The following is a 257,693-nucleotide window of genomic DNA, read 5'->3' as shown; positions in this document are numbered from 1 at the left end:
TATAGTTGAGCAATGCCAGATAACTGACCTATAGAACTGTGAGCTAATAAATTTGTGTTAAGCTGCTACATTTATGGTAAATTTTATACAGCAAAGGAAAAAAATAACATAGTTCATAAATAGAGCATGGGTAAGTAGTGTTACATACATTCTCTCTACACACACATACGGTATTATATGGCAGTTAAAACAAACAAACTAGATTAATATATATTAACATGGAAGGAATTTAAAAGTTTTGAGTAAAATATTTTGCAGTATGAGACATACAATCTATCACTCATAAAATGTTGAGACCCAAAATAATGCTGTGTATTACTATATGCATTCTTATAAAATAGTATAAAACCAATGGAAGACACACTCATTTCCTGAGTCATTCCCCTTTGAGGAGGGTGAAAAGGAAGAAACAGGGTGGAATGACAAAGAGACCCCAATTTTATCTAAGTATATTTTTTCTATTTAGTATATCAATATTTGTTAAGTCTGGGTAGTACGTATTTGCTACATTACTACTACTATTTTTCTGTTTTTAAATACTACCCCTGCTACTACAAATTTGTGATGCTATATGGGCCAGATCATGAAAATAACTGATAATTATTTTTATTAAGATTTCCTTAATGCAGTCTCAATTCTACATTTCAGAGAATCAAACTTATCTTACTTTTGCACTTTAATCAGGAAAGTCAGAATTAAGTTTGTTTCAAAATACATTTAATAAAAATAACTCAGGTTTATATATTTTACATGTGTAGAATATTTACAAATTCCTTCTACAGCATTGACTTAATGTTTGCTATTTTTTCAATATTTGCCTTTTTGACTAGTTCCTTCAGTAGTAAAATACTGTCCAGTGTTATCTATTACTAAAAAATTAGCTTCTTGGGCAATCCTCCTGGGTGAGAAAAAAAAAAAATTAGGTTGTTCATATTTAATCTATGGCAATTTTAACCAGTCATTCCAATTACATTTACTTTACTTATTTTGATTTTCCAATAGTACATCGTTAAACATTAAGCATAGGAATTTATGAAGCATAGGAAATTCCAATAGGAATTTATGAAGAGAATAAGGTACACACTGACAGTTGTAGTAACTCTGAGGTATACTCAAAAGTGCCCTCGTCCTTTTAAAGAGCATGATGTAAGTATTCTCAATGGGAGCAAATAAAGCTAAAATTAAAATATCACATTCTATCTACTTTATACAATTTAAATTTATGAAAAGTAAGTAGCTCACAATCTACATTTCTTAGCTGTCCTTCAGTCACTAGCCACTTACGAGCCATTTGGAGTTTTCTGAATTCACTTCACTTTCTATAAAAATCAGACTTTTACCTTGTTCCAAGGCCTCTGTTCTCTTCCGTTTTGTCGCCAGAGATGGATTTGTCTGCTCCTTTAAAGTTTCCACTGGACAGTTTGGTCTTGGCAGCTGACATCCAGGTGTTGGCCCTGGCCGATTACTGAAATATTTAGTTTTCAAAGCCTTGAAAAGAAAAGATACCAAAGAAAGTAAGCTAAGTGAATATCTGAACTGTGTTTAACAAAATCTAACCTCCGAAATTATTGGGAACATTAAAAATACTATGTGAATACCCCTGCTCCCAAAACAAAATTAATTTCAAGTATTTGGACATGCAAATTACTACAAATAAATATCTAGCATCTTAAGATTGACTGATAATTCCAACCTAATATAAGAAAGACACTACCTCCTAATTTTTCCACAATTAATCTACAATATGAAATGTCCTTAATAAAATATTGTATAATTCAGCTGTCTATATATTATGGCCTCTACAGTTCAAAAAATGAGAAAATTGCTTAAAAAGAATTTCCAAGTTTATTTGTCACAATATCTATATGTATGTATTCTAAATCCAAATCATGTAAATATAAATCATTAAAAATAAAGCTTTTAAAAAGATATAACAGGTTGCAAACAAGAGATTAAAATCCAATAATCCACTGCAAATTGATAGAAACTTTACTTGGAAGGAATGGCCCAAGGTTATTTCTATTCACTATCAGTTCAATGGTCTATAAGATTCTTAGTTTACTTCAGTCCAAAAATTCCAATAAAAATGCCAGTTTTATTCTAAATTTCAAATTCATACTTTACTTGCAGCATAGTGCTGTTTAATAGCCACAATAATTTAAGATATTTCCTTTTGGATAATCCTCTTAGGAACAAAAAGAAGTCCATATACTCTTCAAGCATTTCCCCCCTAACATATTATTTGAAGTAATGATTTAGAGATTCCTTACTTCAAAAGAGTTTCATTTGTAAAGTATTACTTCCCAATCATAGCAGTTCACTAAATAAATTAAGCTAATTCCGAACTACATAGAGATCTAAGAGTCCCATTCCAACTTTGAGAACCAAAACCCATTTTTAATTCATTCTAAAATGCAACCCAAATCAGTTATCACAACGACTATCTTTCTGTAAATTTTGAGTTCTATTAATGAAAACAACTTTCTGGATAATTTGACCTGGTCCCAAGTTTCTTATGATGGAGATAATATGTATATACCGTGTTTCCCGAAAATAAGACCTAGCTAGACAATCAGCTCTAACGCATCTTTTGGAACAAAAATTAATATAAGACCCTGTATTATATTACATTACATTACATTACACTATACTATACTATGTTATATAAGACCGGGTCTTATATTATAGTAAAATAAGATCAGGTCTTATATTAATTTTTGCTCCAAAAGATGCATTAGAGCGGACTGTCCGGCTAGGTCTTATTTTCGGGAAAACACGGTCTGTATGGGTGAAATGGTAACGAGTTGCTTGTCTGAAATTAGAAGAGTAATTCTAATGGTAAAATGTCCAGCAGGTATGTATTAATACAGCACGTACTGCTAAAAAGAGGCTTATAGAAGTAAATGCATTAAACAGTGATTTAATAGTCTATAATAAACTTAAGTGAAAAAAAAATCCACTTTGTATCCTTCATACATTGTGCATTAACATATTTTGTTAGGTCCGAAAACTTGCCTTTTTATTTTAATCAGTCTTTCTTTCTGAAGCCAGATCATTGCACTGTATTGCATTTTTACACATCTTTGTCCCACTTTTAGGTGTTTGTGACTCTACCCTTTATTGTGTGTGTGCCTGTTTTTAAAACAAAGAAAATGTTTTTTTCCACACCCAAATCTATAGGGCTTATATTTTTGTGTTCGATAACATTTCTCCCTTCTTTATAAAAGCGGATACTCTGGATCTCCCAAATTTTTGAGTTTGATTGTTATTTCCCTTAAACAACTGTCAGTTTCAGTGTTTGTTCTATTTAGAGTATCTTTCAATCTCTTGTAAGCACACAATTGTATCAGACTATACCATTTTCTCTCCATTATCACTTCTGACTGACAAGACCAGAGCACATATCTGGATTGTATTTTATGGGAAACAAAACAAAACACTTTGGCATTAGGCTTAGCACAAGATTTAAATTAATACATAACTATTTAATTGAAATATACCAGTGTCTTAACATATACAAACCTTGTTATGTTTTCTTATCTAAATTGACTACTTGAAAGCCAATTAATTATGAAATTGATATGCACATGTATTTTCCTAAGCATGAGTAATGTCTCCTGTAGTTGTGTGTGCATGATGTAATTTAACACCGGTCTAAATAGTGCTTATAGCTTGGAGAAAAAAATTGTTATTCCTTAAAACAAAACAAAACACATCTTCTCAATATTTAAAGAATGTTAGAAAATCTTATGAAATTCTACTTTTATTTTATTAATGCTACAGTTAAGATTATCCTTGTATTTTCTAATATAAGAAAGATATGTTAAAATACCTGTGAGGCTGTAATTCGAGTACACGGATTAAACAAGAATAAGCCTTGGATGAGAGCTAGCAAGTCATCTCCTGCTGCAATAAAGATGTGTTGTAATGGGATTCCAGGAAAACTCTTAAATGTCACGAAATCTGGAAGACTACACATGTCCTGTAAAAACATTTTTATAATTCAAACTTAAGTAAAGGATTGAAAGGCATATAGATCTCAAATGAAGAAATAAACTGTCATATAGATATAACGGTCTATGTAGAAGATCCCAAGAGATCCATTTAAAAACTGCTAGAATTAGTAAGTAAAGCAAGGTTGCAAGACATAAAATTAACATACAAAAATCAATTGTAGTTCTGTATGTTAGCAATGAACATGTAGACACTGAAATTTAAAAAACGCCATTTAGAATCACTCAAAAATAATGAAATACTTAGATGAAAATCTAACAGAGCATGTGTAGGACTCATATGCTGAAAGCTACATAACACTGATGAAATAAATCAAAGTTCTAAATAATTGGTGAGAGCTATCCTATCATGTTCATGGGTTGGAAGATTCGCCACTGTAAAGATGCCATTTCTCCTCTAATTTATATACAGGTTTAATGCAAGTCTTATCAAAATTCTGGCAAAATTATTACACAGATTATTCTAAAATTTATACAGAAGGCAAAGGAACTAAACTAGCTAAAACAACTCTGAAAAAGAACAAAAGTGAGAGGAATTAGTCTGCCTGATTAAACTATGGTATTGGCAGACGGACAGCTATAGATCAATGGTACATGAGTGAGAACTCAGAAACTGATCTACACAAATATGCCCAACTGATTTTTGACAAAGGTGCAAAGTATTCACTGGTGCAAAGACAGTCTTTCCAACAATTGGTACTGGAGTAATTGGACACACACAAGCAACAAAAAGAGTCCTGACCTAAGTCTTACATCTCTAACAAAATAAACTCAAAAAGGGTGACAGCTATCAATAAATGATATCAACGAATGATAGCTATTAGGGCATGTTTTTCAGTTAGAACATATACCAAACTTTCAGTTAGAAGGTTGAGGAAGTAATAGCACATAAGAAACTCCTTATACTGAATTTCAGCTTCAGATAATTTCTCTGCAGTTTTAACCAGAAGGTAAAAAATCTGATTAAAATTTCTCTTTTCTAGTACTTTTTATGCCCCAGGAGACAGGAAGGAAAACAAAAAGGTCTAAATTTTAATTTATGCATAAACAAGTGAGAATATTTTACTAAACATATATATAAAATTTAGCAACTTAAATTGTAAATTTTATCACAGACTTACTATTTCTTTTTTGTAGACAATGGGTGAAAAAATAATACTGAACTATCTTAACTGTGTTAATGAAAATTCTATAAATAAACCTAAACCCATCCATCAAGACGATGTTGATAAACTAACATGAAAATGAAATATGCAGCTGTTAAAAAGGAAAAAGGTCAGTAACAAATATTGAGTAAAAAGAGTATTTTGGTTGCCAAAAAAATTATATGGTGGATCCCATTTTTGTTAAAGAATGAGACAGAAAATGCAACTCTATGTATGTATGTGTTTGTGTGTATATTCTCATAGCCAGGCTTTATACCAAATTAATAGTAATTAACCCTATTATGAGGATTGAGAATTACTGGGATGAAGGAAGAGCTATATATACATAAGAAGCTGGACGGTATATCACAGTTTTAACTTTCACTTTGTGTAAGTTTTGTAATGAGTTTGTATTACTAGTAAATTAAGACAATGCATACATTTCTTTAAGTAAATTCACATGACAACACTATATAGAGTCCTAACTAAATTTCAAAGAAAACGTATAAAGGCATACAGGCCACTGTTCCTCAGTTGGTGTGCCCAAAGTTTCAAATATTCTTGTTAGCTGATCAAGGTCTGAATCTCCTGGCAGAAAAGGAACCTGAAAGAAAGTGAGAGGCAGATATTTCAAGGTGGTTTGTGATAGTTATTATGAAAATAAACCTATAAATTTAATAAGAAAACTAAACTGTAATAAAAATTAAAATGAAATCTGAGGTATACTGGATGTGGCATTAGATCCTGCCATTGCTAACCTAGTAAACAGCACCACACTGCCCATTTTATTCACTCCCCAAATCTTTAATAAATACTTACCATGTAATAGGCACTGTGCTAAGCCCTAGGCATTCAAAGGAAGGAACAAGACAGTCCCTACTCTCCCCCTGGGGTAGACATGAACAATGGTGATACAAGTAAAGGGGCTTTTACACAATGATGCATTCAGTGAGAGTATGGGATCCTAGCTCACACAGAAACAGCACCAAACCCACTCCACACAGGTCAGAGACGGCTTCTTAGAGGAAGCAGTGAAAGCTGAAGGATAAAGAAGAGTTAGCCAGAGGAAAGTCTAAGATGGAGGAAAACTGTTTTAGCAAAAGGGCAGGTCAAAAGATGGGAGATAAGAGAACACATCTATATCAATCTTAAACAATTTACTAGCAAATGCTTTCTTTGAAGAGGTATACTGGAAAACTTTAAAAGAGGATAAATAATTACAAGTTAAAAATTAGCAAGGTGATAAGAAATTATTCCAAACCAAATTTGCTTCTAGTTGGCATTCTTTTCTGTACACTTTTAGCTTTTTTCATTTCTGGCTTCGTATCTTCTGACAGAATGTTATAGGCATCTCCTAGTTTCAAATATTGCATTTGTGCTGTTTTTTTTTTTTTTAAGAGGCAATTTCTGAGGGGGAGAGATTTTTGTCCTGCCATCTTAAAAATCCTTGAGACATAATTATTGCTTTATTTGAAAATGTCAAAAGAAAAATGAGCCACAAACAAACAAAACAAACAAAAAAAAGAAAATGTCTTCATTGTATTAAGTATCAATGCAATAACGACTACGAAATCCACTGATATGTATGAGCAGGTACTGGGTCTAGTATGTAACCCAAGATAGACTATTGTTTTTCCCCTAGGGATAAATAACTATTTCTAATTTCCAGTTAGTAATCTGAATAATTAAATTTAAGAATATGCATAGCATGTAAACACTCATATGGTAGCTCTTCTACAATCTCATTCTTAACAGCTAATGATCTTAATTGATTTTCATCTGTTGCATATAAGATATGGATTAGTGGGTTATGCATATTTAGTTACGACAACTGTATAATACTCATGTAACATCCACATACTAGTACAGATTCTCAAATGTGAACTTGTGGTAAACTCTGCGTTCTTGAGTAGCAGAATTGCCATGCCAGCTGATTCACAGGACCCAATACTAACACAGGGATTACTATTCAAGTCTAAATGTGAGGGTTTCTTCCATAAGCATCCAGAGGGATGAGCTTATCAAAATGATGCGTAGCACTTACACTAAATTTAAACAGATGTTTAAGAAGGTATTTTCTGTGTTCAAGGAAATAAATAACTACATTTTTGTGTCTTAGGTTCACATTTCTTTAAATACACATGGCTTGAGGAGAGGCTAGAATCTGGAATGTAGGGGAAAAAACTCAGCTTCAGAAGGATTCCCCCATATTCCTTACCCTTCATCAATCAGACGGGCGAACCTAAACTTTATAGTTAAAGTATAAAAGTTCATCCAAACACATTTAGTTATTGTAGAGATATTACCATAGTATAATCCAATGAGGGCTTTATTATAGTTATTTCAGAACACAGAAATGATCAATAATAGAATTTTTTGTCCTAAATAGGAGGTGTTTTCATCTCACATTAGCATTAATAAAAAGTTTGCATTACGGTTCAAGCCGTTGTTCAGCTGTTCACAGCAGCTCACAGCATGGCAGCCCAGCTCCAGGGAGAGCTGTTGTTCACAATCTTAGCTGTAGAGGGCGCAGCTCACTGGCCACGTAGGAATCCAGCCCGTGATCTCGGAGTTAGGAGCACGGAGCTCCAACCACCTGAGCCACAGGACCAGCCCATTTTCTTTGAATTGGTCTGTTTTAATTGGGCTTTTTGTTGTTAAGAATGGTGCTCCTCCCTGGGAAGATAACTGTTACACAAATTATAAAAAAAATAACTATAACAATATTGAGGTATGTACAGCAATTCAAGACTTACCCTTAGAAGCAACTCTGCTAATATACAGCCAACAGCCCACATGTCCACACCTACACCATACATTCTAGCTCCAAATAGTAACTCAGGGGCCCGGTACCACCTGAAGAACAAAGAAATATTGTCATTTTACAATGGAATTATTAAAGTATTTCTTAAGGAAAACTCTTCAGCGAAACATCATCTTACTGATGAAATTCACTTTTATGGATATATTAACTTAAGAAAAATTGGCCGTAAAACCAAGTAGTTCTGTGTTGCTGACAGGACATTATATACATCCTTGGTCCATTCACTCACACTTTTTCAGATCATTAACACCTTCTTTTTCCTGAAATGCTCAGCACCATCTTTCTTCTCAGCTGATGACCCTACTTTACTAAAAAAAATACAAGTCATAAAAAAAATTTTCTGCAGACTCACCTACAGTCATTTGTACTCACACAATCCGCCTTCCCATCTGTAACTAAAGATGAACCATCCTTGACTGTTTTAAAAAGCAAGTCCCTCAACTTGGACACTAGATACCACGCTCACTTGCCTATTTTCAAGGATATTGCTTCTGCAAGTCTTTCCTCTTTCTTTTATATCAACTTTTTTGTTCTAAACTATTACCACCAATGTACAAACATACCATTATTTCTCTGGCCTTAAAAATGAAACTAAAAACCAAAGAAACAAACAACAAGAACGTCTTTAGACCCTACCTCCCCTAACAGCCAACTCCTCATTCTCTGGTTAGTCTGAAGAGTTGTCTGTTCTTACTGTCTTCAATTGCTCTCCTTTCATCCTCTCACTCTTTTCAATCAAGCTTTCATCCTACCACTCCACCAAAATTGCTCTTGTCAAGGTTAATAATGATATCCACATCACTAACACATCCATTCTCAGTCCTCGTTTTAACTCGACCTATTAGTAGCATTTGATTGGCATGAAGAGAAAATATGAGAAATTGGTAGATGAAAAGCACTGTATACAGTGCTCTTCCACGTGGGTCCCTGTTTTCCTGAGTTCCTGAATGATGGGCTTAATCTTTGTAGCAATTACATGAATAACTATTTATATCCCTTACTTCTTACTCAGGGCGCAGGTGACTGACACTCAATGAGATCTCTTTGGAAGGTGACAAAGTCATCATTTAAAGGGATAGAACAAAAAAGATAGTCTCAGATCCTTAAAAGAGTCTTGGAAATTAAAAAATACCATCCTGGTAAGATTTATAATATCTACTGTCCCTATCTACTTAATGTAATGTTTAATTTTTATACATAAAAAGTATAAAAAGAAAATACAAGTATAATAATGATATTAAAAATACAAATATTAATAATGCACTGCTTTGTTTCAGAGAATTTTCATTCACACTGAATGGTATAAAATATGGAATCAGGACTGACCAATAAAATAAACATAGCCCTCCCAAATCAAGTGATTATGTAAAATAGCCACGGAAGTTCCAACCTACCTAACTAAAATGTAAAAGAATAAATTCGTCCCAAAAGTTACTAGGTAAATGTCTGAGGACTGAGTTCATTCAACTCTGTTTGAAAGAAGGGCTGTATTTTTTTTTATTGTGGTAAGATATGCACAACATAAAAAGGGCTGTATTTTTAACAAAACACCAACAATTCCTGAAATCTGCCAAGAGAAGCCAAATGATGCTCATTTGTGATTAATACACTGTAAAATATAAGCTTGCAGTTATTTAAGGGTTTCTTACCTTGTTACAACCTGATGTGTATAAGCTCTATTGGGGCTCCCAAATGATTTGGCCAGGCCAAAATCTGCCAGCTTAAGAACTCCATTTTCATCTAGCAACAAGTTGTTTGGTTTTAGATCCTGTATCATGGAGGTTTTAAACGAACAAGTAAGCAGTGTGGGAGAGACTACTATAACAATACATTTAGTTGGCTAAACTTTAAACTTAGTAAAAACACGGTTATACCCCAAATTAAACAACAATCAGTATTTTTTTCATTGATGTAAAATTCCTATCAAATTAAAACAAGATTTGTCATATTGTCTAGTGAGACCTTGGGTCAAGTTATCTAATTTCACTAGATTTCAATTTACCTACTTTACAAGGCTGCTGTGAGGATTAAATTTTCTATGAAGAGACTGGTGTAATGACTGGCTCATAGTAAGAACTCGGCAAATAGTTGCTGCCATTAATTTAGTAACAATACATATATGTGAACTTTAGTAAATAAAAATATTGTACATTTAGAAAGGATGAGGAACATAGTATCAAAATCTACGCTAAGAAGATATTAGCAATAACCAAAAAGGGATTCCAAATTTAAGGTATGAGAATTACTAACTATAAATTACATATTCTTAACTACTGACTTAAATGGGGTACCTAAGATCATCTGTCTATCTAAATTCTCGGTCTGTTCCAACAGCTGAATGTTCAGAACAATGACTCAATCATTTCAGAAATTTTACTTCATTACTTCATAGAATTTTAGACTACTAGGAATATTATTTTTCTAAAAGGCAAAAGAAGGATGCCCCCTTCTGATGATAATAGCACTCAACATTCCTTTGGTATTTTAGCATTGTATAATTTAATCAAGACTCTCACTGTATTTTTTGCCCCTATAACAACTGTATAGCACAAAGAACAATAAACTTAAAGCCAAAATATTCAGGTTTTAATACTGTTAGTTATCAGCTACTGATGTTGAAAATATTTGTAACCTTGGTCAGGTCACTTAGCAATTTAGCTCTACATCTATAAAAAATATTAAGGACTGGGTCTCTTCCATTTCTAAATTTCACATAGTAATTTAGAATCCTTAGAACACCACCTCGTGGAACAACTGAAGGGAACACACAAAGGGAAAAGGTGGGATAAAATAGTCCAGCTGTATCTTTATTTAAAAATTTACATATTCAGACAATTTATGTAATAAACTACATAAAACTTGACAACATAAAGAAGCAATCACACTTGGTTAAAAAGCTTACCCTATGTAGAATCCAATGTTGATGTAAATATTCTAACCCTTGAAGAGTCATCAACATGTAGGCTTTGATGTGTGACGGTGTCAGCACAAGACTATTATCTTTTATTATAACCTGTAAAGCAGGTATACAATATATTACTAACTTTATTATTCAAAATAAATGCCACCATATAAAACAATTTACAGACATAAAATGAATTTATTCATACAGGAAAATCTTAAGAGAGGTTGCCTAACTCCTTAGGAAGCACGTCAGAATTTCCAGTCAAGCGAATAGGGAAAGTAGCTTTGCTTTGGAAAGAAAGCAGTGCTTTGTCTATTACTGCTGTTTTCTCACTTGCCCCAGGATGCCCCTTCTGATAACAGCATTCAACATTCCTTCGGGAAACGACCTATTCCTAGCTCAATCCACATGGTTAAAACTAGACTGACCACTCCAGAGGTAAGCAAATGACTCACCCAAGCATAGTCAATCACCACTGTAGCCTGCTGTCCAGATTGGTTCAGGGATGGATATGATCCAAGCCCAGCCAATCAACCAGGCCAAGTACTTGTGATAAAATCAAAAAGAACAAAGAACTTTCTTTCCTCAGGGATTATTAAATCCTAAGGATATAAGCCTGGAAGTACCTTGGCCACTATATTGAGAAATTATGCCCATGAATGAAAGCAGAGAAGAAAATAGAGCGAGTTCAAGTGCAAGAGCCAGTTTATTCCTAGACTTAACAGTTATATGAGCTAAAAATTCCGATTTTCTCTTTTTAAAAATCAGATCAAATGTACCCTCTGTACAGTTCCATGAATTTTAACAAACATCCAGTCGTGTAACCACCAGCATAATCAAGATTTAGTTTCATAACTCTCCGCAAATTCCCTCAGGCCCCTCTGTACTCAATCCTTTCTTGTACTTCCAATCCCAACAACCATGGATCTGATTTCTGTCCTTTTAGTTTTGCCTTTTCCAGAATATCATATAAATGGAATCATACATCCTCTTGAACCTGGCTTCTTTTATTTAGTATAATGTATTTGAGATTCATCTATACTACTGCATATATTAGTAGTTCATTTCTTTTTACTCCTGAATAGTATTCTGTTGTGTGAATATACCACAGTTTGTTTATATTTTCACTGGATGAAAGGTATTTGCAGTGCTTCCACTTTGGGCGATTATGAATAAAGCTAAACATCTGTGTACCAACTGATTTCTGTGTAGATATGTTATTATTTCTCTTTGATAAATACCTAGCAGGAGTATTGCTAAATCATACCTTAAATGTATATTTTACTGTGTAAGAAAACTGCCAAACTCTTTTCCAAAGTGGCTGTACCATTCTCACCAGCAGTGTATGAGAATTCTAGTTGTTCCACCGTCAGGTTTTGAGATTCAATTAATATTAATGAAAAGCATAAGATCTTATTTTTCTCAAAAAGTAACTTGGCTTTCAAAAAGTTGAGATTGTGATATGGAAAGAAACTCTAAATTTTCAAAAGCCTAACAGTCATTTCTTTACAAGTAAAGTACAGGGTAAGTTGGTAGATAAATGCTAATGAAATCTAAATCTTTGTATTTAACACTGGGAACATGGCTAAATGATTCAGAAGATCCTGGATTTAAGTGTATATCCAGTTTTCAACAACATTAAGCATTTTTTTGACCACTAGTATCTTCATAAGTAGAAAATAAATATTTAGGTTCTCTTTTGATGAACAAAGAAAAGAAATTCCTATAGGAATCTTAATCTTACCTCTAGATCAGTTTCCATAAAATCAAAGACAAGGCTAATGTTAGATTTATGTCCAAAAGCATCAAGGAGCTGCAAAACAAAATTGAAAAAAAAAAAATAAATAAAAATGTGATTTGCTGTTAAATACTTGACAGTATTATTCCAACAAAGTAATTTTTAAAAATTTAAACAAGCATTTGGAGTTGATAATTCCCTGTAAAGTTTAAGTATTTTTTTGGTAGGAATTAGTACTTTGAGGCACAAAAATACTAAACTTGATTATTTTTAAAAAAAATCACTAAATACTTACCTTTTCCCCCCAAATTCTGGGAGTTATAATTAAGAAATGACTGATGAAAACCTCACCCTAATCACCAATTCAGAATAATTCTGACTTAAGAAAATCCTATAAATCACAGTGGCAGCTATCATTCACTGAATGAGTGCATTCTCTAAACCAGGCACTATTCCAGGTACTTTACATGTATTTATAATTAGCTAGTCTCCCAACAACCCTATAAGGTAGGGACTATGGCACAGAGCTGTGAGGGAACTAGATCAAGGGTCTTACACATGCTAGAGCTCTCTAGGCTTCAAAGTGACTTCTGACAAAGTTAACCTGTATGCCAATGTTTATTTTATCAGTTATATAGTTTTAAAGACACTGTCTACAGGAACAATTTGGGCAGAAAATACATTTCAGCCTGATTAACTTTTAGTCTTTTTTACAAGGCTTGCCTAGAACAATTCATTTTGTTGAGCCCAGTCAACATACCACATTCAAAAAAGGCAGGGTCCCAAATCCCAGAAACAACTTACATCATACTCACACCAATTATATTTGGATGACTTAGCTCCTGTAATAATTTTATCTCTCTTAAGGCTGTTCTGTTTATACCTACATAAAAAGACAAAGCAAAAAGTGAAAAACAATTCTCAAATCTCAAATCTCTCACAAACATTTGTTTGGGAAAGGTTAGTCTCTCAGGAAATAGCAATGAATATTCTATAGAAAAGTCAGGGCTATTTTGACAAATTTAATGACATCTGTTTTTCTTTAATATTGCTTTATTTTTAAAATAGCTTACACAGACTATGATAAATGCTGAAAAAAGTATTCACTTTACCTGTAGCATATCAGATCTAAAGACTGCTTGAATAATATGTGTAAGTGTACAGCATATAGACACGAAGTCAATAGATTCCCTTCTCTTGCCCTATGAATACTGGCAGTAGATTCTTTACGCTAACAGCAGACTAGTGATAAGACAGTATCTTTCTCAATGCAAAGGATAGAACTCAAAATTAAAAATAACATCTGGTACTAGTTGTTACACAGACAATATAGGTCCTTTTTACAGGACCCATTTCTTGATGTCTAAACAGGACTTAGCATTCTAGCAAACAAGGCTCTGGAAGAGGGATAAAGAAATTTTTTCCTCCATATATCTATTTCACAGTGAGCTTTGTGTATTTCCATCAAGGTGTATCCTGAATTTTCAAAGTAATTAGAAGCTCAGAAAAAAACAATGGCTTATAACACCCAAAACAATAATGAAGACAGCAAGACAAGCCATTAATAACCTTGCTGCCCTCCATTTACTAAGGTGATCTGAATGATCTTCTCTATACCCAAATGGTAGAAATCACAAATGTCCTGTCTCTATCCTGAGTCTATCTTTACTCTTCTGGGACCCTGTAATAACTCTACCCAGGACCATTGTTAACACCAATGAATACTTTGCTCATTTCCTCAGTGGGAATAAAAACCTTTCCTGTTCTGTCAAATAATACGAAATACTTACCATCTTTAGCTTCTGATCTATGTCCAAGTTTGATCTGGTAGAGGAAAATAAAACGAACACATTAAAAATGTGTTAAATTATTTAGATTTAATGCATATGTATAAAAATATGCACTTCAAAAACTTAGCTACAGCAAAAACATGTAACAACTCATGTAGTTAGTAGGCAGGAGGAGTGGGAATCATGAATCAGAAAGGCAAATGCAATACAAGGATCAAGTACCTACCACTCCTTGCCCCTTAAGTTTTTGAATTACATGTTCAAAACCACTCAAGAAATGATATAACCATATTATTTAAAGAAAAGGAAGTAAATACTAGAGGAAATAGTTGTAAGAGTTAAAAGTGATTGCTCTGAGGAGTGAAAACTAGGGGCAGGAGTCAGGCATGTTAAAAAGCCTTGCCCTACTAATTGCCTTTTCAAATCACAAAGATGTATTATTTGAAATAAAAATTAAACGTAAAAGGAGATTGCACTATTGTTATCGAACAGAAAAAGTTGGCTCTGCTAGCACCGGGTGGACAAAACACTAAACACAGAGAACTGCAGTGGGGAAAGACTGGCTATTTTATTATGAATGGCACCACCCAGGAGAATAGGAAGCTAATGCTCAAAAACCCTGATGGTGTGTAGGTTACAGGTTATATAGGGCAAAATTGCAAGACACTGTGGGTTAGGGGTTCAGAGTCATGTTGAACGCTGCCTGGTGAGAGGTGAGGTAAGGTAATAAATCATTTCTTCAAGTCTTGAGGACAGCTCTGATGTCTCTCTGCTTCCTCATTATATATATGCTCTGGCATCTCTGTCTAGTTTCACAGAAAAGTAGGCAGGGGGTTGTTCCAAACCTTTAGGGCTCTCAGGAGCTGAAACATAACTTAAGTCGATATTATCTTTAGCTCAACAGAAACCCATACCTTGTGATTCTTAGTCAAGGTATGCCCACTATTTCTGGCTGCCTCAGGGGGTTAATGACTAGTAAGGGAAAGGGCTACGGCTTACAGGACATGCTATGAAGAAACGAAATAGAGTGCTGGGGCTACATATTAAATCAAAACCATACATTCAATCAGGAATCTCGGGTTTCACTATGAGTCACCTTCAAGGAGTGAAAGTCTATTGCAGAGAAACAGGATGGATTGTACCCTAATTTATGTTTAAAGCAAGCAAGCGAGCAAACAAAACCCACTAGGACTTTCAGACAACTGTAGAACTCAATATGCCAACAGTTTGAAGAGATTACATCCTTCAGTGAAGTCAATACATTTCTAATGAGTGTCTACGAATGTACTAGTCATAGTCCTAAAGATAATTCGAATGGAAGTAAACAAACAATAAATTTATAGATAAGAGGATTTCAGATTTTGATAAATGCTATGAAGATAGAGAAATATGGCAAAGAACCCTAGGGAAGGATGGAGGCATGCCTCTTTTAGCTAGAGTGACCAGCAAAAGCTTCTAGGTGGAGGAGATATTTGAGTGAAACCTAAATAAGGAATCAGCCATGCCAAGTTTTAGAGGAAAAATGTATTACCCAGAAGGCAGAGCAAATGCAATGATCCTGGAATTGGAATGAATTTAATGTGTTCAAGAAACAAAAAGGTCAGTTGGCTAGAATACAGCCAACCGGGAGTAGAACTGAAAAGATAACTTTAGAAAGGGTTGGGAGATTTAAAAAAAAGAGAAATAAAAAGGGTTGGGAGAATTAAGGGTTTTACAAAGGAGCAGCTATAGTGCTCGGTTACAGAACATAAAATGGAAAACGAGATAAGTCAGAAAAAGTAAAGCAGATAACAGTGGCAGGAATAATTGTGCCAAGGAAGAGAGGGAACTAGGTGTTAAATGAATGAGGTAGATATGCTTCAAAGGAGTTTGGGATTTTGAAGAAGAAACAGATTCAAAGTAGCAACAGGAACAAAGTAGCAATACAAAGGTGGAAGTCACCTACTCCACCCATAGGCCTTGAGATGTGAGAAAAACAACCTTTCCTTGAGAGGGTTATTGATTTTTTTAAAGATTTTATTGGGGAAGGGGAACAGGACTTTATTGGGGAACCTTGTGTACTTCCAGGACTGTCTCCAAGTCAAGTTGTTGTCCTTTCAATCTTAGTTGTGGAGGGTGAAGTTCAGCACCAGGTCCAGTTGCTGTTGTTAGTTGCAGGGGGCAGAGACCACCATCCCCTGTGGGAGTCCAGGAGTTGAACTGGCAGCCTTGTGGTTGAGAGCCCACTGGCCCATGTGGGAATTGAACCGGCAGCCTTGGGCTTTAGGAGCACAGAGCTCCAACCGCCTGAGCCACCGGGCCGGCTGGGGTTATTGATTTTTGTAGTATGGGAAAGGGCAATCAACCTGGCAGCAGGACTTAAATCCTAGCTTTAGCAATTACCATCCATCTGTATCATCTTGAAAGTCACCTACCGTGTTTTCCCGAAAATAAGACCTAGCCGGACCATCAGCTCTAATGAGTTTTTCTGAGCAAAAATTAATATAAGACCCAGTCTTATGACCAGGTCTTATTTTACTATAAGACCGGGTATAATATAATATAATACCGGGTCTTACATTAATTTTTGCTCCAAAAGACGCATTAGAGCTGATGGTCCAGCTAGGTCTTATTTTCGGGGAAACACGATACTCTCTCAGCCTCAGGTACCTGAAGTGTAAAATAGAGACATTTACTTTACCTATTTCCGCAAGGCTGTTTTGAGGGTTAAATGAAAAAACGTAGGTGAAAGTGCCTGGCATATAAAGTTACCTAATACGGCCTAAGTTTCTTGAATGAATGCAAATAAAAATAAGCTACTTAAATCATTTTTAAAAATGCACACACATCAATGTTGTTCATGTTGGTGAAAGCCTTTCATGATAAATCTGTACTCAGAAAATATAGATATGATAGATACATAGAGTGGATGCAGGTGAAGCAGAAATAGGGAATATCATGATATTAAATAGTTTGAGGACCCAGCAGATTGGCAGTACTCATCCCCTTTGCCAAAGGCTGAGTTGAATAAAGCAAACATAACATACTGCTTCCTTTTCATTTCAATAGAAAAAAATATTTCAACTCGAGCTCCATTTTGGAACACAGGACACTAACAAATTCTTCTTCCTATGAAAATGACACAAGTAATTTTCAAATAAAATTAAGACTCAAATAAAACAAAACAAAACCCTGTAACTCACTTTCTTAATGGCGACTATTTGGTTGGTGTTCTTGTCTCTGGCCTTGTAAACCGTAGCAAACTAGAGAAAAAACAGAAATAACGTAAGTTTGTGGCAAGTTTTTTTTTTCGTGTTTGCCTTTTTACTTTAGATTTTGGGAAGCAAAGAACCCAGGGTTCTTGGAGCGGACTTTCGGTGGCTTGAAACGTGCAGGTAGTTGGGCTGTCCAGGTCCCGTTCCTCTCTATCATTCAGAAAGGAGAAGGCCGCTCAGGACTCAGCTCCAGGGTGTGGAGGGGCAACAGCTGCCTCTGGGCAGTCTCGGCCAAAGAGCACGAGTAGCCAGGCCAGTGCTCGGGCTTCCACGAGAAAACCTGTGAAGGTGTGAGGCGGCTCCACGGACTCCGCTTCGCACCCCCGACTCCCCGATAGCCTCACCTGGCCCTCCCCGAGGAAGTCCAATTTTTCATAACGCTTCGCTCGCGACTTCACGTCCACAGCCATCTGTCACGCGAACCCCGACTCCAGCTGAAAAGGGCGAGCTCCCAAGACAGCAGGAGTTTAAAGCTACCTTAAAGCCTCCAACAGTCACTTCCGTTCACTAGGCTCCGACGCTTTGTTAGCTCCGCCCCCACTTCCGGGATGGGCGTGGGTGCTGTTAAATAAGTCCCGCCCGAGCCCACCCAATAGAAGGCAGGGATCGTTGGCTTTTCCGCGTCGCTCCCCGCCCTGTCACGTGATCGCCCGTTGGTGCCGGAAGTGGGGTGTTTTCGGTGGTGGTTACCTGTGTCACTTTTTTACCGTTTTAACTTAGGTATTTTCTTCACTACCGGGGACCGGTCAGCGTTCTATGATGTTCCGAGTTCGGGGTTTGATAGGTATGTATGAGTATGATAGGGTTGGTCCGCCTGATTTCTCTTTCTGGTTCGCGCTAAAGGGTTCTGTCGCACCGTTACTGTGGACGCCTAGCCCGGCAATCTCAGGATATTAGAGCGCGCCCAGTTCTTAAGGGCTGCTCAAGAAGCATTCTTACTTAGTCTAGTCTCTTTATGAAAAAGCACGCCTAGGCAAACAAAATCCAAGTCAACTTTAGAATTTTGTGCTGTGGAACAGATTTCTGGTCATCAGTTTTTTACTCTGTAACGTGGAAATAATAATAGACCACATACATCATAGGCTGTTGTGAGGCTTAAATGAGACATGCAGAGTTTGGATATATAGTAAGGGCTTATTAAGTGTTAACTGTGATCAGTACTCAAATTTTGATTCTCATAAGATTTGCATCCAAATCAAACACATTTATTCAGTGAGTATTTATTGATTGCTTACTATGTGCCACTTTGTTGTATTCTGAGACATCAGCAGGAAAAAAGACAAAGATTCCTGCATTCAAACAGGAGTACATAACAAATAAGTAAAATGTTGTGATACATAGCGATACGTGCTATAGAGATAATAAAGCAGGGAAAGAGGAGATATTAGGGTTTGCAGTTTTAAATAGGGTGTGACAAGGAAGACATCACTGAAAAGCCACTGCAGAATTTTGAGCAGACAAGTGATATGATATGATATCGTGTTTTAAAAGTTAACTCTGGCTGTTCTGAGAGACTATACCATAGACTTGGGGGTAGGGGGGAGGTGAAGAAAAGCAAGAAAGCCACTTAAAGAATTATGGCAGTAATCCAGAGGGTTTTATTAGGCGGTACCAGTTTTGGCTTCTAGCCAATAGGATTTGCTGACAGACTGAATATGGGTTGGGGAGTTGGAAAGCATAATTCCAAGGTTTTGTGCTAGACCATTGGATGTTTCTGAGTCGAGATCCTGATTTTCAGAGGTATGTTGCAGAAGGCAAAAACAATACCAAGGCTCATAATTTAGTCAAGGTAATATAGTGTAAAGGTTGAGTCCTTGCTCTGGATCTAGATGTTCTCCATTGACTACTGACCGAAGCATTAGATTTATGACTTGGGCTAATTACACTTTCTCCCCAGTTTCCTTCTCGAATAGGACCTATTCATTGGGTTGCTGCAAGGCTTAAATGACTTCACACTTCAAAAACCCTTAGAAAAGTGTCTGACAGTGCTCAATTTATGTTAGCTATTACATAATTATTCTTGGTTAACTTCCAGCTTGGTCACTACTTGGGTCTTTATCGAGCTCTGATATGTTCACAGGCAAAATTCTTCTACAATGCAGAAAACACATTTTTACCACTTCTATCTCATAATTGTGGCAAGTCATACTTAATGATACATGTCTGACTTAGGCTAAAGTTCCTTCTGAAAGAGCACTGTAATAACAACCTCACGTGTAGTAGAAATAAGCTAAATAGTGAGCTAAATTTGATGGTACACCTCTGGGGCTTGAGGTTCCCAAGTGTGCCACGGCATATAAATTGATAATCACTATATTATACCATGCTGCTGAGAAGTAAATTCCTATATGGGGATACTTAAAATAGGGTAGCAAAGATGTTTAGGTGATTTTCTGGGTTCATTAAGTCGTTGTACATATAAAATACCATTCAGCATCTGTATAGCATTTTAGTTTACAAAGCAATTTCACACACTGGTAGTAGCCAGCTTCCAAGATGGCTGCAATTATTCTTGCTTTCTGGTATTAATGCACTTGTGTAGTTTCCTCCCACAATTTAACAGTCTAAGTGTGACCAATAGAATATGGCAGAAGTGAGTGTGTCTAACTTCTGAGTCTAGATCATAAAAGGCCTTGCTGCTTCTGCCTTGTACACTTAGATGATTTGCTTTGGGGGAAGTCAGCCATCATGTTATAAATTCACCCAGGCAGCCCTATGGAGAGGCCTCTGCCATAAGCTAGCATCAGCTTGGCAGCCATGTTAGTGAGCCACCTTGGAGGTAGATCACCCAGCCCGTCAAGACTACACATAAATGCAGCCCTAGGGAGCATCTAATTACAACCTCACGAGACATACTGAGCAGAAGTGCCCAGCCAACCTGCCCAAGAATTCCTGATCCAGAGAAACCAAAGGTATTGTTGCCTTTAGCCACTAAGTTTTGGGTGACGTGTTACAAAGTAATAGACAATATACTAATTTGATCCTATCTGTCACACACTGTAAAGTACTGGAGAGGAAAACCTAAACTTGGACGAACAAAGCAATTTGTTAATGATTACATACATTTAATTGCTTAACCCCAAAATGAAAATACAGGCTACTTACTCTAAGCCAAGCCAGAATTCTATGACACGATCCTCCTTGGGAGCTCATTCTATGACAGCAATTTCCACTGGCATGCCTTTTTGCCACACCTAGACTTACAAATTCTGTAAAAATGATGTATTTTTTTCATTGTGAGTTTCATGGCAGCAGCTATAGTAAAGGTAGACCTCAGAAAGTTCCAGTATTGGGGTTTCTAACTGCTCGTCTACAGTATTACTCAAGCCACTCTTTATTACTTGAACCCACTGTTTCTGAAAGCAAAAAATTTGCTTTGGGCTTCCTTTTACTGAAATGCAAGAGCTAAGGAGAGGAAAGAATAGTGCTAGTTTTTAAGAAAATTTTCTAAATAAAATTTTTAAATAATAAAAATAAATCATGAATCAGGTATTTTTCATGAGTCACCAAAACAGCTTATTGCTAGCACCAACCCCCTATCTTATATTTGAGTAGGGCAACATTTATACTAGGTCACAACACAAGAGATGCAGACAAACTCTGACAGTAAAAATAAGTAAAGATTAACCCAGAGGCAAATGGGCAAACTCAATAATTCTACTTGTCTATTGCTCATGAGCTACCCTAACTATTAGGGATGACTTCTTTAAAGCATATTCTAGAAATCATTAAAGATATAGAAGAGAATTTATTTAGTTTTTTGAGGCTTTTCTTTCACAATAATATGTGCCGTTGGCACAGGAAGACCCTTTTAAAGTTTCATAAATTGCCTTAACAAGGTTAACTAGTTAGGTTGATTTTATGAGACTTTCAGATAACAGGTTTGAGAAAGTTAATGGTTATCAGGAGTTTCATACATGATCATAATCAAAACAGTACAATAAACTAAAGAACAAGACTTTCTTAACACCCCTAAAAACAATAAATTGCAATTTTCAGTCAAACATTTATTCCTATGCTATTTTCACTTTGATCTCTTATTTTCCATTTTATACTCTGACATGAATATAGGTTACAAATAATCTTTTGTGTTAACTTCCCAGTCTTAATACCACAAAGTCACTGGTTTCACCTTGGCTATATTTTTATCATTTAGAGTAGGATATGTTTACTAAAAGCCAGTTATACTCCAGTAACTTTGTGAACGAAAAAATGTTAAGAATTAAGAACAAATAATGGAGTCATTATTTCACTGATCCTCATGTAATTTCAGGAAAATCACTTTTCAAAAGCAGCAATTCTGCCTGATAAATTCTTTTCATGTCTAAACAGAAATTGAAAGAAAATGAAATTATGCGAAATCTATGATAGTTTACTAGACATTGTGTGCTTTTAATAGTTCAACAACTGGTAATACTTGATAATCAAGAGTAAATTAATAGGTTAATATTTAAAAATGTGTACTTTAATAAGTATAAAGTATATAAACAATTAGGTAAGCTTGTGGAGAAGCTGACCAACATACATAAATTAGGAGATACAAGTGTCTATCTAAATTTTCTATATTTCTTTTTTTTCTTTTACAGAATATTTATTAAAGTTGTTTAATGTACAATTTCTCATTTGTCATTTTGGAAGTCCTTTATTGTAAAGACCATTCTTTTGTCTGATGACAAACAGCAGCCACATTGTCAGTGATTATTCTGGACCTCCACGCTGAAAGGAAAAACAATAAAACAGTAAGGTGTTAAATTTACAGAAGAAATGTTTTCATGGCCACTATACAAATGTACATTATTTTAAGCAAATGCTTTTTAGTTTTTAAAAACAATTTTGGATTTTTTCATTGCTTTTGGGTACTCACATCAATGTTATAAACAATTTCAGATCTGGAAGGGACTCAAGGTTGACCTAGATCAGTGGTCCTCAAATTTCTTGCCCTCAAAAGTCCTTTACACTCTGAAAAATTATTGAGGACCCTAACGAGCTTTTTTCATGTGGCTACATCTATTGCTATTTACCATATTATATTTCTACACATATAGTTCTTCATGCACATTTACTGAGGGCATAGATGTGGTTTACTTCTCATCGTCCTGGCCTACAAGACCATCTGTGTCTTAGCTATGGACACACCATGACAATGGGAAAACCATGTAAATCCGCATATGAAGTTCCACAAGCCAAAAATGTTAAGGTGTTTTGCACAATAGGATGATAATGACCAAAACATACTTGGATAAATTCAATTTCTTCTTGAGATACAAGTTTCCTTCTGTATTTCTGAGGTAATGTTTTTATTATTTCTGCAGTGTCTGGTGGACCCTGATGCATCAGCCAATCTGGTGATTTACTTCCCTTAGAATGCTGTGAAATTGAAGAAGAGTGAGATGGTAGTCCTGTTGATCTCAAAACTTCTGATACTGAAATTTAAAAAAAATGTAATTAGAGAAATTGTTCAGGTGTCTTAAAATACTATTTTGAGTTACCTATTACTGAATAATCTAGTCATTCTTGAAACTATAAATATTATAATTCTGAGAGGTAAGTATAGAGTATCTTAGTTGAGTAGCTATATATAATTTCATAAAGTTCTTAAAACAAATGAGGTAATTTTAAGTGAGTGAATTCTAAACTGAACAAGTTTGTAAAATAATGAAATTTCTAGGGAGGGAGTACAACACAAATGGATAACCTACATTACTTTAGTTTTGTCACATGGTGGAGTTTGCAGGTAATATTTTACAATGGGGAATAAGAAAGTTTTAAGGGTAGAGGACATTAGTTTTCTCAATAATACCTTTGTATGTGTTTATCACCTATATCTTAACTCTTTAGGAGTCATTACTCTTAAATTTACAATATCTAAATTTAAAACATCTGTATAAAATTTGTTAAAATTCTCCCTGAATTAAGGATCAAATATCTTATAATAAAGACAGGGACAGAAGAGCTGGTAAAAAGGGTCAGAGAAAAATAGGACTTGTTCAGAATCTTCATTAGTTTATAGGCAATGATTGCTAAGGACTACAGCAATCTAAGTTACTGATTCAATGAATAAATAAGTGAATGAAAGAAAAGTTTAGCTGGGAGAGAAATATAGATATGGTTATTAATCCTTACAATATCTGCAAACATGAGCATGGGAGATTCTTCTGAAGGATAGAAGAAAGGTAGAAAATTCCCCTATTAAACTCAGTATCATTAAAAAATTCAGAGACATTTACTGTTGAGTCATTACCTTTTTAAATGGAGGTAATAAAAGTTGATTTCTATGTGCATGCAACCTAAGGTACCGTTTAGATCTAAGCTACAGAATATACCTGATTTTAAAATGAAAAATATTGTCTATAATAGGATATTCATGTATAAATATACATGATACATTTTTTAAAAAATCTAAATAAAGTACAAAAAATCTAAATAAAGTACAATTTACCATTGGGCTTAGGATTGTCTCTTCTGTCAGGGAACCTTATTAATGGAGTATGTGGCTTGACTACCTAAAGGAAAAATAAAATGCATGAAAAAAAATGAAACACTAAAATAAACTCATTAACTATGTACAAAAGAAACAATATACTGAACCTTATAAATAGATAGCTTCATTAAAATAACTTAGTATTTGACAGCAAATTAAATTGTACTATTTTACTCTTCCCCAACCAGGAAAGCTGATTCATGAACTATTAACTTGTTTAATCTTACCTGCTATTCATAATAATTTTCTACTTTATACATCAAGATATTTTACTGTACTGCCAACTGACTTCAGAGACAAACAACCCTGTGAAGAAGGTGACATTGATTTTATGTTGTGTGACTTATATATATATCACCCTGCTGAATGGTAAGAATTGGAAGTTTCGCGATTTTTATCGGTGTTGTTTCCCCACTCTGTTAATATTTAGTAGTTTAGAGTAGAATAAAAATCATATTGAAAATTAGGTAATTAAAAAAATTCTTGTTCTGACTGGAAAAGTAACATGTTCTGTGTAAAAAAGTTGGAAAAAACTCAGAAAAGCACAAAGAATACTATCTATGATCCCAAAACCAACATAAAATAGGTTTAAACATTTGATAGCCCTTTATTTTAGTCTGTTTCTTATACCCACAGAAATACATATTTTTAGAATAGTTTTTATAACAGATATTTGAAGAGTATTGTTTTATCCCTAAAATTCCAGATAATGCTACAGAGTACCTTACACGGAAATGGGCCTTTCAATATGAAATCTTACTATACAATGCTAAGACTAATGAACAGAGTACTATTTTCAACTATCTATAAATTACTGTATAATTAGTTAGATTGAGGTGTGTCTTTATCTGCAATATATTTGTATACTACATGTATTACATTTTATATGACTAGAGAAGTAAATAGGCTCGTTGGGACGGCCCTGAAAACTCACCACCATAATTCTGCTGCAGAGAAAATGCCGAAATGTAGTTGTCTCCCTCAGCATAAAAGCATGCTAAAGTCTTTCATGTTAAAAAACAAAACTTCTCTCTCCCTCTAGTAATTGTTTCTTCCTTTTCACAGCCCAGCTTCTTAAAAGAATGTTCTATCCGTACTACTGTCAATACCCCATTTAAATTTTTAAAATATGTTCAACAGCTTTCAGGATAAACTTCAAATCGTATTTGGCCTTCACAAGGCCTATCATAATTTGGTTTCTCCTTACCTCTCCATACCTCTCCAGCCTCTTTCCCCACCGTCTTATGTACATTTTACTCCAGGTATTTTGAAGCACTTTTCATTTCCCTAATTCATCATGCCATTTTATTCCCCATTTAATCTACAACGTGTGTCCTCTGCCAGGAAATCTCTCCCCAGTCCTACCCTACTTCCATGCCTCCACTTTGACCTGACTGCTTATCTTTTATTTTATTTTTTTCTGACTGCTTATCTTTTAAAACAGTTCAAATATTACTCCTTCTAAGAAACTTCCCAGTTCCAAAATCTGATACTTCTTTGTGTTTCCATGGTATCCCGAACATCTTAAGAATATTGTTCAAAGGATAGATAAATGAGCCAACGATGGCATGAGAGCTAAGCTCCTGGAAAAGCAGAATCAGAGAATTAAGCACTTGTGCAGCAGTGTCTGATACATAGTAAATGCTCAGGAAACATCTGCCAAGTGAGTGAACAGACCATTTGTAAGGTAGGGCTAACTATATAGGCATGTGAGTATGTATACACGCACATACATACATATACGGGAAAGAGAATCCATTTCAACATTGCTTTTGGAAACTTAAAACTGTGATGCAATATGCCCCTATAGATTAAACTCCCACACTGTTTGGGGTCCTCTTTTTTTAACAGAAAATTTTTAAAAATACATAAAAGTAGCGTAGTATAATAAACCCTGATAAACACATTACACAACTTCAACAGTAATACAGTCATCCTTATGTCATCACCCTTTGCCCCATAAAGGGAAAAATTGGTAATGTGGACAGCACAAAAAAGAAAAACAAACAAAAAAAAACCCAAAACCTTTTTACTCATCGAAAAGTAACACATCCAAATTAGAAATAAACAACTATGTACAAAATATTTGCAATACACTAAAGGTTAATAGCCATACTACATAAAGAACTTGCAAGTACAGAAACATCGGCAACATATTCTTCACAGATAAAGAAATGAAAATGGCTCTTAACCCTATGAAAAGATGGTCAGCCTCACTTATAATGAGAGAAAGTTAAAACTACGTAAAGATTTTTTTCATCAATTAGATTTTATTAAAAATATACAAGTTGGATAATATAAGTCTGTTGGGAAGGCTATGGGGAAGCAGGCAGTCATTGTTGCTATAGTATGCAAAATAGTGTAACCTCTATGAAGGGAAAACGAAGCCTAGAACCCACACTTGAACCTTCCTTTTCCTTGCTGGAGGCTTATTTTTACCTTACTTGTAAATCTCAAACCCTGAACTAATACAACCACCCATCTTCCTGCTGTGTCTCATGCAGCCAAATGACTTCCTAAATGATAAACTATCACCTTTCTGCTCTTATATCAGCCAAAACATATAAAATACCGTGTTTCCCTGAAAATAAGACCTAAACGGAAAATAAGCCCTAGCATGATTTTTCAGGATGATAGCCCCTGAACATAAGCCCTAATGCGTCTTTTGGAGCAAAATTAATGTAAGACCTCCTGGTCTTATTTTCAGGGCATTCAGCAGACATTTAATGAATACCTATAATTTACTCTTCTAAAATTACTTCTAAATACCCTGTAGTCTAGCCAGATTTCTCTACTCAATATTGACACCATGCTTTAATTTCCATCAGTTTGTGCCAGTGAGTATGTTGAAATATTACTTTTTCTTCAAGGTATGATCAACAGCCAAATTCTGAGCTCTTTGGAGGCACCATGTTTGTCTTGCTGGCACTCGAGTCCACTGAGCATAGGCCTGGAACAGAGGTACTCAATACATTTTGCTAATGTAATGTATTATGAATATCTGAGTACAAGTCTTTGCAGCTCTGTTAAGAGACGGACCACTCCTTATTGTATAACTCACAGTATCTTTTTTGTTTGCATGTATCTGTAGTTCTTTATTATTGCTGTGTACTATTCCATTTTAACAAATATACCACAGTTTGTTTATCCTGCTAATGGATTAAACAATCTAATACTTGGATTGTTTCTGGTTTGGGGATTACAGCTAAAGCGGCTATGAACATTTTTAGGCCATCTTTTTATAGGTATATGTACTCATTTCTCTTGGGAATAAACCTATGAGAATTGCTGGGTCAAAGGGCAGGTATGTTTAACTATTAGAAACTGACAAAACAGTTTTACAAAGTGTCTGTACCATTTTATACTTCTACCAGCAATATATAAGGGTTTCAGGCACTTCACATTCTTATTATCACTTGGTATTGTCAACCTTTTTAATTTTAATCATTAGGTAGGTGTAAGAGTACTTCCTGATTGTAATTTATATTTTCCTGGCAAGTAATGATATTGAGCAAGTTTTCACAGGCTTATTGGTCATTTGGATACCTTCTTTTGTGAAGTATCAATTTTTTTCACCCATTTTAAAATTGGGCTACATATTATAAATACCAGTCCTTTGTCAGATGTTCTTATCTTCATAGAATCTTTAGTTAACTACCCACTGAATGAATAAGTGACGACCATTTGCTGCAATGGGGCTAAAGACTGGGATCTAGGATTATCTTTTAGGCTGGAAAAACTTTAAGAAACGGTCTTTTAAAAGACGTACTTGTGCAAAGGGAAATGCACTTTTCATATTAAAGTTAAAAGTTAATCATACAATAATACACTTTCAGTGTTTAAAAAGATCGTGTAAACCAACCACAAAGGTGGAGATTGTGTCCCTTTATATCTAATTTTACCTCTCCTATTTAAGCTCAGGACCACAGCTGGAGAAGCAAACATTAAAGCTATCATGAGTTAGTAACCGATTCGTGGATCAATAATATAGTTCCTCTAGCTGCCAATCTAAATTCAGAAAAAAAAGCTTGGGAAACCAATACATTACAGTTAAGCTTCGATAATACTTTTTTTTTTTAAATTCCCTCCCATCTGGCCTGTAACTAGACACTTGAATTGAACTAGTGGGGGAGAACCGGCCCTAGGCGAGGACGGAGCCAGGTCTCCAGCCATTCCCAAGACCTTGAAGGGACACTGGGTCAGATACAGAGTTCGCTTCCTTTCACTCGCCGCTACCGCCTTCCTTCTGATTGGCTGATCCGGTACATCACAGACTATACTAGATGCCGATTGGGCAAGCTATAGCCAGGGCAGCCAAGCCCGCAGACTCCTAGGAGGACTAAAGAGGACCTGACCGACGACAGTCCAGGGACCCCAACGCAGCTATGTGCCTACCTGCTGAAATGCGACATTCCCGCAGGCCTGGCTCGAACCCTTAGCTCCAGTTACCAGCTTACAACCCGACCCAATGGGCTCAAGGTCCAGTTCTCCCACACACGCCCGGGTGGCGCCGCTGGCCCTACTCAGGGCCGCGGTCACCGCGCAGTCTCAGCCACTGCTTTTCCTCCCCAGAGCCTTAGCTATAGTCAGTACCATCCCTACCGCCCTCGGTGGGGAAAGGCGACCAAATCTCTTTACCTGAACGACCCTGCTGGCAGACGCCATTTTGCTGCCCATCATGACCCCTGAGAAGGGGCAGCTTCCGGGGCGCTCGCGAGCCGCAGCGATAACAGGAGTAGTAGGCAGCTGGGGGGAGGACCCTAGTGTGACGTCGCCGAGGAGGGGCAAGCGAGAGGGATCCTCCTCCACGGTGGAGGTAGCTCCACCCCTCTGTGCCCGACCCCACCCCACCTCTCTTGCCGCCTTGAAACTGACCAATGTGTGTCCCATTGTTTTGCAGAGGAAGGTTTGTGATGTTGGATTTACAGCAGTACCTCGGTTTTCCAACGGCTCCAACGGCTCCGTTGATGAACCTTTTGGTTTTACGAATGCAGTAAATTTTATGGATCTATGGCATCATTAGGTAGTAAAATTCATGCTAAATTTGCAGTTTTAGGGGTTGATTTTAAAGTCTGGAATGGATTAATCCATTTTGCATTACTTTCTAGGGGGAAATCGTGCCTCGGTTTTCAAGTTTCAGAACTCAAACCGTCTCTGGAACGGATTATGTTCGAAAACCGAGGTACCACTGTATTTTGCTCATTAGCCATGCGTGGTCTAAGTCCATTTCCTCTACACAAAGCGATTTGCTACCTTCAGTATAGTTCAATGTAATCTTAAACTGAAACCAAATAAGTAATAAAGTCTCTTGTAGTTTCCTACAATGAACAATCTTGTTAAAACTTGGGAGTTAATGGCAAGCTCAGAGTGGTCAATTCCTGGCCTATACAAAGCCGTATCATATGCCCTTCCTTGCTTATTGGCATTGCTTGATTTGGCCTGTTTGTTTTGATGTTAAACTGCTGCCTCTTTCAAATTTGAGAGAACTCAAAAGTTCGTTTTTCTTTTTGAAACAAGCCATCTATATTGACCCCAAAAGTTATGTTAAATTCTATGGTAAATACTGTTTACATTGTTATAATTTTTAATACAGAATATGTTGTGGCTATTTAACATAACTCTGTAGATAATGTATCCTTAAGCTATGGTAAATATCTAGAATGGCAAATTGGTTTTAATGATCTAGGTCAGTGGTTTCTAAATCTGGGGAGCTTTTTAGAAATATTACTGAGCCCAAATATGAGCCCTTCTGAATCAGTGTGTCTGTACGGGAGGCCAGAAACCTGTTTTGTAGAAAGCTTTCAAAGCTTGTTTCAGCAGCACATATTTTAAACTCAGATTGATAAAGTGATTAGATGGGCAAAGGACATAAAAAGGAATCATCCTTTCAAATGATTATCAAAGCATTACATTGTATACTTTAAATCTTATAATTTTGTCAATGACCTCAGTAATGCTGGGGGTGACAAAAGCTCAAAAGCAACAGCAGGTTAGATTCCTGGTACAGACTTTCTATTTACATAGAAACAGCAAGTTTCTATGTGAAAACTTACAATATTAGGTTCTTGTTTGGCAATGATTTAAAAGATAGATTTTCTTGGTTATTTTTCTAAATATTTTCCATTTTCTTTTATATCTGTGGAAGAGATGGAGAAAATGGGCAAAGAAGTCCTAAGATTTAGAGCTTTTATTAAAAGATAAACTTTCCAAGTCCTCTAATACCAAGTCTCCTGAGAATACCTAATAAATTCAGAAAATACCAAATGCAGTACAAATTACTGGTCATATTGGTATGGATTTATGTGTGTGTTTTAAAAAACAATAGTTTTATTGCTACCAGCAGGAGTGGCCTGCATAGGGTGGTGGGTGCGCCAGGCTCAGGGTATGTGATCTGAGATGATGATCGGGAGGCCAGAAAGAAAGGAGTGCTCTGGGCCAGCTCCCAGGGCTCCTCAGCTATACTTCTGCAAATGGGTAAAGGAGTCATGGCAAGCTACTGCCACGCTGCCAGTAAGAATTTCTTGGAAATCTGTTGCCCAGCACAGTTGAGGTCATTTTTACATCATGCAAAGACACTGGGGTCCTTCTTGTTCTTTGTGAAGGCAGCCGGGTCTGTATTCATGAAGCTTAGAAACTCAGTCTTGGAGAGATTGCACTTGTTACCATCCTTCCCAGAATACTTCTGGAAAACAGCAGAGACTCTATGCAGTTTGGTCTCTGTAGGCCTGGACATTTTTGCCATGTTGGAGTGGAGCGAGGCACGGAGGCTGTTACGGATTTTGATTTGGGGAATCTGACAGAAAAACGCTCTTTTTTCTGTGGGTTTATTTCTAAGTGGTGGCATTCATACTCCTTCACAGAATTCTCATCCAGGGCCCTTCTGGATTAGTTCTCGCTACGATGCAGATGATAAAAGTAACTGAAGCTGAGGCTGCAGACTGCCTCAATCCCCAAATCTATCTTCTTTTCCTCCAGCTCCATTTCAGTCATCCTCTGCAATGAATCTACCTCTTGCATTGTCTTCTTAATGTCCCCATCTTACATGGCCTTTGCCTCCTTTCTTGTTCCATGTACCCTGTTGCTGACACTGGCTGTAGATGTGTTAGGCAGAACTTAGCATGCATGACAGCCTCCTGATGTGATACAAAATAAAGTACCCAGCACAAGTTCTGATTTTCTTGATTAAAAAAATATGAAACTACGTTTAATAAAAACTGGGTCTTATATTAATGTTTGCTCCAAAAGACGCATTAGAGCTGATGGTCTGGCTAGGTCTTATTTTCAGGGAAACACGGTACTTGAGTTGGGAATAATTAATAAAGTGTGCATGAAATTTTTTAATGCTGTACGTTTGGATGAGGAAGGCATATTTCAGAATAATGTTTTTCTATTAAGAAAAGAAAAATATAACTTGCTTTACAATTTTATTTTATTTTTTTAGGAGAGCAAGAAAACATTTTATTCAAGTTAGAAAGCCAGTGGCAGTGTCTAGATAAGACAGCTGCCCCAGGTAGTAAGGAGAGAAACACTGGGGGGTGGGGGGGAGGGAGGAGTTGCCAGCGGCAGAGTCTCACAACTGCCACAACAATTTATATAGACAATTTCCAAGTATACAGTGGCAAAAAGAATAAAATTACAAAGAAATGATTTATCAAAATGAAAACTATAAATATTCCAAAGAAGAGTGTTTAGAAAAGAACAGATTTCAAATGCTATTACCAATTGTAGTGCATCTTTTCAAGTTTAAGGTCTTTTAAAGAATGCTGAAAACACTACATTGTCTATAATCAGGGGCTCCAAATTAATGAAGAGCTCAAATTAGTTTTCAAAAGATGAGATGGGATGTATAAAAGGTGGCAAGTTCTGTTTTTTAATTAGAAGAGCAACATTTACTCATAAAAGTAATGCTTGATAAATATAGAAATACAAAAGAAAAACAAAATCACAACTCTTCTACAATAACTTAACACTTTGTTTTTTTTTTCTTTTTAAGGTTGACGTGCTTTATTTGGGTCTCTGTTTAAAGATGTGGATTGCGGGTGGGGGTATAGAGATGTTGGTCAAAGGGTACAAACTTAGAAGATGAGTAAGTTTTGGAGATCTAATGCACAGTATTGTGATTATAGTCAATACCAATACTCTATACTTCAAAGTTGCTAATGGACTAGATCTTAAATGTTCTCACCACAAAAAAGAAATAATTATGTGACATGATGGAGATGTTAGCTAAAATGCCACGGTAGTCAAATCAACATGCTGTATACCTTAAACTTACACAAGGTTGTATGTCAATTAGCTCTCAATAAAAAAAAAAAAATCTGTAGTGAGCTAAATCAAATATAAAATTTGAATAAAATACAACTGACAGTTAAAAAAAATAAAGATGTGGATATGCTTTTCTATAATTTTTCTAATATTTTTGTTGACAGAGAAATCCACAGAAGTATTCCAAACGAGAGCTGGGACTTCCATGAATGAAAAAAAAGAAATGTTACCATTGAGTGGAAATCTGGACGAGATGTCTTTCTGGGCCCTTGCAAGGCTAAGATTTTCAGATTCTTTTAGAGTACGCCAGTCACTTTAATTATCACATTTAAAACAATAGATTCCATGTTGCAGTGTTAAGCTAAAAAAACAAATGCAGTATTACAATTGTTCCAAAAACATGGAAAAAATATTTCATTTGAAATTTGCTCTTTAAATGGCATACCAGTCAGAAACAAATAATGCTAAAATAGAATTCTTATTAGATCATAGTAAGATTCTTCTCAAGCTGCAGAACAGTTTCCTTAAAGGCAGAATCCTCTGCCCAATTGACTTTACTCCCCAAAATGAGATTCTGTAATACAAAAAAAATTTTCAAATTAAAGTTATAAGTACTTCAAAATTTTTAACAAGATTTAAAAAATCCTTTCACCGATCTTAAATTAACAAATATTTACCAAAATAGGTGGGAACATTTACTCTGTGATCATGAGAATAATACATTCTTGTATCCTCATTTCCACATTCAGTAAGGTTTCAGTCTTGATCCCCATAGTACTAGGGAGTATTTAAAATATTAATAGTGTTTTATGCTTCATTAGTTTTTGTGGACAGTTTTTATCTATTAAGGATACTTGCAGAGGTATCCTTAACCTACGATTGCAGCTGTGGTTCATAGTTTGTAATTTCATGGTGAAAAACAATTTAAGCATAAGTAATATGCTCTATTTTTAAGAGGTAAAAGAAGAGCTTAGTTTTCAGCCCTTGCAGTTTCAAGACCCTGAGAAAGGTGAATATTTTTGTGGTAGACAACAGAGAAATTAGTAGGGTCATAATTAATGAAAGTTCTGGTCATGATTCTCTGAAAAACTATGGCTCAATGATACTGAGTTACTAATTGAAATACTGTTTAAAATTTTAGAGTATAAATGGTATATTATTACATACAAAAATATTTAAATCTTTGGCCTATATGAGGCACATTCTTGCTATTAGTGATGAAAAGGGCTAATGTGTATAAATCCAAGCAAATTTACAAAGGCAAATGGAAGGAAGCATTCAAACATGACTGAACTCCTAAAGACCTTCCTTTAGGATCAAAGAGAGCTTCTAAGCTGGCCCAAGCTATGTTCTGTTGAACAAAGCAATGAGTTGATTAAATAAAAATTAACACTAGTTTAGAGGATATGAATAAAAACTAGGAAGTGCAGAATAATAGAAGTCTCAAAGCAGCAGGAAGGAACATGTGTCAAAGAAAATTAAAATGATTCTGTACTTATGATGCAATCCTCCACTTGAGGTTAGCCTAAGGGATTTGATTACTCTTAATTGAATCACTGCTACTAAAAAGTAGGTATAAGACTTGGGGAAGAATTTCTTACGGTGAGACATAAGACCTCATTATTCTACAAGGATATTCTACAAGGATATGCTATAAGAGGCGTTTGCTTTACCTATAATAGTTTTAACTGTGCATCTTCGTAATTGAAAACTGGTATTTTAAGTATTTCAACAGTTCCAGAGATACTTTATAACTCAAAAAAAAAAAATAAATAAATAAAAATAAAAATCCCCCAGAATAAAGGAACAGATGCTTAAATTGAGTACCTGACATAATAACTTCTACCAACACTTATAATTTACTTGGATCAGACCCTCTGCTAAATAGATTAACATGAATTATCTTCCTTAGTTTTCACAACCACTCTTTCTAAGCAAGAATACTGATGCTTAGAAGTTAAATAATTTGCTCCAGATCAGCAACTATTAAGTAAAAAACAGGGTCTTAACTCTAGATTCCCATCATCCTCATCAACGTTTTCCCCCATCTCCCAACTGGAGTCTAATGCTCTCCACCATTATACCATTCTGCCTCCACAGAGTTGCTAAAAATCATTATAAAAGCCCGAGGCTGACAATAATGAAAAAATCGAAGCCTTAAACACTAAATACACATGAATTCCATGTACCTGTAAACAGACCAATTTTCAGTACTGAATTATTTTGTTAAGATCCAAGACTAACTCTAAGTCTGAAAGTAATAAAATAAATATTTTTAAAAAGTTCTTTACATCCCTTCTTAATTTATATAAATGTTACCTGGAACACATGTTGAATAACTGTAGTAATTTGTATCTCCATCTGTAGGTTTCGTTGTAAGGCTTTTATCTTGTCTGATTTTTCCATATTGTCCAAATCGTCTTTCTGTTTGTTCTTTTCAGTCTGTATTTCTAAAAGCTTACTTTCTGAAGCTTGTTTTAATTCTGTTAGGTTAAACAAAACAATATACTATATATGAAAACTCCTACAAACAAAAATCTTAAAAAATTACTAAGTAGAACAGTTCCTCGTTATTTCAGTCAAGAGAAAATTTTTAATGAGCATTTTCGGTTGCAGTTCTTTCTTTACTGATCTGAAAAATCCCTGGTGCAAAATCCCAATGTTTTCATTTTATACTTAACAATGAAAATGTTCACGGTTTCTATGTATGACAATGATAGCTGTCTACAGATGTTTGAAGTGACATCATGTCAAAGAGGACTTACTATGGGTTACCAAAATAGGCAGGAGATATATGTAAGGAAATAGTTTTCCTTCCTTTATTTAAAAAAATGACATAGCAACAAGATACATTTTCAATGAAAAAGTAAGATTCCCTTCTCCAGGGATAAACATCATCAACCATTTTTTGTAGTTCCTGAAATGTTCTAAGAATTAAACTGTTTGAAAACATAATGGGTATGTCTCAGGAGCTTGGTTCCTTGACACTCATGTACCAAAAGTAGGTTGGAATGCAATGGAAAAAGTTAGACATCCAAAGGGAAATCAGAACAGATGACAAAAAAACCAAACAAAAAAACAGATGACCAAGGTTACTTCTCACCCTAACATTACTTATCACCAGGCAAATCTGTATACTTAAAAATAATAAATCAGGTGTATACTTTTAAACAAAAAAAAAAGCAGTTTATAACATAGGATAAAGCAATGCCAATTTTATAAGAAATAAGCATTGAATATTATCTCTATGATAAAATAAAAAATTTAACTTTTCCTATATATACTTTTGTTTCCAAATGTTCTACAGAGAATGTGTATTACTTTTGAAATAAACATTTCAATAATTTATTTATTAAAAACTTTTATTGATTTAAGTGTGTTTTTCCAGGACCCATTGGCTCCAAGTCAAGTAGTTGTTTCAATGTAGTTGTGGAGGGTGCAGCTCATAGTGGCTCATGTGGGGATTGAACCAGCAACCTTGTTAAGAGCATGGCGCGCTAACCAACTGAGCTAACTGGCTGTCCCCACATTTCAATAATTTCAATGCAAAAAGCATCTCATGTTCATTAAGTTAAAAAGCTGTAGGACTATTATGTATCGATTAATCATTTAAAAATTATGTATATGTAAATATGCCTAACTGTGGTCACAAAGGAAGGAGGCATGACTTTCAAATTATACTTTTCTGTATCATTTGATTTTTTGCCCACTGAAAATGTATTAATTTTGTGATTTAATGTTATAAAACAGCAAAAATACATCAAGCAAAATGCATTGTATATATTACTTTTTAAATTGCGATGTCCAAAATTTTAAGAAAATTTGAAAATTAAGAAATTTCTCAGTAGCTGAGAGATCTGGCCTTATGAATCTCCACAGCAAATGAAAACGTGTTCTACAAAAAAATCCCAAAAGCTGTTCTACATACCAAATCTCTTCTTTCGAACATCAAGCAATTTTTTCTCCAAATCCCAAGATTCCTGTTATTAGAAATAAAAAGATTAAGGCACATTACCTAAGAACAAACCTATAATACCTAAATCACTTTTTATCTCTTAATTCATGTTTTCTAAAGCTCCAGTTTTTAATTCCTTCATTTCCACACAACAAGAGAAGACAGTAGCTTAAATTATAAGCAGGTGTTTAGTAACATTAGTCAAAAATAATAGAGTTATGAAAAAGAGAGAAAACTTAAGACAGTAAATTTCAACCATACCAGTCCATTTGGGCAATTCTACTTAATCATATACAACAGTTACCAGCAAGAAGGTGTTACTGAAATCATGAGAATGCATAAGCAGCCTAATGTGCAAAGTTACCTGCTGTGATTTCATTATTAATTTATTTAGCTTTAATACATGTTTCATGTTATCCATGAGCACACTGAAAAGGAATAAAAAATATGGTTAACCTTAGTTAAAAGTAATCTCAATAAAAGACTCAATTATTATATATTTACTTTCATTAAATTCATCATACACCTCAATAAAAGTTATCATTTAACAAAATAAACCTGGAAAAGTTTGATGTAAACTAAATTTCTGTTTTAAAGTAGAGATGCAATTCCCTAGAAAAATTTTTCGTCATAAACAAAGAATATCAAATTTAAGCATGGAGGAACATTTCTAAAAATCCCTTATCTAGGGGAAAAAAAAAATCCTAACAACTTGCTAATAAGTTGTTTTGGTTTTTTTTTTCTTTACATAGACTTTTTTTTTTAGAGCAATTTTAGGTTCACAGTAAAATTGAGCAAAAGGTAAGTCCATGTATTCTCTGCCCCATACACACAGAGCCTCTCCCACTATCAATGTCCCCCACTAGAGTGGTCTATTTGTTACAAATGATAAACCTATATTGCCTATATTGACACATTATAATCATCCAAAGTCCATAGTTTACATTAGGTTTCACTCTTGGTATATATTCTATGGGTTTGGACAAATGTATAATGACATGTATCTACCATTATAGTATCATACAGAATAGTTTCACTGAATAAGCTGCTTTTTATCCCCATTTCTTCAACAAATATTTCTGAGTGCCTATTACATACCAAGAACTATGCCAGGCACCAGGGATATAAAATAGAATAAAACACAGCACCTGTTTTCATAGAGGAAAGAATCTGGTGGTGAGGGAGAAAAATCCACAACCATAGAATGGTTTCATTACAACCAAGAATGGATATGAATCACTGTAAGAATTGTGCAGGGTGGAACAAGGGAAAACCTTGAATCTTAAAGGATGTGAAGTAATTATCTAAATCAAGGAGTTTGCAATGAATGACTGGAGCATAAGGGTGTGAAACAAGACTGGGCAAGAACAGTTCTTATACTTCAAAGTGCCACAATTCCTTGGGAGGCCTGTTAAATACGGATTGCCAGCCGCCCTCCCACCAGCCAAGCCCCCAACTCCTGCACCGTGGTTTTCAGATTCTGAGTTGGTAGGTGTGGGATGGGAGCAGCAGTGTCATCACTGTGATAATACTAATTATTCTGATATTGTAGAAAGAGTTTATTGGGGAGGCTGAAAAAGGAGAACCTTTGCAGAGACCTGGAAGAGCTGAACTCATTTTCTACTAGTTACAGCTGTACTTGGTTGTAAACTTTATGATGAACCTGTCCTGTACCACTTTAACTCAAGAATGTTTTAAGCTCTCATTTTCTGGGTGAGCAATAGTTAGAAAGCTCAAATTCTGATTTTAGGATTTATGTAATTCTGGATTTAAATGAAATATGAGGACAATGTGTATCAGTCTGGACTAAGATGCCAAGATAGGGGAAGTGCCTAGATCCATCTTGGCATTTTTCTGCTGCTAATGGGCAGAGATTATTTTATAAGATTTTTAGAGCTTTGGGAAACGAAATCACAGGTAAGGCTCTGAGGGCAGACAATTAGAACCAGATTATAGAGGATCGACTGCCAGTCTTTATTTTATATTCATTGGTAAGTTGTTTAACCTATACAATCTCATTTCTGCCAAAGAAAAATGGAAGAGTATACTTTCTCTCTCTCATTGGGTTGTTGTTGGATTAAATGAGATAGCATTGTTTCTATTTTTCAGTAAGTAATGAATTAAAGTTAACTTTTAAAATTTTCCTTCAAAATTTTCAGACTGTCTGGATAAAATCTACATTGCGTCTTAGAGTTGCAACCCAAACAAGAGGTCAGCAGGACTATAGAGTTATTGTAATTCTGAGGAGGGCTCACAAAAATTCTATCACTTTTCTTATTCCCCAGATAAAGGTGGTTGGCAGTGACAGTTAATTTAAAAAATTCACAAAACTAAAGACATGCAGATCCCCCTTCTTATTCCTATCCTTACCAAATACAGAAACACAAACAATAAAACAAACATAAAAAACATACCTAGTCTGGATGTTACTTTTCTCGAGATTTTTTTTAAGTGCAGTTGAAAGCTGCATCCTATGAGAGAAAAAAAGCTTGTATTACAAAACATGGATAACATTTATGGTACACCGAAAATTTAAAAATATGACAAGTTAAAGAGTATTTTCTCTTTAAATATAACGTGAAACATAAGTAGGTTTTAAAACAATATTGTATGGGAAATACTTTGATAAATAAGTCACAAAAATATGAAATAACACTAAGATGGATGGTTTGGTTGTGCATTGCTGATTGCTGAGGCTGAGGGGTGGAGACCTGAAATCCAGCCTGAGCTTTGTTGTCCAAGCCACCTTGGTGCCGGCTGGGAAGAAGCAACAAGCTTTAAGGCACTACATAGTAGATTAATAAGGACCTGAAGTGGAAAGAGTTTGGGAATACAAAGCCATACTTTAAACTTTAAAATATACCTTTATACAAACAAATTCCATAAATCACTTTTAAATTCAAATCACTAATAAGTAAAAAAAGGCAATCAGTTCAGCAATATTAGAGCTATTCCCTTCTGTCACACGCAAAAAATTTGCTTAATTAAAAGGAGTTATCTTAATAGCTTTAAAGTCATCTTAGTTAAAAAAATATGATCTACATAATGAGCCAGCATGAGATGAAGTAAAATGCTAACTACTAGAAGCAATTAAAAGCACTTTAACTACTTTTAAATTAAATGTATGAAGAAATTCATCTGGAAAGGCCAGAAATAAGAGAAAGTAATTTTAAAAGTCATTTGCTTAAGTGAGATTATTAATGCAGGTCACAAAGTCTGTAAGAGACCATGTTTGTCTTATTAATAGCTGTATATCAACAGCTAGCAATCACTCAAATATTTGTTGAATGAATTTTAAAATAGAGATGCAAAACTTACAAATAAAAATATGTTATTTGAACTTGACAATTCTTTTATTCAATTAACAGTTACGAGAATAAACGAGTCTACGTAATCCTTTCAAACCCTGAATGGGATTTAACCTCATACTTCCATTGTTTAGATGGACATTTCCTTATTAACCCTATCTTATGTAACTTCCTCAAACGAAGTATTAATGAATGATGCAACATTTCTCTCAGGACTCAAAATATGTGTGTCCATTACTTAATCATCATTTGGTTTGATTAATTCATTTAGACTAAAATATTTTTTCCACCTCAAGCCATACCCATTTTCATTCACTTCACAATGCTTATACCTAAAATGTAATAATTACCTGTCTAACACAAGGTTTTTCATTTCAAAAGCAACTTTCACCGCTTCAATTTCATTTTCCAGGTCTTCAATTTTACTATCAAAGAAGCATGAACAAAAGAATTTCAGCAATATCAGAAAAAGTCACTAGTGGAATAAATATACACACCTTTGAAAAGAGTAAAATGCGTCTATCTAAATAAAAGAATTCTACAGGCTCACCACACCAATGCATTTACAGATTTGGTAAACTGATGCCTTCTGAGGTACCTTTAATAAGTATCTTATTAAGGGTTGATGCCAAAAGTGCTAATATGATCACTCATGTACATATAAATCTACATCCCATATCAACAAGTTCTCAATACATGCATGACAAATTTCTTGCAAAAATAAAGCGGAAAAGAAAAGAATGTTACAAGATGGATATTATTAAATCTTAGTAAAAACCACAAGTAAGATTTTAAATATGACATACGTTTCAATTTGCTTTTCTGGAATGATTTCTTCTGGAGTTTTTTCTTCATCTACAAATAAATAATTTTTTTGAAGTCAGCAAAACATTTTAGAACAGCACTGTCCAAAACAAATATAATGTAAGCCACAAATGGAAACCAAATATGCAATTTTTAATTTCTAGTTTCCACATTACAAAAATAAAGAAACAAGTAAAAATAATTTTAATATAGCTTATTTGACCCAATACATTCAAAATAGCATCATTTTAATATGAATCAATTTAAATTAGTAATGAAATATTTCACAATCTTTTCTTCTGTATTTTACATTTATAGCCCTTCTCAATGAGGACTAACCACATTGCAAGAGTTTGTTAAACGGAGCTAGTGGCTACCATACTGGACAGAACAGTTTTAGAATGACAGAATTTATTTTAAAAAAGAGTACAAAATATTGAACAAGATCAATATCAAATGAAATCAATTGTATGTCTATATTAGCATACATATAAAGAGCTTGTGCAGAGTCTGAAAATTGCCTTTTAAACATGGATTCAGGTGAAGTGACTCAGACATCTATGAGTTCCCTTGTTTTTCCTCCACCACAATTCTTGATTCAACCTAATGTACTATTTGGTTTCATTCTTTAAGCCTATTTCATAGAGAAAAGATTCACCAAAACCTATCTTTGGTGAATAGCTGGTTATCACTTTAGGAAGGCAAACCCATTATTTTACGCTTGGTCCCAAAGACTTCTGGATTAGTAATTTTAAAAGATAAATTTAATTTTTTTCTATGTTTAAAATCGAAAATTGTTACTCATGTCTTTTTAAGCTGATCTCCCTTCTGCCTCTCATTCCTATAATCCAGTGCTTCTCAAAGTATAGGTCTCAGATCACTTGCTTAACAAGTATTTGATTTGCTAATTTAATCAAGTTGTTGGTAGCAATTTCTATGACTCCTTCAGTCCACAGGGATTTCCCAATTATCTGATCAGTAGAACTTAACTGTTTGGCACCATTAGTTATTTTACCGCTATTTTCTGAGTCCCTAACTAGTTCCTGAGGGCAAGGGCAAGCCTGTTTTTTGCCTTCTTACATGGTATAGTATAGCTTTATGCTGCCACTCCCGTTCCCTAAGTAAATAATTTTTTGTAATGTTGATTTTCTTTTCATTAGAGTACTGTTCATCATCAAACTCACAGAACCTTATTTGAAAATGAAAATACTTACTTGCATCAACCATTGATTTATATTCCAAGAGTTGTTGTTTTGTTTGTGCTCTCAGCCTGAAAACATAAAGAGAAAAGAAAGTCATATATTTATTGAGGCTATACTCATTACTGTATGATAAAGCAACTCATCTTTTTTGGAAGCTAATGGAACAAAATGAATACAAAGAAACAGCATTAAAGTCTTCCAGTTTGGCCTCATTTTATTTAAAATGGGTGTAAAGAACTTTAAGGCCTCAGAGGAAGACAACAAACTGGAATATAGTGGGAAAACAGCATCTGTGAGGAAAAATTAAAATTTTGATTTTTAAATTTATTTAAAAATTAATTAATAGGCCACACTGCAGTGGAGCTTAATGAGAACTGCTACACAAAGAACTAGATCAAAATGGGGAAACCTACAAACACTGTAATGAGTTACAACCAGATTGTAACCTCAGAAGACCCAGAAAAACAACAAAGATACTAATCCTTGGATAGATGAGTGATTCATATAGCTTCTTAGTTGTCCTATGATTCTACTTCAAAATCATACATAAAATAAGTAGAAAAGCTATGGATAAAATGATAGTTATAATCTGTACTAACAATGTTTCACATTTACATGGTAGTTTCATAATTCTGAAACTGTTTACTTTGTGCCTTTGAAACCTATTTAAGAAGCTAAGAAACATTAAATTTCTAAAGCTCCATAAGTTTCTTAGGTTTCAAAATTCCAAATGAAAAGAGCAATTTCTTAGATGATAAGTAGGCATGCATTTGGTAAGACACATTTACCATTCCAAAGCAATGGTACAGGTAAAATAGTCACAATGCTTATTTTAAAAAATTTTCTTGTGATTTAGAACACAATCTGCAACTTTTTCGGTAAAGGACCAAGTAACAAATATTTTAGGCTTTGGGAGTCAGATGGTCTTTGTTGCAACTACTCAACTCAGTCCTTGTAGCAGGAAAGCTACTTCAATAGGCCTGTACTTAAGGACACTGAAATTTAAATTTCATGTAACTTTCACGAGTTATTATATATTCTTCTCATGATTTTTTCCCCTAAAACCCTAAGACATAAAAACTATCCTTAGCTTGAGGGGCTACAGAAACAGGCAGTAAGATGGACCTGGCCTAGGGCTGTGGTTTGCTCACTGGCTTACAAGATTCATGGCCCTTTTCATCAAATCTTCCCCTAGCAACTGCTTAGTGGAAAAGTATAAACATCGCACTTTTGGTAAAAAACACGGCAAATAAAGCTTCTGTATTGAAAAGGGTCATAGCTACAAAAGAAAGGGAGGGGCAATCTCCGTCCAGTAGCTCAGGGCTTGGAAGCACTCCATAACCCGCCGGAAAATCGGGGCCCCGGGCACTGTGCTAAACGCTTGCCCCTGAGTATCTCATTTAACTTAGCAGAGAGCAACTCCGCTAGGACGGTATTTTTTTTCTCTTCTTTTCGAAGATGAAGAAAGGGGTTTAAGGAGTTTAACTGAATGCTGCAGTCGTTCAGGGGCTGAGTCTAAATTCGAAATCATTCTGGCCACACGTAGCGAAAGGCGGAGCTCTGAGCCACAAGGCGCACTCGGTTCCGGCCGAGCGGGCCAGAAGAAAACAACCTGAGCAGCAGAGTCACAGGGTCCTCGGGACGCGCCGCCTGGCCGCCGGCGACCGACGACGGCACGCCTTCCCCCACGGAGTCCGCGGGCTCGGCGGCAGCTTTTTCCTCAGACGGCTTCTCCATCTGGCGGGTTCTATGAAATAACGCGCAGGATCTGCAGACGCCGTCTCAAAACAGACCGCTTTTCCCGCCACTAAGTTGACGCCCGGAAGGCGTCGGAGAGCTATCTCGTCCCGTCCCGCCTCTTCCGCCCTGTAGCCCCGCCCCTTCCATCTTGTTTGTTGTCGGGTCCCTGTTAGCCTGCTGTCGTTTTTATCCTGGCTCTACCGGTTGAAATTGTTACAAACTACTAGAAAAAAGGTCGAAGAACTTTAAGCGTCAGCTCTGTCGAGTGTGCTGGGCTAGAAACTGGGCTATAGCTGTTTGGGACACTCCCCGGCTGCCGGGAACTTCAACCTTGAAGGTAAAACCCGGACATAAATGCTCTTTTCAGGCTTGGCGCTGGGTCTGGAGATCTCTGGGACAGCCATTTTTTGACCCTTCTTGGCACTCCCTTTCCATCGGCGGCCTTGGAAAATGCTTGGTAGGATGGGAAAAAGAAGTACTAGAGGATTGTTTAAGTAGGACCCCTTGTTTGACAGAGAAACAAGTGGTCCAAATTCAGCGATACCCACGGCTCCTTATGAAGCAGTGCAGATACTTGAACCCCAGATTTCTAGCGTGAAATTCCGCTGTCAGTAATATTCGCACTCGTAACCGAGTTTGATGCTCCCAAGAGTCAGCTTGTTGATTCGGCAGGTTGCAATTGAGCTTTCTCACCTGGGCAGTGAGCTGGTAGAGGAGAACATGCAAGACATACAAATGCCTGAGAGTTGTTTTTCATTATGGATGGTGGTGTAAGCACACTGACCTTGTGGCACAAGCACAGCACCTCGGACTTCTTTGAACAAGAGATGAGCATTTCCTTCAATAGTTTCCCCTGAATTATACTTGATCACACAGTGCTCCCCCTTTCTTCCTCTCCATAATCAAAGTAATACAGCTCCTGGTAAAAGTTAGACTCAAAATACACAGTGGTATGTAAAATAAGATGTTAGGTTTGCCACTCCTACCCCCAAACTACTGGGAGAACATTTTGCCTTTCGTTTTTTGATTTACACAAAAGTGATCCTGTCCTTTTTCCACTTGACCACTTTATCCAGGATGTCTTCCAGTATCTCACATCAGTCTCATCCTTTTACTCAGTAGTTGCCTATCAGGTGTCCACTGAGCAAATTTGGGACAAAGACAAAGCAGTTCTCCAATGTGAGCAAGCACCAGAATCATGGGAAGGGCTAAACAGATTGCTAGATGCCTAGGTTACTGAATTGCATTTCTGACAAGTTCTAGGTGATGTTGATATTGCTGTTCTCAGAGGACACTTTGAGAACCACTGAAGTAATGGATGCTAACAATAATTTTTAAAAATCCCAAGTAAACAAAAAAGTGCGGGTGTGGGTGGGGAGCTGTTCTTCAGAGAATGTCCAATATCTAGAAGGGATAATAGAATTACATTACTACCATCATGCCACTCCTCGTGAGATAAATGATTCAAAGCAAGTGCCATTAATGGATACTAACACTAAAAAGAGAACAGCACCTTTACAGCAAGCTGTACCTGGTAGTTACCACCTTAACCAGATGACCAAACTTGGTATTACCAGTAGTTTAACAATCTGATAGGTGACTCCAATATGACGCATAAGTTGTGCAAATCACCTGTATTTTTGCCAAAATGCATAAACTGTAATTATGAAGAAACATAATAAATCTAGAATGAGGGACATTCTATAAGACAAGTGTTTGAGTCATTGCATGTCCATGCTTTGAAAAACAGTTGAAAAAAAAAAGCGGGGCAAAACAAATGAATCTTGATTGGACCCTGAACTGGAAAAAAGTTCATAATTTTTAGAACAATTGAGGAAATTTGAATATGTACTGCATATTACATAAGGAGTCGTTAATTTTCTTAGTATGATAAAGATTATGGTTATGAAGGAAAATGACCTTAATTGTTGAGATACATGATGAAGTATTTTTAAGGTGACATCTTGACACCAATTTACTTTCAAATGGTTCTAAAAAAGCAGAGGAATATATACATGTGCGTGCACATGTGTATATAACACCCCCACACTTTTCTCTCTCTACAGTTATAGTTTAATATTTTCCTACATCAATCACTAGAATTATGTCATTTATAAGGAATTAAATCTCTTCTTATGTCCATGGATTATTTACAGAAGTCAATCAAGTACTTATCCAGAGAAAACATTAACTTTTCAAACAGGCTTACAGACTACATTTCCAATGAAATTAAAAAATCACTAACATAAATGTCTGCCAAAAAAATTTTAAAAGATACTTAGAAAATAAGCAGTTAAATCATCTCCAGATTAAAAAGGACCACAAGAAAAATTATGACTTAACCAGAAGCTGATGAAAAGAACTTCAGAAACAAGTTATCTCAGAGGAAAATGTATAAAGGATTTTATTACTAAAATACAGTATTTAACTTAAATTAGAAAATAACCAAAAGAAAAACCGATGGTGAGAATTACATAAAAGCTAAAACTACAAAATAAAGGTGGTAAGAAATGATACCAAAAATTGGTTCTTTCAAAACAAAACCCTCCTTGGCAAGTCTGATTAGAAAACAAAAGTAGTATCAGTAAGGAGAAAGAAGCTAGAACTATAATAAAATATTAATGAGATCACACACCTCTATAGCTATACTTTAAAAAACCTGAAATGGATGATTTTCTATTAGAGGAGGGAAAAAAATCCCTAAAAGACCCAAGACCATAGAAAACTACCATTTTAAGCAGGTACAGGCCAAATGACTTTACAGTTTAATTTAGCTAGTTCTCAATGATTGAATAAGGATTTTAAAGACTTGAAGATGAAAATCTCTTTAATCCACCTTAAAGCTGGTAGAATAAGACAAAAAACCAGAAACAGTAACAACAAAAACAGCCAATTTTCCAAATGAGATGCAAAATTTTTAAATGAAACATTAGCAGATTAAATCTATATATCATAAGCAAGAATTCATTCCACTTTAGGAAACCTCTAATATGGAATATTACATCAAATTAAAAAACTCTTGATATCATAACTGAAAAAGTAAATGAAAATTCTGCAGCCTTTCCTGTAACAGGAATAGAAAAGTACGTAAAATATCAAGATAGTGTAAAGACTAACAGCAAAAATAACAAATGGTAAAAATATGTAAGAGATGGCCAATCCAGGAATAAGACAGGGATCTATCTATTATCAATTCTAATACAATAAATACCATAAACCTTGAGAAAATAAAACTTTTTGGATTTAAGTCTTGGAAAACACAACCGTGTTTCCCCCAAAATAAGACCTAGCCCGACAATCAGCTCTAATGCATCCTTTGGAACAAAAATTAACATAAGATCCGGTCTTATATAAGACCCACCCGGTATTATATTATATTATACCCGGTCTTATGTCATATTATATAAGACCCGGTCTTACAGTAAAATAAGACCGGGTCTTATATTAATTTTTGCTCCAAAAGACGCATTAGAGCTGATTGTCCGGGTAGGTCTTATTTTCGGGGAAACACGGTAAAAAGAAAATTGATGTCAGCTAGAAAAGAAAAATACAACTATCAAAACTAGAAGTGTAAATTATATCCTATTCACAAGTGACAAAAAACCATAAACCCAGTAATAAACTTGACAACTAAAGTGCAGCAATTACATAATTAAATTCTAACATTGTATTTAAGGGCATGCAACAAGCCTTGAGGGAGAAAAATGCTTCTGGATGGGAGGGCAGTACATCAGGCCATCCCAAACTGGTATATAATGCAGTCAAAATCTCAAAAGATTTTTGGTAACTGACATAATTTTAAAGTTATGTGCTTGAAATTCCCCCATATTTGAAAAATAGTGGATAACTATTGCCAGGTAATGTTTTACATTATCACAGGAGAAAACAAATAGATCAGGGAACAATAGATGGGCACTGGTTTCAATTCATTTGGACAAAGATGATTTTAATGATACTGGTACTTGCATGAATAGGCACTCATCTGGAAATAAGAATCCTACCTCATACTACAGAGATTATAGATTTAAATGGGAACAGTTTTTAATTTTAGAAGTTATTTATGGTTTGGGGATAGAGTTGACATTAACAGTGAAACTCCAAAAGCAACTGCAGAAAAAAATAGATTTGATAATACAAAAACTTAAAGTGTCTGCATGGCGAAAGACAGCATTAAACAGGGCGAATGACAAACTGGGAAAGCCTTACATATTGATGTTAGTAGACAACAGATTTCAAGTAGCCATTAGAGTATAAATTAAAACAGCAAACAAGGCGGAATATTTGCCAAATTCACAGAAATTTAAGGAAATGATTGGTTTTGGCAAGACTGCAGAGAAAACCAGTTTGGTACACTGCTGATGACCTTGAGAAAGTTACCTGTGAGAACAGATAACTGTGAGAACAGTTATCTTTGGGAAACCATGTTCATTTAAAGAAAAAATACATGGTATTTTAATGATATTTAAATAGCATTGTCTGTAAGGGCAAAAAAGCAATCCGAATGTTAAGAATAGGAGAATGATTGAATACATTATACTATGGAATTTAATACCCAAGTACAGGTAAGGCCAATACATGATGAAAGGAACTGCTAAGTATGTAGAACAATCCCATATTTTAAAAGACAATTTATGTGAATATCTGTCTATGTTTATAGAAGTCATGGAAGGATACATTCCAAACTTGTTATAATTCAGGTGGATGGGATTGAGATGTATGAGAGGTGGGGGAGGGGTAAAATAAACTTAAGATCCATTTGTTTCCAGGAGCCTGTTTTATTAACCAATAAACAAAAAGTAAAATTTAGAATATAAAGTTCTTATTTTCCCAAGTGAAGAAATTGATACTAACTACAGTTGATAATTTAAGAAATAGTGGTAAAAGATTACTCAGAATTATGACAGCAACCACCACAAGAAACAGAAAACGGAACGAGGGATGAGGTAGCAGACTTAAGTAAAACAAGGCAGCAGATGCTCCAAGATGACTGGGCTTGCACGCAGTGTGCCCTGTGGAAGTAAGGGTTTTGAATGCCTTCACCTCAGTAATTCATACTAATAAAGTAAAAGCTAGGTACATAAAGCAAGAACCATATAAGCAACAATAACACATATTAGTTGGGTCCCCAGGTTAAGTGAAAGCATTTTTTAAAATATTCTATATTCCCCACCATATCTTTAAGACAGATTTTAGGGCATCCTAGAATAGGAAGTAGCCACATTCAAATGAGTTAAGGTGTAAGAAGTAAAAAGGACTGCAACTTTATTAAAAGTAAGTAAATGTAACAATAATATATACAGATAGCACATGGTGCCAATTTTATTTGCAGATTATTACAGCACTCCAACTCAAGTTTACAAGTTACACCTTTGCCACGGCCTTGGCTAAATCTTGAACTAATGCAGAATTCAGCTGCGCTAGAGTGCTGATCTTAGCCTGCTTAGATGTGGAGTACTTGTTCTTGATAGTCTGGAAGAGAAAAACAACGTAATTAAGGAAAAGAGGAAGACAGTAAGATCCCGTGGTATAGAAAGTCACATGATACATCAACTCCTTAAAAATAAGCTATGCATTTGTGGCATGAAAGTCTTGTTTTCATGTTTCTCCCCCACATCCTAGTTCCACTGATTGACTTACCATGTGCTTTGTCAGCCCACGATTCACCATGACAATATTCTTAGCCAGGTGTTGCATAACAAGAAGAAGGGATTCTTCAGTGTATGACAGGTAATGCTGTAGAGTTGGCGTCTAAGAACAAGAGTTAACGTTAAAAATGCTCATCAACAATGGTTTTCATAAAGTTTCTAGATGTTATTCAAGAGTAGGGTAGGGAGATGGATACTGTATGACTGATTATTAATTGAAATTTAAGACAAGCTTATTCCCCATGTGTTCTTTCATGCTTTTCTAGGCCCATGTGCTTAGATGTATTATACACTAATGTGCTCATACCTATACACTTTTGTAATTACTGACTGGCCCACACCAAAGCTAGACTCCAAATTCCTTGAGGGCCACTTTCTCATTCAGAGTTTTTTTCCTAGGGCCTAGGGTAGCATATGGCACTTAGAAATATTTGTTGGATCAATGAATATGAATGAACTCTTATGTCATCCGACCTGCTTGAAATTCTCTAAGGAGTAGCAGCTACTCTGCCTTTCTCAAAGGGATATAGAAAGATGAAATTAGGTAATGAATGAAAGCGTTCTATGAAGACATCACAAAGTAGGTATCATTTTTAATCACTCCCTCAATGGATGTCATTTTTTGGAACCATTTGAATTGCTTTTAATGAAAACAGTTCTGTGTTCAGGCAAACACTATTTACAATGTAAACGCTTAGGGCAACTTAGGTTTGTGGGGCAGAGCTTACCCATTCACCATTATCAAGAATCTTCATTGCTAAACAAAAAGCTCCTGCTGCAATCTGAGAAGGAGGAAAGTGCACCATATCATAGTCCAACATAGTTAGTTCCATCAGATATTTGGCCAAAGTATGTTGCTCCACATCAACCTGGAACGAAATCCACACAGAGGTCACTGAGCTTTTGTGTCTGAAAATTCTGCTTTGGCAATAACCAGCATGCCCATAACTATAACTAAAAATGTTTGTCTAAAAAGTCTCAGGTGCAACTGTCCATGGAATGCCTTAATAATACTAACATATAGCCTGATTAGAAATACGTGTTTATTTCTTCCCTGTGAAGTTAGGTATATAAGTCAGTTGAATTAGATCTGCTTGGTCAGCAGTATTCTCTAATGTACCCTATCAAAGGTTTCTGAAGAAATCGATACCTCTCCAATCTTAGATGCTCTCCGAAGGAAATGCAGAGGTAGAGGGCGACCCAGACTAAAATTTAAAGCTCTTAGAATCTTCATCTCCATCTGTCTGATTTGGAGCTTAGTGTAAGTGTTGTCAGTCACAAAGGCAAAGTCCCCGATTTCTGGAGGGTACATTTCTTCATATTTGCTCGCAATAAACATGCCAGTGACACCAACCAGCTGCAACATCTTCTTGGGCACACAATTATTCTGCAATGGGAATTTCAACTGGTTGAATAAGTAATACATATTTGAAAAAGGAGACACAGAGCTGTGAAGGAAAAGTGAAAAAGACATACTCGCATAGCAAAGTCTCAGTGACATCCTATCCCCCAAAACAGATTTTAGTTGAAAAGGTCTGTATCTTATGACTCAGCTAGGACCCTGGAAGGGAGAATCCTCAATTACTGAATTATGCTCACCTGCATGAACCGATCAATAATGGAAACAGTCATGTACATGGTCTCCTGCAGTAACCTGAATTTCATTTGAACCTGCACTAGCCAATCAATTAGGATGGCTCTCATGTTTCCAGTGACTTCTCGACCCAGTAGGTATTTTGGTCTGACAGCTTGCTCTTCCTGCAAAAGAAATACTGATTATCATTAGAAGCAAGTTTCCAATGTGACATTTCTGACCAGAAATATTAGTGACCACAGAACAGCTCTGGAGCATTTAGAATCTCTAATAGTCTTTAACTCAGTTATTCATATGGTCACTACAAACAGCTCTATAACTGAAAAAAGCACAAAAACATTAAGTAGGACAGTGTGACAGGTTTTTCATATTGTTAGATCTTATATTCAATTCACTATCACTGCTATTGATCCAGACCCTGTACCCACTTCTTCCCAAATAAAGAAATCACACTATCATCTCCCATCTTTTCATCTAAGTCTCTATATCCAGAGCAGAGCCTTATGAAGTAGAGAAGAATAGAAGCAGCTTTCAGATCTGCTGGAATCCACGTGGTACCATGCTCCTGCTCCAAGATACCATAGTTAAGGAGAAGAATGAACCACCAAGGACCAACACATATATCTGCTAACTCCTCTAAAGTTAGAACACAAACTTTCAAACGAAGGGAGAAGAAAGGCAAAGTAGGAGGTCGGTCCTGGCCAAGAAGTCTTGCAGGACAGTCCTGTAGAAAATGGAGATGCCCCACAGAAACCAGCAGGAGACTGAAGATGTTAATGATACCAAGGGAAGAGAATGCGTTATAAAAAACTGTGTAAATCTGGTAACTGTATAGTTTATGTTGTTAGCATACAGAATACTTCCTTGTTTAGAAATGCCATTAATAGAAAGTTTCAAAAGTGGGATGAAAGAAAACCAAAAAAAACCCTTTAGTTTTTGAGTGTACTCTTGGACACAACAATGTCCCTGCATACATATCAGACACATTGACCCCAAATGCCTTGTGTTGGGGGTACTATAGTTTTTCCAGCACATTTTTCTTTACCATCTACCTCCTGCCTGTTGTCCTCCTAAAACACAGAGTTTGGGACTTGTCTGCTTCTGTGATGGATATAAATATATCATTCAATCTGTGGACTTTCCTTCAGGAAGAGCCATGGTAGTATCCACTCTCACTGAAATTTCCCTGTTCATAATGGCAAATATTTCATTGGTTTGTTTAGTTACTTTTGGTATTCCACAAAGGAGAATTTGAAAATGGAATCTACTGTTAAGAAATGCTGCTCACATCCTGCTTGAATTATTGTAAACTATTAATGGAAAATTAATAAATAAAATTAATTAATAAAGCTAGATGCAGTTTAGAAAAAAAAATTCTATTAGGTTGGTGCAAAAGTAATTGCGGTTTTTGCAAATATTTTTAACCTTTTAAACTGCAATTGCTTTTACACCAACCTAATAATAATACTGACCTCAAGCTGTCTCAGATAAGTATAGATGTCTTTCACATATTCACTGCAAAGGTTGGGATCGGCTCCATCTTCTGCGTCTACATCATTCACTGCAAGAAGTACATCAGAGAAAGCCTGACACAGATACTCTTCGGCAGGGGCACAGCCAGATGTTTCCATTGGGCTTGGAGAGGGAGTATCAACCTTAAAACAAAGAGAGCTTTTGAAATAATAGCAAAGGAGAGCATACAATCTGGGAATAAAAGTCAGATTATTGGTACCAACTCAAGACACCATTTGCTGAATAGTCATAATTCCCTGAAAAGTATTTTCAGATTTATTCAGTTTCTCTTTAGAAAGTGATTAGTATGAAAATTGAAATGCCAACTTGACTGAGCCAATTTGAAGTCAGCAGAACCTAAACACTAACAGGTAAAACAGAGAAGCAAATAAATTCACATTTTGGACTTTTCCTCCAAAGGAAACTGGTAAGTAATAAAGCTGTTGATCAGTGTCATGTGAAGTTAATTCAAACAAATGGCAAGTCAGTCTTTGGTCTTCAAAACATGGACCAATTCTCACTATTCAGGAGAACACAAGTTCTGTCCTAACTTCTCATTATTAACTGACCTCATTAACCATTTCCTTCAAGCTCTAGTTACCCCATTGTTCATTTATTGAGCACTTTCAAGTCAAGCTCTGTCCTAGGCACTGATTTTTTGATGTCCTCAAGGGGCTTTGATTTTAGATGAGAAGTAAATGAGGTAAGGAGATTGATTCTAGGAACAAGGGTTAGAAGTTAGGCAAAGTTTCTGGAGTTGATACTTGAGCTGTTTTGAAGAATGAAAAGGTTATTAGCTAAATGGAGAGAGTGGGAAAGACATTTTTAACTAGTGTGAAAGCAAAGACAAGAATCATTATGGGACTTGCAAGGAAACCTCAGGTAGTTTGGTATGGTCATTTAAAGACTTTGCATTGTACCGGTTTCATGTGCTATGTCAGTACCGGGTCAGTACTAAAGCAATGGCCTCAAATCTTTTACCCTTAATATAAGGAGCCAGGCTGAATGACTTTTATAGATTTTCCCAAATGGTTTTGTTAAGTTTTTAAAATCAGCTTCATAAGGCAGGCAGTTCATTCCAATTTTATCAAACCAGCCTCTTCCAAAGGGCCTGTTTTTCCTTCACAGCAGAAAAATTTACCTGATATTTAATAGAAAGTTCTTGGTTTCTGAAGCTGTTCATTATCTTACCTACTCTGAGGTGCTACATTTTCTTTCTGCTTTACACCTTTACATATTACAATGTTACAGGCTTACTAATTATTCAGTGGTCATATTAGTGAGTAAAAAGATTCAAGAGAACAATCTGTGTTTCAGTCAATAAATTCTGGTCAGAGATGACTTGTACCAAAGACAGAAAAATCTTTGATCAAGGCAACTACTAAATACCATACACAAAGAGATTAAAAGCAAAGGCTCTGAAGCCAGACAAGCCTGGGTTTGAAGCCAGACAAGCCTGGGTTTGTATCCAGTATGTGCCACCGATTAGATATGACTCTAGGAAATACTTAATACTTCTCTAAGCCATTATCTAAAAAGCAAGATACCAGCTAAGAAAATATAACATTATATGAGTTAATGCATTTAAAGTACACAGCAGAACACTCTATGATACTATTATTTATTCAAATGCTATTCCATGCATTCAAGTAAAAGGAGGGGAAAGAAACAATCAAGACTCTAAAATAATAAGTTTACCAAAATAGGCTCAGGCGAAAGTTTTTCTTCTTTAACAGGCTCAGGTTCTGGCTCTGGCGCCGGCTCCAGCACAGGCACGGGCTCGAGTCCCTTTTCTAGAGGTTTTGGTAGTTTTTTAGCAATAACTTTTCCAGCAGCTAAAGTTTTTGCTTCCTGTGGATGAATGGGAGAGAATGGAATGTTGTTTTATCCAAGGTCACAGTTGGATGGTGGACTTTTACAGATAAGTTGGATCAGGATAGTTACCTTTTTCAGAGGCAATTTGGACTGTGGCTGTTCACTGACTTTGTTACCGATGTCTCCAAGCGCCATTCTTGGCCTCAGCCCGGGCTTGGAGGCTGCAGCAGTGGCCACAGGCACGCGCTTTGCGCCTGCCATACTGATCTTCGCCTTATTTTCACCATTAATTTTCGTGTTCTGAAAGAAGCAAGACCTCTTTGAGAGCTAGCCCAGCCAGGTTGGAGCAAGTCACAGGGGATTAATTAAGATGAGGCAGAAGAGAGGCTCTCGGGAGGGAAGTCGGCTGTAAATGAGTAACGAGGGGAAACCCGGGTTCCAGGGTCTAAGCTAAGACTGTGAAAAGTCAGTTTCCTCCTAGAACCTCTCGCTCGCCTACGGAGGGATAGCACCTTTAGTCCCGGCCGACACATGAATTTACATTTGAAAAGAAAAAAGGCCTCCAACTGCAGACACCTTCTTTCTCTCCAGAAAGGCCCTTACGCAGGTGGTGGGAGCCCACAAAGGAGCCCTCCACGTTTTAGAAAAGATTTCCTGTTGACCCTCCATTTCCCCCCAAAACAGGCCAACCCAGATCTCTTTGCCACCTACCCCACCATGCCAGGTGCCCACCGACAACCCTATCCTCCCCAAATCTCTGCCCTGGTCCGCTCCCGCCGGGCTGGAGGGCTCCGGCCGGCGAGATAGGGAGAGGATACACAGCGAGAAAAGCTGCGTTTGTTCACTGTCCGCAGCAGCTCACCCTGGTGACCCGGAACGCCATGGCTTCCTCTTCACCAGGCAGCAGCTCAGTGTGGAGAAGAGGAGAATGGGAGCCCCGGGCAAGCCGGGGACTTGAAATCAACACAGATCAACAACCGTTCCACCGCAGCACGCCGGGAGATGCAGGGCTCGGCCTCAGATTTAAACCCCGCACCGCTCCCTCCTTATTGGCCTGTTCGTGGCACTCGCTCCCTTCCCATTGGCGGCTGTCGGTTTCCCCAAGAACGCGTTTCTAGGGCGATCCCGCGGAGACGTACGAGAGGGGTGGGGCCAGAGAGAGGTTGCGGCCACGCCCTCACTTGGTTTGGCTTCGCGCCTGCGCTCTCGGGCATTTGCGGCTGCCACCTGGACGGGCGAGGTGTGGCGAGCTGTGCGCTGCCGGATGTAGTCGAGGGGGATGGCCTTGTGTCCTGAGAGAAGTAACGGTGGAGCAGCCGCAGTTGGAGAAGCGTAAGCAGTTATGGCTCTAGTCCTACTTATTGTTACACACTGTCTTCTTCTGCAGCGGTGTGTAGCTGAAAGGCTTTGATATATAATCTTTTATTTGATCTTTCCAACAGCACTCTGGAGGAACCGAGTCCCAGAGAAGCTTTAGGTGATTTTTCCCCAGGATCACAAATTAGTAACGTGAGGACTAAATGTAGGTAATTTCTTTTTTTTTTTGATTCGTGATGTTTCCACAACCTAATTGATAAGAATATCGTCAGTTTCTTAACCTACCAGATTACTTCAAGTTATTTCCCCCAGCCAATGTTTTTGTTTTAATTTTTTATTTGAGAATAATTTCAAACTTAGAAAAGTTGCAGACAAAAATGTAATAAGGATTCAGCTATCCTTAACATTTTACTCCATTTGCTTCATGATTTACTTTACATATGTATAAGCTATGTATAAAATTATTTTTCCTGAAACACTTGAGGGTGTTTATATATATATAACTTTTATCCTTCAGTTCTGCCGTATTTCCTAAGAAAAAGGATATTCTCTTACATAACGATATACAGTTAATAACTTCAAAATGTACTTTATTGTTTTATTCAACCTGGTTTATATTCCATTTTGTCAGTTGACCTAATAATATCTTTTATAGCATTTTTTCTCTTCTAGTACATGATCCAGTCTAGGGTCAGATGTTATATTTAGTTATCATGTCTCTTTAGCCTCCTTTAATCTAGAGCAGTTCCTACAGCTTTTCTTTATCTTTTATAATATTGATGTTTTTGAAGAATACAGTACCCCCTGCCACTTTTTAAAAAATAGAACTTTCTTATTTTTGTGCTTGGTATTTTCTTGTAATTTAAATTGAGGTTGTTGCACAGGTTCATATGACTGTCAAAATCTTTATAATTTAACTTACATATTTTTAAGTATCTTTTAAAGTGTTTTTATAGTTTTCTAGTAATTATTTATTTAGAAGCTGCTATGTGCCAGGCACTATATTAAGCACTTTACATAATCATCTCATGCTTTTTTCTCCTAGTACTCTAGTGTTACCACATATTAAGTTTGCTTTAACATCTATTTCAGTAATGCAGACTAAAATTTTTCAGGTATATATTGTTTCACTTTCTATGGCTATTTACCATTTGAATTTAAAGGCCAAACAGGTCTCCCCTTGTAACCAAGTACAGTATATAAATCTGTCAATATTAATATTCAGTTATGGAAAGCTTGTTTAAGAAAATAATTGATTCAATAATTTTTTAAAACATTCAATAAATTCATTCATACTCTACGAAAATTGACACAGGTAACATCATGTTCTTAGGGGATCAACTCAGCAGACACATGATGTTTGTCCGTCATAAATGAGATTAGTTTTCGTCACTTGGTTAAGATGTTGCCTGATTTCTTCATTGCACGTTTACTTTTTTAAAAATTGCAACTAATATGTTGTCTGTGTGGAGATACTTTAAGACTATCAAATTTCTCCCGTTTCATATTAACCTCACAGCAGCACTTGGTTAGGAACTATTGAAACTCGTTTCATTGCCATGAGTTCCAACTAGCTGGAGTTGGTAAAAAGCAAACTTTGAATGACGCTAAGATGCCAGACCTTTACCAGACTTAATTGAAGACCCCCTTCCTGACCATTGCCTAGTGGAAATTCTTTTAACCCAGTAGTTCTCAACTGGAGGACATTTTATCCCACATGGCACATTTGGCACTGTCTGGAGGCATTTTTGATTGTTACAACTGGGAGGATGCTAGTGGCATCTAGTGGGTAAAGACCATAGAAGCTGCCAGACATACAATGCACAAGACAGCCCGCACTCCCCAAACACACGCACAAAGAATTATCCAGCACGAAATGTCAGTAGTTCAATAGTGTGAAGCTTGAGAAATCTTGCCAACTATGTACAACTCATTTCTATTCAGAATGCTACCATGTTTCTCCCAAAATAAGACCAGGTCTTATATTAATTTTTGCTCCAAAAGATGCATTAGGGCTTATGTTCAGGGGATGTCATCCTGAAAAATCATGCTAGGGCTTATTTTCCGGTTAGGTATTATTTTTGGGGAAACACGGTAGTTATGCTTAATTAGCATAAGTACCCTGGATCACCTCCTTTCTTTGTAACACTTAAAACCTTCTGACTTTTCTCCTCAGTGAACTACTCAGTGTTCTCTCTCCTGGCCAAGTTAATAGTGTCAACAATACACACCAGTCACTGATTTAAGGGCTAGGAATACAACTCTGAATAAAATAGACAAGATCCCTGCAATCAAAAGCTTATATTCCAGTAGGAGAAAGAGAGACGAAACAAGTAAATAACTAAAGTGAAAAAAATCAGCCAGTACTAAGTGGTAGGCAGAGAATGAAAGGAAAGTGATGCAAACAGTGTGACTTGGTAGCTACTCTGGAGGTGGTCAGGGACAGTCGAGAAAGTGATGTTTAAGCTGAGGCTTAAATGAAAAAAAAAATTCCAGATAGAGAAAATAGCCTGCGAAAGCTCAATGATAGGAATAAGCTGTACAAATTGCCAGTTATAGAAAGTCATGGAGATGCAAAGTACAGCATAGGGAATGTAGTCAATATTTTGATAACTATGTATGGCATCATATGGGTACTAGACTTATTAAAAAAGACGTCTCCACTCCTTTTCAAGAAACTCTGTCTTCCCAAGCAACTATGTGGTAGGCAGAATAACAACCCCCCAAAGATGTCATTGCCCTAATGACCAGACTTGTGAAGATGACTATGTTACATGGTAAAAGGGACTTTGAAGACTTTGAGATAGGGAATTATCTTGGATTACCTGAGTGGCTCTAGTGTCACCACTTAAAAGAAGAAGAGGTGGTCAGAGAAAGCTGCAACAGTGGAAGAAGAGGCAGGAGAGAGCTGAGCAGGGGAAGCACATGACCCACTGTTGGCTTTGAAGATAGAGGACGGGAGTCACAAGCCAAGGAATCCAAGTGGCCACTAGAAACTGAGAAGATTAGCAAAGAAACCGAGACCTCAGTCCTACAAAGTCCTACAAACACTGAATTCAACCAACTTGACTGAGCAAGGAAATGGATTCTCCCCTAGAGCCTCCAGGAAGAAATGCAGCCCTGCAGCAACTTTGATTTTAGCCCAATGAGACCCATACTGGACTTCTGTAGAACTGTAAGAGAAGATTGTATTAAGCCACTAAGTTTGTGGTTATTTGTTATTACAGCAATAGAAAATTAATACAATCCACTGTCTGTGCTCTATCCCTATAGATTAGTCTTTTCTGTTCTTGGACTTCGTATACATGGAAACATACAGCACATGTCTGCCATGTTTCACTGAACTTGTTTTTCACCTGTATTGTTTGTAACTAATTTTTTTAAACTGCTGAGTAGTTTAGTGCAATTCCATTATGAATACACCACAATTTATCGATTCTCCTGATGGATATTTGGGTTGTTTCTGGTTTTTGGCTATTATGAATACATACATTCTTCTACAGGTCTTTTTGTGGACCCACTTTTCCATTACCCTTGGGAGTGGAACTGCTGGGTCACAGGGTGGATATACGTTTAACTGTAAAAGAAATTGCCAAACAGTTCTCCAAAGTGGCTGCATCATTTCACACTCCCACTAGTACTATGTTGAGTTTCAGTTGCTCCATATCATCACCACCTCACTGCACTGAGCACTTAAGATCTTCGTATTTTATTGTATGTTATGTATACCTCAATAAAAATATCACAAAAGAGGGTAAGCGTACAAGCTGAGTTTCCCGTTTTTACCGTGTGGCCATCTCTACTGTAAAGATGGTCAATGTGCCTAAAATCCGAAGGACTTTCTGTAAGAAGTGTGGAAAGCATCAGCCTCACAAAGGGACCTGGTGTAAGAAGGGCAAGGATTCCCCGTATGCCTAGGGAAAGACGTGCTATGATCGGAAGCAGAGTGGCTATAGTGGGCAGACAAAGCCGATTTTCCGGAAGAAGGCTAAAACCACAAAGATTGTGCTGAGGCTTGAATGTGTTGAGCCTAACTCCAAATCCAAGAGGATGCTGACCATTAAGAGATGCAAGCATTTTGAACTGGGAGGGGATAAGAAGAGAAAGGGCCAAGTGATCCAGTTCTAAGCTTTGGGTTTCTTATTTTTGAGAAAAAATGTTGAAGCTTTAGAAAAATACCTGTATGTGCTGTGGATAGAAGAAACAAGATGTAGAAAAAATTTGATTAAAAAATCCAACTTTACCCTTTTAGTTTTATTATACATTATTTACTAGAACACTTTCTTTTTGAGAAATCACTCTAAAATTGAAATAAACATTAGTGGTTTTATAATTGAACTCAGTTTGGCATATATATATATATAATCTCTGCATAATTAACTTGCATACAAATTAAGGCCATAAGAAATGTTTGCCTTAAAATTTCTATTTGGGAGGCTAAACTGTGACAATCTATGGAGTGCAATTTAGCAATATTTTTTTAGATTTATAAATGTCCTAAACCCTTTGCTTCCAAAATTCTACTTGTCGGAATGTATTCTACATATTTATTTGCACATATGCAAAATGATGTTTGTACAAGGCTATTCGTCTCAGCATTGTCCATAATAGCAAAAGATTTGAGCCAACCTAAAATAATCCATCAGTAGGGTTAGTATACAGCCAAGAAAAAGAATGAGGATGCTTTATAATGTTTCAACTATGGAATAATTTCTAAGTAAAAAATAATACATACATGTATTTGCTTGTATATTTATCAACTTTGGAATCTGGAAGACTATACTGGAAACTGATAAGTGTGGTAATTTTTAGAGATCTGTGTATGATTTACAGGTCGGAGGCTTTTTGTCATTTACTCTTTTAAATTTTTTTTTTTTAAAGTTTTATATATTTTAAGTGTGTTTTTCCAGGACCCATCAGCTTCAAGTCAAGTAGTTGTTTCAATCTAGTTGTGGAGGGCACAGCTCACAGTGGCCCATGTGGGGATCGACCTGGCAACCATGTTAAAAGCACCACACTCTAACCAACTGAGCTAATTGGCCACCCCTAAATTTTTGACCATGTAACCATTAACTAGTAAACATGCATCTCTGCATTAATATTTTAGGGGAGAATCATAATCTAAATTTAAAGTAAAACCAGAATCCTTTAGTTAGAGATATCTAATTATATATAGCTTTATTTTTGTGCTGAAATTAGAAAAGTTTAAAGTTTGATCAATTATCATGTAAAAGGAACAATAAATCTATATTATAAAATATGTAAAGCTTATTCTAAGTGAAATCACGAGCTCCTAAATTGGTAATAATGGAAAACAATGGTTGGAGAGAAAGGGAAGGAGAAAACTAATAGGTGTGTTAAGCCACCACCACCACGCTTCTTGGGTCAAACTAAAAATAGGCTTGTTTTGGGTATTAAGTTTATTTGTTCACCTAATATCTAATTAATCTCTTAGGTACTGATTTCAATAGAAAAAAACCTCTGAAGTCAGGTTTAAAATAATAACAATCCTTTAACTTTATTTAACCCTTTTTAATTTTCATTTTCACATACATTATTCTTTTTGCTCCTCATAACTCTGTGAATTTGAGCATATTTTATTCTAACTTTATGTATGAGGAAAAATAAAGATACCCAGGGAGGCTGATTTGCCTAAAGTCATGGTTTGTATGAGCTGGAACTAGTACCTTGGTGCTCTTCAATACTGGAGTTTCCCTACTTTCCACGTGCACCCCTTTAATGTTCAGCCCCTGCCTTTGCTCTCATCTTGGTTTCTCAGTCACATTAATTTTCCCGCTGTTTATATGCCTTCTAAGAGAAACAACAATTTTAATGGTGGTGCAGTATTTATTGTACCTACCAACTTAAAATTTTTTTCATGTATAAAAATTGCATTGAAAAATCAATATGCAATTATTTTCCCACCACTCAAAAATTTTAATGTGTATAGAAGATTCTGGACCAGATAGTGTGTAAAGAGAAGACAAGGAATATCAAAATAACTTATAATAAATTTCTAAACCTGTCACATAGTAAAATTAGTAAGACAAAAATATGATTTACAATACACATTTGCCATTATGGTATAGATAAAAAAATAGTACCCATACTAAAATTAATTCATCCTATTTATCAAAATTTCTAGTATAAGGATGAAAATACTCAGATTCTCATAGATAAGTTTCTTTTGGACAACATTCTTTGGTTTTATAAAACTGCATATATTATCATATATCTATCATACAGTCTTTTGAGAAAATACATTCAGTTTAAATTGGAAATTAAAAAATGTAAATTAGGTATTACTATAGAAAGTAGTTATAAGGTTAAGTATTTTGATTTCATGGTGCCCAAGTGTTTATGGATAAGATTTACTTATTCAACCTCAAAATTACCTATATATGCTTAATATTTCTTATATATTTAGATGTTCCAGAAATTTTTAAAAAATTACATTTATAGGCAGAAAATTCAATTAATTATTTGTGATTCTCTCAACTGGCTGTTCCACAACATATGGAGCTAAATGAAAAGATGAAAAGCCTAGCATTGCTTGGATACCAGCCTGATAGGCAACTAGGAATGCCAGATGCATAATAAGAAATGGAATATTCTACTTTAGAGGCAGAAGACAAGTGAATGCATAACATGGACACAACTTAGTATAAGTTCTGTACCCTAATAAAGTAATTATTCATTTGCAAATATTATCAAAAGTAAAAAATTTATTTTACAGAGTGGTTGGTTTTTGTAATACATCAAAAATTGTAATGTTATACTTCCCTATTCTCACTGCTCATCTCATATCAGTGGTTGAAGTTGCTCCCAAATAGTTTAGTTTACATTTCAAGTGGCAGTACAGATTTTACTTAATGGATTTAAGTTATAATTAGAAACCAGTTTTATATACAGAAAATCCATAAATATAGAACTTTTATTCCTATTTTATCCTAGGGCTATGCAAAAAATTGACTAAAAATTTTTCATTTGGGTCTTTGTAATAAACACGTAAATACATTATTTACAATGGAGATGCTTTCTGACAGAAAGTAAACACAAGTAATTTTGGTCTTCAGTCAATTCCATCATGATTTTCATTATCAACGGTGATGTGATACGTCATGTTCATTAAAATTTTAAGATTCTTGTTATACACATAATTCAAGTAATTATTTTACTTGAACAATTAATGCTTCATTCTGTATTTAAATTTCCTTTAAGAAAGATTCTTTGATCCAACAGTAGGAAGCTTTAAACTTTTTTTCAAATATGGCAAATGTTTCTATACAATTATGTGCAATTTTCTTCCTTCTGGCAATATTATACATACTGAGTCATTTTAATCTTCATTGTTCACACACCAGGGGTAATTCCCGAGTTATCTCACATGATGTAAGTACCATCTCTGTAGTATTTCATGGACTCCATTTGTTTTGTCATAGCCAGGACATCATTAAATCCAGTACTCAGGCCAGACATATGTTGAAAGTATGCCTCTTTTTCAACTTGAATTGTTAAATTGTTTACTCCAGCATCTTTAAGTATTCCTGTAACCTGTTATGAAAATCCATATATTTTAAAGCATTTAGATTATGCATTTAATGCACATGTCTTAAATCATTGGTAACACATTTTTATAGCTAGAGAGTCAAAGATAAATCCTCAAAATAATGTTTATTATTTATTTGGCAAACGTTAGATAGGATATTTTAGAAGGCCGGTAAATTCTGATCTCACATGCAAAGTATTAAAGGAAAATAGGTATTGTTTCCAATTATGTATCTCTAGACTAGGGATACAGGAACTGTTTTGGTCCTTATCTCCAACCATAGCATACACCCTGCCAACTTTAATATTATTAATTTAAGGCTACATTTATAATAACATTTCTTGATACTCTATTGTGAATGAAGGTGGATCATAAATGAATTTTTTTTACATTAACTTAAGCTTATCCTCTAAATACTAAAACTTGATTTTTAGTTTAACCACTTCTGGATATAAAACAAATCTAGATGTAAAAATAAGTTACATATCCTTAGCTGAAAGACTGATATTTTCAAGCAGTTAAATTACTATTGAGCTGTATAACTATTATAATGTGTGTAATTTTATGCATGAATTACCACAACTGAAATTACTTTAAAAACAAAAGATTATTACCTGCTGTACTATTCTTTGTTCCAGCACATCAGATGTTACCTGTATATGAATTGTTCCTGCCACAATACTGGCAGAATGACGCCAAAAATGAGGGTCTCGATATGATATTAATCCTTCAATTTTCTGTATCTGTCAAATAAAAGGAGATACAGATATCAAATAAAAAAGATATGGACTTAAAGGCTATAATTTACTTAACACACACAATGTTTTTTGTCCAGCAACCACTATTAAACTGATTATTAAAAAAGTGATAATACGGAGAGCCCAGAAGTGAGAAAAGTAGAGGAGAGGGCCAATTAACCAAAGTGAAAAGGTGCCTAAAGTATTCTGACCTAGGAGTGATGCCAAGGAAGGCAGCTCTGAATAGGAAGTGTATGGGCTACAGGTGTCTATATACTGACCAGGTGCACACCAGTTTTCACCCATATAAGATGTATTTTGTGTATTCTAAACAGTGGATACGTTTAAAGAACTACATGGTTTCCTTTATACACACATTGGCATATTGTTTGTTATATAGCGATTAACACATTCAAAACATATCCTCCCTGTTCAACAACTACGGGCTGATTAAATAATAAACTACCCATAAAATGTATCACTACCTTGTCGTTACAAATGTATTGGAATATTTATCACATGACAATGGGGGAAAATTTAAAAAGCGGCACAAAACAGGTTTTTATTTGCCATTTTCATTTTCAAAATATTTTTATATAGAAAAACAACTTTTAAAAGTGTTTCTTTCCAAAGAGGACATACAAATGGCAAATAGACATGAAAAAATGCTCAACATCACTAATCATCAGAGAAATGCAAATAAAAACTACAATGGATATCACCTCACCCCAGTCAGAATGGCTATCATCAAGAAGACAAATAATAACAAGTGTTGGAGAGGCTGTGGAGAAAAAGGAACCCTCATACACTGTTGGTGGCAATGCAGACTGGTGCAGCCGCCATGGAAGGCAGTGTGGAGGTTCCTCAAAAACTTACGAATAGAATTACCATATGACCCAGCAATCCCTCTCCTGGGTATCTACCCAAAAAATCTGAAAACATTTATACATAAAGATACGTGTGCTCCAATGTTCACTGCAGCTTTGTTTACGGTGGTCAAGACATGGAACCAACCAAAATGTCCTTCGATAGATGAATGGATAAAGATGTGGTATACATACACAATGGAATACTATTCGGCGGTAAGAAAAGATGATACAGGAATATTTGTGACAACATGGATGGATCTTGAGAGTATAATACTAAGCGAAATAAGTTAGACAGAAAAAGCAGAGAACCATATGATTTCACTGATATGTGGTATATAAACCAAAAACAACAAAAGAACAATTCAAACAAATGAGAAACAAAAACTCATAGACACAGACAATAGTTTAGTGGTTACCAGAGGGTAAGGGGGGTGAGGGGGGGGAGATGAGGGTAAAGGGGATCAAATATATGGTGATGGAAGGAGAAATGACTCTGGGTGGTGAACACACAATGGGATTTATAGATGATGTAATACAGAATTGTACACCTGAAATCTATGTAATTTTACTAACAACTGTCACCCCAATAAATTAAAAAAAAAAAAAGTGTTTCTTTCCAGGTGGTGGAATTATAAGTGATTCCCCATCCTTTTTTGTATTTTTCTGTATTTTGATGTTTTCTGTAATAGACATATTTTTAAATAAACTTTTTAGTAGGATTTAGTAGTCACTAATGATGAGTAGGTGAGAAAACTATACAAATTTTATTTATGAAAACAGTGGGTTAAGATACTATACCTTATTCAAGATGCTAACTTTTCATTAGCAGATCCTAACTGCTTTAATATGACATGGCAGACCACAAGTTGAAATACATTCTATTTTGTATTTGTTTCTTCTATGAATTGTCCATTTATATTCTCAGTCCATTTTTCTACAAGACTGTCTTTTTCTTTTTTTTCCCCCAAGTTAAGTTGTTGTCCTTCAGTCTTAGTTGTGGAGGGCACAGCTCAGCTCCAGGTCCAGTTGCCATTGCTAGTTGCAGGGGGCGGGCGCAGCCCACCATCCCTTGCAGGACTCGAGGAATTGAACTGGCAACCTTGTGGTTGAGAGCCCACTGGCCTATGTGGGAATCGAACCGGCAGCCTTCGGAGTTAGGAGCACGGAGCTCTAACCGCCTGAGCCACAGGGCCGGCCCAAGACTGTCTTTTTCTTGATTTAAAGGATTATAAATAGTAAGGCTTTGCCTGTTTATATGTGCTGCAAATGTTTTCTCCTGGTCTGACTTTTGTATTTCATATTTGCTACGGAATCTTTTGCCAATGGACAATTTTAAATTGGTCCAATCTGTAGATTTTTTTCCCTCCCTTTTTCGCTTCTGGTTTCACTTCAAGCATAAGAAGGCCTTCCCTACCTCTGTGACTATAAAAGTATTCTATTTTAGCAGTTTTATAATTTTTTGTCATTTATGTATTTAATCCACTGGAAATATATTTTTATGTAGTGTGGTATAAAGATATAGCTTTTCTTTTCCAAGTGGAAATGTTAATTAATTAGGTCAATCCTTTCTTCCCCAGTGATCTGAAATGTCATCTTCGGTATATACTGAATTTCGTAAGTTCCTGGGTCTATTTCTGATTTTTTAAATCAGAATTAATTTAAGTGTTTATTCTTATGCAAGAACAAAACTGCTAGTTTTGTTAGCTAATTCTGTAACTTTTTAATCACAAGATAGGATTCTATTAATTAATTAGTTAATTCTGTAAATTTATGTACATTTTGTTTATTCTCAAGCATTCACTCTTCGAAATAAGCTTCCAAATAATACTGGATTATATACCCTCTTCCAAAACAAAAGCAAACAGAAAAAAAAAATCCAAACAAGAGGCAATTACATTGAAATTTAAATGAAAGAAAATCAGTATTTTCACAATACAGTTTCCTATCCAAGGATATATCTCTCCATTTACTCAGTCCCTATTTTATGTCCTTTAAGTAAAACTATATTTTCTTCATTCACATTTGTGCACATTTCTTGTTAGGTCAACTTAATTTCAAATGGTATTTTAAAAGGAAAAAAAGTGAAGAAATTAGACACAGTACCTTTTCTAAAGCAAGATGTAGTTCTTTTTCACATTCTGGTGGTAGTCTCAGAAGTAGAACCTGACAGGCATCTTTAATCAGTGGAATAACACTGAGAAATATTAATATAGCAATAAAAAGAGAACAGAGGGGATCAGCAATGAACCATCCAAACTGTTCTATAAGAATTGTGGATACGATCACACCAATACTGCCAAGTGTGTCTGCCAAAACATGCAGAAATACACCTACAAGTAAAATATATAAAAACATTAAAAATTAAAGCACATCTAATTTAGTTCTTTTGTCCATTCTATAAATATTATGGTTACCTACTATGAATCTGGCATTCTGTTAGGGACTGGTATTTCAAAAATGACTAAAATATGGTCACTACCCTCAAGGAACTCACAGCACAGTGGTAAAAAGGTAAGGATGTGGGTAACTATACCACTACCATGCAGTGAGTTTTATGATGGTGCAGTTTGGGAAGGCTTCTTAGAAATCTTAGAAATCATAAATAAGCCAAGTTTTAACATTAACCAAATTATTTATATTAAACAATCAGAATAAAAAATTTAGTAAGTGATAAATAGTACCCTCATTTTTTTTTTTTACAGTAAAGTTTCCTGGTTCTTTTGTAGTGAAAGTTCATAATGGCACACTTAGTGTTCCCTGGCAAATAATGTTTATTTTCACTATGTAAGGGACTCTAAAAAATCGACATTTATGAACAAATGTGAGCATTTTCTACAGCAGACTTCAGACCTTTTCTTAGCCACAGATTGTTTTTCAAAAATAAAATTATACCCAATATTTGATACAAAAAACAATGTCAATGCACAACACTGTTGAAAGGTAGGCCAATATTTTTGGCAAGGACTCACCCCTCATGTTAGCATTCATGCCTCCGCCTCCAGATCCGTGGCTGTGACCGTGCCCATGGTCACCGTGTCCATGCAGATGGTGTGAATGGCTGTGATCAGATGAGTGACAGCTTCCTTGAGAAGCTCCATGGCTATGGTTATGGGCGTGGCTAAAGGCACAGATACCAATAAGGTTTACTATCAGCCCTCCAACTGAGACTGGCTAGCAAGAGGGAGAAAAGAAAATCTTTAAATTTGTAATTTAAAAAATAAGTTATTTAAAAATTAGTATATAGCTATGTATGTTTTTCTGTTTACAGTTTTGAAACTATTCATAGTAAAACCACAGTAAGCTCATTAATCCAAAATTTAAAAAATACGCATTTTATATTTTTAAAAATACCACAGTGCTGACAAATAAAGGGATTTGGAGTTGCTTTAATTAAGTTAATTAAGAATAATATATACTTGTTTCATGGCTGATGAATAAATAATGCTAAAGTTTTTTTGTGTGTATTTAAAGAGTTTGAAAGTACTACTTACTATTCCAACTATACACTATACCTGAAATCTTGCTTATATTACTAGGTAAATTTCAGTAGTTGTAAAGTAATGATTATAATTCACTAACTAGTGGAGTCCAAATAAATATAGTCTTACTGTGTCTTATAGTAAAATTGCACAAAGTAAAAAAGGTACAATGGAAAAGCAAACATATAATAGTAATCTCTCAGTTTTTATTTTTAAACAAAGTGAATGGAATTCTCTTGATTTAATGGTGCCACAATACCATCCCAAAGGATAAACAAAGTTATTAGGTTGGTACAAAAGTAATTGTGGCTTAAAAGGTTAAAAATTGCAAAAATCGCAAGTACTTTTGCACCAACCTAATACCCTTGATTATCCTCTCTTATAAAATGATTTTGAATAGTAGCTCAAGGTGTTAATTTACTTATGTCTACACTTTCTCCTTTAGCAAAATCCCTTTGTTTTATAAAAAGAACATATAAAAATAAAGGCAACAGGTAATTTTTATTAATTTTCAACGGTGGTAAAAGAAGGGATTTACTTTAGTAAAATGTATAGAGCTTATTTTTCTCCCTGTTACTCAGATCATTTGTCAGATTTAGAAATTTCAGTTAGCTTTATGAGCTTGAACATGGTTAATAAGTTTTGAATGAAACCAAATACTGCTTACAGAGACCTCATCAACTCATAAATACTTCTCCTGTACTAAGAAATACTTCATCTTTATATATTTCATCAGAAAAAAATGTGTAGAAAATGAAAGCCCCCTACAATTCTACCCCCAACAGTTAGTCACTCTTAAGAGAATGATATATTTTCTATGCACATACTAATACACATATATACGTATCTTTTAAAACCAATAATAGAATCATATTAAAATACTGCATTGTATTTTTTTTCACTTAGTACATCTTGTAAATATTTTTCATACCAGTGTATAGGTATATTTTATTCTTCTTAATAGCTGCATAGTATTCTATGAGTCAAAAATTTATTTAAATAGTCCTTTCACTGGTGGACATTGTTTTTTTTCCCCACCATTACAAACAATGGCACAATGAATCATGCACTTCTACACACCTGTGTGAATATTTCTGTAAAAAATATTAAAGGCCAAAGGATATGAGCATTTAAAATTCAAAATATATTTCCAAACTATAATCCAAAAACATTTTACTAATATATACTGCCACCAGTAAGACTCATAACTGCTTTTAGTCATTCAACAATTAACTGCTGCGTTCCTACCACAAGTCTGGTGCTAGAATTTAAGAATTAGTGATACACAATTCAGGTCCTAAAGACACTTACACCTTAATTGTGGAAGAATGACAACTCAATGTTGCTAAAGAAAGAATGTACAAGATAAATGGAATATTGAAAAAGGGAAATCTAACAAACTTTGAAGAGGGAAAAGAGGGAATAAGGGAAAAGTATGCCACCAGAGGAGACATAAGCAAAGTCTTGAGGAAGGCTGAAGGTCAGAAGGGAAGGGCAAGCCCACTACAAGAAACAGCACATGCAAAGGTTGGTAGATACAGGTAGAACATTAAAGGTTGCTACAGCAGTAATACAATCTATGGGTCAAGTCTTAAAAATTATTTTTCTGATTCTATAACAAATTTCTTCAGTTATTTAAAAACACATCTTCCAACAAAAACATTTAATAAGTCAGAAATAAATCTGTATGTATTAGAATATCTAATATTTTGTTGTCTAAAATATTAGAGAAAATTAATTTCTAAGAGCAGTAGAAATTTTAAGATAGGAAGTTATTTTTATTTAAATAAAAAACACCTTTGTAGATCAGTAACTACAAACATTTAAACTTTAGCATGAAAAAACTGTATGAGTATGAGCAGAAATTCAAATAAAAAAATAAGACTTACTGTTAACATGTGTGTGTCTAATTCCGGAGGATCAATTAATCTAGCCACTGACTCCATAAACACAAAAAAAGCTATTACCATTAGAAAAAGTCCATTAATAAACCCAGAGAGAATTTCTATTCGGCCATACCTAAAAACGTAGAATATATTTTTAGAAAAGGGAAATGACAAACATTTTAAAAATACAAACATTATTATTACTTTACAAATGAGGAAGTAAGTCCAAATTTTCAACAACATAAATAGTAAGATTAGAAAATTACCAAGATTTTAAATATTATACTAATATGTTGGAAGGTACTTTCTGGACATATATCTGTTAAAATTTTATATATTTATCAACATATAAATGTTCCTTCTTATACAAAGCCTTTCCTAATTTCTTAGCAAGAAATTGTATCTCCTTTAAGCCCTGATGTACTCTGTATCTGTCAGATACATTTGTATTTTTGGCTTAATGATCTTTAAAAATATAACAGTTGACAACAAGAGTTGAATTTATTAATCTATTTGGAATAAGTACAAATCAGGGATTCTAATATTTGTTGAACTGAATTATTCACTTAATGAAAGGGTATTTCATGCACAGCCCCTTCAAATTTTGAATAGCAAAGATGTGAATGACCATGCATATTCCATTGCCTCAAAGACACACATTGAACAAAGAGCTCACTGTTTTAACTGATTTTTGCTCTCTGCCTATAAGAGGAATTTGTCAGGGAGTATAAATCTTGAGCTTAGTGCCAATCAGTATTTATCAAATGCTTGGTTCATTTCCTCTTATCTACTTCGAAGAAAAATGAAGGTACGAAAAATTATTTGTATTAAGAATAATAAAATTTTATTCCCTAAGATGGAATTTGTACTTAAGATTTTTCATTGTGCTGTACCACCTTGATAGTCAGTGTACCTACCCATAGGAGAAGATCCGAGTTGCTTTCCATCTACTCATTAGGGCCGCAAAAAGTCCCATTACCAAAGCAGAGCAGTCAAAGAGCATGTGAAATCCATCCGAGATCAGACCCAGACTATTAGTCAGCACGCCATAGAATAATTCCACAAAGGTAAAAAGCTAAAATATATTTAAAAAAAAAATAGGGGAGGAGTATGTTAGGAAATATTGTTTCAAGAGAGATTTATCAGAATTTAATCATGAGGACTTTAACCTTTAATTATACCCAATCCTTACTTGAAGATATAACCACCTCTTTAGTTAACTGGTACTTCTACTAAAACCTCATTTCATAACAATTGTAAGAAACTAGGCTAAATCAGATATGTCCATCTCATAAATTATTTAAAAGGAGACAGTTTTATTTATATGTCTGTAGAACTCAATAAACTTAGCTATAAAATGTTAGCAATTTGGTCTGTATGAGATCCTACAAGGAGCAGACAAAATCTTTAGAAGCTACTATATTTACTGTTTTGAAACCGATGTTTAGCACACTAAACCAACGTTTCTAAAATGTCTCAAAAATTGTTTACCTAAGTAGTCTGAAAATGATCCTGTAATCTTTCTACTACTTAGAGAAAATGTAATGTTAGCCCATCTCTATCAGAAATTTGGGAATTACTAAAATTATACCAGAATTGTCAGAATTAAAAGATTAAGCTTTTAAGATATGCCACTAATATTTAAAACTCTTACCATATTCAAACACAAGAAGTAAAAGATCTGCCTAGAGTCATTCTCCTCAAGAATTTGTTTTAGCGATTCCTTAATAAATCTAGGGATTGAATGGGAACTATGTTGAAAAGCATCACCCATGAAGTTATAAAGAGGTGTTCCTTCAGGAGAATACCCAATGAGGGTACCTTTCTGTCCTCTCTTAGAAGGAGATGATAAGATGTTAGCAGCTAAAAAGAGAGAAAAAAAGAATATTACAAAAGTTTAAAAATTTAAGCTACCAAAACCCAACACAGTATCTGTCAGCACTAAATGCAAGCACTGAACAAATTCCCAAATTAAGTAAGTGATGTGTACATCAGTATCCGTTAAGAAATTTGCTAAGGAGAAAAACACTTACACAAAATGAAGAATATAGCGCTCACTACCACTCCTCCAGACAGAACGTGTTCAGTGCTCTCCTGGTGAGCTGCTTTGTTCATAGCCCGAAGCTGGTCTGTTATTGGATGCGTCCAAAAATTTCCAAAAAGTAGAGCACTAATAAAAATAGGGAAGGATCCATAGCGGGCACATTTGGAAACGTCCATTTTGACTGAACAAACGGAATCGACATAAAAATCCAGGATCATGACAAAAAAGATAACCGTTGTGAAAGGCATAATGAGAGAAAACCAAGACTCGACTTTACTCTAGAAATTAAAAAAAAATTTTGTCAATACTATATGGGTATAAAGTTCAAATCTTTTAAGATGTTTTAGTTAATCCTTTTACGTATAAACAAATATTCTAATTTAATATTTATAAAATGCCAAAATATAAGAGCTATAAGATACTGGCACATTTCTCCAATATCCCCCAAAGTATTAAAAACAAAAGCATTATTGTTTAATAATTTTATAAATACTAGAAGACCCATAAACCCTGTGCCTAACACATGGTAGGTATTAAATTGTTTCAACTGATTCCTTTGAGCCATAGGCATGGGAAATGTAAGAGTACTTGATTTGATTTTTCCATAAACAATAAAATTAACTCCAAAAAATTTTCAAAAACCACAAAGAGAAAGCAGATTATTTAAGCCACTTGCAACCTCAAATTAAAATACAATGTACTGAACTAAAATTTATAAGTAACAGCAATTCATTTTACTTATTACCAATAAATTCCTCATCTTACCTCAGTTGTCACAGAAAGAACAATGACCCATGGGCACAAGAGAAGCACAGAAACAAGATGTGATAAAGCTTGAAGACGTTTGGCTCCACCAACATCTATAGAAAGTTTTCTGGAAGCTGTATGAAAACCAACTTTACAACACAAAGCCAGTACTAGCAACAATACTCCACCCTATGAGTAAAATTAGATAAATCTCATTAGAAATACACACAGTCCAATAGTCAATCCTTAAATACATAATATTAGAAGAAATTGAACTAGTATGTTTTTCCATATCCCAACTTCCTGAACTACTTAAATGGCGGCAGTATTACAAATTACTGATAATTTATTTTAAATACATTAAAAAAATTTTTTTTTGGAGGAAAAAAGTTAAACCTTATTTATTTTTAAAAACCAGACCACTAGGAAAATATATCCCAGTCCTGAAACAGCATACAGGCTATATAATCATTTCAAGTAATAAGCTGGTAAAAAGACAAGGTCCTTATCAAAACAGTAAGGTACCAGAGCTGGAGCAGGAACACTGCATGCTGCAAAGGCCACAGGCAAAAGTGGTATTTGGAAATGGGGGCTACCCCTCTTTTGCTCTAAGTGAGCCACAGCTCACCCTGAGTAGCCTTACTTTTTCGTCTTTGACCTTCTTGTTGCCCAGGGATTCTCAGTAGGGCTATATTATTTCAGGGGGCTAAGTAAACACTGGATATAGGTTTCATTCCTGAAAACTAGGTTTTTCCAAATCTGGTACTTCCTAACTCTATTAAGCAGCCAACAGTTCCTTTCACTGTTCATTCCTGGGTACTGGTATATAGCACGATCAAAATCCTCTTTCCCTTCAAGGGAATGTCACTGCAAGATTGTCCTGTCACTCTGCTGCAGACAGCCTCAGGGCCCATCATGGCAGCCAGGGAGAGGGAAGGCCTGCCTCCCATTCCCAGTGTTTTTGGAGAGCTCCAGGCTGAAAGATGTAATGTGTGAGAATTTTAAGAAATGCACATCCACATCTGACGGCCAGAAATGGATATCCAAAGGAACCTTTCGAAGTTCTTATCTAAACTACCTCTCCCAACTCCACATCTTAAATAAACATGCCCTTTTATGTAAGACAAAACCAAGCAAAACGAAAGACCCGGAAACCTTTCTTTCCCTAGTGACCTCATGGACTTTGTTTCACAGCTTATGGAAAATGGTGTGGTGATGCTTCTGGTAAACAGGAGGTTGGCAACAGAAGCAGCTGTCCTCACACTCCAGCAGATCACTGGCAGGTTAGAGGAACCTGCATCCTATAGGTACCTGGTACCTGGGGCTCTGGGTTGGTGCCAGGGAGATGCCTACTGCCAGGATAAGCACTGCCACACAAAATTTAGACTCTCAAAAACTCTCTGACCCAAATTTTAGCACCAGTTTTTCCATTTCATTTTTCTAGGATTAAAATATAAAGGCACCAGTGTCCAGAGGCAAGGGACATATGCCTTAAACTTGCTGCCATCCTTAATCTCTTCACTCGTAAACTTTGCTTAAAAGACCAATTCTCATTCCTCTTTTTAAATAGATCCTGCCCTCGGCCCTGATGGCCAATGGCAAAGACTTCTATTTCTGAGTGGATGAGAAGGACTCCTCCATCTTCCCGGTCATGGTTGGAATGAGGCTCATATGGTCATCCACACACTTGGTTACAATTCTCCAGCTGCTGCTTCACCTGAAGCTCTTAACTCCCGGCATCTATTGAATCTTTGGCTGTGTCGTTGCAATGCATGGTACGCCGGGCCAGGCGGTCCTGAACTTCTCCACCTCGTTGGCCACCAGGGCCAGGGCGTGAGCCAGAGGTGCGTGGCAGCGCTCGATGCACTGGTGCACCTGCTGCACGGTCGCCTGGCTGTCCTCATAGCAGCAGGCACTGCACAGGAACAGGAGGCCGACCTGCATCTTCCAGATGTTCTCTCTTTCTAGACTCTTCACTATGGAGTCCACTGCCTCCTGCACCCAGAGCTGCTGCAGCTCTGCAATGGCGACCCCTAAACACACCTTTAAAGTTTAGTTTCTGTAACTTATCAGAATCTTTTGATCACATTAGCAACAAAGAAAACAACATACCTTGTGATCTGCCACACCTAAGAAGGCAATGGCTGTGTAAAGCATGTGAGTTAGAGCACTGTCATGATGTCCTTCAGCTAAGTGAATTGGAGTAAAGGAAAAAACTCCAAATATTAACTCGTCAAATGCTGAAGTCCTCCCAGAATTTTAGCTACGTTATTTTTGATTGACAACAGATTAGAATGGGGCTCCAAACCTGATTACCCTCAATAAAGTTTCCCTTAAAAACACAATAATTTTTTTAAATTAAAGTTTATTGGGGTGACAATGGTTAGTAAAGTTACATAGGTTTCAGGTGTACAGTTCTGTAATACATCATATATCAGATTGTGTGTTCACCACCCAGAGTCTGTTCTCCTTCCATCACCATATATTTGACCCCATTTACCCTCATCTACCATCCGCCCCCCGTGCTCTGGTAACCACAAAACTATTGTCTATGTCTATGAGTTTTTGTTTCTTTATTAAAACAAAATAATTTAAAATTTAATTTTGGTACATGATTAATAAACTGAATGGTCTATATTCCTTTTGTTGTCTCAAAAACAATTATAATCATGCTTAAGATATAGTTGTTAAATTTTAGTACTTAAATCTCCAAAAAACATATGCATACATAAGTAGAACAAAGGAAGAAGAGCAACGACCCTCCTTGGATCATTCCTATCAAGGTTGCTCTTTTAGAACGACATGTAAAATGAGTCCTAAATCTGTTTCTAAGTCATAGACCACATAACCCCCAGCAAAGCAAGCAGAAAACAAATGAGGGTGCTGGTGGTGGGGGGAGGAAACTATTATTATATCATAAGCAACCTCTGGAGTCTTGGAAAGTCATGGTACCCTCTTTCATTGTAACTAACAAAGTAAATTGATTGTAGTTAACGAAGAAGTTTTAGGGCAGTGAGTACAGTAACCAGAAGAAATTAAACCTGGTGTTCTAAGTTCTGCTAAATGGAGTGGGCAAAGGTGTATAGATAAATGAGTAGACATATTTGAATGGTAAGTTGGGTTTATATAAGAGAAGAGTACAGCTGAGTTGGAAATAATAAATAATAATTTAAAGCAAGGGAGTGAATACTAAATGAAGGAATTTGGACTTTTTTTTTCGGGCAAGAAGATGCCAAATGTTTTTCATTTGATCTCACAAAAGTTTATACTTAATAATTGCCATTGGCAAAAAAATGAACATTTAAACTGAACATTTAAAGGGTGCCAACTGATTCTGTTGAGTGGCAAATAATTTTTTTTTGGAATGAGGACAATCTAAAATACTTTCCCTGTCCCTAAATTTCTGATAGTTTAGTTCAGTCACTTAATTTCCCATCCTGCCAGTCTTCTATTTTTCTATAATACAAGACTAACCAACTCTGATCTATTGCAAAAGGATACGGTGTTCAGCCATTTTAGCCATGAGATCATCATTGTCGAAAAGCAATAAGCAGATCACAGCAATAATGAAAAAAGCAGCCCCCCGTGTCTGAAAATGAAGAGAAACACCTAAGGATGGATTTTTTAAGAGTTGATTTTTAAGATCATGACTACAAATGCTAAAGAAAAACTTTTTTTCAAATAAATATTTCAAGTAAAATAACATCTGACATTAGAGCTCTTATACTAGACAATATACAGTATTAACAGTAAGATAAAAGTAAAGAGCTCCAACAAATTCTGCAGGATATTTTAAGGGCATTTAAGACACATAATAATGACAACTTCAACTGTCTACTTGCCAATATGGCTACTAGCTATGTTACCATGCACAAACTGCTAATGTTTACAGAACTAATCTTTTCAAATGTTACTTTGTTTTTGGTTGAAAAGCCCAAGTAGTTAAAGAATAATTAGTAAGGACTTATTTTATTTTATAACATGCAAGTGATAGACAGTTAATTTACAATTATATCAATATTCTAGTTACTAGGGAAAAAGAACCAAGAAGGCACGTTAGGAGAATTAGCAAAGTCATTTTCATATCTAGCAAAAGTGTAAGGCAATTAAAAGCCGATAAACTTTTTATGTTCTCATTCTAGAGGAAGGATTCTGACAAAAGAAAATTATAGAAAGGACATCCTAGCCTATTTTATGCTAATACTTCAGAATTTGGGGTATAGAAGCAATCTAAATAGCATTATTATAGTCGTATATTCTATATTTACAAATTTACAGGTATAATACCAGATACTTCCATTAAATAAAAATTTAAAACGAAAAGTGAGGATCCTATTCTATTTATTATGTGATCACCACTACACTTGATAAATTAGTGTGGTAGATCGTTTGGTAAAAGTCAGTATACATAAACCACATAATTTAAAATTTCATAATTTTCATTGAATCAGCAACATCAACAACACTCATATATGAAGAATTAATCTAATCTTTTGTTAACAAAGAGGACAACTGAGAATTTTGTAGTGCTTCAGTCATAACTACGAAAAAAATCAATGAGTCCTGGACAGATGTCGAGATTCATTATTGACACTAATGAGAAGCTATGCAAGATCTATACTCTCATTTCTGATTATTGGTGCAGCAAAATTTATTTTTTTAATGTTTTAAAGTCATTTATATTTCTTTTGTGACTTGTCTTGCCATATCCTTTGCTCATTTTTGTTGAGGTTTTTAAGCATTTTTCTTAACTGAGTTATATTTTAAAGAAATGTAAAGCTTTTATATGTGGCAATTTGTTGTTAATTTGTTGTTTGAACAGTGCTTTCTATTAGACAGAAGATTTATGAAGTCAAATGTACTGAATTTTCCCTTGGTGATTGTTTTGTTTATTATTTGTTTTTTACATTTATTTTTTAATTACAGTTGATATAAAATATTAGTTTCAGGTATACAACATAGTGATTAGACATTTATATGCCTTACGAAGTGACTCTGATTTTTTTCCCACTTCTTTTATGCTCAGAAAGTTCTTCTCTGCCAGTAGATTAATTATCCATGTATATTTTATTCTATGCTTTTACAAATACCATCCACCTTACTCTTCAATCCACTTGACGTTTATTTTGCAGTACTGCATGAGTGTGGGGGGGAATGCTTAAACAGTGGCATATGCTTTAGTACTAATGACCAATATGAAATCTACAGGCTGGGTAGTCTCTCACTCTGCTTTACTTGGCACATTACCTTTTTCACTTTATTCATCGGCATTCATTACTTAGCCTGAAAGCGCCTTTTAGAACAGGGACTATTATACTTTGTCTTTATTTCTCCTTTCCCCTATAATCAGAACAACATACCATGCAAAAGAAACATTTAATTTGGTAAATAAAAATATTGGAGTTGTAAGAATTTGGAATTACAGATTGATGACTCATTTACCAATAAGGGATAATACTTAAATTACTTAAGATGAATATGGTTGCCTAGTTGGCAAAATGTTACATTAAGTGTTCATTAAAAAATGTTCATCAGACTTTAAATATAACAAGTTCTTAGGCACTCTAAAAAAATAATGTATAGGGATTAAAAATTAGGTGGGGAAGGGTTCGAGTACAGCACGGAGATGTTTGTGGTGATCATTCAGTTGTTTCTTGATTTGTGGTGGTGGTTACACGAATCTACACATATGTAAATACACATACACACACAAGTGTATTTAAAATTGGTGAAATCTGGTCTATGGATTATACCAATGTCCATTTCCTGATTTTGACAGTATAATTGAATTAAGTAAGAAGTTACTGCTGAAACTGAGTGAAAAGCACAAGGACCTTTCTACTGTTTTTGCAATTTCCTAGGAATATTATCATGATGTCAAAATAAAAAGTAAAACCCAAAAAGTTTGTAAGCAAAATTTAAAATTAGTAGGAAAAAACCTGCGCATTCTTTCAAATGGTAAAAGATACTATTTTATTGTTTTGGAGAACATTTCACATGTATACTTTCAATTTTCAAGTAGCTAATAATGGAAAATTCTACCTTTGCTGGTCCTCCTCCGGAACTAGTGAACAAAACACTGAGTAGTGAGATGACAACAATATCACTGTGTTCAAATAGCAGCAAAGTCCTACAAAAATAAAACATAATTCATAAAATGTATGTGATCTTTATCAAAAAGCATAAATTCAACCAGAGTAAAAGACAATAAATATTTCCTAGATTTCATAAAACATTAAGAAAAGTAATGTAAATAGATACAACTGCTCTGGAAAATATTTTGGCATTATATACCTTAGAAAGGTTGAAGCTACAAAAACCCAACAATATTACTTGCAGAATTATATCATACAGATTTCTTGTATCTGTGTACCAGGAAACATAAGATATCATAATTGTTTGCAGTAGCCCAAAACTAGAAACAACCTAAATGCCCACTGATAAGATAATGGGTAATATAAATTAAAGTACGGATATTCATTCAGTGGGCTATTAAACAGCAGTAAAAAAATGAATGGAATTCCATGAATATACTAAGAAATACAGAATTGTATGCTTTACAAGTGCAATAGATTGAATGTTTGGGTGACTGCCCCTCCGCCCCTCTCCCACCACCAATTCATATGTTGAACCCAATTACCAATGTGATGGTAACTGGAGGTGGGGCCTTTGGGAGATGCTTAGGTCATAAGGTCAGTGCCCTCATGAATGGGATTAGTACCCTTATAAAAGAGACCAGAGAGCTCCCTTGCCCCTTCTGCTATGTGAGGCTACAGCAGAAAGACAGCTATCTATGAACCAGGAAGCAGTCCTGCACCGGACACTGAATCTACCTCATCTTGATCTTGAACTGCCCAGCCTCCAGAACTGTGAAAAATAAATTCGTGTTGCTTTTAAGACACTCAATCTATGGTATTTTGTTATAGCAGCCCAAATGGACTAAGACAAAAAGAGTGAATTTTATGGTATGTGAATTACATTTCAAAAAAACTGCCATAAAAATGAATGAACCATATATATATATATATATAACATTCATTAAAATGAGCAAATCTTAAGCATAATATTGAATGGAGGCCGGCCCAGTGGCTCAGGCGGTTAGAGCTCTGTGCTCCTAACTCTGAAGGCTGCCGGTTTGATTCCCACATGGGCCAGTGGGCTCTCAACCAAAAGGTTGCCAGTTCAATTCCTCGAGTCCCGCAAGGGATGGTGGGCAGCGCCCCCTGTAACTAAGATTGAACACGGCACCTTGAGCTGAGCTGCCGCTGAGCTACTGGATGGCTCAGTTGGTTGGAGCGCGTCCTCTCAACCACAAGGTTGCCGGTTCGACTCCCGCAAGGGATGGTGGGCTGCGCCCCCTGCAACTAGCAACGGCAACTGGACCTGGAGCTGAGCTGCGCCCTCCACAACTAAGATTGAAAGGACAACAACTTGACTTGGAAAAAAGTCCTGGAAGTACACACTGTTCTCCAATAAAGTCCTGTTCCCCTTCCCCAATAAAATCTTAAAAAAAAACAAAAAACACTGAATGGAAAAAAGTACGCTGTAGAAAATTATGCAATGTAATTCCATTTATATAAAGTAAAAAACTTGCAAAGTTAAACATTAAAGAAAGAATTATGTACACATATGGTAAAACTATAAAGCAAACTAAGAGAAAAAACTTAAGATGCTGGTTATAATCAGTGATAGCGGGTGGGGGGATAGCATCAGGAGGACTTCAAAGGTACAGACTGGTAAGGTTTTATTTTGTGGGCTGGGTGTTGTATACATGAATGTTCATTTTATTACTTAAACATGTTTATTTATATTTACTCTTTTATACGTATGAAACATTAAAAAAATAAAAACATTATCACCAGCCAAAGGGAGCTTATAGGATCTAAATAGTAACAGGTTTTCAGCTGCTCGTTAAAATTTTTTCATTTTTCCTCTTTACCCAAAAATCTGTAATGAGAACACAGCACTGACAACTTTAGTCCTATTAATATTTGGGAGATCACAGTTTAAGAAAATAAATATATCAGAATAATACTAACCTAAAATAAGACAAGCTGTGAAACACTAAAGGAGTCTTTCTAATCAAGAAATTGTGTGATGGTTTTAGTAAAAGAATGAGAGGGGCAGTGTGTTGGCAGAGGAGTTAGTGGTATCAGGGGTTTTAAGGGCAGAAAGTAGATGATTAAATAAGGAGTCAAGTAAAAATTTAAGAAATTTCCCCCTTCCTTCCCTGTCCTAAGACACAGGGAGAGTGATTTAGTAATATATGGACCAAAACATAATGTCATTTGAATAACAAATTTAAAATATTTGAAGGCAAGCAATACCACCAATCAGCTTTAAGCATAACTGGAAAAGCTCTCCCCATGCTGAGAAATTCCAGCCAGCTTTCCCACCACTCCAGGAGGCTACTGCTGTCGTGGACAGGGATATGACGTTTGGGATTATGCATACTCTGTATCTGACAAGAACAGGGTAAATAAGCCAAAAGGGACCCAAACCCAGAAGCTGTCCTATTGGCTGGGAGAGGGGAAAGGACTTTACACAAAGCATTTCCCACCTATCACTTTCTATTTTGTCCATGCCACTGTTCTGAGTGAGATTCTTTAGAACATCCTTCATCTTACCCCTTACCTCTCGTCCTCATATTCCCCTCTCATCAATGGCAAGGTACTTTTTCTTATACTTTTACTCAATCATTAAAACCCTTTAAAGATGGAGACATATTAAAAGAATGCTTATGCAGTTGCACCTGTTACAATTCCTATTAAATTAAGTGGCCTGTAAGCATTTCTCCCCCTGAACTGGTCCTTTTACATAAAAAGATTATATAGATCTAGGGAAGATGAAATGAGTTAATTCATCTTTAATCTGATGATTCACACACTATTCCCAAGACATCTGTTTACAACCATATCTTTTAAGAATTTTGTGGGTACTACAGTACTTTCAGAGTTGTGTTAATAAAAGGTGTTTTTAAAGATTTTCCTCTCTTCCGTATTGGTTGATTTTATTACTTCAGACTTAAGTTTCTAAAATCAGCTGCTAAAAGGGATCACCAATGAATGATTAAAAAAAGCCATTTATGCTAAAAATTTTCTGAAACTGTTTGGACTCTAATAAAATATCTATGACAGATCATGAATAATATGTTAATGGTATTCACCAAGTAAGTCCACAAACTAAACAGGTATTCAATATATTTGTATACATTTGTTGAGTTGTACCCAATGCTACAGAAATCATAGAAGCATTTGTACATAACTTGACACCAGTATCTGACATAAAATATAATGGAACAATACTAATAATCAAAATGAAGAAATATAAACAAACATTCAAAATATGCATTTTTATTTACCTTAGTGGTCCACAAAGAGTAAGGCCAAAAAACCACAAGAGTGAAATGATACACCCAGCAACTGCATGTTTAAATATTTTGATCCACTATAAATAGAAACAAAATATTAAAAGTTTCAGTCATATACATTTTGCTAAATATTTGAAAACCTTAAAATACATAGGAAGAAATAATAATGGTAAACACAAATATTTTAAAGGCTTAATAATTACGTATTTTGAAATAAGCAGAAAATGTTAAGCCCCCTGACTAAATTTGAATTTGCAAGACTATTGTTTTCCACATTCTATATTCTTGTCTGTTAGATCTCAAAATCTTTTTCTATAAAGTACAATTTTCTGTTTCATTTTAATTAGTTTCTCATGAGTTTGCTAGAATACTTAATATTTTAGTCTTTACACTCTTTTTTTTATTCAGTGCTTCAATTATTTGAAAAGAGAGAAAAAAGATGCAGTTTAAAATATTAATCACATTTTAAAATAATGTTCTTGGTCTCTAAAACAGAGGTACTTAAATTTGTCATCCTAATAAAAAATCATGGCGCTGGTTTCCGAGTTGTGGCATAAAACAACCATATAGTAGGGTATGACTACTGTCCCAAACAGGTGATAATGTGAGATGATTATGTCGAATGCAGGACATTTCTGGTATGCATCTTGACCCTCAGATGCCTAAAGGTAATATTGATAATGATGGTGAGGACGACAGCTAATATATATTGCATACTCACTATATGCCAGGCACTATTTTAAGAACTTTACATGTATTGATTCATTTATTCCTCACAGCTTTCTCAGGAAGGTATTTTTAGCTCCATTTCACAGGTGCAAATATTAAGGTAGAGAAATTAAGTAACTTGCTCAAAGTAAGATTTAGTAAGTAGGACAGACAGAACATGAATTTGTCTGACTCCAAAGGCCTCGTTCTTAACCTTTATGCTTTATCTGCCTCCCAGTGACATTTTTACTAGGCGCTTGGGCATGTCTCCATGTCTGATTTGTAAATCTTTCAGAACAAGAATCCTGTATTGGAGAAAATAATCACATGCATGTTTTAAAATTTTTCTACCCTCTTCTGCATTTTTAAATTCTATTATCTTAGCACTTTATAGTTCACTCATGAAGCCCCAATTCTGAATAGCAGGCTAACTCTGGAAATGTTCTGCTTTGCATGTAAATCATTCATTAAGTAACCCCGATCAAGGAAATAGCATTGTCTCCTGGCATGCTAAACGGGAAACTGCTAGGAAAAAAAGGATTGTGCAAAAAACTCACCTGGTGTTTGGTAATACTTTTTCCAGAAGAAAATGGCTTTTGAAACAAAACCATAAAAAGTGCAGTCCTGTGAATATTGAAACATTAATATATTAATCAATCTTATATACAATATACAAGGTGTGGCTTTAAGCAAAGACACTTACTTTAAACAATCATACTAGAACTTGAAAGGTATGTTAACCTCTGAAGAAATCATACTGGAGAACAATACTTATTTTAATAAGGCTCCATAACAACATTTTGGGAATTCTTTTGTAATTGCCTTCTGAACTAGTTCACAAGCCAGAAAAGAAGTCTTAATATATTTTCACACTTTGAAATACCAAAGAAAATAATTCCAATCATCTCCAAAATTTAGTAATAACAAATCTTGAAATAGTAGTAAAGAAATGAAGAAAGTACTAATTATGTCCCTACCTTTTACATTTCCAAAAGTTATATAAAAATGCACACAAATGATGCTTAAAATTTCCTAGTCAAGAATCATTTTCCATAATTACTAAAAGTATACTCCCAGGAGTCTTTAACAGATTTGAATTAACAGAGAAGGTGGTCACTATTAATCTCAAGAGAGATTTAGAGATAATTTCTTATTATATGCAGAATAATGTAAAATTTATACTATATAAGGACCCTGTAGTGTGAAGAGACCATGTAGTCAATGCAGCCCAGCATGGTTTAACTTAGAAAATAAGGAACATTTGTGCTAAGACAGGTTTCAGGTGACATTCGATGCATGCTGGAAGGTTGGACTACATCAGGGGTATGGTCTGGAATCCCTAGGGCCCTGAGACCCTTTTAGGGAGTCTGTGAGGTCAAAACCATTTTTATAAAAATTACTAAGACATTATGTGCCCTTTTCACTCTTATTCTCTCACAGGTGTACAGTGGAGCTTTTCAGAGGTTAGCTGATGTGAGATACTGCAACAGATTGAATGCTAAAGCAGATATGAAAATCCAGCTGTCTTCTATTAAACCAGAAATATGCAAAAGCCTCATTTACACAAACTAAGGTAAAAGTCTATGCTTTGGCAAGTTATTAGAGTAAAACAATCCTTTTTTTTTTTAAACCAATCTCTCTGTATAGCTAACCTTAGGTATTCTATTTTTTTTTTTAATTTACCAAATACTCGTCAGGAATAATAAATTACACAAAATATTCTATGTAAACTTTCCTAAAGATACTCAGTTAAAACAGGATTTTCCAAAAAATAAACATTAGGGAAAAAAAGAACCATACACACTCACCCAAGTTTTAATATAAAAATGAACTGAACAATGTGAACTACTTTTAGGAGATCATATGATTCAAAAAGTCCCACAGCCTTCAAAAATTTAGTGAAACACAGTAACACAATATATTTCGTTAATCTGAAAAATAAAAGCAGAAACAAGTTTTAGTTTCATTGAAATCACAAAGAACTCTTTAATCTTTGTTTTTTTCTTATTATACGTATAATAAACAATAAATATACATAAAAAATGAAACAAAAACCCTAACAAGGGAAGTTGAAGCCCACAGAGTTAGTTAGGGTCAAGCCCATGCCTTTTAAGGATGCTCTTTTTAATATGTCACAGAGAAAATCAAAGTTCATCCAAAAGGCTTTGAAGGTTCCCATCTTCTAAACTGTTTCCAATTATACATTCACACTGGCCCACATGAACAGTAAAATCATCTTTAAATGTGAAAGACAAAATGCACATTAAAATCTAAGATTAATTTATACTTTGGCCCATCTGAGCTAGAGAAAAGAGTTATATAGACGTAAGTAAATTAACTATATAAATGCTAATTAAATACTCTGGTCATGGTAGCAATTCCTAAGTAGCCAATAAAAATAATAGTTGAGCTAGAAATCCTTTGTTTATTCAGCTCCGAACAGGGACTTGCATAATATGTGTTTGGCAAATGCTTACCAAATGAAAGAATGCTAACTCTACAATTATACTTGTGTGATACAGCAATATCTAATACAGTAATATATATGGTGCAGCAGTATAGTACATAAGAGGCAGTCAAGCTTCTGGCAATTGAAACTACCAGCAACTCTGCCATGAATGCAAAATGGAAGAATGAAATCAAGTAAAGCTCAAAACCTCCTTAAGCTCTTAACTAGGTGTAAAAATATCAGGCAACAGGATAGACACAAGGACACAAGGAACAACACTGTCAAAAAAATAGGGAGGGAAAAAAACAGACCAAGAAAAATAGACAGCGGTACATTAAAAATCACAGCAATGCTGGAATTCTTGATGTTAGCAAAGAGCCTTGTACATCCCTCATGAGGCTATTGAGCCATTCTTCGAATGTTTCTTGCAAACCTTCTATATGCAATATGCCATTTGTGGCCAATGAGACCTAAGGGAAGTCTGACAGTGGCTTCAGGTACTGCCTTCCTTCTTCCTGATAAAAGGGTAAGATGCAGCTAGAACTATTTCTCTCATGTTCTTTCTGCCTTCAAAGGAGGACTTTATAACAAGCTTGAATATGAAAGCCACAAGTAGGATAGCAAAGAACAGAGACGAAGAATCTGGTCCCAGATGGTATCACTGAGGGGCTGAACAAATACCAGCAAACTCTGGTTTCTCTGACGTAAGAACATATCCCTATTTCTTTAAAGCTTTCTTAGTTTGGTTACTTACAAACTAAACATATTTCCAGATGCTGTCTAAGACACTAAATGCATAATAGAGACATTGCCCCAAGGAGTTGAGGTCTAAGAAAGACAGGCAAGAAAACAAGTATTTATATGATCCAGGTAAGTAATAGAGTTCTAACGGATTAGATGTGGAAACAACTATGTAACTGTTAACTAAGGAAGCAAAGATCATCTTCAGAGTTTGAGGTGTGTTAAGTGTGTATAGTAAGGATGTAAGTAGGAATTATCAAGCAAGGAAAAGGAAAGGGTATTTCAAAGCACAGAGTGCAGCATATGCAAAACATTAGCACTAGGAAGGAGCTTTTGAAGAAATTACTGTATTTAAGTTCAGTGCATCAGATTATGCTCAAAATGACCAAAAGTCAGCAAATAAAAGGCAAATTATATTGAATATAATTGTTTTAAGAAGATGGGGGCAATATATAAAATTATTTCTAAATAATTTTTGTTTAAAGTATTAACAAAACTAAAAATTTGGCACTTTAACAGCAAGATTTAGTCATATAGAACATTAAATAAAATACTTCTTGATAATATGTTACTATTATGATCTTTCTGACACTAATTTTCTTTATTCTCTTTTTAATTAAAAAGAAAACAGAGGTTACAAAAGTAATTCCTGAGTAGCTGGTTGTGATAAAAGTTTTAAATAAAATAATTCCCAATATCCTCCTCATAGGTGACCAACTGGGTACATACACCCTTCTAAACCTTTTCCTTTGCATTTCCACGTATGGACACAAATATATTTTAGATACATTCACATAGTCACAACTATACATTTTGATATTGCTATGTGACTTTTAACATAATATATATTGAAGATCTTTTGTTAGCATATTAAATTAGAAAATTCATTGTCTAATTTCTAAAGTTAGATACTTTGATTTCTAAAATCTCCATTAATGAAGTCTTGCTGTTGCGCTAAAGATGACACACCATCTTTAGTAACCATACAGGAATAAGTAGACATTCCTAGTTCATGTTGCAGAGAGAAACAATGAACAGCTTCATTTACTAAAGGAAAAGAAAAAGGGAGGCTCTTGAACAGGACAGTGGCACTGGAGCCACTCACTGATTCTCTGGGCAACTGAAAGGGAGCTGATCCACCTCCCAACTTATAAATCATTGTTTGCCATTAACTAGTTTCATCAAAGATACCACTGGTCTTTTGTATGAAGGGTTAGAAAAATCTCTGGTTCTGGAAAGCTGGAATTACTGAAATTTGGGTTTGTGTTCAAACCTGCTTCTTGGGCTTTGCTCACTGCAGCAGCTCCCAGTTCTCCAGTTAAAAACAAAACAAAACAACACAACAAAATCTGTGTGTAATTCAAATATTATTCATTCAGTAAATATCCAACTGTCTACTATGTAGAAGGCACTATGCATGGGGTTTGGGATAACTGGCTCCCAGTTATTAGTTGTGTGATCTTGGGAAAATTCTCCATCTCCGTTTCCTGATCTGTGATACAAGGATACCACTACCTAGGCTGTAGTACTGTGCTGAGGGTTAAGTGAGAGGCTGTACTCAAAGCATGTGGAACATTGGAGGTGCTCAACAAATGTTGGCTGTCACCCTCTGCCCTTTTCTGCAGAGGACTTAAGGACGCCAAAAGAGAAACATTTAAAACAATTCATATTTGTGAATTCATGCATAAAAATACACAATTAGAGGATTTGTCAATTAGTTTTTGTGCAGATTATAACCAATATTTGATTTTCAGTCTTTATAAAGGAAAACTCTTGCAACCTGGAATCTATTCAAAAATTCATCTAGTCCTCAGTGGAATTTGATTCTGCAGTGAACTACAATAGAAGGGCACCTCTGCTAAGCAAATAAGATGGCAAAGGACTGTTTCCCACATCTACCTAAGACCATAAGCTCTAGAGTACGTAACAATTTTAAACTGGTTATTTAAAAACAACTTCAAGTTTACAGAAAAGTTGAATAGTATACCCTTTATGTAGATTCCCTAATTATTAATGTATTATCCCTTATTATCTCTCTCTAAATACACATGGACTTTTTTTCTGAACTATTTATTTAAGAGTTATATACATCATGCTCTTTTATCCCTAAATATTTGTATTTCCTAAGAATATGGACATTGTCTTATAAAATCAGTAGCGTTACCAGCTTCAGGAAACCTAACATATGATATGATACTTTTATCTAATCTATTGTCCATAGTCCAATTTTGTTAATTGACCTAGTACTGTCCTTTACAGCATTTTTCCCCCTCTAGTACCAAATCCAGACCAGAATCGCCTATTGCATTTCGTTGTCATGTCACAGTAAGTGTCTGACATGCTGTTATTTACAAAATGAGTTGCTCAAAATAGATCAGAAAATTAAACTTATACTACAAAAATGCAGTTCTGTTCCAGCATTTTGTGTTCTTTCCTTTTCACAAAAAAGTTATTAGTAATGCAATTTCTACAATTTCAAAAAATTTATGAAAACAATCTTTAAGTCTCCAAGAAGTATTCAAGGAGAAAACTTTAACCTCATTAAAAATGAAGGCAATGAATACCAGTTCCAACCAATTTGCTGGGCCTTGTATCATGCATGTTCTGACATGTTTGACACATGTCAGAACTTAGGTCAAGAAGGACACATTTGAAAGTGGTCACTGTACTTAATCTCTTGGGGGTTAGTGGGAGCATTGGTGGGCAAGGTAAAGAGGAATTTTCGTTTTTTACTCTATGAATATCTGTACTGTTTGAATTTTCTGACAATGAGCACACATTTCTTATCTAATAATAAAATAAACCAAGGAAGGTAAAGAAAACTAGACGACGGGTTTGATTCTTGAAGTGCGGGATTCACATGAACATTGAAGTTCAACTGTTTGGACTCTTGCTTTCTTCGCCTGAAGAGATGGTGACACCTTCCTTCCCCTAACTTACGCAGGGAGACGTCAGAAATTAAGTAGTCACCAAACTACTACCATTTTAGGGAGAAACAGCCCACAGAAATGTTTCTCATCGATCAGAAAATCCTCTCACGTGAACTGGGTGGCAGTTCTAACGCTAACGGTCTGCCCTGAAAACCACAGGTTCCTTCCAGGATTTTAGAACATTCATCTGCAACCGGGAAGAGTAGCCAATAAAAGTGAGCGGCAGCCTGGGGGCAGAGGGAGAGAGCACCGAGGGCTCTAGGGCGCGTGCTGAACCAAGGAGGGCGTTCCAGGCTGTCAGGGGGTTGAGAGGGACGCTGGTCCCCGCGCGCACCCGGGCGGAGTCCAGGGCAGCGGCCAGGGAAGGTGTGTCCGGAGCGGCCAAGGTTCGCAAGGGAGTGAGCGAGCCCGCGGACGCGGGGAGAGAGCAACTCCGGAGCTGGGAAGCCTGATCGGTCCCTTACCGTGCGCTGGGCACGTCCACCGGTCCAAGGCCGCCGCTGCCGGGGCCGGCTAGCACGTCCCCACTGAATTTCTCCTCCATCCCGGGGCTCAGGAGACGCCGCCGCCGCTGCCCTTGCCGCGGGGTCTCCTCATGTCTCGCCGCTGCCGCGGAACAGCGGACGCAGGGACGTCACTCTCCCATGGCAGCGGCCTCGTTGGTTCCCCGCAGGCCAAGCCGCCGCTGCTCCTGTCCCCGAAACCTGCTCACAAGCACACGCACGCCAGGACTAGGCCGCGGGCAGTTCCGGCGGCGCCGGCTTCCCGAGAGTCGCACCGGAGCAGACGTTGCCAGGCCACGTCATCGGGTCCAGCAGCCCTCACTCCCGGGGGAGTGCCCAGCTCCGCGCCTGCGCACAACAGAACTCTCCCTTTCCTTTGCCCTTCCTTAGGCCCCTCCCACCGCGGGTGAAAGATCCAATCCTCGGCCCCTGTCAGCTCCTCCTGTTAAAGCTCCCTGCGTGCTTACCTGTCCCGGTAGCGCCACCTATAGAGGACCAGGCCTTTTTAGGGTTATTTTTCTGTTGCTAAAAAGTTAGGAAAATTGTCTCCTGTGTGTGTCTTGATTTGAATCCCAACCCGGCCACTTAATAATTGTGTAACTTGGATTTTCTGTACTTCAATGTTCTTATCTGTAAAATAGAAATAGTAATACCTATATCATAGGTTTGTTGGGAGGATTATATATGTTAATATGTGAAAACTGTCTAGAACAGTGAGTGATATATAGTAATCAATCAATGTTAACTATTATCAACACTCATAAAGAAATTGGAGGACTGGGATTTGGAGATGAAAATGGAGTTTGGGGCAGTGTAAATTATGATTACTTTACAATACTTAATCTGAATGTACATAAAGAGCCTTAGTACCTTATAAAAAAATGAGGAATCACAGTTAGCCTGCTGGGGCTTCATAATCTATTACGGTATAGAAAATACTTAGCAATTTGAGAGCAAGACTTGGTTGGTGACATTTCATATTAAAGGCACAAATGCTAAGGTTTCCCAAATAAGATGCGATATGGGTATAACCAGAAAAGACTCACAGAGTCTGATAAACAGAACCTGACCTGGAACTCAGATAAGATTTTGGATATGCGAGGAAGGCATTGTGGGAAGAACACTGAGGAAGGCATGATAAAAGCTAAAAATGCACATTTTCCTGTTTGAGGAAAATAAAAGCAAATATACAATATTCTTTAACTAGGGGTTTTAAATTCAGAATATTTCATAGCATTGTTTATTGAATTTGTACAAAAATGCCCATATCTTTTGCCTGCATCAGCTGATACTCATTGGTCCAGAGTGGGGTAGATCAAGTAAAAGCCCACTAAAGAGTGACATTCTTGCTTCACTTTCTTCAAGGGACTTTTTCTGTAGAAATTTTTTGGGTAGCAATTTCTTTGTAGAATTCTTATTTTCTAATTGGAATGGCAGTGGCAACAATTAACTCCTGTGTTTTTCTAGCGCTAGTTTCATTCCTAGCTCTAGAGAGAACTAGGTAAAATGACATTTATAAATTGAGATTAACTTTCATCTCAAGAGGAGCTTGAATTCATTTAATATTTCTAATTTGGTTAGAATTATGACACTTTTCTTTAGGCCAATATAAGTACATTTCCTGCAACTGTGGATTTTTTTTTTTTTTTTTTTTTTTTTTTTTTTTTTTTGTGGTAGAAGGAAAAGTGTCTGTTCTTTCCTCCTACTCACTTGTCAACCCATTCCAGCCTGGCTTCTGCATTCATCACTCCTCTGAAGCAGCTCTCTCATGGATATTTTTCAGCGTACATTAGCTACCTTACCTCCCGATAGCTTTCAACACAGTTGATCTGAAGCATTCTTGAAGCATTTCTTGAAATATTCTCTTTCCTTGGTTTCCAGAACCCCATATTTGGTTGTCTTAAAGGAAGCTCAAGTTCTTTATGTCCAAAAGTACACACACAATTTTCCCCCTAAACCTGATCCTCTTCTAACATTTCCTACCTCATTCGTTGGCACCATTCTTTCAGTTTAGCAAACCAAAACCTTAGACGTCATCCTTAATACCTCTCTTTCCTTATGATATATATCCAGTTCATCACCAAATTGTATCAATTTTTTATCTTCTCACTATTTCTTGAATCAATCCAAAATTTTCCATCTCTATCACCACCATCAAGTCTAGATTACCATCACCTTTTGTTTAGACCACTACAGTAGCCACTTTACTTGTCTTTCCAAATTCACTTTCACTTCTTCAATCTGTTTTCCACATGTGCCACAGTAATAGGACTGTTTTCCAAATGCAAATCTTATAATGCACCCTACTTCACCCAACAGGCTTCCAGTTGCTTTCCATTACTCTTAAAACAAACTCAAATCATTAACATGGCCAACAGCATCCTGTATGGGCTTGCCCCATACCAACCTATCTTTTCAGCTTCATCTCACATCAAGCTGCTTTCTGTTCTCTGGGTTCCAGTCACCCTTTTCACCCTTCAGTTGCATCTTCTAATAAAAGATTTTGCTCAAACTATTTCCCATGCCCAGAATACTTCCTACCTCAACTTCTGCTTGTTAAAATCCGACTCAGTCTTTGTGTTACAGGTTGAGTTTTCCAGGAAGCAAGTTCTGAGATGGAGCTTAGTGTGAAGGATATTAGGGAGTGCTTTTGAGACTAATAACTTTGAAAAGGAGGGAAAAGAAGCAGAATTGGGCAGAGGGAGAAGTTGGGAAGTGCTGCAGTCCAACAAAAGCCTCATGGGCTTCAAAGAGACCTCTGGAGCTACAATGGTCCTTGAGAAATATCTTACATGTTTTCCCAATAAAGTCCTTTATAGCTCCAGGATCCAATCCAAGATCATGTGTTGCATTTAATTATCATGCCTTGTTGATTTTATTTTATCTGGAGCAGTCCTGGTCTCTCCTTTTTTCATGACCTTGACATTTTTGTGGAGGACAGGACAATTACTTTGCAGAATGTCCGTCAGTTTGGGTGTGTCTGATGCTTCCTCATGATTGAGTTTTGGATCCGCATTTTTGGCAGGAATACCACAGAAGTAATACTACATGCCGCTCAGTGCATCACATCAGAAGGCACATGATGCTGATTCGTTTCATTACCGGTGAAGTCAACTTTCACCACTTGGTAAGGTGATGTCTACCAGATTTTGTCATCTAATATTAATTTTGTCTGGAGATGCTTGAGACCACGTAAAGATTCTTTTCCTGATCACACTTTCACTCATTTATGTTAGTATCCATTTTGCATCTCGACCAAAGCAATCATTACTGTAAAGTTTTCCAAATGGTAATCATCTCTTCTACATTTAGTAGTTGACATTCTAGTGTCAGGTAAAACTTTCCTGTCTTCCCATTTATCTAGTATTTAGATCTTTATGAGATCATGGGTTCCTATTTTATGGAGTGGATTATAATCAATTGCTGTCATTATTATTCCATAGATTATAATCAATTGCTCAAATTCTCCTAGATTTAGCCAGTGGGAACACCTTGACTGGCTCCTGTGTCGTTTTGACATATTACTATCATTCTTTTAGAATTTTTGTACTTTCTGGTACAAGATGTTCTAGATTTATTACATACTGTACCTTAGCTCTGGAATTAGCCATTTCTCCAAGGAGCTCTGATTCCTTTTGAGGAAAATGTTATTTAGAACCCAAGATCTGGGTGTTGGGTATGTTCATTGCTACTGGTGCACCAACTACTTCTTTGACTTCTTAGTGGGCAGAGTTAGGAATTATGTATACAAAGGGTGTCAAAAAAGTGTATACACATTTTAAGAAAGGAAAAAACTATTAAAATTTTAATAAGATATATTGATAAAAAAAGATGAATACAAGTCACGTTTGACTTCTGCATTTACAAGAGGTGCTCAAAGTGGTTACCATCAGCCTCCAGACACTTCTGATTAGAAACTTCTGATTATGGCGAACTACTGCTTGAGCAACGTTGACCAAAGTGTCCACTTGTATACATGTTTTTGGTACCCCCGGTATATATCTATGTATTTATGTATACACTACTTAGATGTGTGTATATGTAAATATGTAGACATATCTTTCTATGTATCATCTATCAGAAACAAGAAGTTCATACTGATTCCTCCAGTTACAACCCAACCTTGTATGTTTTATCCTAGCCTTTCTCCTTTCTATATTTTCACCTCTTTCCCTGGTAGTGAAAATCCTGGTTCTCATTATCCTCAATGTATTGACTTATTTGCTTAGTCCTTTTGATGTAACCAATATCCTGACCATGTGGGCCATCCTCTCCTCTTCAGCGCTGCCAAATCATGCTGGCTTGAGCTGGCTGAGACTGCTTCTCCATCCCAGCTGTTATTGTTTTTCATCTAGTTTTGACTCATTTGTACACAGTGACAAGTATAGTGATGAAATGTTTTTTCTCAATATAACTTTCAGGTAGCTGGAAGGAGCAAGAAAGGGAATTATCTTTTAGGGGAGGCTACTATGTGCCAGGAATGCTCTTGTTTCATTTAATTTTTAGTAGAAGACCCTTTCAAGGTTGCCATTATTTTGTTGGCATATATTACAGAGTTTAACCCCCAAAAGTGTTATATTTTATATTACATAATTAGTAAGGCAAAACTATTCTCTAGATGGGCAAAATTCATTTTAGTGTTAGCTATTTTGCTAACTTTTTTCCTGATTACAAGAGTCACAACTGATTCCAATGATGTAAGAGAACCAGATGGGGGAGGACATGTTTCTGAAGCCACCTCCAGGAATCTGGGTCAGAAAATATGATGGATATTGTCATGGGTGGCAACTTAGCTCTGTCATCCTTCCTTCCAATGAATATTTGTTGAGTGCTTACCATATGCTAGGTCCAATTCTAGGTACTTGTTGGGTTTCCCAGAAGCAAACTCTGAGATAAGGATTTGTGTGAAAGTGATTTGTTAGTAAATGTTCCCAAGAAAAACTGATAGGAGAGTGGGAAGATGAGACAGGAAAGAAAGAAAAGCAAGGGTGTGGTGTCAAAGTTCAACTGGGGAGCTCCCATACCGTGAAGATCGCACCTCAGAGGGTCCTGATTAGGGGCAAGGTGTCTTAGTCCATCTGGGTTGCTATAAAAAAAAAGCCATAAACTGGGGGGCTTATAAACAACGCACATTTATTTCTGGAAGCTAGGAAGTCTAAGATTAAGTTCTGGGCAGATTTGGTGTCTGGAGAAGACCCACTTCCTGGTTCTTAGGCGGCAGCTGTTGGCTGTGTCTTCAAACGGTAGAAGGGGCAAGCTACGTAGCTCTCTGGGGTCTTTATACAGAGAGTGCCAAAAAAATGTATACACATCTTAACAAAGGGAAAAACTGTATTAAAATTTTAATACTCAATATATACTGGTAACAAAAGATGAACACAAATCACGTTTGACTTCTGCAATTACAGGAGGTGCTCAGAATGGTTACCACCATTGTCCAGACACTTGTGAATATGGCAAACATTGTTTGGTAGATTTCTGTGATGAGTGTGTAAACTGTTCCAACACCATAGCAAAAGAAACAGGACCTATTGCTGTGCGAGGCCTCCTGGATCTTCCCTTGTGCACATCACATACCATGCGTCTCAAACTTATGACGAATGCATGCAATTGTTAGGTGTGTTGGAGGTTCTGATGCATCCTCATGCCTCCATTGTAGTACTTCCACAATGTTCTCAAATTTCAAATACCACTTCAAAATGGTCTTGCGCTCCTCCAACCGTGTTTCGTCATTTTCTTTGACTGTCCTGCCTGTCATATGGTGAAGCTAGCATTCATTTGACTAATGTCATCTTTTGAGCGAATGTCATACTACACATTGCTACCGTAATTCAATTCAACTTCAAAAAGTAATACATATTAATAGATAACATCTCTTAAAATGTGTATACATTTTTTGGCACCCCCAGGATATAAAAATATAAATATAAACATAAACATATACATATATGTATATTTAATCACAAGTTACTAACAACACTTTGTTTTTACTTTTTGACATCCTGTTCATCAGCTTCCTTGGCCCTTTTTGCCCAGATGCCAAAGAGCCAAGCATTGGCATGGGCCATGCAAAGACTGGTGAAAGCTTTGAAGTTCTTCTCCTCTGTGATGACATGAGGCTTTCTCCTTCTTGTAGATATTCCATATTGGCATGAGTAGTCCTGTTAGCTGGGGAGCCAATTTGAGTTCTTCAGCAGAGCTGTCTCCCTTTTTGGGGGCTGAGTGCTTCCTAGGGAAGAGGATGAGCTAGGAGCAGTACTTCTTCAGCAGCTGCATGTTAGCCTGCAGGGATTCTGTGGACCTGTTCCACGTACTCAGATCCACTGAGATCCCAGTGGGCCAGGCCACCTTCTTGTGGGTGCCAGCCACCCTTAACTTCTCCAAGCTGAAGCCCCTGCAGGCTCACAGTTTGGTGTGGTACCCTACCATGGGGCATCTCACTATGGGCCAGATGGGTTGGACGCAGGGCATGGGGTGATGCAGCACACTTTGGCTTGCTGGGCATTGCCTCTGCTGATTTTCCAAACCAGCTGGTTAAACCACATGGCCACACACTGCTACCAGTCCTTGTGGAAATGGGGTTTCAGGACCCTGCCATTTCAGTTGGGCACCTATGGCTGCTGCTTACTGGCCTTCTCTGGGGAAGAACAGTCACCGGAAAGGTCTGGGGTCTTTCTTATAAGGGCACTAATCCCAATCATGAGGCCTCTGTCTGTACGACCCAATTACCTCCCTAAGACCCACCACTTAATACCATCACTTTGGGGTTAGGATCTCAACATATTTGCGGGGGGGACACAAATGTTCAGATTATAATACAAGGCAATTGGGATATTGGGGGAGCAATTCTCTGACAAAAAGAGGAAGGTGCTGTTTGTTAAGACTGCTCCTGGGATCCAAGGGTATATGGGCAAAGGACCTACTGACAATGTCCACTTTTATTGCATCTTTAAAATATCACAAATAAGTATGAGGAATCACTTGACATCTTAGCGTTTCTGTAGCTGGACAACTTAGATCTTATTCATCAGCCTGCTGAACTGTTCCTTTTTCAGAGACGTAGATACCATCTAAAAATTTTCTGATATCCTTGTTTTTAACTGTTGTGGCTTGTTGAATCAAAGCAGCTGAATTTGATACAAGTTCAATATCATTTCCTTCAAGAATTAACTTGTCTTTCTGGGCTTGAGATACTGAACAAGCAATACCTGACCGAAATTTCGGATTTCCACAAGAGGACCATTCTCCTGAATGACGACGTTGATGGGGAGGTGAGCATACACAGACCTCATCTTGTAACAGAAGCCCAATGTAACACCCCTGATTCTGTACATGACTGCAGATAGTGCGAACAATAACCCGTTCCTTTCTATCTCTCCACCATTTGTCAACCTGGAGCCTCTTCTTTTTCTTTCCAAGGAGGCTGAGTTCTACATTGATGTGATTGCAGGATGTCTCCAGGGCCCTTCATGATGACTGTGTGTCCTTTCAGAGTGATGTCCACTTTTTCTGGAATGTCCACAGTCTGATTGCTGAGCATGGTCTTCACCCTCTCAGTAGATGGAGCAAAGAGCCAGAGCTACATATATTTTTTGTCATTTCTCATATTATGTGTTCTATCTTCCTAAGGTTCACATTCCCAGACTTCCTTAGAGCTAGGGTTCTGGCATGTGACCTGGGTATCACCAATTAGACATATCCAGGTGTAACTTGACTTCATCTGAGGAGGCAGCAAGTGGGGACACTGATTTTCTACTCTAGAGGAGGCATCCAGTACTTTGGAAATAGCAGTGGCAGAGCTTCTGGTGTCCATTCTTGAGCATCTTTGGTGCCAACTGGCAATAGCAGTGGTGTTTTTGGTTCTTTCTGGTCCTTTAAGAGGTTCTGTGACTTGCCCAATGTCCTTTAATAAATTTCTGCATGAACTACTCAGAGTGGAGGTTGTTGTTTGTAATTGCAAACCTGAATGGTACACGTGATATGGTACCATACCTTTAATAACAATAAGCAGCCCATAGATTTTGTAAGTGTGTTTTATTTCAGACTGAGGAGCAGTACAATGCTCATAAAAATCAACTCCTAATATGTTGCACCTTAGTGGAGAAAGCTACTCCAAACTCATCAGATGACTTTGCCTGATGCTAAACGTGTTTTTATCCTTTATTTGAAAGCAGAAAAGAAAAACAAGACAATGTTCAACAATTCCATATCTGTCCCAACCAGGCAGGAAGAAAAATGAAAGTGTGAGTGCTCTCGAATTCTCTGAGAGATACTGGGCTTCACACTATAACTGCAAAGCAATAAAGGGAAGCAGTAGATAGTTTTAAGGGTTTGCTCTCTTAGTGCTTCGGGATTCTACTGTGTGTAATCTTTTTAGCAGACATTAAATGTGGGCAGTTAAAAATGAAAGCCACTAATTATTTACAGGAAGAATTAATAGGATGCAAATGAAGAGATGGGAGAGAAATAATTCATATTTAGATATTCTCAACTAGAAGATCTGAATTTGACAGTGGAGCTTAAAGGTTCATTGTACTTATGGTCCAAGATTTTCAGGAATTTATCCTTGCATTCATCCACCCATTAGTCCCAAAGGAAATATTTATTGAGGGCCTACTATGTGCCAGTACCAATTATATTCCAGAGTGGAGTTACCCTTCTTCTCAACTTCTCAAACTGATTAGAAACACACTTTGGACAAACAAATTGAAAAGAAGAATCTTGTTGGAAGACAATTCTCTATGGGTCTCCTGTGTTTCCGCATGTCTTCTGAGCAGAGGCATTGACAGCTTTTGTTCCAGATTATGTTTTCAAAGATGTTTGTATAGCAAACAGCCTTGGAAGACAGAGATAATATCTCCCTCTGGGGTGGAAGGAAGATTTGTTTGCTGATCATAATAATAAAGATAATGCCTTTCTCTAGAACAAAGGTTGGGCAGGTTTGCAACTCTCAGTTGCACGCTTAGCATCTACCTAGGCTGTTGTGCATCATGCGATGCATGACTTGGGGGAGGGAGACTTGGGTGGGAGAAGGAAGACTAAGGGATGCAGACATGAGATTCATGCTGCCTGCATGAGTAACAAAGTCCTTCGCTTCTGACCCAGGAGTATTGTGCCTTCTGTCACGTTCTAGGAAACTGATTGCGAGCTGGGGGGGAAATCTTAGTCCCTTTACAGTTCTTGACACATCAATCCACAAAAATAATATCAATTATTTAATTAAATGTATGATACAATTGACGATATACTGTTGTCAAGGGTGTGGAAAAACCGGGATTCTTGCATTGTTGATAGAATTTAAAGTTCATATTACCACTTTCAAGGGCAACTTGGCAGTATCTATCACAATTTAATATGTACATGATCTAGGAATTTAACTTACAGATACATTGCACAAATGTGCAAAGACATAAATATAGGGCTATTAATTGTAGCAGTAATTGTTAGCAAAAGACTATATAATATGTGCTAATAATTAAAACATTTATTTAGCTTTTATAAGGTCTAATGTACTCTCTTAAGCAACTTTATATGTAACAATTAACTCAATCCTTACAACAACTCTATGAGATAGTACTATTATTATCCCTTCTTTGCTGATAAGAAAACTGAGGCACAGAAAGGTTAAGTAACTTGCTCAAAGTTACATAGCTAGTGAGGTTATTCCTAATAAATAATGGTATATTCATTCAATAGAGTACTACACAGTTAAATGAGGTAGGCCTACTTGTAGTTAATGAAAAAACAAAACTCAGAACAGTGTGTTGTTTTATGCTTTTTTGTGTGTAAAAGGAAAACAAGGATTTATTGATTGAAGTGTGTATGGAGAACGTACCTGAAAGGATAAAAGGACAGAAATAGCAGTGAGAGAAAGTCAAAGATGAAGGAGGTTTGATTTTCACTATACCCATTTCTGTAGCATTTACAATTTTTTTTTGCATGTTCAGGTATTATTTCAAAAAACTTTGTTTACTCTGGTTTCTCCCTACATGGTAAGCACTTTGAGGGTAAGTATGTCTCGTTTGCCTCTCCATCTTCCCTCCTCCTCCCTCCCCAAACTGACCATCACAGTACCTTGCACATAGCAGAAGCAATAAACACTTGTTGAATGGATTCAGGGAGAGAGAGAGAGAGAGAGAGAGAGAGAGAGAGAGAGAGAGCAAACCCAACATACAATGTACCAAGCTGATAAAGAAGGATTAATGAACCATAGCTTACACAGTGTTCTTAGTAAGTGAGGTGTTCATATTTTGGACCTGACTGAGATTGTGACTGCACACAATACTTAGGAATAGAGACCAGCTTTAAACACTTCAACTCGCTGTATTTGTTCTTGTCAATAGAGAACTTGTAGTTATCATTTTTAGAACATTTGTACTCTCAGGCTATAGTACCCCAAAAAGTTACATTGGATTTCCTTGAAACTATACAAGAGACAATGACAAACTATATTGCATGATCCACGTAATTAAAGGAAAGTCAATGATGGCACAAGTAGCCTGAGCCTAAAATACTTAACTGCCCATTTTCTCAGGGAAGCTGAGCTACGTTGTCTAGTGGAGGCACAGTCATCCTTCAGGATCTCTGTCATTCATTCCAGTCCATTTAACAGATGTTTGTTAAGCACCATGGATTTTGTGGCCCTGTGATAAACACTGCCCTTAAAAAAGGAAGACAAGATATTTTTGAAACCACTAGAGGACGATATAATACAACACAATCCACCATGAATTTGGGTAAAGCTTGAAGGCCAAAGCCAAAAAGGGAAGAAGGAGCATTGCAACCTGGGATGACTAGGGAAGGAGCAGGTTTGTAGCCTTTTTTTCTGGGGTTCTATTGTCAAGGAAAAATATACCGGGGTGCCAAAAAATGTATACACGTGACTTGTATTCAGCTTTCGTTATCAGTGTATATCGAGTATTACAATTTTAATACAGTTCTTTTCTTTCTTAAAATGTGTATAATTTTTTTGGCACCCTCTGTATTTGTACAGTATTAAACTTTCCATTCTCACACCACCCATTTCACATGCTGGTTCTATATGACCTTTTCTAAAGCCACTATATAGTCAGCTTTTTTCCTGCATCTAGCAGAACTGCTGAACATCTCCTCCTTTTCAGATAAGCTTACTTTACTCCTCTGTATGAAGCTGGATTTTGACAGCACAGAGCCTAGTTTGTTTCGTCATAATATAATTTTGTTTACTCAGAGTAAGAAATTCTGGGTAGTTCATAACTAATTCTTTTAATTATTTTTTTGACTGTGCTTTTCTTGCTTACGTACCTCTCACTTCTGTTTCCATCATAATTTGATTTGAGTGGAGACTCTTGAGAATTTCTGTAGTTTCTTTTGATGTATCTTTATATTCAAAAGAGAACCAAACATTTATCTTGATTTGTCATAAGGCATTAAAATGAGTTAGCTGAATCTTTGATTATTACAAGTTAAAATTATCTGGTTTTGTATCTCCAGTGCTTAGTACATTGAAGGCTTGGCACATAATAGGGACTCAATGAATGCTTTTGAATGTCACTTAGAAAAAGAGTGGACATGGAAAATGTTGCAGGGTGGCTTGTCTGTACATAGGCCATATTGAGAGCTTTATGTCTGGGGTTTTTAGCTGAGGGAAACAGCACTTGAAAGTTCTTTATTCATAGGTGGCCATATTCTAAATTATGTAACTTATTAGCTTATCTAAGGACCATCAACCAATAGCTACAGCAGTTGTTTTCAAAGTGTGACCTCAAAATCAAAAGCATCAGTGTCACTTGAGCATTTGTTAGAAACGCAAATTATTGGACCCCACTAGAGCTATATTATAGAATCAGAAACTCGGGAGGCGATGTGGAGCCATCTGCGTTTTAGTAAACCTTTCTGTTGATTCTATGTCCAAGTTTGACAACCGCTGGTCCGAAAGCCAATGAGGTAGCCTGTGGTTACTAGCTAAACCGGTCAGGTTTTCTCTCTCAAGAATTTGTACTGGCAACAAAGAGAAGGAGACAGGCAATTGGTAAGGAAAGCAGATCTGGGTTCCCCAGACAGAGGGCAGTACATAAATTCCAAGACAATGAAACCATAAACTAGCAGAAGCTATGAGTACCATAAGCCATGAGGTAGGGAAAAGATTCAGAGTAAGGTGGTTGGCTGAGAGCAGTTCAACTAGAGAAACAGAGAAAGAAAGTTGCTGAGTGACCTTCACGATGGTGAGTCAACACAGTTGCTGAGGAGTCAACATGACCACCTGGGGTCCCTTGTCACCACGCTGCATTGGTGCCTTCCAGTTCTGGGAATTGCATCCAGGCTCTGTACTGCCTGCTGTCCAGTTTGACTGTGTCCCATGATGCCTGTCTATGTAGCTGAGATTCTTAGTGGTCTTAATCCCATACATAACCTACAGTAAATCTGCTAGTACTTGAGGTAACCTGAAATTGCCTTGATACCAAAAAATTTAACACACAGATATTCTGGTGCACTTGGCATTAGGTTTTAAGTTTATGTGCAATACATAAGTTAAATCCTTATTGTGATGTGAACTGGGAAAAGTTTCTGTAAATTGAAGTAAGCTGGATCTTAGCTTCTCATAGAACAAACGGAAAATAGGGAGGTGATAGTCTCGCTTTGGGGCTGATGTCTTCTTAGATGAGAGACCCCAAAAAACATATTTGTACAGTATTAAACTTTCCAAATTGTTTATTAGTTGACCTAGCAGGCCAACACAGTAAAATTCTATATAAAATTATACTTCATGTGATATAATCTCATAAAACCCTCGTCAAAGTTCTTATCTTCATAATTCTGGCCTTAATTTTACTCCAAACATCAGGGTAAGAGATGAACACTGTAATAGTCACAAATTGGGAAACCCTTCGTAGCCCTCTCTTGAGTAGACTTCTGGAGAGACCTAGCATCCCTTGGTGCCCTAATGAGAAACTAATTCTGGAGCATGTTATACTGTGTTTATTTATTGTGTGTTTGTTTTAAATCTCACTGAAAATTTTCTTGAAGCAGTATCAGCTCAAGTTATTATCTATCTATCTATCTATCTATCTATCTATCTATCTATCTATCTATCTATCTATCTATGCCTTTGAACCCAAAAACTTTTATGCTTTCTTGGGCAGCTCTTTCATCAGCTTTGGAAGTTTCTCTCTTATTCTGGTGTGACACAGCCACATCTATATTTAAAATGCATGAATTACAAACAGAGATAATGGTTTGTTTTATCCTAGGGTCTTCCAGCACACAGTTTCATCACAACATTAATGAATTTGGCTTAAATAGGGGCTTAAATGCTGAATTTGAATCCAAAAAGTTTAAATTGCTCCCTTTTCAACAAATAAGCTCTGTAATTTGCCTGATAGCTGTAGATTACAGAGATCACTAAAGCACCACTCCCACCCTTTTATAAGCTACTTAAGAAATTAAGTATGTGCTACAAATATAATAAATTTAAAATAAACATATCAGAATCTGTATGCCCAATTGCACAGTATTCCTTTGAAAGTTTTCCATTTTGGATTATGAGGTGGAAAGAGTGTTCTCTTACACAAATGATGGAAATGCTGAGAACATTTTTGAAACCCTAGAAATGATTTTGTTGGAGGACTAACTAGCCAGGTGCTAGCCTTCCTTCCGTGGGACAAACAAGTCAAAGATGTTTCCATAAGTGCTTATTAGTTGCTCTAATTATGAAGTAAATTATTTCTGTTCACTCCAGAGAAGGACAGAAAGATCAAGTCTAGAAAGTTGGTATAAGAATTGGGGTCGATGGGAAATGTGAGCTACTATATCTATTCTTCAATCAAGTTAGTACAGAGGGCACCAGAAAACAACACAAATAAGCAAAAGATCCGGAATCCAATTGGATATGGGGGCCTGTGCCTTGTTGAAAAGAAACAACAGACCCCAAATGGAGTCACTTATGCTAAGTTCTACCAAGACTTGATACTTAACCTAATTGCAGTTTCAGCCTTTTTCAGGAATGAAAATGTAAACCAATCAGCCTATAATTTTCTGGTCAGCACTAGTGAGGTAATCTGCCTAATAAGACGCCCAGCCTTCCCCTAAGGGGGAGGTAACATTGCCTGAAGTGAACCACTTTTAATTTTCTTGTCCCAGTTTCTGCCTATAAAAGCCTTCCATTTTGTACAGCTCCTCAGAGCACCTTTCTATTTATTAGATGGGATGCTGCCCAATTCATGAATTGTTTAATAAATCCAATTAAATCTTTTTTATTTACTCGGTTGATTTGTTTTTTGTTCTTTAATGGCCTATAATGGACCAAGTTAGGACACATACTTGGAATCAGGTATAAGCACGCCATTACTATTGAAAATCTAATCACTGGAAGAATGAGTGTGGGTTTTTTTCCCTGCTCAACTCATAATTTTTTGTCAGCTAGACTAGACCCAATATAAAAAAAAAAGCAGTTTGGGTTTTCTGGGTGGACTATTGGCAGTTAGGAAATAAAAAAAATCAGTGTGTTGGAAAAGGCAAATTATGCCAAAAGTGAATGGATTTGACAGATTTAGAGATTCCTAATGTTAGGAAGTTTTCCTGGCATTGAGACCTGGATGTGGAAGCAGAATTATGTGAATCTATGGCGTTGATGTAGGCATTCTTGGTGTGGAGCAAACATTCCCTATGGACCCTGTAAATCTGCAGCAGATAAGATAAATAAATTAAAATTTACAGCTTTGATGAGTGGCAAAATTTGTCAGGAAGAGCTACATATTAAATAATTAGCTTTTAAGAAGGAAAGTATAAATCTCCTTTACCTGTGAAAAAGGGGGGAGAGCCAGAGACAATCATATTTGAAATACTGGTATAAAGTTGTACAGGGAAAAAAAGTTTTTTGTTTTGTTTTGTTTTTATTTCTTCTTCTCCTCTTCCTCCTCTTCCTCTTCCTCCTCCTCTTTCTTCTTCTTCTTATTTTAAATCAAGGGAGATAAAGCTTGTAGAGCCCCACACCCCCAGGAGCCTTGAGGTAAAGGGTGTACATAGTGAGGCAGGACACTTGGGAAATGAAGGAGAAGTTGCTTTGGCATATGACTTCTTTTGCCGTCCGAAAATGACAGATTCATTGAAGAGAAGTGTCACAACTGAGATATGAATAAGGCAGAAGGCCAGAGCTAAGAAGGAGGACAAATTAACGCACACAAAGTCTCATGTGTCACTAGAACTACTATACCTAGGTGTTCTAAACCTATAGGTTCTAGTTTCTGATTTTTTAAAATTCAGAAACATTGTAGTTATTATGCATTGCCATAGACACTTTAGTATAGCCCAGGAAAATCATGTAAAGGTAAACCTTTGCTGTCTCATCTTTTTTTTTCCCATTTAAATAAATAAATTTATTGGGGTGACATTGGTTGATAAAACTATATAAGTTTCTAGTATACAATTCTGTAATACATCATCTATATATTGCACTGTGTGTTCAGCACTCAAAGTCAAATCACCATATATTTGACCTCCGTTACCATCTTCTACCTCCCCCCTCTCCCTTTACCCCCTGGTAACCACTAAACTGTTTTCTGTGTCTGTGAGTTTTTGCTTGTTTGCTTGTTTTGTTCATTTGTTGCTTTCAGTTTTATATCCCACATATGAGTGAAATCATATGGTTCTCAACTTTTTCTGTCTGACTTATTTCACTTAGCATAATAATCTTAAGATCCATCCATGTTGCCACAAATGGCAGAATTTCATCTTTTCTTATGGCTGAGTAATATTCCATTGTATACATGTATCACATCTTTTTTTTTTTTTAAATGTTATTGGGGAATACTGGGGAACAGTGTGTTTCTCTAGGGCCCATCAGCTCCAAGTCATTGTCCTTCAATCTAGTTATTCAATCTAGCAGCTCAGCTCCAAATCCAGTTGCCGTTTTCAATCTTTAGTTGCAGGGGGCACAGCCCACCATCCAACTTGGGAATTGAACTGGCAACCTTATTGAGAGCTCACACTTTAACCAACTGAACCATCCAGCTGCCTTGTATCACATCTTCTTTATCCAATCATCTATCAAAGGACACTTTTCATATCTTGACCTCTGTGACTATGGTGCAATGAACATAGGGGTACATAAATTTTTATAGATAAATGTTTTCAAATTTTTGGGGTAGATACCCAGAAGAGGGGTTGCTGGGTCATATAGTAATTCTATTCTTAATTTTTTGCGGAACCTCCATACTAACTACCAATTTACAACCTACCAGCAGTGTATGAAGGTTCCTTTTTCCCCACAACCTCTCCAACACTTATTACTTGTCTTGCTGTCACATTTTGTACCACAATGCCACCTATACAGGACGACTGTAGGAACTACATGCAGAAGTTACTAAAGCGTGTTGGAGTCTTCTCTATGCAGTGATTAGAATTACAGGATTTCAGATATGATGTGACTTTCAAGGCCATTGGAGCTAAGTTTCTACCCAAAGCTTGAATCACTTTTATAACATATGTGATTAGCAGTTGTCTAACTTCTGCTTGAACCTCTTCAATGAGTGGAAACACACTCTCACTAAGCAGTTCATTCTATTAATATTTTCACACACATCTACTTTTCATTTTGTTCTTCACCACTCCCTGCTGAAGTACCTGAATCTCCTGATCTTAGGCCTTTCAAGGATTCTTCCATGTGATTTGACTTTTTTCTCATTGGTATCCCTCTGTGCAGGCACTTTGGTGGTAGGTTCTGCCAAATCAGTTACTATTTGCTTTCCATCTTTTACATTATTGCTCACATCTCCTGTGCACTATTTATCCTCTCTCATTCTTTGTTCTTGTGGAATTATACTTTTATTTAAAAAAATTCATTTATAGTTATTTTGGTAGGTTTTGGAATAGAGTAGTAATAAAAGCAGGAGGTAAAACCCACCATGTTTAATTGGAAGCCACTAGCTTGTTTTTCTGACTCTGTTATTTGCATTAAAAATGTAAGTGTAGGGTTTTACATTTATTGCAATTAAAATTTTCCTTGTTAATTCTGGCTTATTGTTATGACCTCTGGATCTTCACTCTGCCATTCAATATATTGGCTACCTCTCCCAGCCATCAAAAAAGTGAAAAAGCAAGCCTACTGTGCACTCAGCTATTCACTCAGTGAACAGGACAAGGCTGAAGACAGAATTCGGTTTCATTAAAGACTCTGGGCTGACATTGATTCATAACTGGCATCTATGTTTGTGATCATCTGGGTCACATTCCACCATCTTGGTCACAAGGTGAGAGTCTCTGTCAAATGTTGAGCTCAAATGCTTGGAGTGTTGATAGCTTTCTCTGATTTACCAGTCTGGCAGAGTGTGAATAAAAAGGGAAGAGCTGTTAATTCATTAAATCATGACTCGCTCTTCCTGACTCCTAGGCATGTTTAAGTGCTCCGCATTCTTCTCTCTTTGTTCAAACTGATGTTTAGTAACCTGTCTGAGAATTGCATCGCCTATCTCTGCCCCAATTTTTAACATTGTTTTTCAATAATAAATAACAGCTCGTTTTATTATCAAATCCTTGCAGTAGCAGGCTGGATGGAGTTTGTTGGGACCAGGAGGTTTGCACTGTCGTAGTGAACCCAAGCACTGTCTAATAATCTGTCTACCAGTTTGGATTTTTAGGTTTCTTATCTGAATGTTCTACTTACTTTCTGTCCAATCAGCTTTCTCCTCAGCAGAGATGAAAGATGGAAAAGAGGAGATGAAGCATTCCATGAACTATGTATCTGCCCTTATTATCAACCTTTCACTTGTTCCCATTACTCCTATATAATTTCAAAAAGTCATCTTGAACATTTAAAATTTTATAGTAAAGCACTTGGTGTCATGCAGGGTGTCCTGTGGGGTCTCTGGTCCCGCTCCCCACATAAGAACGCAGGATATGGTGAGACCAAAAAGGAACACCCACGGAGCCATAGGTAGGGGAGTCATACCACTATATTCTCGCTGGCTGCTGGGTTGGAGACACAGGAAGCAGGAGCCGCACTATCTGCAACCTGCCGTCCACTTTTCTCTGCCAACCAACCTCACTTGCTAGCTGCAATCCGCTGTGCTAACTGCAACTCTCTCTTGCTAGCTCAGCCACCATCTTCTTTCTAGCCCCCGTTTTCTGCTAGTGTAGCCATGGCAGTTATATTAGTGGCCAATGGCTCACTGGTTACAGCTGACAGCCAACTAGCCACAGCTGATGGCCATCCACTCACAGTTGATGTCCATTTACTACCCGAGCCAGCACCTTTCCATGTGAGGCCGAGAGCCTGGAAACTGCACTCCTGGCTCTGTCCCCACACTCGGGTTTATAAGAAATTATGAGTTATTCAACATTTGTGATCTTTATTAAATGGCCTTTTGGGTTGCCATGTTGTACTCTATGCTTTGCAGGATTTCAAGTGGAGCTCTTGGTGTAGCAACTCATGATTTAAACTCATATTCAGGAACAAAGAAAAATATTTCAAAATTCCTCACCGCTTCATTAAGTTATCTGCCTTTCACACACATGGGACAGACTCTGAAGTGATTTGGTTAGACAAGGGTGTTGAATTTCTTCGGTGTGCCTCTTTAGATCTGTTTTCCACCTTTCTCCACACCATTCTCTGCCCTGCAAGGCTGTCCCTCTTGGATAACATCAAAGGCACCTATGTTCTCTGGCTTTCTGACGGAGATGGGAGGGAGGGAGAGGGAAACATGGGGTCAGGGCATTTATTCCCTGGTTCCTGCCTGTGAGGTTGCCACAGGCTGCTATGTCCCTCAACAGAAGGATACTGCTCTTGTCTAGGTGGCCCACTTTATGCTACTCTCTCTCTTTCTAGGCCTGGCCAGCTCTGTCTCCTATGTCTTTGGGGATGGTGACAGCTCTACTCCTGCTACCTCTTATGGCTCCTCTATACCCACTCACCTTTGTTAATTAGTCCCCCAGTTAGTAAAACCTCTGTAAAATTTCCTAACTTGAATATACCATCTGTTTCCATTTGTTTGGGCAGGAGGACGTTGACTGATAAGGAAAGTTTAAAACCAGTCTGAGGGAACATTCTTCTATTGTGTCAAGTTTTATTGGACCACATGATGAAATACTCTTGGATGCTCTAGGTGTAGAATTTTTAGTGCATCCGAGTCAAAGATACAAAATATTTTATAATTTTTTTAGATCAGAAAAATCAAGTGAGACTTTTTTTTCCTCATAAGAATACCCACGTAACTGAATTTTATACTCAGAATCAATTACTGATATTTTGGTTTTCAAACTGTTGTGAAAAAACAACAACACCCCTGCTTAGCTATATCAAACAAATGAATAGTTACCAGAATATATAAAAGACTCCTACAAATCACTGTGAAACAGACCAAAACAAGTAGAAAAATGGGCAGTCACAGATTGCAAATACATATACAAAGATGCTCAATCTCACAAATAATCTGAAAATTGCAAACTAAAACAAGAAAGCACTTCATATGCATTCAGATGGTAAAAAAAAAAAAAAAAGAAGAAGAAAGAAAAAAGAAAAGAAAAAAAGTCATATAATATCCTGTGGGGAGTGGGTAGGAGGATAATTTGGTACAACCACTTTGGAAAATAATTTAGTATTATTTGGTAAAGTTGAAAGTAAGCACACTATAGGATCCAACAATTCTATTTCTAAATATACATTAGTCTAGGAAAACTTTCTGCATATTTACACCAGAAGACATGTATAAGGATGTAGGATGTACACTGCAGCATTTTCTTTGTGAAATATGAAAATTAAAAATAAGGTACCGTGAGATAATAGAAAAACTATATGGCTCTCTGCCTCCCCCACCTCCCACCATCCTTCCTGGCACAAGGCTCCTAAAACCCTTGTAGTTTCTTAAGTAATAAGAGCACTAGGAGCATCATTTGTTCTAATATTTAGTCTTTGACTCCGATTCCTGACACAGGGATCCCTTAGAATTTCTTGGGTGATAGGAGTGTCTTTTGTTGCAATGAGGCAACTCTGGGTGGGCTTCTGAATGGGGGCTGGTCACTAGAATGATCAACCCATGATTAGAAGCTTGGAATTTTCAGCTCTGCTGCCCATTCTCCAGAGGAGAAAGGGGCTGAAAATGGAGTTAATGACTGATCATGCCTATGTGAGGAAGCCGCCATAAAATCCCAACAGAACGCAGCCTGGGAGCCTCCACACAGGTGGACACATCCATGTACCGGATGGATGAGGCACCCCATCCATCCACAGGATAGAAGCTCCTGGGCTTGAGACCCTCCCAGTCCTCACCCTATGTATCTCTTCACCTGGCTGTTCATTTCTATCCTTTAATAAGCTAGTAAACATTTAAGTAATTGTTTCCCTGAGTTCTGCGAGCCGCTATAGCAAATAGTCAAATCCAAGGAGTCATGGAACGCTCCAATTTCTGGTGTTAAAGAACACAATTCAACCAAGTAAATTTGAAGATCTAATTGGCTTTATTAAGCAATTCATGAATCAGGTTGCATCCCATCTAGCAACTAGAAGGGTGCTCTGAGGGGGTTGTACAAAATTGAAGGTTTTTATAGGAAGAAGAGTGGGGCAAAGGAGCTATTGACAAAAGAAAAGATTATTTTTAGACCAGGCCATCTTTTGGTAGTAAGGGAATGACAAGGGTTTTTTTCTTGCAGATTGCCTTTTTTTTTTTTTCCCTATTGTGGTGGTGGTGGGGAAATGGAGAGGGCCCATGTAATAGATTACCTTGTTGGTATTGACCAGAAAACTACAGATTGGTTGATTAAGATTTTATTTCCGAGAGTGAATGAAATAGCAATTCAGTCAGTTGTTAAATCTTAGGTTTGATATCATGGGCTTTAGCACAGGTGACACCATTTTGGGCCTGTGGTTTTCTCTTTAACCAAGTAGCCAAATCACACAGAAATTGTGGGTAACCTAGTGACCTACTACTTGTGATGGGCATCTGAAATGGGAGGCAATCTCGTGGGATTGAGCCTTTATCCTGTGGGATCTGACACTGTCTCCAGGTAGATAGTGTGCGATGTGAATTAAATTGTAGGACACCCAGTTTGTATCGCAGAGAATTGCTCGGTGTGGGGAATGACCCATGCATCTAGTGTCAGAAGTGTTGTAAGTGTGGTGGTAGTGTGAGAGTAAAAGGAGACACACAGGAAGGGAAACTGAGTGTTTTTCCCAACTCATGGACTTATCCATCAGTATGGGAATGAATAAATAAGTATGGTATGTTCATGTGGTAGAATGATATGGAGTGGTTAAAATGAATGAACTAGATCAGTATATATCAGGAAACAATATCCTTTTTATAATAAAAAGCAAGTTGCAGAAAGATGTATATTGGATGTTACCATTTCCCCCCAATGATAAGTAATAAACACAAAAATAATAATATCTCATATTTACAGATGCATATATATGTAGCAAAACACAGACTGAAAGACTAAATCTAGTTTATGATAATAGTTCTTCCTGGGGAGCCTGGGAGACTGGGATTTACTGCTTGGTTCCCTTCTTACCACTCTTGGGTGCTGATCCTGAATGTTCTTTCTTAGTCTCTTATGCCTTCAGAGCTTTCCTGTTCTCTAGCACAAAGTTCCCTGTCAGGAGCGCTTTCCTCAGTAGGCAGCCCAAAGACGGGTACATAGCAAATTCTTACATTGAATTCAGTCTCTTTCCCCTCCTTTTCCTGTTCTCTTTTCCATCCTATTTCTACTTGCCCCCATAATCCACCAATTTTTTTTACTAAACCCTCATGTCCTGTGTCTTATATTGGATAAATATTTCCTTCCACCGCTCAGTGAGAACATGAAATACTCTAATTCACATTTGAAATCCCACCCTTCTTTTTCTTTGCTGTCTTAAGGCACCATATTCCCTCTCTCTTGTCCCAGCTCCCCATGGTTGGGGATGTATCCTCATCATGCTCTCTGCATTTCTGGGGAGGATCTGTGATTCGTGAAAACCTCTTAGATTTGACTGGCTGACTTGGTTCGAAGGTTGAGAGGGCAAAAATGGTTCTTTAAAGCAAGGGGCATGAAGAGTCTTCATGACATTCTTTTCAAAGCTTCTGAGTAGTTGCTCCCAAGTCCATGGAAATGAGGAAGGAAAGGAAAGCGTCTTCCACCAGCTGAGATGGTGTTGAGAGCTCTGCTCCTTATCACCTCAGCACATTCTCACCCAGTTGGCTTTTTTTGAAAACGGATTTCACAACATTTGCCACCTTATAACTCAGTGTTATTTCCTGTCAGTTTAACTTCTCCAAACTTTTGTTTAACAATAACCAGAAATTCTCAGAAATAGGAGGACAGTGCAACACTGCTCTTCCTTGTCACCATCCTGTCATCTCCCTGGAGTTCCTGAAAAAATACAACTGATGGCTCTTAGCAGAGGCCAGAAGTCAGGACAGGGAAGGAGTTCCTCCCTGGATGGCCCCCTGATCTGGATCCTTCCATTTCTCTGTGCTGCCAGTGCTCATGAGTCTATTATTTGATATTATTAATGTAAACTCTTTATGAGTGACACTTCCTAAAATTTTTTCCAACAGGGAGTGTTCTATACTCAGTGGCAGCTCAAAGAAAAAAAAAAAGTTGCCTGACTGACAACTGCTGGTGGGTCAGCTGGACCAAGGGAAAAAAAAAAGATGGTGTCCTTGGAAGAAGGCACCTCCAGGTTGGACTGGATTTCTATGTGCAAACATGTATCTTATTTATTTATTTTTGGACTTGGAGGTCACTCTCTTGAGATAAGCAAAAAGAGATTCTCACTTGCTTGCCAAGTTTGTGATTCTGCCTGAATTCTTGTAAATGCAAACTTTGTTTATTAATGAAATCATGCATTTGGGAGTTGAAAGGCTCATTTTTCTGACTTTTTGGTATTGCAGGTGAGGAAAGAGGCCTGGAGACATTAAGAGGTTGCCCCAATAACAGTAATATTGTTTTATATTACATAACTCAAAAGCACTATTGCTTCCATTTTATAGAAGAGGAAAGGGATGATCAGAGAGATGAGTTGACTGGCTCAGGGCAGCACAGCAAGTAAGAAACAGAGGCTGGACTTGAAGCCAGGTATCCTAAGTCTCATTGTGATGCTCTTTGACACAGCAAAGCCTCTGGCATGGGAGGGGACTTTGAAAATAGCTAGGTCAGCTTTCTGGAACCCCACTTTGTCTGTCTATATTTGATGATTCAATGAACTACTAAAAAATCATATGCATTTGTGGGGGCGGAGCCCCAGAGAGTAGTTTCCAGGCTCTCGGCCTCACATAGACAGGTGCTGGCTCAGGTAGTAAATGGCCAACTGTGATTGCATGGCCATCAGCTGTGGCTAGTTGGCCGTCAGCTGTAACCAGTGAGCCATTGGCCACAATATAACTGCTGTGGCTACGAAGAGAAGGAAGAGAGGAGAGGAAGAATGGGGGCTAGCAAGAAGATGGCGGCTGGGCTGGCAAGCGTGGATGGCGGTTTGCGGACAGTGTGGATCCAGCCTCCAGTGAGAGTATAGTGCCGCCAGAGAGAATATAGTGGTATGACTCCCCTACCTATGGCTCCGTGGGTGTTCCTTTTTGGCCTCACCATGTCCTGCGTTCTTGTATGGGGAGCGGGAGCAGAGACCTAGCAGGGTCTCCCGCATGACAGCATTGCAAAAATTAAATTGTATTTATTGGTTCTTCATGGTAAAGCACATGGTATAAAATTCAAAGGGCACAAAAGGGCATACAATGAAAAAAATCTCTCATACTCCTGTCTCCCAGCATTCTAGTTCTGCTCCTCTCGTAGGTTCTTTAGAAATGTGCTATGCTTAGATAAACAAATACACACACACACACACACACACGTTTAATAAAAAATGGGAACATACTCTACCCTGTTCTGCACCTTGTATTTTAAAAAAATTTATATATTATATTTTGGATGGTAACCCTTATCAGTGCACTTAGAGCTGCCTCCCTTTTAGTGGCTGCAAGTATGCCATTGAATAGATGTGCCGCAATTTACTTATCCTGTCCTCTCTTGATGGACATCAAGATGGTTTCCAGGCAAACTACAGCCTGTGGTCCAAATTCAACCTGCCATTTGTTTTGTTCCCAAGTTTTACTGGAACAGAGCCACACCTACTGGTTTACATGTTTTCCGTGGCTTCTTTCACGCTATAGCAGCAAAGCTGAGTAATTGCAACATTGATACATATGGCCCGGAGGCCTAAAATATTTACTACCTGGTCCTTTAAAGAAAAAATTTGCTTGCCTCTGATCTAGAGAATACATTCCCATTTGGGAAATTGCCAAGTCAAGTGTTTTGCATTTCATACTTGATAGTTAATGGCCCAATTCTTTAAATCAGGTTGTACTGGTTTATTCTCCCAGCATGTTTTTGTATGGTTCGTTGAACGTTTCATCTTTGCCAGTCTGACAGGTAGAAAACAGTGTTTCCCTTGATTTGTTTTGCATTTTTCTGATTTTGAGTGAAACTGAGCATCTTTTTATGGTTGGAGGAGGGTGGAGCCTATGAGGGAAAGAGAAATGAATGTGAAGTAAATTATTGGTCTTAATTCTTAGATGTGAGCATCAGAACAACGTACACAGGCGGACGAATTCAGCAGAGACCGTATTGCGCATGCCAGCGAGGCGATCCCAGGCCTCTCAGTCACTCTTCCATCCTGGCCAGGAAATGGATTCCAGGCAGCGGCTGCTTCCTTCTGTTGCTCTAATCATGATTCGTCATCATACACACTGTGAGCAGCTGCTAGCCGGGGAAAAGTGAGTTCTGGTTTCAATCCTGGGGAAGTGAAAAAAACTTAAATTTCAGCAAATTCCGACACACAGGAAGGCTCTTCAAAAGGTGCGGGTCCGCCCCAAACAGATGCCCCCAAGTGCTACTCTGTGGGGCGAAACTGTCTTTCAATTGTGGGGTCAGAGAAGATATGCTTCTCTTCCCCTTTGGGGTTTACACTGTGCTGTCTTTGGGAATCAGTGTTTGTTGTTGGAAGTGGTTGTGAGAGCACGAGCTCCAGCAGTTTCCTACCAGACTCAAGAGGCACCTCTATTCCTCCCACCAGCCAGGAGGCAAGTGGGGAGGCCCTGTGAATGGAGGTTCTAAGTTGTGCGTTTGAAGTCCTTATTTTTCTCCTGTTTAGAATGGCTTTTCCTTGATCTGGTGTTAAGAGGCTTGGGCTGTGAGTTAGGAGCCAGCTGCATCTTGATAGTTTGTCAAATGTAAAGATAAATTGCTTTGAGAATAAAGTTTTATTCCAGAAAGATAGCAAGATACTAAAGTTTTGTAGCTAATGAGGTTGAAAAAGGGCTCCTCAACAACTAACTAGATACTTAGAATGTGGCAAAGCATTAATTACATTTAAATGTGTAAAAATTAGATTTTTAAGTTCCCAGAGAGGAACTATTGGAAATGACTGTGCTCAATTAATGATGGTAAATCCATTTAATGATTAGTATGTGGCTTTTAAAAGAATGCGACAGATCCATGTGTACAGATATGGAATATTTTCCAAGAAATCATTAAGTGGCAAAGTCAAGGTAAGGGATGGTGAATGTCTTACATTAGTATTTCTGGAAGCAAAGACTGAAAGGGGGATTCTTGTGCTCTTAGGCGGGATTACTCCCAGGAAAGGGGGGGGAGAGGGGTAGGGTGAGTACAAGCTAAGCAAAGGGATGGTCTTAATGGACATCAGCTTTAGGCTCATCACATGGGGGGGCTCTAAAGTGTGAATTAACCACAGGGTCATCCCACCTTTTGTACCCCTGTGTTGGCTGCAGTGTGCCACAAGGTTGGGGGGTGGGATGTAGGATTCTCTGCAGAAGGGGTCAACTGTGAACCATTAGTAGCCAGTCCGCACAGCAGCTGGGGGATGGGTGCACTGGCTGTCCAGGGGATCTGAGCGGAGCTCCAGCAGCACCTACTGCGGAAGGCACGCTGCCATTTTGTGGGAAAGGATAGATGTGCACATGTATGTGCTTGCACGTGCGTGGGAACTAGAAGAGCCGAGGCTGTCATGCTGGAGTCCATGGATCTTTAAGGACTTCGTTGATAGACACATATTTCAAAATAATTGGGTTCCTTTGTAATTCTCTGCATTTTATTTTGCATATTTCCAAGCATTATTCTGAGAGGGGCATCCATAGTCTTCGTCAGATAGCTAAGGGGTTCATAGCACACACACACAAACAAAGAGATACAAGAAAATGGTAAGCGTGCTTGCCTGGGTAGGCGAGGGAGAGGTGGATAGCAGAGGTCTGGGTCAGGAGTGGGAGAGGGATTTCCTATGCTGTGTCCCCTTTTGTACCATTGAATTTTCTCTGTGTGCATAGATTATATTTTAAAACGATAAAAGAAAAAAAAAGTATATTTTAAAAAGTTACCTACTGCTTTGAAGTGCTAGGAAAAAAAGAAAGAGTAAGCTTGGATATGGGGGAAAGTATCCCTAAATGAACCCGAGTTTTCCTGGGTTTTCTTCTCACTCTCCTTTCCTGGGTTGCTGTTTCTGTTTTATACCGTTTCTCTGATTGCCTTCTTTCCTCTTTAAAAAGTCCCTTCCTATCTCCCTAATGCCTGCATTTGATTTTAAAGCTCTTTTTGCCCTTTTGGATGGAACCCTGCATAATTATCTTCTACTAATTTTTGCATAACTCCTAATCAAATAATTAACTAAAGTGTAAAATCATTCCTTAGGATGTATGCGTATACTTGGAAAATACATTATTTTAGTCTGCACAATATTTTTGTGGATAAAAAGCATGCCTTTAAATGAAAAAAAAATTTCTATAATGAGAATAAATGTTGGGAGTTGTTTCATGCTCAAGATTCTTTGAGGTTTTTAATCAGAACAGTTTTGAAGACATTCGCTATTTCCTTTATTCACAATATATTTCTAAAAAGTCAAGATTTATTAGATTCTACCTCTTGGGATTTTAAAATGAATATGCACTCTCTACCACTTTTGTTGCCAAGGGAGCTCACATCTGCCCTGGAAAACCTTCCTGTGGAGCGATGTCAGCAGAGATAAATGAATGAGAGTACATGCGGTTCTGTAATAATAGTGCAATTTGGCTAAAGGGTGACATCATTTTTTCACTGTCGTATCTACCATCCTAAGTAGCAATAAGTCCAGCCTCGCTAGAGAATGAATTATAAGGAGAGTACACTGGCAAGGTGGGAGAAAACATAAAAAAATGGAAAATAAAATTTAAAAAGAGGGCAGCTTGAATACATGCAGTTCATAATATATTTTTTCTTATGAAAGATTTTGATTTAATAACTACATCATAATGTGCCATCATTTTGGATTATGTGGAAAGATGCAAAACTTCTTTCCTAATGGCTAGCTTGCTATATATCCACATGTGTACCACCAGAGTGTAAGTATGGATAGTGGAATTGATTTTAGTCTTTAAAGGGCACATTTAAATGCTGACAGATAAAATGCCTTTATCAGTTCAATCCATTCACTATGATTCCACATGCCTCCCTGGTAACACTTGAAGGAAGGTTTGCTGGGTTTTATTCGGATACAAGAGAACAATGTCACTATCCTTCATGCTGATGAACCCTAGACCCAGTTTGTTTCTGGGCAAGTCAGTATGTGACTTTGTATTGGTTCTTTAGGGGCTGGGTCAGTATTAACTCATTGATTTTGTTTGTTTTCTTTTTAAGTAACAGCTTTATTGAGATAGAATTCACATACCAATATATCACTTCTGTTAGCTACTTTTTTAGAGTGCAACCCAAACCCCTAGTGTCTTCCTGTCTTCTAATGTTCACAGGCATCAGATGAATTACTGCAAAGGCATTGATAATGGCTATGAGGGATAAATATTACTGATGGATCAAATCAAAGAATCAAATTTCAATGCCAGTTAAAGAGTCATGAAAAGGAGGGAGAAGCAGAAATGAAGGAACAAGAGAATTACAGAAGTAAAAGGAGCAGTTGATTATTGAAAATATATCTTCTGCTGTTTGAATAAAGACTAAAGAGCTTTCATTGTTAGTTCCCTACATGGCTGTGTCTTTTTTGAGCAGCAACTCCCAAGATCAAGAAACCAGAAAAAACTCAGACTTTAACTAATTGTTGGTAATGAAAATTTACTACACATCAGCCAATTTACAAGGCAATTTCATTTCCAAAGCACATTCGCATATATCACAGGTAAAATGGTGTTTTCACAAGCACCATTTTTAACATAGGATTTTATTGGCAGAAAGCTATTTTCCTGGCCTAGGGAACAAATGATTCATTGAAATAGAACTTTGCTGATACGGTTTCAAAGAATTCTGATATGAAAAATTCTGTGGAACAAATGGGATCAGAAGTCCCTAAACACAGAACAGGCATACCTGGTAAAGAAAATGTTCTTTTGGTATAGTATTATATTTTATGTTTTAAAAGTATTAATATGCAAGGAATTCAGGCAGGAGCAAAAAGAGGAAGTGGAACTGACTCTGGGTGGTGAACACACAATGTGATATATAGATGATGTATTACAGAATTGTACACTTGAAATCTATGTAAGTTTACTAACCATTGTCACCACAATGGTTTTAATAATAAAAATTTAATAATAAAAAAAACTGAGTTCGACAAAGGCTAAAATTGTACAGAATAAAAGGGGTATTTCAGCTGAGTAGGATGATTTTTATACAATAAATGCAAGTAACTTAAAAAAAAAGAGGAAGTAAGTAGGAATAATACTTAATATTTGAATAAGCTTCATACTTTCCAAAATACTCAGATGCTACCAAAGTTTGGTCAAGTATTCCCTTCATTTTACTGATTAAAAACTTGCTTCGAAGATGTTACAAGTGACAGAAAATTCAACTCAAACTGGCTTAAGCAATAAGAGCCCCCTCCTCTCTTCTCTTCTCTTTCCTGTTTCCTCTCTCCGCTCATAGAATTGAAAAGTTCAGCGCAGGAAGTAGCTTTCAGTGAGTCTTGAAAGAGGTGTTCAGTTGATAGTATCAGAGCCCAATTTCCCTTGACAGCTCCCAGTTCTGTTTTCTTGATACATAGTTTTCTTCTAAGACTGGATTTCCCTGTGAGATGGCAAAATAGTTATTAATAGCTCTAAGCTTACATTCTCAGTTCTATATCCAGTAGAGAAAAAGAGAGTACCTCTTTTCCACAGTCCCAGAAAAAGTCTAGATTGTGTCTCATTGCCTCTGATTGGGTCACATGTTCAACCCTGAACCAATCACTGTGGCCAGAAGGATGAGGTCCTCTGGGCTGGCTGGAGACAATGACTCCTGGACAGAATGCGTGGAGAGGGGCCAGGGATGGCCTTCCACAAGTGAAGGGGACATTCGCTTGTCCACAGTTTTATTGAGATATAGTTGACATATAATATTGTGTAAAACAACCTAGTTTTGTATCCCCAGTGCATTCGGTTAAACAGCTCCAAAGAGACATCATTCCCATTATTTTCTATGTGAATGGTGCCCCCTTAGATTGTGCAATTTCGAGGGCAGGGTGATTGAATGTTAATCTCATATTGACATTTTTTTTTTTTTTTGCAACTAGATTCTAAACTTTTTCAAGGTAAGGGTAAGGGTTGTATTTTGGTAGTTTTTGTGTCCTTAAGCACAGTGTTTATTATGCTTATTTTCCTTTAATCAAAATTCTGAAAATATTTAATTGAGTTATTGAAATAGCTTTCCTGGTGAGATTATTAAATTAACTTGTACACTGTTATGGGAACAGCTGGATACAGATTCCTTAGCCATCATGGTGAGGGAGTGGAGGGGAGGATGGAGCATCCATTTTTATAAAGCTCTCCAGGTGATTCTCGTCAGCGCATTTAAAAAATTTGCCTCAAGATTTCAGCATATAAATATCAGGAAGTAGGTTGACTGACATAAAACTCTTCAGTGTACCACAAGCAGCCAAGGACGTTAAAGTCAAGGCTCATTAGAAATCTCTATAGAGTAGAATACAACTATAAAAATCCAAAAAGGATACACTTAGTAAGAATTAAAATGGAAGAGAAAGACGTTGGTTAAATCATGATGTTTCACTTACGTATTGCTGAATAACAAATCTGTCTCAAACTGGGTGGCTTAAAACAGCAATCCTTTCTTATTTCTCATGATTGTATGGGTTGCCTAGGCCAAGCTGGGTGGTGTCTCAGCTCCATATGGTGTAACTGCAATCACTTATGCAACTGCATTCATTCAGCTGGGAGCTTGGCTGGAGCTGCAGCAGCTAAGATGGCCTCTTACTGTCGAAAGCCTCTCTCTTTGTGATTCATCATCTAGTAGTCTAGTCCTAACTTCTTTACAGCATGATGGCTGACTTCCAAAAGGAGGAAGCAGAAGCTGCCAGTTCTCTTAACTGGGCTTAGTAGTACTAAGATGTCTCTGCTGCTACTTGTATTGGACAAGACAAGTGACAGGGCCAGCCCAGATTCTAGAGCTCTGGGGGTGGGGAGGGAAGGGGAGGAGGGGAAATAAATAGACTCCACCTCTCAATGTAAAGGAGTGTGTACCGGGAGTGAGGAATTGTTGGTGGCCATATTTGGGTACTGTCTATCGCAGATAGTCATAGTTATACCTGGGACACACAATAAGAAGGGGCTATACCTTTGGACCATCTAAATAAACTTAAGCCCCCCAAACAACTACAGGATTCATACAATGAAATACTATTCAGCATCAATGAGGAATGAAATTCCTATACATTCTACAACATGGATGCTCCTCAAAAACATCATGCTAAGTGAAAGAAGCGAGACAAAGGACCACGTATTGTATGATTCCATTCGTGTGGAATGTCCAGAAAAGGCAACTCTAAGGAGACAAAAAGTAGATTAGTGGTTGCCTGGAACTGGCAGTAAGAATGGGGATTAATTATAAATGAGAAATCTTATTGGGGTGATAAAAATTCTCTAAAACTAGGTTATGGTGATGGTGAAACAATTCAGTAAATTTACTAAAAATCATTTAATTGCACACTTAGGAGGAGTGAATCTCGTGGTACAGAAATTGCATTTCAATAAAGTTGGTAAGGAAATACAAGATGGTGGCTTTAATTCAAGAGACACAGTCCTGAAGGCCTTGCATAATGCAAAGTCTTCACAATTTAAGGCTAATTTTCTGATTGCAATAAGTATAAAGTGGACGGGATGTATTCTCAAAGTGTAAAAAGCCCCACACCTATCGTGGTCTATTTTTTGCTTGAACTGCTTTTAGTTTTTGTAACCTTACATCTTTCACACAGTATTCTCTCCTAATTTAACAATAGGGTATATTGAGGTTGGTATGTGGACTGTATCCATAACTTTTTATCACATCTAACTTCCAGTCCAAAGCTACTAAATTTCCAGTGTGTTTTTCAGTAGTAGTAGAACTATTGCGTAACTGAATACCTATGTGACAATGTGACACTGTTACAGACTATTCAAAAGATTTTAATTCTTAACTGTCAAATTTAAAATGAGCACAATTGCTTTTAAAACTACTGGTGGAAGTCTGGATGTACATTTGAAATAATACCTGCTGATCCAAGATGGCAGGTATTTTATTAATCAGTTAAGGAGACACCTTCCTATGGCATTAACAAAAACACAGTTTGCAAGTTGTTCAACTTGCCCGTTTTGAAGTTTTGCAAGTTTTGACACACTTTTACGTTTAAGGAGATTCACATTGTTTTAAATTTTGCTCAAAAGTGAAACTTTCTTATTATATGTGTATCGCACTATTTGAAATAATTCAAATTCACATGAGATACAAATATTACAGAATTGATGGTGAGACCTTCCCATCTCGGCCTTTCCCTCCCTTCTCCATGTTACTGAGATGAGAAAACCTCAGCATTCAGCATGTACATTCCAGATAGCTTGTGAGCCCTTACTATTTGCTTCTATTCAATTTGTGAGGAATATGTGTTCCATGAATTCTCATTCAGTTTTAAGTTAGACTCAGTATTCCTAAATACCAAGTGAATTTTGTCTGATACATCCAGCTTCTGAAGCTTGTTAGAGACTCCAAAATTGGCTTGGGTTTTCTTCAAGGATTTATGAATCTGCACCAAATTTGAGGTTCATAAAAGGGCCCAGCCAGAGCTGCTTTAGTCTGGGATTTCAAAAGACGTGTTTTGAACATTTTTTTTTTTTTTTTTTTTTTTGTATACACATTGAGCAAGTTGTCATCATCTGTTGGATGCATGTTCTACTCTCCCTAAATGACTTGACTACTCATTTTGGGCCATTTCTTCATTGATATTATGGTTGGATTGTGTCCCCTCAAAATTTATATGTTGCGGTCCTGACCCCCAGTACCTCAGAATGTGACTGCATTTGGAGATGGGATTTTACTGAGGTAATCAAGTTAAAATGAAGTCATTTGGGTGGGCCCTAATCCAATATGACTGGCGTCCTTATAAAAAGGGGAAATTTGGACACAGATATGCACATGGGGAGAACACCATGTGAACATCAAGGCAGAGATCAGGGTGATAAGTCTACAAGTCAAGGAACACCAAAAATTGCCTGCAAATTATCAGAAGCCAGGGAGAGGCCTGGAACAGATTCTTCCTCACAGCCCCCAGAAAGAACTAACCCTGCTGACACCTCAATCTTGGACTCCTAGGCTCTGCAACTGTAAGATGACAAGCTTCTGTTGTTTGAACCACTCAGTTTGTGGTACTTGGTTATAGCAGTCCTAGCAAACTAATACAATTGGTAAAACAAGAAGATAGAAAAACAGCATTTGTTTTGGATTTTGACCAATTTTTTTCACTGCATGGTATCAGTTGATTTTCATGAGAACTCAGAAAAGTAGGCATAAACTTTGTCATACATATGAGTTAATGGAGGCCAAGAGAGTTGACCAAGATTACACAGCAACTTTCCTTAGCTGACACTGGGACAAAGAAGTCTGGTCCTCTTGTGGCTATTACTGGCAGGGTTTGGGAATTAAATGCAGGACTAACAGAGATGATGTAATCTACATTATTAGGGGTAAAATTAGATAACAGCAAGAGCTAACATTTGGTAATCTCTATGTGTTTGGCACTGTTTAAGGCTTTACCAAATTAATTCATTTACTTTTCACGAAAATCTGATGAAATAAATGTGATTATTATTCCCATTTCATAAGAAAGAAAAGGAGATGCAGAGAGATTATGTAACTAAGGAAGTGTTTACAGTCATTTTAATGAGTTGTTAGGAGAGGGGTGGAAATTTGTCCAGTTTCTTTCTCTGTTGATTTTTATTTTAACTTATTTTTATCTATAATACAGACACCATATATCAGTTGTGAGGAAAAAAATCATGAGATTTTACCACAATACCAGCTCAATTATTTTAACATTTCTACATTGCATTCTAGACTTTTTTCCATTTACATAAACAATCGTTTTACCTAGGGTAATCATAACGTGTATAAAAATTGACATTCTGCTTTCTTTCCACTTAGTATCATACCAGAAGCCTTTCCCTTAATGTGTTTTCCTTAAGCTTTTGTCTTTATGTAGTATCTGTTGTGATCATTTTAATGAATATTTCAGAAACTCTCTGTTAAGCTTTAGAAGCTCTTCTTTTTGGGAAAATTTAAGAGTAACTTGGCCAAAGTCGTGGAAAAGTTCAACCTGACTCTCCAGCTTACCTGCAACATTATATATCTGTGCTTTAGTGTTTAATTAGCAAACGCCAATGGTGTTTGTAGAAAGCTGTTCCAGTTAATATTGCTATATAACATATCACCCCCAACTTGCTGTAAAACAGCAATAATTTCATTATGTTAGTGGATATTGTGGGTCCGGAATTCAGAAAGGGTATAGTCAGCACAGTGGGCACAGCTTGTCTCTGCTCCGTGATGTCTGGGGCCTCAGCTGGGGTGATTTGGAGATTAGGCACCAGCTTAATGATGGTCTGAAATCATCCAAAGTCTCTTTCACTCCCATGTCTACGGGTTGATGCTCACTATTGGCTGAGATCTCAGCTGGAACCTCTGCTGGAACATCTAGAGCTGGCTTCTTTGTGCTTGGACTTCCCCATAGCCTGGTGGCTGGATTCCAAGAGCAAGTATCCCAACAGAACGAGGCAGAAGCTGTGAACGTTTTATGAACTTGTCTTGGAAGTACATAGTGTCAGTTCCACCATTCATCATAAGTCCTGATAGAGTTCAAAGGAGGAAACCTAGACCTCCATCTCTCGATGTGAGGAGAGCTAAAATCACACTGAGGGCATGTAGGATGCATGATCATTGGGACTAGTTTTGAAAATTAAAACCCGCCACAAGTTCCTTGAAGTAAAGCTCTTTATTTATTTGTGATTGCTTTCACAGTTTTTGTACATAAATATACTTTAAAACAAATGTAACTACACTTCTGTTTTCTTTCATCTAGATTTTAAAAATATGGCTTATTTGATACATTTACTCCAAATGAATACTTGCTGAAAGAATGAACTAATCCTGGTTTCACTACCAACTTTGTGACTTTGGACAAGTGACGTCTCTCAACTTCAGTTTCCTCTTCTGTAATAACAGAACCTACCTCATTGGGTTAAATACCTTAATACAAGTAAAGCATTTAGTATGATGCCTGGTTCGTAGTGAGCATTCCATAAATGGTAACTGCTATTGTCATAATTGTCAAGGGATGGGTGGCCTGTATTGTTTTTGTCCCGCGTGTACCAGGGATGCCTTGACCTAGTGCTTTGATCTGAGAAACCCCTCAATATCATGTTGTTTTAAAATTTCAAATACTTTTAAAGGAAGATGTGGGATAATAAAAATCTGATTAAAAAGGGTGGTAGGATAGATTTAACTGGACTTGAAGACTGGTATTTTGAATTGATGTTGGGTGGTTCTCGTAAAACCCAAATGGAAAGGAAGTCTAGTGAATCTTAAATTGAGAATGTGGGGCCCTTGAAGAGTTGATTTTATATTGAAATCCCCAGTGGTATCACCTGGGAACCATATTTTCATTTCTTCACCTCCCACCTCTTGGCTCAGACACGTCCAGCATTCTTCCCATAACTCTTTGCGTGTCCTTGTTCTTGTGGGGCCAGGATCCCTAGTCTCTACTTGCATGTCTTTCCAGGGCCATCTATATTTTATATTCTACATCCTTTTGGAACAAAACATTGGCTTTTCCAACTTTTACAAGAAATTGAATCCCACCGAGGACATTTATCATGATTTTTATAGGTCTATTAAAGACTGAGGCTATGGGGGGAAAGGTTCAGATTGTAGAGCATTTAAAAGCTTGTTTGCTCTTGCGTCTTCTTCATCCTTTACTCGTTACTTCCTGCAAATGTGAACTCTAGATACCAGACCCACCCAGACTGGATTACCCCCAGGAGGCATGGGCTAATTTAGCATCTAGAAAGCACAAATAAGGAAAAATTGAAACAGAGAATTTGGGAGAATCAAAACTTTCACCTATATGAAGTTAAATGCTGTTTTTGACCATGGAAATGCAGTTTGGAGTCTGCTGAAATATGCTTAATGTACATTATCCCATTTCCTCTTGAGACTAGCACTGTGAAATGAGTACATTAATGAACATTTTACAGATGAGGAGCCTGAGGCACAGAGAGGAAAGTAGCCAAAGCTATTTGAAGCCGTGATGTCTAACTACAGAACCTTCACCTTTAAATACTGTTCTGTTCTATGTTATTGATAACTCTATGGTCTTTCCCACCTACTGGACTAAGAATTTTTCAGACTTGAATGGTTTTAAGGAAGAGTTGTATGTACTTTATGATATTCAGGGGTCTTTTTCATCTTTTAGGGGGTGGTTGTATGTGATCCCCTCTGTTGATAAATTGGTGCTCTCCCAATTTTGTCTTTTCAAAGTGCTTTTTATATACTTACTTAAAATATTTTAATAGAGAAACCACCAATGTGCGAGAGTTACAAATAAATTAGTGTACCCTAAAAGGTGCTCATTAGGAAGATAAGACCTCCCTAGTTTTTTTTTCAGCAATTACTTTATGATATTTCTGATTAATGATTTCATTTGGGCCATTTCAGTGTTCAGGGGTCTTCATTTGTTAGTGTTTATTATAGGATTCCACGCCTCATTGGAATCTAACTCTTTTTGACCAACAAATGAGAATTAAAATCAATTGAAATGTCATTAGCATCCTGATATCATGAAAGATAGTATAACCATATCTCATGCATTCAGTTTATTAAAATTTGCTAAAGTGTGAAATATGTAGGACAAGTAATGATGTTTTAATCTTTCACCAAGGTAACAATTGAAAGTTGATTGATTCCATTCAGTAATTATAAAATCAGAATGATGGAAGATTGTAATCAAGTAGGATTCATCCTCCTACTTTGTCACTCCTCCATGCAAGATAAAATTCTAATTTGCATCATCTCTTTTATCTGAAAGGAAATCAAACTTCTTTTTGCTTCACTAAATCCAGGAGATAGATAAAAGCCTTCCTGACTCTGGAGGGGATAGCAAGGTGACCACTGCCTACTAATATCAGAGAATAGGGGACAGTTCTTCTTTAAGACTAGATTGTCTCTATGAAAAGGGCCAACTCTGTTGGGATCTAAATACTTGAACTACAACAATTCCAACTTTTGCATGACCTGCTGAGTGAGGTAGGGGCTGTTTATTGTGATTTGCTCTGCCTGGCTTCCTTAAGACAACTGTGAGTAAATGTAGCTGACTAAATTTTATAGGCCTGTAGTCAATTCACTTGGCTTGTAGGGCACTGAAGGGAATTTTCTTTGTTCTATAAAGGCTGGCAAAGATGCTAATTTCCTTGTATTTTAAGATATGGGAGAATTAGCATTAGTTGTTAAGCTAGGTGTAGGGTGGAAATAGATGAACATTGGGGGCAAGAAAAGGGAGGCAATTGGATCTATGCTATTAGGCCTAAAACTTAGAAATTCAAACCCTGGAAAAGAAGGTGACCAAAAGAATCAGCTGGTGCCTACAATTTTCCCCCCATTTTATTGAGAAATAATTGACACACATCACTGTATACATTGAAGGCATAAGAATGATGGTTTAATTTATTAATATATATGTTGTGAAATGATTACCACAATAAATTCAGCTAACGTACAGCATCTCATATAGATACAATAAAAAGAAAAGAAAAAAGAAAGAAAAAAAATTATCCTTGGATTGAGAACTATTAACAACTTTCCTGTATCTCATACAGCAGTGTTAACTATAGTCACCATCCTGTATGTTACATCCCTAGTAATTATTTATCTTATAACTGGAAACTTGTACCTTTTGACCACATTTCTCCAATTTCCCCTTCCCTCACCCTCTTCCTCTGGTAACCACAAGTCTGATCACTTTTTCTGAGTTTGAGTATGTTTTTTTTTTTTTTCTTCCAGATTCCACATATAAGTGAATCTTATATGATTCTACATATAAGTGAGATCATACAGGATTTGTCTTTCTCTGTCTGATTTACTTCACTTGGCATGTCTTCAAGGTCCATCCATATTGTCACAAATGGTAGGATTTCCTCATTATTTATCGCTGAATAAACATTTCAATATATACAGAGGGTGCCAAAAAATTGTATACACATATTAAGGAAGGAAAAAACTATATTAAAATTTTGCTGACGGTAACCACTTTGGGCATCTCTTGTAATTGCAGAAGTCAAACGTGACTTGTATTTATCTTTTGTTATTGGCATATATTATTACAATTTTAATAGTTCTTTTCTTTCTTAAAATGTGTATACATATTTTTGGCACTCTCTGTATATTCACACCACAAAAATATATACCATAACTTTTTTATCCATTTATCCATCGATGGACACTTAGGTTCTTAGGTTGTTTCCATGTCTTGGCTATTGTGAATAATGCTGCAATGAACATGGAAGTCAGATATCTTTTTGAGTTAGTGTTTTCATTTCCTTTCATTTCCTTTGGATATATTCCCAGAAGTGGAATTGCTGGATCATATGGTAATTCTATTTTTTATTTTTTGAGGATTCTCAATACTGTTTTCCATAGTGGCTGTGCCAACAATGTGCAAGGGTTCCCTTTTTTTCCACATCCATGATAGCATTTGTTATTTCTTGTCTTTTTGATGATGGCCATTCTAATAAGTGGTAGGTGATAGGTGCCTACAATTTTAATGGCTCAGATCCATCATCTCATGGGCTTGGCTGGTGGCTTTGAAGATGGAGGTTGGAGAATAGACCATATCTAGTTGCCATTGTTTCATAACCCAGAATATGCCTTCAGCTAACTTGGGAACAATAAACTCTTACTGGGAAAATGAAAATTCTTCAGGGAAGCCTTTCTTCACTGTACACTACTCCTCCCTTCCCCCCCACCCCCCCAATTAGATCAGGCCCTCTAATCTATATGCTGTCAAAGAACCCTGTGCTTTTCCTTTATAGTATTTCTCACATGATCATGTTTGTGGGATTATTTGATTAATGCCTATCTCCCCACCATTAGACTGAAAGCTTTGTGAGGGTAGGGATTGAGTGTGTGTGTGTTTTTCTTCACTATTGTGCTTTGAATGTAGATGAATAAATGTTCCTGGAGTCTGCCCTCTCTCAAGGAACCTGATCTGCATAAGAACTTGCATGCCCTTTTAGAAGGTTTTTCCTAGTTGACTTGAAAATATGTCCATCTGTGTCTTGGACCTTCCGGTTCCCCACTCTACCAGCCATATCGATGAAATGGCTATATGACCTGATTATACATGGTTTATAAATGACCTTATGACACATCACACAAGTCAATCAGGAAGTGTTTCCATTTTCAAAGGACTTGGAGGCTCTAAAGACTTTTTGTTAATGTAGTTGAGGATGTGAAAGCTGGGACTTAACGATGCCTTTCTATGATTCAGGGAGTTAGGAGAGAACATTGGGGGATAATTCTGCTCTTTGTTATACAAATATTTACTTTTATTGTTTTGTTATATTATTGACCTTCCAACAGATTTTCTGTGGGCAATAGAGCATTGTGAAAAGATTATTATTTTTTGGAGCCAGACAGAACTGAATTTGAATCCCAGCTCTAACAGTTACTAACTATGAGGTCTTTCATCCGTGACCTTGAGAAAGCAGTGCTTATTTTGCAGGGTTGTCCTGTGGTTAGAGATACTATATTTACAGTGTCTAACATGGTGTCCGATATATTGTAAATACGTGGTAGGTTATAGGGAGGATTATTTTTTATTTTTTAAAAGATTTTATTGGGGAAGGGGAACAGGACTTTATTGGGGAACAGTGTGTACTTCCAGGACTTTTTTCCAAGTCAAGTTGTTGTCCTTTCAGTCTTAGTTGTGGAGGGTGCAGCTCAGCTCTAGGTCCAGTTGCCATTGCTAGTTGCAGGGGGCGCAGCCCACCATCCCTTGCAGGACTCAAGGAATTGAACTGGCAACCTTGTGGTTGAGAGTATGTGCTCCAACCAACTGAGCCATTCTGGAGGCAGCTCAGTTTAAGGTGCCGTGTTCAATCTTAATTGCAGGAGGCGCTACCCACCATCCCTTGCGGGACTCGAGGAATTGAACTGGCAACCTTGTGGTTGAGAGCCCAGTGGCCCATGTGGGAATCGAACGGGCAGCCTTCGGAGTTAGGAGCATGGAGCTCTAACTGCCTGAGCCACCGGACCGGCCCCTAGGGAAGATTATTGTTGCCAAATTTTAAAAAGTGATAATTGATGGCCACGGAAGCCAGATAATGTACTTTAATAAACATTCACAAGAAACTATGAGCTAGTGCTCAGGAACAATAGATAGAGCTCTTTTAAACTCCATGGAGAGACAGACTTTTCGGAATGCTGGAGAAAGTTTAATATTCAGGAACATATTAGCGTTAACTCTACTTTCTCCATTCCCTAAGACGTGGCTTTGCTGATGAGTAGTATATTATAGAAACAGAAGAGCTTGACGTTGGAACACATATCCTTAGATGGGGGAAACACAGATTATTAATGTAAGTGCTAAAATGGTGATGTAAGCCCCAAGTTTAAAAGGGTACTCATTTGGCAAGAATTTGGTATTTTCTTTCTTTTTTTTTTTTTTTTTTTACCCTTGGTAAGACCGTTGCTTGCTTGGGGAATGTCTATATCAGATGAAAGTTCTGTAAGGGAAAGAGAAAAGCCAGATCTAAATATGCAGCATCTACTGGTGGTGTAGGTGGAACTTCCCTTCTGTTAAGACTTCTTGGCTAAAAATATTGGGAATGTAAAGCAAGTGTCTGAGGTGCTCCCTGCTACTCTGAACCTTCTGGAAACACTGTAGTCCCTCAGCCCAGTGGGTCCATCCTGGCTTCGTATTAGAATCACCTGGGGAGTGATTGAAAAAAGAGTAATGCCTGGACCCCCCCACCAGACCAATTAAATAAAATTTTTTTTAGAAAAGGGGCCCAAACACTCATTAAAAAAAAAAGCAAACAAACAAAATCAAAACAAACCTCTCCAGGTGATTTGAATGTTTCAGGGTTGAAGATCACTGCTGGCCAGAATTTCTTACTACCAATCACACTACAAAATCTCAGGAGCTTACATGTAAGGCCACAGCAAATAGAAGGGAGAATGAGACATAAAAGAGCTTGTATCTCTGCTTTGGTGTATTTGGTTTAAGGCAGTGATCTGGGTAATAGGCCTTTAGCTAATGTCACCTGGAATCGAAAGCTGTTTTATTTATTTTTTATTTATTTATTTTTTAACCAATAAAACCCCATAGAAGGTGAGGTGATGGGTTCTGGGAAGGGGATGTCAAGATGTGTCATTTTAAATGTCGAGTTTTTAGGAAATGCCAAGCGCCTCCCTTGGGCCTGATGGTTTGGCAGCTTTACATCCAGCACTTAGCTGCCCATCCCACTGGGCGTCCTCCCTGTGATCTCAGAATGCCGAAGATAACTTCATTTGGCAAAAGCAGCATTTAAAACCAGGCCCTACAGTGAACTGCTTGATTGTTATTCCTACACAGGAGAGGACCCTGCCAGGTAGTCACCCATCACATGGGTGTTGACTGAGTGGGTGGCACCCACAGTGTACTAGCACTGGAGGGACTCAGAGATGTGTTGAGTCACTGCTCTCAACGGGGAGGTTTAGGTCCAGAGAGATGCACAGAGCTAGGCAGTAACTTATGAAGCTGCTGGTCTATAGTGTAGGTCCTCAAACACCGGTTAGACTTTTCCCATCTTACATGATTTTCTCCAATTTCTTTATTCCATTGTTTTCCTGGCTTTTTCTTTCTCTTCTTTTCCTAACCTCCTTACGATTCCATCTGTATTAGTCAGGGTTCTCCAGAGGGGGGGAATACATACAGAGGGTGCCAAAAAAAAAATGTGTACACATTTTAAGAAAGGAAAAAACTGTATTAAAATTGTAATACAATGAATGATGCTAGCATTCATTTGATGAACACCATCTTTTGAGTGAATGTCATACCACACATTGCTACCGTAATTCAATTCAACTTCAAAAACTAATGCATAGATAACATCTCTTAAAATGTGTACTTTTTTTGGCGTCCCTGGTATATATGTGTATATGTATACATATTTATATACATTTATATGTGTATATATCTATGTGTATACACACACACACACACACACACACACACACACATATATATTATACCATGTTTCCCTGAAAATGAGACCTAGCCAGACAATCAGCTCTAATGCGTCTTTTGGAGCAAAAAATTAATATAAGACCTGGTCTTATTTTGCTATAACATAAGACTGCATCTTATATAATATAATATATAATATAATAATATAATATAATATAATACCGGTCCAATATAATAAAATGTAACATAATACCAGATCTTGTATTAATTTTTGCTCTAAAAGATGCATTAGAGCTGATTGTCTGGCTAGGTCTTATTTTAGGGGAAACATATATATACATATATATATATATGTGTGTGTGTGTGTGAATATATGTGTATATATATACATATGTATATATATATGTATATATACATATACATATATATATACACATATATATATACATATATATATATATATATATATATATATATATATATATATATATATATATATATGGAGAGAGAGAGAGAGATGGAGAATTATTATAAGGTATTGGCTTACGTGATTATGGAGGCTAAGAAGTCTCATGATCTGCTATCTGTAAGCTGGAGGCCCAGGAAAGCCAGTGTATAGTTTGAAGACCTGACAGCAGGAGATTCCAGCCTGGATCTGAAGTCCTGAGAACCAGGAGTGTGCTGAGGGCAGAAGATCCGAGTCAGGCAGAGAGAGTCAGGTGCCTTTTTGTTCTATTCATACTCTCAATGGATTGGATGATGCCTACCCATGTTGGGGAGGGCCATCTGCTTTTCACAATCCACCAATTCGAATGTTAATCTCTTCTTGTAACACTGTCCCAGATACACCCAGAAATAATGTTTAACTAGATAGCTGGGCATCCCATGATCCAGTCAAGTTGACACATAAAATTAACCATCATCTTCTCCTATTTCCCCCATTTTTTCTTTTTGATTTTATGGTCTTAGGTTTTATGTCTTTAAGCCTTTTGTTTGCTTTGACTGAGGCACTTAGACTGGAAAATATTGTTAATTCTTGTGCTCAAACCATCAGTTTCAATGAAAAAGTTGACTGTTAAAGTTTGATCTGTAGTTCGAAAGTACAAAAAATTAGGTCAAAAGTAAAAAAAAAATTAATTAGAAAACCAATAAAAAGGAAATCCAAAGTTAAACATTTCTGAACTCCTTTACAGAGACAGATGCTATAGGGTGAAGGGGGAATGAGGCTGTGACTCTCAGAACTCTTCACAGATGGGAATAGATGATGTTGGACAACTAGAATGTAGTGTGAAAACTCATTTGAAGAAAATTTCTTGTGGCATCTCAGCTGGAGAACACTTTTATCAAAAGGATGGTTATTGCCTGCCTGGTGGTGATTTTTTATTTTCTGCATCATTCTATTTGAAATCATGACAATTTGACCAGAGGATATTTTCTTCTACTTTCCTTCCACTATCCATTTGGGATAGTACCTTCTCCCCAAACATTTTAGGGTGTCAAAATATATTAAAGTGATATGTATTTTTTCCTTACATATTACCAAACCAATCCCTATAAAAACAGAAAAAGGATAAAATGTAGATCTGAATTTATTTTTGTTCAATTTCTTTTCTGTTTTCTTAACCTTCTTGGAATGAGTAGATTATCATAAAAATGATAATGTAGATTATCATAAAATTCTCTAGACGGCCAAAATCTGTGTTCTGGGAAAAATGACCCCTCTTAAATTGCTTAATAGTCTGTAGTGGACATTAATTTATTTTTGGTGCCCAGCATCTATTCACCCTTTGTGGTTTCACCTCTTCCCTGTGTTCAGATAATGTAGTTAAATGAAGCTGACCTCACTGCCACCTCCGGGGGTGGAGTACATGACCCAGGATTAAGCCAGGGTGCACGTAGCATTCTCCTGCTTATAATTATTGGTTTGAGATTGGCATGTGACCCTAGAGAGCCAATGAGACTGTTGAGAGAGAAACATGCACTGCATTGCACTTGAACCAGAAAGGAAATGAGCTGTGGCCAGTCACAAAGGGAAAGCCCATTTGAGTATGAACAAACACAGAAGATGAAACATGGTAGGAAACAGAAAACGTTTGACTATATCCAGAGGAGATTTAGATAATTGGACAGAGTTTGAGGATAAATTAGTGAAGATAAATGTGGGTACAATAGTGCCCCCCAAAAGATATATTGAAACTCTTGGTACCTGAGAATGTGATCTTATTTGGAAATAAGGTTTTTGCAGATTAATTAATACGCATGTTAAGGTGAGGTCATATAGGAGTCGGGTTGTCCCTTAATCCAAGATGATTGATGTCCTGATAAGAGGAAAAGAGATACAGAGAGACATACAAAGTGAGGAGAATGCCATGGGAGGACATAGGCATACACAGGAAAAGAGGCCATGTGGCCATCAAGGCAGAAATGTGTCTATAAGCCAAGGAATGTCAAGGATTGCTGGCAAATACCAGAAGCTAGGAAGGGACAAGAATCCTGCCCTAGAGCCTTCAGGAGAGCGTGGTCTTGCTGACATCTTGATTTCAGACTTCTAACCTCCAGAACTGTGAGACAATACATTTCTGTTGTTTAAGCCACTCATGCTGTGGCATTTTGTATGGCAGCCCTACAGAACGCATATAGGAAGCATATAGAAAACTTGCATGTGAAAAAAAGGACTTTTTTTTTTAAACTCCAGGAAAAATCAAAAGTTGTTCAGGGAAGGAAAGATAAATATGTAATACCACATGACTTAGTTGTCAGGAATTTAATAGTTATAGTGCTACAAATATTGATTATCAATCTTACCAACATTATAATATACTATATACATGTGTGTATGTGTGTATGAAATCATCTTCCACAGTGCAAAGTCAATATAGGCCTAAACTGAAATATCAAGAAGTAGCCACATAAACTCATTATTTAGAAATATGGAGGTAAATAGTAAATGATTCTGGTAAAAGAGCTCAAAGCAGCTGCCTCTTGGGAGCAGGAAACAGAAGGTGGAGGCTGCTGGGACTACTGTTTTTCTGGAATGAGATTTGTAGAACTATTTGACTCTTTAGACTACATGCACGAATAGCCTTCATACAAAGAAAAAGTACTTAAAAAAGGAAAAGAAAATTTGAACCCATGCAGCAAACTACTTGTAGAACTAAAGAATGTACTGACCTTGGACAAAGTAGGAATTGGAATAAATTTATGTTGCGGTCTAGTTATCTACAGATCTGTATCTATTTCCTGGGCAGTGGGGGAGAAGGGCATGTGGGTGGTGGTGGTAGTGGTGGTGGTGGTCAGCATTCCTGGAGAAGCCTTCACATCTCCCTTTGCCCCAGATTCAAATCCTGCTCTTATAAAAAAATGAGAACCTCTGTTACCCTAAGTTTGTAATTATACTTTAAAACCATAAAGTTCATTTTAACAGGGTCTTTCCTTAAAACTGAAGGAGATTCTCAAGATGAACGGCATGTATGTTTCCTTGGGGGTGGGAGTTACAGGCACTTTCTTATCCCACTGGGATTCTGAGTCAGATAGGGTTATTTCCAAGTACTGAGTGTACTTTGTCTCTTACGTTGACCTTAAGGCAGATGCCCTCTAAACCATTCACTCTAACCTGTCTTGAATCCTCTTGAAGGAAAGAAGCGTCCAGCCTGCACTGCTGCTTTTCACCATTAGAGGGCAGTGGGGGCGTGAATACCTGGGAAGGAGGGGAAAGATGCTTAGCACTTGGGGAGGGGGAGGAAGTGTATCGCAGTGTTTGCGCTTAAAGCATCTAGGTGGCTAGATACTGCAGTGGTACAAATGCTGCGTTTTCTTCTAAAATTTGTGTAAATATAAAAAGGCAAGAAGCTTGATCTTAATGTATTTGCCATGGCTATCTATTTCACTACAAGCCAGAAATTTACTAGGAAAATGAAGAGAATTGCAAGAGTAAGTTTAGATTGGCACTTCCCCATTTTGCTACTTATAGAGTAGATTCGGTACATGTTCTCATAGAACACGGTGTCAGCTGGAACGGCGCTCTGCTCTCTTCCCTATTATTCTAAAATAGATGTGCTTCTCACATGCATGAATAAACCATTTACCCCTGATTTGTATCTCAGGGACAGATTTGGCTTATTAGCACCGTTATTTGTAAACTGCTAACCTGGGTTCCCTGCGCTGTTGTAATGCTGTCTTGATGGGTTGCTGTGAAAATGTGAAGATGTATGTCAGGCAGGAAAAATTATGTAAAAATGATGTGGGTATAGAAAATGGGATCGACAAAATGTAATAAACTCTTCCTGGGCTGAAGAGCAGAGCTGCATATGTAATGAAGTACTTTAGGATTACGTCACCTTTTATATAACATCTGGCAGTGACTTTTATTTCAGAGCTAATTTGAAGAAGCCAGGCGCTTTTCTTTTCCCCTCCCTGAGACTGCCTTTATCTGAAAGAAAGAACTGTTACATTTTGCATGCAAAGAAAGTCTGAGTGGCTAGATTACTCCCTTAGGGTAATGGAAAAAGGAAAGAGAAATTGAAAAAGGTCAGGTGAACACAGCGGAAGGAATGAAAAGGTATGTGTGATTCTTAGTGAAATTGGACCCATCTAAGCAGCCAGACAGGTAACCTGGGTGGCTTTACCCCTCCCTCTTCTCTTCCCTGCCTCTATGGACCTGACCCAACAATGTTCTGGAAAGAGTTTTTCTTTAAATACTTTGTCTGGAGTGAGAGATTGAGCAAATTATTGAGATAATTTAGAAAAATTCTAAAATTTCTTCCTTTGGCTTTTGAGAAAAAAGCTTTCCCTTAAATTAACACCTTTCTCTCCCAATAGTATCCAGATTTTTTGATCTATCAGATGGTCAACTCACCATTTTAATTCGTCTATATAGACACTGGGAGAGAGATCGTCAATGACATTGGATGGGACTTCACTTTGAAGCCAGGAACTGGGAGGGAGAAGACCCTTTTTATACCGCCCCTTTTCCCTGTGATAACTTCTCAGCTACATGCTGGACCTTGCTAATCCATGTTTGCCAGCCTCATCATGTTATTTTTAAATATTCCATTCTTGCCTCAACCCTGGAAATGACTTTTTCAGAATTTCAAGGCCATGTCCACAATTCAGAAGAGGCGGTGTCTTACTTTCCTCCCTAATATGTTCCCAATAATGTCTTTGAAAGTTAGTTGGAAGTTTGAAAGTTGAACAATGGATTTGCATGTTGTAAGGAAGAATTTGTTCTCAGGGAGCTAAAGTATATGATATCTCTAATTATGGTTTATGACAGCGCCACCTCCCTCAGGCCTTGCAACCCTGTGGGTAGGTGAGAAGAGGCACATGGACGTGAGTGGGTGACAACTGCCAGTCATTGTGGGCTGGGGAAATTGATTTAGGAATCTCTCTTTCCAAGACTTGCTCTCCTTCCCTCAGCCCAGCCTGAAAGGGCAAGGGCTGGAGTAAGAGGGTCTGGTTCTTATCCCACCTCCAAGAATAACCACATGTGACCCCCATGAGGTGGTGGACATGGGGTTGGTGGACATGGGTTTGGTGGAACATTGGAGTGGATGGGGCTGGTCACAGGACAACCTCAGGGATGGTGGTCCTGTGTGAGCTGCCAAACTCCAGGCTCTGTAGTTCATGATTCTTAGAGTCCTCAGTGGCAGGGGGTGGCCCTTCTCTTGGCCATGTAGAGTTAGCTCTAGCACAGTGGGGGAGGAGGTGATGGGGAAAGAGATGCTTCTCTTGTGTGTTAACTTGGAGCTGACCCTTTCTCCTGTAGTCATGGATGCCTGGCATGTGGTAGTCCTATCACTAGTCTAAGCAGTTGAGGAAATACTGAATTTTGAGTATGAAAGTTTTGAAGATGTCCAAGTCTAGTACAGGCGTGCCTTGGAGACATTGTGGGTTTGGTTCCAGACCACCACGATACAGTGAGTATTGCAATAAAGTGAGTCGTAATCTTTTTGCTGTTGGAGGGTCTTGCCCGCAGTTTGTAAAACGTGCAACATCTATGAAGCGCAAAAAAAGCGAAGCACAATAAAGCAAGATATGTCTTTAGTTGCTAGTGTGATATTTTGGTTTTGTATTGCTGTATAACGTACTACCCCAAAACTTGCTGTCTTAAAACAACATTTAATTATATTTCATAATTTTGTGGGTCAGGAATTTGGGCAGTGCTTGGCCGGGTGATTCTTCTCCACATGGCATTGAGCGGGGTCACTTGGCACTCTTCAGTTGGTGGCTGGTGTGGGCTGAAGGTCCAAGATGATTTCACCCACATGCCTGCTGTCTTGACAGAAATCGCTTTGGATCCTTTTGCCCCTGCATTAGTCCTAAGGCATCTCCACATGCTGTCTTTGGAGGGCAGTTGGATTTTTACATAGTGCCTTGTTTAGGACTCAATGAGAACAAGGAGGAAGCTGCCAGTTCTCTCGGAGGCTGGACTCGGAATTGGCGTAGCACCAGTTCTGCCATAGTCCATTGGTCAAAGTAGAGGGCAGCCCAAAGTCAAGGAGGATGGAAATAGATCCCATCTCCTAAGAAGAGGAGTGTCAAAGAATTTGTGGCCATTTTCGATCAATCACATGTGGGTTGCATAAATGTAAACTGTGTGGAAGTGAAGCAACAAAGAGGATATGAGGGGGAGAGACGTTCCTTTGACTTTGCTTCCTAACTAGGAATCACAGTTTTCCCAAGGGAAATGGGTTCATTAGGAGGAATAAGCTCATCGTTTCTGCTCTTGCCTGAGGAAAAGGTACTTCTGCTTAACCAGGGCAGCACTGAGGTTCCTGTCCCCTTTTGTGCTTTTGGTTCAAAATAAAACTCTTGTTAAAGTGCTTAGGAACACTAATGGTAGGTGCACTGGAAAAACAGAAGTGGATAATGTCTGAAGGACACTTTGGAGATGATATTGGCAAGTTTCCAAAGGAAGAATTGGGGACATTTCTCATTTTCTCCAGTGTCACACAGCTGTGCCAATGACTAAACAAGCAATGGATTATTCAGGTTTTGAAAACTTGTCGGATTTTTCTTTTGATGTAGAGCACAGGAGCGGAAAGAGAGAGAATTGTTTTTTCAGTCTAATTTAACCACATGTAATTTCTTTTGTCTATAAGTTCAATACAAGATCCCAGCAAAAGCTTTAGTAAAAATGGTAGCAATAGTATGTTTCTCATTATTGTAGATGTGACACAGTACTGGCAGTGGCATGAGGTCCCCTTGCAGACATTCGTTTAGTTTAACTAATTAGTTTTTGAAGCATAATATGTGCACATAGTACAAATTTTAAGGGAACAAAGGACGTAGAATAAAAATCTCCCCCATAGTCCTATCCCCAAGTCCCCACCTTGGGGTAATTGCTGTCTTTTTTGTATATACTTCCGGACAAATTCTATGCATATACAAATCCCTCCAAACACATGTGTGTGTGAGTGTGTATATGGGTGTTTGTAATTATAGGATATATAATTAAATATCCTTTCTCTCCACAAATAGGAGCAGGCTGTATACTGTTTTTCACTTTGCTTTTTTCATGAAACCAATATATTGGTTAGTATTCCATATATTAATAGATACGGATGAATTTCTAAGAGCTACATAATATTCTGTTGCATGGATGTAGTATCATCCCCCCTCTGCCTTTTTTAAAAAAACAGTCTCTTGTTGATGGATATTTAGGTTGTTGCCAATCTTTTGCTATTATAAACAACATTGCAACGAATAGTCTTGGGCATGCAATCATATTTGTGCATCTGTGAAACTATGTGTAGAAATGGAATTGTGGGGTTGAGAGGTATGAACACTGCAATTTTGATGTCAATTCCCAAATGATCCTCCACAGAGCTTCTATTAGTTTACATTCCTCCTCCCTGCTTTCGTTTTAGATTTGGGGGATTGTCAGTGGAATTTGTCCTGAGGAGATCACTGGTGAAGAAAAAAGCTGTAAGACTGAACAAGGAAGGACGGACGTTTGTGTTTTTATATCAGACTAGCTTTGTGACACTTCTAAGTAGTTTACGAAATATTTTAGCAAAATAGACCAAGTGTCAGACAGGCAGGCCTCTGTTAGGACGCCTGCCACATGGAGGAATGAGAAGATTGGATGCAGAGTGATAAGAATGTTTCTAGTCTGACATCGCCAGAACTCACTGTGGGATCTTGATTAAACCAATTATCCTTTCTTTGACCTCAGTTTTCTTATTTGTCAAATGAGTATTTGGAGTAAATGATCTCAGAACAATCCTTGGATCCAAAATTATTTGATTCTATGAAACTCCCTTCACTTTTTATAACATAGTAAAATCTTCCGTGCAGGAACAGCTACGTAATTTGCAAGACCCCTTGCAAAATAAAAATGTAGGGCCCCCATTCAAAAATTATTAAGAATGTCAAGATAGCCACAGTAGGGTATTAAGTGAAGTGTGGGCCCTTTTAAGTGCAGGGACCCTTTGCAACTGCACAGGGCATAAACCTATGAAACTTGTCCTGCCCCTATAAGGATTAGTGCTTCCAAACAGTTTATTTCTACTTAAGTATTTGGTGGCAATTTGATACAGACATGTACTTGTGACACCTACCATTCTTTTCTAAGGAAAGCTGCTTTTGTCCACAGCCCCTTGCTAAGGAAGCTGTCCTAAACTGTACCTTGTGCAGTGCACACCTGCTGATTGGACCAGAGGTAGACACCTGACTCAAGGGCAGTCAGTTCATAGGCTGCTGAGTAGTTTGTAGAGGGGCCTGACGGGAAAACTCTGACCAACGTGAGTTATGTAATTACACTTGGAAATCAGACTCTTTTTGGAATTTGAACTGAGAAATATGGAGAGGATCAGCCAGCTGGATTCGGGTTTAAGGAATGGTGGGATTGGAGCTTAGGGGATGGTGGGATTGGGGTTTAGGGGATGGTGAGAGATGGGGTGGATAGGTAGAGAAAAGGAGAAGCCACACATTATCCTGTGTAACTGAATAGTGAACCCTTGTTACTTGAGGTGGCCTAAGTGAAGTTATTTCTGTTCTTTGCAACCCAAGAGCATAATTAACGCAGTGTTATGCTAGAGCATAGCTTCAGCCTGTTATTGCTTAAGCCATCTAGGGAGTGTGGATTAAGAACAATTAGAAGTATGGAAATAGAAAAATAGCTCCAAAACTTTGTTTTCTCCTTCGTCTGCCAGCTACCGCATTGGAATCAGCTGGTGAGTAGCCTGTGATGGCCAGCTGAAGGGGGATCTGAGCTCACTGGGTGCCCCCTGCTGTATTTTTCCTGCTTCAGTTAGTATTCACGTCATAGTCAATTTTCTTACATATCCCTAGGACTGTGTTATTTTTTTTTTTTTAACTTCTCCTAAGTTATTCTTGACATCTTGTTCTACTTCCAGTGGAGTAGCCCGAGGAAAAATGTAGCTGTCAATTGTGCGAAAAGACATGCATTTTCTTCATATATATCTTTTTCCTTTATTTTGGACTGGGCTAATGGATCCCTGGAGTCTGCAGCAGGCTGAGTCAGGAGCTGCACTAAATAACCTCTCCAGACCTTTCACAGGTGAGCCATGCTAAGGAAAGGATTCCAATATAGTCATTTTCCAACCCCTTGTTATAGAATGTCTATATAATCATTTGATGCTTTTCCCATTACTTCATGGTTCAATAGAGGCTGAGTTTGTTGGTCTCCAGATGAATACACAACTAATTTGGTTAGGAATGTCATATAATTTATCATTGACAGTAATTTGCTTTCTAGGATGCGTTAAAATCCGTGGTGTGTGGGCACATTACTTACAATAACACGTACTGCACAGAGTGGCCTATTTAAATGAGGCATGCATAGAGCTGCATTCTGCAAAATGGACCCCAATTCATAGGAATCAGTCTATAGTCCCACCTTACGTGAGATGGAACTCAGAGGGCTCATCTTCCTCACAGGTGCCTCTTGGCAGGGCACAGGTTAGCTATGTTTAGGGGAGTAGACTAGAAAAACCAATCATCCAGTTGGCATTAAATGTGGAGATAGGGTCCTTTCTACTTGCCTTTACGTTAATGTACTGTCTCCAAGGTCCTGCCCTAAAAAGGCCCAGGTCCAGCAGGGGAAACAGGTAAAAAGCCTAGAGTTCTATGTTCTTTCTTGCCTGGGCCATCAGCTGTACTTGGCCACACCCAGTGGACCTTTCAGAGAACGCTGAACATCAGGACAGGGGCTGGCTGTGGGGGACTATTATGGGATTGTGCTAGAGCCATGGGTAGGCATCGGTTTTATACATAAGGAAGGGAAAAATGAACCTGATATTTCCAGGTTCAGAGTTTGCTGTTAATTCCCGGAAGCTAAGGCTTTCCATATCTGTTTTCTCCTCATAAATGGAGATGCTAAACGTTGATGTTACCCTTAATGCTGAGACATAAACTCCATATGTAGTATTGTAATACATTTTGTTTACAGGAAATATATCTAGGTTTTTGAAAATAATACAGATTTAAACCAGATTTTCTTAGTAGAAGTATTAATATTTGTGGAAATGTGGCTGCTTGAAAAGAAGCTCAGGAAGGTTATCTATCTATCTATCTATCTATCTATCTATCTATCTATCTATCTACCTACATTAAAAAATTTTATTAAGAGGCCACAGTTTTAACAGAATAGTGGATGAGGAGGACCAAAAGGATGACATTTATTTAGGCATTTAAAGCTTGTCGGTAAAATGTCTCTCCAGAGTCATAAACTCAACCAGGTAATTGAAGGTGGGAGGGAAAGAACTCTCATGGATTAGAATGTGATTATCTTGAGGAAATCCAGAGGGGAAATTAATAGTTTATTCCTGGGATGCAGAGGAATTAATGGAAGATTACCACAGTGATCTCTACTAGAAGCAATTTACTTTATTTTATCATTTCTATTTCCCATTTGGTTATGAGAACATTCTCATCAACTTACATATTTCACAGCCCACACGCTAAGTTCTGAAAGCAGTGTCATTTAACTTACAGCTGAATATAGACCTGTCATTGAACACTACCCATTTATACAGAATCATGGTTTCCTCTGCAAAATCCTCAAAGAGAACAAAATAAATGGCATAAACAGAACATAGGGTCAGTGTATCCTGTTTCTATATGATACTGCCATGACTTTGCAGTTGATGAGTAATGCTGCTCCCTGCCCCGATGAAGCAAGGCTGGTGATGGCTGCCCATAGGAAGTTGCAGGCTCTGGATGTGGATTAGGAAAGAGCATACAATTTGTAGATTAAATGAAGCATTAGTGAACAGTAGAAATTAAGTAAAATTGTGAGGCCTTCTAGAGGCCAGAAAGAATGAGGATTTTGGGCAATATGATGGATCATTTTCCTTAAAAATTTGCCCCACTCCCATTTATCCTTGTTCAAACAATCTAACAGAATATGTATAATACGAAAGGTAAACATTCCATCTTCTCATCTCTCCTGAATTTTATTTCCCTTCCCAGAGGTAACAAGAGTTTAGTATTTTCCTTATGTGTAAACCTTTCACACCCAAGTATATGTATATGTTCAGTGTGTAGATTTTTTTTAAGTAAATGGGATGGTATTGTCTTGTCATTTAGCAATATGTCTTAGAAACTACGTATAAATAGATCAACTGCAGTCTTTTAAATTGTAGTGCAGTTCTCCTTTAGATGAATATTAGGCTTCTCTACTATAAACAGTACTGCAGCGAATATCTTTGTTTCTGCTTCTTTGTGCACAGGTGCAAACACTTCTCTACAATAGAGGTTTACTGGTGGAATTTCTGGGTAGAACTGTATGTATTTACAATATTGACAGATGTTGCCAAATTACCTTCCTAAAAGAATGCTGATTTTTACTCCCACCACCAGTGTATGAGGGTATCCATTTTTCCCATATCCTTGACAACTCTGGATATTATCAGTCATGTTAATTTTTGCTGATGTGGTAGATGAAAAATAATGACTTAGTTGTTTTAATTTATATTTCCTTGATTAGTAAAACTAGAGCATTTTTTCCTGTACTGTTTGACGAATGAATTTGCTCTGTAAAATGTCTGTTCTTGTCCACTGCACATTTTTTTCTATTGTGTTTGTTATTTTATTGACTTACAGTCACTACTTATGTATTTTCTGGATATAAATGACTTGGATTTTATATATTTCACATATTTTATATACTTTGATATTTGTCTTTTTTCTTCATCCATGGTGTCTCATTTTGTCCAGAAGTTTATGTTGTTGAATCTGTCAGGCCTATCCTTTATGGCTTAATGATTTTATATCTACTCCAAGATTATAAAAATATTTTTCCTAATACTTTGTAGTTTAAAAAATTATTTGGCCCTTTAATGACTCTGATATATAGTTTTGTATAATGTGTGAGGTAGAAAGTTTCCTTTTTTTGTGTGGAACAAATTCTCATTCCAGACACCCCCACCTCTGATCCATCCCACACGTTTCTCTGTGACATCTTGGGTTTATGGATCCTCAGGATGTCTGTAGAGTGATCCCCTGAAATTGTATGCATGATTTTGTGTGATTTTGTGTATGGGTGCATTTTTTTCCTGTGTAGAGAGTGTTTAATTTTCATCAGTTTCGCCAAAAAGGATGCATGGGCCAACAAAGATGTTGGACCCAGTGTTACAGTCTTTCTCCTCCTGCCATTGGGAAGTCCCAGAGAGCAGCGTTGTGTCTATATCCCTTTCTAAACTACCCCCTTTCATTTAAAAAATGTTTCTCATTAAGTATCAGTAGCACTTTCCAATTAATTAATTCAACAAATGGTAAATGAGCACCTGCTACATTGGACACGGTACAGCAAAGCTCACTAAGACCTAGCGGCTGCCCTCAACTGGCTGATAATCTAGTTGGGGAGACAGACAAATAACTCTTAGTCTATTAGAATACAGTATGGTAAGTATTAGCATAACACTAGGCATGGAGTGCTGTGAAAGTGTATAGGAGAAAGCAAGTCCTAGCTTTTTTTTTTTTTTTTTGTCTTTTGGTATGTGAGTCATTTCATAAAGATAATTCTGGCATCAGTTTGGAGAATAAAGAGAAAACAAAGAGACCAGTTAGGAAGCTGATCTACGTTTCTATGGTGGAGAAATGAGAGAAGCATGAGGAATGGAACTGAGACTGTGTCAGCAGAGAGGGAATGAGTATGAAAGATTCTGGGCATTCTAAGAAGGTAAAATAGGTTGGAATTATTTGTTGATGCACTAATATGGGGCCTAGGGGGGAATGAGAAGTCAGGAATAATTGCCGGAATTTTGGTTTGGGTGATGGGTTGGTTGGTGGAGTCATCGCTGAACTAGGAGATTTAGACTGACTACCCGTTTTAAAGGAAAAGTTAAGTTTTGTACATTTGCAATACTGCATATTGTTATAGAGGCAGTAATGACCGTGATCACCCTAAGTGAGGGTACAGACAGAGCAGGGGTGAGGAGAGTACCAATGTTTTAGGGGCTTGTGGAGAAATGGGAATTTTATAAGGTTGTGAAAGAGAGATGAGAAAAACTAAGAGAAAATATCACAATCCACATGGGAGGAGAGAGTTTCAAGGAGGAAGTGGTCGATAGGGTGAAATACTGCAGAGAAATCAAGTGAGACGAAGATGGAAAAGGGCCCACTGAGTAAGCAATATGGAGATCCTTGCTGACCTTCCCAGAGCACTTTCAGGGGAGCAATAGGAGTAGATGCTAGTGGGGGACAAGATGTGATGGTGATGAATGGGGTTGAAGAGTGGATGGAAGGTGAGGTGGCAAAGGCAGCACATGAAGACATGTCTTGCCCAGAGCTTTGCTTTGAAGGTTTGATGGTAGCTGGAGAGGTATGTGGAAGACTGCGACTTACTTCTTACGGAGTGATGTTGTAAGGCTATTACTGAAGCTCTATGGAAGTTAACCCCAGAGCTAATGAATTCAGTTATCTGGTGGACATGTTTTATTATTGAAGGGTTTGATAGCTAACTTGGTATTTTCTTTGACATACATTCAGGATGTTACAAAATATTTAACAGCCAAGATGCACTGGTCACGGACCAGATAAAATAGCAGCTATAACCTATCAGAACAGATGCTGGGCTATAAACAACTGGTAGGGCTGTACCAGTGACTAACTGTCCTGTTCCTATGGACTGTCTGGTTATTTGCATGGATGCCATTCTCAGAAATACCTTGATTAAAGGGACTGATTCTCAAGATTGGATTAGTAGGACTTCTAGGTCTCCCAAAGGACCAGATCGCAGAAGTTATAACTAACATTGCAATATGTATGCAAACTCTCCTGCTAAATTTGATTGAAGGCCACGTTTGTAATCAAGAGCCTTGGGGGCAAAAAGGACAGAAAAGCGGACAAGAACACTGAAAAATTGTGTTTTTTCCCACCCCCTAAAAACTAAGATTAATAGTAGGTGACAAATTGCGGAGGAAGAACAAAATGAATGTAACACATTCCAAGGAAGAATTATAAAGAGAGATTTTCATTTCAAATGGTAATTTTATTTTGAGCTGTAAGGTTAGGAACAAAATGGATTTTTCTGTAGTAGAGCACATGTCATAGGGAAATTTTTTTTTTTTTCTGAGGATGTTCCCTCAGTGACCAGGGCTAGTGTTGGAATTAAGATGATATGAACTAGTATTCTCTTGCATGTGTGCTCTGTGTTTTTATGATAGGATGAGGCTGCAGGGGCAGAGGCCTACAGCTTAAAGTACATGTACTTTATCATTTTAGTTTAAGACTTCTCATTTTTTTCCTTTGGTAAGTGTATGATCTTGCATTATCCCAGGAAATAATTTTTCCAAATTGGAACTGCGGTATTTGTTTTCTTTTGACAAATGCCCTATAGATAAACCTCTCAGCATAATCGGCCCTCTTTCAGAGATTTTCATGTGGAATATTTATAGTGAAATGTAAGTCTGTCTGGTATATAAACAGAGTTAATTACAGCTATTATACTCACTTTTACACTTCTCGGTGATTGCTTAGAATGTCACGTCTCGATATACTTTTAAGAAAATTGGAATTTAAAAGTTCGTTTTGAAAAGAAGCCATGAGAAAAAGAGAGTTCTGTGCAATGGATAAAGTGCTTAATGTTCTTTTGGTGGGTAGAGTCAATAATATTACTGTTCTTGAGCAAAAAGAAAGAAAACTGTTTGTTTACCTCAATTTTATGTCTGTTGTCATTATTCTTTTGGTTGAGTTCTTTTATTTTAGTTGTGTGTTGCAGTTAGTTGACTAGAAAAAATAAATCAGAGATAGGCTTGATTGGTGCTATCTCATAGATAGGCTCAAAAAATGTTCTTACCAAGGAAGTATAAGAAAAGGAAGAAATATCCAGAATCAATATTTCACCATTAGATATGGTACTATTATTTGACAATATTTCTGACTCTCTCTTTCCAGTTCACATCAATTTGAGGGGACAGGCTTGGAGAACCTAGGTGAAGGTGATGGTCACAAATAGTTCTGACCCTGAGCACTTACCAAGCAGAATCATTGGAACCTCAACCTTTCCCTCTCTCTTCCACCTTCCAAGCTCTCTCCCGTTCTTGGTCCTGGTCCTGGGGAATGCACATGTTCTCACGTAGACCACCAACCTCTCCCACGTCTGCTCTGTTGTTGCCAGTGCTGATCTTTGTTTTGGGGCTGGTTGGCCTCCATTGGGAGTTCCTGCTCACCACTTTGATGATGTTGGTGTGCCTGTCTACTGGTGCGTCTCAGGCTGTTTCTTCACCAGTGTTACAGTTCTCTAAGTGAAGAACATCCCAAAGGATAGTCTGGATCTTTCTGTACTTCTAAAACTTTTCATTTTAAGGAGATTTGGATAAACAATCGCAAGGATGGGTTGAAGACATTTGAATGGCACTACACAATGCTTCTAAGTCTAACACCTAGCATCTTCCCACTATGTTATGTACCTAGTTGTTCACTAAAACAATGGCACCACACAAAATTTTGTCTTATCAGCACCAAACCAGTGACCCAGGAAGATGTCCAGGTGCTTAGTAGCCTCATACTTCAGCAAGGGTTTTCTATCTACCCAAACACAGTTTTCTTAGAGATGGGTGGGGAGCAGAGTTTTAGAGACTATGCCAAGTGGTCCTCTTGGCCAGGAAACCCATAAATTCCTCAGGTACAAAAGACTCCCTGAGAGTTGATTCTGTTCTGATGTTGCTTAGGAGATGGTTATGCAAATTACATGCCACTAAGGAAGATCTTTTGAAGCATTTGAAAAAGGGAAATACTTCCACAAATGTGCTGACCTGATATTTCACTAAAATACCTAGTCTTAATTAAAATAATATTTCAGCCATTTTCTAAAGCAATTCTCTAGGTATGAAAAGCTGTCTCTATTTTCTGCAAATGATAATGAGATCATGGAAATTAGACTTCCTGGGAAGTCTGACCATATCTCTAGTCCTAGCACAATCTCTCCCTCATCCCAACCTTTTACTTTGCACCACCAGAATTTGCACAAAGTCCCAGGTGTATAAGTTGTTTCTCACCATGGCCTTCCTCAGTCAAGAGCATTTATTGAGGGCCCACATGGCTGGTACCAGTACCATAAGAAATCACGAATGTCTGCTCCTCAAACCTTTGTAGTGTAGTTGACCTTGTTGGGTCAGGTACAAGTGAGGATGTAGTGACATCAGAGGTCACATGTTTTGCCAGTTCAAAGGAGATAGAGACCTGCAAGACAGACTGCAGGGGTTTAATATATCGTGAGGGAGGTAGTATAGTGTAATCTTACAGAGCATGAGCTTTTAGGTCAGATAGATTTGGGTACAAATTTTGGCTCTACCATCCATTAGCTGTGTGCTCTTAGGCAAATTTCTTAACCTCTCCATACCTTAGCTTCCTCTTCTGTAAAACAGAGGTGATAAGATAATACCTACTTTATGTAGACTTGTTTTAAGGATTAAATGGAAAACAAAAAGGCTTAGCACAGAGCCTGAACACATTAAGTGCCTAATGCATGAGAGCCTTCATATTTAGTGGCCTATTGACCTCTTCTTGGAATCTGCTTGTTCTTAGGAGGGCCCAAACACATAAATAACTACAGAGATATTGAATATTTAGACTACACCAAGGGAGAGGCGCATTTTCTCAATTGAGAGCCACTGACCCTCAGTAGAAAAGGATCAATTGAAGGCCTTGTAAAAAAAACTAATTTGCTTGTTTCCCCTTAGGGGAATATATTGAATTTACCTACTTTTAAGAACAAGGAATATAGCACTTTACTCAATAAATATCTTTTATAGATTTCTAGAACTTTAAGGGGCCTCAGAGACCATCCAGTATAATCTCTTTATTTAATAGATGAAGCAGTTGAAGGCCAGAAATATAAATTGACTTTGTCATAATAACCCACCTTGACTATGACAGACCACAGGAATAAACACATTACTTCTAAGTCTAATGCCTAGCATCTCCCCACTGCATTATGTGCCTAGTTGTTCACTAAAACAATAGGGAGAAGAATAGAGAAAGAGAAAATTGGAAAGAGGGAGGGAGAAGGAAAGGGAGTTAGAAAGAGGGAGGGCGATACACATAGAAGAGGAAAGTATGAAGGGAACAAGAAAAGAAAGAAACAAGGTGGTCATTTCCAGCAGCGGTATGGTTTCATTAAATGTACACGATGTTAAGTTAACCTTTTATTTTCCAGTGAGGTCTGTTGTTCTGATTGACTGTCTGAATGAATGACAGAACCTCATTACCAGTTGGGAATCTATGGCATAATCCAGATGAGAAATGGTAATAACTTGGACTAGGGTGACAGCAATAGAGATGGTTCTAATGGTTGGATTTGGCATATATTTCAGACACATAGATATATTGTTGGATTGGGTGTTGGGAGGTAAGTAAATGGAAGGGTAAAGGGTGAATTCAAAGTTTTTGACTTGATGGATGGTGATAACCATTTATTGAGATGGGGTAAGCCTTTGGACTTGTTATCTTTGATTGCCTAGTAAAAACTCCGTGTTTACAGTTGAATATTTGAGCTGGGTGCTTAGGAAAGAGCAAGGATGAAGATATCAATTTGGGGGTTGTCAGAATAAAGATATTCATGGGACTAAATGAGGTTATCTAGAGATGGAATGAAAATAGAAAGGAGAGAATGCTGAGATCTGAGTCTAAAGTACTCCATCTTCTAGAGAGCTAGCAGAGGGAAGGGTGCCAGCAAATGAGACCGAGGAGTAATTAGTAGGGGAAATGCTGAAGATATGGATTATTTGAGTTTTAGTAAGTAATTCAATAGAATCATTTATAAGAGAAGAGTCTTATATGGGAGAATGTGGGCTGGATAGTAGTAGAGTTAGGTGGGCTAGGACTGTGAGTACCAAAGTAGTGCTGAGCGATGGATTAGTGGGAACTTGAAGAAGATCTGTAGGAGACTACCTCAAGTCTTGCCCCTATCTCATAAATCTAGTTAAAAAAACCTCTTGAGGAGAAGGAATTTGGGTCAGATTTGCAGTGATACAAAGATAGAGAGATAGTTCCCATATCAGATTAATTAGTAGGTTTTGGAAGACGTGATGAGCCATAGTAGATGTTCTGTGTCTGTTGTGCTAAACTAAGCGTGAGGTGATGAGGGCCTGGCCTAGAACAGTGGCCGTGGGAGTAGAGGATTGGATTCTAGAGACATTTGACAAGGAAGAGTTGGCAGAATTTTGTGCCTGATTGCATATAGGTGATAAAGGAGAGGAAAGAGACCCAACTGATTCAAGGGTACGATAATTAGTTTATGTTTTTAGTGTAGGAAGGAATAAGAATAATAATAAAAAACTCAACATGAGCTAGTAACTCATTCTTTACAAGAACCATTAGTAACTCTGATAGTTTAAACTTATATAGTTGGTTCTGTATATTGAAGGGATAATAAAAATTTAGTAAAAGTAATTATAGCAAATTGACTCTTCCAACTTTAAAAGATTACTAATTAACCAATTAATGTGTTTCTGTTTGCATAAAAGTTGATAGCAGAAGCTGAATGGTATAATAGGATCAGTTCAGACTTTACTTTTTGATGATTTGCCAGTTGAATACTGATATGATTGCATTTATTTATGAGGTTGCTAATAATTTGAATTGCCCCATGATGGCTTGAGTTATTTTACAGAACCATTCTCCTGCTTAACTAAATGACATTAATCTTACTCTTCTGAAAGCAGTGACTTCTGGCCAACTAGAGATTTTTGTCTTCGGTTGAAGGTGCTCTTAGTGACTGGACTGTGTGAGTGCCATGCCTGGAAGGCCTGCAGCTTTCTCCTCACCGCAGAGATTTTGCTAGGCTCCTGGATGGTAGTCACTGAGTGGGAGGAGGCATGTTTAATTTTCTTAAGGGAAAAAACCCTGCTGAGCACTTATTTATATAAGCACTCATTTACATATAATTGTTTTTCTACCCTACCCTGTTTCCCTGAAAATAAGACCTTGCCGGACAATCAGCTCTAATGTGTCTTTTGGAGCAAAAATTAATATAAGACCCAGTATTATATTATATTATATTATATTATATTATATTATATTATATTATATTATATTACATTACATTACATTACATTACATTACATTACATTACATTACATTACATTACATTATATTATAAAGATCCAGTCTTACATTACAGTAAAATAAGTCTGGGTCTTATATTAATTTTTGCTCCAAAAGACACATTAGAGCTGATTGTCCGGCTAGGTCTTATTTTCAGGGAAACACGGTAGTTTGAAAGCAGGTATGTCCTTGAAAGGAATAAATATTATTGTTTTCAAAACTCTCAAATTTTGATTTTTCCAGTACTCCCTATGAAACTAGTTCAAGTTCGTAAGTTTTGCTGTAGATGTCATGTTGTGCACATCAGTCACTAAAACTGAGATAAAAGTTTCTACCTCCCTTGCCAAGTTCTGAATGTGATGATACATATTTCAATTAGTTCAATAAGTATTAGAATAGTAGGAATTTAGCACTGGAATGGAAATTAGATATTATCTAGTCTACTTTCCTTTTTAAGATGAATGCACAGAGGTCTAAGGAGGTGAATTATTTGGTCAAGTTCATATACCTCACCCTACTGATAGAGATGCTGTATTCTAACTGCATCCTATCAGGTGGCACATGATTTTGATTTGTCCCATTACTGGTGGGACATTACACTATACTAACTTTGATCATTTGATAAAGACGGTGTCTGTCAGGTTTTTCCATTAAAAAGCTATTCATTTTCCCTTTGAAATTAATACGAATTTGGTGATGTACTTTGAGACTATGTATATATTTCCTTTCTCATCAAACTTTTACTAACTTTTATCCATTAATGTTTCTTGATGGAATTAATTATTACTACGATGGTTACCAAATGGTGATTTACTAAGTCTATCATTCCTTCTACAAAGGTTAGTTGGCATTTTACTGTAAGGAAAGTTTTCTTCTTTCCCCATTGGGAATTATATATAGGTTTGGACTCATGAATTTCTTTTTTTAGTCAATGGTCTATAATTTACTTCTATTACTACTTATTTTGATGTTCAAATTATCCCAGATAGGCCAGTGGGAGGTGCTAGTTTTGTGTCCTTTTGACATGTCTTCATGATTTGATTTTTCTCATTTAATTTTTTAATTATGGCAAAATACATGACACATAGAATTTACTGTTTTAACCATCTTAAAAGTGTGCCATTCAGTGGCATTAAGCACATTACGATATTGTGCAACCATCACTACTATCTATTTCCAGAAAAATTTCATCACCCCCAAAATGGAAACCCGGTACCCATTTAGCATTAGCTCTCCATTCCCACATCCTTCTAGCCTCTGGCAACCAAAAATCTGCTTTCTGTCTCAATGGATTTGGCTATTCTGGATATTTCATATAAATGGAACCATATAATATGTGGTCTTTTATGTCTGGCTTCTTTCACTTGACACAATGTCAAGATTTATCTATGTTGTAGCATGTATCAGTACTTCATTATTTATGGTTGAATAATATTCCATTGTATGGATATATGACGTTTTGTTTATTCATTCATCTGATGGACATTTGGGTTGTTTTCATATTTGGCTATTGTGTATAGTGCTACTGTGAAAATTCACATACAAGTTTTTGTTTGAACACTGGTTTTCAATTATTTTATGTATATACCTACCAGTGGAATTGCTGGATCATATGGTAATTTTATGTTTAACATGTTGAGGAACCTCCAAACTGTTTTCCATTTTCCATTTCCACCAGCAATATATGAGGGTTCCAATTTCTTCACATCTTTGTCAACACTTATTTTCCCTTTTTTGACTATAGCCATCCTAGTAAATGTGAATTGGTATTAATTGTGGTTTTGATTTGTATTTCCCTAATGACTAATGATGTTCAACATCTTTTCATGTGCTTGTTGGTCATTTATACATCTTCTTTGAAGAAATGATTATTCAACTTATTTTAAAATTGGGTTGTTTGTCTTTTTGTTGAGTGGTAAGTCTTCTTTATATATACTGAACACTAGATCCTTATCAGATATATGACTTGCTAATAACTTGTCCGAATCTGCAAGTTGTATTTTTGTTCTTTTTTTTTTTTAAGGAGGGTGCAGCTCACAGTGGCCCATGTGGGATCAAACCAGCAACCTTGGTGCTACCAGCATTGCACTCTAACCAACTGAGCTAACTGGCCACCCCACTATTTTTGTTCTTGATAGATACTTTCTTTGATGCACAAAACATTTTAAATTTGATTAAGTCCAATGTGTCTTTTTTTTTTCTTTTGCTGCTCTACTTTTGGTGTCATATCTAAGAAATCATTGCCAAAGATTTACCACTATGTTTTCTTCTAAAAATTTTGTAGTTTCAGCTCTCATTTTTAGGTCTTTGAACCATTTTGAGTTAATTTTTCACATATGGTGTATGGTAGGGGTGCAACTCTTTTGCATGCAGATGTCCAGTTCTCTTAGCACTATTTGGTAAAGAGACTGTTTTCCTCCCCCCTCTATTATTTTTTAAAGGCTGTAGAGTTTTATTAAAATCTTTGGTTTTATATTTGCATTTATTTTTTCTTACATAGAAAGCCTTGTTTTCCATTTATATTAATATGTTTGTTTCCAAAATACCAGACCTATACTTTTTAGTAAAATATATGGACAAAGTTTAAGATTTATTTGCAGGTAGTTTTAATTTTTTGTTATTTTTTTAGCTTTATTGAGGTATAATTGACAAATAAAATTGTATGTATTTAAGATGTACAGTGTTATGATTTGATATATGTATACATTATGAAAGATTACCACAATTAAGTTAATTAAAACATTATTACTTCACATAACTACCATTTTCTTTTGCGTGAGAACATTTAAGATTTACTCTCTTAACAAATTTAAAGTATACAATACAGTACTATTAACTATAGTCATCACGTTGTACATTAGATCCTCAGAACTTATTCATCTTATACTGAAAGTTTGTGCACTTTGACCTATATATACTTTCCGGTTTCTTCCACACCCCTGGCAAACACCATTCCACTCTCTGTTTGTATAGTTTTGACTTTTTATAGATTCTTTATATGAGTGAGACCATACTATTTATGTTTCTTTGTCTGGCTTATTTCACTTAACATAATGCCCTCAAGGTCCATCCACGTTGTCTCAAATGGCAGGATTTTTCTCTTTTTCAAGGCTGAATATATTTCATTTCATATATATCACATTTTCTTTATCCATTCATCTGTCAATGGACATTTAGGTTGTTTCCATATCTTGGCTATTGTGAATAGTGTTGCAGTGAACATGGGGGTGTAAATGAGATAGTGATTTCATTTCCTTTGGAGATATACACACACACACACACACACACACACACACACACACACACAGAAGTGGAATTGCTGGGTCATAAGGTAGTTCTATTTTTAACTTTTTGAGGAGCCTCCATGCTGTTTTCCATAGTGGCTGTACCAGTTTATATTCCCATGAACGTGAGCATTTCTTAATTTCTAGATTAGCACAATATTTAATCCAGGCTTTCCCTGTCCTGGGCCTTGAAGTAGCCATTTCTCCAAGAAGCTCTGGTTCTTTTTAGTGAATAGTATTCAGAAACCAAGATTTGGGGACTAGGTGTGCTTATTGTTTTTAGGGTGTTGATGCTCAAAGGTCCTCTCTGTGGGCAGAGCTATGTAAACATACACCCACACATACTAAAAATCATGATTTAACATTAATACTTCCAATTTCAAACCATCATAGAGTTCACTTTAGTTTATTCCCTTTATATGTGAGTTCCTTTATATGTAATTCTCTTTGACAGCTTTTATTAGTCTCAATATTTTTACTTATAACCAATCTTTCGCCACCGCCACTGTTCTCTCCCTTTGCTATGACCCCACCCCCATGATCTCCTCATTTAACTTGGGAGTTGACATTTTGTGCTGGGCTACTACCACCTTTCCCCTGCGTGGACACCCTATTTCCTTGCCTCAGCTTGACCAACCCATACTATGCCGCACAGATGATAACGTTTTGCTGAAGCTTCAACACCTCATGCTTAGCGGCTGCTACTTCCTTCCCCGTAGTCCCTTGATACCTCTTCGTCCCACCAAATATATTTTGGATTGAATTATCCATGATGGAAGGAGAGAAAGGAGGAAGGAAGAAAGGAATGAAATCTATCAATTTCTAGGCTCATCATTTTGTTTTGTAATCCTACAACTTTTCTCTGTGTTCAGTGTACCTCTTGCTGATGTATATCCTTTAATAATTATTTATTTAAAAATTTTTTTTTCTTTTAACATTTTATTTATTTAAGTGTGTTTTTCCAGGGCCCATTAGCTCCAAGTCAAGTAGTTGTTTCAATCGAGTTGTGGAGGGCAGAGCTCACAGTGGCCCATGTGGGGATCACACTGGCAAACTTTTTGTTAAGAGCATTGAGCTCTAACCAACTGAGCTAACCGGCCGCCCCTTTTAGTAATTATTTTAATATCTTTGGCTGATGGATTAGCTGGCTATAAATTCTAGTTTAACAGTTTTTTTCAATGTGCTTTTTAAAAAATAAACTTTTTGGGGGAAATTATTTTCAATTTACAAAAAATTCGCAAGCTAATAGAGTTTTCATGTACTCCTCACTCGTTTTCTCCCTTATATTAACACCTTAGATGACCACCTCTCTGCACTTTTAAGATGCTTCATTACCTTCTGATATCTACATTTGTTAACAAGAAATTTGCTGTCAGTACAATTGTCACTCTGTTTTAGATTGTCTTTTCTCTCTGATAGCTTTCAAGACTGTCTCTTTACTCTTGACTTCTATGGTTCCACTTTAGTGTGTCTAAGTTTGGTTTTATTTGTATTTATTGTGCTTAATATTTGTATTGTTCTGATCTTAAGGATCATCATATTTTTTTTTCTTTAATTTTGGAAAATTATCAACACATTTTCTTCAAGTAATGCTTTTCTACCATTCATTTCAGTTTATTCTCCTGGATTCCTATTCATTAAAATGTTGGACTCTCTCAATCTATCTTCCATGTTTCATAACTGCTCATTTAAACCAATCTATCCATTAATATGTATGTATGTATGTATGTGTGAGGTGTGATAAAAAAATACTGTGAATGCTGCTGCTGAGTGCCATCCAGGTGATGTTAATTGTGTTTTTTGACCTTGATGAAGTTTTGCGAGCTGAATTTGTACCCAGGAACACTATAGTGAACTCTGAGTGTTGTAAGGGCTTATTAGAGCATTTAAGAAATGATGTGCATAGAAAATGTCCTGAGAAATGGGCAAACGGTTTCATACTTTATCATGACAATGCTCCATGTCACACATCGCTTCTGGTACAGCAATTGCTGTCAAATAAAAACATTATGGTGTGTCCTCATCCACCTTATTCGCCGGATCTGGCACCGGGTGACTTCTGGCTGTTCTCCAAAGTTAAAATGACCATGATTCGATTCAGGACATGGAGGCAGCCACGACAGCACAACTAAAGACACGAAAGAGGACTTCCAGAACGGCTTCAGAACGTGGCAAAAATAATGGGATAAGTATGTTTGAAGTGAGGGGGTTTAATGGCAATGTGTCTTTTACTATAGTAAATTTTTAAAAATTTAAACATTCACCCTATTTTTTTATCACACCTTGTAGTTATCTATCTACTATCTATCTATCTATCTATCTATCTATCTATCTATCTATCTTTCTTTCTTTCTATCTATCTATCTATCTGTTTGTCTGTCTGTCTGTCTATCATCTATCTATCTATCTATCTGTCTGTCTGTCTGTCTGTCTGTCTGTCTATCTATCTATCTATCTTTCTATCTATCTATATCTATCTACTTATCTCTGTCTAGAAGGGAGAACAATGCAGTTTTCTTTATCGTATTTTTAATTTAAAAACTGTATATTTGCTTTCTTAATTTCTAACTGCTTCTTTTAAATATTCACCTATTCATGTTTAATTTTTTACTTGTTTTTGTTGAAAAATTTTGTATTTTTAAGTGGAGGTTATCCTGCATGCGTATTTGGAGAGCATGTCTCTTCCACCATTCATGTTTCATATGGCAGTATAGCATAATGGTTAAGAGGACAGACTGCTCAGTTTATTGGGGCCTCTGTGTCTGTCTCTTGGATAATGCATTGGTTTTAGGAAGAGGCCCTCTCAGACTTTAGTAAGGTTTGCAGTGACTGACAAGACAATGGAATTGTTTCTTTTGATTGGAGAAAATTAATTCACAAAATCTTTGATTTCACATATCTATAATCATTTAGAAAAGCATTAGAGAAAATAGACAAGTGAAAACAAAAGAAAAATCATTCACAATTCTGTCACCTATTTTGGTGTATATTCTTCTAGACCCCAAAATGCATCTATATGCTTATAAATAATATACTACCATAAAAGTGAGTATAGTATAGTTACCACTCTGTAAAATATATATTTTTCTCATTTATTAATACAAGATGAATATATTCCTGGGTATAACTATGGAATTCACATCATATGCTATTGTATCAATTACCTGTGGTAGACCATTTAGATTCTTTCCAATGTTCTACTATTTTAAACAATACTGAAGCGAACAAGCTTATACATACAATTTTGTTTATGTATTAGTGTTGGAGGAGGTAATTGAGAAAACATGACTGCCTGTTTACCTACGAGCTGAACCTGGACAATTGGAGGCTCCTCCCCCCTCCCCTGTCCTTGGCATGTACATTCTGTCCACTGTTTGAACAGTGGGAGCTATTTTCAAGGATGTAGCTTTGAGAAAGTAAGGTGTTGGTGAGACCATCTGGATGGTACGTGACTGAACCAGTAAAGGCTGCTATATAAATTTTTAAGATTCTGGAGGGCAGGTGCTGAGATTTACTTGTTTTGTGTTCACCCTAGACAAGCCTTGGAAGTAAATTCCCTTGCTTATTATGTGTGCCACCTACCAATCTGGAGTGGCCTGTCTCTTTCTTTGGTCTCTCCTGGGGCCAGTTTGTGAACCACAGGAAGAATTCTAACAACAAAGTTCTAGAGACCCTTTGATAATCTTTAATCAGAAGGAAATAGAAAGCTAAGGGAAGGGCTATTTTGACCAAACTCTGGGAAGTGCCAGGCATGTATAGGACCTTGGTAGATGTTATTAAATGAAGTGTCAGAGATAGCACTAGGAGCTTTGCTAAGATAAATGACAGAACAAATAACTCTGAAGAGTCTGAGGAGACAACTGAGAAACGCAACTTTGTGTCCCTAAAGAAGGGATTTGTGAAGCCTGACAACTGGAATTATGTTTTATAGCAACAAGTCTTACCCTTTTATCCATTTTAGTCATGAAACAAAATAAAATTTTATTTTTATGATTGAATGAGTTCAGAATACATTATGCCCACTCTTACATCTGGAAGCATCTTTATCTCCTTTTATTACATTAGCTCCAAATGAACTTTTCCAATTTTCCATCATGTACTTCAGTGTTTTTTCCACCCCCTTTGATTGAGGTTATAGAACAGGGTTGAAATGAGGAGGGGAATATTTGAAAATTTGGAGCAACCATTCAGCTAGGCAAGAAAATAAAATTAAAACCTTCCTTTTGCTCTGTTGTTTTGTAATTTTCAGACTTTGCTACAGTGGTGTGGTCCTCTCAAGTCACCCACTCATTCCTTAAGGGGTCATTAGAGAGTTACTATTTTAATTAGAGTTCCCACGTATGAATTGAGGTGCAGTGAAAGATTGAACTTTCTGAAACATCTGTCTTGAATCGTCTACCCAGAACATAGTAGAAATCAGGAAGTGGGCTGATAAGACTCAGAGCAGCCAAAATAGATAGCATCAAATTGATGAACTCAGGTGTGGGCATTTTACTCATGGGATTGGTGCTCAGGCACTACTCTTAGTATGCACTGAAACCAACAAGTTTTTATCAGAGGATTCTGAACACCCAGCAGATTATTAGCAGTGGTTACGAAAGTGAGCTAGGAAGGCTGGAGGGAAACAGAAACAGTGAGCTCCTGAAAGGAAAGGCACAGAAAAACTAAAACCTCAGAAGAGAACAGTGTGGGGGTGATTGACCTATATACAAAGAGTCTTACCCAGTGCAACAGCCTCCACAAAGGCAGGCAGTCACTGATGTGCATGAGGGTAAGTTATCAAAAAAATGTTAAATTCAGTATAATCTGTCTGAGGAAGCAGAGAACATAGACTATAATACAGAAAGATTTCCATTCAAATCCATGAATGTCTTAAAAGTTTTGATGCTTAAAGCAGTAGGACTTATAGTCATCTAGGAAGTTTGGCTTTTTCCAAAATATTCTAGGTGGCTGAGGTGTTACTAGGTGATTGAGATTGATTCTTTTTAAAAGATATTAAAACATTTTTCAATTATGGTTAACATACAATATTAGTTTCAGGTATACAGCAAAGTGATTAGACATTTATATAACTTACGAGGTGATTGATCACCTTGACAAATCTAGTACCCATCTGACACCATACACAGTTATTACAATATTATTGACTATATTCCTTATGCTGTACTTTATATCCCCATGACTATTTTGTAACAACTAATTGTACTTCTTAATCACTTTCCCTTTTTCACTTGTCCTCCAATCCCCCTCCCATCTGGCAACCCTCCAAATGTTCTCTGTATCTATGAGTTTATTTCTGTTTTTTGTGTTTATCTTGTTCTTTAGATTCCACATATAAGTGAAATCATATAGCACTTGTCTTTATCTGTCTGACTTACTCCACTCAGTACAATACCCTCTAGGTCTATCCATGTTGTTGCAGATGCAAGATATCATTCTTTTTTATGACTGAGTAATATTCCATTGTATATATGTACCACCTCTTCTTTATCCATTCATCCATTGGTGGACACCCAGGTTGCCTCCGTATCTTGGCTATTGTAAATAATCCTGCAATGAATATATGTATGCACATGTCCCTTTGAAGTAGTGTTTTGTGTTTCTTTGGATAAATACCCAGGAATGGGATTACTGAGTCCTTCTTTGTCTCTTGTTATAGCCTTTGTTTTAAAGTCTATTTTGTCTTGCCTAAGTATTGCTACCCCAGTTTTTCTTTTGTTTGTATGTTTCCATTTTCATGAAATATCTTTTTCTATCCCTTTACTTTCAGTCTGTGTGTGTCTTTGATCTGAAGTGAGTCTCTTGTAGGCAGCATATATAAGGGTCTTGTTTTCTTATCCGTTCAGCTACCCTATGTCTTTTGATTGGAGAATTCAATACATTTACATTTAAAGTAATTGTTGATAGGTATGTATTTATTGCAATTTTGTTATTCATATTTTTGATCTTTTTTTCTTCTTAAAGAAGTCCCTTTAACTTTCTTGTAATACTGGCTTAGTGGTGATGAACTCCTTTAGCTTTTTCTTGTCTGGGATGCTCTTTATCTGTCCTTTGATTTTAAGTGATAGCTATGCTGGGTAGAGTAACCTTCATTGTAAGTCCTTGCTTTTCATCATTTTGAATATTTCCTGCCAATGCCTTCTGGCCTGCAGAGTTTCTGTTGAGAAATCTGCTGATAGTCTTATGGGAGCTCCCTTGTAGGTAACTAACTGCTTTTCTCTTGCTGCTTTTAAGATTCTTTCTTTGTCTTTAACCTTTGGCATTTTAATTATGATGTGTCTTGGTGTGGGCCTCTTTGAGTTCATCTTGTTTGGGATACTCTACGCTTCCTGGACTTAATGTCTATTTCCTTTGCCAGGTTAGGGAAGTTTTCTGTCATTATTTCTTCAAATAGGTTTTTAATTCCTTGCTCTCTCTTTTCTCTTTCTGGTACCCCTATGATGCAAATGTTGGTACGTTTGAGATTGTCCCAGAGACCCCTTAAACTATCCTCATTTTTTTGGATTTTTTTTCTTTTTTCTGTTCTGATTGGGAGTTTTCTGCTACCTTATCTTCTAAATCACTGAGTCAATCCTCTGCTTCATCTAATCTGTTATTGTAGTCTTCATTTATTACCGGTTCTTTTTTATGTTTTTTATCTCCATTTTTATATTTCTTATCTCTTTGTTGAAGTTCTCACTGAGATTATTGAACATCCTTATACCCAGTGTTTTGAACCCTGCATTTGGTAGATTGTTTGCCTCCATTTTGTTTAGTTTTTTTTTCTGGAGATTTGTTCCTTTTTTTATTTTTTTATTTTTGTATTAAATTCTCTTTTTATTTAGGACATGTTTCTTTGTCTCAGCTATGGCAGCCACCTTCATCTGCATGCTGGGTGAGGGGAGGGCTCAACAGAAGAACAATGGTTTCTGCCATCGCTTCTGTCCGGAGGAAAGCTGTCCCTCCAACCTTTGCCCTGAAGTCAGACAATTCAGTTCCTCCCTGTATGTCCCTGGTGCCTTTCAAGCTGCTACCCAGTACTGGACCTCAGAGTGAGTGAGTCCATCAGCGAGTAGGTCCATGCATGGGCCCTTTAAGAGGAGTGCTTGAGACACCAGCAGCTGTCTCTCTCACTTAGCCACAATCTTTCCTGGTTTTCACAGCAGAAGTTAAAGGGACTTCTCTTCCAGGCACTGAAATCCTGGGGAGCCTGATGTGGGGCTGGGACCACTCGATCTTCCGGAGGGACCTCCACAGCTGAGATATCCCTCCTGAATTTTAACTGTCACACACGGGTATGGAACCAGCTCATTCCATATCTCTGCCCCTCCTACCAGTCTTGAGGTGGCTTCTTTTGTATGTTTTTAGTTGTAGGGCTTCAGTTCAGCTAGATTTCAGGTGATTTTCAGTGATGGTTGTTTTATAATTTAGTTGTAATTGATGTGGTAGTGAGAGGAGGCAAGCACAGCACATACCTACTCTGCCATCTTCATTGGAAGTTCAGATTTGTTCTTTTCCTTCTGGTTTATAGAGCTTAAACCACTAAATGTTTGGTGAAAGATGAGGATATTAACCACTTATCAATGAAGTCATGTATGTCTGTGTTGTGTGAAAAGGAGCTGAAATGGAGAGTAGGGAAAGCAGTTGTAAAAATTACTCGAGTTTAAAGGAAAGTATGGAGGTATCTGATGCTGGGCACAGAATCAGTGCTAAATGCATATGTGTAGAATTGAAGGAAGCTTCTTTTAAGACTGACTGTCACCCAATGCTTTGGCTATCACACCTAGAGCTGAATGTGATGGAGGATAGTTGAGGGAAGAGCTTGAACAGGACCCGGCTTCAAATTAAGGGTTTCTGAAATGGAGCCTGCCTGCGGTAGCCCATACAGGGCTGTTTTGTGTGGCATTTTGATTCTGGAAGTGCTCCCACCAGGTGACAAGACTTGATGACCTCCCAGCCATGCCTGTGTGTCCTGCCCCTACCCTGTCTAGGACCTGCTGTGGTACCTCAGCACGTTGGTGAAGCGTTCCTTGTCATGCCTGACTCTTCTGGGCCACAGTGACTGTGTGAATAGCAAAGCAAGAAGAGCCCTGAGATCATTATTTTGATAAGCCTAGCCCCCATTTTACTAAAAACAAAACGAACAAAAAAGAAACTGAACTATTTAGGTTATTCATATAGTAGTTTTTAAAAATTATCCATGAAGATTCATTTCGTAGTAATTCACTGAATATATGGTAAGCACCGTCTTAGTTTATAAAAGAAAGGAGAGATTTGTAGAGCTTTAAAAGATACAAATTTTGCTAAGATTTCCACTATTAGTTGATAGGGCATCATTTCCTCTAATGTCTTTGTTATGAAAACAGCATAAAAGTCACATAATTATTTAGTGTATAATTTAATTCCATTGTTATTCATTTACAAAGCATCACTTAACTGGAAAAGTTTTAACTATTTACAAGAGCCGTGTGAGGAAACCAATATTGCTCCTATTTTATAGATAAAGAAAAATGAAGCCCACGGGATTGAAATGAGTGACCCTAAGGATTACCAGAAAAGGAGTAAATGTCCTGAAAGAGAAGATAAAAGTCCTCTGTAGTTTCAACTCCCTTCCCAGAGATAACAAAAGTTGACATTTCAATGTATTATTCCCTTTGCTATAAATACAAAACATCATAATATTAGGTAAACATTTTCTTATGTTAGTCAATAATCTCTGAAAACATGATTTTTACTTGTTCGGTAACATTGCCTCACGCAGATGTCCCATAGTTTATTTGATCACTGTTCCCTTGTGGGATATTTGGGTTGTTTCCTATTTGCTCTTATAAAGGATGCTGTGAGAAACATGTTTGTACACACATCTTTATAGGCAGAGAGGCCTAATTTGTGTAGACATTGTCTGAAAAACCTAGAGAGGTAGAAAGCCACCATCAACAACAATCTAGAAATCACCCGCAATGTGCAAAAGACTCTTTTCAGTATGGGGGCACAAAGATGGAAAAGACATAACTAAAGAGTTAACAATTTGATTAATACTTAGAGTATATATGAGTATACATGAAAGATAACAATACAAGGCAACAATAAATCCCAAAGGCATGGAATAAACAGCAGCACATAATGACATGCTGTGCAGAATTGATACTCAAAAGTGCTGATTATTTTGTTTTGCCTTGCGAGAGTTGAGAGTTTGGACCACTGAGGATGTAGAACGTGAGTTAGGCCCCAAAGGATCGTTAGCGGTGGTGTCGATTTATAATAAAACAGATTTGGCTTCAGCTACTATCTCTGCTAATTACTAGCAATAGGAACTTGGATCAGTTACTTTCCCTCTGTGATCTCGGTTTTCGTATCTGTAAAATGGGACTAATATAGTAATATCAATGTTACAGAGAATTAAATGGAATAATGACTGTGAAGGATTTTCTAATGTTATTAATTATTGTAAATAGAAACATTTTAGAAGAATGCCTGGAATTTGATATCATTTTACAGTCACTGTATAATAAGACAATGTTCCACACAGACAGAAATTATTTTGCCCTTTAATATTTGAAATAGCAGAGCAAGAAGGAGTTTGGGGCAACAGTAAAATATTCAAGAATTGTTATATTGTAAAGTGAGAGCAAACCCAAAAAAGAATTACAAGAGTACATGTCAAATGCTGTATCTCATTTTTCGTTTGAAATGGTTTTGCATCTAGAACATTTGCAGGTCAGTGCTCCAGGGAAACAAAATGGCTTTTTGGCAGCACAAAATGTTGCTCTCACAGTGGTTCTGTGTCCTCCAGGGCTGGTGAGGAAATGTGCTTGATACTAAGTGGATGCATGTTCTTCTAGAGAGATGGACGGTAGTACCTCTTTCTTGTCAAAAATAAAATTGCATGAAATTCTTCATTCCTGTGCAAGCAGATAAACTGGAAACATAAGTAGAATGGAAAAACAAACTTTCCTTCTTAAGGTCCTGAGGAAGAGAAAATCTTCATTGTTAGGGGAATTAAATGAAAGATTGAAGTGGTCAGCATGGGACATGTTTAGGAGTGTAGATGGGTTGGGTGGGATAGAAATATGGGTTCCTCTATTTTATTTGGGAAAAGTTTATACATAGAGAGGAGGTCCTGAGAGTGGGCAAGGAGAATGGGCTTGACAGGTCCAGGAATCCTTGGGCTGGAGCGTACTAGGACCAACATTTTGTGCCAGGCAGCACGGAGGAGAGGTTAGGCTGGAGCCAGGGAAGGCCATTATTGTGTGTGTGAGAAAATGTATGAAGAGATGAGTGTGTGAGAATATATGTGTGAGTGTGTTTGAGAATGTAAGAGTGTATGTGTGAGTGCGTGAGAATTTATGTGTGTGTATGAGTGTGTGAGAATCTATGAGTATGTGTATGAGTGTGAGAAAGCATGTGTGTGTTTGAGAATGTAGGAGTGCATGTGTGTGAGTATGAGAATGTATGAGTGAGTGTGTGAGAATATATGGGTGTATGTGTGGGAGTAAGGCTGTGTGTGTTTGTCTAGTCAAAGGAAAGCTCACATTTGAGACCACTAGTGACAGGCTTCTCCAAACTTTTAACTAGGGTTCCTGGATTTTTAACTCACAATATTCTGATATCAGCTCTGTTGGAGAAACCTTCTCTGGGGCAGCTATATAGGACAGTGTTAAACGCAGGAACTCTGGAATCAACCTGCCTGAGGTATTATCTGCCTAAACCTGGGAAAGTAACCTAACCACTCTGTTGCTTATTTTCCTTGTCTCTAGAATGTGGAAGATAGGAATAGTTCCTACGTCATAAGAGTGATTGGGAGGGTTTAATATATGAATTAATACATGAAGGGCATTTAACACAGTGCATGGCATATAATAGGTGATAAATAGAAGTTAACCATTATTGCGTTGAGTAAAGGAAAACTTCATGCCCATTCAGGCTATCATTTGAAAAACTAGTTAATATTTTGACTAGTTAAAATATTCACATCATAGGTCAAAATATGTGACAAAGTGACAGTTTCGCCTCACCTCTGTCTACCACTTATATAGTTGTCATACCCTTATAAACATTTAACCATTGTTATTATTTTCTTGTGCAAATTTCTAGAAATGTTTTACTTTATGCATTTAGAAGCAAATATAAATATGTATCCTTTTTAAACAAATTATCACATGACATATAGTGCTTTGGTACTTTTTCTTTTTAAACTTAAAGGTAAGGAGATCTTTCCATATGGATATAGAATGAGCTGCCTCACTTTTTTTTTTTTTTTAAAGTTTATTGGGGTGACAATTGTTAGTAAAATTACATAAGTTTCAGGTGTACAATTCTGTAACACATCATCTATATATCACATTGTGTGTTCACCACCCAGAGTCAGTTCTCCTTCCATCACCATATCTTTGATTCCCCTTACCTTCATCTCCCAACCCCCTCCCCCCTTACCCTCTGGTAAACTTTTTTTTTTTTAAAGCTCCATAGTATTCCATTATTTGGATATATAATCACTTATTTTCTCATCTGCTCTTGATGACCATTTAGGTGGTTTGCAGTTTCTTCCAAACTCTCTGATGTGATGTCTTTACATCCCTCTGCATGAAACGCTTCTGGAAGATTATCCATGTACTATGGCAGAGAGGGGAGAAGGTTCTTGTACCCTCTCTTTATCCCCTCTGTATGCTATATGGTAAACTATAATCAGGACAGCTGAGAGGGTTTTATAGGATTTGAGTTTTGTACCATCAACCTTCATTAATTCATGCGTGTATCTTTTCCTCCCATGGATGAAACCTTATCCAGTTAGTAATAACTTACACATTTGCTGCCTGAAAAGAAGGAAACAGTCCCTAAGGACTGACTAATGTAGGTATTCCAGAATGAGTCCCTTTCCTAGCAGAATGTTAACTTGCCAGTAGAGGGCTCTCTTCTTTTGGGAAAAATAAAAATGTTTCTGGGAAGGTTTTTAGTATCCAGACACTGAGTGTGGTGTTTCTCTTCTCCGTAGTTGATTGGTGTGTCATTCCTCTGAATATTTGGGATGAACTGAGTACTGCCATTGTCAGGTTTTTGGGTGTGTTTATGGAAGAGCTGTGGGGAGGAAGCGTGTCTGGCATTCCACAGAGGTTTTAGGGCAAGGCCTGTGACTAGGGGATTATAGCTTTTCCCTTCTTCAGGATGTGAGCCCTTGTTATATATTTCAAGATTTAGAAAGCACACACTCCTATACCAGGATACCTGGGATATGATTGTGAGACCTGTTAACCGGGGCCTTAACCCCCATTTATAAAGCCCTGTTTATATAACCCCTGGTGGCAGCTCTTTGAGACTATCTATCCCTCTCCCTCAGTCAGGTGAAAGGCCACCTCAGCACTTTGAGAGGAAGAGGAAAGGAGCCGACATTAAATTATCATCACCTGAGGTGGGCCTGGCATGGTCAGGCCACTGGGCCCCATATCTCTTCATTCTTGTCTGGTGGCTATTATTCCTGATCCCCCTTCTTCCCCATTTCCCCCCACCCCCTACTTCTGACCTTTGGCCCCGTTTGAGAACCAACTCAAATCATTTCTCTTTTTCAGATAAAGGTAGAATGATGACCGTGAATTTCTGTTTTCCTTTGTCCAGGGCATACCTAGGCTAATAGTAAACAAGCTCCAAGAAAATAGAAGAAACGAGGGGTTAGAGAAACTGAGTGAAGAACTTATGTCCTGCACAGTGGCCTAGTCTGAGCCTCAAGTCATTAGGTGTGCATGGGGCACCTGTGCACGGTGCTGTTCCTGTCCCCCAGCCAGAGGTTTTCCAGCTGCAGGGAATGAGAAAACCTCAGGCTGGTGGGCCTTTCCCAGGCCCAAGCTGGCCTCTCAGTCTTATTTTGGTGTAAGAAAGAAGTAGCACAGAATGAAGTAAAAGGGTGAGGCAGGGCGTTTCGGTGCTAGTCACATGATCCCTACAGGTGCATTTCGTGGTGTTCCATATAATTTTGTATAAGTAGGGAGCAGTCTAATGGGAACTGATTAGGTATAGCCAATGTAGATAACCTGTTACCCTTTTCTAAACTCAGGAATACTTGGTACACTGCTTTTAAACTTAGTCTTATTAGTTACCTTATAGGATTTTGAGGAACTGTGTTTTACATTACCTCATTTCTATTCACAGTGTTTCACACCTATCAAGCATGTACCAACAATGCTTATTTGTTCACATCTCTCTAGAGTTACAGTAAAATTATATGGGTCTTTCTAACTGAAAAGGAATTTTTCAAGGAATGGATGTTAAAGAACAGTTATTGCTGATCCATTCCCCAAAATTTTAGGAATCTACGTTGATGTCCAGTGGTTCACAGACTTGCGTGTGTGTCAGAATCACATGGAGGGTTTGTTAATACAAATTACTGGGCCCTGCCCCCAGAGTTTCTAATTCTTTAAGTCTGGAGTGGGCCCCAAATTTTGCAATTTTTAACAAATTTCCTCGGGGATGCTACGCTGCTGGTTTGGGGACCATACTTGGAGAATTACTGACTTAGCACTGTAAAGTGGAAAAGCTCAAGATAGTAGAAATACTAGGTTGGTACAAAAGTAATTGTGTTTTTCACAACTGTTTTTAACCTTTTAAACTGCAATTACTTTTGCACCAAACTGATATCATTGCTTCCCCCCACTCCCCTCCCTCTCATATCTGGTAGGAGAAGGTAGTGATTAGGAGGCTAAGCTTTGGACTCAGAATTGAGTTTGAATTCTTCCTCCAACACTTTCAACTATGTGATCTTGGCTAACTTGTTTCACTTCTCAGCACCTCAGGTTTCTCATTTTAAAAATGAGGAGAATAGCTTCTAGTTCATAGGGTTGTTATGAGGAGTGAGACAATGGACATAACTGGTTTAGAACATATAGTACATTGTATAGACAAATAACATATATGCTAAATGGTAGCTGTTCTTTCTAAGAGTTCTTGCACATCTCTGAAGTTACCTATTAAGTTTACAAAAAAATAAACCAAAAACAACAAAAGAATAAGACAAACAAATGAGAAACAGAAACTCATAGACACAGACAATAGTTTAGTGGTTACCAGAGGGTAAGGGGGGGTGGGGGGTGGGAGATGAGGGTAAGGGGGATCAAGTATATGGTGATGGAAGGAGAACTGACTCTAGGTGGTGAACACACAATGGGATTGATAGATGATGTAATACAGAATTGTACACCTGAAATCTATGTAATTTTACTAACAATTGTCACCCCAATAAATTAAAAAAAAAAAGTTTACAAAAAAATAAATAGACCAAAACTAAAAGAATTAGTTATAAGCCACGGTTACTTTAAATAACTGAGGAAGTAGTATCTTTTTTTCAAAAATTTTTTTTAATTTTTGTTTTTTAAGAAGCACTAAAATCCCCATTAATGAAGTACAGCTGTGGCATTCCTAACCATTGTTATTACCTGAGGTCAAAGGAAAGCCCGGCTCCTCTGAGGTTGTCAGTACTGAGGAGGTGGGAAAAAAGTTAGAAAAAAAATGACATGGATTGGTAGCTTTTAAAAAAGGAGACACAAAACCTTTTCAGCTGTAGGCATAGGTAAGACTGTTTAAAATTTTTAAATTTGGTCTTGACATTCCCAATCCTTAAAAACTGCCTCCTTTCCTAGCCTGTCGTGGTAATGGAATTTCCCACTCTTTCAGTTTAAAGCCCTGTGTGTCTAGAATGCAAATTGTATTTTCTAGGAGTAAGAGCACATTAATCCAATAATACTCACTAACTCTTTCAGATTAGACTGGATTAGATTAGCTAGGTGTTACTTTGGAAAATAGGATGCTTTGACCTGAGGAAGGAAATAGGACCCAGAAGAAGCTGACTGGGAGGAAAGAGCTGGAGTCTGGGGCAAAGTGGGGACTTTGGGTTGCCAACAGCACTGGGGGGCAGGAGAGAACTGCTGGTGACCAATTTAGCCGCCTTGCTCATTCTGCCGGGGAGAGTTCCAGCCAGGCCTTCCAGGTCCCTGCAACCTTTAGGTCCTACACAGTTTATTCTAAAGTTGTATTTTGAAAGCTCCTTCTTTTGTGGTGCAACTTGGGAGGATGGCTTTGGCTGCAGAGTTCTTGGCAGCCTCAGTGGAACCACCTCGTCTCCAGGCCCCTCTCCCCATTTCTAGTTCGGAGAGCCACTCACCCTGAAAAAGAGGAAAACCCTGTTCTAGTTGTTCAAGTTAAATCCAGCCAAGCAGTGGCTGCTTTGGGGCATTTAGGCAGAGATAACCCAGTGAGTTGTCACCCCTTCTCCACTCCTAAGAATGACTAAGTCACCTGGAGCAAATGTTATGTAAGCCTTAGCCTAATATCATAGGGAAGCCTGAGATGATGGAATGATAAGATTTACTGAAGAGCAAGCTATGACTTTGTTTCATTTTAATAGCTTGTGCTGACTGGGAATCTTAAAGCAAATTCCACTGAATGTTTTTAGTGACATTTTCCTGGCTAACTTATTGGATGGAATCAGAGCACAAAGCCTACTTCCCACTTTAACAGCAGCACATAGGCTGGCTTTACCTCATGACAGAAGTACCATGCGTTACACATCCAGTTGTAAAGCCGGGAGGCCCCCAGATTTCATTTTGTAGCCCTTTTCAGGTGTTTGGGCTTTTCTGCAGGCTGGTTATAACCTGCTAGGGGTTCTCCATCTTTCTCAGCTATTGGCAGCCTGGGGGCGTTCCATTTGGAACCTAAAGTAAACAAACATCGACTTGCAGTGCCCTGTGACACAACAGTGATGCCAGATGGGGTGATGGCACTGAAGGGCAGGGGGATGGCTAAGCTCAGGTCTAGCTGGTCTGGTTTTAGACTTCAGCTTTACCCTGTTGTTACTTGGCAAATGGGGAGGGCATGGAAGGGAGGCCATCTCAGTGGCCGGTGTCCTCAGCCCATATTGGGTTTGGGTTTGGAAGGTGAGTTAGTGCTGTGGCTTGTGGAGGGGGCCCAGTGGAGAGGGAAATGGGGAAGAGGATATGCGTGACTATTCAGGAGGGTAAGCGGCTTGGCCAGGCGCTGGCAGGTTGTGTGCATGTTATAAGAATACATTCATGTCAAATATAGGCATTCAAAAATAATATTAGAATAAGAGGGCTAGAGACATTGAAGACATTTTGAATGAGTCATTTAGTGGCTCCTGGTACTATTGTATTTATATCCAAGAGTCCTGTGGGCACTTCCTAGAAATAACTTTCCCAAACCGAGAGCCATGTAAAGAATCCCCATGTTAGTTCTGGGAGGATGCGGATTAGTGGGACTAGAGTTGGGGGTTAGACCAGGTGGCCTACAAGTTTCTTGCTAAATCTAAGATTCTCTTAATTATCAAAGACTTGTAAGGTGAAACTTTCTAAGTGCCTTTGCAGGTAATACTACAAATGACATTGCTCATAACTACCATACCTCTTCCTTGGGAATGGCTCTCTTTGGTGCCTACAGTCACTGCAGAAATGAATGTATGTGGGCTCTGTTGGGCAAATCTTTTAGAGAAGCTGGAGGCAATTTAGTTGAAGTCTTTGTGCTCTGTTACTGGATGGGACCCTTACATGCTAAAAAGGGTCAGGCAGAATGTTATTGCCCTGATTCTCTCTCTGGGAGCAATCTTCTTTACTTAAAGCAGAATAGTTCCTAGTTTGTCAGAAGAAACATGTTATATAAGTCTGACAGAAGGAAAAGGTCACCAAAATGGCTTTCTAGGAGCTTCTTAGAATTGAAAATCTTACTTATGACAGAGGCTGAATTCATGAGGATTGGGGAAAGTAGATTTTCAATAGGAATATTTTATAAAAAGCAAAGAAGGGGATCTCTCCAAACTCAAAAGCTATTCTTGCCTGTTACGTTACTCTCTCCAGAGATCATCTGACACCAAAACTTCTTTCAAATGCTTAAGTATAACAATAGCCATTCATACTCTGTCTATATATTATTGTAAGTATTGAGTCCTCAGAGAATCACTTTGAGGTGCATTTTATTGACTCTATTTTACAGATGAAGCTCAGAGAACTATCTTGTCCAATGTGCAGCAGCAGAGAAGTAATAGAGTATTCCTTTCCACTCCCCCAGGCCCCTCCGATGTTCCTTTTGCTCTGACCATTCTACTTCCTTCCACCATCTCTGGCTGTCACTAGCATGAACCTGTTCCCTTAGGCAAACTGCTTGCTAGCAGTCGTGATCCTCCCAGATTTCTATGTTTTCAGACATTGTACGTTCCTCTTGCTCTACAGAAGAAAAACAACTTCCCCCCAACTGCTTTGTGACCTTTCCTCTCTGGGACTTAGTTTCCCTATCTGTAAAAGGGGAAAATTGCCAGGAATCATCTCGCTTGTTACCTCACCTCTCCTCTCTCAGTCAGACATGCCTCTTCACCGGTCACTGTGAGCCCAGCCTGTGATACACCTCTAGGGCAGGAAGTACACAGGGAGCCCAGGGCTCAGGAAGCCTTTGTTCCTTGTTCTTAAACTCTTCTTGATGTCTTATTGCTGCCCCAGACTTATTGCTAGTTGTTCCTGGCCAGGTCCCCAACCTTCTGTTGCTTTGCGTTGTCTCTCTCTGAGTCCCTGAATCTCATCTTTTCTGGTTAGTAGCAGTGTGACCTTGGGCAAGTAACATCACTTTTATGAGCCTCAGTTTTCTCATCTGTAAAAAAAAATGGGTTGATAATGTTTATCATGTATGGATTAGTTATGAAGATTAAATCAGTTAATGTCTTACAGGAAAACACCTGGCACATAGTAGCCACTTGATTCATTTTAGTTTCCATTTTTCTGGATTTTGGCCTTAGAAACAGTAATGTTTTACATAGCAGATTATCAGTAATCTTCTAAACCTTGACACTGGAGCCTCTTCACATTTCTGTCTCCGTGTGCCCATGTGTGTCCTCACTCTCCATGGCCTCTGGTCCCATATCCTTCATGCGGTTGAAGCTATTGATTTGGGGGGCTTGCGCGCTCTTCTGCCACACCCTTTCTTGCTTTCCTGTGTCTTACCCCCTAGGCTTACCTCCATGTTCTTGCTGCCATAGTCAGGTGCTGACTATAGTAATACCAGTTTGCTTACCTCGGGGATTATTGTGAGGGTCAAAGGGGATGATTTATGCAACGAAAGTGCTTTGAAAAGTAAGATGGGTACATCCATGTGCCTTATACTGATGACTGTTATCACGCCTGGGCTATTTTCAGATCGCTAAAAATATCCACCCAACCTGGACCTTCTCCGCATAGTCCTCTCCCTCTCGGACTGCCCCGCACTGGCTGAGCAGTCTCACAGTCTAAGCAAGGGAAGAACTTGCTGGTCGACAGCAGTGTTGGGGGTGGAGAATGCCTGGGTAATTAATTACCTTCTTTAGGGTCCCAGTGGGAAATCGGGTACCCCAGAAAGCGTTAATTTACCTCCCTTGAGTGAATGCTTTAGACCCAGCAAGCGTTTCATTTGCCCAGGCAGCCCATTGTGATGATGACATTAAATAATCATTATCATTACGTGGAAATCCTGTCACCTTGGGGATTTAGAATGCATTTCTCAAGTCACATACACATAAGCACCCAGGATGAGCAGAATGTTCGTCTAGAAGAAAGTATTTGGGAAGACAACATTTGTTTGTAATTGTCAGCATTTGGCAAAGGCAGGAAATGAAAGAATGAAATGAACCACAGCTTTGGATCCCTTCCAGTGTTTTTTCCAATCCCAACTCTTCAAACGAGGGAGGGAAGGCTTCCTGTTGTGGACCATGAGCTCTAGGAAGGGGAGTAGGAGCCTTCAACTACCCACCCACTCCATGTAGGAAGTCATTTCAAAGGGAGCTGCCTGGGGTGGTGGGGGGAAGCAAGAGCCCATTGGCCCATATTTATTTATAGTCTTATACCCTGTAAACTTGTCTTCTTTTTAAAAATTAAGAGCAAAAAATATTTTGGTTCTTGTTTGCACCACCTCCAGGCAGTCATATCTGTTTTCTTTATTTCTGTGCTGGTTGCTCAACAGCTTTCGTCTTGATGGAACTGGTTTCATTCCTAGGCCCTTCCTTATTATTAATGTTCTTATTATTGGTTAGTTCTGTGTTTGCAGTGTCCTTGACAATGCTTTTTCTATTAGGTGTTCTTCACAACATTGCAGTAAGGTGGATTAGCCTTACTGAATATTTATCCAACAAATTGTCCAATGTTTTCTATCGTTGGCTTTTGTTAGAATTTATTACAACTGTTTTTTTTTCTTTCTCAGAGTTACCCTTCAACAAGAAACTTATTTCATGCTTGTTCTTGTGGGGCTCCGTGAGCCAGGGCTTTGTGTCATCTGCTTTCAATTCATGTTTGGTTTCTTCCTCCTCTGCCTGGCTTTCTCACCCTCCTCAAAATTATTGTTGCCTCCGCTGTTCATGCAAATGGTGCTCAACTAATCTAAGGCAGGTCTGAGTAGAAGGCTTCTTTTTTGCTTTCTTAACATTTAGGCACATTTCTAAGTGGCCACTGGCTATCAGTTCTTCAGCACATAATTTGCTACCAACTAATCAATCACTACTAATATTTTGTGGTTGGGTGTCTGTTTGTTCTATGGTAAACCACTGGACTGTCTAGCTATGAGGAGAGAGGTTTCAGGGATGGCTGGGAATTTGTACTTTAACAAAAGAAGATCTCAATTCTGATCAACGAAGAAATGACCAAGTCTTCCGAAACCCACCATCATTATCATTTCTTCCACCGATATCTCTTCTACCATAATCGCTGCCATCCCCAGTCTTGCACGACCACCAAAGATATTTTATTATGTTTCCATCTATGCCATATACTGAGATATCCCTGATGTTGAGGAATTTATAAATAAACAGAACTCCACCAAATACCATTTTAAATTTTGAATAATTAATATGTTTGTTAGCCTTCTTCTATCACTATACCTTTCCATTTCTCGATTGTGCTTATATCATGTTGTAGTTATGGTTGACTTGTCTTTCTTACCCCCTGGACTCTGGATTTCTTTAAGGCACAGACCATGTCTTATTCTTCATCTACCAGGTACTCTAGGTACCAGAGTAACCTGTCAGAGGGTTAATAAGTGTTTGTTGAGAGAATGTAAAAATGCTTTGATCAAATGAGAAAATGCCTTTGTAAAGTACAAAATGTTTCATAAACTAGTAAGGACTGTTTAAACACAAATTCTTTTTATTGTAATTGCATTACTTTGTCTAGACAGCAATGAAGGATAGATGTGAATCCTGTGAGCTGGACAAGAAATACCCACTTCATAGAACAAGAATGATAGCAATTTGACTGAATTTGCAAAAGGTTTAAAAGATCAGCCATATTATTTTGACTGAAACCAGTCTGACATTGGGCTTTCTTGGTCACCTGTGGTAATTGAGAGAGCCTAGCAATGGGCGGGAGTATAACCTCTGAATGTCATTAAAATTCATTAAAAAAAATTCTCTGCTACACAGGTAGGTATTTTAGAAAATGTCCTAAGTGTAGTGTACCCACATGGGTTCTCGATATAGGTGGTTCTGGAAAGCTATGAGTTATTCTGTGTTGTACCAGGTTAAAGCCAATGGAATAGGAATTGCAAAGGTAATCAGTGTTGAAAATGGCTCAGTGCTCCAGAACTCTCTCCCTAGGGGACGTATCTTAGAGACTGTGAAGAAAGGAGAAAGTGCTTTCTCCATCCACTATCTTGTGTTTTGTGGTATCCTGCTTAAAAAAAAGAAAGAAAGAAAAGGCTCAGTTATTTCGATAGAACAAACATTACAACTAGTGATTAAAAAAATAAGTTCTACTTTTGAGTCTGGCACATTTAAGGTGCTTAATAAACACTGAGTGAATAAATAAATGAATTTATTCCCCTCACCCTAGCTATCCAAAGTGTTTAACATTTGCATGTAAAAAAGGCCCAGGAATGATTTTACTGGCTTTTCCCCAAGGGTACCCTGGGGTCAGTCAGCAGTAAGGCAAGAACTCTGAGTTGGGGCCAAGTTCACTTATAAGAAGCAGCTCTTGATAAGGGCTCAGTTCTCTTATCAATAGTACTTCAACTCTTCCTGTAGCCCTGGCAGACTCTTTTTTGAAAAGCAAATGTACTGTGGACAGAAGATGAATCTGAAAACCAGAATGCAAGTCCCATTCCCAGTCGGGCAGCAGGACATCCCAAATCAACCCTTTGGTAGATTTTGGGGATGGATTTACAAAAGGCTGACAGCACTTTTGAGTCTGTGTATAGAAACATTAGGTTGTTTGCTGGAGGTAAATAATTAGACTATTAGAATTTACTGTGTTAAATGAAGTTGCCAGTTGTTAAATGAACTATATAGGATTCTGGCTTTTCATGATTTTCCCTTATTACTGGTCAGTGGTAGAAAACAGAACTTGTTGACTTTGGGATATGGTAATTGTCTTAAATTTGTGGCTTCACGGCCCTATAGCCACTTTCTTTCCTTATGGCCTACTTTTCTGTTCCTTCTTTTTATCATTGATTCTGGTTTCTTTTCCTCATGTGCTAATCTCTTGGTTTGGCAGGAACTGGCCAGGAGAAGACTTTTTTTGTCTACTTAGTTCTTTGGGTGCTGAAGATTTAGCTAATTGGAAATTGAATGGAGGAAAGAGTCAAGCAGGGAAATTTGTGCATGAAATGGATTTTTTGTTTTTCTGAGGATTTGCCGCAAGCAGATATAAAGTGTCTTTCTCACTCAAAGTACCTCCAAGCACATTCACAAATCAATTAGTCACTGGCAGTGCAGAGAGAGTAGAGGCAGAATAAGCTATGTGGTGACAGCCAGAAACCCTGGCTGCTCACTCTCTCAGGCATGCTGTCCTTGATCATTAGATAACCACAGTGACACTTCACCCCCTGGCGACTGTTTCCATTACAATCAGAACTTCAGAGCCAGGGTAGCTTTCAGAGTCGAGCTCCACTCCATTAATAAACAAACACCCACAAGGAGAGACTGGGGAAAAGGGAGACTGGCTATCCCTTTGAGACACAAAGCCAAGAAAAGGAAACAAAAAGAAATCTTTTATTTGCTCACTTTGACTCCAGAACACTTATGTATTCTCTGGCATGTTCAGTGGTTGACTAATGTGGATCCCAAGTGTTTCTCTCAGTTCATTAGACAGACCAACTAAACACCACAAAGGAGTCTTAATTCTATGAGGATGAGGCTTTTGACACAGGCCTTCTAAGCTTACAGAATAGGTGCGACATGCCTCCTGCCAGTTACTCAGCAGGCAGAGCCTACAGCATATGCCAGCTGTAGGGGCCTTGGAGGGACAGAATGAGGGCGGAATCTGAAGAAGACCTAAGAAATGTGTCCAGCTGAGCTGTCAGAGGAATTCTCATCAGTCACTCTGCAGGAACAAATCGAGTTTCTGAAATGCACACATCATTTTAGGAACTCGCTTTGAACTTTGAGTTCCCAGCTTGTTGATAATAGGCAGAGGGGAGGGGTAGAGGTCACAGGATGGGAGAACAGGGTGACCACAGCACTAGGTTCAAGAGAGTAAAGGTGAACCCCATCCTTTATAAGATTTGGAGCCTTTCAGACTGCTCAGCAAGCGGAGGGGCTGGAAAGAAAACTGCTTCTTACATAATCGCTGGGAGCTCTTATCTCATTCTTGGGAACAAGCTGGGGGGTAGGTGGCAACTATTTCGGTCTTTAGTTTCACAGTTGGCAGAGCAGAGGTACAGGGAAGGGAATCGGTCTGTCAGCCCACTTAGCCAGATGTGCATGTGAACCGAGTTTCTCTAACGCCCCTCAGCAGTTCCTGAAGCACGTCCCCATCCTCCGTCCATGCCATTTACAACTTCTGCTCAGAGCCCTTTAGCAGCCTCCTAGAGAGGGGGAATAAACAGCATCACTGAGGTCACCCATCAGACTTGGAGTCAGTCAGAAGACCTGAGCTGGAATTCTGACTCCTCTTCTTACTAGCCCTGGGGTCTTGGGCCAATTTGTTAATCTCTCTGCAGTCTCAATATGCTTCTCTTTAAAATGAGAATGACAATTGCTGTGGCCCAGGCCATGGTGAGAATTAAAAGTGTTTGAAAGCATTTAACCCAGTGCCTTGTATAACTAAGTACATGTTAATTGGGTCTGAATTTAAGGAAGGAATGAGCCCAGCTTGACTTCTCCAACAAGAAGGCTCCCACTTATTCCAACTCACGTATTTCCCCACACCTGCGATTCTCAAAGCTCAGTTTCTGAACAGGCACATCAGAGGTGCCTACTAACCTGTGAGAAATGTGAATTATCAGGCTCCATCCAAGATTGAATCAGAAACTCTTGGTGGGGTGGGGGGCGGAGTCTATATTTTAGTAAGTCTTCCAGGTGATTCTGATGCACAGGCAAATTTGAGAACCAGTTTTATACTGACTTCGTAACGGCAGGAACAAAGCACCTGCGGCAGCAACTGGCATAAATCATTGTTGCAACAAGGTGGACACGTTTTAGCTCAGGCATGTATAGGTGGTACCACTGTATCTGTCCTGTCTTTGTGCATTTGTTGAGAGAAGAGAAGGGGAATTTGCTGAAGTTGACCATCCCTCTGAACTTGTAAGAAATGTTCAAACACAATCCCCAAGCCCCACCATCCTTGTAATGTTGGAGTGTGCAGAGACACAGCACTCCTTGAAATAAAAGTCTAAGAGAGATACTGTGTTCTGACATATGAACTTTAGGAGAAGATGCCAACATTTACTGGCTGTTTAGAAGGATGCTTAGAGTGTTGACAAGTATTGAAATGATTTTGAAAGTACTTTGAAAGTCGAAAATGTGATGTAAAACTTAGTTATTTTAGAATTGTGGAGAATATTAACCTTTCTCTTAATCTCTCCAACAGGGATAGGCAGTTGTGTCACTTGACTGACTCCTCATTTTTTCCACGTAACTTCCATAGTGGCGTCCAGAGAACCGCTTAGCGAGAATGGCGACTTTGCTCTCCTCCCTACTCCTTCACCATCACTTTTATTACTTTCTGGAAAAGTTGAGAAGCACCCTCCCACTCCTTTCAGGGGGTGGGGGGGACATTGGTTGAGTTGCCTTAACAGCACCTGAAAGCATAGAATATTTAAATCCAAAGACTTCTTATCACTTTGTAATTCAACACTCATTTTACAGATGACAAAATTGAGGTGCAGAGATGGAGTCGCCTGGCTCCAAGTTCAAAGCTCTTTAACCGACTCCCTAATGGAAGTGTCTCCACACAATCTGTGAGTTTAGGAATCATGGGGTGTGGCACGGAAAAGGGGAGTCATGGAGTTAGAAGCCCTTCCTCCCCAATAGTTTTTCAGATATCATACCTGTTAAAAAGGTCACTCTACCTGTGGGTCAGTATAATAATTTTCACTTTTCTTTAAATAAATGAGGAATGTGATGTTTGGTTGGCCCATTTTTAATTGTGGGCACTAGGGAATGGGTGGATGTCAAAACCAAGCAAGTCTCAAATAGTCTCTAATTTATCTTTTTGATGGAAGAGCTCATCACTGGCAAGCCTTTAGCTTTTTTCCTTTTTAATAATTTTTAATTTTTTCAATTACAGTTGACATACAATATTATATTAGTTTCAGGTGTACAACGTAGTGATTAGACATTTATATAACTTACGAAATGATCACCCCGATAAATCTAGTACCCATCTGACACCATACACAGTTATTACAATATTATTGACTATATTTCTTCTGCTAAACTTTATATCCTGAAGACTGTTTTGTAGCTACCAATTTGTACTTCTTAATCCTTTCACCTTTTTCACCCATTCCCACTCCCATCTGGCAAACATCAAAATGTTCTTTGTATCTATGAAAGTTATTAGCTTTTTTTTAAAAAAAATTTTTTTATTGTTTTTATTAGTTTCAGGTGTACAAAGCAATGTACTAGTTAGACATTCACACCCCTCATAAAGTGATAACCACCCCCCAAGCTACTACCCCTCTGACATCTGATACAGCTGTTACAATAACATTGACTATCTTCCCTATGCTGTACTCCACATCCCATGACTATATATACCTATATGTTTAGTTATAGTTGACATTCAATATTATTCTACTTCAGGTGTATAGTACATTGGTCAGGCATCTACAGTCTATGACGTGATCCTCCTGATAAATGCAGTGCCCATCTGGCACCTTACGTGAAAGGGGAAGGGATTAAGAAAGACATTAGCTTTTAATTGCTGCCAAAGTCGTGCTGTTCACTTAAATGGGGAGGAACGGGTGGGACCCAATTCTCCACATCATATCACTAGTTTTTGCTCACAATATTTGAATTTCTAGATCTAATCACTATTTTTCTCCCTATAACATAGTTTTAAAATACGAACAAAATGTGCCTCTTTTTGTTTGGCACCAGGAATATCAAATGTTTGCTTAGTATTCCTTAAATTTTGCTTGACTTTCTTCATGCTGACATTCTGAAGTGCTCAGGCGATAAGTCAAATGACTTTCTAGATGTTCAGAATACAGTGTATATAGCCAATGAATAATTTCTCAGGATTATGAGAGAAAGCCTTGGCCTGGATTACTCCAAACCAGGCAGATCATTAGAATAAACGAGGTGTGTGTGTGTGTGTGTGTGTGTGTGTGTGTGCATGCTTGTACATTAGTTTCTTTCTGACCTCATAAATGGGACTGTGCTAAGGGCACGTGTGAATATGCATCGTACATTCATTATAATGATAGTAACGGACACTTATTTATTGACCACTTATTATGTACCAGGTACTTGTGCCTGTAAAATCTCCTTTATTTCTCATAGCTCTCTATGGAACACATTTAATCCCCATTTGAAAGCCTCAGTGAAGTTAAGTCATAGGTCACATAGGTGGGAGAGTCAGGATTGGAATTTAGATGATCTTCCTTAATATTGTTTCACGTGCTTTTAGAAACTGTAGTCCTTTTCCCATGTCCTTCATTTGCTGGTGGATATAGAATACTGTTGTAAGGTAAGGTGGTACCTAATCCTTGTGTAAATGACAAATTGTAGGTCAGCTAGGTGAGGAAGAAGCTTGGGTGAGGTGTCTTTCTGAAAGAGCCTAAATCTGAGTGGTCAAAGGAGACGGGAGTAAGCATCTATGGGGAAGAAAAGAGGAGGGATATTTTTGGAAGGGATGACTGAAAGGGCAGATAAGGTCATGAGATTCTTGGGGTTAGCCACTATAGGATAGTTCTGGGAGAACTACTTAACCTTGAACTACATTGGGTTTTAGAATAAATGACGCTTCCACTCTGTGCTGCCACCCTCCCTCCAACCATTTTCTACACAGCAGTAAGAACAACCGTCTGAAGTTGTCAACTAGAAAGTGTTGATGCCTGGCTCACCACCCTTCATCTAGGTGTTAATGGGTCCATGGCTTTCTACTGCACCTAGAATAAAATTCAAAGTCCTTACTTTCGTCTACAGGGCTGTAACAGGTGCTGTCAATGCCCTTTTCACTCCCCAACCTCCGCCTTGGGACTCACTCTCTCTGTGCATTGGGCAGCTTTCTACTGCAATCACCTTTTACTTTGTGTCTGAGGTTTTCTGGCTGCCAGCTGGATAGGCAGGAAGCCCCTGAGAGTTAATGCCCCCAGGAGCAGGTCTCAAGCAGTGATGGGCAAGAATGGGTGGATAAATACCCCAACTGTCCTGGCCCTCTGATGGGGGACCTCTGAGGTGTGCTGTGTGCAGCCTTCTAGAGGTCCCCCCACAGGACTGAGCCCTAGTTGCCTGTTAGGTAAACTGCTCACTGGTGTATCCTGTACTGCCTTCTTCCCATTCCTGTCTCCTGTGCTTCCTCCAAACAAACGCCTTGCATTCAAATCCTTGACCATGGCAGAGGAAGCCAACATAAGCCCAAGGTCTTGTTTGACTGCCCTCTGCCCACCTCTCCAGACTCATCTAAGCCACTGTGACACAAACTGTTTTCCAGCCACGTTGCTCTTCTTCGTGTTTCCTAAACCTTCTAGGCTCCTTGGTACGTGCTGTTCCTATGCCTCCCAAGTTCGACTCCTCATCAGTTAGGCTTCAGCTTCAATGTCACCTCCTCAAGAAGCTTTCCCTGATATCCCAGGAAAGTGCTCAAGGTCCTAGAGCAGGGCGTTGGGCTGCCTTGGCCTTGGCCCCAAATGGTGTGAGATTCAGAACCGTGTGAGTGGTGGATGTGATGGTCACGTTCTGTCTCCCCTCGTTGCTCCTGGTTTGATGCCCTGACTTTTCCTCATCCCTGGTCCTAGGTGGGGCAGGCTGGGTGCACTCACTATGAGGTTTGCACTTCTCCTCAGCACTCCTGGTTTACTTGTGACACCAGGGTTAAGAGAAAGGCTTAAAACAACAGGAAAGAGTGATGGCCAGGCTGACAGGACAGGCTGTGGGGGCGAGCACTCAGAAGGTCTGTCTGACACACATCTGAAAAACCTTTGATTACGGAGGTATATTCTGAATCCAGTTCTCAGTGTCTTCTGAGGCTCGATCCCCAACAAATGTCCTTAAAATCTGTTATGGATTTTTCTCACAAATCTTCATAAGGGAGCAGTGTTTTCATTTCTTTAAAGTTGGCTTTGTTTTTCAAGTGAGAGAAATAAATAATAAATGATAGATGCTCTTGCATCTGTGCTTTCCATTCTCTTAGCCGATAGGTTAGTACCCAAAGGTACGTTTTCATCGAACTGTTGCTTTTCCTTTCAGAGGAGCCCAGGCAGTTCCTTTGAGTGAATTAAGAAGAGGCCGCCCCTCTGGGTGGAGGCTGCTCTGCCGGTGTTTGTGCCAGGCCTGCATGGCAGCGTCTGCTCTTCCTTCCTGTGTGGGATCCTCCTGTACAGCTTAGGAGGGAACCCGTGTCTAGAGATGGAGACATGGTGGCCCTACCCCCAGCAGTTCTAGCTTCTGAGAAATGGCCTTTAGACCTACTGCCAACAGTAGGTACTATAGTTTGCCATTTCCCTCTCTTTGAACTTGATTGGATTATGAAATATCAGCACTAGGACCTCTAAAGAGCAAAGTGCCAGCCTCTCATTTTACCCAGGAGGAGACTGAGGCTTACAGCCATTTAACGACTTATTCAAAGCCACACTGCTGATTTGTGGCACACTTGAGAGGAAAACAGGCTGGATGTCATGGGAATATTCTTTTAAGCCAGTAACTATCTAAAAGGTTCTTGTAATTCTCAGGAAATTCACTGAAGGGTTTGATTGGCTATGAGGACGTTTGAGGGAGCAGTGGCCCTAAGGGGAGTGTGCCCTTTGGAAATTTTCACTTTGGGCTCTCAAAAATAAAACTTTTGCAACTGAATATTTCTCTCTTTGCAAATGTTTTCAGAATTGTGGTGATTGCTTTGGAACACAGCACAGTACAGATGTGAGGTAAGAATTGATGTCAACCCTTAGATCTTATTTCAGATTAATACTATTGAAGCCTTCGGCTCACTGTCATTTGAACATTTCTTCTTTTTTTGTTAGGGCCTGAAATAACTCAATGCCTAAGGAATTTCATTGAAAAAGAAAGAAAGAAATGTTTTATCCTTCGGAATACAGTAATCCTCACAGAAGTGTGGTGTGATGAGCATGGATTGTGGTCTGTAGAACCATTATTAAGTAATGAAGAATGAATTTACCTTCTTTGGGCTCAAGTGAAATTTGCCACCATCTGCTGCTACACACCACTGAAATATTGTCATTGTCATTTCATTTAGTTAATCACCAAATACTCACTGAGCACGTTTTTCATTATGCGGAGTTATTACATTCTAAAATTTCAGGTGGGAGACTTTTAAGAGCTTGTATGCATAAACAACTTGTCTGTAGGAATAAAATCAAAAGAATATGGCATCTCAAATGAATATGAAAATCACGCTTCTTAGAAGATGGCAGATTATGTTTGTTGTATTGTTGCTGTAACGGGTCTGATAGTTCATGCTGAAAAATTCATGCTATTTATCCCAAGCCCCCTGAAAGCACTGTCATATCTCCAAGGGACAGCTGGCTAAAGTTAAGGCACAGACTTGAAGATTGCTAAATGGCCTCTTGGGATGTTTTTGGTAGTGCAGCCCTGGAGGGCACTGGCCGTAGAACTAAGCAGGCCTGGGTTCTAATTCTAGCTCTACCCTTTGACTGGGGCAAGGGCTCTAACCTCTTTCAGTCTTACTTTCCTCATAGATAAAGTGAAGGTAGAAATTCATTCTCATTGGGCTCTATATACGGGGTCTGACAATTAAGTTTGCGAATTCGTCCTAGAAAAAGTGCTACATACCTCATTGCTGAATATCAGTACGGTCGACTTTGAAGTAACCCCCTTAGGAAGCTAAGCACTGATGCCAACCCCTAGTCCACCCTTCAAAGCAATTGTGGAATTCTTTTTCTGGAATGGCCATCAGAGCTGCTGTTGTATTACCCTTGATGTCCTGAATGTCATCAAAATGTCTTCCTTTCAATATTTCCTTTATCTTTGGGTAAAGAAAGAAGTCACTGGGGGCCAGATCAGGTGAGTAGGGAGAGTGTTCCAATACAGTTATCTGTTTACTGGCTAAAAACTCCCTCATAGACAGTGCCCTGTGAGCTGGGGCATCGTCGTGATGCAAGAGCCGTGAATTGTTGGCGAAAAGTTCACGTTGTCTAACTTTTTCACGCAGCCTTTTCAGCACTTCCAAATAGTAAACTTGATTGGCTGTTTGTCCAGTTGGTACAAATTCATCATGACTAATCCCTCTGATATCAAAAAAGGTTAGCAACAGCATTGCAGCGAGTTCACAAACTTGTCAGACCTCGTATATAGTGTTATAGGAACACAAATTTCATTTTTCAAATGAAAGCTCTTTTCCAAGGAGGGTGGGTCTGCTTAAAGAGAAGGGCCTTTTCCTGCCTAGTGCCTTGAACTTTGTTGTGAAAGTCTGGGAACAAGAGTTGGGGGGTAGGTATGTAGTAGGAGAACTTGACTTCTTATAGAAGAGGGAAAAGAATGGAGCGAAGAGAGAAAGGAGAAGAGAGTTGAGAGGAGCCAGCAAAAAGGAGCGGGGCGGGAAGGCAATGAGGCAAGTTCAATGGTAAGATGACGGTGATGGTAGACAGGAGGACATTTTAAGAACTGTGAGGTTCCCTGATTTATTTAGTTATTAAAATTGTGTGTGTGTTGCAGTGATGGTCCCATTTTTCAGGTCCTCAGCCAGTCTATTTGCCTTGCCCTCCTCCTGGCCTAATCTTTGATATAGTCGGCTAAACTCACAAATGTTTCGTGGAAATTAGGTTATGTGTGTGTTATATAAGTCATGGGGCGGAGGGGTGTCTTAAGTTTTATGTCTGGATCAGTGAGATGATACAGGTACCCTGGAGGAAGAGCTCATGAGAATGGAAGCCTTTGGGAATTTTCAGAAAGCTCTTGAGAACTTTGGATTTTCATAGGCCTTGGTGGTTCTGTCCAAGCTGACCTAGATTTTGAGGGGTGGCTTTAATTGATATCTGAATATCGGTAGACAATATTTATTGAGCGTTTACTCCGAACTAGGTGCTGATATATGAACATTGTGCGTTATCTCCTTCCATTCACTCAACAAATACTTACTGAGGGCCCAATATAATCCTCACAACAAGTCAGTTAGGTATTAGAGTACCGTAAATAGCCCCATTTTATAGATGAAGAAACTAAGCTTGAGGGAGGTATGTAACTGGCCTAAGGTTATCCAGCTAATATATCTATTTTAAACCCAGATCTTGAGATAAAGTATATCTCATTTCAAAGTCCATGTTGTTAATTGCTATTGACAGCTTACCTCCCACTATTCTGTATTGCCTTATGCCATGAGGATTGAATAATGATTAGTGTTTAAAGTTCTTGGCACATAGTAGGTGATTTAAGTCACATTTTCTAGAAGCAGAGCCTGAGATAGGGATTCTTGTTCAAGGGATTTACTGGGGGAGAGCTCTAAGGAGAAGACATATGAGAGAAGAAAGAATAGGGCAGGTATAATGGTGAATTTTATGTGTCAATTTGAGTAGGCCACAGGTTGACCAGACATACGGCTAAACATTATTCTGGGTGTGTCTGTGAGGGTATTTCTGGGTGAGATGAACATTTGAATCAGTGACTGAGTTGAGCAGATTGCCCTCCTTAATGGGCATCACTCATTCATAGGGTCACCAGGAGTTGGGGTTGACTGACAGGTAACACACAATAGTAATATAAAATTTTAAAATTATGAAAGATAGAAAAGTAATATGCTAATTGTGAAAAGTTCCAACAATAGAGAAGGATATAGAGTGGGCATTAGTCTTTCTTAGTGATTTCATGCTAGTCTCCTCCGTGGATATAATCCCTATTAGCATCGACTATGTAACCGTTCAGACCTTTGATTCTGTATTTACATATACACTCACACGTGCCCATATACACAGCCCCCCACCCCATTGGCTTTAATGGGATCTTATTTTACATATGACCTGGGACTTGTGTTTTCCACCTAACCATGTATCTTGGAACTCTTCTCATGTCAGTACATATAGATCTTTCTCATTCTTTTTAATAGGGCTGCAAATTTTGCTAGCAAGTGTGTATCATAATGTATTTAACTATTTTTCTATTGATGATATTTAGGTTTCCTATTTTTTCTTTCACAAACGATGCAGTAATGAACTCGATAAAATATTGTGTTCTGCTTTTTCACTTAACTCTGTGTTGCTACACAGTCATAATTATTTTAAAATTACACCATAATGATTTATCATGTTGATGCATCAACATTTATTTAATCATCTCCCTACTGCTGGTTGCACAGGCAGCAAATGTATGTGTGTCTACACATATATATGTGTGTGACATATACTGGGGTGCCAAAAAAATGTATACACATGACTTGTATTCATCTTTATTACTGGTATATATATATATATATATACACACATATGTTTTTTTAATTTAAATTTTTTTTTATTGGGGAATATTGGGGAACAGTGTGTTTCTCCAGGTCCCATCAGCTCCAAGTTGTTGTCCTTCAATCTGGTTGTGGAGGGCGCAGCTCAACTCCAAGTCCAGTCACCGTTTTCAGTCTTAGTTGCAGGGTGCGCAGCCCACCATCCCATGTGGGAATTGAACCTGCAACCCTGTTGTTAAGAACTCACACTCTAACCAACTGAGCCATCCGGCCACCCCTCTGGAAGCTCAGCGGCAGCTCGTTGTCTTCAATCTAGTTGTGGAGGGCGCAGCTCACTGGCCCATGTGGGAATCGAACCAGCAACCCTAGTGTGCAGAGCTCGCGCTCTAACTAGCTGAGCCATCCAGCCGTCCTATTACCGGTATATATTGAGTATTACAATTTTAATACAGTCTTTTCCTTTCTTAAAATGTGTATATATATATATTTGGCACCGTGTGTGTGTGTGTGTGTGTGTGTGTGTGTGTACACACACATATATTATTTTTTTGGCCTTATTTTGAATTATTTTCTTATTCTCAGTAGTAGGATTAGTAGATCAATTCTACAGAGCTTGGCCTCCTTTGTGTTATGCTAAGCAGTCTGCTAGACAGCCATACATGAAAGAATGTTGTAAAGATATGTAACATTGCATGGATTGCCATACTGCATTAATAATAAGCACAGGTAACTCACCTATGAGGCGCAATGTATTCTCAGGAAATAGGTCCTGACGTCAGTGAATGAGAGGTAGAATGCTCTCTCCACAGCCTGTGCTGAATGATTGTAGAGCTTCATTCTCATTACTAAGTGCGTGCTTTTGATGTTTGCTGCTGACACATGCATGTTCTTGGTGGAAACCAAGAAGCAACAATAGATAAAGTGGGGGAGATTTGGAATTTGGGCATTTCTCAGGCATTTCTCAATGGTATAGTAACAGTCTGTGTAATGAAAATTGGTGTTTGTATAAAGAAAAGAATAATTTACCCAAACATCCATAGAATAACTTTGGTGGTTTCATGCATTAAGGAATAATAAATATTGTTATTAATATATTATAGTTACAATATTAATATATTATAGTTAAAATATATTACAATATATATTGTACAATATATATAGTGATAATATATAGTGACAAATAATTGTTACAATCACAATTATTAATATTAATATTACTACAGCTAAAATTTGAGTGCTTATTTTACTATGTTCCAGATACCAGTACTAAGTAAATCTAAGTAACACATGTTTAGTCCTCACAGCAATTCTTTGAGGTGGGTCCTTTGATATCCTCATTGTATAGATGAGGAAGGTGAAGAACAGGGAGGTAAGGTAACTTGCTCAGGTCTTTCAGTTGATAGGTGGTAGAGCTGGGATGTGGCCAGACCTGGTCTGAGCTCTTGACCACAATATTCTACTGCCTCTTGGAAAAGAATCATATAATATTTACTTACATGTTTGATTTTTCAACAAAGTAGGCATTGTTCAAGGGAACAAATACTAGATAAGATTAAACTAAACTCAGTATTATAGCTGAGATTCTGCAAGAAGAAAAAGAGTCACTAGTTGAACTGCTTCGTATATAATCCGTACAGGATTCTGAGGCTGTCCATTTTGAAGACGGATGGCCACAGAAGAAAATTTATGGGTTTTAAATTTATTTTGAGTTCCAAGGGAAGCCATAAAATTATCGATGTGGCTGCACATTCTTCAGAACAGATGAGTTAGATAATGACAGATTTCTGATAAAAGACACTTAAAAGCCAGAAATATCAATTCTGCATTTTACATACCTTGGGAGGGAGATTTCTGAAAGAGTGGTGTCTTTCCTGACCACTTTATTCCAGATAGTTGCCCTTTACGGAAATGAGCAGGTAATTGTGGCTTGTTATGGCAAAGAAACTACTGGGAGGAGTAAGAGAAGGTGGGAAATGGGGGAACATGCCTAATAAAAAATTATATCAATACTCAGTGGTTCTGTAGTTATAGAAGGATTATTTTCTAGGAATAATTTGAATCTGGAAAAGGGCAAGGCGTTGCTGTACTTTTGAGAGATTCCAAAGAGCAAGAAATTAAAAAAAGGTATTAGTTCCATAGCCCCTGGGTCAGAGGTGTGTATGTTCTCACACCTCTTGCAAGCTTGAGATGTCATCCAAAAAATGTAGGAATGCATCTTATTAGAACCTCTTCTCCATTTGCAGTTTTTAGGTGCCCAAAGGAAGATTTATTTCTGACAAATGAGTGATAATATCTAAAGTCATTGGTGATGGTAGTCTAACACCCTGGACCGCTTCTTGGAAGATAGAAATTTAATTAGATGCTCTCCCTTCTGTAGGTAGGGACTGAATCGGGCTGGGGGCCTGTCAGCCCAGGTATCCCTTGCTTCTCTTCCTATAACAGTCCAATTTCAACACACCTAATCTACAACTGGGCCATCAGGGAGTTTGCTACAAGAGAAAATCCATCTCCCTTTCGTTATATGTGGTTCCACCATTACCACAACCACCACCACCACCAGGTATGTTTGCCACAGGCCAGGTCCTCTGCTAAATGCCTTATAAGGATCATCTCATGTAATCTTCACATGCTTGTGAATGAGAGAGCAGCTGAAGCCAGAGGCCCCAGTGCACGTAGGGAGTGAGCTCTCTTCTTGTGTCCATGTTCATTGACTTGAGGAGAGCTGTTCTACCCTCACCTGGATAAGGGAAATCAATCTGAGTGAACAAAACCATCCGGAGATGTGAGATTCGAAAGACTGAGGGCCCCCTTTGCACTCCCAGGATGCATGTTTCTCTAACTAGGAGAATTGCAGGGGAGAAATTTTAGGCAGGAGGCTCTTTTTTAAAGAATAATGTCCCTCGACATTTTCTCCCAGTGTGTATCTGGCCTTAAGGGAGATGTGGTAAAAGTGGCAGTCACTTCTAGCCCCCTTCAGTGCTGGAGGGAGGAGTTAGTTTTGCTTCCTTATCCTTCTTTCTTTTTTTTCTTCCCCTTTTTTCACAAGCTTCTGGTCTGAAGTTCGAGGTCTGAGCTAATTTTGTTGACCTTTTTTCCCCTCCATAAATGGAAGAAAACCCCACTCCCTAGAGGAAACCAACTGCAACTGTGAACCTCAGACATGTCAGAGTTGGGAATCCCTGAGGGGTTGGACTCCTCAGTCAGCTTGGGGCTCCTGGGAAACCCAAGACAGTGGGAGGCCCTGATAGGGCAAGAAAAGATTCCTCTGTGTTAGCTGATTAGGGGGTTTTCAGTTGGACCAACTAACTTCTTACTCTACTTGGTTGACCCTAGAAATCTTGGCTTAACTGCAGAGCTGTATCAATTACAGTAATTTACATGAATTATTTACCAATTATCCTTAATTACCAGGCTGCATGATAATGATTATGCGTGTCATCAAATGTGTGCCAGATCAACTTGGTTGTGAGATTTATTTGACTGCAGTACTAATTATTGTGCCGTCTGCTTAGTCTTTGTGAATGGCTCACATAGCATGGACATTCTCTCATCACACCTTGAGAACAATAGAGGTAACATTGGGAAGCGCTTGCTGTTTTCGTTGATGGGTTGAAGGAAGAGAGGAAGTAAACAGTGATGATTAGTGTCTGCTCCCAAATCCAATCCATCTAGATGATTAGTTTTGAAGGTAAAGTTAAGACCAAATTGCGCTTCATTAGGCTACATGCTTCTATCCTCAAGGGCAGGAAATTATGTCTTATTCATGTTTCTACCTTAGCCTCTAACATAGTAAAAATTCAATAAAAACTTGAGTTGAATTGAACTAAATTTGAAATGGCACTAGGCTCTATTTCATGGCCAAAAATATTTAAGGGTCCTTATCACAAAATAATATACTCAGACTATTTTCTACTATCTGGAAGCTTCATCATATCACATATATGGGATTTTATGGAGGCGTTACAAAATACTACCCAGGGAATGAAATGCGGTAATGGTTGCCTGGAGTTCGTGACATCTGTGTCCAAATTAACATCACATTTCTTAAATTCTTTTTTCTTTCTTTTTAACATTTAACCTGGTTCTGTGACTTGGATTTTTTTTTTTTTTTAAATTTGGGAATATTGGGGAACAGTGTGTTTCTCAAGGGCCAATCAGCTCCAAGTCATTGTCCTTCAATCTAGTTGTGGCGGGTGCAGCTCAGCTCCAAGTCCAGTCACTGTTTTCAACCTTTAGTTGGAGGAGGCACAGCCCACTATCCCATGCGGGAATTGAACCGGCAACCCTGTGGTTCAGAGCTCGTGCGCTAACCAACTGAGCCATCCGTTCACCCCAACATCACATTTCTTAAGAAGGGGAGTTGAGCTTGTTAACTGCTTAAATACACATGACAATGAGTTAGACCATTATTAGTGCAAAAGCAACGTGTAGATATAATCAAGTAACCAGTGTTTGCTAAGTTGTTAGAAAAATCATCATTATGAGAATAACATTTCCACATGGTATAAATTCAAACTGTACAGTAGTGAAACTACACGCCAGTGAAAGGTGAATCTTGCTCCTATCCCGGGCCCTAGTTTCACTCTCCACAGGCAAATACTGTCCATATTTTCCTTTGATTCCTTCTAAAAATCTATGCATATATTTATATATAAGTAGTTTTGTTTGAAAATTAAGTAATTAGTAATTAGGTAACATTTAAGACATACTAAAAGTATGAAGAATAATGCTACTAATATATGTGTTCCCACCCCCCAGTTTAACAAATAAAGCCAATAAGTATAAATGCCCTTTATACTTATACTTCTTTACCTTTACTGCTCTTGTCACTCAAGCATTTTAATGCCCTTTTCTGATTGCATGTCCCTTTAAGAGGTAACTGTTCTTCTGAGTTTGGTTCCCATGCCCTCTTCTTATACTTTTATGATATACTTATCTATCCTAAGTCATATGTAGTAATGCTTTGAAACAATATGCTTATGAAATTGTATTGTACGCATTCTTTTGTTACATGATTTGTACTCAGTATTATAAAAGTCATTCATATAGACGTGGATAGCTATAGTTTACTCATTTTCATAACTTTATGGTCTATTACATGAATATATTACAATGTACACATTAATTCTCTTTTAGATGGATTATTAGATTATTTTCAGTTTTTTTTAAACCACAAACAATACTGTAATGAGCACTCTTTATGTCTCTTCATGTCAATGTGTGAGTTTCTCTAGACTATATACCTAGGAATGAAATTGCTCAGTCATGGGATATGCACATTTAAAATTTTTCTAAATATTGCTGAATTTTTCTCCAAAGTGATTGCATGCTATTAAAGTTTATTTTTAAATAATAAAAAGGACTTGTCCTAGGGTGGCATATGTGTAATAAGCAATCAGTAGGTTTTGGAATGGTATTACCTTATTTATAAACTTCCATTTGTTTCTGGCAAGAGGTAGGGCTAGGATTTGAACCTAGGATTTCTACTTCAAACCCCATGCGCTTTCTGTTGCCTCATATATCTGTCTCCTCTTTACTGAAGACATCCAGCCTCCTTCATGTGTGTGCCTTTCAGGGACCGAAATTGGAGCCTAAATGAAAATATAGGTTCATGTGTAGCTTGGGTTGTACTTTGTTTATGTGACTGTAGGGGACAATCTAGTTCCTCGGCTTCCTTTGATTTTGCTGCACTGGAGCATTTCTTCTCCACTTCCTCCTCTTTCTTCTACAATTTAGCTCCATTTTTTTTTTTTTTTTGATACTCAAGTAATATGTGTCCCGCATTTAGTTCTTTCCACTCCATTCTCATTTTTCTCACCAGACTACCACCAACTTTTGGGTGTGTTATTCTTCTACTTTCTTGGGGGGACATTCTTTGAGATTATCTAATACTTTATTTCTCATCCAACTTTCACCTGCTAATTTTTGCATCTATTGGTGATTATTGCCTAAAACAGTTATTACGGTGGTGGTTGCCAGTTAATGATGTATAATTTTATTTAAACCTCAAAATAACTTCAAGAAATATATTCTATTATTATCATTGTGAGTATAGACAAAGCAACAAAGAAATTAATGACTTTGAAGAGTTCATTGTTGTCATCTAACTTCTGAATCCTGACTCAATATACAAACTCCCTGCCCCAAAACTAAACAAAAAACAACCTCATTAGAATTAGATTAATCCACAGTTGCAACGGGCTGACACTGGAAGTATTCAAATTAATAATTGTAAAAGGGATCCTAAAGTCTCTTTCTGAATCCAAGAATATGATGGTGTGAAAATTTAAATACATCTGAATCTTACTCTGTATCTTTAAAAAAAATGCAGCACAATTCAGAACAAAACTGCCCCTACAACTTGTACTTCCTCTGAAAGAATTTATTTGCTGAAGTTGCAAAACAATAAAAAACTTTTCTAAAGCAGTGTTCTGCAGCATAAAGGCCTATAGGCAGCTCTGGACCCAAGGTCCAAACTAAAGAAAGCGTAAGTTGATGTTTTATTCTAATAGGACCTGCAGAGGTCAACTTCTCCTGAAAAGCAAGGTTAACATTTCACTGCACATCAAGAGATGTGTTCCTGCTTCTAATCCTCATGTTTAAAAACATGTATATCTGGGGAAAGAATGCTTTGCGTTCTTATCAAGTAGGGCATAAAAAAATGGGAAATTGGTTCGTGATTTATTGCAGCTCGGCAACACACTGAAGTGTGTTAGTAAAATTAACTTTTGGTACATACAGTAGCTGCTTGCACAGCATGACTAAAGAAAGACCCTGTGAGTAGGAGAGGTTGCAGAGGAATGAGGCCAGAAGTGGAAAGCTTCCACTGGTGCAGGCAGCACAAATAGGTGTTGTTAGCTTTTGCTAGCATTTGCATTCGGTCTTTGTGGCTAGTGGGAACACAGACTCAGAAGGCCCTGAAGGTCCTTCTCTCTTCCTTCCTCCAGCCACCTGGACCTATGAAAGTCCCTCTCCTACAAGGGTCTCTTTGTTTGTTGTCAAGTCAGGGCTGCTACTGGTCGGCAAGCAGAGAAAGTCAAGTACAAGTCCAGACTCCAGTTGCACAAGACCGTATTGTTGCAGTCTCAGGCTTGTGTGGCATTTTGGCGAGTGGGACATTTTGAACACCCACAGGAGCTCGGGGTTGTGGACACAGCCATGAATAGGGAAAATATTTGATAGCAGAGCCCTTTCTGGAAATTCCCATGTGGTGAAGAAGGATGTACAGTGTAATTTTGGTTTCATATGAAAATTCCTTGAAGCCGGCCGTAGGACTGTATCAGCTTCTCAGATCTTCCCCTTAATGAAATGGCCAAATGCAACACTTAAGCGTTAGGATTGCATTGCAGTAATATAAACCCCAAACGGGCTAATTTACATTTGTGCCCACACCATTCATGTAAATTGGTTATTAGCTATTTATGCTAAAGAGCAGCCATATAAAACATAAAGGTAGTTTTATTAACTACATTTGCCCTCTGAAAGCTGTGCGTAGAGTTTATAATCAGTGAGTTTTCCCCCCTCCATGCAGTATGGCATTTACTCTACCTAATTAACATATTTATTAACAAATTACTGTCCCCTTTCTGCAACTTGCATTTATAACACTCCGCCACAATGAAGTTAATAAGACAGTCCTGTGCTCTGCTTTTGTGATTCTACTGGAATGTTGCATTGGCCTTTTGGTCTCCTCTTGTCTTCATTTCTTTTTAGGCAGGGGTAATTAAAGAAAAATGGCATTTACAAACAATCATAATGTGGGAATAATGGGGGTGTAAATGAGTTTTGGTCATCACATCCTTTTTTTTTTGAGACTATGGGCAGGTGTGAGCAGGGATGTGTGTGGGGGAAGGGACCATTCTTTCCCTCAAAACCATCTCTTGTTCACCACTGGGGGAAACTCTCTGCCAACAGGGAAGGTACGACTTCTTCTTCCTTTTCTCATACTGATCACTCTAGGATGTAGTTTTCTCTAAGAGCTAACTCAAGAGCAGAAAGAATGTAGGAACAGTCATTGAGAAATTGAAAAAAAAAAAAAAAAAAAAAAAGCTTAGTATCTAAGTACACATTTACTATCAAAAACTTCCAGAACTGAGTTTCTTAAATTAAACAATACTGATGCTTGGGTACCAGGCATCAAAATTAAATGAAACTTTGTAGGAGTGGGTCCCAGGAGATTCCATTGTGCAGCCAGGGTTGAGAACTGCTGCTCGTAAGGCCCCGAAGTCTCAAATGTTTTGGTGTGACAGCATCCTTTTTTTGTTTACTTTTTATACCAGCTAACTGAAAGTGTGTGAAGCTTTTTAATTTAGTCTTAAGATTAAAGTTAAATAAAATGAATTTAGTGTTGAGAATTTGGGGTGGAATTTAGGATGAAGCCTTGAAATAATTGGAGTCCATATGTAAGGGTCATTAATACTAGGCAGGGACCCATCATTTATATGAGCATAAGCCTTATTCTTTCACAAGTAGCTTCACTTTAAATTCCACCCACAAAGCAGCATTCACCACGGGGCTTTCTGGCACCTTATGGACCTAAGAGGACAGGCTGCTTCCAGCACGCTTGGTGATTTCACCTGCTTGCCCCCTCTGAGCTCCATGACGGCCCTGTTTCTCTTGTTTCATGCTCAGATCTCATTTCTTGCCTATATCTTTCATGTTTCCTTGAAAACAGCTTGAAACACCTTAAAAAAACGTAATGTACATAAGCAGGGTCATTTAGAGAGATCTGACAGTTAAAAAGAGCGATGGCAGGGAGACAGTACTATGGATATGAAATGATAGTAAGGAATCTTGTTGGTCATAGCTCTGCTTTTTCAGATAGATAGCTTTTCCTGAGGAGCTTCTCATCCTTTTCTTGTCATTGTTTTAGCCTGGGCTGAGAAATTGCTGTAGCAAGTGGGCACCGTAGTCCTATCTTCTTACTCTCTCCCTTCCCCACTCTATCACCCATGCTTTCTTCCTCAGTGGCTTCAATCCATGTCAGGAGGAGAGGAGCAGTACTGAAGTAAGTGGTGGCGTTTTACTGTTTCTCACTTTTTTTCAATTTTTGTGTTTATTGTCATATGTTTTAGGCATTATTTTTTCTTTTTACGTTTTGACTCTTTTCACCTATGTGTTGTCTGTAGCTTTAAATTTCTTTTTTAGATTGCGTATGTAAGAGAAATCATACAGTATTTGTCTTTCTCAGACTTATTTTACTTATTATAATGCTCTTAAGGACCACCCATGTTGTTGCAAGTGGCAAGATTTTCTTTTTTTATGGCTGAATAATATTCCTCTGTGTGTGTGTGTGTGTGTGTGTGTGTGTGTACCACAATTTCTTTATCCATTCATCCACTGATGGGCACTTAATTTATTTCCATATTTTGGCTATGGTAAATAATGCTGCAGTGAACACGGGTCTTCATATATATACTTTTGAGTTAGTGTTTTTTATTTACTTTCGATAAATATGCAAAAATGGAATTGCTGAATCATATGGTAGTTCTATTTTTAATTTTTTGAGGAACCACTATACCGTTTTCCATAGTAGCTGCACCAATTTACATTCCTACCAACAATGCACAAGGGTTCCTTTTTCTCCACATTCTTGCCAACATTTATTTCTTGTCTTTTTGATAATAGTCATTTAAACAAGTATGAGGTGATATCTCATTGTAGTTTTAAGTTGCATTTTCCTGATGATTAATGATGTTGAGTATCTTTTCATGTACCTGTTGGCCATCTGTATTGCCTTCTTTGGAAACATGTCTATTTAGATCTGCACATTTTTAATCGGATTGTTTTTTTTGCTATTGAGTTGTATGTGTTCTTGATATAGTTTGGATATTTGCCCTTATCAGATATATGATTTTCAAATATTTTCTCCCATTCCATAGGTTGCCTTTCAATCTTGTTGATGATTTCCTTTGCTGTGCAGAAGCTTTTTAGTATGATGTAGTCCAACTTGTTTATTTTTGCTTTTGTTGCTTTTGGTATCAGATTTAAAAAACTGCTAAGATCTATGTAAAAGAGCTTACTGCCTATGTTATCTAGGAATTTTATGGTTTCAGTTCTTACATTGAAGTTTTTAATCCATTTTGAGTTAATTTTTGTGTATAGTGTAAGATAGCAGTCCAGTTTCGTTTTTGCATGTGGCTGTTCACTTTTCCCAATACCATGTATTGAAGAGACTGTCCTTTTCCCATTGTATATTCTTGGCCCTTTGTCATAAATTAGTTGACCATATATGTGTGAGTTTATCTAGATTCTTTATTCTGTTTCATTGATCTATGTGTCTTTTATTATGCCAATACTGTACTATTTTTATTACTATAGCTTTGTAATATGGTTTGAAATCAAGGCGTGTGATGTCTCCATCTTCTTTTTCTTTTCTTTCTTTAAATTGGGGAATATTGAGGAACAGTGTGTTTCTCCAGGGCCCATCAGCTCCAAGTTATTGTCCTTCAATCTAGTTGTGGAGGACACAGCTCAGCTCCAAGTCCAATTGCCGTTTTCAATCTTAGTTGTAGGAGACTCAGCCCACGATCCAATGTGGGAATTGAACTGGCAACTTTGTTGTTAAGAGCTGGCGCTCTAATCAACTGAGCCATCCAGCCGCCCCTCCTGCCACTCCGCAGCAGCTCAGCGGCAGCTCGTTGTCTTCAATCTAGTTGTGGAGGGTACAGCTCACTGGCCCATGTGGGAATCGAACTGACAACCCAGTTGTTCAGAGCTTACGCTCTAACCAACTGAGCCATCCGGCCGCCCCTCCATCTTGTTTTTCTTTAATTAAGATTGCTTTGGCTATATGGGTTTGTTTTTGGTTCCATAGAAATTTTAGGCTTATTTGTTCTATTTCTTTGAAAAAATAACATTGGAATTTTGATAAGGATGGCATTTAATCTGTAGATTGCTCTGTGTAGTATGGATATTTTAACATATTGATTCTTCCAATCCATGAGAACAGAATATCTTTCCATTTATTTGTGTCTTCAATTTTTTTCATTAATGTCTTGTGGTTTTTAATAGACTGGTCTTTCAATTTAATTTTGGTTAAATTTATTCCTAGGTATTTTATTCTTTTTGATGCAATTGTAAATACATTTGTTTTATTTATTTTTCTTCTAATAGTTCATTATTAGCATGTAGAAATAAAACAGATTTTTTTGTGAATTGTTTTTGCAATACTTTCCTGAATTTGTTTATTAGTTCTAACGATTTTTAGATGAATTCTTTAGGGTTTTCTATATGCAGTGTCATGTCATCTGCAAATAGTGACAAATTTACTTCTTTTCCAATTTGGATGCCTTTTATTTCTTTCTCTTGCCTAATTGCTCTGGCGAGGACTTCCATTACTGTGTTGAATAGAAGTGGTGATACCGGCAGTGGGCATCCTTGTTATGTTACTGATCTTAGAGGAAAGACTTAGCTTTTCACCATTGAGTATAATGTTAACTTAGGCTTGTCATGTACGGCCCTTATTATGTTAAGGTACATTCCCTTACTTTGTTGAGAGTTTTTATCATAAATAGATGTTGAATTTTGTCAAATGCTTTTTTTTTGCATGTATTGAAATGATCATATGATTGTTGTATTATATACGTTTCAGATGTACTGTATGATTTTTATCTTTCATTTTGTTATACGTGTAGTGCACTGACTGATTTGTGGATGTGGAATCATCCTTGAATCCCTGGCATCAGTCCTACTTGATCGTGCTGAATGATCCTTTTAATATATTGTTGAATTCAGTTTGCTAATATTTTGTTGAAGATTTCTGCATCTGTGTTCTTTAGGGATATTGCCCTGTAATTTTCTTTTTTGTGGCATCCGTGTTTGGTTTTGTTATCAAGGTAATGCTGGCCTCATAAAATGAATTTGGAAGAGTTCTCTTCTATTTTTGGAAGAATTTTAGAAGGATTGGTATTAATTATGAATTCCACCAAACATTCAAAGAAAAATTCCCCTGATACGCAAATTAGTAATCAGTCTGTTCAGGTTTCCTATTTCATCATGATTCAGTCTTGGTAGGGTGTATGTTTCTAGGAATTTATCCGTTTCTTCTAGGTTGTCCAGTTTGTTGGCATATAATTATTTCTTGGTTCTGAAAGTGGTTCCGGATCAGAGGCCCCAAACTTGTCTGATGGGTATGAATTGGCTCCATGACACTCAGTGCAATACAAAAAAGGCCTATTCCTTTATATTTTTAAAATCAAATTATGTATGGCTAATTAAATTTATTTCTTAAGTGCCTATGGTATCTCCAGGCCTTTGGAAATTACTGCTGCTGTGCTCCTTGTTCTTGGGGGAGGGGCAGCATGTGCTGTGCTTTCAATACATGTGTCTTCTCTTTTCCCTGCCAGGTGTGCTTAAAATGACTTGTATTAGCATCAGGGAAAGATGGCAGGACAGCCTAGTTCACCAGGGTAAACTTAGATGCTCAGTCCAGTGATAATTCCATAGAGCAGCATTGTTTCTCCCCACGCTCATATTTGGCTAAGAGTGACACTCAGGGTTTTCACCAGGGGTATCAACAGGGGTCCAGGTGTCCAACTGTCTTGACATACCCAAATATACACAAGAATATTAATAAGAAGTACCCTACATTAATTTAGCACTTCTGGGAAGGAAGCCAGCTAATTTAATTTTTTATCGTTTAAAAACTACTGCGTTGAGGTATTACTAACACATAAAGCTTTAGTTATTTAATATATACAACTCAAGGAATTTGGGGATAAGTATACACATGCGAAAACATCACCACCATCAATGCAATAAACATATTCATCTCTTCCCAGTGTTTCTTTCCACTTCCATTATTATTGTTATTATTGTTATTATTTTTGGTGGTAAGAACACTTAACATAAAATCTATCCTCTTGGCAAGTTTCAGTGTACAATATAGAATTGTTAGCAATAGGCACTGTGTCTCCAGAACTTTTCTTACATAACAGAAACTTTGTACGCTTTGACCGTCACCTCCCCATTTCTCCCTATCCCAGCTCTTGGTAATCACCATTCTACTCTTTGCTTGAATGAGTTTGACTATTTCAGATTATACATATAAATGAGATCATATAGTATTTGTCTTTCTGTATCTGGGAAGCCAATTAATTTTAATTCTGTATATCAAAGAAAAGCAAAGTAACCCTAAAACAGGTTTCTTAGTTTAGAATTGGTTTGTAGGTCCCCTAAGGGCCTGGCTGGGACTTGATAGGCTTGGGAACCTCCTGAAATTAAATAAAAAAATTTGAGCAAATTTTGGGTAGAGGGTTTGGGATATCTACCAATTTCTGTAGGTGATTTGTGGCCTTAAGTAATTTAATAAACACTACTGATTTTGGAATTTAGGATTATAAGAAAAGTGCGTTATATAGATAGGGTGGGCTCTTCAGGATAATCTTTTACAAACATTTGTAGTCACCACAGATGTGCTGAACTATAGAAAGTTGACTCCTCGGTTCTAAAGCCTTCTCTGACTTTTGTTCCCTTGGATGTCAGGTTACCCAAAATAGGGACCCACTGGAGCCAAATGAATGCAGGGGATACATGGAACCAGTAGGAAGGCAGGCATTTTCCAGTTTTGACTGTCCTGGCTCCCAGCAGAACCGGACAACTGGGGTGAAACCAAGGGGCTGGGTTTTATGTTGGAGCAGGAGACACAGTAACCATGGGCATGTGATGACATTGGATTCGTTTTCCTGTTGGTGCAGGAGACTCCTTAGTCCAGTGATCTGGAAAATGGAAGCAATGACTACTGATTTCTACATCCCTGTAAAATAATAGACTCAGGGGTTTCTTTGAGGAAATGGAGCCACATGGTGCTACATAAATTTCATTACTGTTATTATCAACACTCCAATTTTAATTTGATTTAAAAATTTTATTGGTCATAATTGTAGCAGTTATGAATGTTGATGTTATTTTCTGCCATTTCTAATTTCTATAAAGAACACAGATCTTTCTTCTTAATAATTGAAAATGACTCCTGCTTAATGGATTCATGCATTCATATGGCATTTCAATATTTGGCTTTGACATTAAGGGTTAGTGCATATTATCACTCCTTTAAGAATTACATTGTTTTTTAAATCCAGTAATGTTCGATCTGTATGATCTAATAGTCTGATGTTCATTATGGAGCAAAATTAGTCAATTTGGAATGCAAAAAAAGCTAAATAAACATTTTTATATGCAAAAGTAAGAGTAGTACTTAATGATACTTGCTGTTGGATTTTGCTAAAAGGTTTTTTTTTTTAATCTGGAGTAATGTCAGATGAGGATCTCTATAGAAAAAGGGTAAGAGTGTGTGTTTGACTTTGTAACAGGCACACTTCTAGGTCCTAAAGAGTTAAAACGTATTTAGACTACCTTTATTAAACAGGCTGCTATATTAGGAAGACTTGTATAAATACTCAGGAAAGGCTTTGTGAGAAAATGACCTGCTGCACTCTATTTGTGTCATGGTCACTGTATGCATAAGCTAAGTTTAAATATTAAAACTCTAATTATAAAAGACCACTTCCCTGAAGGGCAGGCCATGTGGGGAGTGGGGGAGGAGGACCTGAGGGATGAGTCACAGGAGCAGATGACGGGGTGGGTGGAGAAGATGACTGGCTACCATGTTTAGCATCTTTCCTTGGGTTGCCCCTGAATCCTAGGAGAAAAACTCACAACTGGGTTTGTTCCTCGGATTGTAATTTGGAAGATAGTACTTGGATGGAGTACTTCTATAGATAGCCCTTATATTTTGAGGAATAATAATAAGCCACAATTTTGATTTTGGGGCAGGTAAGTCCATGGAGAAGAACCCGAAATAAGTAATATGTGGTTCAAGAGCAGTTATTGGAGGAGAGGAGATTTGGGGCTCAGCAAAGTGCTTTCATACTTCCACTGAGATTCTTGGGTCAGATTCCTTTTATGTCTCTGACTGATCCTATTTGAATTTTCTTTACTCATTTCCCCTGACTCCTTGATGTTTTAGTAAGTGTTGCTTGAATCCAACTGCTTACCTCAGCTGTACTAAGGGAAAACAAGGTAAGGGTGTTGGTTCTGGATTAGACTCGGAGAAGAATGGGTAAGCCAGGATAATCTCCCTATTTTAAGGTCAACAGGTTTGTGAACTTAATTCTGTTTGCTTCTTTAATTCCCTTTTGATATGTAACATAACGTATTCACATGTCCTGGGGATTTGGACATGGGCATTTTTGGAAGGCCATTATTTTGCTTACCAAAGATGGCAACGTTCTATATTGGTGCTAATACAGTAAGCACTAGCCACACGTGGGTATTTAAATTTAATTAAAATAAAATTAAACATTCAGTTCCTCAGTCACATTAGCCATAATTCAAGTCCTCAATAGCCACATGTGGCTATTGGTTAGCATGATGGATGGTGCCACTCTAGAGAGGTAGGAACCCTTGAGAGTAGATGAGCCTGTCTCCATGGCACCAGGAAATGTGGGATAGCCCAATGAGACCTGATTCAAATACCAATTTTCTTTAGAGACTCTTGCTAATTTTTATTTTGTCCAATAATATGTTCAAGTTAAAAAAAAAAAGTATATATATTTCCAAATCTTCAAGTAAAACCAGCATTCTGGAAAAGTCACCATGTTTATTCCAGAACTCTCTAGGCCCGTTGCCACACATTCCAGTGCTGATACAGATACCGATAGGAGCAGATCAACTGTAGAAATTTCTGGGCAGAGGAGGAATATGGTCAGCTTTGGAAAGAGCCCCCGGAAACAAGAGGGAGGCTGGTTTGGCAGAAAGTAGACTAGAGGTAAGGAGACTGGCTAAGAGAATAATATACATCTTTGCCCTCTTAACTCAGGTGACATGTGACTTGCTTTGGCCAACTAAATGTGAGCCAAAGTGACACATGTCACTTTGGGGCTGGCACTTTAAAAGAGTTCCTGCTTGACGATACTCTCTTTTCTCTCTTTGTGATATCCTCTTCCCCAACAGCAAACAGTGTTTCAAATGAAGGCTGCTCCATCAACCTTGATCTTAGATTGAAGACAGTGTGGAGCAGAGCTGCACCTGATTCATGATGGGCACATAGTGTGAGCAAGAAATTAACTTAAGTTTTTGTCAGCCACTGAGATTTTGGTATTATTTGTTACCACAGCAGAACTTAGCCTATCTTGACTGATACAGAGATGGGGCAAGATACTTGGACAGAGGCCTTGGCTGTATAAAATGTCAGTTAGATATGTTGACCTAATAATGGTTACAGCTCATGGGTGATCCTAAGCCTTAAGCTTCATTTATGCTGTTTGCTTGTCTTTATACAACAGCTGTTCTCTTTTTATATTTCAAGTTAAGGTTTGTTTGTTTTACTATTTAGTTTATGCGTTTAGACAAATTATACAGTACCAGGATCATTTCATGAGAATACTCTCTGATTGGGTTTGGGTTGTAAGAACAGAGCATGGAAACAATTTAGTGGAGACATAAGATTTTTCTGTTAACTAGAATTGCTGGAAATTAAGGAGATGGGTTTGTATCTTTCAGACGACTTTCCTTTCTGGTTTATTCCATTGAGTTGTCATTAGTTTGAGATAGCCCTTCCAACTCCAAAACCAAAATACAGATACAATTTTGGTAGCAATTTTTATAGAGTTGAGCACTAAAAGCAAGTTAATGGTTGACTTGGATCTTTTTTCTTTACATTAATCAGTAATAAGTGATACTATTAGGTTGGTGCAAAAGTAATTGTGGTTTAAAAGGTTAATAATTGCAAAAACCGCAGTTCCTTTTGCACCAACCTAATATTTGTTTTCCCAGAGCAATAAACAATGGCACTATTATATCTGGTAAGCAAAATATATCATATTCCAGAGTCTAAAATTGGAATGTATATCCCAAATGTAATTGGCCTTCTTCTGAAGATGGAGGTTTTAACAGTCAGAAGAGACTCAGAAGCAGCATGGAAAAAAAAATGCTATTCATCACTCACAGTCATTATGTCATTTTTTTTTTGGTTCCACTTTGAGCAGTTTATATTATTGTTATTTGACCTGTCTGTGTGTATAATTGAAGGCTTGGAAAGAGAGTGGAGTTATTGGCAGAGGAGGAGAAACAGTATGTTAAAATAGGTGTCATGAGCCAGAGGGTATATAATAACTTGACTGAGGGCCACTGTTCACCTGGATGGGTTTCTGTTTCCTTTTTCTTTGTGTCCTCTTGTGCAAAAATACCCTTTGTTGCCTTTTCTTGGCCAAAAATATGAATTTTAAAAAAGAGGGAAGCCACAACCCATGTGCTTTTCGTGGACCCCAAAGTGGTAGTGGCGAGGAGGTGACGGGGGAAAGCAGGGTTGAAGTGTAACCTTTTCAGGACTCAACATCCTGTAGATTGTTTGCTTCTATCAACAAAATTCTTCCCTTCTCAAGGGAAAAAATGTCAGGGAGGAAGATGCATTAAGTGTTATCTTTTTTCTTTCTTGACATTCTTAGGCTGTTTTTGGAAGGGGATAGGAAAATTTTCACACATTTCTAGAGGATAAGCTAGGTATATTCAATTTCATAAACATGTATTTTTGATGTATATTATTATATAGCCATTCTGCACTCAGCACCTAGAACAGAGTTAACATTTTTTCCCCCAAAGAGGGAAGAATCTTGTCAGTAGAAGCTTTTCTATGCAATGAGCCAGGAAACTGCATAGCAGAGTGGAATGTCTTAAAGTAAATTGTTATAAAGTGAATCATATTTCCTCCTAGGAGCTATAGGAGGACATGTTAAAGATTAAATATTAAAAATTAAAGATTCTTATCCTGACTGAAGAGTTGATAGTAAATAAATCACAGATATATAAATATATTGTAGGGGAGAGATACAGGTGTAAACTTCAGTAATAATTTAAATGGTAAATTAATGAAGTAATAAAATGGGTATAAAGCCACAAGGAAAGGCTAGTGTGATGTAAGGTCATAAGGACACACAGGACACAAGAAACCTCACGCATCATAAATTTGACTCCAAATTAATAATAGCTATAACAACATTGATTAAACATGAAATCACCCACAGTTTTCCTTGCCTCCTTCAGAGTGATGCTGCAGGCTCCTGAAAGAGGCAATCCAAGGAAGTTTTAACTAATGCTTTCTTTTTCTGTTACAGTAAATTTCCATGTAGAAGACAGGCACTGTTGACCTTTATCACTGATCTTAAAATAGCAGGTGTTTCATAAATGAGTGTTATTGTTGATTATGGGACTTCATCCTCCAAAAATTATTTTCTAAAAAGAGGCTGATTATTCCATTTACAATAGAACAATATAATCTTAACAAGAAACGTTTAGGTCCAATATGAGGAAAACTAAAACTTTGCTAAGGGAAATAAGAGATTTTATTTCTCTGATGGGAGGTGGCGTTAAATGTTTTAAAGATATTAATTATGTTATTTTTTTTCAAAATAAATTTAATAGAATTCTATTATTCATGTAAGATATTTGGGAAACTAAAAAATAATTCCAAAATTGTCCTGGGAGAAAAAAAACTAGAGAATGGTCAAAAATTCTTTTCACAATGAATCATAATGAGAATACACTTGTACTATCATGTATTAAAATGCATTATACCACTTCACACCCATTAGGGTGGCTGTGATCAAAAAGAAAACAGCAAGTGCTGGTGAGAGTGTGGAGGAATTAGAATGCTATGTATTACTGGTGGGAATGTCAAGTGGTACAGCTGCTGTAGAAAACAGAATGGCAGTTCCTCAAAAATTAAGCATAGAACTTCCATTTGATCCAGCAGTTTTACTCCTGGATATGTACACAAAAGAATTCAAAGCAGGGACTCAAACAGATACTTTTACACCAGTGTTTATAGCAGCATTATTCACAATAGCCAAAAGATGGAAGCAACCCAAATGTCCATTGACAGATAAATAGGTAAACAAAATGTGGTAGATACAGCAGATGGAATATTATTCAGCCCTAAAAAGGAATGAAACGCTGAAGGAATGAAACATGCAAGAACATGGATGAACCTTGAAGACATTAAGGTAAGTGAAGTAAGCCAGACATAAAAAGAAAATATTGTGTGATTCCATTTACAAGAGGTACCTAGAATAGTCAAATGGCAGAGAGGCAGAAAGTGTAACTGTGGTTGCTAGGGCCTAGAGGGAGAGCAAGTGGGGTGTTATTGTTGAATGGGTACAGAGTTTCAGTTTGGGAAGATGAAAAGATCTGGAGATGGATGGTGGTTATGGTTGCACAACATTGTGTATGTACTTAATGCCACTGACCCGCATACTTACAAATGGTTAAAATGGTGCATTTTATGACGTTGTGCATACTTTACCGCAATAAAAAATACCCCAAAACAGTACTACAAAGTTATACTAGGTCAAGTAGCAGAGTGATTGCTTAAGATTGGTACTCAGTTCAATGTAACTACATAGATACTCAAGAAAGAAACTCTACTATGTTAATGAATTTAGTATCTGATACAAATAGCTATCTATCGTAAATAAGTTAAAAAAAGAATTATTTAATAAATACTGGGATAATCAGTGAACTATTATGGTATATTTTGAACATACTGAAATCATATTATAATTTCAAAGACCATGTGCGTCAAGGTGTTCAATTAGAAAATGAACTCATTTTCTTAGATTAGAATACTTGTCTAATCTCAGGATGGGGAAAGGCTTTCTAAAAATAAAAACAATAGCATTACAAAGAAAAATTTGATGGACTTAATGCATAAAAATACTTCTGCATATGAAAATTATCATAAAAAATCAAAAGACAAGTGATAACTAGAAAAAATACTCATAGAAAAAAGGTTTACTAACATTATCCTATACATAGTTTATGCAAAGATAGGCAATTTAAAGATGGAAAAGATAAGGATTGATACTATGTTCAACCTTGCTAGAAATCTAATATTTGCATTTTTTTTTTTTTGCCTTGAACACAGCGATTATTAAAGATAATTTTCAGTGTTGTAGGGGCTTGGGGTGTGGGTAGGCACTCTCATTCACAGCTGATGAGGCAACACATTTGGACAGCCTTTTAGGAAAGCTGTAGTAGGTCTTGGTTGGTCGTGACAGAAATTAAGCTTAAACTAGTTTAAACAAAAAAAGGGATTTTTTTTTTTTTTTTGGCTTATTCAACCGAATAGTTCAAGGAATGAAATTGGCTTTATGTAAAGTTGTATCGAGTAGTTCAAATGATTCATTCTCTGTCTGTACCTCTGTCTCATTGCCTCTGCATGGCTATATTCTCAGGCAGCCTCTCTCTACATGGTGAAGAGATAGCTGTTGGCAGACCCAATTTCCATTATCCTTAACTGCTTGCTGTCTTAGATAAAGGGAGAGAGTGAGAGCAAGCATTTTTTTTTTTTTTTAAATAACAGCTTTAGAGATATAAATTCAATACCAATTTACCCACTGAACTCATACAATTAAATGATTTTTAGTATAATCAGAGTTGTGCAACCATCACCACAATTACATTTAGAGCATTTTCATCACCACCAAAAGAAACTTCAGACCAATTAGCCGTACTCCTAACCCCCCTCCAACGCCTCAGCCATAGGCAACCACTAATCTACGTTCTGTGTTCATAGAGTTGGCTGTAAATGAGTGTCTTTTAAACTATCTCTAGCAAAAGTCCTGAGGAAACTCCAGTTAGCCAGGCTTGGGTGATGTGTCCGTCCCTGAACCACTTAGTACTGGGTCAAGGGGATGTCTTCTTCTTACTGGCCAGGCCAGGTCACCATCTCAGCTCTGGGGCCAGGGAGCTGGACCCGCCCCATCTGGGCCACATGTTCTGGGCAGGATTCCTATGGAAGGGTAAAGGGTTTTCCAAAGGCAGAGGAGCTGGGAAGGCGAACGTGTGTCCACATGCAGGGCAAATTGGCAATATGTACCCAAAGTCTTTAAAATACACGTATCTCAGAACTCAGCAACGCCAATTTGGGGACTTTATCATAAAGAAAGGACCAGAAAAAAACTTTAACTCCTGCTGCACCTACAGGTTGGGGTGGGAAGCAGAGAAGGAGGCAGAGAAGAACAGCCTTCTTGCTGTGGATAAGGGAGCAGGCAGCCATTTGTGAATGAAGATGGAGCCTCTGGACTTCTGCTTCACCCTAAGGGCACCAGCCTGTAGCACGATGGCAGCTCTCCAGCCACAGGGTGAGTGATATACTTGGGCTAAACGAGTGCAGCTTTCCCCCTGGAGAAGCAAGTTCTCCCTCAGCACCTGGTGTAGTGGTGTGTGCTGCCTTTCAGTCCTGTCCCAGCCACTTGGGCAGCGCTGGCGTCCTGTCCTGTGCAGCTGAGAATGCGTGAACCACATGGAACAGCACAGGTGTCAGCTAAGCAGCAACGCTTCAGCCTTGTCCGTTAGCTCTTCCATTTCAAACTTGCCAGGTCTGGAGTGAGCGGGCATTGGCGTTCTCTTCACTCAGAAAGAACCACGACCCCGTGGCAGATCTCCCAGAGGTCTACATGTCACCTGCAGACTGTCTTTGAAATGCACAAATCTTTGTTTTTTTGTTTTTTGTTTTTTTAAAAGGCAATCAGAAGGTGGGTACTTTTGTTCAGGAACTACCTGCTGTATTATGAGAGAGAGAGAGAGAGAGAGAGAGAGAGAGAGAGAGAGAGAGACTCTAAAAGTGAAATTAAAGCTAGTTTGGGGCATTAAAGAAGCAAATACCGTGTTTCCCCCAAAATAAGGCGGGGTCTTATAATAATTTTTGCTCCAAAAGACGCATTAGGGTTTATGTTCAAGGGATGTCATCCTGAAAAATCATGCTAGGGCTTATTTTCTGGTTAAGTCTTATTTTCATGGAAACACATGTATGATGAGTCTGTAAGGGAACAAACAACTGTTACAGACAGCATCAGACCAGTTCTGTATGTGTTTGAGTTTATATGATCAGTTTGAGTTGAGTTGTTAATTGTTGGATGTTGGGGCTTCACTGGGATTTTCAGGAATACAATACAGTTGTTGCTTTGGTATCCTAAGGGTGTCTGTTCCTCTTCAAGGGGGAAGGTTATGGTAAGTACCCCAAAGCCCAGTGATGACCTCATATCAGGAATTTTAGGTGTTCAGCCCTGCTGTGCCTCTCTGCACCATGGCTGCCATGCAGGTCCTCAAAGACTGTGGAACCCCAAGGCCAGGAGCTGGCATTTCTCACTTGACCACATAATTGACTGTTCTAGGCAGAAACTAGTAAAAGTTTTCTTCACGCCATTTCAATCAGGATTGGAATATCCCATCCAGGAACATTCAGAAATCAAATTAAGACTGGAGGTATAAAAATCAGGGATGGTAAGAGTGAGATGTTGAAGGAAGAACCAAATTTGGATTGGCATAGAAATGGGTGGGGTTGGGGGTGGGGAGCAAGCCTTTCTTTGGAGTCTCCTGATTTTGTGATTTAGTATTGGGAAGAGAACCAGCTTTTAACCATATTTAAGATCTGGTAGCTGATGGAATGGAAGATGTCAGAGAGCAGAATATTTTTGCTCAGCTGTTTGCCAAGTATAAGCAGTTTGGGGCTTGGCGTGGGGCCAGTTTCCTCGGCAGCACCTCTAAGTTCCTGCACTGGAGTCAGGCATGTCCTAGTGGTGTAGAGGGAAGACAAACAGGATTTGAATTTAGAGGATTGGAGTCTGTGTCTCAGCTCAGCTACTTGCCAGCACTGTGAATTGTCCTTAGCTGAAATTTCCCATCAGTGACTGGAGGAATTTTTTCCAGGTGCTTCCTGTATTATTTGTTAATATTAACTTTTTAGAATTTTAGGTTATTTTAGTTTTTACAGAAGAAGTCTAAGAAGCCATGATAGTCAGAGTTAAATGATCCCCTGCTTTCCTCTGTCCTTCTCTTCCAAGGCAATGAAGCTGAATGTGTGAACTGGCAGTTAGGAAAGAAAGATGGCATTGGGGGGAAAATCTTAAGCTTTGAACTTTTCTTAATCACCCCATGTCCCAAATGATTTAATTTTAATAATATAAATAATATGACTTCACACTGGATTATAAAAGGCATGTGATTTGATTTTTGTGATGTTTCGTCTTCTGCAGTATTAAGGGAAGGATATGTTAATGTGTATTATCCTATCTTACTTTTGAAGCTAGGGTAGTTATATAATTTTGTTACCAGGAGTGCTAACCTGAATAGGATCTGTTTACCTTGGAAATGCAGGAACTTCTATGAATGTGCTATAAAATAAATTGTGGACTGATTCCCAGGAGGGAAAAAATCCTATAATCACTTTGATTCTGTAAAAGGGAAAAGATTATGATGCCAACGATTATAATGATGAAAATGATATTTACCTGTCACAAGTCTATTCTAGGCTGGGGGCAGGGGTGGGAATGGGTGGGGTGGAGTAGGGGTGGCGAGAGGTCATAACCTGTGGGTCTTTTCTGGGGTGGAAAAAGAAGAGGATCATGAAAAGCAACTTTGACCAGGTGATGGCTGCAAATGGGTCTCTTTGCCACTGAAGATGTCTCAGGTGTGGCCGGGGGTTCGGGGCTGTGGGTGTAGTGGGGAGTGGTTTACTTCCCTCTCTCTGGGAAGTTAGCATAAACACATTCTCTTCCCCCCCTCTCCCCCTGCCCCCCATGGTTTCTTATTCCAAGTCCATGATGATGGAATACACAGAATGTTAAGGATGTAGTGGGGGTGAGGGGTTGCAATGTGAGTTCGGCTGACTTGTCTGTGCTCTGTGCACTAGGAAGGGCATCCCTGAGCAGACCTTTGGGACGTTCCTATGTGGGTGTTCTTTTGGTTGATCGCATTCAGTCTAGACCCTTTTCTTTCCTCCAGAAGTCTCCATCTTTCTTTGTCCTCCCTCTTCTTATGCCTCAAACATCTTTATTCTTTTATCACAGGGTACGGATCCCAGCTAGTCTTGCCCCAGTCTTTCTTTTGTTGGGTAGGGGAAGGTAGATGCTCTAAGGCCTGAGGGTAAAGTGGGAGAGGAAGGAAGATGGGTGGTCTTGACTTCAGGGGGTAATTTACCTTTTTTATTTCCTTTTCCTGCTTTTCTTTTATATTGTCTCCAGATACCAAAAAAACAAACAAACAAACAAACAAAAACACAAAAAAAAATATCAGATTTCATACTGTGAGAGTTAATTTTCTCATTGAATCTACTTAAAGAGTCATAGCACCTGCTAGCATAGATCTTGGTTGTTATGTAAAAAAGAAAAAGAGTATCTTCTTCCCGCCCTTGAGTTATATGAGCAAACCCACTTTTATTTACTTCATTTTCTGGAAGCCTACACCCACCTGCTTTTTCCTGGGTTTTGTTTCTTTTCTTTCTTGGTTGCAACTGGCTAAGTAGATGTGCTGTCCTGCAGTATTATTAGTAGTAATGATATTGATACTGCTGCTGATGTAACAGAGATGCCAACTTTTGTCTAAGGGGAACCTGGACATGTCTGGGCTCATCTGGTGAACTGGTAGGGCAGAACTGCCAGAAGACTGTGTGTATGAGGATTAAGGATTCTTAGGGAAAGGAATTCTTCAGGAAGGAAGGAAGAGCTGGGCACTATAATCTGGGCCTAATAACCAATCTTAGATCTCAGAGAGGGGGATGATTTGTGTCTCTAATTAAAGGTTCCCTTTACAGAGAGGCCTTTTCAGATCATCCGATCTAAACCAGTACTCTCCCACCATCTCTCTTCTATTCCTCCACCCTTAAAAATGTTTCTTCGTGGTGTTTATTACCACCTAAAATGATCTTTCCCATTGCTTTGCTTTCTTATGTATCATCTTTCCCCTCACTGACTAGAAAGGAAGTTTCATGATATCAAGGACTTTTCAAATATTTATTTGTACTGTATCTAGCTCCTGCGCCTAGAAGTGGGTCCACCACAGAATAGGTGTGCAATGAAAGAATGAATGTTGTGCTTGGAAGTAGCTGTCTCTGATTCTTCCCTGACCAAGCCTCATGCACTTAAGTGGGTAGCCTAGGCAGAGAGACGTTTATAGGTAAAAATGCAGGCTAGTTTCTTAAAATGAAGTAAAACACTGGGACCCATGCAGCCCCTTAACAAATCCTGGCCCTACTTTTAAAGTATGGTTGCGGTCCATCAACCACTTCTCCTTTTGCTCTTTGGAATGTCCACGTCTTCCAGCTGAAGCCAGCATGAGGGCCACCCGAAATTTGCCCCACTGTAGGGATGTTCTTCTAAAGATGAAGGTGTTTGGGGATCTCAATGCTCTGGCCAGGAGGTGCTTAAGTCATGTTTGGAATTTCACACACCCTTTCCTCAATCTAGACTTGGACCATAAATCAGAGAGCATGACATAGTCTCTCCCTGTTGTCCTCTCAGGGGTCTAAAAGTATTCTGTGTCAGACACACTATACATAAAGAGGCACTGGGGAGTAGGGGGGATACTAGACTTTGATGTTAGATGGGTGATGATTTGAATGCTAGTTCTTTCATTTGATAGCTTTGAAAAGTGCTCAAGGTATTCCCTTTTCTAAGTCCCAATTTTATCACCAGTCAAATGGGGATAATAATAGCTGTAGTAAATTTGCAATAATATCTTATAGCCTGTGATTTTGTCCATGGTCTTGCTCCTCATGCTGCTATAGGGAATGGCTGCTAGTTAAGGACTCAGAGTAGCAACTGGCAGAAAGCAGCAGCTCTGTCAGCTGGTGTAAATGAGGACTAGAGTCTTTTATTCAAGCACATCACACCATCTTCCTTTCCTACCCACCACCAAGAGAAAGCTGGGGATACCCATCTGGCTTCCAAGGGCCCCTCAGTTACCCTTTTATTATTCTTTCTCTCTTCTGTCTCCTTAATGATTATTCAATTTGGTTTCATATCAGGGTGGGGGTGGTGTTGTAGTCATCTCTTTATCCTTAGCACATAGCATGGAGCTTGACATGAGGGGGGAAATTATTGACTACTGAATTCAATTGAATTGATTGTCCTTGGCTATGCACAGCTTGCCCTCAGGGTGGGGTTACCTTCAGCTTACATCATAGCTTGGGCTACTCCTCTTCCCAACCTTCTATGTCTAACCTTGGGCACCATCTCAATAAAGGGAAAGGTCTAGATGCCATGATTCCTTCCCCCTCAATCCTTTGCTTGCACTGTTAGATACTTTGCTCCCCTCTGACACTTTTTATATAGAATTATAGCTAAAATTAGAAAACATTTAAAGCGTAATCATTCACCCTACCCATGAATATACTTGAAAGGTCCCCTTTTAGAAATTTCACAAGTTTATTGTCTATAGAGAAAAACTAAGTCTAATCTCCGTTTTTCCAATTTGTAAACATTGTTTGGGTCTTTATTAATGTTTTGAGGATTTATACCTAAACTCTCATTTCAACATTTCCTTGTGTTTATGACTGCAGAGATTTTCCTGCTTTGAAATCAATAGCAGGGAAGTGTGTATGGGCCAGATACCGATTCAGTTGTCTGTATTAAGATTGCTTAATACTAACCTGTGCTAGAGTTTATTTGCGTGAAGATTGCATTACTGTAGTGCTTTCAAACTTATGTTCTAAGGGAACAGGGCTGTTATATAGGCTGAGCCATTGGTTCATGGGTAATGTCAAACAACAGTGATATTCTACTCTTAAGGAAAAGGAAATTAATGCATGAAATGTTGGAATGTTTTCTCAATTTTAAAATTTCTTGCATTTGATTATGTTGCTTCATTGGTAGTGAGGACTAGCTAGTGAGTAAATTATGCATAAGTAGAGTAGAAAACACATACCTGGAAAGTATCTCCTTAAAATTCAAATGTGCATTTGTTTCTTGAATGCAGGAATATAAATACATATCCTATAGCCATATTTTACTGCTAGTAAAATTATTTATAATTTGTATGGTAGAATTAAATATTTCATGATATTTTGCCAATCAATGTCATAATATTTTGCCATAACTCTATTGTAAGTCTCCCCATGAATAAATTGGAGTATCATTGTAATCACAGTTAAGTGCTCAATATGAATTTTTGTCCAGTGAATTTCTAAAAAAATGATTTGTGTGCTTACTATGTGGCAGACACTGTGCTAGGTGTGGTAGATGTAGTGTGATGTGACTAAGAATCTCCTTAACGAACTGATTATATTGATTATGTTTTCTTCAAGGCAGATGATGAGAGTTAATCTATGTTTCATGCTGTTTATCTTAGTGGGGGAAAGATCAAGCAGTTCAAACCAATCAATGGTCATGAATGTGTTTACATATACTCAATAGGTGCTTTCAGGGGGTGGGATTTGGGAGGACAGCAGTCTACTTGCCCTTCTCTCACTTTGCAGCCTGGTTCAATGGCCAGCACCCACTGCCCTACTCGGAGTCTAGAGACTCAGATTTGTTGAAAAGATTTACTGTCAATGATGTGACATTGGGGAAATGCGTGGTTTTCGCTTCAGTTCCTTCATCTGTATACTAAGGGATGTATCTCAAAGGTCTCTTCCAGCTCTTAAGCCATATGGGATGACTTTACTGTTGAAAAGGTTGCTAACATAATTGTAGGAAGCTAGAGGTGAGGTTTTTGTTGCTATTATGCTAGTTTTAGGGCCAGGAAACCAGGAATACCTAAATCACTTACCGGTCTTCCCCTCAGCTTCCTAGCTGAGGGAGCTGTTTAAGACTAGCAGCTAGATGGTTATCACAGCCCTGCTGTATTAATAGCTGGCCAATGAATACTAACCTCCAAGACATGGCTCTGGTAGAAGCTGGTTGGAAAATCCAGCTAAGACTTGAAGACTCACATGAGGCTTCTACGTCCTCCTTAAATCTAAGATGACTGCCACCTCTCTGGAGCAGGACCTGACCTAACCTGGTTGTAGGTGAAAAGGAGGCCAAAGAGAAATAGAGAAAATCTGATCAGGCCTGTCTCCTTATACAGGCCTAGACCTGCAACAGGGGGAGAGTTTAGGTCAGGTTCTTGGAAGCAGATTCTGAGGCTAGGATAAAGGTGTAAGTGATTTCTTCAGGAAGTGTCCTCAGAGGAAATTTGCAAGGGAGTGGGTGAAGAGAATAGGGAAGGTGAAGCCAAGCAAGGGTATCATTCCAGGAGAACTCCCAGACTCCAGATATTGTGTGTGTGTGGGGGGGTCTGAGTTTAACTGACATCTCAAAATTTGTTTCATCTGAGGTGAGGGAGCTGGGCGATCACACTCCTGCACATCTAGTCACTGGTTAGGAGTTAGCCCAGCATGGGGTGGGGCTGGGACTAGAACCCCTGCATCTATTGTTCCAAGGACATCTGGGTGAAGGGGTTTCTAATCCTCCAAAGAAGGTCACAGACTCAGCCATTAGGAGCAAAGTAGCAGACAGAAGCTGAATGGTACACAGAAATGGTACAGGGGATCTGGATGGAGCTGTGACAGTGCCTCCTCAGAGAGCAAGAGAGAAGACGATATCTTAGCTGGGCTCATCACATGGGTCTAGGAAGTAAATTATGAACCTTATACAGTGCTCACCTTTCACTGCCTGCTAGTGAAATGTCCCCAGTGATTGCTCTGCTCTCTGAATCCTGTGATTAGCTGTTTCTCCTCTTTTGGGGGGAGAAAGGTAGGCAGAGAGTAAAAGAGAAAGAGAATGGAAACATCCCTTCTCCGATAGCCATTTCTACCTTCCTCAGAGAATAGTTGTTAGAGCCTAAAAAAATCATGAATGTAAGTATACTCTGGAAAGTACAAAATCCTAACTAAGGTAAGCTGTTGTGAATAAGTGATTTGCTTAAGTTACGTAATTTTGATGGAGGTCAGATTTTGTGACTGGAAGTTTAAGGATATTTTCCTTGGATTACATGGTCTCCTTGTAGCTAGCCCCATTCATTGTAAAATAGGATAGGGAAAATAAACTTGCGGTGGTTATTTTATAACCTAATTCTATAGCTTCTCCCACCTGAAGACTAAGTAGCCTTGCAAAAGCTTTGGGTTTTACTGTTGTTAATTGTGTAATAGTTTTCTCAGAATATAAACAACTTTTTTTTATTTTAATTCTGGCACCATGGGATTGGGGACCATTGAATGTAAGAACTAGCACCATCCCATCCCAGAGACAAAGTGATCAAGGTAGAAGATCTCTGATTTATAATTGGTGGCAAGGGTGGTGTCATTAGTGACTCTGAAGTATATGACACAGGGGCCAAGTTTACCGAGGAAAACATTAGGTCATATGGCCTGATGGTATAAGGATTATTATATTGAATATTTGAAATTGGAACTAACCTAGGATGTACATCATATATAATCCCCTTAAATTGGTGTTTATCAAAGTCTGTTTTTAAAAACTAAAACCTATAGCAGGAAATATATTTAGGAGAGGCAGGCTGGATGGAGCTGTGACAGTGCCTCCTCAGAGAGCAAGAGAGAAGACAGTGTCTTAGCTGGGCTCACCAGATGGGTCTAGTATGTGAAAGAGTGAACCTAGACCATAGATTCTAGGGCTGGATTGCCTATGTTCGAATCCCGTCTGTCACTTTATAGCTGAACCATCATGGCTACATTACTTAAATTCTCTGTGCCTTAGTTCATTCAACTATCTAACTGGGGTAAAAAATAGTCCTATCTCATTAGATGATCTTGAAGATTAAATGAATTAATGCATGTAGATGTCCCTGGCACGTATGAAGCATTATATGAGTGTTTGCTAAAAATAACTGCACATTTGACCCAGTACACACATACTTCCATACACATAATAGCCGAAACAGAAATTGCTTGTGTAATACACTTTAATATTTTCTATTTTATACTATTTTATGAAAAACATAATTCACCATCCTCTAATGGGTTTGAATTACACTTTCAAAAACAGTATCTCTTGTACAACTGTCAGCATCCCTCTCAGCTAGCAATGCTACAAATAGGGGAGTTTGTTCAAATGTTTATGATAAAATTTACCTTCCCTTCCTTGAGAAATTAATGAACTATTAAGGCTTCTAGATCAAAGGAGGAAGATAGGCTAAGGATTAAGGGCTTGGTTCAGAACACTGGGTATTTGAAAGCTGGAAAATGATGGGACTCAGTTATTGGAACTTCGGGTTGAGTAATTCTGAGGGGACTTAAGAGGAGAGGAAGAAAGTGAGACTTTCCAAGATTCCTGCTGTGTCCCTTGAACTCCTGCTCTCAGAAAGTACAATTAATAATATCACTCTCAGTCCCTCTGTCTCCTGTCCTTTCCTGAGGAAATATGTTGTTGGCTGGACCTCAGTGAGTTGAAATGGCAGATAAATGAAGACCTTGTTCCTGTCCCCACAACCCCCCAGGTAAATTGTCTAAGTGTAAAAAAAAAAAAAAATGCCTTTGTGTTTGTTAGGACTGGGCGATTTGTTTCCAAATGGGAAAGAGGTTATGCTTTCATTTGTGAAATGTCTTTCTTTTCTCTTGATGATTATAAGTGCATCTGGAGGCGAGGTGAGGCCTATAAACCTAATTCATAAACAGTGCGAATCCACCGTAAAATTATATGCGTCTTTAAAAATGGCCTCCCTTCATGTAATTGCCCTGATGCAATGCTATAAACTTCTGACTTGAGATATTAAATGAGTGAAAAGAAAACCACATCACACTAATTCAAATGTGTTAGACTGATTAAAAATGAATTACTAATGAGAAGGTATGTCAGTAAAATCATAATTAAAATAGTGCTTCAGATGATCAGGTCTTGCTATTATTTTATATTTTGTGGCACAGTATTTCCCAGAAGATTATAACTGCATATGGCAGAGATGGAAAATGGAGACGTGAAAATGAGGTCACTTCCAATTGGGTGAGAGGCCATCACCATCAGCAGCCAAGCCAAATTTGCTTCCTATGCAAATGCTGGCCCAAGGGCTGGCAGGAGAGCCATTTAGGTCTTTGTTAAGTCCTGACTCATCGCCATCTGCTCTCAAGTAACGCTGTACTAAATGGGCAACGTTGTAACATCTGGGGTTGAGATTTTCTTCAGTGCATTCTGATTTCAGACTATAAAATACGTTCTGTCCGATTAAAAAATGGTTTGAAGCTTGCTCATCTCTTGACCACTTCTTCCCCTCCCACTCCGCTTCTTTTCATACTCAATTAAAAAAGTTTTGCTTGATAGCTTCTGTTTATTTTTCGGTAGAAAAGGAGGGTGGTTGGGATGATGGTGGTCAGAATTGTATATGTTTTATTAATAGTATACGATTTATATTTTTTCTTCTTTCTGCCACGAATCTAGAGGTTCTTTGGGGACCCCTTATGCACTCATTCATTCATTTATTGTCAGTTTATTAAAAAAATATTTATTGAGCATCTTTACATCTTGACTTATGTGCCAGAGATTGTGATAGGACTGTAGAATTACTGGGGAACAGAAACAGAAAGGCCCTGGACCTCATGAGGATATTCCAACATGGATAATGTAAGATCATCAAACATAATTATGTTTGGTTTTGCTGAAACGATGAAGAAACCAAACAAATCCTCTGAGAGAGAATTTTGGTGTAGTTGAGGTCACAAATAGGATAATGGCTGACCTGTTTTAGATGGCTGGTCAGGAAGGCTATAGGTCAGATTGCTAACAGTCAATTAATTGAAAGTCAGTTTGCTGAAAGATAATTCATTGGATGGCCAAATTCCTTGAAGGACTAATTCACCAAACTTATTTATGTTGTCTATACTATTTAGGTTTGGTTTTCGTTGTGATGTTTGACCAGCATTTTAAGGAGTTTTCAACCTAGTCAGTCTCAAGCGTTTGAGGGACAGAAAGCAGGGAAAATTGAGGAAGGGTGCTCTGAGGACCTTAATAAAAGTATATTCATGAGGATATATCCTTGAATTGGGAGAATTATTATAAAAATATTTTTCATTATTACTCATAAAGATGTATTTATATGAACTCTTCATGTTTAAGAATATATGCAAGAAGGCACTATTTATAAAGAATATATTCATAAAAATAATATTTTCATTGAGTATATTCATAAAACAATACATTCGTAAGGAGAATATATTCATAAGAAGAATATATTCAATTTTTCTTTGCCCAGCTCCTTGCGGTTGCTGCTGGAGACTGAGGGACAGAATCAGAGGTAGATCGCGGGATAGTGAGGCACAGACGGAGAGGAAGACCCAGAGTCTTAAGTTTCCAACTCAGGTATTAAGGAGCTGGGGAAGAAGAGCCAGTCTAAACATTTCTTAAAATTGTATTAATGAAAGCAAAATGAAAACCAATCAAGTAAACTAGAAAGTTAAATGACATAATTACATTAGGCAAATTGATCATTTGGGGAATGGGTCATTCAGTTATTTAGGGAATTAGTAGATTGACTGTATAATTTATCATTTAAACTGGGATGCTTTTGGGGTACTATTAATAATTATGCTGGAATGATAGGTATAAAATAGAACTGTCCTTGGCAAACTGAGATGTAAGGTCATCCTGCCACCTGGTCCAAACTGGTCTCTGGTGCCTGTGTTTGAGTAAGGTTGGGCATGTACATACCAAAGCTGAGGAACAGTCTGGATCTGCTTGGTTTTGCAATATGGCTACATGACTGGATTTGAGATTGAATGAGTAGATTGTTTCTCAACATGAATACCATCTTCTGTTTGAAAGATGCAAAGCTGTAGGGTATTAGAATAAGTTTTAAGGAGAGTTGTGATTTCTTGGATGGCATCCATGGCAGTTATTACCTTTCAGTGGATGACTTCCAATTCTAGATCTCTAGGCCAAGTTCCAAACTCAAATTTCCAAACGTAAGCTAGACATCTCACGCAAGACCTCAAATCCAACATGTCTCAAACTGAACTCCTGTGAAGAGGGTATAGAGTGATAAAAGAAGACCTCCGGGAAAGATTTCTTGCTGTGATTTGTTTATGCCATGCTTGGTTATATTTTTAACAACCCAAAAGGAGTTTTTTCTCCTCTTTCTTACTCAAAAGCTACCTGCCTTTTTCAGCCCAATTCAAACCTCATCTTTCTGTGTTGTCATCTTTACAAAATAGCCCTATTTCTTTCTCCCTTATCAAAATGACCAATTGTTTATCTATGATAGCAGTACAGGGTGGTCATAAGTAAGGTCCGTAACTAGTACCATTTAGTGTAGAATTGCATTATTTTCTCAGTGCTTCTGATGTGTTAGATACTTTTACCACAGCACTTAGCACATTGCTAAGTAGATAACAAGAGCTCATTTATTCATTAATTCATTCAATAAATATTTATCGAGTACCATTTTGTGCACCAGTCACTATTTTCTACTTTCTGGAGGTAGAACAATCAATAAAACAGAGGCTCTGATGTGCAGGATCTTACATTTTAGTGGAGAAGCTGGACAATGAATAAATACAGAAGTTATTTTAAAGATGAGGCAAATTAGACCTTGAGAAGTGAAGGGATGTGCTCGAGGACACAAAGAATCTAGTGTAGAAGCCAGGACTTGAACCTGATCTGCTTTCTAGTACAGAAAGTATTATTTTCCAGTACAAAAAACCAACTGTTCTATATAACATTCTGGAGGATGCACTTCATGTGCTAGGCATGATCAGAGTGTTTGCCTGTCTTTAATTTTTTTTTAATTTAAAAGGTGTAACTATATATTTACATAAATGTATATCCTGAAGATATAGGTAAGGCAATTTCCCAAAGAAACTAATCCCATAGGCCAGTTGAGACATTTGCCCCAAATCACAAAATAAATTAATGTCTTAAATTAGAACCCATGGCTCCCTTTTCCTAGGACCAAGTTCTTTACAGCATAGCACGATGCCCAAGTATGCCTCAGGACCATATATTTATATTATATGTGTATAATTATAAATGAGAATCAGGAAATGAGCAGAAAGGACTCCATGACCAGAGAATGCCTGATGTTTCATAGCTGCATTTCTGTGCAGTCAAGAGGGAGCCCAAGAGTCCCACATGCTTCTTGTAAGAAGGTGCTCACTTGGCTTTCCACACCTCCATCTGTGGGAGCCAAGAGAGAGACCAGGAGCTGTGAGTGTTCCAGGTAACACCACATGGGCAGGAGTGAAGGGAAGTCCCAGAATTCTGTGTGTTCTTGGCAATGCCCCAGTTAACTTTCCCCCCAACAGTCAGAGCATCACCACTTTTTGTCTCGAGATCTTCAGGACTAATCTCATCCGTGCACTCCATTGCAGCTTCTAATAGTCACCACAAGAAGCCCAGAACTGTATGACTCTTCATAGATGAGGTACGTAGAGTAGTCAGATTCATGCAGCTAGAAAGTAGAATGGTGGCCATCAGGGCCTGGGGGTGTGGGGTAAGGAGAGTTGTTTAATGGATGGAGAGTTTTAGTTTTGTAAGATGAAAAGAGTTTTGGAGATTGGTTACACAACAATGTAAATGTACTGAACACTACTGAACTGTACTCTTAAAAATGGTGAAGATGGTCCATTTTATGTTGTATATTTACGACAATTAAAACAACAACAACAACAACAAAACTCAGGACCCAAGGTCATCGTTTAGCTCCAACCCCTCATCCCCTGGCCTGTATATGACTATAAGGCAACTCCTTACTCCAACAATCTCAGTCCTCCCTGCTTTTGCTCTCTTCTCCATGACATTTATGATGGTTGGACCCTCTGCATATATTAGTATGTATTTCTTTCCCTGTCATCTCTCTGTCCTTAACTAGAATATTAGTTCTATCAGAGCAAAGATTTTTGTAAGTTTACTGCTGTAATCCCAGCACCTATAAGAATGTCTGACACATAGTAGGTGCTCAATACATATTTGTTGGCTTCTGATGGGTGAATTTTATGTGCATCTGCATAGGGGAACGTGCAACTTATTAGGGATATAACAAAAGGAACGTAGAGAAAAGCAGTAGTAGTCACACCATGACCTCTCCCTCTCACATAATTAGATATCACCACAGAAAATATCTTTGTGTGACATGTTTCATTTAAAAAAGTAGAATTTACTGTTTCAAAGCATTTGTTTTGAAACATAGCTGGTAAAGGGCAGGGAAGTGCTTTTCTGTTTTTATGAACCAGACTATTTATTGCTGCCTGAGGTATTACCTTTTTGGGCTGCAGGGTGCCCCCTCTGCCACCCCATTTTTTATTTAGTGACGTTATTTCATGGCTGGTTTCCACCTTCATTTTTCATTAAAAATGTAGACTCTTTTTCTTCATTTACCCCATTGAACCCATCATTCACTTGTCTCAGGTACACTCTAATACTTTGAATTGCTGCAATTATAGGGAATCCGCAGAATTCTAACTTATTAACAGCACAGCCAGGAGCTACTCAGAAGTCTTCATTTTCCCGACGTAATTCACAGCCCATGAGGAGCGGATCGCTCCATCACTTGCCTTCTTCCTTTTTCTTGGCATTGTTTTTCATTCTGAATTCATTTGGATTTTCTGTTGCTTTTAGGATCTTTTCCTTTGAGCTTTCTTGCTACATCTGCACACACGTGCTTGGACTTGATTTTGTCTGACTTGACTATTATTAAATTACTTATCTGGTCAGTTCCATCAAAAACATTAAATGCCCCTTTATTTTTTTGGCCAGCACTGAACTATTTGATTTATTTGATTAATGGATTCAATCCAAATGGTTTTAGCCATCAATGGTGACTTGCCTTTTGTCTCAAAGAAATTTACCTGTTCTTCATTTTCTTTCTATTCAATGACTTCCCTTTTGTTTCAAACTGATCTCAGAGCTCCTTTCAAGGTATGGGCTTTTCGTGACTACTGGAGCAGCTTATAGGCCCTAGATTACATTGTAGACTCCTATTCCTTGAAGGGACAACAAGGGTTTTCTTATTTTTAGGCGTCTGCCTAGTAGAATTGAATATTGTAAGTAAAACAAACAAAAAAAAGTATATAGCATATTTACATATGCTATATACTTGTAAATTCATAAAACTTACTGTTTTCTACTCTTAAACTCCAGGTGTTTTGATATAATGAAATTAGCATTAATGATTCAGTTGGTCTTATATAACTTACTTTTTTTTGAATTTTTGTAACAGTTTATTTGATCCAAACTGACAACATATGCTGGGGAACAAAATCTCAAATGTTCCCTTACATAAATTACTTCTGGTAAACTTTTTTCTTTTCTTTTTTAATACTAGGTATGAGTTGTAATAAGAAGCATTCCATAATCTTTTCCACAACTCCCATCCTACTCTGGCCCTTATATTTGTTATCAGTAATTACAAGTCACATTGTGGTATCACTTCAGAATTCTGAATGTGGAAATATGGGAAACCCTTCAAATGAACTCAAATCAATGATAGTGGTGTTTGTAACTATTTTCTGTTTCTGCTGCTTACACCTTCCCCTCTCCCACCCTCCCTTTCCACACAGAGACCCAGATTCGCAAACCACATGCCACACATATGTTTTCTTGACATTTCTAAGTGTTTCTTTCATTTGGATTATGTTTACATTGTATTGTATATCATATCACAGTAATACATCAGGAGCCTGGCATGGTTTGGCATCAAGAGGATGATTGTTGTTTTGGATAACTTGATTTAAGTAACAAAATCTTTTTTTCCAAACTTTTTGTTTTAAGTGGAAATTTTCTAAAATAAAATCTACACTCTGTATCCCAGTAATTGAGGTACATAAAATACAACTACACCTTTTTTGAATGATGTGGGTCATCCATTAAAAAGCGTTGGTGAGTTGAATAGGCAAATGCTTTTGGAGCTGGGATTTGATTCCATCAGCATTCTTGGTTGCAAGCAACAGCAATGGACTTTGGCTTATTAAGGATAGGGGGCATTCAAACAGTTGTAGAGAGGGCTGGAGGTTAAGTGAAATAATACCCAAATACAGACTAAAGACCTGGTCCTATAAGGACAGTACCACCACTTCAATGACTGAATAGTGAGTAGGTAGCACAGTTTTAAAAGTAGCTTCTATGCCAGGAGCTTCAGGTTGCAGTTTCTGCTGTTGCCTCTAGCATGAGAGAGAGGGAGAGCAAGAGGGACACGAAGAGAGAGGAAGAGAGAGGCATTAAGAGCACTCAGCACATCAGTCTGGTGTGAAACTCCAATCAGCAGAAACTTTGCTTCCTGGATGGGCCCTTGTGGTGAAGGAATAACTAACATTTTCAGCTCCTCTGGGGGTAGGTCCTCTGTTTCCTCTACCCAAACTCAAAAGTAAGGAATTCCCCAAACAATGAAATGGGTTTATATCTGAAAGCCAAGGTGATCATCAGATCGCTTTAATTTCAGATTAAATACAGAGGGAGCCAAACAAATGTACACACATTTTAAGAAAGGAAAAAACTGTATTAAAATTGTAATCCTCAATACATACCGATAACAAAAGATGAATGAATACAAGTCACGTTTGACTTCTGCAGTTACAAAAGGTGCTCAAACTGGTCACCATCAGTGTAATTTTAATACAGTTTTTTCCTTTCTTAAAATGTGTATACATATTTTTGGCACCCTCTGTATATAATATCCCGGACAAATCTTGGCACGTACTTCCTTGCACGTGTCCTGATATGAGCCCAATTTCTTATTTCTTTCTGAGGAAAGTGGAGTGTAGTCTGTGTAATTGCATAGTAATGTAGTTGCCTTTCTGCAGAGTCAAAATTGAGAGCTCCTGGGGTGTTTTCTTGTCTTCAGTAAAATTCTTTAATGGTCTTATCATTGGAGTTTGGCTTCTTTTGCACTATTAAAAAGATTATCTTATTTTAGCACCTAGCTTTGTGGGAATTTTTCTTTCTTTCTTTCTTTTTTTTTTTTTTTTTGGCCATCTTTTTGAGTTTCAGGATTTTTTTACCCGTAGGATATTAAAGACAGGTGGTGTTTTGTTACTAGAGATGTAATTGGGCAGCCTCTCTTCTGGATTTCCTTAGTGCCAGATAATTGTGAAATTTAGAATTCTAGATATAGTTTAATTCAGGTTTACCGTTCTCTAATTATGAAGAAGTTGGAATAGAATTCACTGTGTAAGTCTGGATGATTGAGTTTCTCAGCTTACTTTTCTGTGAATGGAAGTGGTCCTCTTGCTTAGTTGGACTCCTGGTTCCTGGGAGAGTGGTTGAGATTATCAGTAAAGAGAAGCAAAAGTGAAGGAGGTACCCAGAGCCTCCTGACTCCTGGGTACTGTGGCCATGTCTCTTACCTCCAAAATAATCATCCAGAAATCAGATTGCCTTAACTCTTGACTTTCAGCCTTTTCAGTATTTTTTTTAAATTAAATTTATTGGGATGACAGTGGTTAGTAAAATTACATAGCTTTCAAGGGTACAATTCTATAATATGTCACTATACATCACGTTGTGTGCTCACCACCTAGAGTCAGTTCTCCTGCCATCACCATATATTTGACCCCCTTTACCCTTTTCTACCATCCTCCCACCCCTCTTACACTCTGGTAACCACTAAACTCTTATTTGTATCTATGAGGTTTTGTTTCTCTATTTGTTTGTCTTATTTCTTTATTGCTTTTAGTTTAATATCCTACATATGAGTGAAGTCATATGGTTCTCGACTTTTTCTGTCTGACTTATTTTGCTTAGCGGGATAATCTCATATCCATGTTGTTGCAAATGGCAGTATTTTATCTTTTCTTATGGCAGAGTAGTATTCCATTGTATATACAAAGGGTGCCAAGAAATGTATACACATTTTAAGAAAGGAAAACTGTATTAAATTTGTAATACTCAATATATACCTATAACAAAAGATGAATACAAGTCACGTTTGACTTCTGCAACTACAAGAGGTGTTCAAAGTGGTTCCCATCAGCGTCCAGACATTTCTGATTACGGCGAACTACTGCTTGAGCAACGTTGACCAAAGTGTCCACTTGTATACATTTTAATTTTTTTGGCACCTCTGGTACGTACCCCATCTTCTTTATCCAGTCATCTATCGAAGGATGCTTTGGTTATTTCCATGTATTGGCCACTGTAAATAATGATGCAATGAACATCAGGGTCCATGTATCTTCATGGATAAATGTTTTCAGGTTTTTCGGGTAGATGCTCAGGAGAGGCATGGATGGGTCATATGGTAATTCTATTCTTAATTTTTTGAAGAAACTCCATACTGTTTTCCTTAGTGGCTGTACCAATTTACATTCCCACCAACAGTGTATGAGGGTTCCTTTTTCTCCACAGCCTCTCCAACTCTTGTTACTATTTGTCTTGTTGATAATAGCCATTCTGACAGGTGTGAGGTGATATCTCATTGTGGTTTTGATTTGCATTTCCCTAATAGCTAGTGAACTTGAGCATTTTCTAATATATCTGTTCAGCCTTTTCAGTATTTATCTCACCTGCCCATCAGCTATTTTTATTGCTTTTAGAAGCATTGGTAGTAGATTTTGATGGGAAGGAAGAGAAGGTTCGAAAGCAAATATCTAAAATTAAAATGCTATATTTTAGAGAAATAGATTTTGTTCAGACCCAGGATCCACTATTAACTGTGTGAACTCAGGCAAGTCATTCAACCTCTGAACTCCAATGTCTTTCTCTACAAAGTGGAGTTAGTAACAGTTGTTTTGTAGCCTTTGAAGGTTAAATGAAATAAATACGTAAGTCACCAGTTATAAAGTACAGTAAATGTTGGATCCCTTCCTCTATGAAGTTTATTTATGCAACCTATCCTCCTTGTGGTGACTTTAATATCTTTTTACAGTGTGGCTGATGGTGGAGGCTGTCAATCCAGAGTTTGACAACCTCTCTCACTCCAATGTAAGTCAAATGTCACTTCTGAAATCATAATGAACTTTCCAATTTTTTCGTGTAACTTGATGGGATTTGGGAATTATGACTGTTTTGGAAACATTCCAGCATAGAAGCTACATACCAGAAGAAATGAAATTCTGGTAAAATACTTCCTCCAAGGAATTAATTCTGTTTTTGGAGGACAACCACCTATATTTTGCTTTATATTATATTTCCTAAGTTATATTTATTTCTTTATTTTTAAGTGATGCAATAATTTAAAAGAAAGTACCGTCTTGGCTTATATTTTCTCCCAAAGATGATAGCTTTCTTCATTAGATGTCTCATTTAAAAAAGAGTATTTGTGCTTTCTCGGCCAAATTTCCAAAAAATTTACTGCTGGGCAGAGGAAGAGGTTGATAAATAAATAGTAATTTGTTCATAAAATTTATAAGCTGCTGGAAATAAGGGCCCAGGAAGAAAGTGCCAAGTCAGCTTTAAGTAGGAGATAATAATCAAAACAGCAAATGTGCAAGTACATTATGGTAAGAATAAGTGAAATGGCAAGGCTCGATGTGAACAATATGGAAAAAAACAATGAAGTGAAGAAATGTCAAATGAAGGATTATCTTTAGTTGTGAGGAATCTATTTAAATCATAAATTCAGTGCAGGCTTTCTGCTTCCCAAGATCTTTTGGGCTTTACTGAATAACACCAGTAGTAGCAGCAGCCTTGGCGACAAAAACAAGACCCTTTGTTTTCCTACCAGCTCCTAACAGTTTTGTGTCATACAGGCTTTTCATTGAAGATGTAACCCTAAAAGAAGGGCTCCTGCAAGCTGTGCTTGGGGCTGAAGGTATGTATTGTCAAGTGGACGTATATTTGCTTCTTTAACTGGCCTTTGCCATAAAGAGCATTAGCTGACCATTTTAGTCTTGACCTCCTAAAGCAACTGTTTCATTAAACAAGCATGACTTCATAACAATAAAATAACTTTATTACGATTTTTCTTCCACTGTCCCTTTATGTTTATTCTGTGGAGCTAGTTCTTTTCTGAAAGATAAAATTTAGGGCAAATCATAGTAGCTTTCTGGCTCCTCTCAGTTAACAGTGATCATCCCTTTATTATGTCCAGGTCCGTGTAATAATTGAATAAATTCCTCTTTCATCAGCTCAGGCCAGGCTGTCATCATAGGGCAAAAGCTGGATCTGGTTGGCTTATTTTTCCCTCCAGTGTGCATCATATCCCTTCTCCCTCATTTTGAGATGAAGGCCGCTATTTTGGATCACACTCAAGGTAGAAGGTGGGTGGGGCTAGGGAGAGGAGAGATGGAGCCAGGTCTTACTTGATCTAGTCCTGTCATCAGATGGCTGCTGGCTCTCTTGTGGGGCACCTTTCTGGGTTCTCTGAGAATCCACATCCTTGGGGAGTTCTCACTTGCAGTCCAATTAAAACTGTTCTGCCTTCAAAAAATACCCCAAACTAACCATTTTGTGTCTCTTCCACTGCTCCCCATTCAACAAGCTACCCCCCACTATCTCCTAGATTACTGCAGTGGTTTCCCTGCTTCTGCCCACGTTCCCTAGTCTTTTTGACATAACAACAACGAGAGGAATCCTTTAAACATCTAGTTCAGATCATGTTATTCCTTTGGGCAAACTGTCTAGTGGTTTCCTATCTCACTCAAAGTCCTTTGATGGACTATATGATTTACCCTTCTTCAGCCATACTTTTGTGATCTCATCTTGTATGTCTCCTCATTTTCCCTGAGCACTGTAGACATGATTTTACCTCAGAGTATTCATGTTTGCTGTTTCTTCTACCCAGGATACTTCTAATATCCACATGGCTTATTCCCTTACAAGTTCTGACAGTTAAGTTCGCAAACTCACCCTAGAAAAAGTGCTACATACCTCATTGCTGAATATCACTACAGTTACCTTTGAAGTACTCCCCTTGGGAAGCTATGCATGGATGCCAGTGCCTAGTCCACCCTTCAAAGCAATTTTGGAACTTTTTCTGGAATGGCCATCAGAGCTGTCATTGTGTTACCCTTGATGTCCTGAATGTCATCAAAATGTCTTCCTTTCAATATTTCCTTTATCTTCAGGTAAAGAAAGAAGTCATTGGGGGCCAGATCAAGTGAGTAGGGAAGGTGTTCCAATACAGTTATTTGTTTAATGGCTAAAAACTACCCCCCAGATAGTGTCATGTGAGCTGGTGCATTTTCATGATGCAAGAACCATGAATTGTTGGCAAAAAATTCAGGTTGTTTTCATTTAACTTTTTCACACAGCCTTTTCAGCACTTCAAAATAGTAAACTTGGTTAACTGTTTGTCCAGTTGGTACAAATTCATAATGAATAATTCCTCTGATATCAAGAAAGGTTAGCAACATGATTTTGACTCTTGATTTGGAGTGATGGAACATTTTTGGCTGTGGAGAATTGCCTGACTTCCGTTGTACACTGATGCTTTATTTCAGGGTCATATAGTTACACCCATGTTTCATCACCAGTGATAAGATGGCCCAAAACATCATCTTGCCTCTCCAAAAGGTCTTGACAAACTTCTTTTGCTTTTGTTCATCGGTGAGCTCCTTCCAGACCATTTTTGCACACACCTTTCTCATGCCAAGATTTTCAGTTAAGATTTTCCTAACTGTTTCTCTATCGATGTTTACTTGGTCTGCTATGCTTCTCACAGTCAGCCAACGATTTTGACGCAACATTCAATGAATTTTTGCAATGTTTTTGTCAGTTTTGCTTGTTACTGGCCGCCCTGGCCTCTCTTCGTCAGTGATATGTTCTCTCCCCTCAGAAAAACGTTTAATCCATTTGTACATTGCCATTTTCTTCATGGCAGTATCCCCATAAACTTAGACTAACATGTCTCTGATTTCACTTCCACTCTTGCCAAGTTTAACAAGAAATTGAATGTTTGCTCGTTGCTCTAATTCAAGCTTAGACATTCTCGTGACGGCACACAAAAACATGCAACAACAATAATGAACACCACTCAGCAAGACACCGCCACACGTTGACATGAACACAGCTGTGAGACACTGATATACCGGGGTAATGAAACCTTACCGAGCTGTTTGTACAGTGCTGCCAATGTAAGCGCACAGTGGCAAGTTCGCGAACTTAAGTGTCAGACCTCGTATAGAGAACTTTTCTCAAGGTATGTGCAGTCCTCCTTGGTAAGCTAGGAGTTTTGACTTGCCCCATATAGTAATTACTGCGTCTTGAAGATCACTTTGAGATCATATATGCCCAGTGCAAGATGAAAAACAGTAGCTTACTAATACTTAGAGCTTTCTACTTTTCAAAGTACTCTAAAATCCAAAATTTTCCAGCTACTTGCTTATTTCCACTTAGTTCTCTGCAGACTTGGCAAGATGATTGTAGGTAAATCCCCACCTTTCCCTGTAATATCTCGCAAAAGAATTGAGAAATGCTTTTTTCTTCCAATAATTACCACTTCTATTTATGAACAATGGAAAGGAACAAAACAAAGAGTAAATGAAAGAAATTAAAATATAAACCCACCCTTACTTGACAGTCTGGCCACTTAATGAACCCTCCAGAGGAACCACATTAACACTGTCACCATTTTTAATGATGGGATAACTCAATATGTGCACTTATTCAGGACATTCATAGATTATTAATTACCCATAGACGATATTCAAGCCATAAATGTAATTGCCCAGAGTCTGTCTTTCTTCACGGCCCCAGCATCTTAGACCTGTTTCCTGAATCACCCTCGGGTGTGCGAAGCCCCAGACATACTCTTTGCCCCTCGGAATCTTTTTGACCAAGTCCCCCTTAGCCTCTGCTGGTATCGATCTGCCAGGCACCCTGTGCTAAGTGTCTGCTTTTAAGTATTGATTCTCCCGGCAAAGATATAGTGATGGTGACGATGACAGCCCCAGTTATGTTCGTGTTCACAGAGGGGACCTGGGAAGCAGATTACAAAGATCGATTTATTTTGGAGACTTAGGGGACATTTTTGTTGCCCTTGCCTCTGAATCTGTGCTTTAAGACAGTTTACAAATAATGAGGGCTGTTAACTGGAGAAAGAGACATGTTGAGCAGATGGCCCATTACAGGTCAAGAGCCTAAACTGGTGGTAAACCGGGGTGGAGGTTTGGACACAGGGGCGTCCTTAGGGAAATGTATTTCTTGTTCCCAGATGTGGAATAGTTATTTCAGTAGCAATAAGGGTGACCTTAAAGAGGGGCCAATCCCTGACATGACTCAAGGCTCAAGCGTGGGGAGCTTTACAAAGCAAGATTTCCAGTGCTGATCTAGGCTTTGCCCCAGTCCCAGTGGCTTTGCCTGGGGTGCTTCGTGGGGACCCCACAGAGATGGGGCGTGGACTTTGCCTTCACTGGGGATGAGGGAACCCAGGGTGCCTCTTCTTTCTCTCACAATGCACTATTATTAATTTTCTGATTATAAACATAATATGTGCTTATTATAAAATACTGAAAAATTTAGACATAAGGTAGAGAATGAAAGTCCCCTTAATTCTATACTATAGACATAACCATTGTTTTAATTTGTTGTATACTTTTCAAGAAGTTTTTCTATGTCTCTATAAACTCAAATATCAACACATATATATCTTTTAGGTAAACAATATAATATTAGACCTACTCATCTATAAAATATTTCATGGACATCTTTCTATGCTAGTAAATATAGATTTACTTGTTCCTTACAACACTTAAGAGTTTGGTTATAAGGCTATGGCACGATTTAATTGGTTGTTTGAATTTAATTAAACTTTTTATAAACAGTACTGCACAAAGAAATCATATACATTAATTTTTTACCCATTTGTTTAATTATTTCCTTTGGGAAGTTTCTACAAGTTTAACAGCTAGGTCAAAAGGAATGCTTATGTAAAATTTTGGTGTATATTGTCTAATTTGTTACCTCCAAAAAGGTGAACAAATTTATACTTCACCTGTAGTATATTTATACCTCACCAACTTTGAATATTATTATTCTTTATGATCTTTGCTGATTTTAAAGTAGAAAATGATATTTTGTTGTTATTCTAATTTACCTTTCTTTGATTACTAATCAGGCTGAATGTCTTTTCAAAATTTTTTTGGAAATTTCTGTTTCTTCTTTTGAAAGTGCCCTGATTCTTCTTACTTTTGAGGTGTGGGAGATGATTTGTCTTTTTAAAAATATTGATCAATAAGACCTCTTCATCAAATAGAGATACTAATGTTTTTACTGCTCTGTACGTTACATATTTTCTACCCAAAGTACATTTTATTGCCGCCTTTATCATATTTTTAAACCAAGGATCCAATAAAGGTTCACTCATTGTATTTGGTTGTTAAATACCTTTAATTTCTTTTTAATACAGAATAGCGACTCAAATTGTTTCCCCTGATAATATTAACTTTTTAAAAGAGATTATTTGTGATTAAAAAAAATGTTCTGTATAATATTAGATCAGTTTCCTTCTATTCTTAGTTTATTCATAAGTTTAACCTGGAGTGAATATAGAATTTTATCAACTGTATTTTCTACATTTATCAAACTGATCATTTATTTTAATCGATTAATTTAGTGAATTACATTGATAGATTTTCTAATGTTAATCTACCCTTGAGTTCATGAAATAAATCCTAGTTAGAGGTACTATATTGTTCTTTTTAATGTGTTGTTGGTTCTTTTTGTTACTATTTTTAGGGTATATATGTGTAGATCATATTCATAAGTGAATTTGACTTATAGGTTACTTTTCCCCACTATCTCGGTCATTTTTGACATTGGGGTTATACTAGTCTTGTGAAATGTGTTCTTAAAAGCTTTATAGAACTTTCTTATAAAGCCAACATCTGGAACTTTTTGAGGGTTTGAGTTAACTAATTCTTTCAATTTCTGTTCTTTAAAAAAAGTTCAAGTAGTTATCTTAGAACATTGTTGATCTTTGTTTTTGGCTTTCACATTTTTGGCATAAAGTTATAAGTAGTATTATTTTATTAAAAATTGTTTCTTCCCTATCTGTAGTTATATTTAATTTTCTCATCGCAATGTTGTTTAAGTTTTTTCAAACTTTTTTCTTTTGTCAGATTTGTCAAACATCTCTTAACATTGTTTTTTTTTCTCAAAGAACTTGTCTTAGTTTTACTTAATAATTCTAGTTGTTTTAAACTTTCTAATTCATTGGTTTCTTTTGTTTATTTTGTTATTCTTTTTTTGGCTTCTCAGTCTACTGTTCCAAAAATATTTATTCCAGACATTTCTTGTTTTAGGAAAAACACTTATTTAAAGATATGATTTTTCTCCTGAGTAAGATTTTGGCTACATCCCATAGAATTTTCCATTTAGTATTTCAACATATGTTAATTTCTAAATAATTTATAAACTAAGTTTTTATTTATTCTATGACACAAAAGTTATTTTGAAGAGTGAGGTTTTAAATTTAATTCTATTTTAATCAGTCAATTGATCCTATAAGAATTCTACTTTTAGAAACTTATTGAGAATTTTTTATGGCCTAGTAAATGATCTTTCTCTCAGAACATTCCACGGACATTTGAAAAGAAAGTGTCCTCTCCTCTTTTTAGGGAACGTATGATTTGCTGTGAACTCAAGTGTGTAATATGTGTTATTCACATATTTTGTACATATTCTTTGTCATCTTGACATGACAAATTTTGGGAATGGTTTGTTAACCTTTCCCAATGTACTTACGGATTTGACAATTTTTTTTTCCTATTCCTAGCACTTCTTATTTTTTGTTTTTTTACTTTTTGGAGAGAATGTAGTAAAATTTAAGAGCTGGTCTGTCTGCCTGGTTTGAATACCAGCTCCACCCTTACGAGCTGACAGACCTTGACAAACCTTCTCAACTATAAAATCATATCATTTATTTACTTTAGAGGGCTCCTGGGAGGATTGCATAAGTTGCTGTACATAAAGAGCTTAGAACTGTGCCTGACACACTGTGAGTGCTCTATTACTCTCACCTATCTGCTGCCATGATATTGAGAGTGAAAATGTTCACAAATTTCTAAATTAATAGGTTGCCAGTGCTGCTATCTATTTTGGTCTATCGATATGAATTCATTTTCTTTGTCCCATATAGATGTTTTTGCCTTGAATTCTGTATGAGCTAATGTTAACATTGCTATAGTGTTTTCTTTTTGTATTTTCCTGGTCTGACTTTGGGCATCTGCATATTTTCAACCTTTTTGTACTATTTTATGACATATTCTAATAAATAGCATGTACCTGAAGCTCATCAGAAAATAATCAGTCTGAAATTATGTTATCATTTAATAAGGGAGCTTTATTTACAATTGTTGGGATTACTTATATTCCTGTCATCTTCATGTTTTTGTTGGATACATTTCTAGATATCTTGTCAAGGTTGAGTTGTTGCTAGTAGCTAAGCTTAGATGTTTCTAGGCTGGTGTGGCTAGAGAAAAGTCTGCGTCTCCTGCTTCAAAGTAAGAAAAACCTGAAGCTTGCCAGGGGGCATAGCATGTGAAGTCACACTCCTTTTGGTACCCTGGAACTGAGTTTTCTTCTAGCTGTCATTCAGTGAGTGCCTAACATAAGCCAGGCACTTTTCCAGACATTTGTATGTAGATTGCTTCATTTAACTGTCACAAGAACCCCAGGAGATAAGTATTATTATACCTATAGATAGGGTGACTAATTAAAGAAATTAGGGGGTGCGCCCGAAGACCTGAAGAATATATAGTCTGTAATGTATAAACTCATTCCCTTTCCCACATGTATGCATGGGATATGGAGTAGGCTAAGAATTGGGTTCCTGAATTGACTTTTATCGAATTTCTGAATGAATATGAGGTTGTCAGTGCTGCTGCAGACAGTGGGTCTTCTTATTCTGGGTCACCCACTTTCCGTACAAGTTTATATTTCCACTCCATGTTGCTTGTTCTGGAGTGGATAATCCAGAGTCTAGTTTTTTCACTGCTAGAGGAAAAAAAAAAAGTCTTAATTCCGTGGCATGTGCCACATCCTGTCTTTCATCCTGTTTGTTTTTTTTCAGCAACTCAGTCTGGAGTTAGTGGGATCTGTGCTTGGTGGTCTCTCACAATCCCAGAGAAGAGAAGGCTCTTGTTTTATCCATCCTTCTATCTCCCATGCCAAGAAGATTGCTGGGCCTAGAGTAGGTGCTATTTCTAAAAATGACCTGAGCTCAGAAGAGGGAAAGTTGTTTTATAGCAACAGTTGAATTATGAGGATTTAGAAAAAGGCCATAGAATAGAAATGCATTCTCTTAAAATTATTTTTTCTATAACTCCTACATGACTGTATATAATGCAATAAAAAGAGAGTGTTTATTGCTCTTTCAAGAGCTGACTCTGGACTAAAGCAGCATGTGCTTTCAGTAGGAGAAGCTTCCAGTCACCACAGGAGGGTGGAATGACATTGACATAGGAATGACCGTTTGCATTGGTAATGCAAGTGAGGACATCCGAGTAATAAAAGTGCTCCCAAGCCAGCTGCTGGGGAGACATATAGCCCTGATCTCACAGGAATTCCACAGTCGGACAAAAAAAAAACCACCAAAAAAAACACACCACAGCAACCCAAATGAAAACTCCCAGCTTACATCAGAGAAATACTGCTGCAGAGTTTTTAATGAGATCCCTAGGTGAATTAGTGTTTTATACGGGCCTGTTTGACTTCCACAGATATCTGGCTAGACCTTGATTGATTGTCAGGCTTTTTCAGCAGCATCGATTTTCACTGCTACAACACTGAGATGATGAGGTCATTGTATTTTGCCGTGTTATTGAAGCTCTTGTTAAAGCAACCTGGGGGTCATACTCACATGTAGGCACTGACTTCTGGCTTGTGCTAAGTTTGAGAGATGGGAAGTTTGAGATAAGTAAAATGATAAAGGCAAAACCCCCCCACAATCTCCTCTCTGATTGGGAGGGGAAATTTCAGAGTTTTATGAATTAAAATGATAATCAGTAGCTATTAATCATAGCTGACCATTTTCTTTCATTACTTGCTCTCATTTATCAAGCATGCAAGTACATAGGTCTGGTACTGTCACACGTGCTTTACACACAGGAGCTCTTTTTGCTTACTCCACCTGTAGGTGAGGAAGCGGAGTCTCAGAAAGGTTGGGTTGCTCACGAGGGGTTAACTAGTCAGTGGAAGAGCTAGGTTTTGGATTAAGCTGTGTCTGACTCCAAAACCCATGATTATAACTGCTAGTTTTCTATATGATGGGTGTGTGAGTAGTTAGAGATTCCCTTTGGGTAAGGCCAGAGAGGAGTATTTGAGGTGGCTGCGTATGTGATACCCTCTGTCTCCCGGGTGGACTGGGTCCTGGGGAAAGTGGAAATATCCCAGTATCTTTGGACACACCAGCTTCAGTTTGCCCACTTGCAGAAGGCAGCCACCTGAGCTTTCCTTCTGCTTGAGTGAGGCTGTGCCCATGAAGGGGCCTGAGAGAGCTTTGTACATTTTGGTATTCCTCCAGCTACCACCTATTGATCAGTGGCTGCCAGAAGCTTTAATCCGATTAGAGTCTGTAAAACTGGTTTCCATCTCTGGCGCCTGACTCAGGTTTCAGAGCAAGGGGAAAAAGTATGACATCACCCCAGCTTGCATCTGTGCTGGGTGGCTAATGAAATTACGTGATGGATTTGAGGACCATTAAAGTCAATGTTGATTCTTCTTATTATTAAGAGTACTTTCAAATTTACTGCACCGTAGGGCAGGCTCAAAAGCATCATTTTTCATAGGTGTGTTCATTGCTCTGGATTTTAGCGCACCAGTCCGTGGGATATGGAGAATGCTCGCAGCACAGAGAATCAATTCTGAAATCTGCAGGATGAAAGTGCATGTAGCTCTCTTGCTGGAGGGACGAAAAGTTTCTGGGATTTTTCCATAATAAGATATCCTGATGACCTTGGATTGAAAAAGCCTAAAATGAAACAAAACGTTTGTTAAAGAAATATTGAGTTCCACTGTTGCCATTAGCATACACAGTAGTCTTTTTAAAAAGTTTAAATGGTTAGTGTGCAAAAAGAGTGCTCAGTTCAGGTCACCACCAACTTACTGAGCATAGATACTGAGCTAGCACCAGACATACACTATACTGAAGGGAGAGACCATGTCTGTTTTGTTCATCAGTGTATCTCCAGGGTCCAGCTAAATGGCAATCTGGCAGAAATGATTCTCTCTCTCTCTCTCTCTCTCTCTCTCTCTCTCTCTCTCTCTCTCTCTCTCTCTCACACACACACACACACACACACAACACTTCCTTGTAATATGACATGCATACTGTAAAGTGTATAGATCTTAACCATACAACTCAATGAATTTATACACGTAAACGATAACACACACATGCATACCTGTGAACTGTCACCTAGATTAAGACATAGAACATTTCCCAGATCCTAGAAGTCTTTCTCACATTCCCCCAACAGAGACAGCCTCTTTTTTGACTTATATAGCCACAGATAAGTTTTGTGTGTATTAGTGAATATACTTCATATAAACTCATGTAAGTTGAATCTTCATATAAATGGAATCATACAATGTTATCTTTTGTGTCTGGATTCTTTTACTTATCTTTATCTCTGAGATTCCTTCATGTTTCTACATATAAAAGTATGTAAAAGTAGCTTCTTCTTTTTATTGCTATGTAATATTTCACTGTATAAATACTGCACCACTTATGTATTCTTCTATGCTGGGTTTTTGGGTTGTTTCTAATTTTTAGCTATTATACACAAAGCTGTTGAAAACATTCTTACACGTATCTTTTTATTCCTTTTTATTTATTTATTGGGGTGACAGTTAGTAAAATTACATAGATTTCAGATGTACAATTCTGTAATACATCATCTATAAATCCCATTGTGTTCGCCACCCAGAGTCAGTTCTCCTTCCATCACCATATATTTGATCCCCCTTACCTTCATCTCCCACCCCCCCAGCCCCTTTACCCTCTGGTAACCACTAAACTATTGTCTGTGTCTATGAGTTTTTGTTTCTCATTTGTTTGTCTTGTTCTTTTGTTGTTTTTGGTTTATATACCACATATGAGTGAAATCATGTGGTTCTCTACTTTTTCTGTCTGACTTATTTCGCTTAGCATTATACTTTCAAGATCCATCCATGTTGTCACAAATGGTCCTATTTCATCTTTTCTTACCGCCGAATAGTATTCCATTGTGTATATACCACAACTTCTTTATCCATTCATCTATCGAAGGACATTTTGGTTGTTTCCATGTCTTGGCCACCATAAACAAAGCTGCAATGAACATTGGAGCACATGTGTCTTTATGTATAAATGTTTTCAGATGTTTTGGGTAGATATCCAGGAGAGGGATTGCTGGGTCATATGGTAATTCTATTTGTAATTTTTTGAGGAACCTCCACACTGCCTTCCATAACGGCTGCACCAGTCTGCATTCCCACCAACAGTGTATGAGGGTTCCTTTTTCTCCACAGCCTCTCCAACACATGTTACTATTTGTCTTGTTGATGATAGCCATTCTGACTGGGGTGAGGTGATATCTCATTGTGGTTTTTATTTGCATTTCTCTGATGATTAGTGATGTTGAGCATTTTTTCATATGTCTATTTGCCATTTGTATGTCCTCTTTGGAGAAATGTCTCTTCAGGTCCTCTGCCCATTTTTCAATTGGGTTGTTTCTTTTTTTGTTGTTGTTGAGTTTCACGAGTTCCTTTCATATGTTGGATATTAGCCCTTTATTGGAGGCACTGTTTGCAAAAATCTTCTCCCATTCACTTGGTTGCCTCTTTATTTTGTCGATGGTTTCTTTTGCTGTGCAGAAGCTTTTAAGTTTCATATAGTCCCATTCGTTTATTTTAGCTTTTACCTCCCTTGCCTTTGGAGTCAAATTCATAAAATGCTCTTTGAACCCAAGGTCCATAAGTTTAGTACCTATGTTTTCTTCTATGCAGTTTATTGTCTCAGGTATTATGCTTCAATCTTTGATTATACGTATCTTTTGATGGACTTTTCCACATATTTCTTTTATGCATATATGTAAAACTGGAGCTGCAGGGTCATGTAATATTTTATATTGTTGGATTGAAAATACAGTTCTTTCTTTGGCTGTGGCCCATTCAGGCTTTGCAAAAGACCTGTGGTCACCTATTCCATGTGTTCTCGGTGGAAAATAATGATAGCAAAGAGTTAAAGAAGAATATATACAGGTCACGCATTATTTACTTAACAAGATGACAATATGACATGACAAACGTGGTTTTAAGGTATAAAATAATGCTGAAAAATTTGATAATCTAGTAATTTTTTTTTGATAATCCAGTAATTTTATTACACCAAACTCAATACTGTACTGCAGGTTATATAGTATAAATTCATAGTTAGCATATTAGTTCAGTAAAAAAATTTATCGAGAGCCTACTGTGTGCCAGGCACTGTTCCAGGCATTTGGGTTATAGTAGATATCTCAGATAAGAAAAGGTCTCTGCTCTTACAAGTTTTAGGTTCCGGTAGAGAAGGCAGACAATAGATACTAAACAACTGAACATGTGCTATAAAATGTATCACTACTGAAACATATGATATTAAAAAATTTTGACAGGATTACAGATATATCTGCTTTAGCAATAGATTTATGGATGAGTTGTATTTGAACTATGTCTATGAGTATACATAGCTTAAAGTCTAGTTATTGGAAAATTAGATTTCAAAAGTCCTATTCACACAATAATAATAATAATAATAATAATAATAGTAATAGTTAACTATGTGGTCTAAGTACTTTACATGGATTATCTTATTTCATCTTCCCATTATTCCTATGCTATAGGTACTATTCTCCCCATTTTAATGGTGAAGAAACTGAGCTGTAAGAGATTGAGTAATTTACCCAAAGTCCGACAGTTGATCTGTAGAGATATTGGGATACAAACCAAGCAGTCTGGCTTTATCCATTCTGTCCTTCAGATGGACAAATATGCATTAATCTACACTGTAAGGTTATCCAAATGATACATAATAAACTAAATTGATAAAGACATTATACTAATGTTAATTTATAATGCAAAAGCAAAACTCAAATAGCAGTGGTTGAAAATTGATCAATTGAAGACAGCATCAATGGTACGTTATTTGCAAATTGTCTTTCCTGAAAACTACTGAAATTCTGTCTTGTATGCTCACGCTCAATAAAAGTTTTTGCAGTATTTCCGAAAGAGTGGCTGCTAGAGTTTTAACAGAATGCTGAGAACCATGTGATTTCACTGATATGTGGTATATAAACTAAAAACAACAAAAGAACAAGACAAACAAATGAGAAACAGAAACTCATAGACACAGACAATAGTTTAGTGGTTACCAGAGGGTAAGGGGGGTGGGGGGTGGGAGATGAGGGTAAGGGGGATCAAATATATGGTGATGGAAGGAGAACTGACTCTGGGTGGTGAACACACAATGGGATTTATAGATTATGTAATACAGAATTGTACACCTGAAATCTATGTAATTTTACTAACAATTGTCACCCCAATAAATAAATAAAAAAAAAGATTCAGTAAACTCTATTCATACATTCAACGAAGAAACTACTGCTAACTCACTTTAGTAGGTTATTAGTAAGTAACATTAAATTAAAATAAAAGGTAACGGGAAGTGTGTCATTTGCTGTCAGTATGAAAGAAAGACTTGGCATTTCTTGGTCTGTTCATTAATTTTCTTTGTCCCATATAGATCTTTTTGCCTAGAATTTTGTGTGAGCTAATGGCAATTGGAAGGCCCCTCCAGAGGACTGAGGTCTGCTCTGAGAATCACTGACCAAAGTGAAACAAGATATGCAAAGGGAACATTTCTCAGCAACATGCTGAGTGCTATGGCTAGTGGTATAGGTTGGGGTTCAGTGAGGCCTAGTAAGTAGCTCCCGTTTCCCTCTAGAGTTCTGAAACAATTAAGAGATGATCAAGAAGTAAGATAGAGATCAAAATATAACTGTTAGTACTGATTAAACTGATAATGGAGACTTGTGGAGTGAGGCAGATTTATGCACCCAGGCACAGGGAGGACTGGACAGACCAGCCTTTCCAAGTAATGGCACCGTGTGCCCCTTATGGTGTTGGGGAAGCAGGAGGACTGTCCTCTCTGTGGTCAGTTTGCTCCCCCGAACGAGAGTAGGAGTAAGCCTACTCCAAGTTGCTCCATTTCCCATGGGAGGAGTGAGTGGGAGGCGGGGAGGCCAGCTGTGTTATGGTGGTGGAACGCCCTCCCCATGGAAGGAAACATCAGCCTGGGGGAAGAAGCTTTTCTTGCCCCTGCAAAATACATTCAGTGTTTATGCTGTGGGGTTACAAAGAAAGGGTGCACCCAACCAGAAACAGGAAGAAGCACTCCGAGAAGGTAACTTGCACTGAATCTAGTAGGAAAGCCAGGAGCTAACCAGATGGAAGTTGGGAAGGGAGGCTGCTTTAGCCCAGTGTTTGGCAGCCGTAGCCTGTGGGACAAATCTGGCCTGTGGCTTGTTTTTGGAAATAAGGATTTATTGGAACACAACCCCTCATTCATTAATGTATTCTCTATGCATTGGTGCTGTAATGGTAGAGTTGAGTAGTTGTGACAGAGACCAAATGGCCCAGAAAGCCTAAAATATTTACTATTTAGTCTTTTTCAGAAAAAAGCTTACCCACCTGTGTTTTAGGCAGTGGGTAATGCTTGGGAGTATGAAAGAGGATGGTGCTGTGTTGGGGATGCAGAGTTGGGCCCTATAAGTGGGTTGATAATGTTGGCACATGAAGCAGGAGGTAGGTGCCCTGGGTGGGGGGAGGGGGTAAAGTGGTGAAAGGAATCACACATTATCTACTGTTCAGCCAGGCGATGCCATAGCCGGCCATGATAAGGAGCCTGGAAAAAGTAATAACATGCATGGACCCCTGGTTCTCTAGAACTTTACAGTCTTCTATAGAGAGCAGTGATGTAGGCAGGCACGTGCATTCTATTAATTATATGCAGACAAATAGACAAACATTTAACAAATAGAGGCTTTAAATTTATAAAGAAATTGTATCATATACAAACCAAAGGTACATGTAGAAGGCGCTATGGCAGTACCATGTTTAGAAAGGATGAAATTGGTCATTCCTCTTTGAGTGGCTTGGGGAAGGGGTTCAGAAAAGAGGCAGAATAGCCACAGCTGTGGAAAAGGAATAAGAAGGGTGAATTAGGATGGGGAATTAGGCACAAGGGTGCCATTTAGAGCCAGAATGAGAAGACTGAAGTGGACCTGAGTCTCTGCCTGAGAGAATAAGTGAGGAGGAAATGTAAGAATCAGAAAGGAGCTCTATGCAGAGAGGGGCCAGGATATTAGGGCCAATCTTTATTATTATTTTCTTAAAGGAATACGACAGTCCCCTCCACCCCCAGCTGTTGGAATTAAAAAAATCATTAATGTATGAGCATTCCTCTCCGTCCTGACTTATTCTGCTTCCAAGCAAGATTATTTTAACATTTTGGCTTCTGGGGTTTAGTCAGGCTACTTAGGACAATAGAAAAATGTTAAACTAGAAGAGGAGATCAGAATTGAGAAGAAATGGAAGTACTGGTGGCGGGGTGGCAGAGTGACTGGAGAATACATCCAGGCAGTTAGGGGAAGGATGGGGAAAAGACCAGTCAGTTTCTTGGGCAGGGCTGAAGAAGAGGGGATTTGGGGGGTTTAAAGAGAGAGGGAACAAGTCTTTGGGGGCTACTCCAGGCATGCATGGCAAGTAGATAATACGGGTAGGGATGACAAATTGATTTTGCTCTCAATTATGAATTGCGTTCCATTTGATGTTTTTCAGCAGCCTCAATAAAGATTAAGACTTGTCACTTAATTCTTGGCTGCCAAACAGTTGTTTAAATATGACGCTGTGCAGAGACTGGACCACGTATGATTAATTCTTCTTCCTAAATCATTTTTTATTTTTAATTTTATTTGAAGAGCTTTATCAAAGTATAATTGACACAACACACTGCACACATTTTAAAGTGCACAATTTGTTGTGTTTTGACACGTAAACACCTGTGAACTATCACTATAATCACGATGATGGATACATCCATCACCCTCCAAAGCATCCTTTTGTAATCCCTCCCATTGCACTTTCTCCAGGAGACCACTGACCTGCTTTCTGTCGTTATAGATTAGTTAGCACTTCCCGGAATTTTATGTAAAATGGAATCACACATTATCTACTCTTTCTATGGGGATGTGTGGGTATGTAGTCTGTCTCCTTTTGCTCAGAATAATTATTTTGAAATTTATTCACATTTTTGCATGCATTAATAATTCATTTCTTTTTACTGCTCAGTAGTATTCCATTATATGGATATACCACAGATTATTCATCTTGTGATGGATGTTTGAGTTTCCAGTTTTGGGCTGTTAAAGTAAAGCAACTGTGAATATTTATGTTCATGTCTTTGTATGGACACATGCTTTTAGTTCTCTTGGACAAATACTTAGGAATGTAATGGCTGGATCATATGGTAGGTATATGTTTTAGTTAAGAAACTTCCAAACTGTTTTCTGAAGCAGTTGTACCATTTTACACACCCACCAGAAGTGTATGAATGTTCCAGTTTTACATCCTCACTAGCACTGGTATGCTCAGTCTCTTTAATTTTAGCTATTCAAATAGGTGTGCAGTGCCATCGCATTGTAGTTTCACGTTTTCTGTCCTTAACGATTAATGATGTTGAACATCATTGCATGTGCTAATATCTATATGCCTTCTTTGGTGAAGTGTCTATTCATATTTTTGCCCATTTCCTATTGGGTCGCTTGCAATCTGATTGTTGATTTTAAGAGCTTTTAAATATATTCTGGATACAATTCCTTTATAAGGTATTTGATTTGTAAATATTTTGTTTCAGTCTGTGGTTTGTGTTTTAATGACCCTAGCAGTCTTTCAAAGAACAGATGTTTTTAATTTTGATAAGTCCAATTTATTGATTTTTTTTCTTTTGTAGATTGTTCTTTTGATGTTGTATCTAAGAAATCTTTGTTTGACTCAAGATCACAAAGATTTTATTATATGTTTTCTTCTAGGAGTTTTATAGTTTTAGGTTTAGTTTGATATAGGTTTAGGTCTATGAACCATTCTGAGTTAATTATTGTATAAGTGTGATTAAAGTTCTTCATTTGCATATAGCTATCTAAGTTTTTCAGCATTGTTTATTGAAAAGACTACCCTTTCTGCGCTGAACTACCTTTGCACCTTTTTCAAAAATCCATATCGTTAAAGAATCCATTCCTGGATTCTTTCTGTTCCATTGATCTATTTGTCTATCTTTACGTTAGTACCATGCTGTCTTGATTGCTGTAGCTTCATAAATCTTGAAATTTGGTGCTTTTAGTCCCCTACTTTTTTTTTTTTAAGTCAGAGTTGTTTTGGCTGTTCTGTCCTTTGCATTTTCATATGAATTTTAGAATCAGTATGTTAATTTCTGGGATTTTTTTGAGTGGAATTGCAGTGACTCTCTAGGTCAATTTTGAGAGAATTAGCGGCTTAACATTATTGAGTCTTCCAACTCATGAATATGGTTTTTATTTAGGTTTTTAAAAATTGGTCTCAGCAATGTTTTGTCATTTTCAGTGCAGGTCTTGCACAATATTTGTCAGAGTGACCCCTAAGTGTTTCACTTTTTTTGGATGGTATTACAAATAGTACTGATTTTTTTCCAATTTGTGGTTCTTTGTTGCTAGTATATAGAAATACAATTGATTTTTGTATATTGATCTTGAATCCTGTAACCTTGCTAAACTCACTTATTTGTTTTAATAGCTTTTTTTGGTAAGTGAATAACTTGTAATGAGCAAACTGAACAGGCACATTTCCATAGGTGAAAGAATGCCATCCACAGCGTTGGTCTGAAGTTGCCTTTTTAAGCTGGTCTAGGATGCCCTCCAGCTGCTCTGGGAATGGCTCTGTGGTGCTTCTTCCAGAACAAAACGTCTCTCATGAAGAAGGGTTAGGGCAAAATCACGGTGAGTGATTACTCCCAGACAGTATATGGGCAAAAATGCCCAGGCCCTATGGTGGGCAAGAATAATGAGGATTTGAATAAACATGAAATGTCCAAGGACACTCCAAAAGGAGTGTCCGCATGGAGACATACCGAATGGAGGTAGGTCTGTGGGAGTTGGCTGCCACCCGTGCAGATAGTCATAGGAATAGGGTGAGGGAAAGACTGCTGTGTGACAGCAGTATTTCTTATTTCCCATGAGGGGAACATTCATCTGAACCAACCCTGAGAGGAAGAACTGAAGCGGGAAGAGTGTTGGCTATGTCTATATGATAGTAAATATATAGATAATAAATGGGAACTTTAGCTAATGCATTGGAAGTTTATTTCAATTCCTGGGTTGTTATCATGTGGGTAAGATGAATTGCTGGAGTGACTTTGTTTTTAGGTGCTTATTTTATGTCACAGAGGCACAGTTGTTATGAAATAAGAAATGGCAGACTGTGGCAACAGATTGGTTATGGCAGAAGAAGGATTGAAATGAGTCAAACAGAACTCCAGTGTTTTCTGTAATAGGAGTGCAAGGATATTGTCGGTAGTTAGAGAAACCCTGGCACGGACAAGGAGATGTACAGGTAAGGCTCACATTAAGTTGGTCTATAAGTTCAATTTTAAATAAGACTTGGTGGGACTGACCAAATGATTGCCATTCTACGTCTGTTCCTCTACGTAGAATCCTTTTGTTCCAAGAAGACCCTTTGGGTGTACTATGAGGGCAAAGGTAGTGAGAAGCCAAATGGCCAGAGAGCTAGACCCTCCATCTTCCTCACTCCTATCCTAACTTCTGCATTCAACCAGAAGACTTGCCCCTTCTTTTAGAAAAACAATCTGTATAATATATTAGGATTCCACATCAGAAGTTGTTTTCTGAAGAACTGTGTGTGTGTGTGTGTGTGTGTGTGTGTGTGTGTGTGTGTGTGTGAAAACCACTGGACTAGATTAATGAAAGTGATCAATGATAAATGCCTTCCTCACAGACAAGGAGCAAAGTGTCACACAGAACTTGTGCTCTTTGCAAAGTGGAAGGGAATCATTTCCTTCTTAGCCTGAGGTCCTGCTAAAGTGACAAGTTACTGTTATCCCAACGTTAGGTTTGCCAAATATTATATGGGTCGTAATTATGCTAAAATTTATTTGCTGTTTATCTGAAATTCAAATTTAACTGGATGCCTTGTATTTTTATTTTCTAAATCTGACAACCCTAATTAATGCATAATTCCTAACAAAATAGTGAGTGGATTCTCCCAATGTAATGATTCCTAAGCCTGACCAAAAAATTCTCACATCTTGGCTACGTGCTTCATAATACCGTAGTAATCCTTCGGCCTGCCACGCACAGCTTTCCCAGTAGCCAGTAGTTCTTTCTTCCTTGGGGATAAGGGAACAGGTACCTTTTTAAGCCAGAAGGGCCTCAGTTTCCCCAGGACACTGAAGACAAATTAGTCCAAATTCTGCCATTGAACTGGTTTTTCCATTGTTTGTTCTTAAGTGTCATTTCATCTTTGAAATTTCAAGTTGCAGGTATTAATTAGAATATCAATGGTATCTTGGAATCTTCATCGATATCATAGACTCTTTCCACAGAGATAATTTTTAACATTATTTTTGTTGTCTTTGTCACTTTTTCTTTTTAAACCTCAGTTCATTTTATCTGTTATATTGCCAAGTACTTGGTCAATACCACTAATAACAGCTTGCTGTGGTTCTGTATCTTTCTTTCCTTCTTTTATAAAAGCCCATTAGAGATCTGAGCTTATCAGAAAACCCCCTGGCACTGGCAGTTTAGCTATCCCTTGCTTGTCTTTCTCATTTAAATCCCATCACAATAAATACCATTATAAGAAAGCTTTCTAGGCAGTAAAACTAAATCCGTGTTTTGGATGATCCATTATATGTGCTTTTATCATCACATTTGATTCTCATAACCCTATGAGACAGGTGTTATAACTTCATTTTTTAGAAGAGGAAGCCAAGACACAGGTAAAGCTATTTGCCCAAGGTCACACATCTGGAAATTTGTAGAGCTATGGTATGGACCCACCTCTGTCTGATTTCAAAATTATTGCTTATGGCTGTTGTGTTATATTCTGCAAACAGGGCTTTGCTGGTCTGACTTCAGTCAGTTATATGCAATAATAATCCGATAGAGTGACTGTCTATGTTACAGAGAAATTGATAGTGTACTTCCTGCCCTGTGAGAGAAGATAGCTGAGCTTTCCCTAGTAGGTTTGTTCTTCCAATAGAAGTGGTTTTCCTTTAGTAACTCTTATTTTTCACCTAGAAGAAATAACCATTTAATTGGGTGCCATCATGTTCCATAATTAATTTAAAAAATCTGCATACAGAAAAATCCCAGCATCTGGTGAGAAAAATGGGGGAAGGTATGTGTTTGTGTATTCATGACATTTCTTCTCCTTGCTGGGTTTAGTTCTCTTTGTTTGTGGATTTATGAAACAGAAGCTGGATGTTGGTGTTCTTTCTTCTCCAGATTTCTCAACCTGGAGCCTGGTTTCTAGCCATGTGTTAATTTTAGCACCATTTTATTTCATTAAAATAATTGGCGAGTTCCTTGAATTCGTCACAACGGGAGTTCACCTATTTTTAACTGTTTAAAACTTAATGTGGTGGTGCTATTTTTACTCGGAAAATAGTTCTCCATAAGTTACTTCTGAATGTTTTTCCCTATAAGGGAGGTCCATTTAACCATTTTGAGTCACAGTGTCCTGTAACGCAAAATGCCACCTCTACGTAGATGACTCCCAACCTTTCTTTGGAATCCCACACCCTTATGTACAGTTACTGGCTGGATATCCCACTTCGACATGTAAAAGGCAGATCTAGCTTAGCATGTTCAAAAAGGCTCTTGGCCTTCCTCTCCAAACCTGATCTTCTCTCATTCTTCTTTCTTGATGAATGTCTACTTCAATCTTTCAGTTGCTCAGGCCATAAATCTGGGCCTGATGTGTCACTCCCTTCTTTCTCTCATCCAGTCAATTCTCAAATCCTGTCAGCAGTACTGTCACAATATGTTCATAATATGACCACTTTTATCCCCCATGTCTATCACCTTAGTCCCAACTGCCCCCATTTCTCTCCTAGATTATTGTTATAGTTACCTCTTTGCTTCTTCCCTTGCTCTGCCAAGTCTCTTCTCCACATACTAGCTAGACTGATATTTTAAAAACACCTCTTCGGTTGAAAACCCTTCACTGATTTCCCATCTCACTTGGTATAAAATGCAAGACCTTACATGATCTGCCCCCCCTCCCCCAATCTCTGATCCCATCTCCAGCTCCTTCTACACCTCCAGGCCAGTCACAGTGGCCTTCCCCGAAACTTGCCCTGTGAGCACACGCTCCTCTGCTTCCTGCACCTGCCTGGAACACTCTTGCCCTGGGGACCCACGTGACTCCCTCCCTCCCTTTACCTCTCTGCTCAAACATCACCTTACCAGGAAGTCTTACCTGACCTAGATAAAATGTTGCCTCCATCTGAGAGCAGGCCCTTTTTTGCTTTTGTTTCCTGTGCATCCCCATTACCTGGCACAAGGTAGACACACTCAGTAAATGTCTTCATTCAGTAAATACAAGTGAATTCATTAGTTTCCAGGTAAGAAAAGAATTTTGTAGTTGTCATTGTTTTCCCTTGAATGTCTGTGATTTAGTTCTGGGTTCCAGTACACCTTGATTAGTATCCTGTCTGATCCTGAGCAAATCACGTATCTCAGTTTCTTTAACTGTAAAATTCAGGGTTGGACTATGCAAGGCAACTATGCAAGGCAAGTTTTAGTTGCCCTTTCCTGGTTTTGTAAGTGTGGGATCTCTTCTGAGATCCAGCAATAGCATACCAAGGGTTGGGGTCTCTTCTATAGCCCTACAGTGGTGTCAGAAGTGATGGAGACAGCCTATTCTTCCACTTTCTATCCACTTTGTGAAGCCTTCCTTCTTCTCACCATCAAGCACTGTATGTCCTTGTGCCGTCATGGCACACCTTGAGTAGGAGCAGTTGTGAGGCGTGTTGTCAGACACCAGTTAATATTTACAGATCATGAAAATTTGTATAGAAGTTACATTAAAAAGTCAGAGTGGATTAAAGAATATCTGTTAAACAACCTAACGTTGCTCATCTACATTCTGTTGTGCTGTCTTGAATGGGGGAGAAATAGTGGAACATGGTGGGAACTATGTAGAATTCACTGAATGCCTTTGGGGAATGTCCTATATGTGAATGTCATTGGTTTTATGTGTTGTGGTAGGAAAACAAAAGATTTAGTACTGGTCTTGCAATGCTTGAGATACAGAGGTGTTGCAGTGTTTGAGATATAGAGGTAAGAATTGTGCTCTCTTCCTTCATAGAGTTTATAGTCTAGATTAGATTACAAGACAGGACATATTTGACCCACAAAAAGGTGTGTAGGAACACGGGTTAATAGGTGTGACTGCCAGATGTGCGGTGCAGTTTGAGCTAGAGCTTCCCAGTAGCGTCCTTATGGGCCAAGATTTTTTGTGGGGATTGGTTCATAAGAGATGGGAGACTTGAGTTGTGTTGTGTGGGGGTCTCTTCTCCTCTCAAGAAGCCAACTCTACAAGACAGTCTCCCTCCCCTCTTTCCTCTGGTCCAGGGTGATAACAGCTTGGTTTGCACTGACTATCAGGTTTCTGTAGTATTCCCTTGGTCCTTTTACATCATGCTGTCATAAATAAACCCTCTTTGAAGGTTTCAAGTGGGTCATCTGTTTCCTGTTGGGATTCTGACCAGTACTGTCATGAAACAAATTTTTTGCTTAATGGGAACAGATGAGACCTCCAGATTATGACTATTTTTCTTCAGCGATATGCAGCCTTCCAGAAAGATAAGCTTAATATCTGCACCAAAGGAAGACAAGTACCATTTCCATATCCCTAATCTTCTGCTTCAAGTCCCTTGACTTAGGAATCTTGTTTGTCCTTTGATATATATGCTACCTTGGATGGATCAAAGAGGAATTTGCTGTTGGTGTCCTAAAGACATAGGTTGACAATATAATTGACTTTCTAAAGTGGAACGCTTTTAAGAGTGCAAAGGTGTACTATAAATGATTACTCAGGGACAGTAGTTGTAAACCAGGGTTGTTGGAGGCAAACATGACTGAATGATCATTCTACAGATAACGTAAAGGGATGTTATAATTGGCTTTCATTAATCTGAAATTATAATTTCTAGAGGAAGTAAAGGGCACCCCTTCTGCTTGCACCAACCTAGTAAGTCTGGCAGGCCAATGCTGGATGAAAAGGATGCAGATCTCAAAGAGAGGAAGGGCAAGAGCGCTCCAGTCGGGACTAGCTTAGTGAGCAAAGGCCAAACATCAGGCTCCAGCTGCTACACAAAGCAGATTAAAGGCCTGAGCTCCATCACCAGTGCACTCGTGTGTGCGCACAGGGCTAGGTTTATTTAGAGGGATACATTTTCTTTATAAACCTTTCAACAACTAAAAATGTGAAGAGATGCTTCAAAGCATCAGATCTCCCCAGTAGCCTGGTGTGTGCGTGGAAGCTGATGCTCCTCATTTGGCTGTGTGCTGTGAGGTCCAATGCAGTATTTGGGATTATCTAGCCAATTAGTGCATTGGTACTTTGTCTGCCTCTCAAGGGATTTCCCTTTAAACTCTCTAATAGGAACATTTTGTTTTCCCTAGAAGAACAATTTGGTCACCCTTTGGGTAACCATCTCTTGTAATCTGTGCTTTTGTATTTATTTCCACAGTTTGAACATACCCTTTTCTCATTTTTCTTAGTACTCAATGTTCTTGCTGGTAATTTATGGGGAGCACTTTGCATCATGCTCTCCAGCTTGGTGGTTATCATTTCTGTTTTTGAAAACAAAAGTTTATCTTGCAGAGGAAAATTCTTTGTGTACATTCATAAATTTGTGTCTGTATATTTTAACTTCATGAAAGAGCAGGGAGCTGCTGTGATTTGTTGGAAAACCTCTTCCAGAATTAAGTGATATTTTTATGATACCAAATCAGAAGCTTCTAGCATTTGGGGCCTATTTATTATTTATTATGAATCAGATTGACAATTAGTTGAGTTGGAATTTGAAATATGCAGCATAGATAATGGTTAGTTCCCTCAGTAATAAATTATGCCTATAACTTCAATAGCTGCCATAAGGTAAATTGGCTGTGGTTGAGATTATAGGCCTAGTGGCTTGGCTTTTCTTAAGTATGGTTGATTTACAGAGGTCGGATAGGTGAGCACATGCTTTCAGTTCCATTATGCAGTATTTGTGAGGCCTAACTGTGGAGGTAATACATGGATAAAGACTAAAAAGGACGCGAACACCTACATATAAATTGGCATCTCTTTGGCTTCCTCTCAGTCGCCACCTGTGAACTTTTTTTTTTTAACGCTCTATTAGGTTGGTGCAAAAGTAATTGCAGTTTAAAAGGTTAAAAATAATGGCAAAACCTACCATTACTTTTGTACCAACCTAATAGATTTAGAAAGCTTCTGGGGCTGCCTTTATTTATTTATTTTTTGTCTGTGCTTCTGGACTCGCCACTGAAATGCTCCTCCAGCTGAACCTTTGACTAGCTGCCTGCCCTCATCCAATAAAGACATTAGTTTGCTTCCTGAAGCCTTCTAATTCACTCTAACGGGCTGTGACAACTTGTTGCTTCTTCCTGGTCAGAATAACAAAGCGTCCTTCGTTAGTCTCTCTCTTAGCTCAAATGAAAAGATGAACTCAAAGAACACACCCTGCACCTCATTCAGGAAGCTCCCTCCCTCACAGGAGCATATTCCCTTATTCATCTTCTGCCTTCCTAGATTCGGAAACTTATGTGGCTTCTAGCAAAGAAATGGCAGTGGTCTTCAAAAGGAAGATTAAGAATTCACCGGAAGAGTGCTATAATAGAAAGGACTTTGATGCTGCATGTGAATAATCTCTGACCCACTTAATTTCATTAATTCATTTGTTCATTAATTCCTAAAACTTTTATGTAGTGCTTGCTAAGTACCAGGCACTACTTGCTTCTAGAGAACTTGACATGTGGAATATTATTTTTTGTGTGTGTGGCTGATGAGATAATAGTATACTCAGGAAACCTAGGAGGCTCTGTAAGAATTATAAGAATTAATACAGTTTTTGTAAAGTGACTGGAATTAACAATAATTGAAAAAAAAGCTCATTTTCCTCTACAGTAATAATGACACCTATAAATGGAAATGGGAAAAGTATTTCTTTAAAATAGTGACAGAAAATTATAAAATACTAAGAACATTATTTCATATATATATATATTTAATTTATTGGGATGACAATTGTTAGTAAAATTACATAGATTTCAGGTGTACAATTCTGTATTACATCATCTATAAATCCCATTGTGTGTTCACCACCCAGAGTCAGTTCTCCTTCCATCACCATATATTTGATCCCCCTTACCCTCATGTCTCACCCCCCACGCCCCTTACCCTCTGGTAACCACTAAACTATTGTCTGTGTCTATGAGTTTCTGTTTCTCATTTGTTTGTCTTGTTCTTTTGTTGTTTTTGGTTTATATACCACATATCAGTGAAATCATATGGTTCTCTGCTTTTTCTGTCTGACTTATTTCGCTTAGCATTATATTCTCAAGATCCATCCATGTTATCACAAATGTTCCTATATCATCTTTTCTTACCGCCGAATAGTATTCCATTGTGTATATATACCACAACTTCTTTATCCATTCATCTATCGAAGGACGTTTTGGTTGTTTCCATGTCTCGGCCACCATAAACAAAGCTGCAATGAACATTGGGGCACACGTGTCTTTATGTATAAATGTTTTCAGATTTTTTGGGTAGATACCCAGGAGAGGGATTGCTGGGTCATATGGTAATTCTATTTGTAATTTTTTGAGGAACCTCCACACTGCCTTCCATAGCGGCTGCACCAGTCTGCATTCCCACCAACAGTGTATGAGGGTTCCTTTTTCTCCACAGCCTCTCCAACACTTGTTACTATTTGTCTTGTTGATGGTAGCCATTCTGACTGGGGTGAGGTGATATCTCATTGTGGTTTTTATTTGCATTTCTCTGATGATTAGTGATGTTGAGCATTTTTGCATATGTCTATTTGCCATTTGTATGTCCTCTTTGGAGAAATGTCGCTTCAGGTCCTCTGTCCACTTTTCAATTGGGTATTTTGTTGTTGTTGTTCTTGAGTTGTATGAGTTCCTTGTATACTTTGGATGTTAGCCCTTTATCGGAGGCACTGTTTGCAAAAATCTTCTCCCACTCAGTTGGTTCCTTCTTTATTTTGTCTATGGTTTCTTTTGCTGTGCAGAAGCTTTTAAATTTCATATAGTCCTATTCATTTATTTTAGCTTTTACTTCCTGTGCCTTTGGAGTCAAATTCATAAAATGCTCTTTGAACCCAAGGTCCATAAATTTAGTACCTATGTTTTCTTCTATGCAGCTTATTGTGTCAGGTCTTATGCTTAAGTCTTTGATCCATTTTGAATTAATTTTGGTACATGGTGACAGATAGCAGTCCAGTTTCATTCTTTTGCACGTGGCTATCCAATTCTCCCAGCACCATTTATTGAAGAGGCTGTCTTTTCTCCATTGTATTTTTTTTTGCTTCTTTTTCAAAAACTATCTGTCCATATTTATGTGGTTTTATTTCTGGGTTCTCAATTCTATTCCATTGGTCTATGTGTCTGTTTTTCTGCCAATACCATGCTGTTTTGATTATTGTAGCCCTGTAGTACAAGCTAAAGTCAGGGAGTATGATACCTCCAGTATTGTTCTTTTTTCTTAAGATTGCTTTGGCTATTCGGGGTCTTTTGTGGTTCCAAACAAATCTGATGATTTTTTGTTCTACTTCTTTAAAAAAAAGCATACCACATTCTTAGATGGCAGACATCATATCATAAAAATGTCAAATTACTCAAAATTATTGTATATTTTTAGTATTATTCCAGTGGACTCTCAAACCATTTTTTTTATATGAGTGATATTTTTTTAAACTTTTTTAAAAATTAGTTTCAGGTATAAAACAATGTAATAGTTAGATATTTATCATTTATATCCCTCACACAGTGACAACCCTCCTCCCCCCATCCACTACCCCTCTGACATCGCACACAGCCATTACATTTCCATTGTCTCTATTCCTAATGCTGTACTCCGCTTCTTCACTTCTTGTAACTATACATATACATATATATATATATATATATATATATATATATATATGTAATTGTAGTTGACATTCATTATTGTTCAGCGTCGGCTTAAGGTGTACAGTGCAGTGATCAGGCATCTACATCATCCCTGAGGTGGTCTCCCTAATGAGACAAGTGTATCCATATTATTGCAAATGGTAAGATTTCATTCTTCTTTATGGCTGCATAATACTCCATTGTATACATGTACCACAGTTTCTTAATCCAGTCATCTACTGTTGGGCATTTCGGTTGCTTCCATATCTTGGCTATTGTGTATAGTGCTGCAATAAACATAGGGTTGCACAAATATTTTTGAATTAGAAGTTTTGGATTTCTCTGGATAGATACCTAGGAGTGGAATTGCTGGGTCATAAGGTAATTCCATTTTCAGAGTTTTGAGATACCTCCATACTGATTTCCGTAGGGGCTGCACCAATCTGCAATTCCACTAACAGTGCACAAAGTTTCCCTTTTCTCCACATCCTCGCCAGCACTTGTTGTTTGTTGATTTATTGATGATAGCCATTTTGACTGGGGTAAGATGGTATCTCATTGTGGTTTTTATTTGCATTTCTCTAATGATTAGTGAGGTTGAGCATTTTTTCATATGTCTGTTTGCCATCTGTATGTCCTCTTTAGAAAAATGTCTCTTCATGTCCTCTGCCCATTTTTTAATTGGGTTGTTTGCTTTTTGGAGTTGAGTTGAGTGAGTTTTTTTTTTTATAAATTTTGGATATTAACCCCTTATCGCACATATCATTGGCAAATGTCTTCTCCCATTCGGTAGGATCCCTTTTTGTTTTATTGATGGTTTTCTTTGCTGTGAAAAAACTTTTTAGTTTGATGTAATCCCACATGTTTATTTTTTCTCTCACTTCTCTTGCCCGAAGGGATATATCAGTAAAAATCTTACTCCAGGTAATGTCTGTAAACTTTCTTCCTGTATTTTCTTCTGGGAGTTTTATGGTTTCAGATCTTACATTTAAATCTTTAATCCATTTTGAATTTATTCTTGTATATGGTGTGAGGAGGTGGTCCAGCTTCATTTTTTTGCATGTGTCTGTCCAGGTTTCCCAGCACCATTTATTGAATAGACTGTCTTTACCCCACCGTACATTCTTGCTTCCATTCTCATAGGTTAAATGACTATGTAGGCATGGGTTTATTTCTGGGCTCTGTTCTGTTTCATCGATCTATGTGTCTATTTTTATGCCAGTACCATGCTGTTTTGATTGTAGGCTTGTAGTATCAAACCATTTTTAATTGGATCAAATCATGTCAAATTTCACATATAAAAGTAAATGACCAAAAATGGTAAGTAAAGTATGACAAAAAATAGATGACACTTTTCTTATTAAATAATCAGTATGTTCAACAAAGGTACTATATTAAAAACCAAGATGGTACTGCAAAGAATAAACAAATCAGTAGACTCGAATATAAAATCAAGAATACATCCCAACATATATGGAAAATTAACATGTGATAAAGGTGGCACTTCAATTCAGTAGGAAATTAATGATTTATTTAATAAGTAGTGCTGATATAACCGGCTATTCTTCTAGGAAGAAGTGTTGGACCTCATTACACAAAATATGCAAATATAAATTCCAGATAGCCTGAAGATTTCCGTAAGCAATAAAATAACATTGTAGAAGAGAATCTAAGAGACAATATGTAACCAAGGAGTAGTTAAGACCTTTATAACCAACTCAAGAAAGCCTGACACCATTATATATACCACTTATAGATGATTTGAATATAAAAAAACACAAACAAAGGAGAAATATGGTAGATTTGGAAAAAGATATTTCCAACAAGCATGGCAAAAGGTAATATACAAGTAGGGTTAAGAATCAGTGAGTAAAACCAAATGTCCTCCCCCATAAGTTTTGGTCAAGAATATGAATAGGTAACTCATAGATGAGCAAATCTAAAAGTTCAACTAATTAATCAATGAAGATGTGCCCAAATTTACTAGTGATCAGAGAAAAGAAAATTAAGGTAACAGTGAGTTATCATGTTACACACTTCAGATTGGCAAAAGTTAAAAAACAGCAATATTATCTATTGCTGCAAAATAGGCAGGGAGAAGTTCTCATACATCTCTACTAATGGAAATGTAAATTGTTACAGTCTTTTTGGAAAAAACTTGGCAGCATTTATGAAAATTAAAAAAAACGTGTAGGTATGTATGTGTGCCTTTTAAACCTTCAGTCCTAGTACTGGGAATCCTATAGATATGATAGCATCAAGGTGCAGGTAAAACAATTTTTTTTGCAGTATTTTTCATGTTGCAAAAACAAAAGAAAACAGGAAACAAAATGAGTGGACATCAAAAGGTAAATGTTGAATTCATAATGATGTGTCTCCACCATGAAACGTTACACAGCTGTTAAAAACACTTAGAGCTAACCAGGTTGATTTTGGGAGGGATTGTTATGAAGTATGGAATAGGAAGAACAAGGTTCAGAGAGGTCTACATAACATGGGAAAATTGGAGTTAGCAGTAGAGGAGAGCATGGGAGGTGAGGAAGAGAAGAGGCAGGCAAAAAAGAATACAATGTATTAAAACAACCCATGGAGGGTGTGTGTGTGTGTGTGTGTGTGTAGAGGTAGGTAGGTAGGTATATGTGTAAAGTAAATTGGAAATAAGGTAGAGTTTGAGCCACATAAACTGACATATAAGTATTTTGGAATTTAAGGCTTTGGAAATGGAATGGATTCCACATGAAGACAAAGAATAATATGTGGCCATACTCAAGGGTGACCAAAGGGAAGCAGAAATGAAAGTCCTTAGAACCCAGAAGGTGAAGAAAAGTTCTGAGGCCCATCGTCTGAGACTGTGTGATGTGTTCGAAGCTGCTCAGCACTGATCCTGAGTCAGGTAGAGGGGCAGATAGAGGTGTTGAGGGGCCTGACGCTTATACAATTCTTTAAGAGAATTAGAATCATGAATACTCCGTCAGGTATAGAGGAACATTTATTTAGAAAAAGAAAAGAATCACAATCCATTACAAATTTGAAAAAGCTGACCAATATTACAAACATCAAAAATACATTCTTTGCCTTCAGAATCTTTGATTGCCTCTTCATACGACAATTTTGTAATGCCTTTTTCATAGAGAGAATAGAAAGGTAACAGTTTTTCTTCTAACATGGTTGACTAAAGTTTTTTTTTTTTTTTTTTTTTTTTTTTTTTATCAATAGTTTAGAAAAGTTTGTTTTCAGTGTCACAACTCATTAGGTTCATACCACATACATTTTTAGGATTGTTGTCAAGTTTAGAAAAATCTTCATCAAGAGTAAAACTTTTATTTTGATGATGTATTAATCTGAATCCTCTGCTTATTTTGTCGTAGATCTGATGATTGGAAGAATTTTCCATAGATTAGCTTGTGATTCTGTACATTTCAAACCTGGTTTCTTCTCGACTACCCAACACGTTCCTGGTGCAGGACCCTGAAGTGTGTGCTCATATCGAGATGTGATCTCTTACCCTGTACCTGTGCCGCTCAGGGACCGTCTGCATGCTCCAGGAAGCTGTTGTTCTACCAGGACACTAGCAAGCATGTCACTAACAGAGGAATGACGGAGAACTACCTAAGTATATTTTACTTTTCTATTAAACCCAAATGAAACATATCCTCAACTCAACTTTCCCTTAGCTGGATCCCCCACACGTTCATAACCTGTCTAATGCCACCCAATACAGAAGGGAAATTGGAGTAGACATAGAGAGACTGCAATCTTAACCATTTTGGTTAAAATAGCTGATTTTTGCAAATTTTACAAAAACCTCTGACTATGTTGCTAGGTCTCCTCCCAAGGCGTAGGAACTTAAATTTCATTAGTTTACAATTATGTTATGTTCTTTCATTTATTGGCAACCTCCTTAGTGTTCGACTGGATAGAGTATTAAGCTGCTTGTAAGTGTGACTCTGTGTGTGTGTGTGTGTGTGTGTGTGTGTGTGTGCATAGCATTTTTTAATTTGTTACAAATTTTTTGTCACTCTACAGCATAGGTCCAAATAAGTCAGCCTTGCTTTTCTGGCTTCAAATCATTTTTTTTAAAACCCTGGAATCCCAGTACAGGAACATTAAACTCTACGACTGCAGTAATTTTAGAGTCAATGTCCTGAAAATGAGAAATTCTGATGAAATGATGTACTGTACAACATCGTTTCCAGCCCCCTACACCACCACTGAAGCTTTGCATACATTTTCCTCCTTCATTTTCATATATATTATATTTACCATCAATCTTGTGGCAAGTTGCAGAGCAGGGAGATTGGGTTACATGGTTCTCTGATGGGGAGATCAATCCGTAAATGGGCCTTTTCTACTTGTAAATGGTCCTTTCCTGCTCAGGGTGAAAAAATTTGAAAACACAGCATTGCTACTCGTGGTTCTTTCTTTTAACCCTGGTAGGATCTTCGGTCCTGGTAACAGCAGCAAAACAGTCAGCCAAAGGTCTGAAGAGGAAAACTAATCAAGAGGAAAGAAGAAAAACCACAAGAAGTGATTGTGTGGTCGCTTGGGGACAACTTTTGATGATTTTGAATATAAATGTAAGAATCCAGGAAATGTCAAAAGAAGGCCTTGGATAAAGCACTCAAAGCCCGATTTATCTGTGGGAAAAATGTTTTTATTTATTAATGGCCTATTTTTTAATGTTTCGTGCTCCTCATAAGGTTTTTGTTCCCTGCACATAAGGGTTTAGTGCAACTAGTTTTGAAATATTTCCCATTTGAAATTGGAAAGCTTATACTTCAAACCCAGGTTTTTCTTCTCTATTTCTCTTTTCCAAGGGATTTTATCATATTTCTGTCCAAACATTGCACTATCTCGGAAGAGAAGTGCGTGCTTATATGTGTATTTAATCCCTCCTCTTATCAAACTTTGGAGTAGAGTGCATTACACAAACACACACACACACACACACACACACACACACACATTTTGACATTACTGGTATAATGACACTGCAATTGCAATAATGAAAAGCAGAATGGGCGGAAGCCCAGGGGCTCTGGGTGTGTTTTCCAGAATGGATTACAAAAATTGGTGGGAAAGAAATAGCTTCTTGTACAGAGAAGAGTTTGGAAATAAGGGCATCAGGAGCCTTCTGGGAAGAAATGCAAACCAGATGGAGGAACCCAAAATTAAGAATGATGATGAAAAGAAAGGAGTAGCTGTTTCTTAGAAGCAGTGGGGGGATGGGTCAATTTTCTATTACCTAGTTGTCAGGATAATAGTGTGGGAGGAAGGGTGGTGCAGTGCAAACCTCGGATTTGGGGCTGCGAGGTCCAAGTTAATGCACCTCTCCAGATTGCTTGGCTCCACTCTCTGGGCTCTGGCCACTTACTCGATGGAGAACCCTTGGCCACCACCTTTGCCTCATCTTTTAACACTGTCAGCTGACCCATCCTCCCCAGGCCGAGGCCCTGCTTACACTCGGCTCCATTATGCTC

The 257,693-nt window shown here is 37.7% G+C and overlaps 5 protein-coding genes, 2 long non-coding RNA genes and 4 pseudogenes across 14 annotated transcripts; 3 read left to right on the top strand and 8 right to left on the bottom strand.

Annotated features, from left to right (window-relative positions):
- Nucleotides 1-700: 700 nt before the first annotated feature.
- On the bottom strand, nt 701-18,198 carry CDK7 (cyclin dependent kinase 7). 2 transcript variants are annotated; one of them, XM_019728045.3, is made up of 12 exons: nt 18,014-18,198; nt 17,598-17,657; nt 14,416-14,449; nt 13,441-13,508; nt 12,632-12,700; nt 10,885-10,995; nt 9,632-9,750; nt 7,915-8,014; nt 5,676-5,762; nt 3,833-3,982; nt 1,341-1,488; nt 701-898 (listed from the first exon to the last, which is right to left on the bottom strand). In XM_019728045.3, the coding sequence occupies exons 1-12, from the start codon at nt 18,077-18,079 to the stop codon at nt 870-872; spliced, it is 1,041 nt and encodes a 346-aa protein (XP_019583604.1). In that variant the 5' UTR covers nt 18,080-18,198; the 3' UTR covers nt 701-869. The 2 variants fall into 2 exon arrangements, with proteins under 2 accessions (XP_019583604.1, XP_019583605.1); XM_019728046.2 differs by having other exon boundaries at nt 13,430-13,508; nt 18,014-18,173.
- A 3,199-nt stretch (nt 18,199-21,397) lies between these two features.
- On the bottom strand, nt 21,398-28,942 carry KGD4 (alpha-ketoglutarate dehydrogenase subunit 4). Its single transcript, XM_019728044.3, has 4 exons — nt 28,789-28,942; nt 24,109-24,172; nt 22,905-23,092; nt 21,398-22,385 (listed from the first exon to the last, which is right to left on the bottom strand). Exons 1-4 carry the CDS (start codon nt 28,828-28,830, stop codon nt 22,368-22,370), a joined length of 312 nt encoding a protein of 103 aa, XP_019583603.1. The 5' UTR covers nt 28,831-28,942; the 3' UTR covers nt 21,398-22,367.
- LOC109445580 (uncharacterized) lies at nt 22,298-35,761 on the top strand. Of its 4 annotated transcripts, XR_012495102.2 has the most exons (6): nt 22,298-22,408; nt 24,339-24,519; nt 27,021-27,111; nt 29,051-29,173; nt 29,259-29,332; nt 32,580-35,761. It is a non-coding gene; the product is annotated as an uncharacterized LOC109445580 (long non-coding RNA). The 4 variants fall into 4 exon arrangements; XR_016020630.1 differs by having other exon boundaries at nt 24,339-27,111; XR_016020629.1 differs by lacking the exons at nt 29,051-29,173; nt 29,259-29,332.
- On the bottom strand, nt 30,603-30,892 carry LOC148758482 (protein S100-A11 pseudogene; annotated as a pseudogene).
- CENPH (centromere protein H) lies at nt 31,562-43,542 on the bottom strand. The gene is made up of 9 exons (XM_019728043.3): nt 43,297-43,542; nt 41,697-41,752; nt 40,485-40,533; nt 40,029-40,103; nt 38,785-38,841; nt 36,735-36,798; nt 36,344-36,395; nt 34,735-34,898; nt 31,562-32,989 (listed from the first exon to the last, which is right to left on the bottom strand). Exons 1-9 carry the CDS (start codon nt 43,419-43,421, stop codon nt 32,897-32,899), a joined length of 735 nt encoding a protein of 244 aa, XP_019583602.2. The 5' UTR covers nt 43,422-43,542; the 3' UTR covers nt 31,562-32,896.
- A 5,112-nt stretch (nt 43,543-48,654) lies between these two features.
- On the bottom strand, nt 48,655-55,198 carry CCNB1 (cyclin B1). The gene is made up of 9 exons (XM_019728041.3): nt 54,853-55,198; nt 54,120-54,290; nt 53,874-54,026; nt 52,136-52,318; nt 50,669-50,827; nt 50,220-50,456; nt 49,798-49,938; nt 49,062-49,172; nt 48,655-48,893 (listed from the first exon to the last, which is right to left on the bottom strand). Exons 1-9 carry the CDS (start codon nt 54,871-54,873, stop codon nt 48,786-48,788), a joined length of 1,284 nt encoding a protein of 427 aa, XP_019583600.1. The 5' UTR covers nt 54,874-55,198; the 3' UTR covers nt 48,655-48,785.
- LOC109445577 (large ribosomal subunit protein eL42-like) lies at nt 55,186-60,043 on the top strand (annotated as a pseudogene). Its single transcript, XR_016020628.1, has 3 exons — nt 55,186-55,322; nt 55,433-55,512; nt 57,484-60,043. The product of XR_016020628.1 is annotated as a large ribosomal subunit protein eL42-like (transcript).
- Nucleotides 60,044-60,799: 756 nt separating this feature from the next.
- SLC30A5 (solute carrier family 30 member 5) lies at nt 60,800-89,647 on the bottom strand. Of its 2 annotated transcripts, XM_019728040.3 has the most exons (16): nt 89,281-89,647; nt 84,505-84,627; nt 83,254-83,320; nt 81,980-82,065; nt 78,661-78,748; nt 76,120-76,207; nt 74,731-74,807; nt 72,637-72,807; nt 71,861-72,149; nt 71,482-71,690; nt 70,745-70,902; nt 69,831-69,960; nt 67,432-67,633; nt 66,566-66,792; nt 63,471-63,599; nt 60,800-62,861 (listed from the first exon to the last, which is right to left on the bottom strand). In XM_019728040.3, exons 1-16 carry the CDS (start codon nt 89,358-89,360, stop codon nt 62,691-62,693), a joined length of 2,295 nt encoding a protein of 764 aa, XP_019583599.2. In that variant the 5' UTR covers nt 89,361-89,647; the 3' UTR covers nt 60,800-62,690. The 2 variants fall into 2 exon arrangements, with proteins under 2 accessions (XP_019583599.2, XP_074184966.2); XM_074328865.2 differs by lacking the exons at nt 74,731-74,807; nt 76,120-76,207.
- LOC109445576 (TIM double twin CX3C motif protein pseudogene) lies at nt 72,814-74,724 on the bottom strand (annotated as a pseudogene).
- A 5,471-nt stretch (nt 89,648-95,118) lies between the features above and the next one.
- On the bottom strand, nt 95,119-96,611 carry LOC109445686 (large ribosomal subunit protein eL13 pseudogene; annotated as a pseudogene).
- Nucleotides 96,612-135,168: 38,557 nt separating this feature from the next.
- LOC141570423 (uncharacterized) lies at nt 135,169-256,785 on the top strand. Of its 2 annotated transcripts, XR_012494428.2 has the most exons (4): nt 224,914-224,977; nt 225,745-225,806; nt 255,582-255,826; nt 256,651-256,785. It is a non-coding gene; the product is annotated as an uncharacterized LOC141570423 (long non-coding RNA). The 2 variants fall into 2 exon arrangements; XR_012494429.2 differs by lacking the exons at nt 224,914-224,977; nt 225,745-225,806 and adding an exon at nt 135,169-135,332.
- Nucleotides 256,786-257,693: the final 908 nt, after the last annotated feature.

The sequence above is a fragment of the Rhinolophus sinicus genome, chromosome 3 (assembly GCF_057876585.1).
Source record: "Rhinolophus sinicus isolate RSI-liver-muscle chromosome 3, RSI-T2T, whole genome shotgun sequence".
Classification (NCBI taxonomy): domain Eukaryota; kingdom Metazoa; phylum Chordata; class Mammalia; order Chiroptera; family Rhinolophidae; genus Rhinolophus; species Rhinolophus sinicus.
This window is presented reverse-complemented; position numbering and strand designations above follow the sequence as displayed.

Coding starts and splice junctions, on each gene's coding strand:
- CDK7 (XM_019728045.3), bottom strand. CDS start 18,079: ATGGCTGTGGACGTGAAGTCGCGAGCGAAGCGTTATGAAAAATTGGAC. Junction 14,450..17,597: donor AAATAGTCGCCATTAAGAAA/GTGAGTTACAGG, acceptor TTCCTCTACCAG/ATCAAACTTGGACATAGATC. Junction 899..1,340: donor AACAGAGGCCTTGGAACAAG/GTAAAAGTCTGA, acceptor TTTCTCACCCAG/GAGGATTGCCCAAGAAGCTA.
- KGD4 (XM_019728044.3), bottom strand. CDS start 28,830: ATGATGGGCAGCAAAATGGCGTCTGCCAGCAGGGTCGTTCAG. Junction 24,173..28,788: donor CTGCCAGCAGGGTCGTTCAG/GTAAAGAGATTT, acceptor TTTTTCCTTTAG/GTAGTCAAGCCACATACTCC. Junction 23,093..24,108: donor AGACAATCCTAAGCCCAATG/GTAAATTGTACT, acceptor TTTAAATTTCAG/TATCAGAAGTTTTGAGATCA.
- CENPH (XM_019728043.3), bottom strand. CDS start 43,421: ATGGAGAAGCCGTCTGAGGAAAAAGCTGCCGCCGAGCCCGCGGACTCC. Junction 36,799..38,784: donor AAAAGTAACATCCAGACTAG/GTATGTTTTTTA, acceptor ATTCCTTTTCAG/TGTGCTCATGGATAACATGA. Junction 36,396..36,734: donor TAATAATGAAATCACAGCAG/GTAACTTTGCAC, acceptor TTCTAATAACAG/GAATCTTGGGATTTGGAGAA.
- CCNB1 (XM_019728041.3), bottom strand. CDS start 54,873: ATGGCGTTCCGGGTCACCAGG. Junction 54,027..54,119: donor CCAAATTGCCTCTGAAAAAG/GTAACTATCCTG, acceptor ATTCATCCACAG/GAAGCAAAAACTTTAGCTGC. Junction 50,457..50,668: donor TTATTGATCGGTTCATGCAG/GTGAGCATAATT, acceptor TTCCCATTGCAG/AATAATTGTGTGCCCAAGAA.
- SLC30A5 (XM_019728040.3), bottom strand. CDS start 89,360: ATGGAGGAGAAATTCAGTGGGGACGTGCTAGCCGGCCCCGGCAGCGGC. Junction 83,321..84,504: donor ATTTTTATATTAAAACTTGG/GTGAGTGTGTAT, acceptor CAATATTCACAG/GACTGCACTTTTTATGGTTT. Junction 67,634..69,830: donor TAGACACACACATGTTAACA/GTAAGTCTTATT, acceptor CCCTCTTGCTAG/CCAGTCTCAGTTGGAGGGCT.